Here is a 275,567-nt window from a genome sequence, read left to right as displayed (position 1 = left end):
GGCTGAGGCAGGGCAAGGTCACAGGATGGATATAAAACTTTTAAATAGTCAAGAAATATTTTAGAGGGAAAATGAATTAATAAAAGGATACTATCAGTAGCTAACACCTACATAGCTGATACTATGTGCAAGGCTCTGTTCTAAGTGGTTTATAGACATTAACCCATTCAATCCTCACAAAAGCCCTGCCAGGCAGGTGCTGTCATTATCATCTTTTCCATTTTAAATATTTGGGAACCAAGAAACAGGAAGCTTAAGTGACTTGCTCAAGGTTACAGTTAGTAAAAGGCAGAGCCAAGAGTTTAATCTAGGCCTCTGGCTCTTAACTACTACTTACTAAATTGCCTCTGGTATTGTACCTACACAAAGGTTGTGTTTTTGGTTTGTTTTCTTTCTTAAGGTTTTGAGCCCTACATTCTCAGGTAGAGCCTTGGAAATACCTTTTTTGTTGCTGTGAGACTTTTTCCCTTACAACACATGAAAAACTTAGAAAAGGGAAGCAGCTCGAACATCTTTCCATCCCATACTAAGCATAAGAATTTTACCTAAGACCTCCCGACAACCTGGGGCTCCACAGCATCAGCCCCAAAATATACACAAGGAGACTTGAAGCTCAAAGGAAAGGAGTGACTTGGTCAGGAACCAGCTGACCTCATGGCTTGCAGCCTTCTAATCCCAGCACAGTGGGCGGTCCCATCTGTCAAATCACTGCCCCCCAGCAGAGATCGAGGCCCTGTTTCAGCACCATGGACAGTGACCCAGGGCCAGCCTCTGTCCAACCACCCTCAGCTGCCCTCCGGCTTCAGCCCAGGTGGCCCCTACCCCTTGGACCCCCCTCAACTATCCAGGGCACCAGCACCTTGCTGAACTCGGCCATAAGCGTGCTGTTCTGCAAACGGAAGTCCTCCTCCTGGCTGTGCAGCTTTGCCTGCAGCATCTCATTTTCACTCAGCAGCCCCTCGACTTCCTGCAGTGGCAGATGTGGGCCAGGTCTCCAACAGGGGTAGAAAGGATGGGGCAGTAGGGCAAAGAAACAGAGAGAGGGAGAAAATGACATTGGGGGAGAACATAGGGTACAGAGAATGAGATGGGTGAAATCAGGAGATACAGGGGGACAGACAGACATAGGAGGGATAAAAGAGGAGATAAGGAGGGAGGAGAGACATGGGGTAGAGAGAAGGGAAGATGTGGAAGGAGAAAGGGATGAGGGGAGACAGTGGGAGGAAAGAGAGGGGTATATAGAAATAGGGAAGAAAGGAAGCAGAGAAAGATGGGGAAAGGGGGTTAGATAGGGAAGGAGAGAGGGATGGGATGGGGGAGAGAGAAAAAAAGAAAAGGTAGGGCGACAGAGAGATAGGAACAGAGAGATCAACAGAGGGAGAACAGAGAGAGGGGGTCAGGGAAAGAAATGAATCAGGAAGAGAAAAAGGAACAGGAGAGAGAGGAACAGGGGAGAGAGAAACAAGGAGTCAAGAGAGAGGAAGAAAGGGAAAGAAGGAAAGAGAGAAACGATGGCAGAGATAGGAACAGGTGGGGGAAAGAAAAAGAGAAGGTTGGGGAGAGAAACAAGAATCCGAGAGGAACAGAAAGACGGAGACAAAGAGAGACTCAGAGAGGAGGACACAGAGAAAGAAAGGGAGAAGGAAAGACATACAGAGAGAGGTGCAGAGTGAGAGACAAAACAGGAGAACAAAGATAGACACAAAAACACATGGCAGGGAGGTAGTCACAGATGCAAGCACACACACAGAGAAAGAAAGGCCAGTACCAGGAGATCCCAGCATACAGAAATATCCCCTCTAAGACAGTCTCCCAGACACATTTACCCGCCAGGGGTCCCCTTACCTGAGCTTTCTTGCTCTTGCTCAGTGCCTAAAGGTGAGGGAGGTGAGAAGAGAGATAAGGTGACCAGAGATGGACTCCCTCACTAGGGTATGGAGATACTGTGGCAAGTGTCAAGGGGGGACCATGATAACAGGGGGTGAGGGATGGGGGTGTCTTTAACCACAATTTGTAGCCCACAGGAATGATGGAGTGAGTGGGTGAATGAGGAGCACCCTGCTTACATCCTTTCCTCTAAGCTCTTGAGGCTTTTCATGGGTCTTAGTATTTAACCCTTCATAGGCTGGATCTCCGGACTCAGAAATTATGGCTTCACTGTTCCATCTGTCCAAACACATCTATGTGGATCCCTCCCATGCACCGTGGAAACTGCTGTTCCCCTGCTGGGCAGCTGAGGGCATTGCCAGGTTGGGAAATCAGTACCCTACCAAAGAGAAGCCTAGCTTTCTGACTGCCAGACTTTCTGCATTCTGTGTTCCTTCATCTAACAAATATATATGGAGAACATACTGCGTATAACATTGTACTATGCATGGGGACAGAGCAGTGAAGAAAGAGACAAAGGAGGGCCTTGAATGCCTTGAGGGGCCATGATAGGTTATATGCTATCTCATCTTCAAAGGATTTGAGAGGTAGTTTTAGTCTCACTTTACCAACAGGACCAGGACAGGGGTGGGGAATAGGAGCACAAGGCAGGAGTATGAGTGGGGGACAGGAGGCAGGTTCAAGGCAGACTTACTGATAGATTTGATTATTTAGTTAGAAATCAGTGAATGAGAATGAGTAATTGAAATTAAAAATGAATTAAGAGTAAATGAAAATTAATTAATAAATTAAGCAGACCTAGATAAAATTACCAAACAAAGGAGACTTCCATGAGAAATTTTTGAACGACTAGTGACAGCATGTAACATTAGGCCTGGTTCACTGTAGGTGCTCACTGGACAGATGAATGAGTCAGATGGCTACCCACATGGGTGGGTGAGTAGGTGGAAGGAGGTACCTTCTGAGCTTTGTTGAACTCCTTATCCAGGTAGGCGACCTTCTGTCGAAGACTGGTAAGTTCTGGTGTGGGGAAAGCAGGGAGTCTCAGCCTCAGTCAGCGGTAAGGAGCTGAAAGGTCCTCCTGCCAGGCCTCTGAGATTTTTTCCCCTTGGCCTCTGTCCTCCAAAGCCACCCCCATCTAATGAGACCCTCTTGGCTCACCAACACCATTCTTGCGTAGTTCATCTGAAAGCTGGTAGTTGTTTGTCCGGAGTTCTAGGAGCTGAGCCTTAGGGAGAAGCAGGGAAGGAAATGACTTGGCAGGAATGTGCCCCCTACCCTCATGAGGAGAGAACCAATCCCCTGAGCCCTACAGACCCTGCTGCCCTCCATGCGCCTCTTTAGTCACTCCTAAGACCCGTGCCTGCTTCATCCCAAATAAGTCCAGCCACTCAGCCTGTCCCACCTTCTCCAGTTCTACTTATATAAACACAGTCAGCCTCACCTGTCTCCCTGCTGCCTCCATCTCTCCCCTTCCAATCCAGCTGTGCCCTCAGGCCATGACAGAGTGCTGACCCAGTCAGTCTCTTGCTCATGTGTGTTCCATGCCCAAAGGATAAAGTCTGCCTCTTCATCTGGACTGGCCTCGTCACACGCTAAACACTGTTCTGTCTTCTGTCAGAGGTGTTGTCTATCCTCTTGGCCAGAGTAGGGGGCAGGGGATTGCCTTCCTCCCTCTTTCCCAAGGGAAGAGAGCCTGGTATTATGACCAATTTCACTGAGTAAAAGGGGGCTTCCCAGGGTCCCCACCCCCAAGGCTCTCAAAATATGTCCAGACCCCTTTCAAGAATTGAGGGAAAGTGAAGTATGGGCCATTCCAAACAGCATATCCCTACCTACCAGCCCTGTAGGTGCTGAGGCCAATTCTTCCCAGACCACCATCCCTTACCCCACCAGGACCTTTCCCTCTCTCCCACGGCACCAGCCTCCATCCCTGGGTGGTCTGCTAAAGGTGAGAGGGCTTGGCCTCTACAGAATCTTTCCTGCCCCTGTCCTCTCCCAGACCCAGTGATCTGTCTCCCCCAGTCCTGATCCAGTTGGAACACCCCTGGCACCCACTTACAGTGTCTATCCATCAGAGCCCAATGGTTTTCCCTTCACTCATGACCAATAGAATCAATCTTCCTCATTCAAGGATCCCCTATACCCCTCAAGATCTCCCCATTCATAATCCAATGGGATGACGTTATACCCTTCAGGGTTTTTCCCCCACAAGGCCTTGGGTGGGCCAGTTGGATTACTCTTACTCACATGGAATACTCTGCACAAGTTACAGGGGCCTTCCCCTTTTTTGGTCCAATTATCTCAGTCTTCCACCCTCAGGGTCCCTCACATAGTGACAACTGGTTTCCTTCATTCAAGGATGAATGGATTACCTGCTCTTACTCGGAGTTCCTCCTGTCCTCCCACAGGACCCTACGCAGGGTTTCCCCCTTTCAGTCTCCACACAAAATCCAATGGCCTTCCCCAGGAAGGAATTCTCTCAACAAGGGCCCACTCTGGCCTTTCATCCATCTCAGAGTCCCCCCAAAAAGAATCAAGTGGTCACAGAACTCAGTCAGGGTACCTCTCCACAGACTGGTGATTTCCCCTCCACGCAGTCCAAGGTATCACTCTTTCACCTCCTCTGGTCCTCTCTCCAACAAGGATTAATCGTATTACCCATTCAGGGCCTTCTTCACCCCACATCTAATGGGATCACCCGTAATCATCCAATGGTACTGCCCTCTCTTGGGATCCGCTACCACCCCTCGCACAGGAGCTCCACCTCCCAGGAACAATGACATGTGGGGTCTTTCCCCAGTCCCCTGACATAGTGGTATCTCCCACAAAAACGTCCACCTCCCACCGATAATGGTATTGCCCTCTCCAGGGCTCCCCCCACCACGAAGCAAACAGCCCAACACCCGCTTCCTTCCTCTCCAGGCAAAAATGGTTTCCCCCTCTCAGGATCTCCTTCCCTCAAACCCCAGCATTACCGTCACCCACCCAAGGTGTCCCCCGCACGGGCCCAAAGGTCTCGTCCCCTCCAAGTCTGAGTAAGGTATCGCCCACGCTAGGACTCTCTCTTCCGCCCACAAGGCTAACAGAATCCATCCCCTCAGAACCCAATTGTATCTCGGAATCCAGTAGTCTCACCACTCGGAGCCTCAGTTTCCCTTCTCCAGACCAACCCCTTAGGCTCAAGGTCCATCCCAACCAACCCCTGCACAAAGCCGGTGGGACGATCTTTCTCTTCCCCGCCCTCCCGTCGCCTAGCCCGGTGGTCTTTTCCCCGGCGAGCGGCACCTGCATCCGTTGAAACTCCTCCTCAGACAGAGCTTGCGCCATGTTCCTCCCCCCCCACCCCCCCAAGAGCTTTCTGCGCAGACGCAGTTTGTCCCTCCTGTCAGTAGTATTAAGGTCGGACCAAACCACTGGGCAGGAATAGAGGGGGGAGGAGTCTACTCCGGAAGTTCAGCATTTTGGAAAACAAGAGAAGGAAACTGACAGGTTAGGTGAATTGCAATGTAATATTTTACCAGAATCAAGGTCATTTGTTCTGGCTTTTGAGCTCTCATAGACTACTCATTGTGATGCGACACTATGGCATCCCTGTGTCATGGGTGGACTCGTCGCTAGGGATGCGTTTGCCGACCGAAAATCACGCTTCTGTGGTACTCCTTTAAGGAGAATGGTTGGCTTTACCGTAGAAAAGAAAGCGGAAGCTTTCGCACGTCTTGCTCCCGCCCTCCTCCGGGTGACCCCGAAAGGGAATTCCGCCTTTGGTGAAACCGTTGACGTTTTTTTTTGTTTGTTTTGTTTTGTTGTTAAAGATTTGACGCTGATTTTCTACATGATGCTGTTGTTAGATAAAGGGCCTAGCCACCAATAAATTTAAAATACCTGTGAGGAAAGAATGGCAGTGACGCAAACGGGAAAGCTGCATTTGAAAAACAAAAATAGGATGACGAAACACCGGGAACATTCAAATAAGTATTAAAATGCATTATAAGCCTCTCTTGTGCTTACCGGCCACCTCTGCAAACCCTGCCACCCAAACAGTAGTTTTTATGTGGGAAAGAAAAAAATTAGAAAGCATGTTTAGCAGCAACATATCTCTACTAGGATACACCCTATTTTCTTTATTTTTTGGCGGGGGGTGGGGGGGAGAAACTTAATTTTGATGCCATTTTAAACGTACAGAAAAACAAGAATGGTACAAGGAAATTCCCTGTACCCTTTTGCCAGATTCATCAATTGTTCACATTTTGCCACCTTTGCTTTATCATTCTCTCTCTCTCTGTCTCTAAATATAAAAATTTTGAACCATTGGCTTCAGCATCCATCGATTATTTTCTAACACCAACATTCCTTTGATACTTGTTACTCTTCTACTGTAAGGAAGAGCTTTCTCTTCTTCCCCATTTATGTGTTTATATCTGTACAGACTCGTGTTCTTATTTTATTCATTATACATTATACATTATAATCAATCACTATCATTATTTCCTTTGACACTCAAATTGTCCCAGATTTGGCCAGTGGGAGCTCCTTCAAGTTGACTTTTGTGTCCCTTTGACATGCCCCCATCATTTTTTTTAATGCACTTCCTTTCTGGCATTACAAGATGCTCCAGACTCAACATTATTCCTTTTCAGCCCCAGTTGAGAAAGTATTCATTGCTACTAGGGTGTAATTGTTTCTAGGCCCTCTCAGTGTACAGAGCTAGAAAATACATGTATATAGTCTAATCCATGTAAACACACATCTATATTTATATATTTTGCTATAGGCATATATACTTTAAAAACATAAGTACACTACTAATACCTTCCATTTCAACACAACAACACAAGATTCATTCTAGTTTCCTTACTTTTCATATTTGTAAGTCCCTTCTCCAACAGAAAGAAACCTAGCTCCCAATATCCACAATAAATTTACTTATTTGTGTAATTATATAATACACATTAACTCCAGAATTGCTAACCCACAAGACTGTGAAAAACAAATCTACCAACTACAGGTCAATACTTTTTTACAGTTTCTTTTGTCTTCAGGTTCCTGGTGGTCTGTAGTCAAAATACTGTGTTTAACAAGCCTATTGTAGCTTCAATATTTGATGCAGTTCCTTTTTGTTTTTAATCTGATGGTAGTCAAAATACTGTGTTCAAAAATTACTTGGGGGAACTTCCCTGGTGTCGCAGTGGTTAAGAATCCGCCTGCCAATGCAGGGGACATGGGTTCGACCCCTGCTCTGGGAAGATCCCACATGCCACGGAGCAACTAAGCCCGTGCGCCACAACTACTGAGCCTGAGCTCTAGACCCTGAGAGCCACAACTACTGAGCCTGAGCTCTAGACCCCGAGAGCCACAACTACTGAACCTGAGTGCCACAACTACTGAAGCCTGTGTGCCTAGAGCCTGTGCTCTGCGACAAGAGAAGCCACTGCAATGAGAAGCCCACGTGCCGCAACCAAGAGTAGCCCCTGCTCGCCGCAACTAGAGAAAGCCTGTGCGCAGCAATGAAGACCCAACGCAGCCAAAAATAAATAAATATAATTAATTAATTTAAAAAATTACTTGGGTTAGTTCTCCCTCTTCCCACCACCCCCCATGAGGCTGCACGATTCATTTGAAATATTGTTAGGTTCCTTTGTTTTCGTTTGAATTCCATTTTGCCCTCCCCTCCACCCCCTTGTTGAGGTAACTAATCTATTTAATTTCTGGTTTATCTTTTCTGTTTCTTTTCGCACAAATGAACACATATGAAGGGGAGCAGAAATGCCACACCAAAACATGCCGCTTTGATTTGCACTTCTCTAATAATTAGCTATATTGAGCATCTTTTCATGTACCTGTGGGCCATCTGTATGTCTTCTTTGAAGAAATGTCTACAAAATGTTCCACTTTGGCGTGTGGCTTATTTTAAGCTGAAAGCAATCAAGACCCAGCACACTCAAGAAAAACGTTTACCTCTCTTTTAACTGCTTAGAAGAATTTAGATAGGGGTCTGGCCCAGAAAGAGAGCTATATCAGAGATAACTTTTTATCTGAAAGACTTACCCACGTGGCAGGGCAAACATTTGACTACCAAACATCTGCTCTTCTTATCATCCTGTGAATTGCCCTCCTCCCATTTGAAACCCCTTTGAAGCCCCTATTCCATTCCTTAGCTCAGGATGGCATATAAGCTTCAATTGCCTAACTACTTTTGGGTCTCATATTTTTATCGGTATCCTGTACATACGAAATTAGTTTTTCTCCTCTTACTCTGTCTTATGTCAATTTAATTATTAAACCAGCAAAGAACCTAGAAGAGTAGAAGGAAAATTTTTTCTGCCCTGACACATACATGTATATTATCTTATTTATCCTACATTAAGGGTAGCATCCTATAACTATTCTTTTACACTTTGCATTTTTCATTTGATAATATCTTCTTTCTCCCTCTCTCGGTCTCAGGTACATAGTACCCCATTTTGTAGATGTATCATAATTTAGCCACTCTTCTATGTTTGCCCATGTAGGTGGTTTCCAATATTTTGCAATTATAAACAATGCCAAAAAGAATAACCTTGTACCTATAGGTATTTTTTTATTATCTGAGGTGTATCGTCAGGGTAAATTCATAGAACTGGGATTGCTGCATCAAAAAGTGAATATCTGGATTTAGTTGATACTCCCAAGTTCCCTCCCAAAAGGGCTGTTCCAAGTTCATTCCCACTATCGACGTGTTTGAGTGCCTGTTTCCCCACAGACTAGCCAATAGCCTGTGTTGTTGTATTTTTAAATTTTCTCCAATCTCAGAACAAAGAAATGGTATCTCATTGTAGTTTTTTTCCCGCTCATTTTCATCAGACCAAATGATCTGCCTGCTGTGGGAAAATGGTTTCAGCCAGGGCTCTTTTTTTTTTTTCCTTTTTCAGCGTATGAACTTTATTGAGATATATTCTCTATCTGTATACCCCTCTACCTATTTTGAGGGTACAATTCAATGAGTTTTGACAAACACATACAAAGATGTAACCACCACCACAATAAATATATGGAAAAATTCCATTACCCCCAAAAGGTTCCTTACTGACCCATCCCAACCCTCCACTCCATCTTAGGCAACCACTGATTGGCTTTCTGTCACTGTAGATTATATGTGTTTTTGTAGGGTTTCATACAAATGGAATTAGACAATATATACTCTTTTGTGTCTGGCATCTTTCACTCAGCATAATGCTTCTGAGATTCATCCAAGTTGTGTGTACCAGTATTTTTTCCTTTTTATTGATAAGTAGAATTCCATACTGTGGATATACCACAATTTGTTTATCCATTCTCTTGGTGTAGTTTTAATTTGTTTTTCTCTACTTATGAGTGAAATTGTGCTTTTCATATAAGTTAAGGCCATTTTAATATCCTTTTTTAATCTGTGAATCGCCCACATCTTTTGCCCATTTTTTCTAGTGGCTTTTTGGACTTTCTTCCCCTTAATTTTCAAGAGTTCTTTGTATATTGGAGATATTAACACTATATTGCAATATATGTTGCATATATATTGTCCCATTTTTTCAGTTGTCTTTTGACCATGTTTATGATCCTAGGAGCTAGAAAATCGATGTATGCATGCTAACCCATGTATACACACATATCTATAAGTATTTCTGTATCTATTCATCTCTCTCTATATATATTTTTAATAAATTTATTTATGTATTTGTTTGTTTTTATTTTTGGCTGGGTTGGGTCTTCATTGCTGCACACGGGCTTTCTCTAGTTGCTGCGAGCAGGGGCTACTCTTGGTTGCGGCACGTGGGCTTCTCATTGCGGTGGCTTCTCTTGTCGCGGAGCACAGGCTCTAGGCACGCAGACTTCAGTAGTTGTGGCACGTGGGCTCAGTAGTTGTGGCCTGCAGGCTCTAGAGCGCAGGCTCAGTAGTTGTGGCACATGGGCTTAGCTGCTCCACAACATGTGGGATCTTCCTGGGCCAGGGCTCGGACCCATGTCCCTTGCATTGGCAGTCAGATTCTTAACCACTGTGCCACTAGGGAAGCCCCCATCTATATATTTTAAGATAAACACAAATTCATACTGATATTCCAGTACCACGTAGTACATTCTAGCCTCCCCTTCTTGCTCATCTGTAGCCTTCCATTCCAACAGTGAGAAGCCCAGCTCCAGCCATCCACCACCCATTTACTTAATTGTTTGATCCCAGTGTATATGTATAGCAATATCAGAATTGTTAACCTGTACTCCTGTGGGAAACAACTTTACCAAAGTGGAGTTAAGTGCTTTTCTATGGTTCCCTTTGTCTTTAGCCTTGGAGTTTCCAGTCAAAATACCATTTTCCAAGGTTACTTAGATCAGCATACCTTCTCCCCATGCTCTTCAGCGACATTATGTCATACGTTTAGAATAAAGTTAGATTATATTGTCACAGCCTCCATTCCATACTGGGATTCCCTGACCTCCTGGTTGATTTTTAAAGTTTTTCATACATTAAGATGCATTTGTGTGTGTGTGTGCTGTAAAGATCTATGGGATTTTTTTATTATTATTATTTTATTTTTTAACATCTTTATTGGAGTATAATTGCTTTACAATGGTGTGTTAAGTTTCTGCTTTATAACAAAGTGAATCAGTTATACATAAACATATGTTCCCATATCTCTTCCCTTTTGTGTCTCCCTCCCTCCCACCCTCCCTATCCCACCCCTCCAGGTGGTCACAAAGCACCGAGCCGATCTCCCTGTGCGATGCAGCTGCTTCCCACTAGCTATCTATTTTACGTTTGGTAGTGTATATATGTCCATGCCACTCTCTCACTTATGTCAATTGACCATATATGTGTGGGTCTATTTCTGTTTTGTTTTGCTTTTTTTGCGGTATGCAGGCCTCCCACAACAGTGGCCTCTCCCGTTGCGGAGCACAGGCTCCGGACGCGCAGGCTCAGCGGCCATGGCTCACAGGCCCAGCCGCTCCGCGGCATGTGGGATCTTCCCGGACCGGGGCACGAACCCGCGTCCCCTGCATCGGCAGGCGGACTCTCAACCACTGCGCCACCAGAGAAGCCCGTGTGGGTCTATTTCTGGAGTTTCTATTCTCCTTCATTGACATATTTGGTTGTCTCCCCCGCCCCCAGTTTTATTGAGATATAATTGACATACAACACTGTATAAGTTTAAGGTGTACAGCTTAATGATTTGACTTACATACATCATGGAATGATTACCACAGGGAGTTTAGTTAACACCCACATCTCATATAGATACAAAAGAAATGATTTTTTTCCCTGTGATGAGAACACTTAAAATCTACTCTCTTTGGGACTTCCCTGGGGGCACAGTGGTTAAGAATCTGCCTGCCAATGCAGGGGACACGCGTTCGAGCCCTGGTCCAGGAAGATCCCACATGCCGTGGAGCAACTAAGCCCGGGCACCACAACTACTGAACCTGAGCTCTAGAGCCCGCGAGCCACAACTACTGAGCCCACGTTCTACAACTCCTAAAGCCCGCGTGCCTAGAGCCCATGCTCCGCAACAAGAGAAGCCACCGCAATGAGAAGCCCGCACACCGCAACGAAGAGTAGACCCTGCTCGCCGCAACTAGAGAAAGCCCCTGCGCAGCAGTGAAGACACAATGCAGCCAAAAATAAATAAATAAAAGTTAAAAAAAAAGAATCTACTCTCTTAACAATTTTCAAGTATATCATACAGCAGTGTTAACTATGGTCATCATGTTGTACGTTACATCCCTAGTACTTATTTATCTTAGTACTTATTTATCTTATAACTGAAAGCTTGTGCCTTTTGACCACCTTCATCAAATTCCTCCCCCCTCCATTTGGCTGTCGTGATATCAATGCCACAATATCCTAATTATTATAGCTTTACAGTAAGTCTTGACGTCAGGAAGTGCAAGTCCTCCAAATTTGTTCTTGGTTTTCAAAGTTGTTTTGGTCCTTTGCATTTCCATATGAATTTTAGAATCTACTTGTCAAGTCTAGAAAGAAAGAAAGGAAGGAAGGAAGGAAAGAAGGGATGGAGGGAGGAAGGAAAGAAGGAAGGAAGGAAGAGAGAGAGAAAAGAAAGAAGGAAAGAAAGGAAGGAAGGAAGAGAGGGAGAGAGAGAAAGAAAGGAAGGAAGGAAGGAAGGAAGAAAGAAAGGAAGGGAGAAAAAAGGAAAAAACCTTGCTGGGATTGTATTGAATCTATATATCAATCTTGGGAGAATTGATGTCTTAATAATATTGAGTCTTTTGATCTGGGAACATGTGTATCTCTCCATTTATTTAGATCTTTAACTTCTCTCAGCAAAGTTTTGTACTGCTGAGACCTGTACTGTGCGTACAGGTCTTGGGCGTGTACTTTCATATTTTTGACACTATTATGAATGGTATTTTAAAATTTCAATTTTCTATGGGTCATTGCTAGTATCTAGAAATACAGTTAAATGTAGTATATTGATCTTGTATCCTGCAATCTTGCTAAAGTCACTTATTAGCTCTAGTAGCTTTTTTGTAGATTTCATACGATTTTCTACACAGATGATCATGTCATCCCCGAATAAAGACAGCTTCATTTCTTTCTTGCCAATCTTCATGCCTTTTATTTCTTTCTTGCCTTATTGCACTGGATAGAACCTCCAGTACAACGTTGAACTGAAGGGCTGAGAGTAGACATCCTTGCTTTTTTCCTGATCTTAGGGGGAAAGGCATTCAGTCTTTCACCATTAAGTTTGATGTTACTGTAAGTTTTTTCATAAATGCTCTTCATCATGTTGAGGAGATATTACCTTTTACTTCTAGTTTTCTGAGAGTTTCTTTTTTGTTGTTTCTTTCTTTCTTTTTTTTTTTTTAAGCCAGGAATGGATGGTGGATTTTGTCAAATACTTTTTCTGCATCTTTGAGATAATCACCTGTTTTTTCTTGCATGGGGTAAATTCAACTTTGTTTTGATGTATTATCTTTTGTATATACAATTGGATTAGATCTAGTAAAATGATTAAAACTTTTGCATCTCTGTTTGTGAAGAATGGTTCCATATGGTTTTCTTATACAATGTTCTTTGGTTTAGTATCAGTGTAATGCTAGTATCATAGAATGAGTTGGGAAGTATCCCCTCCTCTTAAATCTTCTGGGAGAGTTTGTGTAGAACTGATATTATTTCTTCCTCAAGTATTTGGTAGAATTCCCCAAGGAAGCCATCTGGGCCTGAACTTTTCCTTGTGGGAAGATGTTTTATTACAGATTCAATTTTTTTAATAGATACAAGGTTATTCAAGTTTTCTGTTTCTTCCTGAGTAGGCATTGGTATTTTGTGTCTTTCATGAAATTTGTTGCCAGAATTATTGTCATAAATATGCTCATAATATTCTATTATTCTCTTTTTAAAATTGTGGTAAAATATGCATAACAGAATTCACCATTTTAACCATTTTTAAGTGTACAATTCAGTAGCACCGAATACATTCACAGTGTTATGTAACCATCACCATTGTGTATTTCCAGAAGTTTTTCATCATCCCAAACAGAAACTCTGTACCTATTAAGCATGAACTTCCCATTGTCCCCCAACCCCCAACCCCTAGTAACCTTTATTCTACTTTCTTTCTCTGGTAATTTGCCTATTCTAGATACTTCATAAAAATGGAATCATACAATATATGTTCCTTTATGTCTGGCTTATTTTGCTTAGCAGAGTGTCCTCAAGGTTCACCCATGTTGCAGCATGTGTCAGAATTTCATTCATTTTTATGGCTGAATAATAATCCATTATATGTATATACCGCATTTTATTTATTCATTCATCTGTTGATGGACACTTGGGTTGTTTCCACCTTTCAGCTATTGTGAATAATGCTGCTATGAATGTTGGTGTACAAGTATTCCCTATTATCCTTTTAATATATGTAGAACCTGTGATGATGTCACCTTTCTCACTCCTGATACTGATCATTTTTATCTTCCCTCTTTCTATCCTGATCAATCTGGTTAGAAGTTTATCAATTTTACTGATCTTCTCAGTAATATTGGTTTCATTAGTTTTCTTTATTGTTTTTCTGTCTTCTATGTCATTGATTTCCACTCTCATCCTTATTATTTTGTTTCTTTTGCTTATTTTTCTCTTATTTTTCTTTTTCCTTAAGGTGGAAGTTGGGGTATTTGATTTTAGATCTTTCTTGTTTAGTATAAGCATTTTGGTACTATAAATTTTCCTTTAAGTATTGCTTTAGCTGCATCACATAAATTCCGATATGTTTTCATTTTTTTCAGTTCATTTTATAATTTCTTCTTAAAATTCTCTTTATAATTTCCCTTTTGATTTCCTCTTTGACCCATGGGTTATTTAGAAATGTATTATTTAGTTTGCAAATATTTGGGGACTTTGTAGATCTACTTTTCTTATTAGTTTCTAATTAAAATCCATTGTGGTCAGAGAACACAGTATGACTTGAATCCTTTTAAATTTCTTAAAACTTGCTTTATGGCTCAGAATATGGTCTTTCTTGGTAAATATTCTATGTACACCTGAAAAGAATGTGTATTCTGCATTTGCTGATGGAATCGTCTATAAATATCAGTCAGGTCAAATTGGTTCTGATTCAGTCTCCTACATCGTTACTGATTTTCTGACTGATTGTTCTACCATTTATTGAGAGAGGAGTGCTGAAATCTCTGACTTTATTCATGGACTTGTCTACTTCTTTTTGCAATCCTATCAGTTTCTGCTTCATTTATTTTGAATCTCTGTTATTAGATTATTGACATAGTTGGGTTTAAATCTACCATCTTACTATTTGCTTTCTATTTGTCCTATCTGTTCTTTGTTTCCTCTTTCTTGGCCTTCTCATGGATTTATTGAGTGTTTTCTATAATACCATTTTAGCTCCTATGTTGATTTATTAGTTATAACTCTTTGTCTTACTTTAGTAATGGTTTTAGGGTTTAACTTATTTTTAACTCATTATTTATTCATCTTTAACTTTTTTTTTACAATATGCTGTCCAATGATGGTGTACTATTTCATGTATAGTATAAGAAACTTATAACAGTGTATTTCCATTTCTCCCTTCCCAATATTTGTGCTATTGCTGGCCATACATTTTATTTCTTTTCTTTTTTAAAATAAATTTATTTATTTTATTTATTTCATTTTTGGCTGTTTTGGGTCTTTGTTGCAGTCCACGGGCTTCTCACTGTGGTGGCTTCTCTTGCTGCAGAGCACGGGCTGTAGGCACATGGGCTTCAGTAGTTGTGGTGCCAGGGCTTAGTTTCTCCGCGGCGTGTGGGATCTCCCTGGACCAGGGCTCGAACCCATGGCCCCTGCATTGGCAGGCAGATTCTTAACCACTGTGCCACCAGGGAAGCACCCCTTTACATTTGGCACTCAAGACAAGTGCCTCACCTGCCTGTCCCTAATCCTAGCTCTGGTTAAGTCTTGCTTTTTATTTTTCTGGCCTTAAAATTCTTGCCTTTAGGGAATTCCCTGGCAGTCCAGTGGTTAGGACTCTGTGCTTTCACTGCTGAGGGCACGGGTTCAATCCTCGGTTGGGGAACTAAGATCCCACAAGCTGTACAGCACAGCCAAAAAAGAATAAATTAATTAATTTAAAAAAACCCTTGCCTTTAATGGGAGCTTTTAGTCCATTTACATATTATGGAATTATTGATATGGTCAGATTAAGCTCTATCTGGTTATAATATGTTTTCTATTTGTTCCTTCTGGTTTCTGATCCTCTGTTCCTCCTTTCCCATCTTCTTTTGAGTTAACCAAATATATTTTAATATTCCATTGTTATTCTTCTATTGGCTTTTCATCTGTACCTGTTTTCATTATTTTCTTTAGCAGTTGCCCTGGTGATTACAAAATGCATCCTTAATTTATCCCAGTTGACTCAAAGTTAATATTTTACTATCTCATATGAGATGGAAAAACCTTGCAAAAGTATAGTTTCATTTCCCAAATCCTGTCCTTTGTGTTATGGTTATGTATGCTATAGCTATACACATTTTATGTTACAATTCAGCTTGATCCATTTGAAGCATGTTTTTAGGATACTTTGGAGAAGATCTACAGTAACCCTTACTCTAGGGCTGAAGTAGCCTACTCTTAAGGCATGGTCTTTCTGGAGTGTCTGTTTCTCAGTGGGGTATTGGGTGAAGATTCTGCACTCAGGCTGGTCAAAATCCCTGTGTCTCCCAGAATTGTGCAAGCATCGATTCAGTTCACATTAGCCCAGGACTGATCTCTGCTTGGCCTCGCAGTGTCTCATTCTAAGCCTGCACAGCCTAATATTTGGCCAAAGACCTAAAGCAATGCCTTTGGTGACTTCTGGAAGTCTGCCTCTACAAAGCTCTTTTTTCTCCAATACCATGCCTGCTAGACCGAAGTCCCGAAATCTGGTCTCTCCCACCCGGCTCAGTTATATTGCTATTCTCTTCCTAGGCTCCACTTCCCTCCAAGGGGCTCCTGAAACTGACCCAGGTAGAAAGAAAGTACAGTCTAGGCTTACTGTTTGCTCACCTTAAAGTTTTGCTCACTAACTTTATTTTTATTTTAACATTTTTATTGGAGTATAATTGCTTTACAATGGTGTGTTAGTTTCTGCTTTACAGCAAAGTGAATCATATATATATATATATATATATATACACACACACACACACACACACACACACACACACACACACACATACATACATACATATAGCCCCATATCTCCTCCCTCTTGGTCTCCCTCCCACCCTCCATATCCCACCCCTCTAGGTGGTCACAAAGCACCGAGCTGATCTCCCTGTGCTATGCGGCTGCTTCCCACTAGCTACCGGTTTTACATTTGGTAGTGTATACATGTCCATGACACTCTCTCACTTTGTCACAGCTTACCCTTCCCCCTCCCCATATCCTCAAGTCCATGCTCTAGTAGGTCTGTGTCTTTATTCCCGTCTTACCCCTAGGTTCTTCATGACATTTTTTTTCTTAAATTCCTTATATATGTGTTAGCATACGGTATTTGTCTTTCTCTTTCTGACTTATTTCACTCTGTATGACAGACTGTAGGTCCATCCACCTCACTACAAATAACTCAATTTCGTTTATTTTTATGGCTGAGTAATAGTCCATTGTATATATGTGCCACATCTTCTTTATCCATTCATCTGTCGATGGACACTTAGGTTGCCTCCATGCCCTGCCTATTGTAAATAGAGCTGCAATGAACATTGTGGTACATGACTTTTTGAATTATGGTCTTCTCAGGGTATAGGCCCAGTAGTGGGATTGCTGAGTCGTATTGTAGTTCTATTTTTAGTTTTCTAAGGAACCTCCATACTGTTCTCCATAGTGGCTGTATCAATTTATACTCCCACCAACAGTGCAAGAGGGTTCCCTTTTCTCCACACCCCCTCCAGCATTTATTGTTTCTAGATTTTTTGATGATGGCCATTCTGACCAGTGTGAGATGATATCTCATTGTAGTTTTGATTTGCATTTCTCTAATGATTAGTGATGTTGAGCATCCTTTCATGTGTTTGTTGGCCATCTGTATATCTTCTTTGGAGAAATGTCTATTTAGGTCTTCTGCCCATTTTTGGATTGGGTTGTTTTTTGGATATTGAGCTGCATGAGCTACTTGTAAATTTTGGAGATTAATCCTTTGTCAGTTGCTTCATTTGCAAATATTTTCTCCCATTCTGAGGGTTGTCTTTTGGTCTTGTTTATGGTTTCCTTTGCTGTGCAAAAGCTTTGAAGTTTCATTAGGTCCCATTTGTTTATTTTTGTTTTTATTCCCATTTCTCTAGGAGGTGGGTCAAAAAGGATCTTGCTGTGATGTATGTCATAGAGTGTTCTGCATATGTTTTCCTCTAAAAGGTTTATAGTGTCTGGCCTTACACTTAGGTCTTTAATCCATTTTGAGTTTATTTTTGTGTATGGTGTTAGAGAGTGTTCTAATTTCATTCTTTCACATGGAGCTGTCCACTTTTCCCAGCACCACTTATTGAAGAGGCTGTCTTTTCTCCGTTGTATATTCTTGCCCCGTTTATCAAAAATAAGGTGATCATATGTGCGTGGGTTTATCTCTTCTGCCCACTAATTTTAACATTTAGCGTTTAGCTGTGGATCCACTCCCCAGTAAGTATTACTGTGGTATTCTAATGGTAATTTTCTATTTATCTCATTCCTTCTATATTTATTATTTGGAATTCTAATGCAAGCAAGAGTTGTCCCATCTCCAGCATTTATTTACTTACCCAATTATATCACTGATATATATAAGCATGGAATCATGGATATTTAGTTTTTGGACTACAATACAGCACTACCATTTTTTTGTTGCTCAAATTGCTCCATATTTGGTTATTGGGAGTTCTTTCAGGTTGGCTCCTGCATCTTTATGACACACTCCCATCTTTTTTTGTTTAGATTCTTCCTTACTTTCTGGTACCACACAGTGCTCCAGGCTCATCATGTGTTTCCCTGCCCCGGCCTTAAAGTCAGCCATTTCTCCAAGGAGCCCTGGTTCCTTTCATTGGAGAATGGCATTTAGAAACCAAGATGTAGGTACTAGATGTGCTTGTTGCTTCTGGAATAGCACAATGTCTAGGCCTTCTCAATGGGCAGACAGAAACTGTCCAAGGAGACCAAGAAGATATGACAGCTCAACCCAATGTGGTAGGGAGCTTCTAAGATGTCCCCCCCCAGTGGTCCTACTGCTATTCATGATCTTGTGTAATCCTCTCCCGTGAGTAACTTGCTTATAACCAACAGAATGCCTCAATGGTCAGGGTATGTCACTTCCATGATTAGATTACAAGAGATAGTAACTTCTGTTTTGCTAGCAGACTCTTCTATTGCTGACTTTGATGAAGCAAAGTACATATGCTGTGAGCTGCCTCATGGAAGGAAAGGCACACATGGTAATGACTGAGTGCACCTCCAGCTGACAGCCAGCAAGGAACTGAGGCCCTCTGTTTAACAGGCTGCAGAGAACTGAGAACTGCCCCAAACAGTTGCATGTGAGTGCAAGTATGGAGCAGATTCTTCCCCAGTCTGGCTTTCAGATGAGTCCTCAGTCCTGTCCACACCTCCCCTGATTGTACCTTCTTGAGAGCCACTGGAGTAGAGGAGCCAGCTAAGCCAGCCTGGCTGCCTGACCTGCAAAAATTGGGAGATAATGAATGCATGATTTTTTAGCCACTAAGATTGTGGTAATTCGTTACACAGAAAGAGATAACAAACAGAGTATCCTTATTTGGATCCTAGAACAGAAAAAAGACATTCATGGAAACACCAGTGAAATCCAAATAAAGTCTGGAGTTCCTAGTACTGTGCCGATGTGATTTTCTTAGCCTTAATAAATGTGCCATGGTTATTCAGGCTGTTAACATTAGGGGGAGCTGGATAACAGGTATGAGAACTCTCTACTGTCTTTGCCACACTTCTGTAAATCTAAAATTATTTCAGAATACAAAGTTAAAAAAAAACACTTCTGGGTATTACATGTTATCTTTGTAAAATAAAGAGAATATATCCAATTTGAGGAGAAAAAAAATAAAGCTATCAGGGAGCCACCAGTCTGGTGGTAGAGGTTCAGCAACCAGGCCCTAGGGCTCACAGTATGTTAGGCTAGAAAGGGGCAGGCAGCAAGTGTGGTGGTCACAGCCTGATGGGGGTGACACAGGATCAGGCCTGATACCTGTCCTGGGAGTCAGTTCGGTTGAGAGATTCCAGGAATATTTTTTCCCCAGCCTAAGATACTTGTGTCTGTTCACTTCCATTTAAATTCCCCACAAATGTCAACACCTGTTCCAAAACCGAGTTGTTTGCTTGTTCCTCTACCTTTACGGTTTTTGTCTTTGCCATTTCCACCATCTGGAATACCTCTACTGTCTGCCAGGAGATATCCTCATATACTTCCTTATCAGCTTCAAAAGTGAACTTGCGGGCTTCCCTGGTGGCGCAGTGGTTGAGAGTCCGCCTGTGGATGCAGGGGACACGGGTTCGTGCCCCGGTCCGGGAAGATCCCACATGCTAGGCCCGTGAGCCATGGCCGTTGAGCCTGCGCGTCTGGAGCCTGTGCTCCGCAACGGGAGAGGCCACAACAGTGAGAGGCCCGCGTACCGAAAAAAAAAAAAAAAAAGTGAACTTGCACGAAAATCTTCATTGGCCCGTCTGTCCTCAATGACTTTGTTCAAACCAGAGCCCTCACTTACCTAACTTTACCATTTAGCGCTTCATCCATTTACCAGCTGTATATCGTCAGATAGTTACTTAAACCCTGTTCTATTCGTGTTTCTTCAAACGTGAAATAGGAGTAAGAATCAGTACTTTCTTGATGAATATTCCTTAGAATAATAAATTGGGTAAAACAGTTAGGAGGCTGCCTAGCAGATAGTTAAGGACTGATTGCTTTTGTTTGTACACTGTTTTCTCCAGCCCCTCTATCTAACTTCTTGTACCCATCCCACTCAAATCTGTTTCTTCCAAGAACCTCATGAGCCATGCTCATTGCACAGACAAAAAGCAAGGACAGGAGACTCTTTGCCAAAGTTAAAAGCGCATCAAACACGCCTAGCATTTATTATCTTAATCACAAACCTACAGACCCCTTAGTACACCCTCCTCGGGGCTCGGCCCCAACAATCCAAAGCTGACAACCTTGGGTGTATGGGGTAGGAGGGATGGGGATGGGCAGGGAGTGTCTCTTGATAACTCTGAAATGGGGAAGATTTCTCCAAATGGAGAACTAGGTGGAGGCCAGAGGTTGGGGGTGACCTAGCTTCTGAGTAGGGGGTCAGTAAAAAAATTTCATAAAGAGGGTGTATATATGTTTTTGCAATCCTCCCCCTAAGCCTCTGCCTTGGTGAGACAGGCTTCTACTTGTTCCTGGCTGGGGAACTCCCTGGAAAGGCCCCTTCCTTTATCTTGTTCCTCTACATGTTGTAAAAGAGTACTGGGGTGCTGGTTCTGGGAACATGGACCCAGTACCCCCTTATCTCCATCACCTCCCCAATCTACCCTTCAAGGAAGGAGGTAAAACTCTGCCCAAGTGTGGGGGTCTAACTCTCACTCACTCCTGATCTAGGTCTGGAATGTCAACCCACAAGATTTCAAGATCTGCCCCCTTCTTCAAGGGCCAGGTCGGCTTAGAGCCCTCCTAGGTTAAGTCACAATGGTCCCAGGTTAAGGCGGGGGAGCTTAAGTACCACTCCTCCCTGCAGTGTGGAATGATTGGATGGGATGTTGCTAAGAGACGAGGGCTGTGATCTCCACAAAGTTGCCTGATCTTACTGACTCCTCCACTGAAATACCTGCGCCGGGCTGTTCCTATAGGGAAAGGGCGGGGCCTGACTCCTCCATTGCTAGAAGGCCTGGACTGAGTTCCCAGGTAAAGGGGTTGGCTCTCATCCTCACTTCTGTTCTTTGCCTGCGCAGGGCAGGGTTCATGGGGAAGGGGCAGCGCTTAAACCCCCAGGGTGGGACCTCCATTTTGACTCCTCTTCCTTGCCAGGATAGACTAGACTGTTGGTTCCAAGAGAGGGAATGGAGCAGTATCCTGACACTCTGTATCCCAGGAAACATGGCTAGGACAGTCCCTAGGGGCCAGGGGCTGACCTCATCCTGTCTCCTTCCCTCACCTGGGCAAGGGCGGGTCCCACGGGGCAGGGGTGAGGCTGCGTTCTGCAAGAGACAGGCCCTGATGCCCCTACCTTCTCCATGTCTGAAATACCTGCATTGGCCTGTCCTGTGGGGAAGGGGTGGGGCCTCATCTGACTCCTCCTCCTTGCCTGGTTATAGGGGTAGGGCCTCATCAGTCTCCTCTTCCCCCAGTACACCTGGGCAGGGCAATCTCATGAAAAGGTGGGGGAAAAGGCGGGGCCTCATCCTGACATGTCCTCCTTTCCTGGGTGGGGAAGTCCCAGGGGAGGGGTGAGGCCTGATCAGGACTCCTCCTCCATGCTGAAGCTGCTGCGGCGACTGCTGGCCTTGGAGACTGCAGGGGATACTGAAGAAAGCAGGGGATCGGAGGCAGCCCGCAGTGGGGACAGGGCGCCCCCTGACAGTCCCCCCACCACCCCCTCCTCCTCCTCCATCAGAATGTCCTCCAGCCCCAGGTGGAAGGGGTCCCCCAGATCCCCCAGGTGGTCGCTGGGAAAGTGCAGGTCCAGAAGGGCATCTGAGGGTGGCGCTGGGGGCTGCTGATGGGGAGTACTCTGGGCAGGTCCCCCCGCTGCATGAAATGTTGCTGTGCCTGGCCTGCCCTCCTCTTCAACATCCAGCTGCTCTGGCTTGAGACTGTCAGAGGCTGAAGTTGTGGCCAGTGAGAGCAGCCCTGGGGTGGGAGGCACTGGCAGACCATGGATCTGGGCCTGCAGTTCTAGCTCCTGCAAAACGTAGCGGGGTGGGTGGTGGGGGTGGGATAAGATGGAGTTCAGAGTCCCTCAGAGGCAGAGGATATAACAGTTAAAAGGGTAGGCTGCCTGGGTTCGAATTCAGCCTCTGCCATTCACTAGTTGCGTAACTTCAGGCAAGTTGCTTACCGTCTCTGAGCCTCAGAGTCCCAACCTAGAAAGTGGGTATAATAATGGTCCCTGTCTCACAGGATTGTTGTGAGGATTAACTTAGTAAATGGAGATAAGGCTCTTGTCATAGTGCATGGCACAAGATAAAACACTGTGTCTGTTAACCAATATTCATTATTATTTTTGCTAATGTTATGATTACTACTTATCATCATCATCATCATGTGAGTCAGGAAGCCCGGGGATCCCCCAAATATGCCAGGAGGAGAAATCCTAGCCTGTTCTCCCTCTGCCTCTGCCTCCAGGAAGCCCCCCTCACCCCTGCCACCGCCTTCTCCTTCCAGACCTGAATTCGGAGCTGCAGGCTGCGGTTGGCTTGCTCCAGGGATCGCTGCCGGCTCTCCAGGTCTTTGGAGCGCTGTTGCTCCTTCTGCAACTTGCGGATGTAATCCACAGAGGCTTTCAGGATGGTGCCCTTGTTCCAGCGCATCTCCCTGTGGGGCCCAAGGGGAGGAAAGAAGGGAATGCTGCACATGGAGTCTCTCGGGAGCTGAAGGGGGCGATTGCACCAGGTAGATGGAGCACCCCGCCACATGCCTACAACTTGAGGCAGAGGGACATCAAGGGTACAGAATGCTCGGATGAAAACCACCTGCCTGGAACCTTCCAGTGATGCCCCATCACACCCCGAACCCAGAAAGCCCTCTCTGACCTGATCCCATACTGCTCCTCTTACCCATGCCCATCTGATTCATCTCACTGCAGCCACACTGGCTTCTCAATGCTCCTAGAACATGGAAAATCATTCCCACCTCAGGGCCTCCATCCCAGCTCTGCCCTCCACCTTGAACACTCTTCTCTCAGACACCCAGATGGTTCCTGCCTCACCTCTTTAGGCTCTTTATTCAAGTATTTCCTCATCAGTTGAGGCCTGCCCTGTCCCCACCCTCCTCACCCCAAACTGTGACCCTCCCCAATATCCCATCTTCCCTCCGTTCTTGATTCCTCTCCACAACACTCATCATAACCACCGGAGTTTACATATTTATCTTCTTTGCTGTCTGTCTGCCCCCACTAAAACATCAGTTCCATGAGGTCAGGGATTTTTGTGCATTTTGTTCCCTCTGGTATCCTCAGGGCCTAGCATGGTACCTGGCACAAAGCAGAAGCAGCTCAATACATTTTTTGAGTAAATAAAGGAGGTACTAAATAAGCGGAAAACTGTCTATGTCGTACAGGGGGGCAGATGACGTGGACCATAATGTCATGGACCATGGACCATAATGTCATGGACCATAATGTCATGCACCTAAAATTTTAGATGGGAACACGGTGAGGGGCTGCCACCCTGCTCAGGGTGAGGAAAGCTGGGTGAGAAAGGGGCAAAGGAGCAGGACTGCCTGGGTGGTTCCCACTTAGGGCGGGCCCACCCGGGAATGACTTTCAGGGAGTGGGGCCCCCACCCCACCTTCCACCGGCCTGGGGCTCCTGGCCCAGACTCACGGGTCACTGGACTTGGGGATGAGGGTGCCCAACTCCTTGATCCTGTCGTTAATGTTGAATCGCCTGCGACGTTCAACTTTGAAGGCGGGGGAGAGAAAGAGAAAGTGGGAAAGAGTCGTCAATAGGCTGAGAAGCGAAGAGGAGAAACTGGGGAATTGGGAGGCTGCTGCAGGGAGAGGCCCCCAAGGAAGGCCGGGCGCAGAGTGAGGCTGGGCTGCACAGCACGTGGGCAGGAGCACGCGCTCTCACTCACTCAGGTTGTGATTGTCTTTCTTCTGCCGTTCCTTCAAAAGGGCCTTGGCCTCTGTCTCTGGAAGAGAGTGCAGGAGGTGGTCAGGGCCTCTGGGCCTGGGAAAGATGACAGACGATGGTGGGCAGCATGTGCAGCCACTGGGGTAGGCTTTGGTGGGCGCAGGCAAGGGGAGTGCCACCATTTTTACAATTTTTAAAGAAGCCATGGTGACAGGCCACTTGTTAAACCCAAGAGGAGAGGGAGTGGAGTGAAAGCAGGACCACGGGCCATATGGACAAAGATGGCAAACAGCTCCCATTTCTGTCTGTTTAAACCCTCTTCCCTTAGAATCAGGCCTGACCCCCAGACCTGGTAGATATGGGGCTCACCCTGGGGTATATGATAATTGCACGGGGCCAAGACCCTAGCCCTTACCAGAGATCTCCCGTTTGATATTCGGCAGCTCAGCTGGACAGGAGTTGCTGACAGTGATGGCTGGCGTGGCCACACCCTGACTACTGTACACATCAAGCAGATTCCCTGACACAGGCAGCTGCAGGCAGGGAGAGCGGAAAAATGATGGTTGGAAACAGACCCCAGGCTCGGCCCCTTCTTCGACCAGGTTCCTGACCCTCCACACACCCCAAAGATGGGCTCCCTCATGCAAGGATTGGCTGGCCCAGCATGGAAACCCTTCCTTCTCCTTCAAGGGAATTTCACACAGCCACTCAACAGGGAAGACAGGGTCAAGGGGACCTACCCTGCTTTGCTGGGGGACTAGAGCCTGCCTGGCCTGCTCATCGTGTCCCCACAGCCCCTCGAATCCCCCAGTGACTTCTGAAGCCCCTCTCTCAAACCCCGGCATTGGCTCTGAGAAGTGCTAGAAAACCACCCTTCTCAGGTCTTTGTCAGCTCCAATGCAACATTTCAGCCCCTCCTAGAGCTACATTCCAACTCAGCATTCTTGGAACACTCCAACCCAGTCTTCTCAGACCTTGGGAAATTGTCATGGCAACATTCCACCCAAAATCTGGCCTTTTGGAGAGTTCCAGCCCAATCTCCGGTCTTCTGCTGTGACTGCGTTGCATATAGTCTCCGGCTGCCATGCACCGAAGTTCTCATCTGGCACCCTCTTGCACATTCTGATCTCTCAGGATTTCTTGTCCAACTACTCAACAAGCACTGTTTTTATGTCAGCCTAGTTTTTTTTTTTTTCTCTTTCACACTCTCCTGGATACATCCTAGGGCAATGAACTAATCTATAAGTAATCAGTCCCACCTCTTGATGAGTTTTCATCTCCTGAAACCCCCACTAGACTGCTGGATCCATCCAATCTCTAGCTGTGCCCAAATCAATGAAGAATTCTGATAAATTGGTACCATTTTTACATGTGCTTCTATCCTCTTGGTAAGTTGGAAAGAAGTAAAGCTTATAGGCACTTGGTATGTCCCAAAACGAGTTATGAGACTCTTGGAATGTTCAGAACCAGAATGTTAAAATTCATTGGTGCAGCTCCTGCTCTAGAAAGTTTTATCAAGTCTTTACAAGGACCCAGCCTCTCGGCACAGTTCACTTTAAGAGATGTGGTATGTTCTAGTCACTTCAAGGTCCAACCACATCAAATCTGGACACCTTTGGCATATTATGTTCCAATCACTTCATGGTCTGCGTGTGTCTTCATGACCTGAATGTCCTGGTACATTCAAAACGCTACAAGATAATCTGTATAACAGAGAGCTTCTCTGTTAATTTTGGCCTATGTTGTTAGAAATAAGATTATACCTTGCATGTTTAGAATAAGTTTCTGTCCATCTCTGCACTAAAAAATTTAGAGAGTTACAAGCTCTAAAGTGCTATAGAGAAACATCACTTAGGGGAGGAAGGTGGAAGTGTATTTATGTTGGAGTGTAAGCATGTGTGGAAGCCTCGCAGCACCAGGACTTGGCCCTGTTCTTAGAGCATCCTCTATCCATTCTCTACCTGTCCTGCTTCAAGAGTTCCAGCTGGCCTGCTGTGAAGCCAAGAGCTACTTTGGAGTGCTGGCTGCAGGATTAAGCCAATTCTTATGCAACTGACTCAGTTCTTAATGGCCATTTCTTCTAAAAAGTTTCTTTTGTGTGTGGGGGAGGGTGTGGGTCTTGGGATAGGGGTGAATTTGAGGTTTAAAGTTTAAACTAGAAATAAGATGATGTGGTCTGCTTGCTCTCTGTTTAGATAGGCTTTAAGACCAATTGGATTTACATGGAGGCCAGGCCAGAGAATGGTAATCGATGACTTGTGTGCAGACAAGCATTTATCCAGGTTGCATTGTCCAAATTGGTTTGTTAAAGCTCCAGGTTACATTCTTACACAAAGAAAAACATTCAGTAAACATGAGACAAGTTTAGGAAAACTTAATAAAAAAAACCTGTCTTATACTCAAAACAAACAAACAAACAAAATGCTACAAGAGCCCCACCTCTTGGTCCCTCCCACAGTGAAGCTTCAGTGCTTCGGTATGCCCTAATAGCTCCATGAAGTCCCCACCGTGTAGATATCAAAATCTACAAGGTTCACCTCTCCATGCAGTGCAACATGGCCCCAGGGCACTGGTGTGCCCCATTCTCAACATACAGCCTCTATCTCTATCTCAGTACAATCCAAGGTGACAGTCTCTTATGTACACAGCTAGCCTGCCCGAGTGTATATAAGATATCCCTCAGTGATAGACGGATGCGCTAATTTTTAGACCAACCTCCCATCTCAGGGCCTCACCGTGCTGGGGAGCTGCAGCCCCGTGGTGCCTCCAGGCAGATAGCTGAGCATCTCATCGTTGTAACTGGACTCCAGGCTGATGATCTCATCGATGACATCATCAATCTGGGAGAAGAAATATGGAAGAGCCTTAGAAGAAGCTGGGGCAGGGGGAGCATGGGAGGGTCGTCTGCAGCCACTCACCTCCTTCTCTGAGCTAGACCCGATGGTAAGCAGTGCCATGGGGCTGTTGGGAGCACTGCCAGTGGGGCCAGTAGCATGGGCAGCCTCAGGGGCGGGAAGTGGCTGGGCACTAGCAGCCCCCGGTGGTGGGGTGAGGGCCTGGGACGCCAGCTTGGGCCCAAGTGTGGTGGACAGGTACTGCTTCACCTGCTGCCGGCGCGCCTGCTGCAGGTGGTAGCGCGTCGGGTTCTCCAGATGGGTCTGTACCTGTGGAATGTGGGGGAGACAGGATGGGAGGGAACAAGGTAGAACAGGGCTCAGAGGGGTGACTCTGAGCCCCAGCTTGCCCCACAGAAGTCATCTGTTCCTAGGCTCAAGATGGCAAACCAGGCCCAGAATCTGAGAACCCTCTCCCACCCCCAAATACTGATTAAAGTCTCCCCTAGGACCCAAACTCCGTTTCTCAGAGATCCTTCACAGCCCTCAAGATCTACCCATGGGTGGCAGAATCCTTCACAGTTTCTGGAGCACCCTGTCACAGTCCCCAAGAGGCCCCCCGCAAAGCTGGTGACCCCACCTAACAGACATGGGAACTATACATGGCTTCCCAAGACACTCCAATGACCAAAGAATTCCTAATGCATAACCATATGTGAAGTGCTTCCTACAAAGCCACTTCACAGACTCCAGGGCCCACTCAGGGCACTCATGAGCCTCCATGATCCACCAAGACATCCTATGGCCCCCAAGAACCCCTCACAACTCCACAAGAACGCCTTGGAAACCCTAAACACAATGGGATACTAGCACAGCCCCCTTTTAACAGTACCTGAGACCTTCCTTAGAGCCCCTAGGACCTCGTCCCAAAGCCACCAGGACCAATCCTCAGTCACCAGGAGCCCCTCCCAGGGCCTCTGGATGTCACCTTACCTTGAGCACCTCCCTGGGCACCTGAGCAGGGGGAGGACGACCCAATGTGTGGCCCCCAGCAGAGACGCCGACCACAGAGATGGCAGGAGAGGCAGGTGCAGGACTAGGGAAGGGAGAGGCTGCAGCCTGTTCCCGACGCTCACGCCTCTCCTGCTCCTGGGCCTGGGCCCGCATTAGCTGCTGCCGCAGCAAGACCCGCGATGAAGAAGATGACGACATGGCAGGGGTCCTGGAGCCCCCTGCAGAAGATGATGCAGAGAGTGTAGCTGGGGTGGCTGGTGTGGCCTGCAGTGATATTGGGAGGCTGTGGAATGGGAAATACGGGGCCACAGGTAAGCTAAAAGTCTCGGCCCAAGCCTAAGGAGTCACAGTGCGATGGAGCAGACATTCGAACCTGGCCTGTTCTCTGCCTTCAGAAGCCACAATGTGGAGGGGAGATAAAGGAACCAGACCTGGTCACAACCCTCAGGGGTCACAGTCTGGTGGGGGAACTTTAGCCTGCAGTCCTTATGGTGAAGCCTGGATTTGGGCCTGTTCGTATATCAAGCGGAGATACCATTGTTCAGCTCTGCGAGCTATTTACAGGAGAGCAGAAGGAAACAGAATTGAGGTTGTGGGAGTAGATACAGACACAGAGGGCTCATTAAGCTCAATTTGGGGCTGGAGATGCTCCCTGAGCTCCTGGGGGTGGGCATCAATCTATATGGGCAACCGCAGGCCCTTCTTCCTCCCCTGCCTGGGCCTCTGGTCCCAGGAGCTAGTCAGTCTCGAAAATCTCAGAGATTTCACAATCCTCCCTTCCTGCCCCTCTTCCAGGTCCCCTCCCCTCTCTTAGAGCCCAGGCCCATGACTCAGCACATTTAGACTTTCAAGCTTGGGGGAAAGAAGAGACCAGCAGGGGTTCTTCAAGGGCTGGGAGTGGGTGAATTTGTTGAGTTGGGGGGGGGTGACCAGGGGTTATGGGAATGGCTCCGCCTACTTGGGGGCTGGGCTTGAGCAGGCCACGCCCTGTGTCTGGGAACTCCAGGCACGCTGCAATTTTTATCTATGAATGGATGTGCAGGTGGGGGAGGAAGCAGGGGAGATTTTGTCTGAGATACTAGAATCCTAGCTTGGCCTCCTGCTTTCCACATGCTCTTTCTGGCTCTTAATTTTGCTATCTGGAAAATTCAGGCTGGTGAGAGAATGGGTTGGGCTGGCACTGAGGGCCTCTGCCCATCAAGAGGGGATGGAGGGGCCTGAGGAATTGGGAGGGGAGTCAGAGAGAAGAGACATACCTTGAGCGTAGAGATAGGGGCTGGCTTTTGAGCTCGTAGAAGCTGTCAGGATCAAGGACGTTTTCTAATTCGATGTCAGCAACAATCCCGGATTCCGGAAGCAAAGAGTTCAGGCTGAGGGTGGGGGGAAGGCAGGGTGATGGTCAGTGATTGTACGGAGACGTCATTCCCCTGAGAGAGACAGAGACAGAGACAGAAGAGAAAAGAAGAGAAGAGAAGCATACACCAGGAGAGAGGAGAATAGAGTGTATCCCTCACATTCAGCCACTTTGCTGAAACCACCACCATGAATTCCCATGTCTTCTCCCCTCTCCACTCTCTTTTGCTCCGTGTTACCCATAGTTCCTTAAGATTAAAAATAATAAGCTTGAACCCCAGATCCTCGATCTAACAATCACCTGGGTGTACAACCTGGGTTTCAGGAGAATAGAAACGAAGAGTTGAGGAATGACAATTCACTTTGTGGGATTCCTGACTTTGCATTCAGAGTTCTCCCAGCCCCCACACCCCCCATTGTTTTCCTGGCTGCTGAATGTGAGACCACATAGGTCCACAGGCATACTGCACGGTAGGGGCTTCCCTCGGCAGAACAGTCCATTGTAACACAAACTGAATGCATCACAAAGAGAACTGGGGTAGCTGATTCACTTTACTGAAGGATCCACTACTTCCCAAAAGAGCTCCCGGCCACCAACCCTGCCCCAGCCAGAGTTTGTGGGATGTGAACACGCATCCAAAAACAAGATGGAAATAACAAAGGCTCCCCTCAGTCCAACAATCTGGATTGACAAGAGGGAGAATTTGGGTGGATGATCTGCTTTATAGGAACATTCTTTTCTTGGTCAGAGGAGCTTGCCCAGCACTCTCCAGTTTTTTCGACAGATCAAAACACAAACACACCTCCAATACCAACACCCACTGACACACAAACTAAGAAGCCATGTACACCAGTCCCTTTCAACTATCGCCACTACTGTGATGATCTAGGTTGCTATAAAGGCATCAGGAGATGGTAAATTCATATATTGAAAGGCTCCTGCTCAACCCTCCATGCTGGCTGCAAGACCCTAGTGTGTAGGGGACATTAACATGCAGGCAGATAGATATGCATCCTTGAATTTAGTCAAAGATTTATAATCCTGAGATTGTCGTTGACTTGCCCCTCCCCAAGAATCTGTCTTCCTCCCTTTCCTCACTCACAGACGGGGCCCTAAAACCACCCCAGGAAGTCGGGAAGAGGAAGCTGGGGAGCCGCTGAGCTCAGCACAATCCCAGGCAGAAAGTAGGCGAAGCCCCCTCCCATGCTCACACTTCCATTGCACAGAAGTTGGAAGAGGTGGGCACTGAAATGAGCAGGGTATGGACAGAGAAGGCTGGGGCTTCCAGGCCCACTGATGGAAGTGAGGCTAAGAGGTCAGAGAGGACCCACCCAGGCAGGGATGGTGCAATTGGTGCTCATTCCAGCTCTAGGGTCAGATTCAAGATTGCCTCCAGGGCCTGAGAGACAGACTGGGAAGGTGAGATAAAAAAAAAAAAAAAAAAACCTCTGTGTCTGTGTGTGTGTAGGGGGTGAAAAGAGCTGGCTGAGAGGCTAGGGCAGGTGGCAACAAGAACAAGACCCTCCTGTGGGTTCCCAAATAAGGTCTGAGGCCTTCTCTGGGCTAAGAGGTAGCACCATCTCCATTGCCTGTCTGTCTGACTAGTTTCCCATTCAAGCCCCTATGGGGTGTGGGAAGAGGGCTTTTCCACTACCCAGCTGGATGGGTGGGCAGGCGAAGGGATTATTCTGATCAAGTCTTGATGAATGTTGCTTTTCTTGTTCACTCACACACACTCACAAGGCTGGTCCCACGCAGTATATCCGAGATACCCCCAAATCCCTCCAGAGTCATTTTATCCCCAAACACAGCCTCCAGCAACCAGCCACTGGGAGTCACCAAGCTCCCAAGACAGCACCTCTATCTCCCAGGACGTCTTCTCTGAGGGAAAAAGTCCCTTAAAAATCAGTGCCTCACCTACAGAGTGCCCCCTCAAATTCATTCCCCTCATATCTGACTCAAAGACCCCAAATTCAGCCTCTAGTCAGAGTCTCAGTCCCTGAAGTTCAGCTACCCTAGACTAGTTTTTGGACACAACAGAATCAGCCCCTCGAGACCGAGTCAAGGGCCCCCGCCAAATCTGAACTAGGCCTCCCTTACTGCACTTCCACGACTCCTTTAAGCCTCAGTCCAAGCAAGCCACCGCCAGATTCCTTAGGTGCCCCCCCAAGTCAGGCGCTCAGACGTCCTCCAAGACTAGGCCGGGGCCTCCAATCACAGTCCTGGGCCCCCGCTGCCCCCAGATAAGGCCCCCGGGAACCCCAGTTAGCACTACCGGTCCCAGGCGGTCCCGCACCTGAGCAGCTGGGCCGAGTCGGCCGGCCTGCGCTCCTCCAACAGCACGAACACGGCTCGAGGGCCCTCCGCGCTGGCCTCTACGCCGTCCCGAGCTGGCTCGGCCGCATGAGACATGACGCCCGGCCCCGGGCGAGCCCCGCCAGGCCGGTCGGGCCTCGGCCCGGTCCCCCTAACAAAATAAGAGTCCCCCTCCCCCGCTCGCCACCGCCTCCTCCGCTAAGCCATGGATCGAGCTCTGCGCGGGCGGGCGGGCGGCGTCGGGGAGATGGGATGGGCTGTGAGTCATCCCCCGCCCAGAACGGACCAAACCGCCCCCCCAACCTAACCCCGGACGACCGCCCTCCTCCCCCTCGTCCTCTTCCCCCTCCTCCTTGGGCTGGGGAAACTCCACAGGAAGTGACCGCACTGAGGATAGACAGCTCGCTGGGCCACGCCCTCCGGGTGAGGCGGCCAATCGTTGAGGGGTGGCTCAAGGGCCCGCCCTAAGCTACGCCTCCGAAGCCGAGAGAGAACTAGATTCCGCAGGCCCTTATTCCGAGAAGGGGGCACCGAGGCCACGCCCTCAGAGACAGAGGCAAATCAATGAGAGGTAATTAGATTGAACCACGCCTCCTCTTCTCAAATTATCCCTCCGCAAGATATTAAGCCGCTCCTTGGGTTCTCTGCGCCTGCGTACTGATGGCCAGTCTGCGCGCGGAGGGTCTCCAGGACACGCTTCTAGCTTCGGAAACGCGCCCTCTATAGGCCAATATTCATAGTATCCACTCTCTAAACCGCGCTCCAACTTTGATCTAGCGGTGCCTCCTCAGCCAAAGCCATAGCCTTGAGGCCTAGGCAGCTACATTCCCGGAAGGTGCGCGCCAGAAACCCCACCCTTTTGGTACCTACAGTCCAGCCGCCCAGCTGGTTTTCCTGGAAGCGGTCCGCCTACTCTATGTCATTTAGAGCGGTTGTTGTACTAGGTCGTTGCGCTGCACTGTAGGTGCTTAGTGAACCCTTGGCAGATGGATGAATGAGTGGAAGGATGGAAATTAGATCTGGCCCCTTCTGTGGTTGACTTCTGGAATTATAAAGACCAAGGTTTGAATATGGGCAAGGGACTTACCCTCTCTGAGCCTCAGCTTTACTGGTCTGTCAAATGGGAGTCATAATACCTGTTTGACAGGGTTGTTATGAGGATTGGAGGTTATTTTTGAATAGTGCTAGCAGGTTGTTTGACATACAATAATCTCTCCAAAAATTGATTCACTCATTTGTGCACTGATTTAACATTTATTGAGCTCCTCTGTGTGCTAGATACATGCAAGCCGGCTTGCACACAGCAGAGGGTCCCACCCATACGTTCAGATGCACAGTCAGCTCACAAAATACCCAGACCCACGACCTTCCCTTTATCCCTCCCAACATCCCGAGATCATGCCCATCAGTTGGACCACTGGGAACTTCGCTGAGCGCCCATTTGCCTTGCACCTTCCTGTATTGGCACCCTTATTTCCCAAGTTGGCTTGGTAAACACGCACATCCCCACACGCTCACACACAAACATTACCCACATAATAAAGACAATTCTTCCCAAAATTAATCTTTAAAAAAACAATACATTACCAATAAAATTTGCAAAATGAAACTTGTAGACCTGATGTTAAAATTCCTACGGTGCCTTAAATACACAAGAATATCTAATTTTATAAAAGAAAAAGAAAGAGGAGGGCGTCATCTTACCAGATTCAAAATATCTGACAAAGCTCTAGTTATTAAAACATTGTGGGACTTCCCTGGAGGTCCAGTGGTTAGGACTCCACGCTTCCACTGCAGGGGGAGCGGGTGGATCCCTGGTCGGGGAACTAAGATCCCGTGTGCTGAGCAGCCAAAAATAATAAAATAAAATAAAATAAGCACAGGGAAATACAAACATAAAAAGAAACATCATGATATGGGAGTAGGAATAGAAAACTAGATCAATGGTACAGAAAAAAAAATCCAAAAATCGACCTAGGTATTGTGGGAATTCATAAATGACAAAAGTGATATTTCAAGTCACTGGGAGAGAGATGAACTATTTACTAAAGTAGTTTGGGGAGAAATGACTGTCTTTTGGGGGGAGGGATTAGATCCCTAATTTACTCAATTCAGAAAAATTAATTCCAGATTGGCTAAAGACCTAACCATTAAAAAAGAACCTATAAAAAATATCAGAACAGGGCTTCCCTGGTGGCGCAGTGGTTGAGAGTCCGCCTGCTGATGCAGGGGACACGGGTTCGTGCCCCGGTCCGGGAAGATCTCACATGCCGCGGAGCGGCTGGGCCCGTGAGCCATCGCCGCTGAGCCTGCACGTCCAGAGCCTGTGCTCCGCAACGGGAGAGACCACAACAGTGAGAGGCCCGCGTACCGCAAAAAAAAAAAAAAATATATATATATATATATATATATATATATATATATCAGAACAAAATATGTTTGGAGACTATGTTTAAGTCTTTGGCAAAAAAGTAGGCCTTCTTAAACAGGATACAAAAAGCAAAAGCTATAAAGAAAAGTAACAATAAGCAACATTTACCGGTCATTCTTGGCATTTTATCTGTATTCATTCATTTTAATCCTCAAAACAGACCTCTGAGGAGGGTTCCATTTATTTTCCCAACCTACAGATTAGGAAACCAAGGTACAGCAAAGTTAAGTCACTTGCCCTAGGTCACACCAGTTTATAAAACCTGGGATTGGAACCCAGGCACACTTTTTAAAAAAAATTTTTTTTGTATTTTTCTTAGTTTGAATGAGGCTGCCATCTTCTTCTTCTTCTTCTTCTTTTTTTTGTGGTACACGGGCCTCTCACTGTTGTGGCCTCTCCCGTTGCAGAGCACAGGCTCCGGACGCGCAAGCCCAGCGGCCATGGCTCACGGGCCCAGCCGCTCCGCGGCATGTGGGATCTTCCCTGACCGGGGCACGAACCCGCCTCCCCTGCATCGGCAGGCAGACTCTCAACAACGGCGCCACCAGGGAAGCCCGAGGCTGCCATCTTTTTTTCCATTTATTTTATTTTATTTATTTTATTTATTTATTTTTGGCTGCATTGGGTCTTCATTGCTGCGTGCTCTCTGTCTCTGTCTCTGTCTCTCTCTGGAAGCTGGGGTTTCATTGCAACGCAACTGAGGAGCGGGGTGAATGGGAGATATGTAGGGAGAAGAGAGGGCAGTTGGATGGTGAAATTGGGGATGTTTATAGAGAGATATGAGGGGTGATTGAGGGTGGTTTGGGGTGAGGTTGGGGTCTATTACAGGACAGTTGGCACACAACTAAAGGACCACCACGTCTTCAAGAGGAATGGGGCTGTTAGAGGACCGTTTAAGAGTACAGGTGGCAGCTTTTGGAGGGTAAATTGGGAATACTCTCTGGGGGGTTGGAAGATGGTTTGAGATGCAGTTGGAGGGACTATGGAAGGTTAGTGTGTAGTCTTTTGTAGTTTAAGGAGTTGTTAATAGAACTGTTAACTGTCATAGGATAGTGTGGTAGCCTAATGCCCCCCCCCAAAAGATATCCATGTCCTAATCCCTGGAACCTGTAAATGTTACCTTATACGTCAAAAAAAAAATGGTTTACACATGTGATTAAATTAAGGATTTTCAGATAGAGAGATTATCCTGGATTATCTGAATGGAACCTAATTGTAACCCCTAATTGTAAGCCCTTATAAGAAGAAAGAAGAGAGACAGATTTGACAAACCATAAAGGAGAAGGCATTGTGACCACAGAAGCAGAGATTGTAGTGATATGGCCACAAGCCAAGGAATGCCAGCAGCCGCCAGAAGCTGGAAGAGGCAACAGATTCTCCCCTAGAGCCTCCAGGGAGAGTATGGCCCTGCCGACTCCTTGATTTTGCCCAGTGGAATTGATTTTGGACTTCTGGCCCCCAGAACCATGAAAGAGTAGATTTCTTTTTTTTTTTTTTTAATTTTTGGCCGTGCCACGCAGCATGTGGGATCTTAGTTCCCCGGCCAGGGATCAAATGCACTCCCCCTGCATTGAAAGTGTGGAGTCTTAACCACTGGACCGCCAGGGAAGTCCCATAGATTTCTTATATTTTTAATCCACCAAATTTGTGGTAATTAGTTACAGCAGCCACAGGAAACTAATATAGATTTTGGTACCTGGATATGTGATGCTGCTGTGTCTTAGTCTGCTTGGGCTGTCATAACAGAATACCACAGACTGTAGTATTAAACAACAGAAATTTATTTTCTCACAGTTCTGGAGGCTAGAAGTCCAAGATCAAGGTGCCATCTGAGTTGATTTCTGATGAGAACCGTCTTCCTGACTTGCAGATGACTGATATTTGCTGTGTCCTCACGTGGTCTTTCCTTTGTGCATGTGCACTCCTGGTGTCTCTTCCTCTTCTCATAATGACACCATTCCTATTGGATAAGGGCTCCACCCTTATGACCCCATTCAACCTTAATCATCTGCTTAAAAACCCTATTTCCAAATACAATCATTTGGGGGGTTAGGGCTTCAACAAATGAATTGGGGGGGTTGAACACAATTAATTCCATAACGCGTTGCAACAAATACCTAAAAGAATTGAAGTGGCTTTGGAATTGGATAGTGGGTAGAGGCTGGAAGAATTTTGAGGCACATGATAGAAAAAGCCTAGATTGCCTTGAATAGACTGCTAGGAAAAATATGAATGTTAAAAGCACTGCTGGTGAAGGCTCAGAAGGAAATGAGGAGCACAGTAGAGAAAGCATACATTGTCTCAGAGAATACGTATATCATCATAAACAGAATATTGGTAGAAATATTAATGTTACAGGTGCTGCTGTTAACAGGGCTCAAGGAAATGAACATGTTATTGGAAACTGGAGAAAAGAAAATCCTTATTATATAAGGCAGAAAACTTAGCTGAATTGTGTCCTACAGTTGTGTGGAAAGCAGAGCTTGTAAGTGATGGACTTGAATATTTAGCTGAGGAGATTTCCAACGAAAATGTTGAGGTACTGCCTGGTTTCTTCTTGCTGCTTATAGTAAAATGTGAAAGGAAAGAGATAAATTGAGGGAAGAACTGTTAAGCAAAATGGAGCCAGGATTTGATAATTTGGAAAATTCTCAGGCTGTCCAGATTGTAAAAGACATAAAATTTAGGAGATTCACTGTCAGGAAAGTATGCTCTGGAGAGAAAGCCAAGGGTGTGGCTGGACAGCCTTTTGCTAGTACTAAAGAGATTTTGTGTGTGACTCATGGATCCTCTCAACCATCTCAGTAGAAGTCAGGAATAGAGATGGGATTATCCATGAAAAATTTGAGGAGGACCCTCTTGTCTAATGATGTGAATCCTTGTGCCTTCCATGGGAGATCCAAAAGATTTTTCAGAATGTTATACTGATGGAAACACTGCCTGATTGGCTTGAAAAAAAAAAAGAGATAGGATGAAATTAAGGAAGGATTTTGGACTCCCAAAATTTTACTGGAAGGATACAGGCTAAAACTACTCAGCAGCAAACATGTGCTACCCTTCAAGGGAAAGAAAGAATGACTCTGAGGACACAGCCTTGAGCCCAGAGGTAGAGCATCAAGCCACAGAGGATTTATTATTCCCAGGCCTTGAAACTGAATGAAACTTGCCCTGCTGGATTTCACCATTTCCTGGGACCAGTGACACTTTTTTTCCTTCCGTTTTCTCCCTTTTGGAATAGGAATGTCTATGACTCTCATCATATGCCTGTCCCACCACTGTGTTTTGGGAACAGATAACTTGTTTTCTAGTTCCACAAGTCCAGACCTGGAGAGTAATTTTACCTCAGGGTGGATCATACCCAGAGGCTCACTCGTGCCTGATTTAGATTATTTAGGTGATGAGATTTGAAACTTCTGAGCTGATGATATTAAAGTCAGATTTTGAACTTGAGTTGATGCTGTAATGGGTTGAAATTTTGGAGTATTGGGATAAGGTACATGTGTTTTTCACATAGAGTGGATGTGCATCTTTGGAGGCCAAATGGTGTACTGTTGTAGGCTGAATAATGCCACCACCAAAGATATGCACATCCTGATTCCTGGAACCTTTGAATGTAACTTAGATGGAAGAAAGAGAAGAAAAGAAAAAGAAAAGGGACTTTGCAGTTTGTAGATGTGATTAAGGTAAGAATTTTGAGATGGGGAGATTATCTTGGATTATCCAGGTGACTCTAATCGTAACCATAGTGTCCTCGTAAGAGGGAGGCGGAGGCAGATTTGACAGAAAAGAAGGCAATGTGACAATCAAGCAGAGATTGAAGTGATGTGGCCACAAGCCAAAGAATGCTGATAGCCACCAAAAGAGGAAGAGGCAACAAGCAGATTCTCTCCTAGAGCCTCTGAAGGGAGCATGACCTGGCTGACACCTTGATTTTGGTCTTTTGGCCCCCAGAACTGAGAGAATAAATTTCTTATGTTGTTTTAAAATTTTTCTTATGTTTTAAACCACCAAATTTGTGGTAATTCATCACAGCAGCCACAGGAAGCTAATATAGATGGCTTAGGGGTAGATTTGGGGTTGTTGGAGGGACTTAGGGGTATGCTTGGAGGTGATTGAGGGCAGTTTGAGGGTATAATTGGGGCATTTGAAAGTGTTTGGGTGCAGTTGGAGCCATCAAAGGGAAGACCGACGTGGGGTTGTGGGAGTCACCAGAGGGTGGTTTGGAGGTATGGTTCTTGAAGGGTGGTTTGGGTGGTACGATTGGAGAAAACTGGAAGATGTTTTGTGGATATAGTTGCATGTCCCTTAGAATCCATGGGGAGATTGGTTCCAGGACACCCCCATGTGTGAATACCAAAATCCAAGGATGTGCAAGTCCCTTATATAAAATAGCATACTACAGTTAGTCCTCCCTATCCCTGGATGTGGGACCAGTGGATATGGAGGCCAACTGTAATTTAAGACAGCTATAGCTGTCATTGAAGAGTGGTTTGGAGGTATAGTTTGGGGCTGTAGCTGTGGGACCAAGGGAAGGTAGTTAAGGGGTATTTAGAGGCAGAGTTGGGGGCTCTCGGAAGGGAAATTGGGGGGGCGAGGTTTGTAATTGTTGGAGAGTAGCTTGGGATTAGAGTTGGGTATCACTGAAAGGGCACTTTGGGGATATTCTTGGGATTTAGAGGGCAGTTTGAGGGTAAAGTAGGGTCAGTTGGAAGGTTTGGGGATGAGGGTGAGGACCTGGTTGGGTAGTTTAGTGAGGAAGTTTGAGGAACAATAGTGTGGTTTGGGGATATAGTTGAAGGTTGGTGGGTACAGTCTGGGATGCAGTTTAGCGGCCTGTTTTGAGGTCTGGATGTCAGAGGGATTTTATGCGTTATAGTTGAGGAGCTATTAGTGGGTGATTTGGGGGGCAGTGAAAGATCATTGGAATACTATTCTCAGCAATAAAAGGAACAAACTGCTGATACATGCTACAACATGACTGAACCTCAAAAACATTATGCTAAGTGAAAGAAGCCAAACACCAAAAATCCACATATTGGATTTAAAAGGCAAATCTATAGAGACAGAAAGTAGATTAGCAGTTGCCTGGGAGTGGGAATGGGAACAGAGATTTTTTTTTTTCTTTTTTTAACATCTTTATTGGGGTATAATTGCTTTACAATGGTGTGTTAGTTTCTGCTTTATAACAAAGTGAATCAGTTATACATATACATATGTTCCCATATGTCTTCCCTCTTGCGTCTCCCTCCCTCCCACCCTCCCTATCCCACCCCTCCAGGCTGTCACAAAGCACTGAGCCAATATCCCTGTGCCATGCGGCTGCTTCCCACTAGCTATCTACCTTACTACGTTTGTTAGTGTGTATATGTCCCTGACTCTCTCTCGCCCTGTCACAGCTCACCCTTCCCCCGCCCCATATCCTCAAGTCCGTTCTCCAGTAGGTCTGCGTCTTTATTCCCGTCTTACCCCTAGGTTCTTCATGACATTTTTTTTTCTTAAATTCCATATATATGTGTTAGCATACGGTATTTGTCTTTTTCTTTCTGACTTACTTCACTCTGTATGACAGACTCTAGGTCTATCCACCTCATTACAAATAGCTCAATTTCCTTTCTTTTTATGGCTGAGTAATAGTCCATTGTATATATGTGCCACATCTTCTTTATCCATTCATCCGATGATGGGTACCTAGGTTGTTTCCATCTCCGGGCTATTGTAAATAGAGCTGCAATGAACATTTTGGTACATGACTCTTTTTGAATTTTGGTTTTCTCAGGGTATATGCCCAGTAGTGGGATTGCTGGGTCATATGGTAGTTCTCTTTGTAGTTTTTTAAGGAACCTCCATACTGTTCTCCATAGTGGCTGAACCAATTCACATTCCCACCAGCAGTGCAAGAGTGTTCCCTTTTCTCCACACCCTCTCCAGCATTTATTGTTTCTAGATTTTTTGATGATGGCCATTCTGACCGGTGTGACATGATATCTCATTGTAGTTTTGATTTGCATTTCTCTAATGATTAATGATGTTGAGCATTCTTTCATGTGTTTGTTGGTAGTCTGTATATCTTCTTTGGAGAAATGTCTATTTAGGTCTTCTGCCCATTTTTGGATTGGGTTGTTTGTTTTTTTGTTATTGAGCTGCATGAGCTGCTTGTAAATTTTGGAGATTAATCCTTTGTCAGTTGCTTCATTTGCAAATATTTTCTCCCATTCGGAGGGTTGTCTTTTGGTCTTGTTTATGGTTTCATTTGCTGTGCAAAAGCTTTGAAGTTTCATTAGGTCCCATTTGTTTATTTTTGTTTTTATTTCCATTTCTCTAGGAGGTGGGTCAGAAAGGATCTTGCTGTGATTTATGTCATGGAGTGTTCTGCCTATGTTTTCCTCTAAGAGTTTGATAGTTTCTGGCCTTACATTTAGGTCTTTAATCCACTTTGAGCTTATTTTTGTGTATGGTGTTAGGGAGTGATCTAATCTCATACTTTTACATGTACCTGTCCAGTTTTCCCAGCACCACTTATTGAAGAGGCTGTCCTTTCTCCACTGTACATTCCTGCCACCTTTATCAAAGATAAGGTGTCCATATGTGCGTGGGTTTATCTCTGGGCTTTCTATCCTGTTCCATTGATCTGTCTTTCTGTTTTTGTGCTAGTACCATACTGTCTTGATTACTGTAGCTTTGTAGTATAGTCTGAAGTCAGGGAGCCTGATTCCTCCAGCTCCTTTTTTCGTTCTCAAGATTGCTTTGGCTATTCGCGTTCTTTTGTGTTTCCATACAAATTGCGAAATTTTTTGTTCTAGTTCTGTGAAAAATGCCAGTGGTAGTTTGATAGGGATTGCATTGAATCTATAGATTGCTTTGGATAGTAGAGTCATTTTCACAGTGTTGATTCTTCCAATCCAAGAACATGGTATATCTCTCCATCTGTTTGTATCATCTTTAATTTCTTTCATCAGTGTCATAATTTTCTGCATACAGGTCTTTTGTCTCCTTAGGTAGTTTTATTCCTAGATATTTTATTCTTTTTGTTGCAATGGTAAATGGGAGTGTTTTCTTGATTTCACTTTCAGATTTTTCATCATTAGTGTATAGGAATGCCAGAGATTTCTGTGCATTAATTTTGTATCCTGCTACTTTACCAAATTCATTGATTAGCTCTAGTAGTTTTCTGGTAGCATCTTTAGGATTCTCTATGTAGAGTATCATGTCATCTGCAAACAGTGACAGCTTTACTTCTTCTTTTCCGATTTGGATTCCTTTTATTTCCTTTTCTTCTCTGATTGCTGTGGCTAAAACTTCCAAAACTATGTTGAATAACAGTGGCGAGAGTGGGCAACCTTGTCTTGTTCCTGATCTTAGTGGAAATGCTTTCAGTTTTTCACCATTGAGGATGATGTTGGCTATGGGCTTGTCATATATGGCCTTTATTATGTTGAGGAAAGGGGAACAGAGATTAAATGTATTTGGTGCTGCAACTAAGACCCGATGCAACCAAATTAATTAATTAATTAATTTAAAAAGGTATTTGGGGGCTTCCCTGGTGGTGCAGTGTTTGAGAGTCTGCCTGCCGATGCAGGGGACGCAGGTTCGTGCCCCGGTCCGAGAGGATCCCACATGCCGTGGAGCGGCTGGGCCCGTGAGCCATGGCTGCTGAGCCTGCGCGTCCGGAGCCTGTGCTCCGCAACGGGAGAGACCACAACAGTGAGAGGCCCGCGTACCACCAAAAACAACAACAAGGACAACAAAAACAAACAAACAAACAAACCAAAAACAAAAACAAAAAACAACAACAAAAAAGGTATTTGGGCATGAGGGATCTTATAGGGATAATGAAAATGCTCTAAAACTGGATTGTGGTGATGCTGCACACTTTGGTAACTTTACTAAAATAATTGAATTGAATTGCATGCTTAAAATGAGTGACATTTATGATACGCAAATTATACCTCAGTTAAGTTGTTTTAAGAAAAGATCATTGTCACAACAACGTGAATGTACTTAATGTCACTGAACTGTACACTTAAAAATGGTTAAAACGGTAAATTTTATGTTATAGATATTTTACCACAATAAAGAAAAATGTAATAACTGCAAAAAAAAAGATTGTTGGAGGATGCTTTGTAATATATTAGAGTCACTGAAGAATGAATTAGGGTGTGGATAAGAGTCATTGGAGGGCTTGAGGGACACATTTGGGGTCACTGGAGTATGATTTGGAGGTTCAGTTGGGTAACTACAGAAAGTTAGTGGTTATGGAGGTTTGTTGAGGACTGTTGGAGAGTCCCTCAACTTCGGGGTCGGAGTTTGGATCAGTGGAATGTGGTTTGGAGGTGGAGAGGGTGTTGGAGGGTAGTTTGAAGTGCGGCTGGGGGATCCACCTTGAGTAGTTGGGAGTACATGGGAGTTTTGCCAGGAGTGGGGTTGGTCAGTGGAAGGTTTGGTGGTGGTGGTGGTGGTGGGAGTTCATGGACCATGGTTTGGAGGTAGAGCACGTGACTGTTGGAATTGATCTGGCGTGCAGGTGGGGGCCACTCCAAAGGTAGTTGAGAATGTTTGGGGTGGTGTTGAGGGCTCTTTAGTGCCATTTGGGGATCAATAGAGTATGGTTAGGACGGTACATGGAGAGTGGTTTAGGGTCATGGAGGGTGTTTTGGGTGCATATTGGGGGTAGAGGGAGGGTGATTTGGAAGTGATCGTCGGAGGTTAACAGTTTCAGGGCTGATTGTAGATGGTTTGGGGGAACAACTTGGGGGTATTGGAGGGTAGCTTATTTGTACAGCTTGGGTGTCCAAGGAAGGCAGATTGGGGGTACTGCTTTGGGATCAATGGACAATAGTTTGGGGATACAATTTGGGAGATGATGGAGTGTGGTTTGGAGAGCATTTGGGGCACCGGAGGGTAGTTGGGGGAATTTAGAAGTGTGGTGGTGGCTGATAGAAGGCAGTCTGTGGGTAATTCTTGGGTGCTCATTGCGGGGTGAATTGGGGTGAGGGGCGCTAGTCTGATTACTGAGGGGGCGTGGCCTCGGTAGGGGACAGCTCCACGGCCCTCGAGAAAGCGTGTGCGCAAGCGCTCCGAACTGGTTCGCTCTTGGCGCTCCCAGGGCAGGGAAAAAAAAAAAAAAGAAAAGAAAAGAAAAAAAAAACAAAAAAAGAAGACCCGAACTGGCGCCTGCGCACTTGGTCTCCGCCGCTGCTGTGGTCTCGCGCCCCGCCCCCTGTCTCTCCCCCCGCCACCCCGCCCCTCCAGGCTCGCGCTCAGCGGCGGAGGTGGCGGTGCCGCTGGGAGCGGACAGACCTGAGTTGAAGGTGGGGGGCCGGGGTCCACTGCCCTCGGCCGAGCGGCTGCTACCCTCCCACCCTCCCCGCGCCCCCCGTCTGGCCCCCAGGGTTAATAGTCGCACGGCCGAACGCGGCCCACAGGCAGGGCGCGGAAGGGTAGTAGGCACGAGCCCGGGAACGAGCTGGGGGCAGCGAGGGAGGGGCGCTCCCACCACTCTTTCAGGCCTGCACCGACCCCGCCTACGCCGCGGGGCGAGGACCCTCGGTGAGTAACGCCCGCTTGGGGTTGGAAGGGAGGAGACGGCGGGGTGAAGGCCCGGAAACGCTGACCTGCGATGTACCTGCTCGTGCACCCCCGACCTCTGACCCCGTGGTCTCCCCCTCGACCCCTGCCTTACCTGGCTACATCTTTTTTTAACCTCGAACCCCGGCCAGTCTTGGCCCCAGGAGCTCTGGTCTGACCCCTGACCTAACCATATTTTGGCCTGGTGTGATCCTCAACCCCTGTTTTGTACCTCTAAATCCAGTCCTGACCCCAAACCCCATCCAGTTATGTTCTCAGCATCCTTGACCTGACCCCAGATCCTTGCCTGACCCTGTTCCATCTCTGAAGCTCATCGTGCCTTGTCTTGATCTCCCCAGTTTCTGTCCTGATGCTTGACCTGCCTATTCTCTTGTCCAGTCCCTGAACGCCTTCCAGTCATGTCCTGTACCCCTAACCCCAGTCTGATCCAGGTCTGTCCCAATTCCTGACCTCTGACTTATGTACTTTCTCCCCACCCAGTACTATCCCCCGGGTCCCCCTCCTGTCTCCTGAACTCCATCCTGGCCCACCACCTTTAGACTGTCCCTCTTGCCTCCTGCCATGTCCCTGCCCCCAAACCTATGCTGTTTTCCCTTGTCTTCTCTTGGCCCATCACTGTCCTCATTCCTATTCTCATTCTGTCGTGGTCTTTTCCTGTTCCTTACCTCCACCCTGAACCTGCTCTTTTCCCTATCCTCCTCCTTGAACCGCTGTCTTGGCCTGTCCCCCATCATGTCTTCTGACTACCGTTTTATACTGATCCTGATCCCTGCCCTCCTCTTTTGTCCCCTACTATCCCCTACTTTTTCTCTGGCCTTTGTCCATCCTAGCCCCTGGCCAGTGTCCTGGATTCTTCTCTGTCTTATCTTTTGACCTCCATCCTACAACTCTGATTCTGTTTTGTCCCTTATACCCCTTCCTGTCCTGAGTCTTCATTCTGCCCCAACCCCAGGCCCCTGTTTTGCCCCTTCCCATGCCCCTCCACGCTGTTCAGATCTCCCTCCTTCGTAACACCCACTTTCCATCTCCTCTGAGCCCAGAAGGACAGGGGTTCCATTATACCCTGGCCATGAACTTGGAGGTTCCACTGTACCTATTATCTCTGAAATTCATCCCAAATGCTTCTTTTAGCATGAGCAAGAGCAAGCAGCCTTGTGGGCCCCGTGAGGCTGAGGGAGTTTTCACATGTGATTTCCCCCACCCAGTGATCTCACACAGAGCTTGCATTTCTCTCCCTGCCCCAGGAGGGCATGGAACTCTTCCTGTGCCCCCTACCCTCTCCAAGTGTGAAAGAACACCCTAAATTATTCAATGACTCTCTGGGAGTCTTTGAGGTCTGGGTCATGTTTCCAGCCTTGCTAGGTTGGGGGCTGCCCCATGTAGGGGTGGGGGACTCAGGGGTATGTGTGAGTCTTCTAGATCACGTTACCCCCGTCTCCTGGTCTTGATCCCAGGTGCAGTGATCCCTGCTTTTCTGGCCTGGAAAAAAGTCCATCCTAGGCCAGAGGCTTCAGGGCTTGGTAGGGGTAGGATGGGGGCAGGAGTTTATCCTCCTCCTGTCAGCAGTAAGCAGTACAAATCTTGATGCTGAGTCCATTCTACCTCTGTGGGCAGGTCTGTGTGTATTGGGGGGGCTCTGTTAGAATCAGGCTCATCCAGTAGTGACAATAACAACAACAAGAAAAATAAGAAGTTCTCTTACTGTCTGAATCACCTTGATTTTGAGGACAGACAGGGAGAATTTGAATAGTGAGGAAGTAACATGTCATTCAATTATGTTTTATTACCGTATTTCTCATAGAGAATAGTGAGAGTTTGAATAATGAAATATCAGACCTGTTTCATTTATCCAAAACAGGTATCCAAACCTATTAATAACAGCACATACATCCCTCACTGTCCCAGTATATTTGGTACACAAGTTCTGAGAGGGAGAGTTTGGATAGTTCAGACAGTGAAAGATATTAAGTTATCTGAAGTTATTTTGTTTTTGCATTTTGCAGAGTGAGAAATGTAGGGAGAATTCAGATAACGAGGGGTAATGGCTCTAACTCAGAAATGTATTCAAATCTATTCATTTTCCTGTGCTCCAGTGGCAAGAGTTGGGATAGTAAGGGTACCGCATTATATAAATGTATTTGGTTCCTCTATTTTGCCTGGTGAGTAAGGAAAGCTCAGAGAGTGAGGGATACCAGTCCTATCTCAAAAATGTATCCGAATCCATTCAGTTCCTGTATTTGGATAGTGAGAGTTCAGACAATTTTTCTGAATATATTTGGTTCCTGCATTTTTGATGTTGAGGAGGGAGAGGTTGGATAATGAGGGAAAACAGCTCTGTTTCAAATATGTCTGGTTTGGCAAGTAAGGAGGGTTCTATATCTGGGCGGCAAGTGGGGAGGGTTTCGAGGCTGAGGGATACCAGCTGTGTCTCAAAGTGTGTGTGTGTGTGTGTGTGTGTGTGTGTGTGTGTGTGTGTGTGTGTGTGTGTTTGATTCCTGAGTTCGGACTGGGAGGAATACTTGTAATTATGTATGACATACTACATATACATACTGAGCACTTACCGTGGGCCAGGCACTGTCCTAAGCAATCTTTGAATGTCTTAGCTCCTGTCATGCTCCCAACCCCCTGTGAGTTTTATACTGCTGTCAGCACCCCTATTTTACAGATGAAGACATTGAGGCACAGAGAAGTTGAGTGACTTGTCCAAGCAGTCACACAGCCGGGAAGTGGCAGAGCTGGGTTGAATCTCAGACCCACCACTTGCTAGCCCTATGGGAGGCCACAGGAGGCTCAGGTCCCCGCTGGGGTGGGGCTTAGAGGTGGTTGTCTTCCAGACTGTTAAAAGCTGTGGACCAGGGCAATGATGTGTGTGGTGACTCCGCCTTGCCTGGCCCAAGAAATCCAGTTACCTGCTCTTCCCTCCTTACTCTCGCCCCAGCCCACCTCTGCCTGAGTTTATTATTGTAGTTATTAACAGTTGTTAATGATGTGGTATGAGTTTTCTTGCACTTTGAAATGTCTTCCAAAGTTACTTTGGCCTCCATTGGCTCTGTTAGCACCGTTTCCAAATGCAGAAATCTAAGCCTTGAGACTCAATCTGCATTGCTGGCCAGATACACTTGTCCCTCTCGGCTCTGATTTTTTTTTTGGCCGTGCCACACGGCTTGTAGGATCTTAGTCCCCCGACCAGGGATCGAACCCGTGCCCCCTGCAGTGGAAGTGCAGAGTTCTAACCACTGGACCACCAGGGAATTCAGCTCTGATTTTATAAACATCCCCCTTCCCAGCCTCCTTGGTGTCCCATAAGAGGTGGGAGAGGCCATGGCTGAGAGGATACTCCCCACCAACACCCAGCTGCCCACCTTGAGGCTGCTGCCTCCATCAGCCCCAGGCAGTGAAGGGAGGGAGAAGGGGGGTGATGAAAGGGGCCTTTGGGTCCCGTGCCGGAAATCTCACACCCAGAAAGAAAGGTGGGCAGGGTGGCGGGAAGCCTCAGTAACACGTACACTGGGGTACACTGGGCATTGCTGATACAGAGCAAGTTCCTCTCCAGGCTTGGCCCACCTGCCAATTGGAGAGGGAGCTTTCCTCACTCTGCTCTATCACATCTTGGCGTGGGCTGCTGTCGGGGCCTGGGTTGGGCTTGGGCCCTGAGGTCACAGAGCAGATGGTCCCAAATGGAGCTCAAGATGTGTGGTGTGTGCCAGGGCAGGCCCGAAGCCCAGGTGGTGGTGTGGGGAAAACAGTACATCGCAGAGACTTAGAGCCCTCCATTTCCTTGACTCCTGACCAGAAATGCCCCAGGAGGTTGGGGGAGGAACTGGGGAGACCCAGCCTGGATGTGAAGAAGCATGAGCCCCGTTTCCCACTCCTCCTCCCGTGCAGGAGTTGCCTCTGTCAACTTGCAACCCAGGACCCAGCCCCCTGAGTTCTGATTCTACCTGCTCTCATGACTCTGTGATCAGAATCGGGCCTCTTCACTTCTGCGAGCCCCAGATTTCATCTCTCCAAGTTGGCTATGAGGAGCTGGGTCTGTGCCATCCTCCCAGGTTTGTAGGGGTCAGGAGGGGTTAAACCACCAGTGTGTTTCTTCCATTTGCTAGGATGATTTCTTCTGAAGCTGCAGAAGGTGGTAGGGTCTTGAGACATGGTCTCTCCTTAGAAAAGTGGACCTTGTCTGTCCCAACTTGGGAAACTATTACCCCAGTGAGGGTGGGAATTGCCCTAAGACCTTCTCCCACCCCTGCCTTGCCCTGGGAGGAAAGGGTAGGGGTGTCAGGAACGTGGAGTGCTGCCAAGAGACGCACACCCGAGGTACCCCAAGTCCTCTCCTGTGCTTACAACTCCCCAGACCTCCATCCCTTGGCTCCCAGGTAGTACCCTAGGGTGGACAGGGTCTGATCTGGGTACTTGGACAGCACCAGAGGCAGTCGCCACTCCCACGACCTTTAGCCCTTCTTCCTCAGTCCTCTGTTAGGTGTATGGGGTGAGGGGGGAGGTCCAGGCTCTCTTCTTGGCCGTGCTGGACACCCTGAGGGGACTTGGCTCCAAGACAGCTCCTAAGGGTGGCCGGAGCCCTGGTGTCAGGCAGGCAAGGGTTAAAAGGTATGGGCCGGCCCAGTCCCTGGCCAGGTAGGCTGGGCCATTGCCTAGTGGGAGGCGGCCTAGGCATCCGCCACTGCGCTCACCCACTTATTGCCACTACCAGCCGGAGCAGGGCCTGGTCGATACAACTATTTTTTTTTGAGGTACCTGAGACCACTCCACAGCACCTCTCTGCTCTGGCATTGGTGAGCACCTGGGAACAATGGGCCCAGGGGCGAGGGGTGGGGGGGAGAAGGGCACAGGGTGTGCTGAAGTTCCCTGCGGGAGAGAGCCAGGTCTATGTGAGAGGCACAGCGAGGAAGGAGGGCCTGGCTAGAGGGGCGAAGCCTAAAATGTCCAATTTCCTTTCCTGGCATGAAGCTAATTCCTTGCCGGAAGTGGACGAGGGGAAGGGATGGGGGAGAAGAGAAGCCAGCGTCCCCCTTCTCTACTCCCCGCTACTTCCTCTCCCCCTTCCTCCCCTGCAGGGGTAGCCTCTGCCCTCCTTCAACCTGGGGCCTAGCCCTCTAGGAAAGCCCAGACTAGGCTGTTGAGAAACTACTTCCCAGCACCTGCCTGGTCCTCCACACTGTTCCCCTAGAGTGAGGGCAGTGGGGGAGGACCTCTGGGGCGGTGTGGGGAACAGTCCCAGACATTGGGAGTTTGTATTTGCTCCGAAGGTGGTGGGATGTGGAAATGGGGGTCCCACTGAGGTGTTGGGGTGCCACCCAGGTGAGGTGTCTTGCTTGTAAACAGTCATTACAGCCAGGAATTTCTTTCTCGGCTGTGGTGTCAGAAGGGCAGACCTGAAAAACCTGCTGGGCCCGCCTCTGGGTGTGGGGGGTGCCCTCTGCAGCTATCTTGCTGCAGCCCATCCTGGGACGGGACAGGGACACAGGGTCACCAGTGGGGAGACCCAGGGGCTGGTGTGGGGGTGTGTTGGGGAGGGGACTGCTGGGATTCCCCCTTCTCACCATCTTTGGGTGGGAACCAGGCAGTCCCAGGACCCCAGGCCAATATGCAGAGGGTAGGTGAGCAGAGGCAGAGGCTTGGGAGTGGGTGTGAGCATGTTGGGGGTGTGGAGCGTGGACCCTGCCCGATGACCCCATGACTCAGGCCCTAGCTATGTCCCCGAGGTCAGGCTGACAGGGTGGAGTCGGTGTTCCTGCCTGTACCCCATGTGGACTTCCAGGATGCCACGAGCTCCCAGGGAAAGAAGGCTCGAGACATCCCAGTATGGGATGTGGGACCAATCCTGGTGAACGGGCCCACTGGGGAGGAGTTGAGGTTCCTGTTGAGGTGGAGGAAGGTTTAGAGTTCCTCAAACCCAAATGGGGGCTGGGGAAGAAGGAACCCCAGGAGCTGAGGGGCAGAGGAGGCTAAGCTGGGACCTCAAGGAAAGCCTGCCATGCCGCCAATGTCAGACCTTGGAGCGGGGTGGTGAGGGCATGTGAGCACCTCTGCAGGGCACATGCTGCTGCCTGGATGTGCAAAAAGGCTTTAGGGACTGGCCCCGCCCCTGATGTTGAGGACAAGGAGCCCCTGCTTTGTGGGAGGGGCACAGACCCCATGGGGTGGGTGGGAGCACTGCTGATAAGCTGGTGGCACCCTATTAGCAGCTTGGCCACACCCCCAATGCATAGATGGGGAAGGGGCTTGAACCCATCCCTCCGTGGCTGCCTGGGTCTTCACACCTGGCCACCATGTCATGACAAAGTGCGAGGCAGGTGGGGATGGGACCTCTCTGGCCTCATGAGGTCCTCCCAATCGCCTGCCACCGAGGTCAGGCCAGGTGGTGGGAGGTGATGTCACCTGGCTGCCCAGCTGGGGACTGAGCAGGCTGTGGGACAGAGGAAGCAAACTCCAGAGGAAGGGATGAGGGCAGGGCTGGCAGCCAGCCAAGGCCGGCTCCATGATCAGCCAGGGTGTCTGGGGGCAGAGGAGGAGGCAGGAGGCAGTCAGCTTGTTATCTGCAGCTGTGGGCTCTGCCACTCCCAGTCCCAGCAGGCTGACTTCCCTGTGCCGGGTCAGGACAGGCTGGCATGTGGGGAGGGGCTGGAGGGGTCCTGAGGCCAAGTGAATGCTCTCCCTGCCGCACCAGGGCCGCGGGATAGAGTTGGGACAAGTAGCGACCCACAGACCACAGTCATTCTTTTATTCACCCAGCAGACTCTCATTGAGCACTTGATGTGTGCACAGAAGTGTTCTGAGTGCCAGAGATACTGATACATTTTCTGTCCTCCTAAATATACAAGGGAGGCACAGTCTTGTTTGACAGCAGTTGTGAGGGGACAAAATGCGGGGGCCCACCTCTGGAAGTGACACTGAAGCCCCAGAATGTAAGAGAGAACCAGGGGCTGGAGTGGCGAGAGGTGAAAAGTGCCCTCCGGACAGCAGTGGCAGCCTGCACAAAGGCCTGGAGGCCTGGTGGGCTGGGAGCTTATGAGGGATTGGTGGGGTTCAGCACCTCTAGTGAGGGGGAGTGTTGGACCGGAGGGGTGGGCCTGGCTGCATCTGTAGCCAAGGGCAGGTTATTTCATCTCTTTGTGTCTTACTCTCCTCATCTCTAAAATGGGGGTAATAATAATCACGGAACGGCCATCACAGGGTGGTTGTGAAGATTAAATGTGGCATAGAACGTAACTGTTCCAGGCACCCAGGTGCTTAATAAATGCCTACTGTTCTTGTAGTTGGTTGAATCTGTACCATTAATTCTCCCTTCCCAGGCAAGACTCCTGACTGTGGCCCATGGGCCTCTGAGGAGGCATTGTAAGTCCGCCCAGCTCCCCACTTGCTGTGCTCCCACTCAATGGGAAGGGAACAAAGGTACCAGGGCCTTGACATTGACACAGATTATGAGAGGGCAGGCCAAGCAGTTGGGCGGGGTCAGGGTACCCCTTATTCCCAGCTGGGGTGTGGGAACCTGGGTAGAGGGGGCAGTTGGCGGTGCACACCGGATGTGCTTCCTCAGTGGCTCCCGTGCATCACTGCTAGGCCTTGTCCAGCCATCAGCCACAGCCTCTTGACAACACCAGGATGGAAGTCAAAGGTCAGCTGATCAGCTCTCCCACCTTCAGTGCCTCAGGTTAGTATCTGGTTCCCCCTCCTGCTGCCTCCTCTCCTGCTCTGAGTCACCACCTGCCCACTGGGGAAGGGTTGGTCCCTGGCCCCACAGCTGCTGCAGGCTGCCCTGATTGCCCCCCGATCTTTGCTCCCTCTGTGTCCAGCTGCCCTGTTTGGAGAGGCTGCCCCCCAGGTGAAGTCAGAGCGTCTGAGGGGGCTGCTCGACCGTCAGCGGACCCTGCAGGAGGCCCTGAGCCTGAAACTTCAGGAGCTACGAAAAGTGTGTCTCCAGGAGGCGGTGAGGGCCGTACCCTAAGGGTGTCAGTGGGGGGTGAGGAGCAGGCACGAGGTAGGCAGACTGCGGTGGTGATGGCTGAGCCACTTGTCCGAGGTATAGATTCCCCAAAGCTCAGCTTGCATGTCTGAGAATCAGTAAAATATGGTGATATTTTGCCACCATCCCCTATCAACAGTTTGAAATCCAAAAAACCTCAGAAACAAAACAAAACAAGTTATTTCCAAAACTTGGCAGTGAAACCTGACCTGAACTGACATGGGGTGATTTATAGTTTCGATTTACCCCCCTTGCTGTGAACGTCCACACCGTTTGCCAGAAATAATAATGCAGTTCAGAGCATGCAGCCCAGGCCCTGAATGGAATGTCATATAATATGCAGTGTACAGATGGTGTCACCTTTATAAAAACTATGAAATTCTGTATTCCAAAGCAGGTCTCCCTGCCTCCCGTGCCCACTGCCCTGGGGACTTGGGCCATTGAGGGGCTGAGAGTCTCTGCTGCACACCCACCTGGTGGAGAATTGGGAGGAGGAAGAGAAATAACAGGCATGGGTGCTGAGCAGGGCTGGGCTCCTAGTAGGACTTCTGTACCTTCGGGGGTCGTTACTGCTTTGCTACATCCCCCCAACTAACCCTTGGTAGTCTCTGACCCCTGCCCCCGCCCAGGAGCTGACTGGCCAGCTGCCCCCCGAGTGCCCACTGGAGCCTGGTGAACGGCCCCAGTTGGTCCGCCGGCGGCCGCCTGCAGCCCGCGCCTACCCTCCACCGCACCCCAATCCAGCACACCACTCCTTGTGCCCTGCCAAGGTGAGCAGATGGGCGTGCAGAGCAACATGGGGGTGGGACAGGAGCCCGGAGGAAGCCGAGAGCGGGTTGCAGCCAGGAGAAGGAGAGGCTAAGGTGAGGAGGGAAGGAGCTTGAGGGAGGTGGGTTCCAGGTCTGAGAGAGGATGCTGGTCCCTGTCAGGATAGGCCTCTCACCCCCAGGAAGATGAAGAGGCCCAGCCCTAATCCACACAGGCCCTGCCCCCAGGGGGAGAATAGGCCACCCCCAGGAGGGGCAGGCCCCGCCTGCAGCGTAGCCGGGCTCTGCCGCCACTTGGTCCTGGTGCTTGGCCATTTCCCTTTCCAACATTTGGTCCTGTCCCACCCTCTCGGGTAGGCCCCGCAGGAGCTGGCGCTCGAGGCCCTGGAGCGCGAAGTGTCAGTGCAGCAGCAGATTGCGGCAGCTGCCCGCCGCCTGGCCTTGGCCCCTGAGCTCAGCGCCGAGCAGCGCCGACGTCGGCGCCAGGTCCAGGCAGATGCTTTGCGGAGGCTGCATGAGCTGGAGGAGCAGCTCGGGGACGTCCGGGCCCACCTGGGTCTCCCGGGGATCCCGCCGCCCCAGCCCCTGCCGCTATCCACTGGGGCAGTTATCGTTGCCCAGGGAGTCTGCCTGGGCACGCGCCTTGCTCAGCTCAGCCAAGGTGAGCCAGGCCCTGTCACCACACCGATGAAAGCGGGAAGGTGGGCATTGGCTAAGGGACATGGTAGAGGTGGAGTGGGTGAGCAGCCAGTGAAAAGTGGGAGGTAGGTAGAACTTAAGGGACCCTACGAGCAAGACGAATTGTGTAAACTGGCTCCTGGGCAAGGGTGGGGCCATTGGGAATAGGCATCAGGAAAGTGAGGGACCAAGCCTCTGGTGGTCTTGGATTTAGGTAAAGGTGGATGCTTGGGAAGTGTACGGGATGGGGAGGAGACGGCCCAGTGGTGTAAGGGGATGGCGCCCAGACCTTGCATTGATAGGCCGGGGTCTCCCCTTCTTATCTGTAGAGGACGTAGTCCTGCACTCGGAGAGCAGCTCCCTCTCAGAGTCTGGGGCCAGCCATGATAATGGTGAGGACCCCTGTCTCCCAAATCCGCCCATTTTTTGATGCTTAGCCCCCACCCTCCCTCTTCAGCTCCTCTTTAGCCATGACCCATCCTCCAATGGGGCCCCCATTTTCTTTGCTTCAGTCCCCCCACCCCACCCCATCAGCCCCGGTTCCTGCCTCATCCCTTAGCTCTTCCTCAGCCTGTCCTACCTGCTTAGCCCTCTGCCCCTCCCTACCTCCCTAGCCCCTGCCCTTTGCTTTGCCCACAACCCTTCAGGCACCCTCCCATTGGATTCTCCCCCACTTTCTCCCTTCCACTCAGAGGAGCCCCGTGGCTGCTTCCCTCTGGCTGAGCGCCCTTCACCACCGAAGGCCTGGGACCAGCTGCGGGCAGTATCTGGGGGCAGCCCTGAGCGGCGAACCCCGTGGAAACCACCCCCGTCAGATCTCTATGGGGATCTGAAGAGCCGGCGGAACTCCGTGGCCAGCCCCACCAGGTGAGGGTGAGCCCCTCCCCTCCTTCCCCAGGAGCCAGGAGTGGGAGCTGAGCCTGGGCTGGCAGGAGGGCCTGCTGCTAGGTACAGTCTCTAACCTGGACCCCCACCTATGCCTGCTCGTCTCTGTCTAGCCCCACACGCTCGCTGCCCAGGAGTGCCTCCAGTTTTGAGGGGCGAAGTGTGCCTGCCACCCCTGTCCTCACCCGGGGCGCTGGCCCCCAGCTCTGCAAGTAAGTGGACTCTGAGGGTGAGATTGAAGACCAGAGGAGGGAACCGGTAGTTCTAACTGGGCGTGTTGGGGAGAGCATTATCAAAGGGTGTGGGACATGAAAGACTGGGCTTTGAATCTATCAGTTTTATTCTGATCTTCTATGTAGGTTGTATGAAAATGCAAGAATTTTATTTTTGTTTCAGAACTTTTTTTCATAATGCACCCTATTGCATGATAAAGAAATATAGGTAAAATATCTTTTGGAATATGCCATATGTGTATAATCACATTATAAATAAAAATTTTTTAATTGACCAAAAAAAAAAAAGAGAGAAGAAAAGAAAGGCTGGGTTTTGAAAGGTGAATAGGAGTTGTCTTGGTGGAGAAGGGGGTGGGGATCTGGGGCAAAAGCACCAAAGTTTGAGAATGAGCTTTTCTGTACATTTTGGGCAAGTCATTTCCCTTCTCTGAATCTTTGTCTCCTCATTTGTGAAATGGGGATAATAATATCTGCCTGTGGAAGATACTGTAGGCATAAATGAGTTCTGGTTAACATGTACCACGTACCTACCATCTGCTAGGAATCAGTGCTTTACTTGGTATCAAACTCATTTAATTGTCACAACATCCCTGTGAGGTAGGTGCTATTATTATTCCCATTTTAGAGATGACGAAACTGAGACACAGAGAGGTTAAGTAACTTGCTAGTAAACTGAAGACCTGGTATTTGAACCCAGGCAAGTTTGACTCAAGAGTCCATACTTTTAACCATGGTACTCTACTACTTCTTAAACAAATACGCACTTACTAAGTGCCTACTTTTTCCGGGCTGTGAACAAAACAAAGTCCCCATTCTTGTGACGCTTGCATTCTATGAATAGTGGCTGTTGGGATGATAGTTTTGGGTGGTTCATACACATGATGGGACAGAGGATTCAGGAAGGGTCTTGAATTCCTGGCCTAAGGTTTAGGACCTCATGTTAGAGGAGGCGGGGAGCCCTGAGAAGCACCTTAGCAGGGAATGAGGGGTCAGATGTGTTAGGAAGAGCCCTCCGCCCTCCCCTGCTAGTATTTCCTCTTGAGCCCTACACACACTTACATCTCCCTCGGAGCTAACAGTCCCAGGCAGCCCCGTACATTGTTAACCCCTCGGCTCCCCAGTCCATGGCAGAACCTCTGCTGCTCTTTACAGGCCACTACCTCTCACCTTTATACACACAGCTGCTAATCCTGGGCCCATTTTGGAGGTGTGGAAGTGAAGGCTCAGAGAGAGGCAGGATAGGGAGGGCACTCATCCCATCTCCCTGATATTTCTGACCCTTCTCCCATCACCCCCACCTCTGTGCCCCCAGACCTGAAGGCCTCCATTCTCGCCAGTGGTCCGGCAGCCAGGACTCCCAGATGGGCTTCCCCCGGGCGGACCCTGTCTCCGACCGTGCCTCCCTCTTCGCAGCTCGCACCCGCCGCAGCAATAGCTCCGAGGCCCTGCTGGTGGACCGGGCAGCTAGTGGGGGAGCTGGCTCCCCGCCTGCACCTCTGGTTCCCCCTGCCACTGGTCCCCCAGCCTGCAAGAGCAGTGAGGTGCTATATGAGCGCCCCCAACCAACTCCTGCCTTCTCCTCCCGCACGGCTGGCCCCCCAGACCCTCCCCGGGCTGCCCGGCCCAGCTCAGCCGCCCCTGCCTCCCGCGGGGTCCCCCGGCTCCCGCCTGTGTGTGGGGACTTCCTCTTGGACTACTCCCTGGACCGGGGCCTGCCCCGCGGTGGCGGCGGGACAGGCTGGGGGGAGCTGCTGCCCACAGCTGAGGTCCCAGGACCCCTCTCTCGCCGGGATGGGCTCCTCACCATGCTCCCAGGCCCACCACCTGTGTATGCAGCTGACGGCAGCAGCCCCCTCCTCCGCAGCAAGGACCCCCACAGCCGTGCCACCCGCACCAAGCCCTGTGGCCTGCCCCTGGAGGCCGCTGAGGGCCCAGAGGTGCATCCCAACCCTCTGCTGTGGATGCCCCCACCCGCCCGTATCCCCCCAGCTGGTGAGCGCAGCGGCCACAAGAGCCTTGCCCTGGAGGGGCTGCGGGACTGGTACATCCGGAACTCGGGACTGGCCACAGGGCCCCAGCGCCGGCCTGGGCTCCCCCACATGGGCCCGCAGCACCCGCCCTTCCTCCACGCCCGCTGCTATGAGGTGGGCCAGGCGCTGTATGGGGCCCCCAGCCAGGCGCCACTCCCGCACTCAAGGAGTTTCACGGCGCCCCCTGTCTCCGGCAGGTATGGGGGGTGCTTTTACTGATGGGTAGGGGTCTCTTGAGGCAGATGGCAAAGGTGTCCAGGCCAGGGAGCCAGCTAGTCATGGTAGCTAATGACATGGACCATGAGAGAAGTAGGTGCAGCCTTGGCCCGGGGTCACTGGGCCCTGCCTGACTCGCATTAGTCCGTGGGGTCTCGGTGGAGGGGTATCTTGGGTCCTGGTAGCAGCAGTTCTTCACCAAGCTAATACAAGAATTTTAATATTTGAACAACCAGTGCATGTCAGCTGAAAATGAGCCTTGAAACTAGGGTGCTGGGAGGAAGGGACGTCCTGTGCCCCTTGCCTTTTTCTTCCTCTTTTCACCACGCCCCACGCTTGCGAGCCTAAAGGTGCTGTCCTGTGCCTGCCTCCACCTCTTTAACGAGCCTCTTTTCCTCTCTCTTTCTGTGTCTTGTCCGTCTTTTCCTCTCTCCTCTGTCTTCCCACCCTGTCCTCCGGATTCCTGCTACCCCTTCTAAAGATACTACGCGGACTTCCTGTACCCCCCGGAGCTGAGCGCTCGTTTAAGTGACCTGACGCTAGAGGGGGAGCAGTCCTCCGATTCTGACCCCCAGACCCCGGGGACACTGGTCTGACCCCTTCTCATATGCCCCTTGTTGGCCTGGGAATGACTTCAGTCTGGGGAGCACACAGCTGACCTCGCTGAGCCCTGGGGTGTGGCTGCTCTCGGTCCTGGGGGGCACCAATGTGATCTTCCAAGGCCCCTGGCTCCCCGTGGGCCCACGAAGGTGTCTGACACCCTGTGTCTCCTCTCACACTGTGCTGGGGACTGGGGGCCCTCCGCCAGCTTAAAAGAGAGGAGAGGGGATGATGTAATGGGAACTCCAAGCCCCTTCCTCCATTTCTGTTTACAGTTGTGATCTAGGTATTCACTGTCTTCCCTCAACACTAGACGTTTTATAAAAAAGGAAACTGTGATCTCGTCCTGGTTGGGTTCATTCCTGTCCCCATGACCAGCCTGTTGCATTCAGAAGCCCCCTCCACAAAACAAACCATATAGGGTCTCAGGGCCCACTTTGGGGCAGCCAGGAGACTCTGGTGTGAACAGAACTCCCTGCCACCCCCCACTGGGGCAGTTTTTCTTGGGGAGGTGCCCACATTTGGAAGGAATGAAGTCTCTGCCCACATTTGGAAGGAATGAAGCCTGGGTGGGGGGCTTGTGTTCATTTTCTCTCCCCCAGGGTGCCTGAAGGCGCCCCAGTCCCTGTCTGCCTGTCTGTGCCCGCTGCCTCTGCCCACAGAGTGAGACGACCCAGCCTTTGGCGGCAGCCTCCTCTGCCCCGACTATCCCCAATCAGGAGGCCCCGCAGGAGGACCAAAGGGCAGAACCACTGGGTGTGTTGTGTCCTGGGATGTAGCGGTGGTGGAACCTGGCGTCTGGTAGATGCCAATGAAATCCTCAAGTGACGTCTCGCCACGGGTTATGTCACACCTTCCTTGGCTTTCCTTCCATCCACCACTTTTTAAACAAATCCACACAAGCTGTGTTTTCTATGATACCTGTCTGTGGCTTTCTGGAGCTGGGGGTTCCCCTACCCCCTTTACCTAGTGTTAAACTTTTCTTTTTGTACTAATGGATCTGGGCCCAAGACACTACCCACACTGGAAGGGGATTTCTGTAATAAATGTGTAAACTGAACCCATGCATTGCTTCCCTGTCTGCCTTGCCTTGGGGGCCCACATCTTTAGCTAAGACTAGGTAATGTATTTTTACAAGAAAAAAATATATAGCATCATGGAAACAGCCTGTGATAATGTCATCTGCTTTGGTTTTACTTGCTTTGTGATGTGGGGCAACTTCTTTGCCTGTCCGTGCTCAGATTCCTAGCCAAGAGCTCTTAGTAATACAAATGCGGGCAGCAAACACTCCGTGCCCTTAACTCCCTTGTGTGTTAGTGCCACCCTAGAGGTAATAGGTTCAAGAAAGGAACTGAGAGCTCCTCCTTCAGCCCACATATTTGACAGGGACCCAGTCAGAAAGTCTCTGGTAGAATTGAAAAGCAGGTCACTTCTGGCCATTGAAACACACAGACTTTACCCAGGAGGTCCAAATGGGCTTGAGCAATGCAACAGCCTTTATTGTTGTAGCAACACTGATATATATGCCCCATTCCTGGTCAGGGCTACCCCCACCCCACCCCACCCCATCCCACCCCTTGGTCCTTGTCACTGTGGAACTTTGTGGGGGGTGGGCTGGGGAGTGGCAGAATCCCTAAGCAGAGCTGGAGGGAGGCAAGTGGGACTGGTGAGTGTTGGGGTCACCTGGGACCAAGAGTTCAACTGGGTCAGGATACCTGAATCCTCCACCCAGATGGGGGCTGAGAACACTTGGATCCTGGGTTCAAAGCTGGGGTGGGGTCTGGAAAAGCCTTGGTCCAGGGTTCAAGATCTGAGAATGCCTTGGGCCCAGTCCCCAGCTTTGGGGCTGAGCGTGGGAGATAGGTGGGTCCCAGATTGGGGTTGAGGGGGAGTGTCTCTGGGCCCAGAGTTTGAGGTTGGCCACGGATGCTCTGGTCTCTAAGCCCCAGTTTTGGGCTGGACGTGGGTGTCTCTGGTTCCCAAGTTCAGGGCTGGGAAGACTCTGGTTTCCTAAACTGGGGGGCTGGGTATGAGGGAATATCCCAGTTTGGGACCTGGGGGAAGGGTTGCAGTTGTCCTGTTTTTTGAACTGGGCAGGGGCTCCTATTTTAAGGACTGGGAAAGGGCTCTGGGTCTGGGCCAGGGTGGGGATGGCATTCTCCATGTCCTAGGTACAGATCCCAGGGCCCTAGGATCCAGCCTCCTGTTCTTGTCCCAGCGCCTCCAGCAGCAACCCCATTGGCGTCCGCTTGAGACCAATGCTCTCGATCTGGTTCTCAATCTTGTTCTTGAGGTTGCGCAGGCGCAGTGACGCGTGCACCAGGATCACTGTGGGCAATACCGAGAGGAGCGGGGTCAGTGGGATGGGACATCAGCCTTTAGCTAATGGGGGCCCAGAGAAGGGAACTGGAGCACAGGCAGACCAATGGCGTGGTCGGTAGCCAGGACGCCTCTGAACCCTGCTAGTGTGGCGGAGTAATGAGCTTCGCAACAGGGGCGTGGCCAGGGAGGGTGCCCAGTAATGGGGACGTGGCCGGTGGAAGGCACTTCATACTAGCAGTGACGCCCAGAAGGGCGGTTGTAAGAGAGGCGTTCCCAGGGAGGGGAGCAAAGCCAGGGAAGGCGCTTTGTAAAGGAGGTGTGGCCTTGCCCGCCGGGTGTCCCAGCCCCCTCTCAGCCCAGGAACCAGGGTAGGGCGGGCCTGGCGCCGTTTGCGAGCGGTGGCCGTCTTCCCGGCCATCTCAGGGTAGTGGAGACTCACGAAGCACGGGCCCGGCGATGCTGAGCAGGAAGGTGCAAGCGCCGCCCGCGGCCCAGAGAACGAGGAGGCCGACGGCAAGCACTGCGGCCAGGCAGGCGGCTGGGTGGCTGCGACGGCAGCGGCGCACGGCTGCTCGAGTCTCAGCCGCCCACACCAGCATGCCAAGGGCCACCGCCACTACCAGCGCGCTTAGGAGGGTGTGCAGCGGGCGCACGTACCTGCGGGGACAATGGAACTAAGCTAGCCGGGCAGGCGGGGAGAGGGCCGCCTGGCCCCCGTGCCTCCCAGACCACCGTCTACCAGAGTCCGTGCCCCAAGAGCTTTGGTTCCCACCCCACCCCCACCCCCCGCCCCCGCTCCGGACCCTCCAGCCCGGCAAATACTCCCGTCAGCCCTGTCTCCAACAGGTCCACCCTTCAGGGATTCCAACTCCCAGGAGCCCTGGGCTCCCCTGTGGACCCTCATTTATTTCTTGTCAATCCTACAGTCCCATCTTCCTTAGATCTCCTGCTTCAGGCCCTCCCATTCCGCTAGGCCCCAGGGCTCACAGCCTTTCCCTTCTCTTTCCTTCCGACCTTACCCCTGCAGAACCCACTCCAGCCGGCCCCCCCATCCCAACGTGCCCCAAAACCCACTCTTTGCAAAGGCCCAGCCCTTGCAAATTCCTCTTCCAGTCCTTCTGTTTCCATACATTTCCCTCTCCCCAGGCCCAGAGTCCCTTCCAGACTTCCCTTCAAATTCCCCCTCCAGATTCCCATTTCCTATAGATTCCTCCCTCCATCATTACTAGAACCCCTTCCAGGCTTTCAGTGCCACTTAACTTCCAGTCCTGCCCAAGTCCCTCTTCCAGGTTCTCCATCCCTCCCTGGTCTCAGGCCTTCCATCCCCAGGTCCTCCCTCTAGACTCAAGTTCCCCAACAGGTACCTGCTCCTGGAGCATTCCAATTATAGCCAGGCCCCTCTCCAAGCCCAGATCCTCCACAAGTCCACCCTTCAACTTGACCACGTCCTGTCCCTGTCGTAAGTCCTCCAAGGCCATATTAATCTGGCCCCATCACCCCTCAGGCACAGTCGTGTCCCACTTTCGGGCCCTCCTAATCTTCAGGTCCACACTTCCCCCTACCCCCGCAGGACCCACTCCAGCCGGCCCACCCCCCCATCCCAACCTGCCCCTAAACCCACCCTTTGCAAAGGCCAATCCTTTCAGATTCCTCTTCCAGGCCTTCTATCTCCCAGTTTCCCCTTCAGTTTCACACTCTACTGAATTCGCCCTTCAAGGTCTTGCAGCCCCCTCAAAATCCTGCGGGTCCACCCTCCATGCCCAGCGGGCGCCCCCGGCCAACCTGCGCCTCCCTCCCTCCCTCCCTCCCTCACCCGGCCAGAGCGAGACCGAGGCCGAAGCAGATAAGGTAGTTGGTTTGATAGTAGAGAAGGTTGTTGATGACGCGGTGGCACCATCGCTGCGGGTCGCGTGGATCCGGGGCCGCCAGACGCGCCGACCCCAGAACGAAGTCGTCCAGGGCGCGTAGCGGTGGCAGCCGCACCTCCGACATCCTGCCGGTCGATGTAGCTGGACCAGTCAGAGGAGCGGCCGGACTACAACACCCGTTCTACACCGCGCCACCGTGGGGCACACCGGGAAACGGAGTCTGGGCCCTGCAACCACTACCCTGACGACCTAGTGGACTGAGCAGGCGCAGCAGCACACGTGACCAAAAATACCAACAACACGCCGGAACTGTAAGGTAGCAGGGGCCGCTGGGAAATTAAGTCTCCGCCGCGGGGCGAGGCATTCCCGTCCACCCCCAGGCGGGGGCGCCACAGGGACGGTTCTGGGCGGTGCTGGCGTCTCTGGCACACAGTGGCCAGACATTAGAGGACATGCAGAGACTGTCAGAAGGACCCGAGCAGGATCCACTTCCTTCCTGTCAGGGTCCAAGAGGTTCACACCTTTCCAGGAAACTCCTGCAGGGCTTTTTCAGCCTCATCTCCTCCAGGCCCCACTCCCGAGGTCCAGCCATAAATACTATTAAGGGCCTTTTATTCATATTCATCATATCAGAGATCGTCTCTTTCTAGGAAGTCTTTTAAAAATCCCCACAGGTTGGATTAGGGCACCCACTCTGGGTCCCTAGCAGTCTTCTCCAGGCTGGGAGCCCCAGGGGGGCCGCTGTCTCTCTGAGTCCCTGGCCTGGCTCTGCGGGCACACAGTCATCAAGAAGTGCTTGGGGCGACTGAGCTGTTTAGGCATTGCTCTTAAGAGTGAAAAGTGGGCACCTGCTCCATTAATGTTTGCTGGCTGGTGGCTTCCACAGCACTCCCACCCCCGCACAGGCTTTGCAGTCTGCCACTGCAGGTCCCTAGCACAACCCACAGGGTCCTTAAAAGTCATCGTCATCACAGATGTCAAGGTACACATCGAAAGCCTCTCTGTTGCAGTTTCCATCGGGAGTGAAGACATATTTGTGGAAGGTCCCATCTACACAGATGGCTGGAGGAGGGGGGAGGATTGGAAAAGGTTAGATGCTGCCAAAGCCACACACTCCAGTCCTCTCAGGTGTCCCGTGGCTCAGGGTCTATCTCCAGGTCTTTGCCACGTGCCATCTCCCTTAGCGATGGTGGAAGTGAACCAACCGTTTGGCTCCCTCAGGCCTCCCATGCCCTAAAATTCTTTCAGGTCCAATTTGTAGGCCTTCGCCCATGCAGTACCCCCCAGTCAAGGGCTATTCCCACTCACCAATGACAGAGTTGACATTCTTGGAAGTGTTGCGACCAAAAGCACAGATGCAGGCTGACTCAGCAGGCACGGTGAAGCTCGCCAGGCTCCATTGAGAGTCCACATACTGCCCAATCATAGGCCCCACCTTGCCCACGCGAGCCAGCCTGCAGGCAACACTGGCTAAGCCCAGGTGTGATATATGGGCAGGGGGATGGGGGTGAGGCAGGGTGGGGCAGGAGGCACTCACGCAGAGCGGCGGTTGAGGCGGGTATCCTTGAGAGCAAAGATGTGGACTGTGCCCTTATCACTGGATGCACACAGGAAGGAAGAATCATGGCTGAAGTTGATGCTGAAAGACAGACCAGCGATGACGCCCATGTCATGTGGTGTGAGGTCAGGAGCCCACCAGGCATACCCTGTGCTCACCAGTAGAGGGTGGCGGGGTCAGTGCCTCGGCGCAGCTCCACCAGCTTCTCCTTGGACTGCGTGTCAAAAAGGCGAATAAGGGTGCCCTTCTGAGAGGCCGAGGCCACTACCGTGCCTGGCTGGTTCAGAGACACGCAGGCCACGTCGCTCTGATGTGCATTGATGGTAAACGGAGCAGATGAGGTGCCGGGCTTTGTGCTTGCCAGGTCCTATGGTAGAAGGAGCAGTTTGGGCTTGGGGTAGGTGGTAAGGAGGTAAGTTGCCAAGAGTCCACAGGGAGAGCCAGCCCACCTACCCACCCCTGCCCACTGGACAGCTCACCACAAGTTGCAGGCTCCCGCACTTGTGTCCTGGGAACACTAGCAGTTGTTTCTCCAGGCTGGGGCAGAGGTCACAGAGCCCTAGGGTGGGGTGGGGGGCTGGTAAAGAGGACGTTGGGGCCAGGCAGGGTCTCAGGATGGACAGAGCTGGATAAGGGCCAGACTTCAACCTTCCACGATACATGCTACCCACAGAACCCACAGGGGGCTTGTCCTCAGGTGTGCTCCCCACCATCAAGGCAGATTCCCTGCCTCCCTATGCAGCTGTGGCAGCCCCAGGAGGCCCAGGAATCCCTGGCATACCCATTAATGTCCTTAATGAGCCTTTCTGCTCTGCTATCTGAGGCAGCCAGGGGTGAGGCGGGGATGAGAGTAGAGAGAAAGAACTGGCTAAGGATGGGAAAATGGATAGAATGGGAGTACGGGCATCTCAGCCCATTGGAGCATCTCTATGCAAAGACTCTCTCCCTGCCTCTCTTTCCCAGTTACTCGTTGTGTGCCCCTTTCTATCTCTCTTCTGCCCCTCTGCCCCATCCACTGCCTCCTGCCACTACACCTGCATCTCTGGGTCCTCTCACCCTTGGGGTTGTCCCGGGTGTCAAACTCAAACAGCTTTCGGGGATTGTCGGGGAAGGAGTACACATAGATGCGGTTCTTCAGCACGATCACGATTCTGTGGGCATCACACAACACAGGATGGTCGTGAGGGGAGGGCAGGGTGCCCATGCAGGACTAACCCTCTAGCCTGCTGTGGGGACCTCCGACCTCCCCCACCCCCAGCCCACCTCAGGCTCACTTGTCATGGCGCATGCGCACAGCCAGCACTGGCTTGGTGAAGGTGAACTCCAGCACCAGCTTGTCCTTGGAGTCCTTGCCCTCCCGGGCATCGTCCCAGATCAGCACTGCTGGGCAGGTGGGTTGTCGGGGCCAAGGTTTAGGGTGAGGGGAAGCCCTGGTGACACAAGACCTACCCCTACTCCCCATGGGACCTCAACCCACTTGCTTAACCTTTTGCTAACACGCAATATGACCTCACACAGCATGAGCACTTGTAGATGTGATTCCTGAGAAGACAGGTTCTAGAACCGTTATACTCATTTACAGATGAGGAAGCTGAGGCTCGAAGGGGTTTTCTATCTAGCCAAGGACCTCACAACCCATCAGCAACCAAGCAGGGACTCACATCCAGGCCTGTAACTTCTCATCAGTAACTATTTCTGCCTCCAGGGTCCCAGCTCATACCCCCCAGAAGATTTCTGTGAGGAATCCTAGGGCATCTTTTGCCATGTCCCAGTGGGATCAACAAAAGCCCTTAAAATAAGATGGTGCTTGAGACTCAAAGCAAGAGGGCACCAGGGAGACAGCCCCGAGATTTTAAAACCTATTAGTTGTGTCACCTTGGATAAATCACTTAACCTCTTTGGGCCTCAGTTTCTTCATCTGCAAAAATGGGGATGATGATACTTCCTACCACACAGAGTCATGTGAGGATTAAATGAGTTAATACATGTAAAGTGGTAACAACAGCACCAGGCTCACAGCAAGCGCTCCATAGGTAAGGACATGGCATACAGGAGGCATTCAACAAGTGTCTGTTAAATGAAGACAAAACACCAAGCTTCTCAAGTGATAAGATCCAGGACTTGTAAGATGTAGGCCTCACTGTGTGACTCTGAGTTACTCTGACATCTTCATTTGCCAGAGCCTCCGGGAGGCCAGGATTCCGGGGAATCTGGGCCAAGGGTGGGACCGGATGAGGACACTTACCTGAGATCTCTGAGAACTTGGGGCTGCTACCACCGCCCACCAGGGCCAGCAGGTTGGAGCGGTGCAGCATTTCCACCAGGCCCATGCTGCCCACCTGCTCATGGTCTGGACAAGGACCAGGGTGTCAGTAGGGGTGGGTGCCAATGCCCAGCCCAGCCCTTCTGCCCATTGCCCCTCCCCCACCGACAGCTCACCCAGATGCCCCTTCTCCATCAATGGCTCCACGTTGTAGATGCGCACACCTGTCTCCATAGCGCAGCAAAAGCAGCCTGGGGACGGGAGGAATCCGGGCTGCCTCAAAGGATGTCCAGATGGGAAGCTAGGGGTTTAACACCCACCTCTGGCCATTCTCTCCCTCCCTCCCTCCCAAAAGGGCACAGGCACAGCCTCTCTCACTTTGATCTTGGTTGAAACGCAGACTGGTCACTCCTCGAAGTGGCTGCTGAGTCATGGTCCAGGATTGCTTCCCTGGACACAAATGGGGGTAGGGTTGGGAAGAGTCCTGGGGTCTGTTCTCTGAGTCCTAGAACTCCTGTCCCCAACTGATTTCTTCTTCCTCCTCCCACTCTGCTACCTAACCCCAGCAGGACTGCAAAGAAGACAAAATCAGGGGGAGAATCCTAGGGTTTCCACTCTAAGCTCCCAAGACCCCAAAGAGCATGGACAGGAACATTCGCATCTTCTTACACTTGGTTGACTCCAGCTCTCTCGGCCTACCCTGACCTGGACATCCCCACCTCCTCCTTACTCCCTCCCTGACTGACTGCTTATCAAGAGATAATGGGGTAGGGGGTATCCCAGTGATATCTCCTCTCTACCCTCAGCCAATCCTGGCCCCAGTGCCCAACATGGCCTGGAACCACCCCCTACCCACTTCTCATCTTTACACCTGGACCCAGCACCTAAGTCTGCCTGTCAATAAATGGGGAAAGGGGGCTCAAACATCCACCTCTTCCTGCACCTCCCTGACCTGGCCCTGAGACCTGCTACAGTTGGTCCACCGCTCACAGGAACTCCCCCGCCACGTCCTTCTACTCCAACCTATTCTACCACTCCAGAGCTCTCTCACACCTTCCTTCCCCACAGGCTTCCTGAAATCCCTTCAGGATCCCATTCCCACCTCCACACAACCCCTTCTCATGACATGCTAACTTCTGTCCAACCATGGACAACCTGGACCTTCCCCCAGACCCCTGTATGCCCTAAAGACCCTACTTCAGGATTCCCTTATCACTCCAAATCCCCCACCCCTGGGACATACACTTCCATATGTTCTGCTGTCCCTGACTCTGACATGGGTTGGCTTGGACGTACCCCCAAGAATTGCATCCCCCTAAGGTTCCTCCTCCAGACCCCCTATCGTCTCCCCAAGACCCTGCTCCAGGGCACCCCAACCCCTCAAAACCCTTGCCCAGGACACACACTTCCCAAAACCCCTACCTGGGACAACTCAATCCCCCCCACAAGACACCTGCCCTAGACCCCCCCTAATATTCTTGTCCCAGAGTCCCCATACTCCCTTCAAACCCCCATCTCCCCAAAACCTTTGCCCAGGCACACCCCTTCCCACTCTCCAAACGTCCTCCCTTCCCCCCTGTACCACCTCCACCGGACCGCCTCGCCCCCAAAGACCCATTCTTTAGACAGCCCCACCTTGCAAGATCCCTTTTTTGGGACCCCCATTCCAAAGACACTTGCCACCCAGGAACCCTGCCCAGGGATGCCTCACACATCGCTACCACCACTGATGTCCAAGACCACCCTCATACTCCATCCAGTGCCAGCACCTACTCAAGATCCCTGTCCTAGATACATCCCCATCCACCAAGACCCTTGCTCAAAAGACCCCTCCGTCCCCCAGATCGCAACCAATTCTTGCACCATGCCCCAGCTCCCTGCCGCCTGCACTGACCTGACCTCTGCGCGTCCCCTGCTCTCGGTGCCGCCCACGGCCCGGCGTTCTGACCTCCCGGGCCTTAAAGCCCCACTCCCTTGTTTACATCAGGCCTTACTTCCGGGGGAGGGAGTCTGTGACCGGAAATGACTCACCCTCGCTGGAAAGCGCGGCTGCAGTCTTCCTAAACCAGCTTCTGGGTCTTTGGAGCAAAGAGAGGGAGCGCGGCGTTCCCCCAGGAGAGAGCGGGGAGCAGAGGACGCTCCGCCACGGCATGACTGTCTGAAGGAACCGAAGACGGGTGGGAGAGAGAGAGCCTTCCCCTCGCTGAGCGGAAAAGGGCGAGAATTCCGTAACTGGGTCCTGCTCGGAGAGCTAGCGGCGTTACCTTCTGGGCTAACAAGACTCGGACCTCCGAGGTCCAAGAGGGGCCGCCCCTGTTAGCTATTTGTAGTTCTCCCAGACTTCTAGGGAGGCGACCGGGGAGCCTCGAGGCGGGGGTGAGCCTGGAGACCTTCAAAGCTGAGTCTATCCCCATAGCCAGGGGAAGCCAGGATGGGATTCCCCACCCCACCCATGCTTCGTTTTATTTACAAAGTGAAAAAGTATTTTTGATGGCAAGAGGTTATAAGTGTTCAGTGTGGGAGGAAAAAAGACCCCAATTATGTACATACTGGAAATATTTTTGTATTCAACTTATAAATTTTGAGATGTGGACTCAACGTGTAGTTTTGAGAAATAATAGAGAAATCCCATGTGCTTTAACACTTACCCCTGAAGGTAACATGTTGTATAGTAAAATACTACACTCAGAATGTTCACACAGTTGTGATACTAAGTATCACACAGTTGTGACACTGAGTATCACACAGTTGTGATATTGACACAATCCACCCATCCTTTACTTTTTTTCAAATATTGTTTTGATGCTTTAAAAAATTATTAATATATAATGGGCATCTGTTTTATTCATCCTTTTTAATTGATTCATGATATTCCGTGGAATAAATGTATAACTGTTCAGCTGTTCCCCTACTGATGGCCATCTAGGTTGTTTGATGTACTGTGTTGTCAACATCCACAGACATATTTACTTGTGAATTTTGGCCCCATGTACTACCCTAGGCGTGACTCCATTGCTGTGCTCCTCAGCAAAGCCAATCTTCTGGCTTTCTTCGGTCTCTACTTCCTTACATCCCAGAGCACATTTAGCTTTTTTTTTTTCTTGGCCACGGCATGGGATCTTAGTTACCCGACCCGGGATTGAACCTGGACCCTTGGCAGTGAGAGGGCCAAGTCCTAACCACTGGACCACCAGGGAATTCCCAGAGCATATTTAACTTAATTCAGTTTGGCTTTTGTCACTTCCATGTCTCTGAGACTGTTCTTAACCAGATCACTGATGAGTAACAATCTTCCCAAACCAGCAGTCACTTCTCTACACCTTCCTGTAACCACCCAGCATATTCCACAGTTTCTTGCTCTCACTCTCTTTGTTTTCTCCTATATCTCTGGCTACTCCTCCATCTTTATCCAATTTCCAAATACTGTGGTATCCTTGGGTATGATCCTGGCCGCCTTACTTTTGTAGTCAGTATTCTCTCCCTAGGTGACTTCATGTTGTCTCATAGCCTTAATTATTGCAAATATTTGGAAGATCCACTAATTTAGGCCTCTAGCCTAGACCTCTTTCCTGAACACCAGACATATATGCTATGGCCTGTTTGACGTGTTCACGTGGATGTCTCATAAGGCATCTCACATTTAACTCATCCAAACAGATCTCTTGAATTTCCCTGGCTCAACCAACCTCCTGTCTCCCTCATCTCAGCCAATAGCACCATAACACCCAGTCTGTCACTTGAGCCAAACAGCAGATATATCATGGTTGATTCTCCTTATTTGTCATTGGCAAATTCTGTTGGTCCCACTGTCCAAGTGGTATCACAAATACAACCCCTGGCTCATGCACTTTTAGTCAAGATGGAGTAACAGGGAACAAATTTGTCCTCTCACATGAAACAACCAACCACTGCCCCCCCCAAAAGGAAGAATACATGAAACAACGGTTTTTAAGACATACACATCAGACAGTGAAGGACAGTGATCCCTGAGAAATGGGAAAGAAGATGAGCCCCAAACTGCCCCAAGTTACCACTTGGAGAGTTTTTTTGTTTTTTTCATTTTAACATCTTTATTGGAGTATAATTGCTTTACAATGGTATGTTAGTTTCAGCTTCACAACAAAATGAATCAGTTATATATATACATATGTTCCCATATCTCTTCCCGCTTGCGTCTCCCTCCCTCCCACCCTCCCTATCGCACCCCTCCAGGCGGTCACAAATCACCGAGCTGATCTCCCTGTGCTATGCGGCTGCTTCCCACTAGCTATCTACCTTACGTTTGGTAGTGTATATATGTCCATGCCTCTCTCTCGCTTTGTCACAGTTTACCCTTCCCCCTCCCCATATCCTCAAGCCCATTCTCTAGTAAGTCTGTGTCTTTATTCCTGTTTCACCCCTAGGTTTTTCATGACATTTTTTTCCTTAAATTCCATATATATGTGTTAGCATACGGTATTTGTCTCTCTCTTTCTGACTTACTTCACTCTGTATGACAGACTCTAGGTCTATCCACCTCATTACAAATAGCTCAATTTCGTTTCTTTTTATGGCTGAGTAATATTCCATTGTATATATGTGCCACATCTTCTTTATCCATTCATCCGATGATGGACACTTAGGTTGTTTCCATCTCCGGGCTATTGTAAATAGAGCTGCAATAAACATTTTGGTACATGACTCTTCTTGAATTATGGTTTTCTCACGGTATAGGCTCAGTAGTAGGATTGCTGGGCATATGGTAGTGTTATTTGTAGTTTTTTAAGGAACCTCCATACTGTTCTCCACAGTGGCTGTATCAATTTACATTCCCACCAACAGTGAAAGAGGGTTCCCTTTTCTCCACACCCTCTCCAGCATTTAGTGTTTCTAGATTTTTTGATGATGGCCATTCTGACCGGTGTGAGATGATATCTCATTGTAGTTTTGATTTGCATTTCTCTAATGATTAGTGATGTTGAGCATTCTTTCATGTGTTTGTTGGCAGTCTGTATATCTTCTTTGGAGAAATGTCTATTTAGGTCTTCTGCCCATTTTTGGATTGGGTTGTTTGTTTTTTTGTTATTTGGCTGCATGAGTTGCTTATAAATTTTGGAGATTAATCCTTTGTCAGTTGCTTCATCTGCAAATATTTCCTCCCATTCTGAGGGTTGTCTTTTGGTCTTGTTTATGGTTTCCTTTGCTGCGCAAAAGCTTTGAAGTTTCATTAGGTCCCATTTGTTTATTTTTGTTTTTATTTCCATTTCTCTAGGAGGTGGGTCAAAAAAGAACCTTGCTGTGATTTATGTCATAGAGTGTCCTGCCTATGTTTTCCTCTAAGAGTTTGATAGTTTCTGGCCTTACATTTAGGTCTTTAATCCATTTTGATCTTATTTTTGTGTACGATGTTAGGGAGTGATCTAATCTCAGACTTCTACATGCACCTGTCCAGTTTTCCCATCACCACTTATTGAAGAGGCTTTCCTTTCTCCACTGTACATTCCTGCCTCCTTTATCAAATATAAGGTGACCATATGTGCGTGGGTTTATCTCTGGGCTTTTTATCCTGTTCCATTGATCTATATTTCTGTTTTTGTGCCAGTACCATACTGTCTTGATTACTGTAGCTTTGTAGTATAGTCTGAAGTCAGGAAGCCTGATTCCTCCAGCTCCGTTTTTTGTTCTCAAGACTGCTTTGGCTATTCGGGGTCTTTTGTGTTTCCGTACAAATTGTGAAACTTTTTGTTCTAGTTCTGTGAAAAATGCCAGTGGTAGTTTGATAGGGATTGCATTGAATCTGTAGATTGCTTTGGGTAGTAGAGTCATTTTCACAATGTTGATTCTCCCAATCCAAGAACATGGTATATCTCTCCATCTATTTGTATCATCTTTAATTTCTTTCATCAGTGTCTTATAATTTTCTGCATACAGGTCTTTTGTCTCCTTAGGTAGGTTTATTCCTAGGTATTTTATTCTTTTTGTTGCAATGGTAAATGGGAGTGTTTTCTTGATTTCACTTTCAGATTTTTCATCCTTAGTGTATAGGAATGCCAGAGGTTTCTGTGCATTAATTTTGTATCCTGCTACTTTACCAAATTCATTGATTAGCTCTAGTAGTTTTCTGGTAGCATCTTTAGGATTCTCTATGTATAGTATCATGTCATCTGCAAACAGTGACAGCTTTACTTCTTCTTTTCCGATTTGGATTCCTTTTATTTCCTTTTCTTCTCTGATTGCTGTGTCTAAAACTTCCAAAACTATGTTGAATAAGAGTGGTGAGAGTGGGCAACCTTGTCTTTTTCCTGACCTTAGGGAAATGCTTTCAGTTTTTCACCATTGAGGATGATGTTGGCTGTGGATTTGTCATATATGGCCTTTATTATGTTGAGGAAAGATCCCTCTATGCCTACTTTCTGCAGGGTTTTTATCAAAATGGGTGTTGAATTTTGTCAAAAGCTTTCTCTGCATCTATTGAGATGATCATATGGTTTTTCTTCTTCAATTTGTTAATATGGTGTATCACGTTGATTGATTTGCGTATATTGAAGAATCCTTGCATTCCTGTGATAAACCCCACTTGATCATGGTGTATGATCCGTTTAATGTGCTGTTGGATTCTGTTTGCTAGTATTTTGTTGAGGATTTTTGCATCTATGTTCATCAGTGATATTGGTCTGTAGTTTTCTTTCTTTGTGACATCCTTGTCTGGTTTTGGTATCAGGGTGATGGTGGCCTCGTAGAATGAGTTGGGGAGTGTTCCTCCCTCTGCTATATTTTGGAAGAGTTTGATAAGGATAGGTGATAGCTCTTCTCTAAATGTTTGATAGAATTCGCCTGTGAAGCCATCTGGTCCTGGGCTTTTGCTTGTTGGAAGATTTTTAATCACAGTTTCAATTTCAGTGCTTGTGATTGGTCTGTTCATATTTTCTATTTCTTCCTGATTCAGTCTTGGCAGGTTGTGCATTTCTAAGAATTTGTCCATTTCTTCCAGGTTGTCCATTTTATTGGCATAGAGTTGCTTGTAGTAATCTCTCATGATCTTTTGTATTTCTGCAGTGTCAGTTGTTACTTCCCCTTTTTCATTTCTAATTCTATTGATTTCAGTCTTCTCCCTTTTTTTCTTGATGAGTCTGGCTAATGGTTTATCAATTTTGTTTATCCTTTCAAAGAACCAGCTTTTAGTTTTATTGATCTTTGCTATCGTTTCCTTCATTTCTTTTTCATTTATTTCTGATCTGATTTTTATGATTTCTTTCCTTCTGCTAACTTTGGGTTTTTTTGTTCTTCTTTCTCTAATTGCTTTAGGTGCAAGGTTAGGTTGTTTATTCGAGATGTTTCCTGTTTCTTAAGGTAGGATTGTATTGCTATAAACTTCCCTCTTAGAACTGCTTTTGCTGCATCCCATAGATTTTGAGTCGTCGTGTCTCTGTTGTCATTTGTTTGTTTCTTGGTATTTTTTGATTTCCTCTTTGATTTCTTCAGTGATCACTTCATTATTAAGTAGTGTATTGTTTAGCCTCCATGTATTTGTATTTTTTACAGATCTTTTCCTGTAATTGATATCTAGTCTCATAGCGTTGTGGTCAGAAAAGATACTTGATACAATTTCAATTTTCTTAAATTTACCAAGGCTTGATTTGTGACCCAAGATATGATCTATCCTGGAGAATGTTCCATGAGCACTTGAGAAAAATGTGTATTCTGTTGTTTTTGGATGGAATGTCCTATAAATATCAATTAAGTCCATCTTGTTTAATGTATCATTTAAAGCTTGTGTTTCCTTATTTATTTTCATTTTGGATGATCTGTCCATTGGTGAATGTGGGGTGTTAAAGTCCCCTACTATGAATGTGTTACTGTCGATTTCCCCTTTTATGGCTGTTACTATTTGCCTTATGTATTGAGGTGCTCCTATGTTGGGTGCATAAATATTTACAATTGTTATATCTTCTTCTTGGATCAATCCCTTGATCATTATGTAGTGTCCTTCTTCGTCTCTTCTAATAGTCTTTATTTTAAAGTCTATTTTGTCTGATATGAGAATTGCTACTCCAGCTTTCTTTTGGTTTCCATTTGCATGAAATACCTTTTTCCATCCCCTTACTTTCAGTCTGTATGTGTCTCTAGGTCTGAAGTGGGTCTCTTGTAGACAGCAAATATATGGGTCTTGTTTTTGTATCCATTCAGCCAATCTGTGTCTTTTGGTGGGAGCATTTAGTCCATTTACATTTAAGGTAATTATCGATATGTATGTTCCCATTCCCATTTTCTTAATTGTTTTGGGTTCGTTATTGTAGGTCTTTTCCTTCTCTTGTGTTTCTTGCCTAGAGAAGTTCCTTTAGCAGTTGTTGTAGAGCTGGTTTGGTGGTGCTGAACTCTCTCAGCTTTTGCTTGTCTGTAAAGGTTTTAATTTCTCCATCAAATCTGAATGAGATCCTTGCTGGGTAGAGTAATCTTGGTTGCAGGTTTTTCTCCTTCATCACTTTAAATATGTCCTGCCAGTCCCTTCTGGCTTGCAGATTTTCTGCTGAGAGATCAGCTGTTAAACCTTATGGGGATTCCCTTGTGTGTTATCTGTTGTTTCTCCCTTGCTGCTTTTAATATGTTTTCTTTGTATTTAATTTTTGACAGTTTGATTAATATGTGTCTTGGTGTATTTCTCCTTGGATTTATCCTGTATGGGACTCTCTGTGCTTCCTGGACTGGATTAACTATTTCCTTTCCCATATTAGGGAAGTTTTCAACTATAATCTCTTCAAATATTTTCTCAGTCCCTTTCTTTTTCTCTTCTCCTTCTGGAACCCGTATAATTCGAATGTTGGTGCGTTTAATGTTGTCCCAGAGGTCTCTGAGACTGTCCTCAGTTCTTTTCATTCTTTTTTCTTTATTCTGCTCTGCATTAGTTATTTCCACTGTTTTATCTTCCAGGTCACTTATCCATTCTTCTGCCTCAGTTATTCTGCTATTGTTCCCATCTAGAGTATTTTTCATTTCATTTATTGTGTTGTTCATCATTGTTTGTTTCATCTTTAGTTCTTCTAGGTCCTTGTTAAATGTTTCTTGCATTTTGTCTATTCTATTTCCAAGATTTTGGATCATCTTTACTATCATTATTCTGAATTCTTTTTCAGGTAGACTGCCTATTTCCTCTTCATTTGTTAGGTCTGGTGGGTTTCTATCTTGCTCCTTCATCTGCTGTGTGTTTTTCTGTCTTTTCATTTTGCTTATCTTACTGTGTTTGGGGTCTCCTTTTTGCAGGCTGAAGGTTCGCAGTTCCTGTTGTTTTTAGTGTCTGCCCCCAGTGGCTAAGGTTGGTTCAGTGGGTTGTGTAGGCTTCCTGGTGGAGGATACTAGTGCCTGTGTTCTGGTGGATGAGCCTGGATCTTGTCTTTCTGGTGGGCAGGTCCACGTCTGGTGGTGTGTTTTGGGGTGTCTGTAGACTTATTATGATTTTGGGCAGCCTCTCTGCTAATGGGTGGGGTTGTGTTCCTGTCTTGCTAATTGTTTGGCATAGGATGTCTAGCACTGTAGCTTGCTGGTCGTTTAGTGAAGCTGGGTGTTGGTGTTGAGTTGGAGATCTCTGGGAGATTTTCGGCGTTTGATATTACATGGAGCTGGGAGGCCTCTTGTGGACCAGTGTCCTGAAGTTGGCTCTCCCACCTCAGAGGCACAGCACTAACTCCTGGCTGCAGCACCAAGAGCCTTTCATCCACACAGCTCCTTAATTTGGGATGATTCGTTGTCTATTCAGGTATTCCACAGATGCAGGGTACATCAAGTTGATTGTGGAGCTTTAATCCGCTGCTTCTGAGGCTGCTGGGAGAGATTTCCCTTTCTCTTCTTTGTTCTCACAGCTCCCAGGGGCTCAGCTTTGGATTTGGCCCCGCCTGTGCGTGTAGGTCGCTGGAGGGCGTCTGTTCTTTGCTCAGACATGACGGGGTTAAAGGAGCCGCTGATTCGGGGGCTCTGGCTCACTCAGGCCGGGGGTAGGGAGGGTCACGGAGTGCAGGGCCAGCCTGCGGCGGCAGAGGCCGGAGTGACGTTGCGCCAGCCTGAGGCGCACCGTGCGTTCTCCCGGGGAAGTTGTCCCTGGATCCCGGGACCCTGGCAGTGGCGGGCTGCACAGGCTCCCCAGAAGGCGGTGTGGATAGTGACCTGTGTTCGCACACAGGCTTCTTGGTGGCGGCAGCAGCGGCCTTAGCGTCTCATGTCTGTCTCTGGGGTCCGCGCTTTTAGCCGCGGCTCGCGCCCGTCTCTGGGGTCCGCGCTTTTAGCCGCGGCTCGCGCCTGTCTCTGGAGTTCCTTTAAGCAGCGTTCTTAATCTCCTCTCCTCGCACACCAGGAAATAAAGAGGGAGGAAAAAGTCTCTTGTCTCTTCGGCAGGTGCAGACTTTTCCCCGGACTCCCTCCCGGCTAGCCGTGGTGCACTAACGCCCTCCAGGCTGTGTTCATGCCGCCAACCCCAGTCCTCTCCTGGCACTCCGACTGAAGCCCGAACCTCAGCTCCCAGCCCCGCCCGCCCCGGCGGGTGAGCAGACAAGTCTCTCGGCTAGTGAGTGGCGGTCGGCCCTGATCCTCTGTGCTGGAATCTCTCCGCTTTGCCCTCTGCACCCCTGTTGCTTGGCTCCGAAGCTCCCCCGCTCTGCCACCCGCAGTCTCCACCCGCGAAGGGGATTCCTAGTGTGTGGACACTTTTCCTCCTTCACAGCTCCCTCCCGCTGGTGCAGGTCCCGTCCCTATCCTTTTGTCTCTGTTTATTTTTTCCTTTTGCCCTACCCAGGTACGTGGGAGTTTCTTGCCTTTTGGGAGGTCTGAGGTCTTCTGCCAGCGTTCAGTAGGTGTTCTATAGGAGTTTTTCCACGTGTAGATGTATTTCTGGTGTATCTGTGGGGAGGACTTGGAGAGTTTTCATGCTGTGGCACAGAAAGGGGAGAAGGTAGAGCCTGGTGGCCTCCCTAAATTAAAATAATCCAGAGAGACAAGGACAGTTAGAGTTCGAAGGACAGAATATCAGGAGAGAGCTTCACAGAGAGAGAACCAAAGAGATCTGCAAAGAGTCCTCCTTGAATATTCAGCAGAGTACTGATAAGTGCATGCATATGAAGAAACTACCCAAGTCCAGGGAAAGAACCATCCAACTGGATTAGAACTAGGCCTGGCACATAGGTCAATTGGAAGAACATAATTCACAGGGCATAGAATACACAGGAAGGTTGTGGGGAATAATTAGCCCTGGACTAAGTACCAGTGCAGACCCAATTAACAAATCATAGAAGGAAGACCCTGAAAGATCAAATTGTTTCCAAGTAACTTAACTATCTCAGTACAAAGATCAGGAAGATTTATAGGAATACTAATAATAAAACCCTAGCACCTAAGGTAAAATTCACAATGTCTATTATCCAAACAAAGATGATTAGGCACAAAAAGAAGCAAGAGGTACATACCACAATATGGAATAACCTTGAAAAACGTATGTCAAGTGAAAGGAGCCAGTCACAAAGGACCGCATATTGTATGATCCCATTTATAGACAATGTCCAGAATAGGCAAGTCCATAGAGACAAAGTAGATTAGTAGGTCTGGTGGGGTGGGGGAGGAAGGTAACTGGGGAAAAAAAGGCAATGACTGCTAAGGGGTAGGGGATTGCTTTTTGGGGTGTTGAAAATGTTCTGAAACTGAGTGTGGTAATGGTTGCAGAACTCAGTAAGTATACTAAAAATAAACATTTAACTGCACACTTTATTTTTTTAATGAATTTATTTTATTTTTGGCTGCATTGGGTCTTTGTTGATGTGCACGGGTTTTCTCTAGCTGCAGCGAGCGAGGGCTGCATTTCGTCGTGGTGCGTGGGCTTCTCATTGCGGTGGCTTCTCGTTGTGGAGCATGGGCTCTAGGTGCGTGGGCTTCAGTAGTTGTGGCACGTGGGCTCAGTAGTTGTGGCTCGTGGGCTCTAGAGCTTGGACTCAGTAGTTGTGGCACACGGGCTTAGTTGCTCCATGGCACATGGGATCTTACTGGACCAGGGATCGAACCCATGTCCCCTGCATTGGCAGGCAGATTCTTAACCACTGCGCCATGAGGGAAGTCCTAACTGTACACTTTAAATGGTGTATTGTGTGGCATATGAACTATATCTCAATAAAAGAGTGTTGGTTTTTTTTAAGCAGGAAAACATGAACCATAATGATCAATCAATGGAAACTAACACAGAATGGACACAGATGTTAGAATTAGGAGACAATGATGCTAAAAAAGTTATTAAAGCTACACTGCATATGTTAAAAAAGTTGAGCAGAGGCATGGAATATATATAAGTACCCACAATGAAATCCTAAAGATGAAAAATACACCAGATGGAATTAATGACTAGACATTGCAGAAGAAAAACATCAGTAGTTTAAATCATAGCAGTAGAAACTAAGAAAATGGAACAGAGGAAAAAAGAATCCCCAAAAAATGAAAATAGAAAAAAGCATAAATGAGCTGTGGGACAATTTCATGTGGCCTAATATGCAGGAAATAGAATCCCCAAAGGAGAGGAAGGGGGACAGAAAAAGTACGTGAAGAAGTAAAGTTCTGAAACTTTCCAAAATTAATGAAGGATATAAACTCACAGATCCAAGAAGCTCAATGAACATCAGCAAAAGGTAGATGAAAAATACTACACAAAGGCACATTGTGGGAATTCCCTGGCCATCAAGTGGTTAGGACTCTGTGCTCTCACTGCCGAGGGCCCGGGTTGGGGAACTAAAATCCCACAAGCCACGTGCTGTGGCCTAAAAACAAACAAACAAAGGCACATTGTTATAAAACTGCTCCAAACCAATGATACAGAGAAAATCTTTTTTGTTTATTTTTTCTTCCAATTTTATTGAGATATAATCAACTTACAGCACTGTATAAGTTTGAAGTGTACAGCGTAATGACTTGACTTACATACATCATGAAATGATTATCACAATAAGTTTAGTGAACATCCATCATCCCATATAGATACAAAATTAAGGAAATAGAAAAAAAGTTTTTCCTTGTGATCCTCTTAGGATTTACTCTCTTTTATATATAACATACAGCAGTGTTAATTATATTTATCATGTTGTACATTACATTCCTAGTAGTTATTTATCTTATACCTGGAAATTTGTACCTTCTGACTGCCTTCATCCAATTTCCCCTCCTCCACCCTCACCTCTGGTAAACACAAATCTGATCTCTTTTTCTATGAGTTTGTTTTTGAAGTATAATTGGCCTTCAACCTTCCTGGTGCTGTTATAACTTCTGATTATAGAAGTATCACCCCACCTTCACCTCCACAATGAGTGTTTTACCTCACCTTTTCTCCTGGAGCAAATAGGACTTAACATCTTTTTTTTTTTTTTTAATTTTTGGCCAGGCTGTGCAGCATGCAGGATCTCAGTTCCCTGACCAGAGGTCGAACTCGCACCCCCTGTATTGGAATCGTGGAGTCTTAACCACTGGACCGCCAGGGAAGTCCCTAGGATTTAACATCTTATTTGAATTAAGATGGGTTCCTAAGTCTTTAAATCCTTTTTAGTTTGCTTTTCAAACCAGTGGTCTGGTTATTTACTTAATGCTGTATATTAATAGGACAGTCACCAGAGAATGAAGAATGATGCACATGCCTATCATACAAAGTTGTCATGAGGAAGGGTGTCAGGATTGAAAAGGACCAAGATCTAATGACTGAGTAACCAGTGGAAGAAATCCAAACTTGGATGAACGTTTAGACATTCCAGATTTGTGGGAATGAGTTGTAAGTATCTATGTCTCAGTAAAAATCTTTCTCAAAACATAAATCTGGAAGTTAAGCATGGCTCTGCTCAGACCCGGTTGGGTCAACTTTAATATTAGAATTGCTCCTTGGAACATTTCACCTTCTTTTGTGGATGTGGCTCAATGAATTAATTTTCTCTAATGCATCCTGGAAAATGGATTGTTTGTAGATTGAGAAATTGGTTAAGTTTTGCTCTGATGTCTTGAAAAGTAGCATACTAATCTCCTTCATTTAACAACTAATTATTGAACATTCATTCATTCATTTATCCAAAATATATTGAGTGCCTCCAACACACCAGGCACACTGTACTAAATTTGGGGGATCAAACAGTAAACAGAGCAATGTCCTTGGAGGAGAAAGGTGATGAATGAATGAATATACATATATTTATATTTATATATAAATTAGAGATAAGATGGATTAGGAGACAGGAAGGGTTGAGGTAAGAGTAGGAAGTTGTATATTATTTGGATGATCAAAGAAACTTCTGTGATAAGGTGACATTGGAGCAGAAACCTGAAGGGAGGGAGGGAATGAACCCTGTGGAAATTTGGGGGAAGAGCATTCTCGGCAGAAGGAACAGGATATCAGTGCAGCTTGAGCAGATGAGTCACAGAGGGGTGGAGTGGGGGCAGAATATGCAGGGCCTTGTAGGCCATTAAAATGCTTTGGCTAATTGTGAACATGTGGTTTCCCAAACCTGAGTAACTTTCTCACATCCCTCTGTTGTTCCCTACTATCCCTTGGCCACATCCTCTGGATAACTTGTACCAATTCCTGAAGGCTTAGTTTTTGCATTATACTTTCTTGAGAGTCTTTACTAATATAAAAGTTGGATTAAAAATTCCTCCCCCATGGTGCTCTGCACCCCCCACAATGTTACAAGGTACAGAGTTGACTTGCTATGCTTGAGACTTCTCCAAGGGCAGATGTTATATATCCCCAGTGCCCCTCATCAAACCTAATACTTAGTAGATGCTCAAGAAAATGTTTGTTGAACCAAATAAATGTACAATCATAAAAAAATGCTTTTGGCTACTATTCTGAGTGGGATAGGGAGCCATTTGGAGGGTTTGGAGCACAGGAGAGAGACACGACCAGACTTGCCTTTTCAAAATAGCACTGGCTTCTGTGTGTGGACTAAGGCAGGGAGCAGGAGAAGGTAAAGCAAGGAGGGAAGTTGGAGGCTATTTCAGTAAATCAGGCAATGGTTTTTGGTGGTTTGGACACTGGGAAGTGGAGGAGACAAGATGTATTCTGGAATTATTTTGAAGGTAGAGCTGCAGGGATATGTTGATGGGTTAGATATAGGGTGTGTGGATGATAGGAGTTAAGAATGACTCTGAAGGTTTTAGTTAAGCTGAGAGTCAGCTGGAGGAACAGATTAAGAGGGGGAATTGGGAGTTTTGTATTATTTTTGTGAACTCTGAAATGCTTATGAAATATCATATAGAGATGTTGGGTAGGTGATTGGATATAACTGAAGGTCAGGAGTGAGGTACAGGCTGGAGATAACAAATTTAGGAGGCATCAGTATATCAAAGTCATTTAAAGTCAGGAGACAGAGGAGATCACCTAGGGAGTGAAAGTAGGTGGGGGGAGGTTAGAAGCCTAAGCCCTGAAGCATTTCCAAGGTACAAAGATCAGGGGAAAGAGGAGGAACTGGCAAAAGATTGAGTAGGAGCAGCCAGTGAGGCAGGAACAGAACCAAGAAAGGATTTCTGGAAGTCAAGAGAAAAGGCATTTCAAGAAGGGAGTCAAATGGTGCTGAGAGGGAGGAATTCCCTGGTGGCGCAGTGGTTAAGAACCTGCCTGCCAATGCAGGGGACATGGGTTCGAGCCCTGGTCCAGGAAGATTCCACATGCCGCGGAGCAACTAAGCCCGTGTGCCATAACTATGGAGCCTGTGCTCTAGAGCCCGCGAGCCACGACTACTGAAGCCCGCGTGCCTAGAGCCCGTGCTCCACAGCAAGAGAAGCCACCGCAATGAGAAGCCTGCGCACCACAACGAAGAGCAGCCTCCACTCGCTGCAACGAAGACCCAACGCAGCCAAAAATAAATAAATAAATAAATAAATTTAAAAAGTTGCTGAGAGGGAAGATGAGGAGTATTCATGATATGCAGGCACTGGGTGTACAAAGATGAACCAGAATGCCAGGCACATAGTAGGTGTCCATGTACTTTTAATTGTAACAAAGTATACATAACATAAAATTTACCACCTTAACCATTTTTGAATGTACAGTTCAGGAATGTTAAGAATATTCACATTGTTGTGAAACAGATCTCCAGAACTTTTTCATCTTGCAAAACTGAAACTCTGCTCGGCGCAGAGACTGTTTAGTCCTGGGTCTTGCAAGTTTATTGTTCTCTCCGTCTGGACTCGAGGCTTCTGTCACAACCATGCTCCGCCTAATCATCGGTCAGGCCAAGAAGCATCTTAGCTTGATCCCCCTCTTCATATTTATTGAAGCGGGAGGTACTGGAGCAACACTGTATGTCTTGCGCCAGGCATTGTTCAATCCAGATGTCAGTTGGGACAGAAAGAGTAACCCAGAACCCTGGAAAAAACTGGGTCCCAATGATCAGTACAAGTTCTACTCAGTGAATGTAGATTACAGCAAATTGAAGAAAGAAGGTCCAGACTTCTAAATGAAATGTTTCATTATAAAGCTGCTTAGAATGAAGGTCTTCCAGAAGCCATCTGCACAATTTTCCACTTAACCAGGAAACATTTCCCCTCTAAATGCACGAAATCAGGGACTTCCCTAGTGGTCCAGAGGTTAAGACTTGGCACTTCCACTGCAGGGGGCGCCGGTTCGATCCCTGGTTGGGGAACTAAGATCCCACGTGCTGCGTGGTACGGCCAAAAAGTAAAAAATAAATAAATAAACGCACGAAATCATGTTGGTGTATTGTGTTGGGGTTTACACTGCTTAATAAATAGTCTGAAACTTGAAAAAAAAACCCTGAAACTCTAGACCCATTAAACATCTCCCCATTTCCCCCTCCCCCAGCCCCTGGCAACCACCTTTCTACTTTATGTTTCTATGAATTTGACTCCTTTATTGGCTATATTGGGTCTTAGTTGAGGCACGCGGGATCTTTCGTTGCAGCGCACGGGCTTCTCTCTAGTTATGGTACATGGGCTTCAGAGCATGTGGGCTCCGTAGTTGCAGCACACGGGCTCTCTAGTTGTGGTGCACAGGCTTAGTTGCCCCGTGGCATGTGGGATCTTAGTTCCCTGACCAGGGATTGAACCGGTGTCCCCTGCACTGCAAGACCAATTCTTAACCACTGGACCACCAGCGAAGTCCCAATTTGACACCTTTAGATATATCATATAAGTGGAATCATACAGTATTTGTTTTCTTATGACTGGCTTATTTCACTTAGCATAACATCCTCAAGGTTCATCCGTGTTGAAGCATGTGTCAGAATTTCCTTCCCTTTAAAGGCTGAATAATATTCTATTGTATGAATATACCACGTTTTGCTTATCAATTCATTTATCGATGGACACTTGGATTGCTTCCACCTTTTGGCTATTGGGAATAATGCTGCTATGAACATGGGTGTGCAAAGTCTCTTTGATACTGTGCTTTCAATTAATTTGGATATTTGTCCAGAAGTGGAATTGCTGGATCATATGGTAATCGTTTTTTTAATTTTGGGGGGAACTGTTTTCCGTAGCAGCTGCACCATTTTATATTCCTACCAGTAGTGTGCAAAGGTTCTAATTTTCTCCACATCCCAACCAACACTTCTTTTCTTTCTTTTTTTTTTTTATAGTAACCATTCTAATGGGTGTGAGGCCCAGAAAATTGTCATTCTTGACCTGTATAGCAGTTCCCTGGAAACCTTCACTTATAGGGCTTGTCTTTATTTGACCTGATTCAGAGCTCTCTCAGGTCAAATAGCCTTTTAAAAAATAACTGGTGAAAACTGTTTAACATCACAGTTGCCCGAGGTTGTGATAACAGCTGGAGAAAACAAGTTGACCAAAAATCATGAAAAACTGGGAATAAGATATCCAGAGGGACCTTGAAAAGCTCTGACATACTTCTGGGAGTCTGGAAGGCCATATGCATATGCAAGTGCAGGGCTACAAGCATGCCAAGGAAAGAACTGAGAAGGCCCTAAGCTTTCAACTCTGGGTGATTTTTTTTTTTAATCGGCGTATAGTTGATTTACAGTGTTGTGTTAGTTTCAGGTGTACAGCAGAGTGAATCAGTTATACATATACATATATCCACTCTTTTTAAGATTCTTTTCCCATATAGGCCATTACAGAGTACTGAGTAGAGTTCCCTGTGCTATACAGTAGGTCTTTTATAAAATTTATTTTTGGCTGCTTTGGGTCTTCATTGCTGCCCGTGGGCTTTCTCTAGTTGCGGGGAGCAGGGGCTACTCTTTGTTGCAGTGCACAGGCTTCTCATTGCGATGGCTTCTCTTGTTGCAGAGCACAGGCTCTAGGCACGTGGGCTTCAGTATTTGTGGCTTGTGGGCTCAGTAATTGTGGCGTGCGGGCTCTAGAGCACAGGCTCAGTAGTTGTTGTGCACCGGCTTAGTTGCTCCGTGTCATGTGGGATCTTCCCAGACCAGGGCTCAAACCCGTGTCCCCTGCATTGGCAGGCAGATTCTCAACCACTGCGCCACCAGGGAAGCCCTACAGTAGGTCCTTATTTGTTATGTATTTTATATATAGTAGTGTGTATATGTTAATCCCAATCTCTTAATTTATCATTTTCCCCCACGTTTTCCCTTTGGTCACCATAAGTTTGATTTCAAGATCTGTGAGTCTGTTTCTGTTTTGTAAATAAGTTCATTTGTATAATTTTAAATTAGATTCCACATATGAGCAATATTGTATATTTGTCTTTCTCTGTCTGACTTACTTCGCTTAGTATGATAATCTCTAGGTCCATCCATGTTGCTGCAGATGGCATTATTTCCACCTCTGGGTGATCTTGAAGCTCTGTGGAGAACTCTGCTAAGGCAGAGTTGTAAACTACCTTGCTGGAGTGTTCAAGCATGCTCCAACACACACAGAGAAACCCTAGGCAAAGGTTGAAGACTTATTGGTTCAAAGGATTTGAAGAAATCTCTCTCTAACCATTAGCTGACCACTAAGTTAATGAAGCAGAGACTTTGGTGACCACACATATCAAAGAATACAGACTATAAAACTAGTTCAGAAAAGTCACTAAACAGACAGCAGCAACAATAAAGCCTGGGGTGGAGAGAATCTGAATTCCAGAGCTGCTGCATTATTTAAAATATCCAGATTTTAAAATTGCAATGAAAATAGAAAGTATGAACCATACACAGGGCAAAAAAAAGCACTAAATAGAAACTATCCCTAAGGAAGCCCAAACATTGGATGTACTAGACAAAGATTTTAGGGTTTTTTTGAAGTATAGTTGATTTACAATGTTGTGTTAGTTTCTGGTGTACAGTATAAGTGATTAAGAATATACATATTCTCTCTCTCTCTTTTTTTTTCTGGCCATGCCTCGTGGCATGCAGGATCTTAGCTCCCTGACCAGGTGTCAAACCCGTACCCCCTGCAGTGGAAGCACAGAGTCCCAACCACTGGACCACCAGGGAATTCCTGAATATATATATATATATCTGCTAATCCCAAACTCCTAATTTATCCCTCCCCCATCCCCTTTCCTCTGTGTTAACCATAAATTTGTTTTCTATGTCTGTGAGTCTGTTACTGTTTTGTAAATAAGTTCATTTATATCATATTTTAGATTTCACATATAAGTGATATCACATGGTATTTGCCTTTCTCTGTCTGACTTCCTTCACTTAGTATGATAAGCTCTAGGTCCATCCATGTTGCTGTAAATGGCATTATTTCACTCCTTTTTATGGCTGAGTAATATTCCATTGTATATATATACCACATTTTCTTTATCCATTCATCTGTCAATGGACATTTAACTTGTTTCCATGTCTTGGCTATTGTAAATAGTGCTGCATGAACATTGGGGTGCATGTATCTTTTTTTTCTTTTTTGGCTGCATTGGGTCTTCATTGCTGCACCTGGGCTTTCTCTAGCTGCAGCGAGCGAGGGCTATTCTGAGTTGTGGTGCACGGGCTTCTCATTGAAGTGGCTTCTCTTGTTGCGGAGCACGGGCTCTAGGTGTGTGGGCTTCAGTAGTTGTGGCGTGTGGGCTCAGTAGTTGCGGCATGCGGGCTCTAGGGCACATGGGCTTCAGTAGTTGTGGCATGTGGGCTCAGTAGTTGTGGCTCACAGGCTCTAGAGTGCAGGCTGAGTAGTTGTGGTGCATGGGCTTAGTTGCTCCATGGCATGTGGGATCTTCCTGGACCGGGGATCAAACCCATGTCCCCTGCATTAGCAGGCAGATTCTTAACCACTGCACCACCAGGGAAGTCCTGTATCTTTTTGAATTAGAGTTTTCTCCAGATATATGCCCAGGAGTGGTATTGCTGAATCATATGGTAACTCTATTTTTAATTTTTAAAGGAACCTCCATACTGTTTTCCATACTGGCTGCACCAATTTACATTCCCACCAACAGTGTTGGAGGGTTCCCTTTTCTCCACACCCTCTCCAGTATATATTATTTGTAGACTTTTTAATGATGGCCATTTTGACTGGTGTGAGGTGATACCTCATTGTAGTTTTGATTTGCATTTCTCTAATAATTAGCAACATTGAGCATCTTTTCATATGCCTATTGGCCATCTGTATGTCTTCTTTGGAGAAATGTCTATTTAGGTCTTCTGCTCATTTTTTGATCAGTTGTTTTTTTTGTTTTTGTTATTGAGTTGTATGAGCTGTTTGTATATTTTGGAAATTAAGCCTTTGTTGGTTGCATTGAAACCATGCAACTCAGATTGCTACTTGAACCCAGATGGTTGTTTCTGGTTGCAAAAAAATAAAGTGATGGTTACAGAAAGTAATGAAAAGTTTGTGGAAAGTGGACTGTGAGAAAAGTGTTTTGTGCACAGTCAGGATTGACTAAGTTTAGAATAAATTTAATTGAGTAAATGAATTTTAAAAGTAAGCTGGTGCAAGACTTGAATGTGGCTTTTCTCTCTTTTAAGAGGACAGGTTTTCTTTTTCTTTTTTTTTTTAAATAAATTTGCTTATTTATTTATTTATTTTTGGCTGTGTTGGGTCTTCATTGCTGTGTGTGAGCTTTCTCTAGTTGTGGCAAGCAAGGGCTGCTCTTGGATGCGGTGCACGGGCTTCTCATTGTGGTGGCTTCTCTTTGTTGTGGAGCACGGGCTCTAGGGACGCAGGCTTCAGTAGTTGTGGCACATGGGCTCAGTAGTTGTGGCTTGTGGGCTCTAGAGCACAGGCTCAGTAGTTGGGGCGCACGGACTTAGTTGCTCCACGGCATGTGGGATCTTCCTGGACCAGGGATCGAACCCGTGTCCCCTGCATTGGCAGGCAGATACCACTGCACCACCAGCGAAGTCCCAAGAGGACAGGTTTTCTTAAAATGTTGAACTGCCTTTGATAACAGATATTAAGTTTCTTTACCTTTTAAATGATCTGTGTTGTATTTGTCTTTGAAATCTTTTATTGTCACTTTGATTACAGAATAAGTATTATCTCACAGTGACCTATGATCTTATTTTACCAAGTGTTTTAAAACTTTTTGACAAACTTCCCAAATATCAAATTTTCATTAAAGTTCTTTTGATTTCCAGCTAATTTTGGGATTCTGTAGAGGGCCCCTGAAGTATCTCAAAGAGAAAATATTTAACTAGGGTTATTTGGTATGTTAAGTGAAATGCAATCATTTGTAATTCTGGTTATTGTAACCAAGTTTCTTTACCGATTACACTGTAATCAGATGTTTAACCATGCCTTTTAATTCTTTTGTCATTTATAGATAGTTATTTTTGTACTCTGATGCTGTTCCAAAACGTGCTTCATCATCAAGGAGATTCATAGGAAGGCTATGGAAGCAGTTACAACAGTTCCACATCAAGATGATGGCTATGTGAGGATTCCAGCCCACGCTGACTTAAAACAAGTAGCTGTCTTGCCCCTGGGGCCCCTAGATCAGGCATCCAGAGATGTTTTTACTCCCTGACAGGTAGGGTCGACACCCCTACTCAGCCTCGAAGCAGTTACAGAAGATGGACCATTGCCCCTCTGCTTCCCGTAAGAATATGGGAGTAAAATCTCTGAGAGGAGAATGAAACAGGAGGGAAGGGGGCAGGGCACAACCTTTAAAAGAATGATATAGGGCTTCCCTGGTGGCGCAGTGGTTGAGAGTCCGCCTGCCGATGCAGGGGACACGGGTTCGTGCCCCGGTCCGGGAAGATCCCACATGCCGCGGAGCGGCTGGGCCCGTGAGCCATGGCCGCTGAGCCTGTGCTTCCGGAGCCTGTGCTCCGCAACAGGAGGGGCCACAACAGTGAGAGGCCCGCGTACTGCAAAAAAAAAAAAAAGAATGATATAGCCCAAGGACACAACATAAACTGATTAGAACCAAATAGGTCCAAGATGGCTTCCACTAGACCTTGAACCTCATTTTCTGCTCATTGTAACACACCAGCAAGCTAAATGACACACCCACAGGTGACATGACAGTTCCAAGGCTGACCATAAAGGTCAAAAAGTGGGCGGTGGCCCTATTTCTGGAAATCCCCACCCCTTCCCCAAAATAGCTGGAATACTCTTCCCACTCATTAGCCTATGAAATTACCCACCCTTATAAAAACTGACAACCCCATACCCTGGTGCTGCTCTCGCCTTCTCAGATGACCCACATTCTGTGGAGTGTGTTTCTCTCTAAATAAATCCACTTCTTACCTACTTTGTCTCTCACTGAATTCTTTCTGTGATGAGACATCAAGAACCTCAGCTTCATTATGTCCTGAGACCAGGTGTGTGATCTCAGTTAAAAAAACGTGGGTTCAAGTGCCAGTCGGGGTTTTGGCTGGGTTCGAGTCCTGGCATGTGTGTTCAAGTCCCAATCTGAGTTGCACAGTTTCAGCATCATTTGCAAATATTTTCTCCCAGTCCCTAGGTTGTGTTTTTGTTTTGTTCATGGTTTCCTTTGCTGTGTAAAAGTGTATAAGTTTGATTAGGCCTCATTTGTTTATTTTTGCTTTTGTTTCTATTGCCTTGGGAGACTGACCTAAGAAAACATTGCTATGATTTATGTCAGAGAATCTTTTGCCTGTGTTCTTCTAGGAGTCTTATGGTGTCATGTCTTATATTTAAGCCTTTAAGCCATTTTGAGTTCATTTTTGTATATCGTGTGAGGGAGTGTTCTGACTTCACTGATTTACACGCAGCTTAGACAAAGATTTTAAATCACTAGCATAAATATGCTCAAAGAACTAAAGGAAACCATATCTAAAGAACTAAAGGGAAGTATAATAACGATGTCTCACCAAATAGAGAATATCAACAAAAAGATAGAAAGTAAAAAAAAAACAAATTCAGGAGTTAAAATAGTTGAGTATGATAAAAGTAAATAAAAAAATAATAGAATATGAAAATAATATAAAGAAAATAAATATGAAATAACTGAAATGAAAATTCACTAGAGGGGCTCAACAGCAGTTCCCCATATCCTTTGTACCACAGGATGATACTGAAACAAAAGGGTCCAGATGGCTGCAACACAAGTGGTGGAACACCCTGTTGCTGAGGAGCTGATTTCATGCTGCAGGTAAGCATTTGTATACCCTGCAGCTGTACCCTAAGGTTCAGACAGAAATCCTCATATCTCCTCAGAATTTGGGAGGTGATAAGAATCTCTCATGACAGCTTCCCATGAAAATAAAAAAGTGAGTGGGAAATGGCCTTGTAGCAGTTCTTCACAAGCTTCCCATGCTCTCATGTTCTGGGAGGATCACAAGGCTTCTGCCAAGACCTAGATAGATCAGCTGTGGTTAAGCATTACCTACAGGAACTATGAGGATCTATGCAAGGTCAAGGCACCAGCATGAAGCAGCTTCCCTGTATTACCAAGATAGACCATTTTCTGGGCCATAAAATTAATCTCAGTAAATGCAAAAGGATTCAGGTTATACAAATTGTTTTCTCTGGCCACAATGGAACTGAATTAGAAATTAATAACAGGAAGATCTCTGGAATATCTCCAAATATTTGGAAACTAAGTAACACACTTCAAAATAATTCATGGATCAAAGAAGTCAGAATGGAAATTAGAAAACATTTTGAACTGAATGAAAATGAAAACTCAACATATTAGTATTTGTCAATGCCACTAAAGCAGTATTCGGGGGTGAATTTATTGCATTAAATGCCTGCCTATATTAGAAAAGAAGAAAGAACTAAATAAGAAAGGTCTAAAATCTATTATCTCAGCTTCCACCATAAGAAACTAGAAAAAGAAGAGCAAAGTAAACCTAAGGTAAGCAGAAGAAAGGAAATAATAAAGATCAAAGTGGAAATCAATAAAAATAGAAAACAGAAAAACAATGGAGAAAATCAGTGAAATCAAAAGCGGTTGGGCTTCCCTGGTGGCGCAGTAGTTGGGAGTCCGCCTGCCGATGCAGGGGACACGGGTTCGTGCCCTGGTCTGGGAAGATCCCACATGCCGCGGAGCGGCTAGGCCCGTGAGCCATGGCCGCTGAGCCTGCGCGTCCGGAGCCTGTGCTCCGCAACGGGAGAGTCCACAACAGTGAGAGGCCCGCGTACTGCAAAAAACAAAAACAAAAAAAACAAAAAACAAACAAACAAAAAAAGCGGTTGACTGAGATCAACAAAACTGATAAACGTGAAGACTTACAAGAAAAAAAAAAGGGAGAAGACACAACTTACCAATATCAGAAATGAGAGGTGACATCACTACAGATTCTACAGATACTAAAACGGTTAAAGGAATATTATAAACAACTTTATGCCAATAAATTCCACAACTTCATTGAAATGTACAAATTCCTTGAAAGACACAAATTACCAGAGCTCACTCAAGAAGACACAGATAGTTGCCAGGGGTTGGGGAGAGGAAAGAATGGGGAGTAATTGTTTAATGGGTACAGAATTTCAATTTTGCAAGATGAAAACGTCTGGAGATGGATGGTGATGATGGTTATACAACAGTGTGAATATATTTAATGCCACTTAACTGTACACTTTAAAATGGTTAAGATGGTTGCAGGGGACACGGGTTCATGCCCCGGTCCGGGAAGATCCCACATGCCGCGGAGCGACTAGGCCCGTGAGCCATGGCCACTGAGCCTGCGCGTCCGGAGCCTGTGCTCCACAACGGGAGAGGCCACAACAGTGAGAGGCCCGCGTACTGCAAAAAAATAAAAATAAAAATAATAGTGGGGGATTTTAACACCTCATTTACACCAATAGACAGATCATCCAAAATGAAAATAAATAAGGAAACAGAAGCTTTAAATGACACAATAGACCAGATAGATTTAATTGGTATTTATAGTACATTCCATCCAAAAACAGCAGATTACATTTTCTTCTCAAGTGCGCATGGAACATCCTCCAGGATAGATCACATCCTGGGTCACAAATCAAGCCTCAGTAAATTTAAGAAAATTGAAATCATATCAAGCATCTTTTCTGACCACAACCCTATGAGATTAGAAATGAATTACAGGGGAAAAAAACGTAAAAAACAGAAACACATGGAGGCTAAACAATACGTTACTAAATAACCAAGAGATCACTGAAGAAATCAAAGAGGAAATCGAAAAATACCTAGAGACAAATGACAATGAAAACACGACAATCCAAAACCTACGGGATGCAGCAAAAGCAGTTCTAAGAGGGAAGTTTATAGCTATACAAGCCTACCTCAAGAAACAAGAAAAATCTCAAATAAACAATCTAACCTTACAACTAAAGGAACTGGAGAAAGAAAAACAAACAAAACCCAAAGTTAGGGGCTTCCCTGGTGGCGTAGTGGTTGAGAGTCCGCCTGCCGATGCAGGGGACACGGGTTCGTGCCCTGGTCCGGGAAGATCCCACATTCGGCGGAGTGGCTGGGCCCGTGAGCCATGGTCGCTAAGCCTGCGCGTCTGAAGCCTCTGCTCTGCAACAGGAGAGGCCACAACAGTGAGAGGCCTGCATACTGCAAAACAAAAACAAAAACAAAAACAAAAAAAACCAAAGTTAGCAGAAGGAAAGAAATCATAAAGATCAGAGCAGAAATAAATGAAATAGAACCAAAGAAAACAATAGCAGAGATCAATAAAACTAAAAGCTGGTTCTTTGAGAAGATAAACTAAATTGATAAGCCATTAGCCAGACTCATCAAGAAAAAGAGGGAGAGGACTCAAATCAATAAAATTAGAAATGAAAAAGGGGAAGTTACAACAGACACCGCAGAAATACAAAGCATCCTAAGGGACTACTACAAGCAACTCTATGCCAATAAAATCGACTACATGGAAGAAATGGACAAATTCTTAGAAAGGTATAACCTTCCAAGACTAAACCAGGAAGAAATATAAAATACGAGCAGCCTAATCACAAGTAATGAAATTGAAACTGTGATTAAAAATCTTCCAATGAACAAAAGTCCAGGACCAGATGGCTTCACAGGTGAATTCTATCAAACATTTAGAGAAGAGCTAACACCTATCCTTCTCAAACTCTTCCAAAAAAGTGCAGAGGAAGGAACACTCCCAAACTCATTCTATGAGGCCACCATCACCCTGATACCAAAACCAGACAAAGATACTACAAGAAAAGAAAATTACAGAACAATATCACTGATGAATATAGATGCAAAAGTCCTTAACAAAATACTAGCAAACAGAATCCAACAACACATTAAAAGGATCATACACCATGATCAAGTGGGATTTATCCCAGGGATGCAAGGATTCTTCAATATACACAAATCAATCAATGTGATACACCATATTAACAAACTGAAGAATAAAACCATATGATCATCTCCATAGATGCAGAAAAAGCTTTTGACAAAATTCAACACCCATTTATGAGAAAAACTCTCCAGAAAGTGGGCATAGAGGGAACCTAACTAAACATAATAAAGGCCGTATATGAAAAACCCACAGCAAACATCATTCTCAATGGTGAAAAACTGAAAGCATTTCCTCTAAGATCAGGAACAAGACAAGGATGTCCACTCTCACCACTATTTTTCAACATAGTTTTGGAAGTCCTAGCCACGGCAGTCAGAGGAGAAAAGGAAATAAAAGGCATACAAATTGGAAAAGAAGTAAAACTGTCACTGTTTGCAGATGATATGATGCTATACATAAAGAATCCTAAAAATGCCACCAGAAAACTACTGGAGCTAATCAATGAATTTGGTAAAGTTGCAGGATACAAAATTAATGCACAGAAATCTCTTGCATTCCTATACACTAATGATGCAAAATCTGAAAGAGAAATTAAGGAAACACTCCCATTTACCATTGCAACAAAAATAATAAAATACCTAGGAATAAACCTACCTAGGGAGACAAAAGACCTGTATGCAGAAAAGTATAAGACACTGATGAAAGAAATTAAAGATGATACCAACAGATGGAGAGATACACCATGTTCTTGCATTAGAAGAATCAACATTGTGGAAATGACTCTACTACCCAAAGCAATCTACAGATTCTATACAATCCCTATCAAACTACCAATGGCATTTTTTACAGAACTAGAACAAAAAATCTTAAAATTTGTATGGAGACACAAAAGACTCTGAAGAGCCAAAGCAGTCTTGAGTGAAAAAAAGGAGCTGGAGGAATCAGACTCCCTGACTTCAGACTATACTACAAAGCTACGGTAATCAAGACAACATGGTACTGGCACAAAAACAGAAACATAGATCAATGGAACAAGATAGAAAGCCCAGAGATAAACCCACGCACCTATGGTCAACTAATCTATGACAAAGTAGGCAAGGATATACAATGGAGAAAGACAGCCTCTTCAATAAGTGGTGTGGGGAAAACTGGACAGCTACATGTAAAAGAATGAAATTAGAACACTCCCTAACACCGTACACAAAAATCAACTCAAAATGGATTCTAGACCTAAGTGTAAGATGGGACACTATGAAATTCTTAGAGGAAAACATAGAAAGAACACTCTTTGACATAAATCACAGCAAGATCTTTTTTGATCCACCTCCTAGAGTAATGGAAATAAAAACAAAAATAAACAAATGGGACCTAATGAAACTTAAAAGCTTTTGCACAGCAAAGGAAACCATAAACAAGACCAAAAGACAACCCTCAGAATGGGAGAAAATATTTGCAAACGAATCAATGGACAAAGGATTAATCTCCAAAATATATAAACAGCTCATGCAGCTCAATATTAAAGAAACAAACAACCCAGTCCAAAAATGGGCAGAAGACCTAAATAGACATTTCTCCAAAGAAGACATACACATGGCCAAGAAGCACATGAAAAGCTGCTCAACATCACTAATTATTAGAGAAATGCAAATCAGAACTACAGTGAGGTATCACCTCACACCAGTTAGAATGGCCATCATCAGAAAATCTACAAACAACAAATGCTGGAGAGGGTGTGGAGAAAAGGGAACCCTCTTGCACTGTTGGTGGGAATGTAAATTGATACAGCCACTATGGAAAACAGTATGGAGGTTCCTTAAAAAACTAAAAATAGAATTACCATATGATCCAGCAATCCCACTCCTGGGCATATACCCAGAGAAAACCATAATTCAAAAAGACACATGCACCCCAATGTTCATTGCAGCACTATTTACAATAGCCAGGTCATGGAAGCAACCTAAATGCCCATCGACAGACGAATGGATAAAGAAGAAGTGGTACATATATACAATGGAATATTACTCAGCCATAAAAAGGAACGAAATTGAGTCATTTGTTGAAACGTGGATGGATCTAGAGACTGTCATACAGAGTGCAGTAAGTCAGAAAGCAAAACAAATATTGTGTTTTAACGGATGTATGTGGAACCTAGAAAAATGGTACGGATGAACTGGTTTGCAGGGCAGAAGTTGAGACACGGATGTAGAGAACAAACGTATGGACACCAAGGGGGGAAAGCCGCGGGGGGGGGATGGTGGTGTGCTGAATTGGGCGATTTGAATTGATATGTATACAGTGATGTGTATAAAATTGATGACTAATAAGGACCTGCTGTATAAAAAAAATAAAATTCAAAAAATAATATGTACAATAATATCAAGAAGTATTAAATACTTAGGGATAAATCTGACAAGACATTTATCCTTTTTTTCTTCAGTACAATACTTATACACCGAAGACTACAAAAACTGCTGAGACAAATTAAAGACATGTATAAATGGACCTTGTTCATGGGTTGGAAGGCTAAATATTATTAACATGTTAATTCTTCCCAAATTGATCTATAGATTTGATCCAATCCCAGTAGGCTCTTTTGTAGTAGAAATTGACAAAAAGATCTAAAATTCATATAGAAATGTAAAAGACCTAGAATAGCCGAAGCAACTCTGCAAAAGAATAACAAAGTTGCAGGGCTAATCTTACCTGATTTCAAGAATCATTATAGGACTCCCCTGGTGGTGCAGTGGTTAAGAATCCACCTGCCAATGCAGGAGACACAGGTTCAAGCCCTGGTCCAGGAAGATCCCACATGCCACAGAGCAATCAAGTCCGTGCACCACAACTACTGAGCCTGCGCTCTAGAGCACACGAGCCACAACTACTGAGCCCGCAGGCCTAGAGCCTGTGCTTCGCAACAAGGGAAGCCACCACAATGAGAAGCCCGTGCACCGCAGTGAAGAGTAGCCCCTGCTCTCCGCAACTAGAGAAAGCCCGCGCACAGCAACGAAGACCCAACACAGCTGAAAATAAATTAAATTAAAAAAAAGAATCATTATAAAGCTATAGTTATCAATACAGCATGATACTGGCATACAGATAGATAAATATACCAATAGAACAAAACAGAGTCCAGAAATCAATCCAAAAATATGTGGACAACTGTTTTCTTTCCTTTGTGGTGGATAACTGATTTTTGAAAAAGCGGAAAGCAATGCAGTGGAGGAAGGGTAGTCTTTTCAACAAATGGTGCTGGAACAGTTGGATATCCATACCCAAAAGAATGAGCCTGGATCCATACCTCCCACCACACACAAAAATTAATTCAACATGGATTAAAGACCTAAACATATAATCTAGAACTATAAAACTTCTAGAAAACCTTTGTGATCTTGGATTAGGTGAAGATTTCTTAGATATGACATCAAAAGGACAATCCAGAAAGAACAAATTGATAAATTTGACTTCATCAAAATTGAACATTTCTGCTTTTCAAAAGACATTAAGAGAATGAAAAGACAAACCAGAGACTGGGAGAAAATACTTGCAAAGCATGTATCTGATAAAGTATCTGTATCTAGAATATATAAGAACTGCTTTTTGGGCTTCCCTGGTGGTGCAGTGATTGAGAGTCTGCCTGCCGGTGCAGGGGACACGGGTTCGTGTCCCGTTCCGGGAAGATCCCACATGCCGCGGAGCGGCGGGGCCCGTGAGCCATGGCCGCTGAGCCTGCGCGTCCGGAGCCTGTGCTCCGCAACGGGAGAGGCCACAACAGTGAGAGGCCCACGTACCGCAAAATAATAATAATAATAAAAAAAATAAAAAATAAGAACTGCTTTTTGAAAACAGTTTATTAATAGGATATGGCAAAGACAAAAGGGGTGGTGTATCTCTAATTTTCATAAAGATTCTTAAATCGCTTTTTTAAAAGAATCAGCTTTATTTTTTAGAGCAGTTTTAGATTCATAGCAAAACTGAGTAGAAAATACACCCCTGCCCCTACCTCCATGCACATCTTCCCCCACTATTGACATCTTGCACCACAGTGGTACATTTATTACAATCAATGAACCTACATTTATTGACAATAGTACATCATTGTCACCAAAAGTCCCTAGTTTACATTAGGGTTCACGCTTTGTGTTGCACATTCTGTGGGTTTTCACAAATGTATGGCACATATCGACCATTAGAGTAGCATACAAAGTAGTTTCATTGCAGTAAAATCCTCTGTGCTCTGCCTATTCATCCCTCCCTTACTCTCTAACTCCTGGCAACCACTTTTTACTGTCACCATGGTATTGACCTTTCCAGAATGTCATATTGTTGGAAACATTCAGTATGTAGCGTTTTCAGATTGATTTCTTTCACTTAGTAATATGCATTTAAGTTTCCTTTCATGGCTATATAGCTCATTTCTTTTTAGCACTGAATAATATTCTATTGTCTGGATGTACCACAGTTCCTTTATCCATTCACCTACTGAAGGACAATTGTGGTTGCTTCCAAGTTTTGGCACTTATGAATAAAGCTGCTATAAATATCCATGTGCACGTTTTTGTGTGGATATGTTTTCAGCTCCTTTGGGTAAATATCAAGGAGTGTGATTGCTGGATCATATGGTAAGAGTATGTTTAGTTTTTTAAGAAATATCCAGACGGTCTTCCAGAGTGGCTGTACCATTTTGCATTCCTACCAGTAATGAATGAAAGTTCCTGTTGTTCCACATCCTCACCAGTATTTGGTATTGTCAGTGTGTTGGATGTTTGCCATTCTCATAGGTGTGTAGTGGTAGCTCATTGTTGTTTTATTTTTTTCATTGTTGTTTTTAATTTGCAATTCCCCAAGGACTTAAAGCACTTTTGAAGACAAGGATGGGATGAGGTTATAAGGAAAATCAGTACTACCAAAAGATTAGTGAGCAACGTTGTGGCATTTAGTCCTCTTTTGAGAGGCTGTGGGGAAACAGGATACATTTAGTGCTTCTCCTCTTTAGCTGGTGGTGTCTGTTTTCAGACAATAACTCTTCCAGAGAAGCGGTTAAAGATGGGGGTGGGGTGGGGTGGGGTGGGGTGGGGTGTGGAAGTGCTGAGGATTCCTCCGAGGCCTGGGAAGGAAGTTGCTTCCCAAGTTTGAGGCAATGCCTCAAAGTACCCCACTGGCACTGACAGAGAAGTAAGCCTTCCAGGAAGTTCCAGCAGCCCCACTGGGCAGCCAGTGGGAGAGTCAGTTCCTGACAGTGGAAATCAGCCAGACTGACCAAAGCACTTGGCGGGCAGCTGTATTTAATGTGGCTGTGGGGGTGGGGGTGGCATCAACAGGCAGTCTCTGGCAGTGGCTGCATGAAGGTTTATGATTGTCACCTCAGTCAGAACATTGCATGTGGCCCTCAAAGCACCATAGTACCTCTCGGACCTGACCTCCTACATCCCCTCTCCCTCATTTACTCCCCTGCAGCCACACTGACCTCACTATTCCTCAAACACACCAGCAATGGTGCCACCACAGGGCCTTTGCACTTTCTGTTTCCTGACTCAGACCACTCTCCAGATAGCTGCATGACTCTCCCTCACTTCTTCATATATTTTCTCAAATGTCACCTTTGTAGTAAAGCCTTCCCTGGCCATCCTATGAATATTGCCCACTCTGGATCCCCTTTACCCTGCTGTACTTTCTCCCCGCTCCCCCCCACCCAGCCCCATGGCTGTTAGCATCTTCTAACATACTGGATCATTTACTTCTTATGCTTATTGCCTCTCAGCCCCACTGGAATGTCAGCTCCACAAGGGCAAGGATCTTTGTTTTGTTCATGGTGTTTAAATCTTCAGTAGCTAGAATCATGTCTGGCGTAGAATGGAGACTCAATACTTGTTGAATGAATGATTTACCCTTTACTGTATCCCTAGCATGCAGAATAGTATCTGGCATACAGTAGGGGTTCCCCACAGATGCCTGATGAATGAATTGGAGAAATAGGGGTAACCTGGTGAGGATGTAGCTTTCCAAGTTGTTGGATACTTTCTCTCTCTGCTTGATGCTACAAACATGGAGATTAAGAGGTCCCAGTGTGGGAGTGGAGGGGCACATCCCCCGGCTGAGGAAGCAACGTCAGAAACGAAGGGCCTACCTGTATATTTCTCCACCAAGCTCAGCCCCACGCAGTAGTCCCAATCACCCAAATACTTCACTTCTCTCTCAAAAGGCAGAGAAGCTGCTTCTTGAGTCTGCTGCCACGCATTCCTGGTTCAGTGTCTGGACAGTTTTTTAACAGAGGTTGCACCCTGCCAGGGAAACTTCTGGAGACTTGGCAGAAGAGGCAGATGCTTTTTCACCCCCATCTTGCTCAGACCCTGTGATGTGGAAGAAGCCAGTCTGGACAAATTGTACAGGTCACGGTCCCCAGCTTGTGAGTGGTCTGTGGAGAGTTCATGGGCTCACAGAAGCTGTCATTGCAGTAACCACTGCCTAAGGGGCAACACTGGCAGCAAGCACAGCAGCCGAGAAAACTGCACAGACACAAAGGGTATTTGTACACAATGAACAAGGGGCAGATTGGGAAAGCTTCCTGATACTGTCTACGCTTCCAGGAATGTAAGCAGCCCTGTCCTCAAACTGAGGGATCAGGAGGGATCCTCTCAGGGCAAGCATGTAAAGCACCGATGATCTGCCCCGGGGGGACCAGGCGCTCTGCCGAGGGCTAGGCCTTCTGGACACAGGGCTGTATTCAAGAACTTCAGGCCCCATTTCCAAAGGCAGGCTCGGGAGAAACATTAACTCTAGGAAATCAGATCTGGTGAAAGATCTGTTTTAAGTGTCATGGCGCACAGAGGAGATGGAGGGATTTGTCTGAAACTGCCAGGTTATGCCACGTTCCAGGGCAGACACATGGGACCAGGGCCATTCCCCGAGGAGCTTTCTGTCCTTCTCAAGGGCATTACCAAGATGGATTTATTATGATTTGGAGAAAGGAGGCGGCCTTCTTGACTGGGTGAAGCACATAACAGCATAGGAAAGTGATTTCTGGGTGTGCCAAATTGGGAACCTCTAGAACTCCCAACCCTTCCCAAGATTTTTAAAAAATATTTATTTTTGGCTCACTCCAGGTCTTTAGTTGCAGCACGTGGGATCTTTTTAAATAAAGTTATTTATTTATTTTTATTTTTGGCCACGTTAGGTCTTAGTTGCTGCGTGCGGGCTTTTCTCCAGTTGCAGCGAGCGGGGGCTACTCTTCGTTGCGGTGTGTGGGCTTCTCATTGGGTGGCTTCTCTTGTTGCAGAGCACGGACTCTAGGTGTGCGGGCTTCAGTAGTTGTGGCACGCGGGCTTCAGTAGTTGTGGCTCGCGGGCTCTAGAGCGCGGGCTCAGTAGTTGTGGCGCACGGGCTTAGTGCTCCGCAGCATGTGGGATCTTCCTGGAGCAGGGCTCGAACCCGTGTCCCCTGCATTGGCAAGTGGATTCTTAACCACTGCACCACCAGGGAAGCCCCACGTGGGATCTTTTAGTTGTAGCATGCGGGCTTCTTAGTTGCAGCACTCATGTGGGATCTAGTTCCCCGACCATGGATCCAACGCGGGCCCCCTACACTGGGAGCGTGGAGTCCTATCCACTGGACCACCAGGGAAGTCCCCTAACCCTTCCCAAGATTAAAAATACAACTCAGCCTGGAATACCAGGGCAGCATGTGCAATCACGATGATGACTTGAGAACGAGCAACTGGGGGTGGGGGTTTGTTCTCTGGTATCTGTCGTAACAACCCTGTTTGGCTAATCTTGAAAACAGAGTTCTGGAATTAAGCAGGGACGATTAAAAAAAAAGTAAATCGGTCTGTGTAAGTGTCCCTCATATTGGGGTTACTATACTGGAAGGTTTTCTAATCATCCCTTGCCTTACTAGGCACACTGATCTGGCCAACTCACTGTCTTTCTATACCTGCTCATTTTGGCTCAAAAGGGTAGTCTGCCTCTGCTTGGCAAGGACAGAAGCTCACCTTTATTATCCTGCTTGAGGGGGAAGTGTTTAAATTCTCCACAGCTGTGCCGTGTTCTGAAGCATCAGGAGTTTATACCAGAAGCCTAGATCTAACTCAAATACCATTAATTACATCAATGACTTAGTGACTGGGGATGATTTAGAAACACTTGGGCCTAAAGTTCTGACTTCCCCTGATTTTTTTTCTTCCCTTGTTGATTTTGTATCTTAGGCCATTAAACAGGAAAAAGGATTCTCTGGAACCCTTTAATGGAAAAACGATAACCTTTTTGAGAACCCAGTTACCTGGAGCAACCAGAGAAATTCTACCCGAGATAGACAAAATTTTTTCACCTTCAAAGTTTTGGGACTAAAACGGGGGCCCCGAGATTAACTGACTCCTCTGGAAGTAGTGCTAACACGTCCCATTGGTGGGGAGAAGCCTCCCTTCCACTTGACTCCTGTCACAGGCTCAAGATATCCTCTGGGCATCTGCTCTGGACCAAAAGTAAAAGCAGAGCCTGCTAGATTCTCGCTCAGAAAGTTGTCCAGAGATGTGGTGTTCCAGAATCCCTAGTCTCTGCTCGGGGACAGTGTTCAGAGCTTCTGGACTCCGACAGTGAGCTCGAGAGCGGATGGATCCTTCCACTTGGTGAGCAGCCCAAGCTGGGCGGTGGGGCTGAAAAAAGGACTGGTTCCCACCTCAATCAGCGCAGCTCCCATCTCCACTCACAGCTCAGCACACCATTTATGATCTCTTGTTGGTTTTTTTTTTGCGGTTCGCGGGCCTCTCACTGTGTGGCCTCTCCTGTTGGGGAGCACAGGCTCCGGACGCGCAGGCTCAGCGGCCATGGCTCACAGGCGCAGCCGCTCCGCGGCATGTGGGATCTTCCCAGACCGGGGCACGAACCCGTGTCCCCTGCATCGGTAGGCGGACTCTCAACCACTGCGCCACCAGGAAAGCCCAAAACTGGTTTTTATTATATACTAAGTTCTGGTAAATACTGGGTTTGTTTCTAGCCTCCCTTCTGGTCCATCCTGTCCCAGGGCTGCACTGCAAGTGGAGGGCGGAACCACGACCGCCCCCCCCACCTTCGTGAAGGCAGGCTTTTCACACTGTACGGGATTGGTAACAACCTGGGGGATGGGAGTGTGTCCACAGGTCAGTCCTCCGAGTCGCTGGGGCCCATGTACTGGCAGATGGCATCATAGTGAAGCTCCACCACCTGATTCTCTCTCTGCAGCTGCACAAGAGCCCGGCTCTGCTCTCTGTCCCGGTCCAGCAGACGGCCCACCTAGAGTAGGGGCGGGTGGAGTCAGCAAGGCCAACCCAGATTCAGGGACATTCCCTGAGTGCTCCCATGCCCATTCCCAGGTCTTGGACTCACCCTTCCAGCCCATGGCCCCAGCACCACCATCACCCGGTTGCCCTGGACCTTAGGGACCAGGGTCTCCAGCATGTCTTCCCTCAGGCCTGTGGACAAGGAGAGGGGAGTGAGGCCCGCAGCAAGGGTCAGCCCAGTCAGGGTCCTGTCAGAAGGGCCTTTCCTGTATTTTCTGGTGCCACTCTGTGCCTGTTGACAGATGCGAGGCCCCCACATCCATTTCACAGAGGAGGAAACCTAAGGAGCGGTTCCTGGCAATAGTTGTAATAAAGGGAGCATTTATGTATGATGATGATGGGTGGGGGTGATAACAGATACCATTTATTGTGGGCATGCTGTATGCCCGGCCCTGCACGGGGAGCTTACACACATCCCTACAAGGGACCAGTTATAAGAGGGAGAAATAGGTTATCTCCATGCTAATTTTGCAGAAGAGGAAAGTGAGGCTCAGATATTCACCATCATGGAAGCGTCTAATGATCTGTTAGAGGATGCTGGGCCTTGCAAAAAACCTAACCCTGTCCAACCTCCCGCCTTTAGCCAGGCTCTTGGCCCAAGACAGCCCTCTCGATCAGCCTCCAGGATGATAATGACCCAATGGCCATCCCTCAGACTCACCTTCCAGGACCTGGCCTTCATCTGTCCGACACACACAGGTATCTGGGCTCAGGACATCTTCGACTGTCATCTGGGGAAAGGGCCAGGGGATATGAGAATGTTAGAGAGCTAAGTGGGACCAGTCCCTGGGGAGGAAGCGGACCCAGGTGCAGGGCTCCCACCTTGGTGTTGTAATACTGGCCACCCTTGTGCAGCTTGTCCACAAACCGCACACGCAGGTCCCTGTGCAGCCAGTGCTGACTCCTGGGAGCTGCTTTCTCACTCTTGGCTGCAGGCTCATCCTGTCTGTGGAGCGGGGCCAACACCAGGCTTAGTTCTTTATCAGAGGCACATTCTGGTCATCCCACCTTTGCCGATGTCTTAAAACCCACTCATAATGCCATTCCTAGTTCCTTCTAGGCACGTGCCTTGCCCTAGAAGCCTTCTCTGACCGCTGGAGCCTCCCCACAGCCCTGACCCCTACCTCCATCTGAGATGCTCAGGGTCCCACCGGTCTGGATGGTGTTTCCGCTTCCTCGCTGAGTCCTCCTGCCGGACGTGGAGGTCCTGATCCTGAAGGGCCTTCCATGACGAGGCTGTTCCATTCTGTTGCCTTGGGGAAGTTTTGCTCACCTGGCCTGTTCAAGGGGGTGTGGGGAGAACCAGGAAACAACCTCAATGTCTCCCTCTCTTCCCTTCCAGGCCACACCTCAGCCTCAGGCCACCTCCCAACTGCCAAAGTGCCCGTCTCACCATCAAGCCTTTGTCTGGGCTATTAGAATGCTCTCCCCTTCCTTTCAACTGTCTCAGCCTCCTTCAGGAAGCCTTGCTCAACCACCTTAGCCCGTCCTGTCAGTGCTTACCTGAGTCATCTGCCTAGGGCGGGCTAGGGACTCCTGGAGGGCTGTCGGCTCCCATCTCCTATGTGCCAAACGGATCCATCCTACTGACGTGCCTAGAATGCCTTCCTCCCCATCATGCCCTAGTCCTAGCTGCTGTCAGTCCCTAGCAAAAGAGAGGTTCACCACCCCAAAGAGACAAAGACATCCCAAGGGTAGGAACTGGTTTCCACACTTGTTCCTTCTTCCTCAGAAAGAGGCTAAAGACCCAAGGGTACTAGATCAACCTCTCTTCAATCAAACTGAATAAACCACTATGTTCATTCTCACCTCTTAACTCTGACCAGAAGTCACTCTTGCCAGGCAGACCACTGTCCTGCCCCTCTGCAGATTTAACCCTCGCCCCAGGAATACTTCTCCAACTCCCCCAGCTAGGTTAAGAGGCTCACTCACTCAGATCCAAGGAGTTCTTGTCAAACTCCTGCTGGGAGACAGGCCGCAGGCAGTACTCACTAACAGTCACCACGCGGCTCCCCACAGCCAGACGGACCATGGCCCGAGCATTGTCAGGGTCGAGGCCTTCCACCTAAAGTGTTGGGGGGGAAGAAGTGAGTGGACCTGACCCACGTTCCTAGGACCACGCTGTCCACCCTTACTTCTAATAGGCCTGACCCCTGTGCCTCTCCCGGCAGACTGTGGGGCTTGGATACACTTTAAGTATGTAATCCTCAGGGACTTGTGGCATATGGCATTCTCTCCCTTTTAGCTGAAAACTGAGGCTCAGAAAGGCCCAGCAAGTAGTCCTGAGTTATTGAATGAGGTGGCAGGCCAGGCAGTCCTGAAAGACAAGGACTTCCAGCCTTCATACCCCAAACCCACTTCTGCCTCCCTCTGACCCTCATGTCAATTTTCCGTGCTGCCTGTCTTGGGCTCCAGGCACATCTTGGTTCCTTACCTTCCCATAGAGGCCTCGGTGAGGGCCAGAAAGAACCACCACAGCTCCTCCAGGCACCAGTCCTTGAGGCTGGTCTTCCTTATCCTTCTCTTGCTCCTCATCTGGCCTCAGCAGGTGGTGGGGGCCGGTGGGGGCCAGGGCCTGGAACTCAGTCATGTTGGCGCCCAGCCCTAACCCCTTGGGCCTCAGTGAGTTGACACGGGGCTTCACCACTCTGCAGGAAACACAGAATATGGGCTTGTTGGGGGGATGCATGGGTCTTCAGCGCTCCGTTCCCCACCCCTACCCCCAACCACCACCCAAATCCCAACCTATCAATATGTTTGAGAGTATCCTTCCCAATCTCATATTAGGGACTATTTCTGACCTGCAGAAATGGCAATTTTATTTGGTTCAACCTAATAACCTACGGTGTATAACATCTATGACACAGTATTTACAGTGGGATATCAGGCAGATCCCAACAACCAAATATACTAATTTTTCTACAGGGGAAACCATGACTATTCATACCAAGCAAGAGAAACAGATTGTAAAAAGCTCAATGTCAATTCAGTTCCCATTTGGCTGCCAAATAGTTTATGGAAAAAAAAGTTTGGTTTTCAGAATTCTTTAGAGTTTGGAACTGTGGAGAACGGATTGTAATCTGTATGATCATGATAATAGCAAGTGTTTAGCCTATGCTTATCTGGGGCCAGGGCCTACTGTAAGTGCTTTATGTGTATCATTTCACTTAACTCTCACAACAGCCCTGGGAAGTCAGTACTGTTATTATCCCCATTTTTCAGATAAGGAAGCTGATGCCCAGAGAGGCAATCTTTACAGAATAGGATCTCTTAATGGAGTTTCAAAGGGCAAATAGGAGGCTTAAAGAGTAGTGGAAGGGGCTACTGAAATACATAGGGTGGTAATGTGCCCTCTCCCTGCCTGGATGGTTCTGGGTGGGCGGTAACCATGGGGGTCTGTTCCCTGGCCCGTCTGCTGTCCCCTGCCCCGACCCTAGAAACTCACTGATTGAAGGTACGGCCGATGCCCTCGCCAGGTTTCCAGCCCATGCCCCGCAGCATGGCCAGCCCATAGGCCTCTACAGGGACTGCCTCATAATCAGCCTCCTCCGGCACCTATGGGTTTAGGCAGAGGAAGGACGGTCAGGCTTGGCTTACAGTGGGCCCTCTGAAGTGTACTTGCTATCACCCACTGGGTGACCTTCGAGACTTCTTTTCCAGTCAGCTCAAGGGTGAATTTTTATTTCCTCTTGCCATCCCTCACTTTATTCCTCCATGTTTAGTCCTTGGACAAATCTTTATAAAGCACCTATTCTGTGCCAGCTACCGTTCTAGGTGCTGGGGATAAAACAGTGAACAAAGTAGACAAAAACTCCTGCCCTTTGTGTGGCTTACATTCTAGTTGTAGAGACAGAATAAATAAAATTCATAAAACATGATATGCCAGGTAGTGGTAAGTCATATGAAGAAAAATAAAGCAGGCTAAGGGGATGCAGAGGGCTGAAGAAAGGAGTGTCACTGAGTTCATATTTGAGCAGAGACCAGAAGGAGAGACAGAGGGAACCCTGAAGATAAGAGTCCTCCAGAGAGAACAGTAAGAGCAAAGGCCCTGAGGCAGGACAAGATCTGCTATGTGTGGAGAGCATTATAAAAGTCAATCTGACTGAAACAGATGTGGAGGCAAAGAGGGGTGGTAAGGGATTAATCAGGAGAGCTGGGCAGGAGCCACGATAGGGTGGCAGCCACAAGGGGACCAGTGAGGAAGTTACTGCAATAGTCCAGATGAGAAATGCTGGTGGCTCAGACCAGAGAAGTGGTAGTGGTGATGGTGAGAAGTGGTCAGATTCTGGTTGTATTTTGGAGAGGAAGGATGGATGGAACTGTGATCAACTGAGATGCAGAAGGCTCTGAGAAGAGGGAAAATTAGAGAAAGGAGGCCAAAGCTGGAACAGGAAGGAGAGTGAAGTGAAGGTTTTTTTAAGATGAAAGATACCAGAGGATGTCTGAAGGCTGATGAGAACCATTCAGTCGAAAGAGTCTCTCTGGTTTGGGGCTATAGGAGAACTAGGACCCAAACAAGCATTGCCAAAAAATTGTGAACGAAGAGGTGAAAAGTAGGGTCCATGGGTATGAAAGACAGACTTGGTTACTTCTGTGGACACACCCCTCACCTCTCCTGTTATCACCTCCCATCATCACTCCCTCAATTCTTTATATTCGCTCTAGACACACCACAGATTGTCACTGATGGACACACACCACACCGATTTTCTGCCACCATGCCACTGTCTGGGTGGTTGCTGCCATTAGGAGCACTCACCCTCCTCTTCCCTCTCACTAAACCCTACCTGTCTTCCCGGCCTCGCTCCTACCACTCTGATCTGAGTCTCCATCACCTCTAGCCTGGACTGCTGCTCTCCTTGCCTCCACCTCTGCTTACTAGTCTGTTCTGCTTGTAGCAGCCAGAGAGAGCCTGTCAAATCATAAGTCTTGTCCCTTCTCTGCTCAGAGCCCTCCCATGGCTCTCACCTCACTCAGAGTAAAAGCCAAAGTCCTCACCATGGCCCACTTCTGACCTAACCTACTACTCTTCCCTGTCACTCATTCCACTCCAGCTACGTTGGTCTCCTTGATGTTCCTCAAGTACTCCAGGAAGAGTCTACCCTCAGGATCTTTATATTTCCTGTTCCCTTTGCTCAGCTCCTTCAGATAATCCCAGAATCCAAGTATCTTTTCACACCCCAATATCTGGATTCATTTGTTAATGCTTCCAAAAAGGATGGAAGGAGGCAGGGCGAGGCAGCAGGCCTTTAGTACACACACAGACTTTGCCTGCTATGTGCAGGGACACAAGTCCTAGCAGACAGGGCAGTGAGAGACTGGAGAAGGAGGGAGGCCAGGGGCCAGCTCACTGTCTCAGCCCGGGGTTCGCTGTCTGCCCCTTCCCCGATGGGGGTGCATCCTTTCCGGATCATGGGGATAGCGAGCGTGGGGTCGACACCCGCATTCTCTCTCTCCTCCAGAGACTTCGTGGATTCTAAAGAAGAATGGGAGGGAGCAATGAGGTTCCACCCTATCCTTCCATTTTCCTCCCCTTCTTCCTTCACTAGGGCAAGGCAAAGGAGGGAGCACTCACCCTCAATGAGCTCCTTCACAGCCTGGGACAGCATCCCATCCACCAAGACCTCAGTATGTGTGGATGGCCCAGGGGCCTGGGTCGGTGGCTGCCTGAGGTGGCCATGCTGGATCAAAGGGATGACAAGTTCCTTGGGGGCTTCTGAGGGCTGCACACTGATGTGGACACAGAGGGGTGAAGTTGGGAGAGTAGCACAATCAGTGAGTTCTGAGCCACAACCCTTCATTCAGAAGAAACACAAGAGCCAAACACACCCCCAGCCCCATTGACTACACCCTCCCTTCTCCTGTCTGGCTCTCCTGTTATACCTCTGGTGGTGCTTTCTTTTGATTCTCTCCCCCACCCCCAACTCTTAAATGTCAGTGCCTTCGAGGACTCAGTCCTCAGTTCTGGACCCTCTGTTCATCTCAAGACCCACTTCTGTGGCTTCCACTATGACCTAAAAATCACCATCTTCAGCCCAGACTCTCCCCAGCTCCGGGCTCCACACCAGCCTCCTAGATGGTTGATTCTCTTCTGGAAGTCCCTCCCTCAGACTTTCCTTTCCGAATTAAGCTGACGATAGCCTCCCCCAACCTGAATCTGCCACTCCATCCTGCTCCCCGTATGGGAGAAGCCCCAACGCTTCACCTGGGACACTAGGAGTCCTGTCATTCTCCCCTCCTTTCCTTCTTTCAGAACGCACGCTCCTCAGGGTCCCCAAGTCCTAAAGACACACCCTCTCAGGAATACATTCTCTCCTCTCAATCCCCTCGGCCAACAGGTCCAATTTCCCCACCTCCCCCACTAACTCCCGCCTTCTGACCTCCACGGATCTTCTCCGGCTGTGCTTCAGACTTCCCAGGCCACTGTCACCAAGAAAATCAACTCAAGATTCCACCCTCCCGCAGGCACCCACCGCACCGCTTGCCAAGGGATGAAACACCCAGCGCTTCACCTCTGCAGCTCCCTCCGTTTCTCGGTCTTCAAGAAATCCTTCTCCGGAGCCGCGTCTCCCGCCAGCCATCTCCGGGCGGACGTGCGACTGAAGGTGAATGAAATTGGGGCACTGGAGGCTCCCGCAGGCCACAAAACACCATCTTTGGCGTCCGCCATCTTCCCCTCGTCCCAGGCCGGCGCGCTGCTTGCTGGGAAGTTTAGTTTGCGCTCGCTTTGCTGGGGCTTGACCACCAGCGCTACAACTACCTTTCCCAGGAAACACTGTGGCACCGCCAGGCGAAGGCGGATAGGGGCAGTAGGAAGTAATTGCCGCTCTTTTTACTTCACAAGAGCGCGTGGCGTACAGGGAAATGTAGTTCTTGGGGAAGGTAGGCGTGGTGGAAGGTGGCTTCCTTCTTGCTAACTCGTCACTCCTTCGTGTAGGCGTTTATTGGTCGCCTACAGTGTGCACGTTACTGTGCCCTACTGGTGTGGGAAATGTAGGTAAAATAAATCATTAAAAAAAAATATGGCTTCCCTGGTGGTGCAGTGGTTAAGAATCCGCCTGCCAACGCGAGAGACACGGGTTCGAGTCCTGGTTCAGGAGAATTACCACATGCCGCGGAGCAACTAAGCCTGTGCGCCACAGCTACTGAGCTTGCGCTCTACAGCCCGCGAGACACAACTACTGAGCCCACCCACCTAGAGCCCATGCTCCCAACAAGAGAAGCCACCACAATGAGAAGCCCACTTACCACAACGAAGAGTAGCCACCCCCGCCCCCCGCTCGCAACAACCAGAGAAAAGCCCGCGTGCAGCAACAAAGACCCAACGCTGCCAAAAATAAATAAATAAAATTAAATAGATTTATTAAAAAAAAAAGAAAGAAAAAAATCTGTGAGTGCCAGTTGTGTACAATAATAAATAATAGACATGTAAGTGGTACCTACAAGATGACAGATTTAATAGTGGACAAACTCTAGATTCAAATACAGTTGACCTTTAGATAACACAGGTTTGAACTGCGAGGGTCCACTTATACGTGGATATTTTTCACTAAATAACCTACTACAGTACTACATGATGCAAGATTGGTTGAATACGAGGATGCAGAACATGGAGAGCAGACTGTAAAATTATACGGGGATTTTAGGGACTTCCTTGGTGGCCTAGTGGTTAAGAATCCACCTGGGGGGTTGTGTGGTGTGATGAATTGGGAGATTGGGAATGACATATATACACTAATATGTATAAAATGGATAATAAGAACCTGATGTATAAAAAAATAAAATTCAAAAAAAAAAAGAATCTACCTGCCAATGCAGGGGACACGGGTTCGAGCCCTGGTCCGTGAAGACCCCACATGCCGCAAGCGCCGCAACTATTGAGCCTGCACTCTAGAGCCCGCGAGCCACAACTACAGAGCCCACGTGCCACAGCTACTGAAGCCTGCGTGCCTAGAGCCAGTGCCCTGCAACAAGAGAAGCCACCGTAATGAAAAGCACACGCACTGCAATGAAGAGTAGCCCCCACTGGCCGCAACTAGAGAAAGCCTGTGCACAGCAACGAAGACCCAACACAGCCAAAAAAAAAAAAATTATATAGGGATTTTAGACTGCGCTGGGTCAGTGCCCCTAATGCCTACATTGTTCAAGGGTCAACTGTATTAATAAAATAGTCTGGCCTCCTCTCTAGAGGTTCCAAGTCTAGTGGGGAACAATGACACTCAAAACAGATTTAAAAAAAAATAGTTCCTACCAACTTTAAATATGTTGTGAGAGCCAGGTCCTAAGCCCTCAGAAGATTAATGAGACAGACGCCTCTGAGTAGGACCTTAAGAGTTTGTGAAGTAGAAGAGTGATACTTAAACAAATAGTCACAAGAAAGAATACTACAAATCCGCTAAAAATTCATCCCAAGGAAATCATCCAAGATGTGTAAAAGTATTTTTATATGAGATTCATCAGAGTATTATTTATTGTAACAAAAGCTTGAAGACCACTTAAATGAACAACAAAAGGGGATGGGCTAAATGAATTATAGCACGTGGTTTGGGTGGAATGAATATACTAGAGCCTTTAAATGTGAAGCTATACATATAATTAAATGAAATGGGGACATAGTCACAATGTTTGGAAAGTAGAATAGTATGGTGGGTCAGAGGTTGCTCTTGAAAACAGGAAGCCCAATATTCAATCAATTTTGTGGCCATGTTTTGAGGCTTACAAGCCCTGGGCATCCTGGGATGGGCCCTGGTATCTCAAGGGAGAAGCCATTTTGGTTTTCAAAATATACAACAACAAAAAAAACTTTAAATTTTTATTTTGAAATACTTTTAGACTAAAAGAAATGTTGAAAAAATAGTACAGAGAGTCCCTGTGTATCTAGATCCCCCCTAAACATTTTATATAACAATAGTATAATTATCATAATCAGGAAATTAACATTGATGCAATACAATTAACTAAATGATAATTTTCTGTTCCAGGATTCAATCTGGGATCATACTTTGCATATAATGCTAATGCCTTTTTTAAAATTTTTATTTTATTTTATTTATTTTTGGCTGCGTTGGGTCTTTGTTGCTATGCACGGGCTTTTCTCTGGTTGTGGCGAACGGGGGCTACTCTTCGTTGAGGTGCGCAGGCTTCTCTTGTTGTGGAGCACGGGCTCTTGGCGTGTGGGCTTCAGTAGTTGTGGCACGCAGGCTCAGTAGTTGTGGCTCGTGGGCTCTGGAGCGCAGGCTCAGTAGTTGTGGCGCACGGGCTTAGTTGCTCTGCGGCATGTGGGATCTTCCCGGGCCAGGGATCAAACCCGTGTCCTCTGCATTGGCAGTACGACTCTTAACCACTGCACCACCAGGGAAGCCCCGGTAATGCCTTTTTAAGTCTCCTCCAATCTGTGAAAATTCCTGTTCTTTCCTTGTCTTTCATGACCGTAACATTTTTGAAAAGTACAGTTCAGTTATTTTGTAGAATGTCCCTCAGTTTGGGCTTCTCTGATGAGTTCTTACAATTAGGCTGAGGTTATGGGTTCCTGGCAAGAATGACACAAAGGTAATGTGCCCTTCTCATCACATCATATCAGAGGGTTCACAATATTATATCTTATTACTAATGATGTGAACATTGCCTGGGAGGTGAACTGTCCATGGCTGAAGTGATACCCATTTCCTGAAGCAGCCACCTGAGATAGTGTGCACAATACAGGCTTACACAGGCTAGGGCCAGAGGTCCCTGAGGGTCTTGCCTTCTGGGTTGGTTCACACCTGGTCTCTGACTCACTCCTGACATGTGCCACAGAGCTCATGCCAAGTCCTGATGCAAAACTTTGTGGTGAAAATGTAATGGGAGAAAAGACACTTTTTTTCCTATCTTTCCTTCATTCTGAAAACAAAATCAGGAAATTTTTTCTCTTGTGCTCCACAACAAGAGAAGCCACCGCAGTGAGAAGCTCACATACCGCAACGAAGAATAGGCCCCACTCGCCACAACTAGAGAAAGCCCACGTGCAGCAACGAAGACCCAATGCAGCTAAAATAAATTTAAAAAAAAAAAGCAATATAGGGACTTCCCTGGTACTCCAGTGGTTACTCCAGTGGTTAAGACTCTGGCTTCCACTGCAGGGGGCATGGGTTCAATCCCTGGTCGGGGAGATCCCGCATGCCAGGCAGTGTGGCCAAAAATTTAAATAAATAAATAAAAATAAAAAAGTAATGTATATCAAAGGTATAGGGACAATGTACTCAATACACAAAGAACTCCTGTAGTTCAATAACTATAAAAGGCAAGCAACCCCCAACTGAAAAATGGGCAGTGGACATAACTAGGTGGTTCACGAAATGGGAAATACAAATAGCCATGAAGCACATGTAAAGATTCTCAACCTCACTAATACTCAAAGCAATGCAAATAAATAAATAATAAAATGTTGTTCTTCATTTAACTCATTGGTAAAGACCAAAAGTAAAAATGACAACTACTTCTGTGGTAAGTTCTCTATGCCAATTGCCCAACTAAGCACTCATTTAGTCCTCCAAAGGATTCTGTGATGTAGGAACTATTTTAAAAATCCATTTTACATATAAGAGAACTGCAGCACAGAGAGGGTAACTGAGTTGGCCAAGATGACAAAATAGTAAGTACTATGGATGATGCCCAGAGTTACTAAAGATGGAAGAAAATGGGCACGTTCATACACTGCTGATAAGGGCACAAATTGATTCAACATTTATCAGGGGCAGTATAATAATATCTATGCCTTTCCTGACCCAATGACTCCATTTCTAAGACTAGATCTGAAGGAAAGAATGGAAAATTGGGGCAGGATGTTCTGTATGCTAATGAGTGAATGTATGTCATACTTTTACTAAAAAGGTTTAAAAATTCTTCATGGCTTGACAAGGAACAATAGCTACAATATTTTGTTAAATGGAGAAAGCAATTTGAGGAATATGTAGGGGATTTCTGGGAAATTAATAACATTCTCTTATTTAACCTGGTGAGAGTCACACAGGTACTGTACTGATTTTACAATTTGTCAAACTGTTCATGTATGTTGTATGCATGTTCTTCTCTATTAGGTATATTTCACTTTTTTAAAAAATAGAGAAGCACTTCCAGAATAGTAGCACTAGGAGCTTGGTAGACCTTGTCCTCAACAAAGCAACCCTAACTACTGAAAATTATTTTTTAAAACAACACTTTAAAGTCTCTGGGAATTGCGTAAGGGCATACAGGAAATGGCGAAACATTTGTTCAAGAAACTCCAATAAATCACTGTAAGAACACCAAGAGTCTGGCACTTGAGCCATGACTTGCTCCCTCCTTGAACCCCAGCGCAGTGTGACAAAAAGAAGCTCTACTCCAGGACAGTGTGGCCAAGAACATGGGGCTCTCTCTCCCTCCAGTTCCCAGTCTACAGCAGTGGTTTCTCCTCATGAGGGGTAGGCTACCAGCTTGTCTCATCTCCTCCAGCCCCATGTTACAGAAGCTCTATTCTGGGAATGCATGACTAATAGGTCTGGGGCTCTCTTCTACCACCCAGACCCCATTCTTAGGGTGGAAGCTTTACCCCAGTGTGGCAGACCAAGCATACTGGGCCCCAATTGCCCACTCCACAGCTTACTGTTAGAGTGGGGGTTCCACACTGGGAAAGACAAGCAGATAATACCAAGGGATATAACCTCCCCAGCGCCCTGCTCATAGAAGATCGAGTGTCAGTCACTCCAAGAGAAGTCGGCTTCTGATCCACCCCCAGCTCTTGAGGGGGAGTGCAAAGAACAGAGAGTTTAATAGCTCTCCTTAAGGGGACTGATTTACTTGGACAGAAAGTCAAGAAGTTAAAGAATAAGGGCTTTATGAGCAATTAAGAGGCGGCTGGTATCTCCAAGATAGCAACAAGCAAAACAGAGAGAAACAGCTAAGAAGAATCCTTCTAGGGTCAGAGCAAGCCACAAAGACTGCTCTCAAAGACTACACCATACTTATACCTGAAACACTGTAAATCAACTATTCTTCAATTTAAAAAAAAGATTAAAAAAAAGACCACCCCGGGCTTCCCTGGTGGCGCAGTGGTTGAGCATCTGCCTGCCAATGCAGGGGACACGGGTTCGAGCCCTGGTCTGGGAAGATCCCACATGCCGCGGAGCAACTAGGCCCGTGAGCCACAACTACTGAGCCTGCGCGTCTGGAGCCTGTGCTCCACAACAAGAGAGGCCGTGATAGTGAGAGGCCCGCGCTCCGCGATGAAGGGTGATCACCGCTTGCCGCAACTAGAGAAAGCCCTCGCACAGAAACGAAGACCAAACACAGCCATAAATAAATAAATATATATTAAAAAAAAAAGACCACCCCATATTTTAATTGAAAAAGGGGCCTGACTTTAATTGAATAAGACTTTAATTGGTTAACTGGAAAAAATTATGCACCAGGGTACTGTAAAAAATTAGTACCGGTTAAGCTAGGTATGGTATCAATACAGGCAGACCAGCCAGAAATTAAACCAGGAGATCAGGGAAAGAAACAAAGAGAGCCTGGATAAAAGCAAGGTCATTCCAGGGTGACTGTGCTCATGCCCAAGGCTGAACCCTTTGAAGAAGGACATCAGGTGGAAATAGATATGACTAAATTAGTCCAGTCAAGTCACTAAACAAATAAACAAGCAAATGAAAACAAAAATGGGCAGATCAGTATCTAGAGTTGCTATAATATATTATCTAAAATGTTCAGTGAAATATGCAGAGAAACAAGAAAATGTGACCCATACATGGCAGGAGCAGGCAGAACAGGAAACAGAAACTGTTAGAGGGCCCAAATGTAGGACCTAACAGATAAAGACTTCAAAGAGAAACAGGAAGGAAGGGGGCAGGGTACAATCTTTAAAAGAATGACACACCAGTTGAGGATAAGACATAAACTGGTTAGAACCAACTAGGTCCAAGATGGCAGAAGATTCAACTTCCAAGAGACCTGGAGCCTCATTATATGCTCATTTTAATATATTAGCATAAGCTAAATGACACACCCATAGGCACCATGACAGTTCCGAGGCTAAACATAGAAGGCCAAAAAGTAGGTGGTAGCCAAATCCTGGAAATCCTTGCCCCTTCTCCAAAATAGTTGGAATAATCTTCCCACTCATTAGTCTACAAAATTACCCAGCCCATAAAAACTAAATACCGCATATTTCAGGGCCTCTCGCCTTCTGAGCTGGTCCACACTCTGTCTGTGGAGTGTATTTCTCCCAGGGCCACTCTCACCTTTTGAGACAGAGTGCATTCTGTCTATGGAATGTGTATCTCTCTAAATAAATCCACTTTTTACCTATCACTTTGTCTCTCACTGAATTCTTTCTGTGATGAGACATAAAGAACTAGAGCTTCATTAAGTCCTGAGACCAGGTGTGTGATTTCAATTAAAAGACAGTGGGTTTAAGTCCCAATCTGGGTTTCAGCTGGACTTGAGTTCCAGTCTGAGGTGTACGGTTTCAAAAACAGCTATTAAATTTGTTCAAAGAAGTAAGAAATCATGTATAAAGACATGAGAGGAAAAAGTGATGTGATGACACGAGCAAAGATAAAGAGATTGGAAGACGCTATGCTTCTGGCTTTGAAGATAGAAAAAGGGGCCACAAGCCAAGGGATATAGGCGGCCACTAGAAACCAGAAAAAGCAAGGAAACTGATTCTCCCCTAGAGCCTCCGGGAGGAATTTAGCCCTAACAACACCTCGAATTTAGGAACTCTGACCTCCAGAACTGAACCAAGATGGCGGAGTAGAAGGACGTTCTCTCACTCCCTCTGGTGAGAACACCAGAATCACAACTAGCTGCTGGACAATCATCGACAGGAAGAAACTGGAACTCACCAGAAAAGACAACCCACATCCAAAGACGAAGGAGAAGCCAAAATGAGACGGTAGGAGTGGCGCAATCACAGTAAAATCAAATCCCATAACTGCTGGGTAGGTGACTCACAGGCTGGAGAACACTTATACCACAGAAGTCCACCCACTGGAGTGAAGGTTCTGAGCCCCACGTCAGGTTGCCAACCTGGGGGTCTGGCAATGGGAGGAGAAATTCCTAGAGAATCAGACTTTGAAGGCTAGTGGGATTTGATTGCAGGACTTCGACAGGACTGGGGGAAAAAGAGACTCCACCCTTGGAGGGCACACAAAAAGTAGTGTGTGCATCGGGATCCAGGGGAAGGAGCAGTGACCCCAGGGGAGACTGAACCAGACCTACCTGCTAGTGTTGGAGGGTCTCCTGCAGAGGCGGGAGGTGGCTGTGGCTCACTGTGGGTACGGGGACACTGGCAGCAGAAGTTCTGGGAAGTGCTCCTTGGGGTGAGCCCTCCCAGAGTCCGCCATTGGCCCCACCAAGGAGCCCAGGGGGGCTTCAGTGTTGGGTTGCCTCAGGCCAAACAACCAACAGGGAGGGAACCCAGCCCAACCCATCAGCAGTCAGTGGATTAAAGTTTTACTGAGCTCTGCCTACCAGAGCAACAGTCAGCTCTACCCACCACCAGTCCCTCCCATCAGGAAACTTGCACGAGCCTCTGAGATAGCCTCATTCACCAGAGGGCAGACAGCAGAAGCAAGAAGACTACAACCCTACAGCCTGTGGAATAAAAAACACATTCACAGAAAGATATACAAGATGAAAAGGCAGAGGGCTATGTACCAGATGAAGGAACAAGATAAAACCCCAGAAAAACAACTAAATGAAGTGGAGATAGGCAACCTTCCAGAAAAAGAATTCAGAATAATGATAGTGAAGATGATCCAGGACCTCAGAAAAAGAATGGAGGCAAAGATGGAGAAAAGGCAAGAAATGTTTAACAAAGACATAGAAGAATTAAAGAACAAACAAACAGAGATGAACAATACAATAACTGAAATGAAAACTACACTAGAAGGAATCAACAGCAGAATAATTGAGGCAGAAGAACGGGTAAGTGACCTGGAAAACAGAATGCTGGAATTCACTGCTGTGGAACAGAATAAAGAAAAAAGAATGAAAAGAAATGAAGACGGCCTAGGACCATCTTCCTTCCCAAGTCCAGGAAGCACAGAGGGTCCCATACAGGATAAACCCAAAGACAAACACGCTGAGACACATAGTAATCAAACTGGCAAAAATTAAAGACAAAGAAAAATTATTGAAAGCAGCAAGGAAAAATGACAAATAATATACAAGGGAACTCCCATAAGCTTAACAGCTGATTTCTCAGCAGAAAATCTACAAGCCAGAAGGGAGTGGCAGGATGTACTTAAAGTGATGAAAGGGAAGAACCTACAACCAATATTACTCTACCTGGCAAGGATCTCATTCAGATTCGATGGAGAAATCAAAAGCTTTACAGACAAGCAAAAGCTAACAGAATTCAGCACCATCAAACCAGGCCTACAACAAATGCTAAAGGAACTTCTCTAAGTGGGAAACACAAGAGACGAAAAGGACCTACAAAAAGAAACCCAGAACAATTAAGAAAATGGTAATAGGAACATACATATCGATAATTACCTTAAACGTGAATGGATTAAATGCTCCAACCAAAAGACAGAGGCTTGCTGAACGGATACAAAAACAAGACCCATCTATGTGCTGTCTACAAGAGACCCACTTCAGACCTAGGGACACATACAGACTGAAAGTGAGGGGATGGAAAAAGATATTCCATACAAATGGAAATCAAAAGAAAGTTGGAGTAGCAATACTCACATCAGATAAAATAGACTTTAAAATAAAGAGACAAGGAAGTACACTACATAATGATCAAGGGATCAATCCAAGAAGAAGATATAACAATTATTAATATATATGCACCCAACATAGGAGCACCTCAATACATAAGGCAACTGCTAACAGTTATAAAAGAGGAAATCGACAGTAACAAAATAATAGTGGGGGACTTTAACACCTCACTTACACCAATAGACAGATCATCCAAAATGAAAATAAATAAGGAAACAGAAGCTTTAAATGACACAATAGACCAGATAGATTTGATATTTATAGTACATTCCATCCAAAAACAGCAGATTACATTTTCTTCTCAAGTGCGCACGGAACATCCTCCAGGATAGATCACATCTTGGGTCACAAATCAAGCCTCAGTAAATTTAAGAAAATTGAAATCATATCAAGCATCTTTTCTGACCACAACCCTATGAGATTAGAAATGAATTACAGGGGAAAAAATGTAAAAAACACAAACACATGGAGGCTAAACAATATGTTACTAAATAACCAAGAGATCACTGAAGAAATCAAAGAGGAAATCAAAAAATACCTAGAGACAAATGACAATGAAAACACGATGATCCAAAACCTATGGGACGTAGCAAAAGCAGTTCTAAGAGGGAAGTTTATAGCTATACAAGCCTACCTCAAGAAACAAGAAAAATCTCAAGTAAACAATCTAACCTTATACCTAAAGGAACTGGAGAAAGAAGAACAAACAAAACCCAAAGTTAGCAGAAGGAAAGAAATCATAAAGATCAGAGCAGAAATAAATGAAATAGAACCAAAGAAAACAATAGCAGAGATCAATAAAACTAAAAGCTGGTTCTTTGAGAAGATAAACTAAATTGATAAACCATTAGCCAGACTCATCAAGAAAAAGAGGGAGAGGACTCAAATCAATAAAATTAGAAATGAAAAAGGGGAAGTTACAACAGACACCGCAGAAATACAAAGCATCCTAAGAGACTACTACAAGCAACTCTATGCCAATAAAATGGACAACCTGGAAGAAATGGACAAATTCTTAGAAAGGTATAACCTTCCAAGTCTGAAACACGAAGAAATAGAAAATATGAACAGACCAATCACAAAAAATGAAATTGAAACTGTGATTAAAAATGTTCCAACAAACATAAGTCCAGGACCAGATGGCTTCACAGGTGAATTGTATCAAACATCTAAAGAAGATCTAACACCCATCCTTCTCAAACTCTTTCAAAAAAGTGCAGAGGAAGGAACACTCCCAAACTCATTCTATGAGGCCACCATCACCCTGATACCAAAACCAGACAAAGATACTACAAGAAAAGAAAATTACAGACCAATATCACTGATGAATATAGATGCAAAAGTCCTTAACAAAATACTAGCAAACAGAATCCAACAACACATTAAAAGGATCATACACCATGATCAAGTGGGATTTATCCCAGGGATGCAAGGATTCTTCAATATACACAAATCAATCAATGTGATACACCATATTAACAAATTGAAGAATAAAAACCACATGATCATCTCAATAGACGCAGAAAAAGCTTTTGACAAAATTCAACACCCATTTATGAGAAAAACTCTCCAGAAAGTGGGCATAGAGGGAACCTACCTCAACATAATAAAGGCCATATACGACAAACTCACAGCAAACATCATTCTCAATGGTGAAAAACTGAAAGCATTTCCTCTACGATCAGGAACAAGACAAGGATGTCCACTCTCACCACTGTTTTTCAACATAGTTTTGGAAGTCCTAGCCACGGCAGTCAGAGAAGAAAAGGAAATAAAAGGCATACAAATTGGAAAAGAAGAAGTAAAACTGTCACTGTTTGCAGATGACATGATGCTATACATAGAGAATCCTAAAAATGCCACCAGAAAACTACTAGAGCTAATCAATGAATTTGGTAAAGTTGCAGGATACAAAATTAGTGCACAGAAATCTCTTGCATTCCTATACACTAATTATGAACAATCTGAAACAGAAATTAAGGAAACACTCTCATTTACCATTGCAACAAAAATAATAAATTGCCTAGGAATAAACCTACCTAGGGAGACAAAAGACCTGTATGCAGAAAAGTATAAGACACTGATACAAGAAATTAAAGATGATACAAACAGATGGAGAGATATACCATGTACTTGGATTGGAAGAATCAATATTGTGAAAATGAGTATATTACTCAAAGCAATCTACAGATTCAATGCAATCCCTATCAAACTACCAATGGCATTTTTTATGGAACTAGAACAAAAAATCTTAAAATTTGTATGGAGACACAAAAGACCCCGAATAGCCAAAGCAGTCTTGAGTGAAAAAAAACGGAGCTGGAGGAATCAGACTCCCTGACTTCAGACTATACTACAAAGCTACAGTAATCAAGACAATATGGTACTGGCACAAAAACAGAAACATAGATCAAGGGAAGAAGATAGAAAGCCCAGAGATAAATCCTCGCACCTATGCTCAAGTAATCAATCACAAAGGAGGCAAGGATATACAGTGGAGAAAAGACAGTCTCTTCAATAAGTGGTGCTGGGAAAACTGGACAGCTACATGTAAAAGAATGAAAGTAGAACACTCCCTAACACCATACACAAAAATAAACTCAAAATGGATTCAAGACCTAAATGTAAAAAAAAAAAAAAAAAGACCTAAATGTAAGACTGGACACTATAAAACTCTTAGAGGATAACATAGGAAGAACAGTCTTTGACATAAATCACAGCAAGATCTTTTTTGATCCACCTCCTAGAGTAATAAATAAATGGGACCTAATGAAACTTAAAAGCTTTTGCACAGCAAAGGAAATCATAAACAAGACCAAAAGACAACCCTCAGAATGGGAGAAAATATTTGCAAATGAACCAACAGACAAAGGATTAATCTCCAAAATATATAAACAGCTCATGCAGCTCAATATTAAAGAAACAAACAACCCAGTCCAAAAATGGGCAGAAGACCTAAATAGACATTTCTCCAAAGAAGACATACACATGGCCAAGAAGCACATGAAAAGCTGCTCAACATCACTAATTATTAGAGAAATGCAAATCAAAACTTCAGTGAGGTATCACCTCACACCAGTTAGAATGGGCATCATCAGAAAATCTACAAACAACAAATGCTGGAGGGGGCGTGGAGAAAAGGGTACCCTCTTGCACTGTTGGTGGGAATGTAAATTGATACAGCCACTATGGAGAACAGTATGGAGGTTCCTTAAAAAACTAAAAATAGAATTACCATATGATCCAGCAATCCCACTACTGGGCATATACCCAGAGAAAACCATAATTCAAAAAGACACATGCACCCCAATGTTCATTGCAGCATTATTTACAATAGCCAGGTCAGGGAAGCAACCTAAATGCCCATTGACAGACGAATGGATAAAGAAGAAGTGGTACATATATACAATGGAATATTACTCAGCCATAAAAAGGAACGAAATTGAGTCATTTGTTGAAACGTGGATGGATCTAGAGACTGTCATACAGAGTGAAGTAAGTCAGAAAGAGCAAAACAAATATCATATATTAATGGATGTATGTAGAATGTAGAAAAATGGTACAGATTAACTGGTTTGCAGGGCAGAAATTGAGACACAGATGTAGAGAACAAACATATGGACACCAAGGGGGGAAACTGGTGGTCGTGTGATGAATTGGGTGATTGGGATTGACATGTATATACTGATGTGTATAAAATTGATGACTAATAAAGACCTGCTGTTTAAAAAAAAGAATAAAATTAAATTCAAAAAAAATAGACGTAAGGGAAAGTATGATAAGAGTATCTCAAAAATAGAGGTCATCAATAAAGAAGTAAAGTTACAAAAGGACCAAGTGGAATTCCAGGAGCTGAAAAGTACTGTGAAATAAAATTCATATTTCATGGCAAGACAAGAAAAATTTAAACATAAAAATTCTTCTCTGTCCTTTGGCCTCCTCTCTCCCTGCACTGTGCATTCTGTATCTTCGTTATGCATTGACCAAACCTGTCCCGTCAGCAGGAATACCTGCTCAGCCATAAAGAGCAGCATTCTCCTAGCATTGAAACAGGAGGGAAGTGGGCAGGGCACAAACTTTAAAAGAACAACAGGGACTTCCCTGGTGGCGCAGTGGTTGGGAATCCCCCTGTCAATGCTGGGGACACTGGTTCAATCCCTGGTCTGGGAAGATCCCACATGCCATGGAGCAACTTAGGCCTGGGTGCCACAGCTGCTGAGGCTGCACTCTAGAGCCTGCGAGCCACAACTACTGAGCCTGTGTGTTGTGACTACTGTGGCCCACATGCCTAGAGCCCGTGCTCCACAACAAGAGAAGCCACCACAATGAGAAGCCCGCATGCACCGCAATGAAGAGTAGCCCCCACTCGACTCAAGTAGAGAAAGCCCACACGCAGCAACAAAGACCCAACACAACCAAAAAAAAAAAAAAAAAAAGAATGATATAGCCATTGTGGATAGGACAAAAAGTAGAACCAATTAGGCTGGAGATGGCAGAAGATTTGACTTCCAGTAGACCTTGAGCCTCATTATATGCTCACTGTAATATATTAGCATGCTAAATGACACACCCACAGGCACCATGACAGTTCTGAGGCTGACTAAGAAAGGGCAAAAAGTGAGCGGTGGCCCAATTCCTGGAAAATTCCACTCCTTCCCCAAAGAGTTGGAATAATCCTCCCAGTTGTTAGCCTATGAAATTACCAAGCCCATTAAAACTAACCACCCCATGTTTTGGGACCACACTCTATGTGGAGTGTGTATGGAGTCTATGGACTGTGTATGTATCTCCCTAAATAAACCTACTTTCCTTCTTGGGGCAGAGCCCCCTTGCCTGCCCACTTGTATCCCTCACAAGAGTCCAATATTAATAAGTCTACTTCTTGCCTATTGCTTTGACTCTTGCTGAATTCCTTCTGTGCTGAGACATAAAGAACCTGAGCTTCAGTAAGTCTTGACACGAGGTGAGTGACTTTAATTAAGACAGTGGGTTTGAGTCCTAGCCCATGGGTTCAAGTCTGAATCTGAGTTTTGGCTGGGTTTGAATCCCATATGAGGTGCGATTGTGTTCTAATCTAATCAGACCAGGTGTGCAGGTTTCAGCATCAACAAGACAACTCCTTAAAAGATAATATTCCTTCTTGATCTTGTAACATGACCTACCATGATGATGCTTAGATATGGATTATGTAAACCATCAATAATACACCATTTGATGTACAGCCCTCTTTCTCAAAAAACATATAACTGTGCCTTGACTTCTAAGGGGTGGAGCAGTTCTCAGAGCTTTCTGAGATGCTCTTCCTGGGTTATAATCCTCAAATTTGGCTTGAATAAAAATTTCAATTTCTTTCTTAGATTGATTGATTAGTTTTTCATCCACAGTACAATAACCAAAATGAAAAACTAACCAGAGGGGCTAAAAGTAGATATGGGCTAGCAGAAGAAAGAAGCAGTGAACTAGGAGAGAGGGCAATACAGATTATGCAATTTGCAGAACAGACAGTAAAAGGAATCAAGAAAAAATGAACAGAGCATCAGACAAGTATGGGACACCATTAGGTGCACCAACATATGTGTAACAGGGGTAGCAGAAGAAGTAGAGACAGGGAGAGGAGCAGAGAAAAATATCCAAGGAAGTAACAGCTAAAACCATTCTAAATTTCATGAAAAAAACTTTAATCTACATGTCCAAGAAGCTTAACCGACTCCAAGCAGGATAAAATACAAAGAGATAGATACCTAGGCACATCATAATCAAAAATATTAAAACCCCAAGAGAAAACTTGAAAGAACAAAGAGAAAAATGACTGATCATCTATTATACAAGGTAACCCCAATAAGATTACAAGCAGGCTTCTTATCAGAAACAGTGGGTCCAGAAAATAGCTAAGATCCTATTTAATAGTGACAGTCTGTATACTCTGCACCCACGATCTGGAAAAAAACAATGTCTGCTCTTGCTACTTCTATTCAATATTGTACTTGAAGATCTAGCCAAGGAAAAGTAGGGAAGAAAAAGAAATAAAAGGCGTCCAGATTGGAAAGTGTTAAGAAAGGAAGGACAAGGAAGTTAAAAGAGTGAATTATTTCTGGCAAGGTCACCCTCACTTAGGGGGAAGACAAGGGAGAGTGTTTTAGGCAGATTACCTCACTAGTGCAGACCAGGAAAAATCACAGACTGATTGGCTTAAAATTCAAATGTAGGATAGCCTGAAACTACAGTTAGGTTAGTTATTAAGTATCAGTGGGGCTTAGCACAAGTCACTCCATTTTGGGCTACTTTTTTCTTTTTAACAAAAGGAAGATGTAAAACCATCTCTATTTGCAAACTAATGTTAAGGAATCCACTAAAAAAACAATTAGAACTAATAAACAAGTTTGGCAAGGTTACAGGATAGAAGATCAATATACAAAAATCAACTGTATTTCTATAGACAAAAATGAAATTAAGGGGCTTCCCTGGTGGCGCAGTGGTTGAGAGTCCGCCTGCCGATTCAGGGGACACGGGTTTGTGCCCCGGTCCGGGAGGATCCCACATGCCACGGAGCGGCTGGGCCCGTGAGCCATGGCCGCTGAGCCTGCACGTCCGGAGACTGTGCTCCGCAACGGGAGAGGCCGCAACAGTGAGAGGCCCGCGTACCGCAAAAAAAAAAAAAAAAAAAAAAAGAAATTAAGAAAATAATTCCATTTACAACAGCCTCGAAACAATAAAATACTTTGGAACAAATTTAACAAAAGAGGCGTAAAAACTGTACTCTGGAAACTACAAAACAATGTTGAAAGAAATTAAAGACGACCAAATAAATGGAGAGACATCCAATATTGACTCAAGGCTTGTGCTGGATTCTCAGCTGGCCCTGTCCATTGCTCTCCTGCAGCACCCATCCTTCTCTACCACCCTCTCTCCACATCCAGGAACCCAAGATTCATTAAGGAAGTCTTGGCAGGATGGACTGCTCAAGCTTCCCAAAAGTACACAAGGTTTTAAAAACCGACTTCATTTGCCATGCTAAGAACTCTGGCTGGGAGGCAAGGGGATGTTGGAACAAGTGACTATCCATGATGTTATTGTCCTTACATTCCAACACTGAAGGGCTGAAGGATGAAAGAGGCTAAGAAAACCGTTAATGACCCTCCAATGAAACAGCATAGGCCATTCCCCCTATATAAACATTCTAGCCTCATCTCGTTGAACTCATCCGGGCCTCACTCACCATTTACTACTTAGGCAGTGCCCCTCAAGTAATCATTCAGGCTCCGGCCACCAGAATGACCATCCTGATCCCGCCTTCTTAGCTAATAACCCTGGGACCAGCTATTTGAATAATCCTAAACACCTTCCTACCTCCCTCTAATAACACGCAGATCCCGCCCCTCATATTAAACCCTTAGGCTCACCCTGCAGGGTGCTACTCCAGGATTCCGCTGCTGAAGATTCCAGGCCCCGCCCTCCAATCAGCCTAAAAATTTCAACCTTTTCCTGACCTTTCGAGCCGCTACCCCAGTGCGCTTATAGACTCCACCTCCTTGACTAACATTCCAGGCCCGCCCCTTAGCCAAATGCCCGCCCCCAACCCTCTCCAGGCCCCGCCTCCTCAGAAATGCCACTCGAAACCCCGCTGACAAAAGTAAAGATCAAGCTCCGCACCCACAACTAATCTTGCAACGTTCACCTACTGCAGTAACCCTCTCTGTGTCAGCTCCTAGAGAAATAATCTAGGCTAACCCCAGCACCCTCGAATCACCGCCGAGGCCCATCCTCCTCACACCCATTGGCCCCACCCAGGGGAGTAACTAACACTCCTGGGCCCGCCCCCCCAGAACCCCGCTCCACTCCGACCGCGCTCCCTGGAGGCCCCGCCCCCATCACGCACCCTCCTTGGGGCGCAGGCGCAATGTGGCGCCGGCCCGGCGTACAAGCGCCAGCACGTCGGCCGCAGCTCAGGCCGCCAGGAGGCGCGCGTCCAGCCGCGCCAGGAGCTGCCGGGCTCTGGGGCCCGCGGGCGGGGGAAGGCCACGGCCTGCGCGAGTGAAAAGAACAGATCAGGGCCCACCCTGAGTCTCAGCGACCCCCTACAGCCCCCCCCCCGCCACGACCGAAGACCTAGAATGCCCCTCAAGATCCCGGAGACCCGAGACCACTCCCTCGATAGTTCTGAAAGTCACCGACTGCCCCTCTCATCTCCCGCGACCCCCGACCATCGCGGGTATGCCCGTGGACCCAAAACTGCACCCACCCTGGACAGCTATTTAACCCCAATATTCCTGGACACCTCCGAACACCCTGTGAATAACTCTGAAGGTCTCTCACTGCTCCACTATAACTCCAGTTTCCAGACTCTTCCCCCGAACATCGAGAAGTATCCCGATTCCCCCAGATGTCCCAACAGAACACGGTCTGCCCCCTGTGGCCCAGGCACCCCCGATTCCCCTCCAATTATCCTAGGCAGCCCTGCTGGCCCACATATCCCCAGAGCCCCCAGCCTAACCCCCCACAATTCACCAAAGACCCCGAGTGCCCAGGTGTCCCCAGTGACCCCGGGCAGACCCCTCCGGCACACCTCCCCGGAGACTCCGGAGAGACCCCCGGGTCTGGTGCGCCGCCCCACAGCGCGGGTGCGAGTAGGGCGCCTTGAGCCCAGCCCGGGTCGCTGGGCCCCTGCCCTCCCCCGCCGCCGCCCGCAGCCGCTAGGGCGCCAGGGCTGCTTTGTTTACCACCTGTCAGAAGGAAAAGGTGAGAAGCAGACAGGCGGGGCGAGGGCTGGCAGGGACGCGCCCACTACCCTCCCACCCCGCGCCCCGTACCTCCTCTGCTCCCCTTAGGGTCCGTGGCGCCCCCCGCGCGTGGCTCCATGACCCGTACTTGGCCTGGTGGACGCACTGCCGCCAGCGACGCGTTTGGAGCGCCAGGGAGCGCTCACCTGGCGGCCCGCCCGGGCTTGGACGCGGCTGAGGCCGGCCGGTCCCGTGCTTGGCGCCCCAACCAGCGCGGTGACCTACCTGGCGGCCGCCAAGGAGGCCTGGCCCTGGGAGCCAGCGCGAGCTCTTGGCCTTGCTCTGCCTCAGGCGCTGCCTCTCTTTCCCAGCATCATGGGAAAACTCTTTCCGCCCAGGGGATGTTGTTATTCCACCTGTGAGAGGGGGAAGTCGAGGCCCAGAGAAGTTAAGGGCCCCACCCGAGCTCTGATGACTAAAAGCGGGGTGAGAACCGGAACCCACGTTTACCAGGGTATTCTGCAGCCTCCACCAGAGCTTTGCACATCGTAGGCACTCAGTAAATTTGCAGTGAATGTTTCCCTACTGGGGGACTGGAAGAGTACGGTGGGCTGGGGAGGAGGGTGCCCTTGGAGCCTTTGGGAGCTCCGGGAGGTTTCAGGGGCCTGAGCATGATAGGGTTGGGGGACTCAAAAAGTAGGGGAGGGCAGGTCTCCTGGAGAGTGGGGAGGCAGTAGGAGCCTGGACTTGAGGAGCCTTTGAAGGCACATGGTGGGGGAGGGGACACTAGCCAATGAGAGGGGAGAAATGAGGCTCTTCCTAGGTTTGAAAAGGGGTGGGGCGTGTCTGGAGACAAAGCCCCCAAGGGTGGAGCACTTGGGCAGAGTGCTACTGAAGTGGAAGGAGGAATGGGGAGCTGTGAGAGAAGGCCTGTGGCCACCACTTTGTCGAGGAAGAAACAGGCAAAAGATTTGAACACAAACTTTACCAGAGAACATATACACATGGCAAATAAGCGTGTAAACAATGCTTAATATTATCAGTCTTTTGGGTAATGCAAGTTAAAATCATGATGAAATACCATTACACACGTATTAGAATGGCTAAAGTTAATTAAAAATCTGACCATACCAACTGTTTGTGAAGATGTGGAGGAAATGGAACTCTCATATACTGTTTACTTTTTTTTGGTTGTGCCGTGGGACTTGTGGGATCTTATTTCCCCAACCAGTGATTGAACCCAGACCCCAGACAGTGAGAGCACCGAGTCCCTAACCAATGAACCCCCGGGGAATTCTCTCATATACTGTTGATGGAAATGTAAAATGATCTATAGCATCTTTAGAAAACAGTTTGGCAGTATCGGGTTTTTTTTTTGGTTTTTTGTTTTTGGCTGCACCTCACAGCATGCGGGATCTTAGTGTTTCCAAACCAGGGATCAAACCCACATCCCCAGCATTGGAAGCACTGAGTCTTAACCGCTGGACCACCAGGGAAGTCCGGCAGTATCTTTGAAAAGTTAAAGTTACATGTATGATCCAGCCTTCCACTCCTAGGTACTTACCTAAAAGAGATGAAAGCATATGTCTACACAAATATTTGTAAATGAATGTTCATAGAAGCTTTATTTGTTGTCTAAGTCATCTCAGGCTGCCATAACAAAATACCATGTGACAACAGAAATTTATCTCTCACGGTTCTGGAGGCTGGGACATCAAAGACCAAGGTGCTAGCCAGTTTAGTTCCTGGTAAGGCTCTCTTCCCAGCTTGCAAATGGCCACCTTCACTCTGTATCCTCACATGGAAGAGAGAGAGAGAGATCTTCCTCTTCTTATCAGGCCACATCTTATCAGATTAGGACCCCACTCTTATGACACCATTTTTTAAAATTTTGGCCATGTCCTGTGGCTTGCGGGATCTTAGTTCCTTGACCAGAGGTTGAACTCGGGCCAGCCACAGCAGTGAAAGCGTCAAATCCTAACCACTAGACCACCAGGGAACTCCCGTCTTATGACATCATTTTACCTTATTTTCCTCCTAAAGACTCTATCTCCAGATACAATCACATCGGGGGTTAGAGATTTAATATATGAATTTTGGGGAGACATGAGTCCATAGCATATGTTAATAGCCCCAAACTGAAAACAACCCAAATGTCCATCAACAGGTGAATGGATCAACAAACTGGAATATTCATGCAATGGAATACTACACTGCAATAAAAATGGATGTAAAATTTGGATGGATCTCAAAATAATTCTGTTAAGCGAAAGAAGCAAGACCTACCTCCCCACGCAAAGAGTACATTCTGTATGATTCTGTTTATATAAAAATCTAGTAAAATGCAAACTAATGTACGGTGAAAGAAAGTAGATTGGTGACGACGGGGAGGGACCAGCAGGCAGGAAAGAGGAATCACACAGGGGCAGGAGAAAACTTTTGGCAGTGAGGATTGTGTTCCCTAACTTGTAGTGATAGTCTCACAGTTGTAAACAGTTTGAAACCATGCCCCATAGGGTTAGTGTTTCTGTTCAGGTGCCTAACAGAAATTCTTGAGCTTGTCTTACAGAACAGCAGGTAAGGGAACAGCTTGTTAAAAACCCCTCTGCTTGTAACCTGCCTTCACTGACCAAACTCGCCTTAATTATTTTTGACTCCTTTACCACCCCCTATAGATAACACCTCTGACATATGGGTTGCTATAGTAATGGGGCTTACCACTGTTTTCCAGGAACTTGGAGTCAGCTCTTGTCCTATTCGAGCCAGCTAAGACTGGTTGGGACCACCGACCCCAAAACTGGGCCTGCACAGGTGTTTGATGAATGACCTTTTGACATCAGAGGGCCGAAAACTCCACCCTCAGATCATGCTAAGCACCTCCATTTTTGAACATGCATTCCATGAAGAAGCATGTAACTCATATACACCTGTGCAGAACATCGATTGCCTCACCTTTTCCCTGCCTCCAAACACTTTACCCTGGGCCTGAGACCACCCTGCTTCTTTATCCCATAAGTATCTCAAGCCCTGTGCCTTTGGGGAGGTGGTGAATAAACCCTTTCTCTGCTGCAGACCTTGCTGTCTCAGCGTTTGGCTTGCTGAGTGTTGAGCAAATGAACCTCGTTCAGTAACAAGTTCAAAACCTATCAAATTTTATGTCAATTAAACCTCAATCCCCTTAAAAGGGATCTATTTCTTAAAAAGAAGAAATATTTGATTAAATCAATAAGAACTGGTGGGGTTGTGAGAGGGACTGACTTAAATCCATGAATTAGGTGACGCTAAAAGGGGCAAAAGGCTTATTTTCATGAATGGATGAGGCTAAGAATGCATTGGTTTAAACCCACAATGGAGAGGACTAAGAGGGGGTTTGACCTGTCCAGCTGATTGTAATCAATATTGATTAAAGATAAGCACCAGAGCTGCTACCACAGTTTGGCTGGGCACAATGCAGGTGGTTTGGAAGGTTTATTCCTAATCCTTTGGCAATTTTACCATGCACACTTCATTACCACCACTTCCCAGAGGGGTACACTGAGGGTCCAGACAAAGCAGTAGCTAGGATTCCACATTCTGTAGCTAGGGTTTGCCTTTTGTCTGGCCCCCCCAACCCTGCCAGCTGCCTTGGTGACCTGAGCATGGCTTCCTCAACCCCAATCCTTGCCCCATCCCCAGATTTGTGGCCCTGCTGGTATCAGCTCTCAGCAAACTCTCACCCAGGGTCCCGTCCCTACCATTCATCCCTGAGGCCATCCTTGGACACCCCATTCCTTTGCAAACTCCCCTAAGACTGAGCATCTCCCAGTCTCAAACAATCCCCCATCTCCAAATACTTGAGCCCCCATCCAGTTGGTAAGCTCTTTGCCCCATTTCTGAAACATCCAGGCTGCCGGATACTTGGAAACCTCCCTTCACCATCCACCATCCCGAACTTTCGACAATGCTCCTCTGCAAGGCTCTCCCATCAAGCAATCTATAGAACCTCAGGCACCCATTCCTCAATCTTTAAGCACCCCTCTACCACAATCACTGGTTCCCCAAGACCCAAACCCCAGATTGGAAGCTGCCATCTCCATTTTCAGTGCTTGAAGTCTCAGTAAGAACAGGGCCAGATGATGGTAAGTTGCTTACACTCTCTGGGCCTCCTTCTAATTTATAAAACTGGGGTAATAATTGTGCCTTGTGTTGCCTTATTTCTCATTCCACAAGCCATACGTAAGAGGTTTACACAGCATTATACAAAGAGAGCATCTTGGCTTCTCTGAAGAGAAGGTGGGCAGATGTAGCCATCTTATGCTGGGGACTGCTGGGGACCCCTGGGAGCGCACACATCAGCTGGACTCCCAGGGGTGGCCAAGAGGGACAGAGCGGATCCCAGTTCAGGCAGGCAGATGCCCAGAGAAGCCAGTGATCCTGGTGACCAGCACTGCCCTGCAGGATTGGGGAGGTCCCTGGGGGAGGGAAAGGGGACTGGGCCCTGGAGGAGAGAGTGGAAAGGCTTCCCAGTGGAGGAGAGGATATGGATTCCTGGGGCTCAGCCTTGGTTTTTCTCCTCAACCCAGTTCTCCTGGGAAGACTCAGGAAAAGAAAGCAGCTTGGACTCATCCCCACAGACAGAAGCACTTTGGTTTACAATTCTGCAGGGACAACCATCCATCGTCTGCATATAAACATGTGTTCTTTCTTTTCAGAAATAGAAGAACGCAGGGTTGAAGACTTTGAATTGGGCCTTGATAACATGCAGTCACCTTCCAGGTAGACAAAAGGCTGGGAAAGGCCGCCTAGAAAGAGGGAACAGCATAGGCAAAAGCAGGGAGATGGGAAGAACAGTGGGCATATTTAGGGAGTTGTGAAAGCCCCATTCGGTCACAAGAACAGGGCAGAGCAGTGAAGGAGGTCCAGTGTGTTCCCCCACAGACAAGGTCAGGTCAGAGATGGGAGGGGCATGGGACTACAGGAGGAAGGAAAGTAGGGAGCATTCAGCCCTTTCAACTACAAAAAAACCAGGACCCTGAAAGGTGGATGAGAGAGGTTGCACAGCCTGCCAGAAGGGACATCAGGACACAGTGTGTTCACATCCCATAATGAAACAGTCATGGACCAGATGACTGTTGGGGGTAAGCTACCTGAGACCCCCACTGTTGCTGGCTGACTGTGCAACCCTGGGCCCCTCCCATCCTCAGTTTCTTCTTCCACAAAGTGGTGGCCACAGGCCTTCTCTCACAGCTCCCCATTCCTCCTTCCACTTCAGTAGCACTCTGCCCAAGTGCTCCACCCTTGGGGGCTTTGTCTCCAGACACGCCCCACCCCTTTTCAAACCTAGGAAGAGCCTCATTTCTCCCCTCTCATTGGCTAGTGTCCCCTCCCCCACCATGTGCCTTCAAAGGCTCCTCAAGTCCAGGCTCCTACTGCCTCCCCACTCTCCAGGAGACCTGCCCTCCCCTACTTTTTGAGTCCCCCAACCCTATCATGCTCAGGCCCCTGAAACCTCCCGGAGCTCCCAAAGGCTCCAAGGGCACCCTCCTCCCCAGCCCACCGTACTCTTCCAGTCCCCCAGTAGGGAAACATTCACTGCAAATTTACTGAGTGCCTACGATGTGCAAAGCTCTGGTGGAGGCTGCAGAATACCCTGGTAAACGTGGGTTCCGGTTCTCACCCCGCTTTTAGTCATCAGAGCTCGGGTGGGGCCCTTAACTTCTCTGGGCCTCGACTTCCCCCTCTCACAGGTGGAATAACAACATCCCCTGGGCGGAAAGAGTTTTCCCATGATGCTGGGAAAGAGAGGCAGCGCCTGAGGCAGAGCAAGGCCAAGAGCTCGCGCTGGCTCCCAGGGCCAGGCCTCCTTGGCGGCCGCCAGGTAGGTCACCGCGCTGGTTGGGGCGCCAAGCACGGGACCGGCCGGCCTCAGCCGCGTCCAAGCCCGGGCGGGCCGCCAGGTGAGCGCTCCCTGGCGCTCCAAACGCGTCGCTGGCGGCAGTGCGTCCACCAGGCCAAGTACGGGTCATGGAGCCACGCGCGGGGGGCGCCACGGACCCTAAGGGGAGCAGAGGAGGTACGGGGCGCGGGGTGGGAGGGTAGTGGGCGCGTCCCTGCCAGCCCTCGCCCCGCCTGTCTGCTTCTCACCTTTTCCTTCTGACAGGTGGTAAACAAAGCAGCCCTGGCGCCCTAGCGGCTGCGGGCGGCGGCGGGGGAGGGCAGGGGCCCAGCGACCCGGGCTGGGCTCAAGGCGCCCTACTCGCACCCGCGCTGTGGGGCGGCGCACCAGACCCGGGGGTCTCTCCGGAGTCTCCGGGGAGGTGTGCCGGAGGGGTCTGCCCGGGGTCACTGGGGACACCTGGGCACTCGGGGTCTTTGGTGAATTGTGGGGGGTTAGGCTGGGGGCTCTGGGGATATGTGGGCCAGCAGGGCTGCCTAGGATAACTGGAGGGGAATCGGGGGTGCCTGGGCCACAGGGGGCAGACCGTGTTCTGTTGGGACATCTGGGGGAATCGGGATACTTCTCGATGTTCGGAGGAAGAGTCTGGAAACTGGAGTTATAGGGGAGCAGTGAGAGACCTTCAGAGTTATTCACAGGGTGTTCGGAGGTGTCCAGGAATATTGGGGTTAAATAGCTGTCCAGGGTGGGTGCAGTTTTGGGTCCACGGGCATACCCGCGATGGTCGGGGGTCGCGGGAGATGAGAGGGGCAGTCGGTGACTTTCAGAACTATCGAGGGAGTGGTCTCGGGTCTCCGGGATCTTGAGGGGCATTCTAGGTCTTCGGTCGTGGGGGGGGCTGTAGGTGGTCGCTGAGACTCAGGGTGGGCCCTGATCTGTTTTTTTCACTCGCGCAGGCCGTGGCCTTCCCCCGCCCGCGGGCCCCAGAGCCCGGCAGCTCCTGGCGCGGCTGGACGCGCGCCCCCTGGCGGCCCGAGCTGCGGCCGACGTGGCGGCGCTGGTACGCCGGGCCGGCGCCACATTGCGCCTGCGCCCCAAGGAGGGTGCGTGATGGGGGCGGGGCCTCCAGGCGGCGTGGTCGGAGTGGAGCGGGGTTCTGGGGGGGCGGGCCCAGGAGTGTTAGTTACTCCCCTGGGTGGGGCCAATGGGTGTGAGTTGGGAGGACTGGCCTCGGCGGTGATTCGAGGGTGCTGGGGTTAGCCTAGACTATTCCTCTAGGAGGTGACACAGAGGGTTACTGCAGTAGGTGAACGTTGCAAGGTTAGTTGTGGGTGCGGAGCTTGATCTTTACTTTTGTCAGCGGGGTTTCGAGTGGAGGAGGTGGGGCCTGGAGAGGGTTGGGGGCAGGCATTAGGCTAAAGAGCGGGCCTGGAATGTTAGTCAAGGAGGTGGAGTCTATAAGCGCACTGGGGAAGCGGCTCGAAAGGTTAGGAGTAGGTTAAAGTTTATAGGCTGATTGGAGGGCGGGGCCTGGAATCTAAAGCAGCGGAATCCTGGAGTAGCACCCTGCAAGGTGAGTCTAAGGGTTTAATATGAGGGGCGGGATCTGCGTGTTATTAGAGGGAGGTAGGAAGGTGTTTAGGATTATTCAAATAGCTGGTCCCAGGGTTATTAGCTAAGAAGGCGGGATCAGGATAGTTATTCGTGTGGGCGGAGCCTAGTTAAATGGATGAGCATGTCTGTCTCTGCATCCTAGAGGCAAGGAGATGAGATGAGGCTAGAAACATTAACTCAGTAGGCTGGTCCTAGATAGTTTCTTTATAGTACCCTTCCGACTGCCTTTTTCATCCCCCAGACAATAGCGTGCTGGATTCTGCAGACATAGAGGTCACAGACAGTCGCCTTCCTCATGCCACTTTCGTGGAACACCGGCCCCAGGTACCACCTTGTCCTCCTTCGAGGCCACCTGCCTCGAGACCGGCAGTGTATGTATACTTGTGTCCTTACTCCAGCATCGTCGGTCAGAGACCTTGGGTACACGTACCGCGCCACCCCAAGTGACCGAGGGTAAGGCACGTCGTGCTTCGAAGCCGCCCCAGGCCTCTGGTCAGTTCTGTGTGGAACTCGTTCGCAGTTCCGTGGGCTTTGGCTTCACATTAAGTGGAGGCCGAGATGCAGACGGGGACGCTCCGCTGGCAGTTCGCGGGCTGCTGAAGGACGGGCCAGCACAGCGCTGCGGTCGCTTGCAGGTGAAGCATAAAGCACCCTCCATTCGACGGTGCCAGCCCTGTCCTATCCTGTTGTCGATGTGCTCTCCATTTTGACCTTTCTACAACACCCCTTGCCTTGCACTCTTGCAGCCTGGCGACCTCGTGCTCCACATCAATGGAGAGTCAACTCAGGGCCTCACGCATGCTGAGGTCATGGATCGGATTCGCACAGGAGGTCCCCGGCTCTGCCTTGTGCTAAGCAGGCCTCCTGAGACCCACCCCGGCAAGCCTGAGCGGGTGGGAGGGCCCTGGAAAGAAGATGGTGGGTTTCTCAGAGGATTGGGGTCAGGGATCTGTGAGAGGAAGAGGGTCGAAGAGTGGAGAGGCTGGGGACATGGGTGAGAAGGGTTTGGTGGTCACAATGGGGAGGATCAGGGCTTGGTGTTTGTGAGGGTCATGATATTTTCAAAAGTGGGGATGGGAAGACCAGGGTCCCAGGATAGGAATAAGGGTGGATTTCAGAGGGGAGGCTTTTGAGGTACCGTGAGGGAAGAGAAAAGAGGGGTTTGGGGCAAAAGTGGTTGTTCAGAAAGAAGGGTCATGGTCCTCAGATGGGAAAGCAGAGTGGGTCTCAGTGGAGAGGGGATGGAATGGGGATCCAGAGGGTAGGGGGTCTGGTCCCAAAAGACGAGGGATCCATTAGGGAAAGGATTGGGAGTTGAGGAAGGTGGGATGAGCAAGGGAGAGAGTCTGGGATCCTGTATGGGAGGGATTTGACTTCCTTTGGGAGTTGTGGGAATTGATTCCTGAGGGGAGTGTTCTGCATCCAGGAAGGGAGGGGACTCGGGAAAGGAGGTGTCGGGTCTTGAGGAGTGGCTCGGGTTCCCGAAGGGCGTGTCCATTCATTGACGGAGGTTTCTCTGAGTACTGGGGTCTCTGTCTCCCGCAGCCCTTCGAGTCTGCCGGCCACCCTCAGCCAAGGGGCCCCATCTCCGTTCCCCACCCTATCGCCTAATCTAATCTGCAGTCTTGCCATCCCCAGATCGCAGTGCAGATCCTGGGGGACCAGAGGTGACGAGGTCTCGAAGCTCCAGCACTTCCCCACTTCAGCACCCTCGACCCCGTACGACGCCCCAAACCCGGGGCAGCCCGGAGTCTAGCCCAGGAGTGGCGGACGACCCCGCGGTTCCTCCTCCTGAGGGCCGCACAGAGGACCCCAACGACCACACCCCGGATTCCCCTGGACCCTGGCTGGTGCCGAGCGAGGAACGGCTCTCGCGAGCCCTAGGGGTCCCGGGGTCCGCGCAGCTAGCCCTGGAGATGGCAGCCGGAAGGCGGAGGCACTGAGCGTGTAGCAGACGGGTCACTTGGTACTGCCCAACCTGGATTTGGTGTGCCCCGCCCGCCGCTCACTAGCATCATGGGGAGAGCTTCCTTGGCCTTCTCCCCCCTCCTGCTTCGCAGTCGACCAGCCCTTGCTCCCCTCGAGGCGTCAGTGGTACGGCCCTCCCGGACCGGCCAGCCCTGCGCAACTTGCTTCGGGCGGGGGAGGTAATAAAATGGTTCGATCCGGTCTTAACTTGCCAGGTGCTCTAGGCTGGGTGGGGCTCCCGAGTCCTACCCGTAAAGCAGCGGGTGGGTCGACCTGGTTGTGAGGAGGGCCTCTTCTAGCAACTATTGTCAAGCTTACTTCCTGCTGTTTCTTTCATGCCTCTAGAGAGGTCTTCGCTTCTGCCGGCATAGCCCCACGCCGTTCCCCTTCGCCAACTCCTGCTTCTCTCCCCATTTATTCATTTCACTGTTTTGGACGTGTGCAGGGCTCAAAGTTAATTATTGCGCGTGGCGTGGGGAATGCAGAGGTGGGCCTATTGTGGCGGGGAGTGCACCAGTGTACCCACAACCCCGGCCAGGAGTCGTCCAGACCCTCAGCTGGGCTGGATAGCAAGGCTAGAACCGGGGCGGCTTCCTTCGCCGAGAACCTGCGGTCTCTCACTTCCAGCCTGGTCTGCCAGCTTTGGCTGGCTGTAGACTGCCACCCTTACGGCACTGGCTGGGGCCCCGAAGCCCCCTTCGGGGCGGAGCCAGGAAGGTGTGAGTCAGCGGGCCGGGCTAAAAAAGGCTTTTAGAACCCTTGGGCCGCGCCCCCCTCTTCCATAGATGGTGAGGAACCGCAGCTGGGCTTGTGTGCACACGCTACACGCTGGGCGTTCCCGGTCCTGGGAGAGGCCCGAGTTTCCTCCGTCCTGGGAACAGAGCCCCAAAGCCGGGGCTTATATGGCCAGCTGGACTCCGGTGTAGCCCCAGTGCGGGCGCTGACCGAGGCCAGAAATGTCCAGTCACCTCCGCTGTCACCACATCCTGAACACTTCGTCCCATCCCCCCAACGAAGGAAGCTGTGGTCTGGAGGGAATGGGCAACTCTACCCCCTATGGGGAGGGGCTGGGGAGGTGAGGGAGGGAAAGGGCCCGAGTGTGAGTGTCCAAGGTGGCGCTGGGGAGGAGAGAGGGACTGTAAAACTAGGCTGGGAGTTGGGGTATAAAGAGGTGAAGAGGTGAACCCTTGAATGATTAGCGCTGTAGGCACTGTGGGGGAGTGCACTGGGGCTTCTAGTTGACCCTAACTCAGAGCCTGGTAGAAGTGTGGCTCTAGGGAAGTCAGGAAAGGGCTCCAGAGCCCCAGTCCTATACAAACAGTCACACCCAGGAGACTAATAATATCGATAGTACTGCCAGCCACCATTTACTTGGTCTTATCCTGGCTACCGGCTTTACTGGCACTATCTGTTTCCATCTAGTTACACATCGACTCAACAATCCCGATGTGACCATTTCACAGAGAGAAATGAGGCCCAGTGAGTATAAATAGCTTGAGGAAGTTGGGGATTGAGGCAATATTTAATATTGCCCGATTCCCAAGCCTGTCCTCTTAATCTCACCTGCATTTGACAAGTATTAATTGAGCCCCAACTGTCTACCTTGCACTGTGATAGGCACTGGTGAGATGCTGGAGGAATGAAATATAAAGATTTCTAACGATTGTGTAGCTGAGGTAGTGGGGGGGGTAGACAGATGTCAGAAAAGAAAATACACAAGAAGATGAATAAATAAAAGATAATTTCAGAGAGAAGTGAGAGTTAGGAAGATAGCAAAAGGTTATGGTGGGGGAGGTAATGATGGTGGGCTGCTGGCCTCTTTGAAGACATAATATTTGATCTGGGACCTGAGTGACCAGAAGCTAGATGTTTGTAGAACTGGGGGAAGGGCATTGACAGCAGTAAGAACAGCAAGTTCAAAGGCCCTGATACAGAGCAGAGTTTGTTCTGTTCTAGAAACTCTGGCATGGCCTCACAGAGTTGGAAAGCAAACACTCAGCCTTGGGAAAGGTATGCTTCATGCCTTCCACTATCCAATCCCTCTTTCAGCAACCTGGGCTGAAAGAGGGGAGCCCCTTAGTTTTGTGGGACCCCAGGTTCGGGGGTGGGGGGGAAGCAGGCAGGCCCTTGGGTTGAACCATCCTGGCCTTCCAGCCATGGCTCTCCTCTCCTCAGATGAGATGAGAATGAAACCAACACTCACTCTGGAGAGAGTGTGCCCCTCAGCAGATCTTGGGGGAGATCCTGATTCCATGACCAGGTGCATGTCTCAGACGCAGAACTTGAGGCTGAGTCAGGAGAAATTACTCGCTCAGGATAACACACTCTTCAAATGTCATCAGCCTTTTCACCCAGTCTGGCACCCAGCAGCCTTCCCCTCATCTTGCCAAGCTCACGGCAATAAATAAAGCTGTGCTCCTTCCCCATTCTTCATCTAAGACTGGGCTGACAGCCCCTCTACTTAGAACCAGGAAATGGAAGCCCAACATTTGGGGCCAGGGCCTCCCTAGAATTGCAGAACAGAGAAACAGACCCTGAGCCCTGACACTATTAATAACGTCCACCCTTCATTTACCGAGCAGTTTGATGCTCAACAGGCTTTGTTCTCTCTCAGCCTGTGCACTGGCGAGGTCTCATTCCATCACTGCTAAGAGGTTAATTCCATGGTCCACGATCTTTTATCCACAATTCCAAAATCCAAAAAGCTTTGGAAACCAACAGTTTTCCCACAAGTTGGGCACAATTTGGTTACAAAACTTGACCTGACTTAACCAGGAAAGATTTTTGGTCCTGGCCTATCCCTCTTACTGTGAATGTCCACACCATTCCTTGAGGAAATATTAACGTGTTTTTGTTTGGTTGGTTTTTTAACGGGACAGTCTCAGACCCCGCTGAGAGTGTTAAATAATATGCCTTATACGTATTGAGAAAACTTTCTAAAATCCAAGATATTCCGAATTCTGGAAACATACCTGAGTTTAACCCTGGCCTCAGCCGTTTTTACAGCTAAGGAAACTGAGGCATTCCCTTCCAAAGCCAAATCCCCATGGTTCTGAGTTGAGGCAGCCCTAGGCGCATTGGTATTCTAAAAGCGTGAAGGGCCTCTCCAGTGCAACACATGGCTCGCAGAACTGCCAAGCCTCAGAGGCTGGCGACCCCGTAGATGGGACGCCCTGGGGGCTGTGCGCCGGGCGGGTAGAATCCTTGGCGGGAGGGGCAAGGGGGCTTCCGGGGCGGCGGCCACCTGGCCCGGCCCGCTCCGGCCCCGCCCGCTTCTGCTCCGCGCGGTGATTCACTCCCTCCTTCGCCCCGGGGCCCCCTTCCCGGCCAGACGGCGGGCAAGACGGCTGGGTGTGTACCGTCCTCGAACCCACGAGCAAGCGAGCAGATTCTCCGCGCCTCTCGGGACTCCGGTCCACGCCATGGCGGATTCCGAGCGCCTCTCGGCCCCCGGCTGCTGGGCCGCCTGCACCAACTTCTCACGCACCCGAAAGGGAATTCTCCTGTTTGCTGAGATTGTGAGCGTCCCGGGACTGGCGGGTGGGCAAAGGCGGGGTAGGGTGGCTGGACTACGCGGAGTGGGGCAGCTCCGGGGGAGGCAGGCGCGTGGCCCGGGCTTCTTGGCAGTGGAGCGAGGGGTGCGTGGGTTGGTGGCGCAGGCCCGAAACCAGGGGCGCACGGAGGACGAGTCAGTGAAGTTTGGAGAAGGTGGTCGGGAGCTGCTGGCCCACGGGGTCAGGCAAGAGGCCCATAGGGGCATATGGGGGCCCCCATGGAGAGAGACCCCATAGACTTATCGGTGGACTCATCGGAGGGGTCCCCAGGGGCTGGGTGTTGGGGTGCATCCCGTGGCAGGGCGTGGCGCGGCCTGGGCACTGGCGGGAGGGTTGGCAGAGCGCCCAGGGGCGGGACCTGTTGGGGTGGGGCCCCCGCGCGCTAGTCCCGCGGGGTAGGGTGACCAGCCCTCCCCCAGTTCTTCCTCGCCTCTCTGTGGTGGGGTGGGAGGTCCTCAGCTATTTGGGAGCCTTGGTTTCCCGTCCCTCTCAAAGTGGGCGCCTCCTTTGAGTCACTTGTAAAAGGGGTGCGGCGCCTTTAATGGAGCCCTGCCCCTCTGGTATCGCTCTCACCGTTTCCCAAAGGGGTTGCTGGGAGAACCGCACGTCCCGCCCTGTCAAAGCCCTGAAGCTGGCGCCGCGAGTGCTCACTAAAAAACACCTGAAGGCACCACTCCCGGCAGGCCATCCTAGAAGGGAAAAGAGGGGAAACTGAGGCACCTAAATCTACTCCTTATTAGCTGGGTGATCCTGGATAAGTCACTTCATGTCTCTGTGCCTCACTTTTCTCATCTATAAAATAAAGATACTAATGATAGTACCCAGCTCATTAGGTTGATGTGACGATTGAGTGAATTGATACTTGTACAGCTCTTAGAACAACATTTGCAACACAGTGTGCACACAATAAGTGTTTAGCTATTATTATTTGTCATTTTTACAGTCCTGGTATGCATCTGAGTTTGAGGCCCCCAATTTAAACCAGTCCCCTCAGCCCTGGGAGTTGATCGAGGCCCCCTTTCACATATCCTTCCAGATATTGTGCCTGGTGATTCTGATCTGCTTCGGTGCCTCGACATCAGGATACTCCTTCTTGTCGGTGATAGAGATGATCTTTGCTGCTATCTTCTTTGTCGTCTACATGTGTGACCTGCACACCAAGATACAGTTCATCAACTGGCCTTGGAGTGTGAGAAAGGGGCCACAATGGCAAGGCTAGGGAGGGGCTCGGGAAGTTGGGATTGTGGGGGGAATTCTGGACACTGACTTCCCTCTTCTCCCTACACCTCACAGGATTTCTTCCGAACCCTTGTAGCGGTCATCCTCTACCTGATCACCTCCATTGTTGTGCTTGTTGAGAGAGGAAACCACTCCAAAATCGTTGCAGGGGTAAAGGCTGTGGAGTCAGCTCCAAAGCACAGAGAGAGGGGTTTGAGGATCCTGGGGTCATTTCTGCCTCCGCTTCTGCCAGAAAGTGTGTGACCCACAGTAGGTCACACTTGTCCTCAGGGCCTGCAGGAAAGTCTGACCCAGGCCCTGGTTGTCCTCCCCAAATCATTTGCTGTAAAGGGCCATCCCTTGTCCGACACAGGGACTTTTGTGGGAAGCACAGAGAGGTGGCCCCTTTGTCGATACACTAGACTATACCATCTGCTAGAGCTTTGTCTCAATGTACAGTATGAATGGCGTCCCCTATATGTGGGGCCACTGTGTGGCTGCACTGTGTTGAAAGGTACTAGGAAGAGGGAGGGTGGGGTAGAGTCCAGTCTCTGGCCTTTCCCTGGGGCTCTCTGGCTTGCCAACCTGGGGCTTTAGCTACCATCCCTGCATGGGGTAGTCACTGGAGGTGGTGGATACAAGGAGGCCGAATAGGCTGACTAGCCTAGTCCACTCCCACCTCACTCCCATCCCCATCCCCAGGTGCTGGGCCTAATCGCTGCATGCCTCTTTGGCTATGATGCCTACATTACCTTCCCCTTGCGGCAGCAAAGACATACAGCAGCCCCTACTGGTAAGTGTGTGGGTGTGTTGGGGGGGGTGTTGCTAAGGGGGTGAAAAGAAAATGGGTCTCCCAAGGGGCATGAATGCCAACTCTGTCTCTTATTGATACTTAAGGCTTTAGTGCCAATAAGTACCATAAGCTTCAGTATTCTTATCTGCAAAATGGACATATGGATCCAGCCAATGCGTCCTCTCTTTTCCTCTTGCAGACCCTGCAGATGGCCCGGTGTAGGTGAACTCCCTTCATTTCTCTCAGCAACCTGCAAATAACACCTCCATCGAAATAACTCCTCCCCGCCCCTACTACAACACTCCCAGTCAACTCCCAGCCCCCTACTGAGGTAAAAGTGCCTTTATCGCGAGAATTTGTCTTCCAGGCTGCCAATCAACTCCTCTGGGTATGGCCACCTTTATGGGTGTGCCTAGGTTCCCCCTTCCTTCTGCAGTATCCAGATGGAGACACCAGTTCTGCCTGGACAATGCCCCCACCTAAGCCACAAAATGACGGAAGAGGGTGCCTCAGATTTCAGACTCCAGGCCCCAGGTTGTAACCCACTCCTAATAACCTTCTCAGTGTGCATGTGTGTGTGGGAGGAGAGGGGTTCTGTGGAGGAATAAATAAATAATAAGCAGATTATTAGAACATATGATAGTGAATAAATTAATCCTTTGATCAAATGTAGCTAAATCTCAAGCATCAGGAGGGGGAAAACTGGGGGGAGCTGGAGCAGCTGGAGCAAGGAGGTAAAGAAGCCAGGCCTGTTTTAAAACAAATATTAAATTACTTCAGTAATACAAACAGATGAAGGAGGGAGGAAGGCAAGGGATTTATGACTTAAGTTGGGGGGCTGGGTCATCATCTACACTGACTTGAGAATGCAGCCCTCCAGAACTGTCACTCCTTCAAGCCACGATGCAGTTCTTGTCTCTGGCCTGGCGAGGCATCCCTGGGCGAGAGTTCCTGGGGAGCTGTGGAGATGGGGAATTGGGGGTCTCAGTTGCAGTGTCCTGAGCAGGCATTGGCCTGCACAGGTGTGGGGGCAGTGGGATGCGTTCCCCTAGGAAGAAGCCGTCGTCCTCTGAGGATTCGGAACTGGGACTGGAGGGCGAGCTGGAGCAAGATCCCGAGTCCGACCCTGATCCCAAGTCACATCGATGGTGGCGACGTCTGCCAGAGTGGCGGCGGTGATGGTGGTGGTGGTGATGGTGGGGGTGGCGGCGATGTATGGGGCCCCTGGGCGGGGGGCTGCGTGGCCTGCGGCGCTGGGCTGGGGGCACACTCAGGGACCGCCGCGGGCCTCCCTCAGACACCAAAGGGTCGCGGAAGCTGACGCGTGGGGTGCTCTGGCGACCAAAGGCACCATCTTCTGGGCGCGGGTCCGGCTGGCCGGCAGGCCCTGAGGGTGGTTCGGGGACACTGCGGAGCCCCAGCTCGGGCATGGAGTGGCGGTGAGGGGCCCCTCTCAGAAAGCGGGCAGGCTCCTCGGAGCCTGCAGCTGGAAAGAGAGATGGAGCGACTCCCTGTATCTCTCGCCCCACCCCTACCCCAGCCCAGGGGAGGCCTTTGGAAAGGGCCTTCTCTCTCCCCCATCAGGACTGGGAAAGTGGAGGCAGGCATGGGGCGGGGCAGCGAGGTGGGGAGTCCGGGAAATGTGAGGCCTGGGGCAGGTTCTGGGTGGAGGGAAGGTTGAAAGCAGGAGGAACAGGACCAGATGGATTGGTGTACGGGGTGTGGCCGGGGTGGGGGCGTGGCTTCCGGTGAAAGGGGAGTGGCATAGGCTGGAGCAGACAGGGTCTGGGATAGAATGGGGGCGGGGCCTGGGGGGCGGAGGGTGAGGGGTAGAGGGTTTGGAGGAAAGGAGCAACTTGGGCTCAAGCTGGGACAAGTTGAGGTAGGGAAAGGGCCCTGTACAGAAGTGGGGTGGAACCTGGGTTCACGTTGGGGTGTAGTTGGGGATGGAGACTAGGCCTGGAATGGTTTGGGGACGAAGCCGGGGCTGTGATGGGGGCGGGGCCAGGGATGCCACAGGTGAAGGACCTGGGCGAATCAAGGGGCGGGGACAGGGTTGAGGCGGGAGCACCGGAGTGGCTGGGCGTGGCTGGAAGGTTGGCTCACCAGGCGCTGGCTCGGTGCTGGTGCCTTTTGTGGAGGTCTCAGATACCCCCTCCACAGCAGAGAAAGAGGCTGTAGAGGCTGTGAGAGGTGTGGAGACCGTGCCTGCGCTCCAGCTGCGGCGGCCGGGCCCCGGAGCCGTGAGCTCGGACCCCAGGCTGCAGGCTCGGGAGCAGAAGATTAGGCCACGGCGTGGCAGGAAGGGGCGGCCCAAGAGGGCTCGCCCACAGCGACTACAGCAGAAGCAGCGGTCTGAGGCGTGCCAGTGCTGGCCCTCATAAGCCATCTGGCCCTGGTCCAGGCCTGCGGGGATGGACACGAGGGGGAAAACTGAGGCAGAGCCTCCAGGCATATTCCCAACCCTCCTGAATAGGGGCCCTTCTTGGGAAGAGGCAGGGAATCTGAGGCAGGGTACCCAGAGATGCCCTCTCCTCCCACCTCTCCAGAATGGGGCCCTTCCTCATCATTCTCTCCTGGAAACTGGCTGATAAATGTCTCCTCTGCCTCCCTTTCTTTCCCAGGGTGGGGGTAGACATTGGACTCCAAGATGTGGGTCAGGCTTAGACATTAAGAGGTGGCTTCAGGTGGAAGGAGAGTGAAGGTGGACCTGAAGAAGAGGCCTGGGTGGTGGCGGCAGGACACAGAAGGTAGGGCATGGCCTTGGTGGGAAGGGAGTGGGTCTTAGAGAGTAGGGTCTGGCTTAGAAGGTAGGGTTTACCTAGGCTGATGGAGGAGAGTCTTAGAGAATAGGGCATAGCTTGGAGTAGGGGCCAGGCTGAGAGGGTAGGAGGGTAGCTATGGTGGGGGGCAGGGCTAGGAATTAGAGGGCACTCTGGAGGTGGACCTAGATGTGTAGTGGTGCCTAGTGTAGGTGGGGTTTAGAAAGTATGGCATGATGGGGGGACATTGGTAATGGAATTGTAGGGAAGGGTATAGGGCTACAGTGCTGGAGCTAGACTTAAAGTATGGGGTATAACGGAAGATGGGGCCTGGAAGATGCCCCCAGGAAGAATCCTGGCGGTGGGGCTGTGACCCAGCTGTCCATCCATCCCCCATCCAGTCCCATGTGCACCCACCAATGTGCTCCCCACAGCCATCACAATACTCCGCGTGGCGGGCCTCGTAGCAGGCGCAGCAGTGGGGGCGGCTCTGACGCATGACATAGCGCTGCCCTCCCAGTGATGCTTCACACTCAAAGCAGCAGAAGTGACCCATGTGCCAGTGCCGGCCCTCGGCCTCTGTGCACTCAGGGGAGAAGATGATCTGGGGGGCAAAGGCCATCCATGGCCATCAGAAGGGCCTGCCCCTGCCCACCCTCCGTTCACACCCCTGGGCAGAGAGACACGAACCTCGTCACAGGCTTGGCAGCGCGGGCGCAGGCGTTCAGCATGGTGGCGACCACAGTAGACCTTGCCAGCATGGTAGAAGTAGATGAGGTCCACCAGCAGCTCCCGGCACGTGGAGCACACAAAGCACTGTGGGTGCCAGCAGGCACCCAGGCCTGCACGGCTGGCAAACACGGCGATGTCCCCACCTCCAATCTGCTTCCCGCACTGCCAAATGACAGGTGGATGCTGTCACCATCACCAAGATGGTAGGATGGATGGGGGTCAGCCAAGGCGTGTCACACGTGGGCCTTCCCCGTGGCCTTTGTGACAGGCCCCATCCAGGGGGTAACTTTGAGATAGGCCCTGGACGCTGCTCCTGGGGGAGACCACAGAGACAGGCCCTATTTCTCGTGGGTGGCCTTAAAGGCAAGTCTTCCCTTTAGGGGGTTGGGGAAACCATAGAGACAGGCCAGGCCCAGTTGGGGGATCTTAGCAACAGACCTCACCTAACAGTAAGATCTAAGGTTAGGCTCCACCCACCAGGGGGGCCTTAGAGATAAATCCCACCCATCACCCAGCTCTAGAGACAGGCCCTGCCACTGTGGGTTGGTTCTTAAAGACAAGTCTCAATCATAAGAGGACCAAAGAGATAGCCCACGCCCCATGTACACTGCATGGAGGGGAGAAAACTCTTTCCAGGGCCTGGCAGATGGGCCCTGTACCCCAGGGCTTGGAGCAAAGGCACCATTACTCACTGAGGCCCTCCATGGCTCACCTCCTCACAGATGGCCCCAGTGATGGTCACGGGGAAGATGCGCACGGTGCCTCGCCCCAGATTCTCCCGCTTCCGCTGCTGGCTGAAGGCTCTGAGTTCTTTCTTCTCTTCCTCTTCCAGAGCTGTGCAGTACTGTGCCTGGAGTAGTGGGGATCTTCCAGGCTCCTCCCCTGATGCCTGCCCCCAGCCTTCTTCCAAATTTCATCTATGCTCAAAAAATTTACTTCTAGGCCTTTATATAGATGGTGCTTCCTGCCTTAAATACCCACCCCTTACCTCTTCTGCCAAGGCACAGCTGTGGTTTTGCCTGTCCAGACCTGTCACCTCAGATCAGCTCACCTTTCCTCCTCTGACCCTGCCCACTTCTTTCCAGAAGCATTTGTCCAGGCTGTGTCCCCTACCTGGCATGCCCTTCCTGTCTTCTGTCTCCTCACCTCACTGTCATGTGGGGGCAGCTGGTGCAGCAGCTGTTTGATCCTGTATTTCTCCCCGGGACTGTTGACGTAGGGGACCTTGTCCTCTGGAAGGCAGCTGAAAAATTGGTATACCTGGGAGGACATGGGGGATGGGAGAAAACAATTGAGACTAGGGGTGATGCAGTGGGATGGTGGGTCCCTACTTTTCTGAGAAAATTAAAGTCATCGTGAGGGAACTTCTATTGACCCCCTCCTCCCTACAGGCCAGATCATTTCTGCCACTTCCTAAGCATACTGAGAGTTCCCTCATGTCTTGACCCCACTTTTCCCTCCATCTGCTGCTCCACTTTTCTTTCCCCTTTATAGCAAAATTCCTTGAAGGAGTTGTGTGCATTTGCTGTCTCCACTTCCTCTCCTCCCATTCTCTCTAGACCCCACTACAGTCAGGCTTCCCCGCCCCCTCTGTCCCTGCCTCTCCTCCAAAGCTATTCCTGTCATAGTCATTGATGATATCCACATCGCTGAACTCATTGTTCAGGTCTCAGTCTTCATCCAACTTGACCCATCAGTAGCACTGGACACAGCTGGTCACTCCCTCTTCCTGGAAACACTCTGTTCCCTTAGCTTCCAGAACACCACACAGCCCTGGGTTTGTTTCCTCCTACCTTAATGGCTGCTCCTTCTCTGCCCCTGTTTTGGTTTCTCCTCAACTGGCCAACCCCTAAATGTGGGAGGGTCCTCAGGTTCAGTCCTTGGTCCTCTTGCCTCTGTCTACCTTCAGTCCCTTGGGAATCGAATCCACCCTCATGGCTATAAATACCATCTCATGGCTAATGCCTCACAAATGCATACCTCCAGCCCTGTGACCTCTCACTTGAGTTCCAGACAACGTGACCACTCAGATGTCCAACAGGCATCTCAAACTCCAGATAGCCAAAACCAAACTTATGCTCTTAGCCCTCAAACTTGCTCCTGCCTTGGCCTGCCCCATATCAGTCAATCCATCCATCCTTGGGGTCATCTTTGACTCCTCTGTCACACCCACAAGCAAATCCTCTCAGCTCTATTTTCAAAATATAACTAGAATCTGACCACCACTCACTACTTCCACTGCCAGCGCCATCATCAGTCACTTGGACCATTGCAGTAGCCTCCCTTTCACTGATCCCCTGCTTCCACCCTCTTACAGTCCATTCTACACTCAGCACCAGAGGGATTCTGTTAAGTCCTAAGACAAATCACATCCCTTCTCTGCTCACAAGCCTCTTGTGTCCTCTCCCTCATTCAGAGTGGAAGTCAAAGTTCTGTCCATGGCCTCCGCCATCTCTGACCTCACCTCCAACTACTCGCCCCATTGCTTACTGTGCTCCAGATACACTGGTCTCCTCGCTGTTTCTCATACATGCCAAGCACACACCTGCCTCAAGGCCTTTGCATTAGCTGTTTCCCTTGCCTGGATCGCTCTAACCTCAGATATCTGCATGGCTCACATCCTCACCTCCTTCAAGAAGCTCAAACATCATACACTCACAGAGGTTGACCTGGGCACCCTATTTACAATTCTAACATCTCTCTCTCTCTCTCCCCCCTCCCTCTCTTCCACTTCCCTGCTCTATTTGTTCCGTAGCCCTTACACCATCTGACGTATATTTACAGGTTTGCTTATTGGCTCTTGCTCCCTTTGGGAATACAACCTCCATGTGGGCAGATGTATTTTTCTGTGTTTTGTTCATTGCTGTGTTCTCAGTGCCTAGAACATTGTCTGACATGCGGTAAGTGCTCAGTGACTGTTTGTTGAATGAATCAATCAATGGAAATGTAGTGAATGAAGTGCTGGGATAAGACCTGAGGTAAGGGGAGGACAGGAGAGGGGTGAACAGGTCCTGAGGAACTGGCCCAGCGATCAATCAGGGTTCCCTGCTAGACCACAGAGGGGTCAGAAGGACATGCACAGTCTGACCACGCACCCTAGAGTTTCCCTGGAAATAGGTTCCCACTTGAGTGTGCATGTGTGTGTGTGCCCACTGGTGAGCAAGAGTGGGTGGTGGTGTTTGGTCACCTGCTCGGGCTTGAGACCAGGGGGCACCCAGGCATACTCCTCCGAGGCACAGCCGGAGTCGTCGTCAGAGATGGAGTGGCGCTGGAAGTCTGAGATTAGCCGACACATGATGCGTTCCAGGTCCATAGGCACTGCGTGCACGGCGTGCTCCTCCCGTGGGCATTTGCAGTGCTGGCAGATCTTTCTGAGGGGACCGGGATGTGGGGTCAGCTCCTAAGGGATGGCCCACTTGGACCTCTTGGCAGCCCAAGGAAGTCCAACTGAGGGCCAGAGACGTTCAGATTATCACCAGCAAAAGACTCCGAGCCAGACAGGGGCCTGGGGGCGGTGCTGAGCGGAGGTGGGGCTGTGAGCCAGACTACTGTCGGGAGTTGGCCGGGGCTGTGAGGGGCAGAGCGGCCAGCTGGGGGCAGGGCTGTGAGCTGGGAGTGGGGCTGCGGGGCCTGGGCCGAGGATGTGAAGGGGTGGTGGGGCTGTGGCAGGTCTCAAGGCCATCCCTGGACTTTCAGCACTGGGACTTGGGTCACACTCTCCCGGCAACGGGCCTGAGTAGGGGTGGGGCTCTGAGTCTGAGATTGGAGTTATAAATCTAGGGATTTCCCCTCATGACTTTGGACGTGGTGGGGGAACTTTCCCTAGGGGTGGGCTCTAGCTTGTGCTGAGGCTCTGAGCCTGAGTGAGTAGGGCTCTGTCTGTGGTATTTTATGGGACGTTTTGGGTACAGGGCTCCACTAGGATAGGACCTGGGTCTGGGAGGGGAGTTCTGAGCCCCAGAAGGGGGCTGGAGGTCAGTGGGCGGTTCTTAGAGCCCGGGACGGAGGATCTCCCTAGAGATGGGACTCAGAAACTTGGAGCACATTTCTGGGGGCGGGGCTGTGTAGTAGGCGGAGCTCTCCTGGGAACTGGACAATTGGGAATGAGTCAGGGGCGGGGCTCTGGACCTGAGCTTTCTCTAAGACCTGGCTCAAGCCTAGGGGCGTGGCCTAAGTTGGGGGGGTTCCCCTAAGGGCAGGTTCCCATAAGGGCAGGACCCTGACGAAGACAAGGTCCTGGGATGGTCACCTACCTCCAGCCATGCAGCAGGAAGCCGGGGCACTGCTCCCTGCAGGAGTTGCAGGGCTGGCCTCGGTCTGGGTCCTCTGCTTCTTGAGGCTGTAGTGGGAGGGGGCAGACGCGGGACCCGGCGAGGTGCGCGCGGGCGGGGAGGGAGAGAGAAGTCAACGCCCGCCTCTCCACTCCGAGGCCGGCAACCACACGCCGGGGCATGTCCCACCAGGGCAACGCCGGGCAGGCTGGGACAGAGTCCAGAGCGCGGGGGAGGGGGACACAACCGAGGTAGAGGCGGGGGAGCTGAGGCCACCTCCCTGTATGCCGCCCCTTTCAGGGAATTCCCCTCCCCGGGCCAGCACTGGACTCCCCTCACCCAACCTCGACACCTCCCCACCAGCCTCTGACTCCTCTAGGCCTCAAAACACCTCCCCCTGAACTCAGAGTACTCTCCCCACCAAAGCAGAGCCCCTAATCTGGGTGTCTCCTCTCAGGCCTCATCTCGGCCCCTTCTCCACTCAGGAAGCCAGCAGCACTCCAGTTCCACAGGGTAGGAATCTGAGACCCCGTCCTTACTTGGGATCCCCACGTGAGCCCTGCTCCTCTTTTCAGAAGCTCAAGAGCCCATCCCCCAAACCCTGGCTTCACCTTTTCATACCCAAGGAACTGAGACCCTCCTCCAGGATCTCAGGAGGCCCTTGAGCCATTCAGAAACCCACACCCCAAGAAGCCTTGGCCCTTACCCCTCATATCCTAGGGCTATTCACTCTTCTGGACCACCAAACGCAGACCCCACCCAGACAGCCCCTCCAAGGGAAGAGAGAGACCCTCCCATCTAGGAAGTCAAAAGCTTCCTGGCTCAAGTGGAAGCCTGGAAGCCCTCTCCTCACAAATCCCAACCACTCGACTCTCAGTATTAGGGCACCCCAGGAATGTAGGGCCTCACTCCTCAGTTCACCTTCCGCCAAGGTACAGGAAGAGGTCCCTTTTCTCATAAGCTCAGGAGGCCCCTGCTCAATCTAGGACTCCAGGACCCAATCTTTTGGCTCTCAGAATCCCCTCCCATAATTCACCGGAGAGGGGAGTGCACCAGGTCCCCGGGGTGCTGATAAAGGTGTGCGGAAAGGTGATTAGGGAGCAAGGGCCACCACGTTCCTTCATCCACATACTTCCAGCAGTCCCAGGCCCTCCGGTTTGGGAACCCTGAGGATGGGGATTCCCAGATCCTCTGGGAGCGCCTCCTCGCTATCCCTATCCCCTGCTCCCTCTCCCGGGCCTCAGTTTACCCTGACCCCCACCGCTGCCCTGAGTCTCGCTCACCGCGCGCCCTGAGCGGCGCCTCCGGGACCCACGCGCGAACATGGCGCGCCCAGGCAGGGTCAAGCCGGGCCGGGTCAGGCGAATGGAATCCTTGTGGCCGTCTGGCCACCGCGCATCCGGCAGGGGAGCTCTCGGTTCCGTAAACCTGACACCGGCGTAGGAGGAGCGCGCCCAGCGGGGTCCGCCCCTGGGCCTGTTGTCTCTCCCGGGCCAAGGCGCCCCCTGCCTAGAGGTGAGGGTCGCGCAGCCCAGGAACGCCGTGCGCGAAAGCTTCCTTGCACTCCTGCCTGGGCGGGAGCTGGGCCTCAGAAAACACGGGCCCCAGAGCCCCCAGGGTTCCACATGGTCTCTCACAGGACATTCTAGGCCTTGAGGGCTCTGTAGTGGAGGACTGGGAACTTGGAAGTGGCGACCTGACCGCAAGGAGTGTGCGCTACAGTACTTGTACTGACGCTTTGTGTGATTTATCTTGGATGTTTATTTGGGGGATGGGTTAAAGCCACCTCTTGGCCCCCTCCCCACTGGTGATGTTCTGAGGGTCTCTTTCCCCCGGATGAATGCTGCAAGAATGGTCCCAAGCCCCATCGCAGCCCCAGCTGGTGCTCCCTCACCCCATCAGAGAGCTCGATCTTATGTCCCCGCCCCACGTCCCTGTTCTCATCCGTTTTCAGAGCCGGAGGGGGTTAAAGTTACCGGCCAGGTTCCGAGGCCCTCTTCCCTGTTCGCTCCCCATCTTTACAGGCCCAGCTGCGATGCCCCCTAAGTCCCGAGAAATAGATTTTCAAGCCTTCCCTCCCCTGCTCTCACTTTTCTCTCTCCAGTGATTCTTTCCCTGAGCTCATTCCCTGAGCTAGGAGTCTCTCCGCGCTCTCAGGCTTCGCTATGCCTCGGGGCTGGGAGGAGGGGGTCCCCGGCACACAGCCAGAACTCCGGTGCCCGGCCAGGGTCTCTAATTAGGCACCGCGGTGGCGGCGGTCAGCCGGGCTCTTCATCGTGGGCGCCGGGGACTTCACCCCCCATCCCCACCGCGCCCCATTACGCACATCCTGGTCACTTCCCGCCCCTCCCTGCCCCAGGGAGGAGCCTGAGACAGGTTATAGGGAGTGAATGAAAGAACTAACGAGTCACCTTGGTGCCCCGCCTCCCGGCCTTGCAGCCTAGTCGGTCTCCCGGTTCTCCAGCTGGACCAGAGACAAGGAAATAGAGAGACATCAGGGTCTGAAGAATGCGAGGCGGGTGGCTAGAGGGAAGTCTCCCTTTGAACCGTTTGGGGATTCAAGGACAGGGCTCCACAGGGGCTGGGAAGGGGCATGGCTAAGGGACCAGAATTAGAACCGAACCCTAGAAAGACTGGGCATTCGGTAGCCAGTAGTGGGGCAGTTGTCAGGGCTACTCAGAGAGTGACTTAGAATGATCGGCAGGCGAGAGGCTTCACAGAGGATAGGGCTCGGCAAAACACTGTTGGAGGGGCCGAAAATGGTGGGGTGACTCGAACGGTGCCCAGCAGGTCAGAGGTGGAGCTTCCTCTCGCCTCCTCTTCCCCATCTTTCTCTCCCCCCTCCAAAAAGACACACTGAGAAGTAAGAGCCGTGTGGACTAGGTGGTTGAGGAGTTTATTTAGGGGAGAAGAATTAATCATATTTTTTCCTTCTCGGGGATGGAGTCTTCAAACACTACCGAAGGGCATGGGAAAGGGTGGGGGTCTGGAGAGGAGGGGGAGGGGCCACAGCCAGACAAAATGGCAACACACAAGCACAGGCACTACCGACGTCACAGACACAGCAGAGGGTGCAGGATAGGGGCTCCAGACCGGGCCTCCAACCACTCCGGGACGGATGGGGATGTGGAGGGAGGGAGGAGGCCGGGGGGGGGGGTGGAGAAGGGTAGGTCGGCCCCACAGACCCTTTGGCTCTGTCCTCTGATTGCCTAGCTGTCCCATCTCGGGGTAGGCAAGGGTGTGGGGGGTGCTTCTCTCTGGATCCCACCCCTTACCCTCCAAGTCTTATCTCTCAGCTCTTCCCAGGCCTCCTCAGTCCCCAGCCTTGGCCAAGGATATTCCCCCCTACCCCTAACGAAACCCATCCCTCAGCTCCTAACCAAGCCTCTCACCTCGCCCTCCCCACTGCCAAGCCCAACCACTTTAAAACACATTTTCTTCACTGCTCCTTTGCGGGGCCGGGGCTGCTCCTTCAGAAACCACCATGCACGCCCCACTCTAAGTCCTGAACTGTCTAGAACATGGACCACGACCTCACTCCAAGTTTGGCCCATTCCTGAACTCCACTTCTTGCCTTGCCCAAGGTCGGCCCCCTTTAGAATCAAACTCTGTCTCTCGGAGTGTTCAAAGCCACACCCCTTCCATAGATTCTGGTCCCAATCCAAGGCCCGCCCACTCTGGGGCCTCACCCACAGCCTGCTTCAAGCCCCACCCCTTCTAGAACCACGCCCTTAGCGTTTTTCCAAACCAAGTGTCCAGGTCCCAAGTCACACTCCTTCCGTAGAACCCTGTCCTACTCCAACCCCTGCCCACTGTGGGCCCACCCGCTGCCTCACCCAAAGCTCCACCCCTTCTAGGACCACACCTTCAGCTTCCTTCTAAGCCCCATTCTAGAATGCTGTAGGGCACCCTTCTTCTTCAGACTCCAGATCCAGTATGTCTGGAACCCAACCCCTCTGCTTACTAGCCCTGTTCATTCTAGAGGTCCTCTCCAAGACCACCTTGGGTCCCAAGCTCCCCCAGCCTCTGCCTTTCTCCTCTCTTCAGAGTTGCATTTTCCCTAATGGCCCCTGTTCAGGCATTGCTAGAGGAATCAAGGCCCGAGTTGGGAGGAGGGGAGGGAGAGAGGGGAGAGCCTGAACTCACACCCACCCTCCCCACACAGCCTTCTGTCTCCTCCCTGTCCCCCTTACAGAGCCCCCCAACCTCAGGGCACAGGGCCAGGGAACAGAGAGGGGCCAAAGGATGAAGGGGAAGGGGTAGGGGTAAGAGAGGGGCCCATGCAAGATCGGGTCCCTAATGCATAAGGGGAGTGGAGTGGGGGCAGGGCTCAGACAGATAAATAGATATTTATATATTATATATATATATATATATAAACAGCAAAGACAGTTAAGGGTCTCCTGGTTTGAGGGGTGGAGACCTGGGGTGTAGGGATGGGAACGGGGGGCAGTCCTTCTCCTGAGCTCTTGCCTACCAACGGGGTCCTCCCGGGCTGCACTGACCTGTGGAGACAAAAGATACAAAAGGAGAGGGGGTCCAGACACAGGTGGTGCCTTTAGGGAAGGGCTGGGCTGCTATGCCTCTGCCCTGGCTTCACCTACTACCTGCCATGACCTTTCTTCCTTCCTTCTTCCTTCACTTATAGTCTTGGGGTCAGCTTCATCCCAGCTGCCCCTGCTGGGAAGATATACCTTGCCTTCACTAGATTAGGTACCAAAGAAAGTATGGTTTCCCCTTCTCCCAATCCAAAAAAGTCTGTTAACAGGTACTGTACTCCTCATTGGTGGTAAACTATATTGAGCAGAGCAAAGATCCTTATCTTTGTGGAGCTTACATTGTAGCAAGGGAGAAAGACTTAAACAATTACCATGATGTATAAATAAGTTATCTAGTATGACATAAGGTGATAATAAGTGAAATGGAAAAACAAAAAGTAGACTGGGGCGAGGGGGATTAGGAGTGACAGTAGGGGAAGAAAGGTTGCTGTAGTAAGTAGGTAGTCAGAGAAGACCTCATTGAAGAAGTGACATTGGAATAAAGACTTAAGGAGGTGAGGGAATGAGCCACGCAGATAACTGGAGGGAAGAGCGTTCCGGGTAGGGAGCGCAGCCAGTGCAAAGGCCCTGGGGTGGGACCACATCTAGTGTGTTTGAGGAACAGCAAGGAGATCAGTGGGGCTTCAGTGGAGTGAGCAAGTGAGAATGGTAGGAGGTGATGTCCGAGAGGTAGGTAATGGGGTCACATAGGAGCTTGTAGACAAGGTTGTGAGGACTTCAGCTTTGACTCTGGATAAGGTATAAATCAACTGGAGATTTTAAGCAGAGAAGAAAAGTAAAATGATAGTAAAATGTCTCATGCTGTGTTGTTTCTTTTATTTCCTCAATAAATGTTTCTTACCATTAGTAGTGCTCTAGGTGATGTGTCTATAGCATAAATTAGTCATGGTCACATCCCCTAGTCTAGTAGAAGAGACAGTCAATAAACATATAAACTAATAATTACAGACTGTGATAAAGAAAAGCACAGGGAGAGGTAAGAAAAGGGACTTGTAAGGAGTTGGCCAGGTAAGGTTATCAGTGTGTGTGGGTGTGAAACTCCAGGGGGAAAGCAAGTACCAAGACTGTGAAGTTGCACTGTGCCTGGTACATTGATGTGGCCAGTGTGGCTGGAACAGAGTGCGGGGGAGTGGTTGGAGGTGAGAGGTCAGAGGAGTGAAGGGTGGGGCTAGATTGTGTAGGGCCTCGTGGGTCATAGTTTTGGCTTTGGCTTTTAATCTGAGTGAGATGGGAGCCCCGGTAGAGCTCTGAGCTCTGAGCATAGGAGGGTCGTGGAGTGATTTAGGATTTAACAGGATCGTTTCCCACGCCATGAGCAGAATATAATGGGAATGGGGGTGGAAACCAGTGAAGAGGTCCAGGGGGACAGTGGGAAGATTATGGATATATTTTGAAGGTAGAGCCAACAGGAATTTTTAGTGAATTAGATATGGGATGCCTGATAAACTCCTCCCTGCCCTTTCCATCCTGGCCAAGTGCCAGAAGCTACCTCCACCCATGTGTTGCCACCTCCTTGCCTTTCCCCTCTAACGCCATCAGCCTGCCTCTACTCCCCGTCTTCCCCCCTCACATTTGAGGGCAATCTCGCTTCTCTTTTGAGGCCCAACAAGAAGGCCGGCAAGACTTTCCAATGCGCCCCCCCCACCCCACCCCGCCCCGCTCCGCCCGGGCCCTTTTCTTCTTTGAAATTCCACACTACCTCCCTCGCCTCCAGGGTTGCGGAGAGGTGGCGGATCTGTCACCTCCTTCGGATTAGTGATCTTGTCTGACCTTCATGATCCAAACCCGTTTACCCTCATCATCTATTGGCCTTATCATAACGTATTGGATAAGACCCACCTCTTCTTCCCTCCATGGCTCCTGCGCCCAGCGGATTTCCCACTACGCAAGTCCTCCTGTTATTCCCTCCTTTCATTGGTTGCTCTGCCCACTTCTCTCTCCCCTCCCTTCCCTCAGAGCAGCACTTCTACCTCTCTCCCATTGGCTTTTCATTCTGCCTATTTTCAAACACCACTCTTCTGCTCTCCACCATTGGCTAGTTTTTCGCCCCTAGCACGTAGCTCCGCCTCTCTATTGGCTCCTTCAAATTCCCATCCTTACCTGTCCGGCCAGTGTCCTACTCCTATTGGTCCACTAACCCGCCCATGAAAGGATCATGAACCCTCCTTGGCCGCCCCGCCTGTCTGTCACTCACCAGACTACATCTGATTGGAGAAGGAGGTGGGCGCACCCTGAGGGCCATAGCCTTGCTGCCCGTAGTCGCCCTGAGGCCCGTAGCCACCGCCACCGCCACCGGCGGGCTGCCCGTAGTCAGGCTGATAGCCGCCCTGGGGCCCGTAGGAGTCCTGGGGCCCGTACCCGCCGGGGCCCTGCCCGTAGCCTGCCTCGCCGTAGGCATCCCCGGGCGCCGGTTGCTTCTCGGGGGCGCCGGGAGGAGCGCGCAGGAATGGGGCGGCCCAGCCTGTCTCCTTGAACACGAACCACAGGTTGCCGACCCAGAGCACCAGGTTCAGGAAGCCAAACACCTGCGGGGAGACAAAGCTCGGCTGTTGTCCTGCGCCCATTGCCCTGGCGGCCCCGGGGAACATCGAGGCCGCTTGCGTTGGGCTTGGATTCACGGGCCCCGGGATAGTGGTGGTTTCCGAGACCCTGACCCTCCGAGTCCCAGCGCATGAATGTCAATGTGCACAAAAATCACCTTGGTGGGGAGGGGGGCGTGGGGCGTGTTAGAATTCAGATTCCCGGGGATGTTGAGATATATCAGTATTGCATATATGTGTTTATGTATTTGCATATGTACACGTTTATACATGTACAAAATATAGTAAACCTAATTTTGTAATATATAGTAAAATGCTAAGCATAAATTTTTATTAAATACGTAGATATACCGCTAATGGATGCATATATACACATACATATGTATATACAAATATATGTATAAATACCCATGTATAAAGTATATAAATATACGCTTTTATATTAAAACAAATATATACATTTGTATAAATATATACAATGTAATTCAATTTGGGGACGGAAAGTAATATTTCCACTTTACAGCTGAGGAAACTGAGGTGCACAGAGGCTTAGTGGCTTAGATCTTAGATCTGTCGTAGCCAGCAATTGACAAAAAAAGAGTTGGAATCTGAGGATCTGTAACACTTGTATACGACTTACCATGTGCCAGGCCCTTTTCTAAGCACTTTGTATGTTATTAGTTCACTACTTAACTTTGGAGCAGGACCTCTTATTTTCAATTTATATGCTCAAACTGAGGCCTGAGAAGCTGAGTAACTAGTTTCAGGTCCTAGAGCTTGCAAGTGGCAGAGCTCGGATTTGAGCTCAGTCTGACTCTGGCCAGTAGGGGGCGTCCATACGGGAAACATTTCAAGTTATTCTTTCATTTTGCATATAAGGAAACAGGTCCCAAGAGGGTACTTACTGAGTTGCCAGAGATTCTACATGACTAGGCTGAGCCTGTGATCCAGGTCTCCCAAACCTAACTGGACAGAAGATCTCACGTTCCCCTTTTGGGGACAGTCTGTGGTGTCACAGTGGTTACAATTGCTATCTCATCCTACAAGGCTCTGTTGTTGGCATGCCTCCTCCAGGGAGCCCTCTTGGATTTCCTCTGAATTCTCCTCTCATTCTCTCTCTCCACCACTCCCCATGCCAGACTAAGTTTCCCAGCCACCCTCCCCAGCTGGCCCAGCCAGCTTCCCAGGGCTTACCACCGAGGTGTTGAGGCCAGAGGTCACAGGGTCCCTCAGCTCCTTGCATGTATTCCCCGTCTGGTGGCAGACAGGCATCCCCTTGATAATGTTCTCTGGGTCCGTGGCCATCTTCACATCTGACAGCCCCTTGGCCCAGGCCGACGAGCTAACCAGCCACATGAAGGCGAACACTGCCGTGGCCAGAAAGTCCTAGGCCGGGCAGGGGGGAGGGAGATGGTACCATGAGTGGGCTGCTTCATGCTGGGCTGTGGGGCCTCCTCAGATCACAGGCTTTCTTGGGAGGGGCGTCTCCCAGAAGAGGCTTGTCTCTCCCCTGCCTTTCCAGCTCTTGAAGCCCCCAACACTCACTTGAAGGTGGCCCTCCTAGCTTGGGCTTGTCTGTGCATGTATGTGTATGTGACAGAGGGTGTGGGAGTGTGACTGTGGTATGTGGTGTGTGTGTGTGTGTGTGTGTGTGTGTGTGTGTGTGTGTGTGTGTGATTCTGTGAGATGGTTGCCAAGTCTGTGGAAAGTAGTGTGTCTTTCCACTTTTATCTGAATGTGGGAATTTGTGTCATTTTGTGTCTGGGATGAGGGTGTATGAGTACAGCTGTGTAGGAATCAGTGTGTCTGTGTGGTGTGATGACAAGCATGATTGTCACAATGAACCTCTGTGTGCTGCTTTCTTTCATCTAGACTGTAGGGTTTTGTGAGAGGTGGCAAGTTTCCAGGTGTCTGGGATTCTGTGTGGGCTGTGGGTGTGTCCCTGTCACTCTGATTCGGTGTCTCTGATGCTCATAGCAGCAGCAGCAGTAATGTGTGCGGCTGTTATCAGGGCCGCTTGCATGTGGGCCTGTCTGGGATTTGACGTGGCCTCTGAACATGGCTGTGTCCCTAAGGCTCCATGTCCCCTGGCCCCTGTATGCATACGAATGGCTGTGGGAACTCACCAGCATGGGCCCTTTGTTGTTCTCTCGGTACTTGTTCTGCAGGAAGATGTAGGTAGCCAGAGCCCCCATGGAGTAGAGGAAGGCAAATACGGCCACGGTGACAAAGAATTCAGCCGATGAGGAGTAGTCCCCCACGAGGAAGATATTTTTAGGGTCCCCTTGGCAGGTGGGTGCCTCAAAGTACACTTGGTACAGCCTGTGGAGAGAGGTGGGCAGGTGTGGCCCAGGCCCTAAGAACTCCCTCCCCTCCCCCCTGCCCAGTCATGGGTGTCCCCCAGATTCTGACAAGGTCCCAGGAAGAGGAGGAAATAACCATTCACGAGCACCTACTGTGTACCAGTCACATTTCATTGATTGCTGAGAGCATGCTGGTGAAATAGGTATTACTCAGCCCTCACTCCAACCTAGGTACTTTGGCCCCTTGGTTATTCATAGAACATACCAGGCACCCTCCCACCCTAGGATTTTTGCACTGGAATGCTCTTCTCCTTCAAGCTTTGCTCCACTAGTCACCTTCTCAGTGAGGTCTTCCCTGATCTATTTAATTAAATCTAACCATTCCCTCCCAGCACTCCTTAGCCCCCTTCTTTGCTCCATTTTCTCTGTAGCTGTGATACCCCAGCTGACATACCATGTATTTTACTTTTTTCCTTGTTTTTTCTTGTAACTACAAGAGGGCAGGGCTTTTTCCTTTGTTTTGTTCAGTGTTGTACCCTTAAGGCCTGGAACAGTGCTGCCACATAGTAGGCGCTCAATAAATGTTTATTAAATGAAGTATATGGAGGCAGAAACAGAGGCTCCGAGAAACGCATTAACTTGCCTAAAGTCACACAGCTTGTATAGGAATGACAGAGTTGGAATCTGAACCTTGTGTTTTTCCCCTTACGTCATGTTGACTCTTCTCCCCACCTCACTTCAGGTCCCCAAGAGAAAAACAAATGTGTACATAGCAGAGGAGAGCCCAGGGACTATAAAATAGGAGGAGACAGACAGAAAGACAGGAGGGTAGAAGGGATGCTGGAACAGGATTCGTGTATGTGAGGTGTGGGCGGGGGTGGGGGGGAGCTGTAGACTGGGAAGGCATGTGAGGCTAAGGCCTTTCCTATGGTGTGATGGAAGAGGGGTCATAAGGAGGAACGTGCGTGGAGAGAAAGAGCAGGGTGAAGTCCCAGAGCTCTGGCCTCAGGTTGGGGGGCAGGATCCAAATGGTGCCAGTGCCCTTGTATAGCAAAGGCCCTAAGGGAAAGGCTTACACTTATTGATCACCTCCAAGCATTTTACATAATTTCTTCACTTAATGACCCTCCCCCACAATTCTCTAAAGCAGGCATTATTATACCTGTTTTACAGATGAACAAACCCAAGCTCTGCAAGGCTAAGTTACTTGCACAGGGCTGCATGGCTGCTAAACGATGGAGCTAGGAGTTGGAGCTGGGTTTAAGTTTCTGGGTTTCTAGGGGGAATGAGGGGTCTTTGGGGGGGATTATTGGGGCAGTGGCAGGGTTGGTCAGGGGGACACAGGGCAAAGATCTTTTTCCCCTGGGAGGCTTGGGGGTGAAGGGCAGATCCTCAGCACCCGAGGTCCTAGACATGGGAGGAGTTGGGGTGTCCACAGATTTTTCTGGTCTTCTAGATCCCCAAAGGGCCTGCTCTCAGCAGTATCCCATGCTGCAGCTCCCACTCCTTCCCCAAACTCTCTTGGCTTCTGTGAACTGGTGGATCCCTGGTTGTCATCCCCCCCTTCCCCAGCCTCTCAGACCACGCCTCCCTGGTGCCCCCTTTTCTTTTGATTATTGCTCAGGCCCTGCGCTGGCCTATCTTCTCTTCAGTCTTGCCTCTCACCCTGGGTGATCCCCTGAGCCTACATTTACCCTTAGTGCTCAAAAATCCCTAATTTCCAACTCAATCCCTGATCTCTTTCCTGAGTCCTTTAAACTTATTTATTTTCCTTATTTTAACAAACACTTATGGAGCGCTTCTTGTGTGCCTGGCACCGTGCTAAGCATTTTACAAGTATTAATTCATTTAATATTTATCATAACCCTGTAAGGTGGGTATTATTATCCCCTTTCACAGATGAAGAAATGGAGACCCAGAGCAGTTATGTGATTTGTCCTAGTAGTGGAGGAGCCTCAGGAGCCTCTATTGAAATTGTGTCTGTGGGTCTCTGTCTTCCCATTCCTAGGAGGTAAGCCTCCCCATGAGTGCAGCAACCTTGCCTGCTTGTGCTCACTCTTGTGTACCTAGCACCCGGCACACGGTATGAGCTCAATAACTCTCAGAACTGTTTAATTTGGCTTAATCCTTCCCCATGGCTAAGCAGCACCCCCTCATTATTCTTTATCATAAAACCCTGCATGAAGATGCCCTCCTTGGATTTCTCCCAATCTGCAATTATCCTCTTTAGTCATTTGTTTATTTGTTATAATGTTGGCTCCATGAGGGTAGGGAGCTTGGTCTGTTTTGTTCACTGTTATATCCCCAGCACTTTCAGCAGTACCTGACATACAATAGGTTCTGAAAAACTGTGTATGGGATGAACGAATGGGAATTAAATAATAATATTGGCTAACATTAATTGAGCACCTACTGCCTTAAGGATATATATATGTGTGCATATATATATATATATATATATATATATAATTTTGAATCTTGTTTATTGTCAGTCTCCTGCCCCTCCTCTTCACTAGAACACAGCCAGAGGGCAACAGCCTATGCCTGTCTTGGTCACCACGTGTCCTAGATGTCCAGAGGAGTGCCAGGCACAAGGTAGGTGCTCAGTGCATGCGCAGTGATCTGAGTGGGTGTGGTCTCCCGAGGTTGGGGCTGGGCAGGAGCCGCTGGGGAGGAGGTGTTGGCCGGTCCCACCCCCCACCCCCATCCCAGGTCTGTCAGGATCCCAGGGGTGGGCTAGTGTGGGGGCACACCTGAAGGGGTACTCGAATTCGACCTCGATGTTGAGGTTACTCTTGGTCTTGTTGGCACAGTCCACACTCAGCTGGAGCTCCCCACTGTAACTGCCGCATGTGGCAAAGGCGAAGATGGCAAAGACCTTGGGCAGCAGGGATGGGGATGGCCACGGTGAGCCTGTGTGCACGTGGGATGGGGCTGCCCTCCTCTGGACAGATGGGGCCCAGCATAGGCAGCAGCAGATGGACTGGTCCCCACCCCCACCCTAATCAGGGCTCAGCGAGGCCCAAGGACAAGCTGATTAGAGGGGTGTGGCTATCTCTTCCAGTCTTTCTCCCAGTGTCTCTCTTGGTTTCTACCTCTCAATAATGCTCTGATTCCCCTTATTCTGTCTCAGTCTATTTCTGTCTCTGTCTTTGTCTCTCTCTGTATTCTGCCTGTCTCTGTTGTTCTCTGTGTCTGTTTCCCTCGGTATCTCTCTGTCTCTGTTTCTCAATATGTCTTTGTCTTTCTCAGATGTCTCTGTCTCTCTGTATCTCTGTTTCTCTCTCTGCCTCTCTAGTATCTATGTGTGTCTCTTTCTGCCTCTTCTCTCTCTCTCTGAATGTTTGTGTGTGTGTCTTTCTGTTTCTTGGTCTGTCTGTTTCTATCTCCCTGCTCTGTCTCTGACATTATCTCTATGGTGCTCTCTCTGTCTCCCTCCTGCCTCTCCTTCTGTTTATCGGTTTCTCCTTTTCCCTTTTCCCGGAGGGTCTCTTCTTCTCCCTCTGTCTCTTTCTCTCCCCCACCGCATTTCTCTTCCTCTCTTCCTGTCTGTTTCTCTTTGCATCTCTGTTCTCTGTGCATCTTTCTCTGTCTCCCTTTTCTTTGTCTCTTTCTGTTTGTTTCTCTCCCATCTCCATATCACTTTTTTCCTGGTATTTCCATCTCTGTCTCCATCATTCCCAATCTCCCATTCTCTCTGTCTCCTTCACTGTCTCTGGGTTTCTCTGGCTTTTCGTCTCTCCCTGCAGCAACCAGCTTCAGTCTCCACCTCCCCTGCCCCCCTCTCACCTCAGGAGAGGAAGTAGGACGTCGCAATCTTCCACTTGAGAATGGGGGTACCCTTGGCCTTATGTGGCGTCACATCACAGCCCATCTGTTCTCTGGCCCCAACCCCCTGGGACTTCACCCAGGAGCCCAATTCCCCCACCCCCTTCTGCCCCCCCCCACCCATCCATCCCTCCCTCCTTATCCCTACTCCATCCCTGCTCTTCCAGACCCCACTACCTCCCTCTTTCTCCCCACAGCCCAGACCACACTCACCCATTGCAGCACCTTCACAAAGCCGAGGGGCTCCTTGACCACCCGGAACTGACCCCCGGCCACCAGCTGAGGAGAGAAATGGTGGGGAGGGGTGGGGTTGTTGGGGATGGAGAGGGAGGTGGGGGACAAGGCCACCAGGCAATGACCCCTGGGGATAAGGCATGTGATCTCTGGGAGGGAGTGACGTTTGGAGAGGCGGTGAAAAGGAGAAAGTGACACTTTGGGGAAGGTGTGAGCTCAGGGTCTCTGAGAGAAGGTCCCCGGGGTTCAGGGCTGGTGGGGACGTCTGGGGAGATGGTGAGATAGATGGCAGAGGGCGTCAGGGGTGAGTAAGATGGGGATGGAGTCAGGACTAGTTAGGGAAGGGGAGAAGGTCTAAAAAGGTAAAGGTGAGTCAGATGGTGAAGGGGATCGGGTGGAGAGAGTGAGGAAGGAGTTGGGGTTCATTAGGGTGGGGGAAGGGGTCTTGGATGGTGAAGGTGAGTCATAACAGGGAGGGAGTCGGGTTTGCTAGGGTGGGGGAGGGATCTGCAGCGGTAAAGGTGAGTCAGATGACGGTGGTGGGGTGTCTAAGGTGATGAGGATGGGGAGGGGTTAGTCCTGGTTAGAGATGGGCGAGGTTCTGAGGTGGTGAAGAAGAGTTCGATGGCAGAGAGGGTCTGGACTGATTTGATTAAGGTGGAGGAGGGCTAGGACATGGCTTCACTGCATATGTGCTGGGGGAAGGGGGACTAGGGGTTTGGGAGAAGCGAAACTGATCGTCCCCCTTGGTCTGCTCTGGGGGAAGAGGTGGTCGTCTATCAGGGTACCATCTCTGTTTGGAAGGGGCAGGTGTCAGCCCTCCCCTTCACCCCCGCCCCCACGCCTTCTGTCGCTCTATTTCCTAGCTCATCTGCAGCACCCCCCATCTTCCTTCTACTCTCCCCTCCCCTCCCTCCTTGCCCATACCCTGGCTCCAAGACCCCTTCTTCCTTCCCGGTCGCCCGTAAGGAACTGGCTTCTGGCGGCCCCCGCTGCGGCAGTGAGGACGGCCCTCGCTGCGGCAAAGGGCGCACTCCTTCTTTTCTCCACCTCCCCTTTCCTCCCCTCGCCTGCCGCAGACCCCAGCCCCAGCGCCGGGGACCGGGTGTCCGCTGCTAGGATTCTGGCCACCACCTCTTAGAGTCGGCGGATTCGCAGCGACCCCGGCGAGGAGGCCGGCCAGCGGCGGGCTCTGTCCGCGGTGCTGGAACGCGTACCTGATTCACCACGTCCATGTCGGCCAGCAGCAGCATCAGCAATGCGGGGGGCGGGAGGCGCCTGCTAGCAAGGGCGGGCGCTGGGCGCGGAGGGGGCGGTGCGCGATCGTCGGAACAGCCCAGGGGGCCGCAGCTCCGCCCCTCGCGCCCCCGCCTCGCTCGCCGCGCGCGCCTGCGCACAGCGGCCGTGTCTAAACCTCGCAGGCAGCCGTTCCAGTCCAGAGGCTGCAGAGGCTGGAACCGTGAAAATGCTTTCAGAAGGTCGTTATCTCTGAAAACACAGCTAGAGATCTGGGGAGGTGGGCCGTTGGGTCCTACAGTAGGACAATTTGCCAGGCCGTTTGCTGAACTGTTGAATGTGTTCACTTATTTAAGCCTTAGAACATCCCTACGTGGTAGGGACTATTCGCCCCATTTTTACTGGTGAGGAAAATTAGTCCCCAGAGAGGTTAAGCGACTTATACAAGGTCGCCCAGCTAGTTATTGGCAGTGCCCAAAGTCCCTGCAATTTAAACATGGTTCAGGGTCTTGAGGGTTTCTTCTCATCTGCATTTTAAGCACTTAAAAAAAAACAACCCTCCCCCTCCAACCATTTCCCGTATTTCGCTCTTCCTTAGTCAAAGTGTTGCCTACTCCAACTCTCAACTTTTTACATCCTGTTTATTCCTTAGTCCTCTCTTAATTGGACTATGCCTCCTTCATGCTACTAAAACTAGGCCCACCAAGGTCAATGGCAATTGCCATGTGGCAAAATCCAATGGATAAATACAGCTGGAATTTAAGATGCTCAACCTCACTCATACTAAAAGGAATGCCTATAAAAGCTACTAAGACACTGTTTTTCATCTTTGAGGGTGGTGAATATAAAGAAGTTTGATAATGCTCAGTATTAGCAGTTGGCCAGAAACAAGTATTCTCATACATTGCCAGTGGAAGTTAAATTGGTATAACTTCTGTAGAGGGTAATTTGGCAAAATGTAGCAAACTAATAAGTCCATATATGTGGCTCAGCGTTTACATTTCTAGGAATTTGTCTTACAGAGAGATTCAAACATGTGCTAAAAGAAGTATGTATAAGATAATACACTGCAGCACTGTTTGTAAAGTGTGGACACTCCCCAAATGCTCATTACTGGTGGCCTGTTTAAAAAAACTCAGGTAGAGCCGCAAAATGGAGTACTATGTAGCTGTCATTACTCATAATATGGAGCTGTGTAATGATAGCCAAGATACTTAGTTAAGTAAGAAATGCAAGATGGCAAATTATGTGGGAATTGTGTACAAATAGAAGGGAAGCATTATATCAATTATAGAGAGAACAGCTAACATTTTAAATTGTGGCTGTTCTGTGAGCTTCCCATATATCACTCATTTAAATCCTCACAACAGGGACTTCCCTGGTGGCAGAGTGGTTAAGGATCCACCTGCCAAAGCAGAGGACACGGGTTCGATCCCTGGTCTGGGAAGATCCCACATGCCACAGAGCAAGTAAGCCCATGAGCCACAACTACTGAGCCCATGTGCCACAACTACTGAAGCCTGTGCGCCTAGAGCCTGTGCTCCTCAACAAGAGAAGACACCACAATGAAAAGCCTGTGCACTACAATGAAGAGTAGCCCCCGCTCTCCGCAACTAGAGAAAGCCCACATGCAGCAACGGAGACCCAATGCAGCCATCACTCACTCAATCAATCAATCCTCACAACAGCCCTACGAGTCAGGTACTACTACTATCCTCATTTTATAGCTGACTAAACTAAGGTGCAGAGAGCTGAAGGAATTTTCCTAAGGTCACACAGTTGGTAGGTGGTAGAACTAAGATTTGAACAGGTGGTAAGTGGTGGAACTAGGATTTGAACCCAGGAAGTTTGGCTCCAGCACCTGTTACTCTTAGCCACTGTGCTAACTTATCAGTACGGCATCCTATAACTATATAAAAGATATTTGATACAACGGGTTGCCTCCAGAGAGAAGGGAAACTTTCACTTTTCACCCCTTTGTACTTTTGAACTTTGAACCATCTGAATGTATACCTATGTTTTTTTGTTTTTTAAACAAACACACTCACACTCAAATTCACACAAATATGGAATATGTAATGGGTACTTCAGTTATTGCCTTTTCAGGGGAAGAGCATGGGTTTTGGCATTCAATTGCTTGAATTTGAATCTCACCTCTGATATTTGTTCCTGTATGACTTTGGACAGGTAAAATAATTTAAAATGATACTTAGAGGATTGTTGCACTGATTAAACAAGATAGTCACTGTAATGCACTTAGCTCAGGGCCCAATAAATGGTTCGTTTTACCTTCCACACATCTCTGGAATCTACTCACTTCTCACCATCTCCTCTGCCACCTCCCCTGGCTAAGGCGACCATCGTTCCTGCCAAATTTAGCATCTCCAGTCTCTTCCTCCTCCCATCTGTTTTCAGCACACCCGTCAGAGCATCTATTTAAAATGCAAAGTTAACTATGTCACTCCCCTGCTCAAATCCCTCCCATGGCTCCCCACTGCTTTCAGGAAAAATCCCAGGGGTTGGGGCCTGGCATTCAAGGGTCTGCATCATCTGCCCTCAGGTGGCTTATCCCACCTCCTCCCTCAGCAATCGCCCTTCACTCTCTTTACCCTGCCCATGACTTACTTTCCCACAATAAACCGGCCCAGCCACTCCAAGCCTTTGTTTCCAGACCTAGTGCAATTCTATATTCTGAGTTCTAGCCTCCAATTTTGGCTTCCCTCAAATTTCAGTCCTGGTTCCATTGACACAAATTAGACAAATGAGAAACCCCTGCTCTGAGAGCTGGGAGGAGACCCTAGGTCAGACCGTCCCCAGGGGTGGCCGCATCCGGTGTCACTTCTAACACCACCTCCGATTCCTTTGGAGTGAGGATGACTACCACTTTGGACAACCGCCGTCACATGTCTAAGCCAGCTCAGTTTGTGCTGAGGGAAACCCAGAACAGTGCCTGGCACAAAATAAATGCCCGATAAACCTTCACTGAATGAATGAGACGCCAAAGGTTGGGCAATGACTAAAAGTAGGGCAAGAAACAGAGAGGAGCTCTGGGATCTGGGAGTGGGGTACTATTAGCTAGTCTCAGGAGAGCCAGGTAAGCCCTGAGTGGGTTGCCCCAGGCTAGGAGCCTCGCCCTTTGCTGTCACCCATGTTTTTACGAATGAATTTAAATTTCCTTTTTCTCTTTATTTATTTATTTTTTCTGGCCACACCTGGAGGCATGCGGGATCTTAGTTCCCCCGACCAGGGATGGAACGGTGCCCCCCGCAGTGGATGCATGGAATCTTAACCACTGGACCACCAGGGAAGTCCTAGATTTCTTTTTTCACAAGCAGAAGCGGGGAGGTGGGGTGAGCGCAATTTAGCCTCCCTTCCTCGTGCTGTCAGAGGACCCCTCTGCCTAAGATACATCACAGTTCTAACCTCCAGGCCTTTCTACTGGCAGGACTCTCCTGGAGGTTTCCTTATCCTTTCCTTTCGATCCATCTGTCCTGCCCCAGTCTGATCTGCCTGACCCCTTGTGGAATCTCTGACTTTCCCCCACCCCTCATCCGAGCCCTCACACATCCTCACTCTCTCCACTTTCCTCCATCTGTCCAGAAACCTCCCTTCCCCCACCACCTCCACTCTGTCTCCAGCTTTTTTTGGCTGCTGCCTCTTCCGCCTCCCCTCCTCCTCCTTCCTTCCCTGACGCTGAATAATCAGGCCCGGCTGTCCTGGTTTCTGGAAATACCCGCGTGTGGGCAGTGGCTCAGGGCTGAAACAGGGGATGGATAGATGAGGACCGCTGGGCAGCCCCAGGCCTCCAGTGCAAAGACACCAAAATCCAGGGGTGTGGTCCATGCCGGTCTCCTTCTGAGGAAGGGAGGGCAGGAGGTTTATTGAGCAGTGGGGGAGGGATGGGAATTCAGAGGGCATGGACGCAGGCCATCTCGTCTCCCAGGTCCTCCTCATCAAGGCGGGAGAGGATGGACTCCTCGTCACTATAAAGTGAGCTGGTCCCCTGTGCCAGCAGGTCACTGGCGGCACTGTCCATCTCGTCCAGTGTCAGGCGACATGCATCTGCAATCTCCCGCTTGGCCAGGGCCACGAAGCGCGGGTCTCGGGCAAACAGGCCCAGGCCCTCGGAGATGAGCACCTGGGGGCACAGATGGGATCAGTGTTGACAGAGGGCACAGCATGGAGTCGGAGCAGTGTGCACAGAGGGGTTGGTGTGGAAGAGTGATGAACCCGTGAGGGCACGCAGGGAAGTCAGTGGGGGACAGTGGGGCACACATCTTGCTGAGCAGAAGTCACAGAGCAAAGGGATAGCTACATACACAACACAGAGACTGGGGACCCTCCTTCCCAAGCTCCCACCTTCTCCCCTTCTCTCCCATCCCTCCGGCCCCCTCCCCTTCTGGACTCACAGCCTCCACCAGGCTGTCAGCACTGCCCCTTTTGCCATAGGTGGGGTCTGAGTGGGTTCCAGGCACGTGCAGACAGGTGAAGGTGCGCAGTGGACTGCTGGATTTGCCGAGGTATCCGTCCCCTGCTGCACCCTCCTCCACCAACAACAGTGGGGCGTATAGGAGCCGGCCCCGCTGAGGAGGGGTTGCCCAGGAACCCTGGACCAGAATAAACATCAGGAGCATAGTGGTTGATGGGTAGGGCATGAGGATCTAGGAATCACTCCTGTGCCTACCTCTTACCCCCCAAACACAACTGGAGTCAAATTGAATGGGTATACATCAGCCTTGGGTTTATTTCAGAGCATAGAAGGCCTGGGTTTAAATCTCAGCTTTGCCACTTACTAACTGTGAGATCTTGAGTAAGCCTCTCTGGGCCTCAGTTTCCTCATCTGTACACTGGGGCTAGTAACAGTACCCACCTCACAGGCACAGTGAGGACTGTGTGAATTCACATGTGCCCCCTTCTTCAGAAGGGCCCGATATGTAGTGTGTTTGACAAATTCAGCCTAGGCTGCCCCCCACCCCTCCGGGCCTCAGCCCCCCTCCCCCACCTCACCTGTGCCCTGCTGGGCCCTGAGTTGCGCCCACGATGATAGGTGCCTGGGATGGGTAAATCTTCACAACTGCCCTGGCGCCGCAGACACTGGATGGTGAAGGAAGGCTTCCGGCCTGGGGGTGTGGGGGGTACCAGGGGCAAAGAGGAATGTCAGTGCCTCCCCAGCCCTCTGCCCTTATGGCCCATGGGGCCCCCCAGGACCCATGTCCACTCTCACCTGCAGGTGTTGGGGGCAGCAGACGGCGGCGTGGTGCTTGGTGGTCATCCACGTATCTCTGGGGTCTGTGAGGTGGCAAAAGGATGGGGCGTGGGGGAGTCCCTGCCTGCTCATCTAGGTAGGAGAGCCTGTTTGGGAGGGAGGGCTGGGGTGAGCTCAAGCCTGGGCATGCGCGATGGGGTGCCGTCCCTCTCGCACGTGGCTCATGGGCTCATCCTACGTGTCGTGGCCAGAGTGCTGGCTGGGGACTTCCTCTCGTTCATCCTGCTTCTCTTGCCCTTTGGTTGCCTTGGACTGAGAACTTCCTTCTTCCGGAATGGTGAAAATGAGAACCCCAGAGCTTCTCCTGGGGAAAGTGAGGCAAGTTAGGCAGACCAGATACCCCCAGTGTGGCCCTGGGCCCGGTCCCTTCTCATTTCATGTCCTACCTTCTACAGAAACACTAGACATTTTTAACTGGGAAAATTCACATAACATAAAATTAACCTGTCATCGCTTTAAAGGAGACATGGGCTTTCTTTTAATAGATGTTTGTCTCACTGGAAAAACCCTCTGCCCCCTGAAGTACCCCCATAAAGTGGCTAGTCCCTGCCTTCCCTCACAATCTTCCTGCAGACCTTTGGCCATACCTGTGGGCGTGGGACCCAGCCTGGGGCACACTGGACTGTCTGGAGTTGGGAGCACCCCCATCGTCGTCACTGGGCCCAAGGGAAAGTGAATCTGGTGGTTTGTCCCAGGCAGGCAGAGACACAGAAATCACAGAGCTCCGGCGAGATGGGGGCTGGGAGCCCACTGGGGCCTGTGGAAATCACAGGATTGAGCATTGCATCCAGGTTATAACTAAGTCACTTGGTCAAATAGTGTGTCTCCAGTGAGCTCCCCAGGGGCCAAATCTGGCTCTTGCCCTCCAACAGTGGGTGGTAGGTACCAAAAAAACATTTGTCTATTGCAGGGGGTCTTCTCTGGGGGACTTCCTCCCAGACGCAGTATGGAAATCACTCGGGGGGTTGAGGGAGTATTTTACAATCAAGAGTTCCTGGGGGAGTGAAAGCTTATTGTCCTTACTTTGTACGTTTCCGGTTCCTTCTCATCTTCCTCCTCCTCTCCCTCCTGCCCCTCTTCCTCCTCCTCCTCATCTGTGTCACAGGTGAGGGCCTGCCGCATCTCAGGACCCAAGTCTTGCAGGCTCCTCAGACCAGCCTGTGGGGGTGAGAAAACAGGGAAGTGGGTAGCTCAGGGTCTAAACTTCCCTGTCCCTGAGCAGGAGTGTGGGGTGGGGGAAGGAGCCCCACAGTCACCCCTGACCTTCTGTGGGTCCTGGGTCAGTTTCCTCATCTGTGACATGGGTTCCATGAGATCAAGAAGGCAGTCAGCCTCAGCCACAGAGCTCCCACATACCCGCCCCCCAGCTCAGGCCCTGCTCCCAAGACCTGAAGGGCAGAGGAGGTGCTTGGGGGGGCCTCGGCCCCTAGTAGCCCCTTTTCTTTCCTCCGCCGGAATTTGCGGAAATAGTCCTGGATCAGAAATGTGGCGTAGAATTTGCCCACGGTAACTTCTTCCTCTGGAAGCAAGGGAGAGGAGGCAAGGTCACACAGGAGTCCTCTGCTCCCCACACCCCCACATCAAAGCTTGGACTCTCCCCCTGCACCCCTCCCTCTCCAGCCAGTGATGGTTTGGTGGTGGTGAGCAATCGTTGACATCAGAGGCAGGCTTAAGGAATTGGGGTGGAGCTAGCTCACCGTCAGCTGGGGGGATGACCTCATCTAGCAGCTTCTGCTTCATCCGCTTCCAGATCTTTTTGATGACAATCCGCAGCTCCTGATTGGCTTGCTCCAGGTTCCCTGCATGGGGAGAGGATGTGGGGCATGAGCCAATAGGAAGAGGCTTTCACAGCCACTCCTTCACTGTTGGAGGGCGCGTCACAAACTTCTACCGCAGCCAAACACCGCCCCCGTTGGACAGGTGGGAAAACAAGCCTGGAGAAGGCAAAGTCACCTATTTTGAGGTTCAGAGCTAAGAGTGGGGCCCATCTCTCAATTAGTTTGCTCCTTGCACCTTCCCCAGGGACCCTCCCATTCCTGCCCCTCCCCCTCCTCCCCACACACCTTCTGTCTTAATCTTCAGGGATGTCCGAACGAGGGCAAAGAGTGTGGCATTGAATGTCACTGTCCCATCTGAGTTGAGAGGCATGTTCATCGCCACAAGTCTCTGTGCACACCAGGGACATGGAACCCATTTTGGGCAAATGCCAGGGATGCAGGCATGTGATGCCCAAGGGCAGAAACCTTTGAGGATGCCACCAAACACCCCCTCCCCACCCAAGGCAGGGTCCCTGCCCACCCCTGCTGTGTGGTGACAGTCCTCTCAGAGGCAGTGGTGGGCAGGTGCACAGACCTTGCAGGCCACTCGGTGTGGGCACAGCTTCCCGAATCCCAGGGGTGGCTGGATGCGTCTCAGCAGGGCAACCACATCCAGGTGCTTGATGCGGCCTCTGGGGAAGGTGGGGGTAGAAGAGAGGCACTACTGGGTTGGAGACACCCCCTCTGGTCCTTACTCAAGGCCCTACCAGCTCATCACTCCCTCGCCCCACCAACACCCCATAGTCTGCCAGGGAAGAACTGGAGGGCAGTCAGTGGGGGAGGGGAAAAGGCAGAGGACAGGGGCAGTGGGAACCTTGGGGCATCTACTGCCTGGGTAATGGGAGGCATAGGTCAGAGGTTCCAGAGTTGGAGGACTGTGAGGCAGTGCACTGTCCTCTGGTATCCCAGGTATGGGGTCAGAGGGCATACTTGGCCCCAGGGTCATATTCAGACCAGATCCTCTTGAATTCATCGAGGTGATGGGGGCCCAGGATGGACCAATCTCTGGTTAGATAATCAAAGTTGTCCATGATCACAGCCACAAAGAGATTTATGATCTGTGGGCCAGTGAGTAGGAGAGGTTAGGTGAAGGGCAGAGAAGAGTATGGGGGGTTTGGTGGGAGGCGGAGGTAAGCTTCTATGGTCACTGGGTCATGAGTCCCCGGGTTAATCTTGTCGTCAGGCCAGCCCTTTCACCCTCTCTGAAGATCTGGGCTCCCCACCTCATCCCCATCAGGACCAGCCCCCGGGGCAGTAGTGGTGGTTGTGGGGATTGGTCCTTACCAGGAATGCACAGAGCATGAAGAAGCTGATAAAATAGGCTATGGCAAAATTGCTACCACAGCTAAACTCCTCACCAGGGCCGAAGTCAGACTCAGGGTCACACCGGCTCCCAGGAAGGCTGGCAAGCATTATCTCCTGCCATGCCTCACCAGTAGCACACCTGCGGGTCACACAGTGGTGCCATCTTGGGGGGAGGCTATGAAGTCATGACAAGGGCCGCTGTGGGGGCCAGAGGGGTGAGGATATGACCTATTTCTTACCAGGGGCTACATCTGGTAAAAACAGCGTTTCAATATTTTAAAAGCTGGTGTGGCCATGTTGATGACGATCATGTTTGCATTTTACAGAGGGGGTGCTGAGGCCTATGAAAGGTACATGTCTTGCAGCCAGAAAAAGGATGGCTGAGGCTAGAATATTCTAAAAGATTCTTTAGAACACAGCCAGGAAAGGTCTCAGGCAATATGGAGCCCCGTGCTGCCCTGTTACTTCCATAGCTCAGGCAGTCTGGGGCCCAGAGAGGATGTGTGGGTACCCAAAAGCATGCTGGAGATCAAAGCAGCAGGGGAGAGGGTGTGTGTGTCACCTGAACAAAAGCAGCACAGCCTGTGGAAAGGTCTGGAAGTTGTTGTTTCGGTTGATCTGTGTGCCATCCTGAAGAGCCACCTTGCCGAAAATCTGTGGGCATACAGGGGCTGTGTCAGAGGGGTGACTCCATGCCCCTACAGGTTCCCATCCATTTCACAACACCTAATACCCAAAGGATCCTTATAACCCTGACAAGCAGGCACTGCTGATCCCATTTCACAGGTGTATGGACTGACTCAGGGTGGTGCAGCTTGTCTGTCTTTCTACCCCCACTTTGGGCTCATTCCTATCTAACCCCCCTCAACAGAGGAGTGCCTGAGGGATGCTCCCCAGGGTTCTCACTTGCCTGCATCCCAATGACTGCGTAAATGAAGAATATCATTGCGATGAGAAGAGCCACATAGGGCAAGGCCTATGGGGGTGGAGAGGAGGATAGATACTCAGGTCCAGGCAGAGAACTGTTAAGCCCCAGAATGCACTCAAGCTGGGGCCTGCTGAGAGATGTGGTCCATCCCCAAAGTGCCCATGACTGCCAGGGTCTCCCAAATACAGGCACAGTATTAAATACAATAGAGTAAGGTCAGTGAGGCCAAGACATGTTGGGAATTGAGAGCCCACAAAAGAGAGAAAACTGGAAATGGTAAGCTGCACATGGGTATGGCATGCTGGAAGGTGTAGTTCTGGGGGCAGTAAAAGGACAAGCTGAGGGTGTGAAGTGGGGATGAGGGGTGAACAAAGGAGTGGGGGAGTTACCTGGAAGGACTTGATGAATGTCCAGAGTAATGTGCGAATCCCTTCACCCTTACTGAGAAGCTTGACCAGCCGCATGACTCGGAAGAGGCGAAAGAAAGTGATCGAAATGCGGGAACTGTCCTCAGAGCTCTGGGGTTGGGCGTGTGGTGGGTATGCTCAGTCCACATTTGCCCCAGCCACCTCCCTGTCTCATGCTTTGGCCCTCCCAGCCTCCAAATCCCTCAGAACCCAGGCCCCAGGGTGGTCAGGGAGCATTTCTAAGGACTTTTGGGAAGAAAGGAAAGGAGGGTTGGTGAAGAGAGAGGCAGAGAGTCCCTGTTGTGAGGTGGGGTGGGGGGCTACCTCGCCAAGATGGCCACCATTCTGCGCGGAGATATTGCCAAAACAGAGGTGATGGAGGAGATGATGAGATCACAGGGCCAATGAACAGGAGAGAAATGATGGAGGAGATACGGGGGATAATGGATGGTAGAGTTATTATCCAAGGGATGATAAGGAAGGTTACGTGGTAATGGATCAGGATGGTTGAAGGAAAAGTTGGTAATGAGGGTGAAAGGTAGAGGAGAGGGCACAGGAGATGGTGGAGGAGAGATATTGGAGCCAATGGAGGAAATGATGAAGCCGGTGGGTTCATGGAGATGAGAGAACCGATGGAGGATCCAATGGAGAAGCCAGTGATGGAGATATGGACCCAGCAGCATTGTCAATGGAGGACCATGTAGTACCCAGTGAAAGAGATGATGGAGCCAACCGTGCAGTCAGTGGTGATGACAGAACCGTGAAAGACCCAGTGTCAGAGACGATGGTATCGGTGGAGGAAATGGAGCCAATGAAGGAATCAGAGGAGATGATGGAGTCAAAGCAGGAGTTGGTGGAGATGATGGGACCAATGGAGGGGGCAATGAGGCAATGAAGAAAATAATAGAAATAACAGGAGAGTCATTTTAGGAGATGCTGGAGCCAGAGGATAGCTTGCAAATGAATGAGCGGGAGCTGGTAGAAGGGGGCTTTGGCTGAACCCAATAGGGACTCAAGAGATAGAGCTAGAGGGAGGAGCTCTGAGTCTCCAGGAGTGGGGTGGATGTGAGTGGGAACCACCTCCCCATGTGAAAGAAAGCCCTGGGGTTGAGGTGAGGGAAGGTTGGCAGGGGGTGAGTGGGTTAGTGGAGAGCCAGTCCTCACGTTGACTTCAGTGACGGCAATGTCCACTACGCTGCCCACCACAATAAGAGCATCAAACGTGTTCCAGGCATCGGTAAAGTAATGCTGTAGACAGGAGGAAAGCAGTGCCCTGTCTTCTCAGAGCTAGCAAGCTAGGGTATGGGGCTAGTAGTGGTTGGGGGCATTGGGGAGGCAGGGTGTAGGCTGGATCACATGATAAGGCTGCATCTAGATCCCTCTTCCTCCCTAGTCTCATGACTCCCTGGTTGCTGCCCCCCTGAGAGCTATGCAGTGAGTTCCACCCTAAGGAATGGGTCTAGGCCTTGGGGGTACCTTGGGTTTGAAGGCGATGATTTTGAGCACCATCTCAACAGTGAAGAGGCCAGTGAAAACCATGTTGAGGATGTCCATAACATAGTTGAAGGGAGCAGTCTGCTCATAGTGCTGGGGGAGAAAATCAGATGTGGGGACATAGCCTGAGGCAGAGATTTCCCCCCCCCCACCCCAACCAAATATTCTCTGTCTTGGACTGAGGTAAGTCTGGGGATGTGGTAGCACTATGTGTTGGCCAAACCTCTCACACTGTCCGCCTCCCATTATGGATATTGGAAAGCCCAGCCCTTGATTTCCTAGCTTTCCTTGCAGCTAGTTCTGACAGAAACATAAGCTTGCTGCTGCTTGGGTAGCTTCTGTGAAAAATATTTTTGATTTCCAATAAAAGGGTCGAGTGAGGAGAGTCCCTTGGTGCAAGCTTCCTTCCTTTTTCCTTCTCTGAGTGTGGTTTTGATATCTGGAACTGTGGCAGCCAACTTGTGACCATGAAGCAACAATCATGAGAATGAACGCCAACTTACTAAGAATAGTGGAGCAGAAAGACAGAGCCTGGGTCCCTGATGAGCAATGAGCAAACAGCCTACCTCTGCACTGCTTGCTATGTGAGGTAACTATCATAATTCATTGACTCCAAGGATACACATCTTTTCACAGTTTAGAATCTCTGAAATTGGGGTGCATTTCACAGTCAATGACAACTTACATTTGCCATCTGCCATTTTCCCCACATTCTCACATCTCTGAAATCAGGATACAACTTATGATTATCGGCCTTTGATTTGAATATATGTGGCACATATCTTTAAAGCTTAAGTCTCTGTCAGTTGGGGATTTTGTTACTTGCAGCCTAAAGCATTCCTGACAGTTCCCAAGGATTTGTGCAGACAGAATAGGGTCAGGTGTCTGGCGGGATCAGGGTGGGGAGCTCAGACCTGCATGGCTAGAGCAACCGTGTTGAGCAGGATGAGCAGGAACATGAGATACTCGAAGGCAGCAGAGTTCACAGTGGCCCACACCCGATACTGATTCGGGTTCTTGGGGATATAGCGGCGGAGTGGCTGGGCCTTGAGGGCATACTCCACACACTGGCGCTGCATATAGGTGCAAGGCATGAGTGAGCAGTGGGGTCCCGAGGCAAGGAATTGGGGTGGGGGTGGGGGGTTGGTGGATCAGGGGTCGGAGGTCACCTGGTTCTTGTCCAGCTCACAGTCTTGGTACTCCTGCTCGCCCTGGGCACGGAAGGTGATGATGACGAAGCCCACAAAGATGTTCATCATGAAGAATGCAATGATGATGATGTAGACAATGAAGAACACTGAGATCTCCACGTGGTAATTATAGATGGGGCCCTTGTTCTCTGCGTTTGCATCGATGGCCTTATATAGCAGCCTGGGGAGCCAGTGGAGGCAAGTAAAGGGATATCCCAGACACCTCAGACCTGTCCCCAGACACCTTAGGCACCCCAGAATATCCCCAAAGATCCCCAAATCCCCTGACCTAACTATCTGAGACCTACACACCCGGCCCTCAAAGACTCCCAAAGCCCAGCCCTCCAGAGATCTAGAGATCCCCATCCAACCTTCCTGAGAATCCCCATGCAGGCCCTCCAAGACCCCCAAATCCCTTAAGTTCCCACAGACTCCCAGTTCTCCTCCAGCCATCTGAGGATCCCCATGCAGATCCCCAGAACTCCCCAACAAGCCCCCAAAGATCTCTAAGTCCCCTGTCCTATCAACTTGAATTCCTTGCTCCCTCGCCCCCCCACCTAGTACTCCCAAAGACTTGTGCAGCTATCTGGAAACCCCTGAAACTCCAGCTCCATCTCCTCCAAGACCTCCACCCAGTCCCCCCAGACCTCTACCTGGTACCCCCACTAAATCCCATGCAGTCCTCTCTAGACTTCCACCTAGTGCCTCAGAGACCTCTCTAACCCAATTCTTGGAGGCCCCCTCACCCAGGTCCCCTAAGCACCCCCGGCCAACTTCTGGGAGATCCCCACCTAGTCATCTGATACACCCACCAGTCCCCAGAAAACCCTATCCACTCTCCAGAGACCTTCTTCACATCCCAAGTTACCCTTCCACCCATCCCCAGGATATCCAAAGCCAATCCCCTAAAGACTCTTGCCCAGTCCCCTGCCCATCCCTGGGGCCCTGCCCCTCACGCAGGCCAGCCTTCGAAGGTGGAGACAGTGAACAGGGCCATCATGGCTGAAAGGACATTGTCAAAGTTGAAATCACTGTTGACCCAGAGCCGCTCCCGGACCAGGGGCCTTGACACATCTCCATCGGGGTAGACCAGGAAGGAGCCCCTGTGGATGTTGCAGACATGCTGGGTGGGTGAGGAGGGGTAGGGAGCTGTGGAATGGGGACTGGTGTCTCCAGTACGGAGGCAGCAGGGCATAGTGGTGGAGCTGGATAGCCTGGGTTCCAATCCTGCCCTTCCATTTACTGGCTGGGTGACCTTGGGCATTTAACCTCTGTGCTTCAGTTTTCCCCATTTATGACATAAGGATAATGACAGAACGTATTTCCTGGCTTGTTACAAGGATTAATTTTGTTAATCAATGAGAACAGTGTCTGGCATATTGTTGGGGCCGTATACGTTAGCTGTCAGCAACATTATTATCACCATCATTGCCATCCAGGAAAAAGCAATACAAATAACAGCCAACATTTATCAGCAACATTATTATCACCATCATTGCCATCCAGGAAAAAGCAATACAAATAACAGCCAACATTTATCAGCACTAAGTATATGCCAGGCACTGTGCTAGGCTTTACATGTACTAACTTTACATTGTAGTACACTCTCTTTGTAGTAACTCATTTGCTCCTCACAACAACCTTGTGAAATCCACACTCTTTTTATCCCCATTTTTCAGTTGAGGAAAATGGGACTCATCAAGGTTAAGGAATGTAACCAAGTCTCATGAGACGAATTTGAACCAAGAATGGTTCAGCGAACCATTTCAGCGAACTATTACCCTCTGTAGGAGTCTCAAGACGGAAGCTGGGGACTTGGTGGTGGGGGTCGGGTGTTTGGGGATGGTTGGGATTCTGGAGTGGAATGTAGGTAACTCTGGGGAATGTGGAGAGGGGTTTTGGGCGGTTATTGGGGGGGGGCCTCTTAAGGACTGGTGATGTCTGAGGGCTTTTGCCGTTCTTGGGAGAATTCTCGGGATGTATCTTTGGGTCTTGAGGAATTCTGGGGTCTTGGGGGCCTTGATAAAATCTGGGGGGTCTCTGCAGTTCTTTGGAGGAAGATCTAGGGGTTTTAGAGGCCTGGGTGAGATCTAGGGGCCTCTTTGGACTTTAAGAGGGTCCTGGGCTCCATGGAGGGCAGGGTTTCAGGCACTCACTTGCATTCTTGGGGTGTGTGTTTGGCCTCATCAGTGCAACTGTAGAATTTCCCCTGCAGAGAGGATATTTGTCAAGCAGATTCACCCTTCATCCCCCGGCCCCGTGCCTTGATTCATGCCTGGGCCTCCCTCCAGTGTTTCCTCCCACCTTGAAGAGCTGCACGCCAATGCAGGCGAACATGAATTGCAGGAGCGTGGTCACAATCATGATATTCCCGATGGTCCGGATGGCCACGAACACACACTGCACCACGTGCTGCAGACACCCACAGATATGGCTCATGGACACCGCAGGCCACGGTGGCCACAGGGCAAGGACTCTGGGCATGGATGGAGCTCAGGGACTTGGGTCAGGAACATGTGGTCTTGGGTGAAGGATGTGTGGGTACCCACGGGAAATGTGTTTGCCAGACAGGGGTATGTGGCCACATGTCAGGAACTTGGATCACAGAAACGTGGCCTTTGGTAAGGAATGGATGGTCACTTGTAAGGAACATGGATGAGGCCACATGGCCAGTGGTCAGGGCCGTGTGGTTACACATTGTGGCCAGGCTATGTGGTCATGCATCACTGCAAATGGTCAGTCGGATCAGTGATCCTGGCCCCAGGGGCGGGGCAGGGTCTGGGTCCCATGGATTTGGGTGGGATGGGATTACCTTGAGTCCTTTGGCCCTGTTGATGGCTCGGAGGGGCCGTAGTACTCGGAGTACTCGAAGAATCTTCACCACCGAGATGGCACTGGAGCTGAGGAGGGGGCAGTCCTCAGGCCATGGCCCAGGCCTGGCCTTGGCTCTTGGAGGAATGGGGTAGGCAGGTGTCACTCACTGGATGCCAAAGGAGATGAGGGACACGCTGACCACCAGCAGATCCAACAGATTGAACCAGCTACGGCAGAAGGAGCCACGGTGCAGGAAAGCCCCAAACACTGTCATCTGGGGAGTAGGGGGCCATCAGGATAGTTAGACCCCAGATCCGGGGAAGAGAGGGGAGTTGGGGATGGAAGCAGGAGAGATGGGCTGCAGAGATGGATGGGGAGTAGGTTGGGGTAACTGGGGGTATGATGGGGGGTCCATTAGTCACCTTTAGTAGAATCTCCACAGTGAAAATGGAGGTGAAGGCATAATCGAAGTACCCCAGAATCTGGGGGGCAAGAAAGAGGGGGAGCCACCGAGTCATGGCTGAGGGGGATCCTAGCTGTGTGTATCTCTCAGTAAGTTTTGCTGTCCCTCCCTCCCTCTCTCCTCCCCTCCCTCTCTCTCTCTCTCCCATCATCATCATCATCAAGGACTTTTCTACAAGGCAAAAGCCTTGGCCACCAGAAAGACAAGGGTTCAGATTTGGGTTCCTCTGCCTCTACTCAGCTACATGGGCGCCCTTGGTCTGCTCAACCTCTGAGCACAGCTCCCTCCTCTGCCAAACACTGATCACCTACCTGGTGCTTCCCCAAGTGTGTTGCACTCATAATAAAGGCTGGCACTGCTGCAGCTGCCATTATTGCTCCTCTCTCTCTGCCCAGCTAGGGGTCTTCTCCTTGCCTCCACCCTGGCCCCAGCTTGTGCCCAGTAGGACACCCTTGGGAGTGTCCCCTGAGTCCCCAGCCCAAGGCTCACGTGGTTGCGGAAGGAGTGGGCTCGGATGGGGTCCTCAGCTGCCAGGGACACACTGCTGAGGATGATGAACACCAGGATAAGATTGGTGAAGACGTGATGGTGGATGAGGGTGTGGCAGGCCTTCCTCAGCCTGGGGAGTGGGGAATGGTCCATGGTCAGAACACAGGACCGCAGAGTTGATTGGGGGAGCCCGAGAGACACAGCATGGGCCCTGTTGCATAAGGCCGTGCACGCCCCCCCCCGAGCCTTGGCTGCTCCCTGGTCCTCCCCCTGCCCCAGCCCCTCCTGCCCCAACTCCCTGTACACTCGCAGCACTCACGGGTTGGTTTGGCTGAGGCAGAAGAAGGCGCTGCCCTCAGGGATGGGTACCACCTTCTCCTTGGGTACAACTTCCTGCAGGAGTTCCACATGCCCTGCACCCCCTTCCTCCTCCTCCTCTTCCTCCTCCTCCTCCTCCTCCTCTTCCTCCATGCCTGGCAGCAGAAGAAGATCAAAGGAGAGAGAATTAGTTGAGAAAATGTATGTAAAGCACCTAGAACAGTGCTTGTCATGTGGTCAATTCTCATCTCCCTGCTAGAGTGTCAGCTCCTCAGAGAAGGGATTTCAGACTGTTTTGTTCACTGTTGTGTCCTCAGCACTTAGAACAGTGCATGGGACACAGGAGGGGCTCAGTAAATGTGTGTTGAACGCACATTACCATCTTCAGTCATATACATACTATTTATAATAAAGGCTCTGAGAAGTTCTGCAGTAAAACAAAACGTCTGTTTCTCTTCTCTAATCTCAGCGTCTCAAATGTTCCTGGCCACACACCAAGCCCATTATTTTTAAGATGATGTTGGAGAAGGCTGCTCTCCAGAGAGGAGGGTCTCAGGGGTCACGAGCTCCACCTGGGTGCTGTCCCCAAGGTCCCATACCTCTTCCACCTGGTCTTTCCCACTTGCCTGCTCCTTCATTTTTTGCACCTTCCTCTTCCTCATTCTCCCCACCAGGCACCTGGGGACAGGAAGATGGGGGTCATTGATGATGGGGTAGGCATCGATGATGGGGGGATGGACACAGGGGAGGCATGGGAGGGACACAATAAAGAAGGAATGAATAGGCAGAGGATGCGGGATAAAGACACACACGCATAGACAGATATTGGTGGTAGTGGGAGGTGTAGACAGTGCCCAGGCCTCTAACTCACCAGTGCTCCATTCTCCTGTGGAGTTTCCTCAGTGTTCTTCTCCCTGTGCGAGGAAATTGGGGAGGAGGTGACTGTTAAGGATCGAAGCAGATAGGCAAGGCCAAGGGAGGGGGTCATTGCAATCAGAACAGACCTTTCTCAGGTCCCATACAACCTCCCTGCTTCCTCCCTCATCCCCTTAGTCTATTCTCACAGCAGCAGGAGGGATGCTGTTAAATTCTACATCTGATACATTCCTCCTCCTCTGCTCACACCCCTCCCATGGCTTCCCACCACTCAGAGCAAAACCCAAAGTTCTCACCATGGCCCAGAATGCCCTTCATCTGGCTTTTCTATTCCCCCCATTTGAGCTCACCTCCTACCACTCTCCTTGTTCCCAGACCAGGTATCGAACCCGGGGCCCCGGGTGAAAGCAGTGAAATAGCCGAGTCCTAACCACTAGACTGCCAGGGAATTCCCTCCATGGTGTTTTTTGAATGTGCTAAGAATATTATCATCTCAAGACCTTTGCACTTGCTGTCCCCTTGCCTTGAACACTCTTTCCCCAGATATTTGCATGGCGCTCACTCCCCCACTTCATTCAGGCCTCTCTTTAGCTGTCACCTTCTCATAGAGGCCTTCCTTGATTACCCTAACCAAAATAGCAATCTTCATTTCTCTCTATTCTCTTACTCTGCTTTCTTTTTCTACATTACATATTATTAACATATATTTAAGTAAATTATATTATTATATATTAATTTGTTTGTTTTGCTTGCCTTCCCCAACTAGAATGTCAGCTCCATGAAAGCAAGGACTCTGTCTTCTTTGACCCCTGCTGTCTCTTTAGCATCTAGAACAGGGCCTGGCAAAAAGTAGGTGCTCAATAAATGCATGTTCAGTGAATGAGGACTGGAAGGTTGGATCTGCAGATGGAGATTGCCAGAGTGACCAAGGCATCTCTGGTGGTGTGGGATGTGTGTGGGAGGGTCCCAGTCAGGGATCCTAGGGAGAGACTGTCTTGGAGGCAGAGCCAGACCTCACCTGCCCTTGTCCTTGTCAGTGCCTGCATCTCCACTGGCCAGGTTGTCCACAGCGATGGCAAGAAACACGTTCAACAGGATGTCTGGGGTGAGCTCAGGCTACAAGGATGGAGAAGCAGCCTGCCTATGGAGTGCCCATGTCCCCATTATCCTTCCCCAGCCCTGCCACGATCCAGCCTCCCAAGGCTCTGAGGATACAGTTGCCGCAGATGAAGAGGATGATGAAGTACACGCATACCAGCATCCCTGGGAAGAAGGGGCCGCCATAGGCCATGATACCATCATACATGACCACATTCCAGTCCTCACCTGTCAGGATCTGGGGGTGGGAGGTCACCGTGAAACTCTTGGGACCCTTTCCCCAACCTTGGGTCCCCCCGCTTTGCCCACCCATCCCATAATCTCCAGGTCTCACCTGAAAGACAGTGAGGAGGGCCTGGGGGAAGGTGTCAAAGGTGCTTCGCTTGGTGTGTGTCTGGTCAAAGTTGAACTTGCCCCCAAACAGCTGCATGCCAAGCAGGGAGAAGATGATGATAAAGAGGAAGAGGAGAAGCAGCAAGGATGCAATGGATTTCATTGAATTGAGCAGGGACGCCACTAAATTGCTCAGAGATGCCCAGTGCCTGCAGCAGAGATGGAGGGGGAAGGGTTGACATGTCCAGTGGTGAGTCAGGAGCCGGGGCAGGGCTCCAGCTTGGGATGCACTGGGGCGGACTGGGTTAAGATGAGCTTTTGTGTCATTGTTGGAAGTGATTTTGGAGTTGGGGTGAGGTGAGAATAAGAAGTAAGGGGAGGGTTGTATTCGGGGTTGGTTTTGGCATTAGGGGAGATGAGGTTAGTATGGTGGGTATATGGAAGTTGGTGAAGCTAAAACTGGGTTTCAGGTTGGGCCTGGGGTTAGGGATTGTAGCTGGGGATGGGGTTGGGGAATATTTGGAGCTGTAGATGACTGAGTCGGGGGTAAGTCTGTGGCTGAGGGTTGGGATAGAGGAGAGGATGGATGGGGATGAGATTGGGGCTGGGACTGGGGATGGGTTTGCGTTTGGAGATAGGCTGATGGTTATGAGTTTGGGATGTGGGGGTTGTGGCTAGTGATGGGGATGAGGCTGGGAGCTAGGAATGAGGCTGGAGGTGGGCTTGGGCTTGGGCTTGGGTTATGGGGCTGTAAATGAGCTTGTGGATGATGAGTGGTTGGTGGTTGGGGTTAGAGATGGTGTTATGGTTGGGGGTGGGGGATGGGGTTTGGGTCGGGGATGAGTATGGAGTTGAGTTTGGAGATGGGGTTGGGAATAATGTTCTAGCTGAAGTTGAGGCTGAGGAAGGGGATGGAAATGGAGTAGACACCCTCCCCAGGGGACTTTAATCTCCAGGAAGGCAGGAACTTGTGTCTGCTTTGATTCCTGGTGTTTCCCTAGGGCCTGGAAGGGCACCTTGTATGCAGTAGGCACTCAATGGATATTTGATAAATGAATGGTGATGAGGATATAGTCATCATTGGAGCTGGGGTGGTGGCTGTTGGGGCTGTGTTTGGGGCCCCCGTCCTCTCCCCCGACACACACACACACACACACCTGGTGACCTTAAATATCCTGAGGAGACGCACACAGCGGAGCACCGAGATGCCCAGGGGCTGCATGGCGCCCACCTCCACCAGGGTGGTCTCCAGGATGCCCCCACAGACCACGAAGCAGTCAAAGCGGTTGAAGAAGGAGGAGACGTAGACAGAGGGCCCCAGACCATACAACTTGAGAAGCATCTCCACCGTGAACAGACAGAGCAACACTTTGTTGGCATACTCTGTGGGGAGAGGGGCAGGGGTGACTGGGTTAGTCAGTTTTTTGTGGTGAAATGTGGGGAGGTAGGGGCCATGGGGCGATCTGGGGTAGTTGGTATCCGTCCAGGCACAGGCCGGCGGTGTGGTTAGGACTAGGGATCAGGTGAGTTTGTAGGTCACAGTGGGCAAGGTTTTGAGGGGCTTGGAGCTGGGGCGAGGGGCAGAGCTGGGGTGTGGGCTTCGGTCAGTCTCTATGAATACAGAAAAACTCCAATTCAACGGTAGAGTTAGAATCTGGTGTTTAGTTGGGACTGGGGCTGGTTTGAGGGTTGGGATTAGAAGTGTACTCAGTATTCAGGTTGGGGGCTGAGATTAAGGTGAATAATAGTAAGAGCTAACACTTGTAAAGTGTTAGCTTTATGTGGGCCAGGCAATGTTCTAAGCATTTTTCACTTTAACTCATTTAATCCTCCCTGCCACCCCCTGAAGTGGATACTAATACTATTCCCATTTTGTAGATGGGGAAATTGAGGCACAGAGGGCTTAACTTGTCCAGACAGTGTGGTGTTAAGAGCCTGGACTTTGGAGCCAGGCTGCCTGGGTTTGTCACTCACTAGCTGAGTCCTGGGATTAGTCACTTACTGCACCTTAGTACTTAATTCACCTAAAGTTGCAGTGAAGAGAAATTGAGTGAGTACAGGTAAAGTGCTGAGAACAGAGCTTGACACACACAGCAAGTGCTATACAAGTGTAAGCTACAAGGTAGGATGGAACAGGCTAAAGTTTCTGCGTTTACTTGGGTAGGAGGGCAGTATCTGGGGGTGTGGGGCACCTGAGAGATCCTGGATTGGAGCTTCTGGGGTGGAAGGAATTGGGGGCTGGGGGAGAGGGCTGGCAGGCTGGGGGGTGCACCCTGGATCTGGGTGAGCCAGATGGGTTGCCCGTGGTGCTCCGAGGCGATGGTCAGCGTGTTGAGGAAGACGAGCAGCAGCACGGCCCAGTAGCAGGCATTGGACTTCACAGCCCGCCGGCAGCGCGCCCGAAGGCCCCGGTTGGCTCGGCGGAGGCAGCGGCTGTGGGGATGGGGAACCCACCAGCTGAGATCACCTACCTAAGCCTGTTCTGGGGGGCTCAGGTGGGGGAGCCCGGCGGTCATGAGGGGCTTGGAGGGCTTGGAGGTGGGGCTCACAAAGTCATGGGGTCCAGCAGTCACACAACTTTTCCAACTCACCAGACACTGGTTCTCATTATCTTGTTTCTGGAAAAGAGGGGGATGGGAGGCAGGCATCGTCAGGGGCTGAGCGGCAGTCAGCAGCGAGGGTCAGGGGCTGAGGTCAAGGTTGGAGGCTAAAGTAAGGATTGGGGTCAGGGTCTGTTCTGGGTTCTGGCTGGGTCAGGGGTCAAGGGCTGGGGGCCCTCACAGGCAGCGTGTACAGCTGGCCAGAGCCCCCTCTTCCTCTTCCTCATCGCCTGGGGTCTCTGCCATCGAACCGGTGTCACTGGCTGGGAGGCTGGCTGTGCGCAGGGTGGAAGAAGAGGTCGGCACATGAAGATCCCAGGGTTCTGCCTTTGGCTTTCTCCTCTGCCTACCCATTCCTCCCCCTTGTCAACCTTGCTGGACCCCCACCGTGGCTGCTGGTGGAGTGTGTGGAGTGGGTGGAGTGACTGAACCAGTGCAGACGTCCTCGTCTCCTATTGGTCAGCTCTGCCAGTTGCGGCCCTGTGGGGACATGGAGGACAGTGATGGAGCACAGCCTGGGGTGGGGTTAGGGCCGCGCGTGCGTGTGTGTGTGTGTGTGTGTGTGTGTGTGTGTGTGTGTGTGTGTTATTTGGAGTCTTTGTTCTGGGTGCAGTCTGGGAAGGGTATCTGAGTCTGGCTTCTGTGTCCTAACCGGAGGCTGGGCCTAGAGTTTTTTTTTGTTTTTGTTTTTGTTTTGGCTGCGCAGCATGGCATGTGGGATCTTAGTTCCCCGACCAGGGATCGAACCCGTGCTCCCTGCAGTGGAAGCACGGAGTCTTAACCACTGGACCTCCAGGGAAGACCCAGGAGCCTAGAGTTGCTGCGGGCTGGGGCTGGATCTCAGGAGGGCAGCCCACATCTGAGGATGCGTGGAGCAGGGAATGGGCCAGGTTGGGATTGCCTACGGTGGCTGGCCTGGCCCTCTTGAGCCACAGAACCAAAGTTGCCATCAGCTGAGGGGTCCTCCATGTCCAGCTCCTCCGCCTGTGTGATCCAGTCCAGGTAGCCCCGCAGGTCCTCCTCCAGCTGCTGCTTCTCTCGAAGCTTCTGGAAGTCCCCTCGCGCTTTTGCCTTCTCCCTCTCCTTGGAGAACTCTCTGAGGGAGGAGAATAGAGGGTTAGGTGGGGGAACAACCCTGGCCCCCTTGCCGTCACCTCCCAGTCACGCTGACCCCCTTGCTGTTCTTTGAATATGCTGAGCACATTTTAGCTTTGGAGCCTTTGCACTGGCTGTTCCCTTTGCTTGGAACACTCTTTCCTCAGATACCCACATGGCTCAATCTCTTTCACACTTTTACTCAGATAACACCATCTCAAGGAGGCCTGTCCTGATTGTCCTTATTTGTAATTACAAGATCTCGGCATTCCTATCTTAACTCTTCCTTTCTTTCCATAGCACATATTCCATATAAGACACTACACATATGTGTGTGTGTGTATGTACACACACACATTTATTGTGTATGTTGCTATTGTCTGTCTCTCCCCACCAGAATGTAATATCCAGGAAGGCAGAGATTTTTGTCTCGTGTTCCATTCCTGAAACAGTGCCTCACACACAGTAGATGCTCAATGTTGATTGAATGAATGAAGGGGTATTTTAAATGGGTTTTGAAGGATGCCTAGCAGTTTGCCAGGAACAAAGTAAAGGGACAGGGGCTGAGGGGCAGGAAGGAAGGCCCGGGTAGGTGTCTAGGTTCCTCACCCACTCAGGACACCAAGTACAAGGTTGAGGACGAAGAAGGATCCAAAGATGACAAGACTCACGAAATACACCCAGGGCAGCTCATACCCCATGGCATCCTGCATCTAGGGAGAGAGAAGGGGCATGCATCCCTCAGGGTAGGCGGACACTCCCGCCCGAGCTCGGTGAGGAAAGGCAGGTGCAGCTTCTGCACTGTGTGCCCGCCGTCCACCTCACCCAGTAGAGCACGTCAGTCCAGCCTTCCATGGTGATGCACTGGAAGACTGTCAGCATGGCGAAGAAGAAATTGTCGAAGTTGGTGATGCCTCCGTTGGGACCTGCCCAGCGTCCACGGCACTCGGTCTGGTTCAGCGTACAAGCACGCCCCGATCCCGATGACGCACAGGGCGATGGGTCCTCCTCCGCCTCTACGTCTGTGGGAAGACTGGAGCTCTGGAACCCGAAGCACGCCCACCCACAGTCGTTGCCACCTTGGACGCCCCCCTACCTGGGAAGCTCGCCTCAGGGTTCTAGATTTTTCTAAATCAAAGACAACCCTTAGCCTCTGACTGTGTTGGGTCAGAATTCTGAACCCCTGGGAAGCTGTGAAGCCCAACCACAGGGATCTGAGGAGTGGGACTGTAAACCTTGGGGCAGAATCTTGTGAGTAACAGTGAGGCGTGAGCCTAGGAGCAGTCTTGTGAATATGGGAGGCTCTCGTGAAAGAAGGGTGGGGCCAAGAGGGGTTTGGGTGTGGATGAAAAAGGCCTGACTATTTGGGACCAGTTCTGGAGAATGGAGTCTTCAGTGTGGGATAGGGCCTTAACCTGTGAGTGGAAACTTGTGATAGGGCGGAGCAATTAGCTAGGGGGGCGGTTGTAGTCTGGAATTGAGGGCGGAGTCTTGAATATGGGAGGGGCGGGGTAAGACTTGTTTATCTGGGGGCGGAGCCTGAACTTGGGGGCGAAGTGTTGTGAGTTTGCGTGTGTCCCCTTGAGAACAGGGTGGGGCTTAGGAGCCAATGGAGGGGGCGTATCCTGTCCCGGGGGTGGGGTGGGGTGGGCTTGCTGACCAGATCCCAGGAAGTAGCAGGTTTTGTGCATGCGTCCGAGGAACAGCTCGAGTCCGATGATGGCGTAAATGATGATGACAAAGAGCACAAGAAGTGCGATATGCAGCAGCGGCACCAGCGCCTTCATGATGGAATTGAGCACTATGTGCAGGCCTGTGGGGAGCGAGGGGTGGGCAACGTAGGGGCGGGGTCAGCTCAGCTCCCCTCCCGCTCTCCCCTCCGCTACCTCCAAGCCCGGGGGACGAGCCACTCACTCGGGACCCCGGACACCAGCCTCAGTGGCCTCAGCACCCGAAACGCCCGCAACGCCTTCACATCGAAGCCCCCCGGCTTCCCTCCGGTATGCGGGGCGTCCCCCGGGCGTCCGGGCCCCTGCTCGAGCAGCACGCTGAACAGCCTGATGGGGGAGCACAGGACAAGGAGGCGGGGGTCAGGCATTCGGACCTCCCCTTCCCCCCTCCCTTCTCCTCGGAAAAGTACAAGTCCCTGTAAGTGGAAATGCATATTCCTGATTCTGGCTGCCGAATGGAGGCAGTCTGAAGCAGTCGCTTCCCCGAGCCCCGAATTTAGCGGGCCTGCGGTGGGAAGTTGAGCTAGGGTTGGGGGTATCCCTTGCAGAGGCGCACCCGACCACGACGATGATGAAGTCGAGCAGGTTCCAGCCATTGCGGATGTAGGCGCTGGGGTGGAGCACCAGCCCGTAGGCCACGATCTTGAGCACGGTCTCCACAGTGAAAATCACCAAGAATACATACTCCACCTGCTCCTGGGGGCGGAGCCGGGGGTAGGGGGCGGGAGATCGGGAAGTTATCTGGGAGTGGGGTTTGTTTGACAGGGGGTAGGGGAAGAGGAGCGTAGCGGGGACCGAGAGTGGGGCTGGGCAGGAGAGGGTCATCTGGGTCAGAGAGGGGCGGGGCCTGGCTGGAAGGCTTGAGGTGTGGCTCTACTGGGGCTGTATCTAGCTGGAGGCGGGGTGGGGCGGGGCTAGCCTCACCAGGTTGTGGTTGGCAGTGTTGGAGTCATCCTCTGGGAAGGGGATGTAGACCCCAAGGGCCACGCAGTTGGCAAAGATGGTCAGCAGGATGAGGATGTCGAAGGGCCTCAGGTGGACACAGTTAAGGACCCAGGCAGAGTGGTCTCAGAGCCCCACATTCCCTTGGGGCCCTCCCCACCCAATGCTGACCCTTGACCCTAAGGTGACCAGCTCTGACATTCCCAGCCCCTGCCCTGACCAAGGCCTTGACTCTGACCCCCCTGGAAACCTTAGCCATCCTCAACTCTTGTTGAGATTTAGTCTTTGACTCTTGATCCCCCTGGTGACCTTCACCTTTCTCAACTCCCCCTTGAATCCAGTTCTTAATCCTTGATCCCTGGTGACCTCAGCCCTCTTCCATTCCAGCCCTGGCTTAATCCTTGACTCTTGGTACCCTGGTGACCTTCACCCCTGAGCCCTGCCCCTGGCCTTCCAGGATGCTTCCATTCCACGATGCTGATGCAGGACCGCCGCAGGGGGTTTGCCAGGGTGAGGCAGAAGAGTGCCCGGGGTGAGCGCTGGGCACTGGCCACTGCCACTGTCTTGTGCTTACTGTGCTGAGTCCTTCGCTTAGGGGTCCCCAGGCTGGATGCCCCGCCGATTTCACCACCTGATGCTGGGGGCCCAGGGCACAGCCCCCATTCGGGCCCAGGGCCTGTCCCGTTGGCTGGACTGGGCTCTGGGGTGGTGTCTGTGTGGAGAGACCGAGTGGGGGGGGGGGACAGGGTATTGGGGCAATCATGGCTGCCTCCTACATGATCCTATCCCTCTGTCTGAGGGAAGGAGAGAAGAGCATGTAAAATTAGGGAAAGTTGAGGGTACCCGAGTTAAAGATTGGGGGATAAGAGTTGGAATTGGAGTTGATTGATTGACGATACAGTGAGAGTTTATAGGGGAGTGAGGGTGAGATTATGTTTCTAATTGAAGTAGGGTTTGGTGTTAGATTTGGGGGGTAGAGCTTGAATTGGCATGGGGTAGGATTAAGTTTATAGCTGGAAGCAAGTTTAGGATTAAATTTGAGTAGTAGAGTTTGGGTTGGGTTTAAATACCCGTGGGAGTAAAGTGTTCTTGAGATATGATTTAGGGTTAGGACTGGATATTTGAATGACTTGGAATTTGAATTAGGATCAAGGTTAGGGTTTAACTTGAGTTTGGGTGGGATCTGAGTTTTGCACTGGGGTTTTCATCTAAAGCCATTCCCAAGTCCCATGGCCTTGTTTCAGTCTCCAAGGGGCAGTGGGTTGGCCTGGTTAAGACACCCAGCTTTGGAGGAAACAAGCTATCTGTGTTTAAATCCTGACTCTACCACTTGGTAGCTGTGTGTGGCCTTGAGCAAATTATGTAACCTCTCTGAGCCTCAATTTCCTTATCTGTATAATGAGATGACAGTAAGAGTACCTACAATATAGGGTCGCTGTGAGGATTAAATGAGTTCAGCATTCAGAAGAGTGTCTGGCACATAGTATTATCCCCATTTTGCAGGCGGAGAAATTGATGCAAAAAGAGAGGTTAAGTGATTTGATGAAGTAGCTGAATTGGGAGCCAAATCCAGGCAGTCTCTGACTCTAAGCCTTCACAACTTACTACCACCATCAAGTGTGTATTCTTTCTCTCTCTCTCTCTCTCTCTCTCTCTCTCTCTGGTACTTAAAAATGGGTCTGGGGCTTCCCTGGTGGCGCAGTGGTTGAGAGTCCGCCTGCCGATGCAGGGGACACGGGTTTGTGCCCCGGTCCAGGAAGATCCCACATGCCACGGAGCAGCTGCGCCCGTGAGCCATGGCCGCTGGGCCTGTGCGTCCGGAGCCTGTGCTCCGCAACGGGAGAGGCCACAGCGGTGAGAGGCCCGCGTACCACAAAAAAAAAAAAAATGGGTCTGCACTCTTTCTGGAAAGTCAGAGACCCACTCACTAACAGTGCTTATATCCAGGGGTTGGGGTTGAGTTTCGGTAACTTTAGAGCTCATGGTAAGGTCTGTATTCATGTTGGGGTTTGGATTCTAACGGGGGTTTGCCCTCTGGTTGGTAAAGTTTGTGTTAGGATTAAGCTTGGGGCTGGCACTGGAGTTGAAGTTGGGGTGGGCGCTAGGATAGGGATCAGGGCCAGGATTCGGTTGGGTTTCAGTTGGGATCTAAGGCTGTGTTTGGGGCTGGCTGGGATGGGAACAGGATGATGTGATTCTGGTCCCCTAAAGGCTCTCCAGGGGTGGGGTCCTGGTGGGCAGTGGGTGGGTCAGAGGGGCTGAGGATGGAGCAGAGCCCAGGCTTGCTCCAAGGGTCTGCAGGGGTGGAAGCCTGCTCTCACCTTTCCCGCCTTCAGATGCCGCCATCCTCCTTTCCAGGTTGAAGAGCCATCTGCACACAGCCCCCCTCTCTTCCCCCAGCTTTGGAGGGATTAAGGTCACAGGGCGGGGCCATAACAGGGTCGGATGGGAAGGTGAGGAGGGGTGAAGATGGGACACTTGTGGGCCAGAGTCTGGCAACAGAAAAGGCACTGATTTTTAAAAAAATATTTTTACAAAATATATACTAGCACCAGAGTCAGAAACTAAAATAAGAAAAATGATAATTGTTTCCCAACAGTATCTGAAATTCGAAGTATGTAGGAATAGACCTAACATAACATATGTGCAAGATCTCCATGGAAAAAAATTATCAAATATTTTCAAGTGATTAAAGGGGACCCAAATAAATGGAGAGATACATTAAATTTACTAGTTGAAATAGTCAATATTGTGAAGATGTCAGTTCTTCCCAGAGTGATCCAGAGATTCAATGCCGTCCCAAACACAAATCTCAGAAGGGACTTCCCTGGTGGTGCAGTGGTTAAGAATCCGCCCGCCAATGCGGGGGACACAAGCCCTGGTCCGGGAAGAGTCCACATGCCGCGGAGCAACTAAGCTCGTGTGCCACAACTACTGAGCCTGCGCTCTAGAGCCCGCGAGCCACAGCTACTGTGGCTCTAGCCACAGCGCCTAGAGCCCGTGTTCCGCAACAAGAGAAGCCACTGCAGTGAGAAGCCCGCGCACCGCAACAAAGAGTAGCCCCCGCTTGCCGCAACAAAGACCACGCGCAGCAACAAAGACCCAACACAGCCAGAAATAAATAAATTAATTTAAAAAAAATCTCAAGAGATTTTTCCTTGAAATTTGACAAACTGATTCTAAAATGTATATTGATATACAAAAGACCTAGAAAAGCCAAAATGCTTTGAAAAATAACAAGATGGGAGGACTTGCTATATCAGGTATCAAAGCTTGTTATAAAGCAAGAGAAATTACGAACAGCATAGAGTTCAGAAACTGAGTCCCACATATAGGTACACGTGATTTATGACAAACGTGGCACTACTGAGCAGTGGAGACAGGGTGGTCTTTTTCATGAATGGTGGTTATATGGATGTTTACTATGTAATTATTCTCTGGAGTGTATATATATATATATATATATATATATAAAACATTAAAATAAAGCATTTATTGAATGCATGAATACTAGTGACTGTAACTTACACAGTGGTTTTTGTTTGTTTTTGTTTTTTACTGTATTATGTATCAGGCACACATTTCAACGCTGCTTTACGTGAGTTAATTCTGTTTAATCCTAGGAAGCAGGTACATTAACAGTTCCATTTTACAGAAGAGGAAACTAAGACACAGGGAAGCTATGTAACCTGCCCACGGTTGCACATTTAGCAAGTTGCAGAGCTGAGACTCAAACCTAGTCGCTTTGTGCGAAAGCCCCTGCCTTAACTTGTACACTTTTACAATCTAGGAGATAATGCTGCCTTAAATGAATGAGTATAGAAGCCTCTCTCCGTCCCGCTCCTTCCCCCTTCCTTCCTGACATACACACACACACACACACACACTTGCGCATGCAGTATAATCCTTTGCTCACTTGGAAGAGCGCACTGGGCTGCAGGAAAGAGAAAACAAACAAAACCAGACCTACAACTCCCAGCAGCCATTGCACGCTCAAGCTTGCGCGCGCCCATTCACACCAGAACGACAGGCATCCGGCTTGCGCCGAACTGGGTCTCGGAACTACACTTCCCGGCTCTCCTCGCGCAGCCCGTGACACTCCTTGGACCGCGAGCAGGGAGCGGGCTTTCCACAGCTGCGCCTCTCTTGCTCGGACCCGGCCCTGGACCCAACCTCGGACTCCAACACGGCTCTACCATGGAGGAGGCGGACCGAATCCTCATCCATTCCCTGCGACAGGCCGGCACGTAAGGACACAGCCCCCGCCCACCCCGGAATGCCCACATCCGGGACTCCAAAACTCTGGACCTTGACATCTAGGGCTGCAACTTCAGGACCCTAAGACCCTCCCTCCTCCTTACACACACACACACGCACGCACACACACACACGGGGCCTCCCAAACCCTTTGACTCTACACTTGGTAAACCCCAAACTCCAGGACCTAGACACCTCGAGACCTTAAAACCTTGGAACCTCAAGACCCGGGATCCTGAAATCTGTGGATCTTGACATCAATACCCTGGGACTCTGACATCTGGAGATTCTAAGCCACCTTTATCCTGTGAACCAGGGAACTTAAAACTCTGGGATCCTGGCACTCAGGGACTCCAAAATCCCCTGGGATTGGATACTTGGGAACCTTCAAACCTGGTTTCCCAATACCTGAGCCTTTTAAAACCCCAGGACTCTATAAAATCTGGTGGCCTTAATGCTTGGTGACCCCGACGCACAAGGACTCCTGCATTCAAGGGTCCTAAAAACCCAAGATGACAACATCTAGGGAGCTTGATTTCTGGATTGCTTGAGACTGGGTGGTCCTGATACCCAGGGACTCTGACATTTGGAACTCCTGAAAACTCCAGCCTCCCAACATCTAGTCTCAAAATTCTAGCAGGTCAGTATCTAGGGGCCTCTGACATGCAGCAAACATGATATCTGGGGATGCAGAAACCCAGAGGCTATTCCACCTGGGCTCCTAGGCCTTCCCAGACCCCAGAAATTTGGGGCTTTTAGGCATAGGGAAATTTGAGATTTTTTGAACTCGGATCCCTTCCATCCACTGTTCTACACCAAGATCTTAGGACCTGAGAACTCCCCCCATTCTCAGTTTTCCAAATGGAAGTCAGCCAGCAACACCCAGGACCTGTCTGAACTGTGGCCACCCTCCCTACCCCATCCCAGTACTAGGGCTTCCAGAAGGCAGCACGGCCCAGCCTCATCCCTGTTTCCTGACTGCTTCCCCCCACCCCCCATCGAGCCTGCCTCCTTCTTCTTCAGGGCAGTTCCTCCAGATGTGCAGACCCTGCGAGCCTTCACCACTGAGCTGGTTGTAGAAGCTGTGGTCCGTTGCCTGCGTGTGATCAACCCTGCTGTGGGCTCCGGCCTTAGCCCCCTGCTGCCTCTTGCTATGTCTGCCCGGTTCCGTCTGGCCATGAGCCTGGCTCAGGCCTGTATGGTGAGTGTCTTCCTCCCAATTACACACAGCCTCTTCCTTCCTCCTTCACAAAGTCACCAAGCTCCTTTGAGACTCTTGACTTTACTCTCTGCCACCTCCCGTTGTGGCTTAGCGTTCATTAGTGGTTAAGGCTGCCGGCTCTGTGGTCAAACTGCCTGAGTAGTTCAGACCCTGGCTACAGCACTTGTTAACTGTGTGACCTTGCTAACTGATGGCCCAGTGGGCATCAGTTTCCTTATCTGTGAAATCGAGATGATAAAAGTAGGGTTGTCCTGAGGATTAAATGAGTTTGTGCCTGAGTTGCCCCTGGCTCTCATATTTTGAGCTTAGCACCAAGAACTTTTCCCCCTATAGTATCCATTTACCAGTTCCTGAAAAGGCCCTGTTTTGAGTCACGTGCTCAGGCTGAAATTAACCACCACGTTCTCTGGTTGGGCCAGCTTGGATCACCTGGTCATCCCTATAGGGCACTGTGATTGGCTGCTCCTTCAAGATCACTTGGAGTTGGAGGAGGGAGGGTTACCCAAAGGAAGATATGCTGCTTAACTAAAACAGTGTCTGCACTAAAACTTTACTCTGCTCTGTTGCAGCTTACCTCTCGTAAGAATAATTTACATACTGTCTCTATTGTAAATAAAGTGCCTTCTGGTAAAGCACTCATGCCTCCCCAGTACAGACCTGTGTCCAGTTACTATATCCAAGGGCTCCAAGTAAATGTCATTTCTCCTGGCTCATTAGTTCTGGGATTTTAGGCTAGTCTCTTAACCTCTTTGGGCTTAAGTTTTCTCATGTGTAAAAAGGGTAAGAATTGTACCTACCACATAGGGTTGCTATGAGGATTAAAAATGAGTTCAGGGCTTCCCTGGTGGCGCAGTGGTTGAGAGTCCGCCTGCCGATGCAGGGGACACGGGCTCGTGCCCTGGTCCGGGAAGATCCCACATGCCGCGGAGTGGCTGGGCCCGTGAGCCATGGCCACTGAGCCTGCGCATCCGGAGCCTGTGCTCCGCAACGGGAGAGGCCACAACAGTGAGAGGCCCGCGTACCGCAAAAAAAAAAAAAAAAAAAGAGTTCATACGTGAAAAGCTGGATATAGTAAGCTTTGTGCAAGTGGTATCACTATTATTGGATAGGCTTGATCTGGCTGCTTGTGTTCCAGCAACTTGTGGCTACGTAATGAATGTCAACATGCCCAGCGTACTCAGTATATGGTGGCAGAGGGACAATAGAGTAACTACAGTGAAACCTTCCACTTAGCCCCAAGGGACTGGGTGGTCAGGTTTCTTGAATTTGTTCCTTGCTTGTGCAGTTTCTGTCTCTTAGAAATAGGCCTCAGAGCTCTACCCTTCCCTTGGCTCTCTGGTTCACCTAGTTCTCAGGAGTTCTCAGGTTCTTTTGTCTGGGGCTCTCGGTGGCCCTCCAGGCAGGCAGTCTGTCCCCTGGCCTGGGGCTGTCTTCTCGAGGACGGCACTTTATAAAGGGGAACTTGTGTCCTGTTTGGCTAGGAGGGTGCACAGTGGGGCGTGTTGAGGAGGGGCCGGGGATCAGGCTTCCCCCAGTTTTCTCTTCCTCCCTTCTCTCAGTGCTGTTTCCCACTGGATTTGGTGGTGACCTACTTTTCCTCACACTAACTTTAGCGTGAGTATGGCTTTTTCCGTGATTGAGAGGTTCACGTGATTGTCTGGCCCCAGAGCCTCGGTTTGCCCTGAGCAGGTAGAAAAGGTCTCTCTTAACCCAGCTGGGTGCTGCTCATGTAGCCCACCTTGGCTCAGCACTGCCGCCTTCTGGTGCCTGCCTCTTCATGTGCCCTACTCCTGGCAGCACTTTTTGCGACTCAGCCACTTCCATACTTTGGTGTCTGTCATTTCACACACCCCACTCCTGGAATGAGTTTCTGTATCAGTCACAGCCCTTTGATTGCAGGTGTCGGAAAAAACCCAAAGTAAAGTAGCTTAAAAGACAGTGGTTTTCACACTGTTTCGACTGTGATCCTCTGAAATAAATATATCTTACGTTGTGACCAAGTACACATACGTGTGTATAATAATGATGTTTTTTGAGTGTGTGCTCTGTGCTGGGCATTGTGGTAACCTGGTGTTAACTCACTGAATTCTGGTGACAACTTTCTGAAGTAGGCACTGTTGGTATCCCTTTTCTCAGGTGAGAAAAGTGAAGCTCAGAGAGGTTAAGTGATTTGCCTGCGGTTACCCAGTTGGTAAGAAGCAAAGCTTGGATTTGCATCCACGAAGTATGCTTTCAGAATCCATGCAACTCTGGCCCAGAACCTTGATGGGCCCTTTTATCCCTTAAAGCATCCACATCGGGAAAGTACTGTCAGCCCCATTTTACAGCTAGAAACTGAGCTTCTTGGTGGTTGAATAACCGGTCCAAGGCCTTATAGCCAGTTAAGTAGTACAGGCTGGATTTCAACCCCAATCTTTTTGACTCCAAAGCCCATAGCCTCTTTTAAAAACATTATTTACTATTTTGTGTGGGTCATTTTTATCAGTCAGGGTCCAGTCCAGAGACACAAACCCCAGCAGTAATTTGAATAGGGAAATTTCAATATAAAGAATTGTTAACTGGGTAAAAGATGGTTAACTACTGAAAGAGTCAAAGAAATCTCCAAGGTGTGACAGAAGTAACACAATACCTGGAAAAGTCCCACTGGCACTCCAGACCGTTCACCTCGTTACCCTTACCCGTCTGCGGTAAGGGGATTACCTTGATTAGTTTCTTGTGTGTCTTTCCAGTTTTTAAAAAATGAAGATATAAGCAAATATAAATATATATTCTTATTTCCCCCCTTTCTTACACAAAAGAGAGCATATACCTAGTTTCTTACCTTATTTTTTCCCCTTGCCACATATCCTGGAAATCATTTCATATCAGGCAATCATTTTTTTTTTCCTTTTTGCAGCTGCAGAGTAGTTCATTGTATGTATGCACTGTAGTTTATTCAACCCCTCTCCTGTGCTTGGACATTTAGGGAGTTCCCAATATTTTGCAAATAATGCTGTAATGAATAATCTTGTGCATATATATTCTTGAATTGTTGGAGGCCTGTCTTCAGGGTCAACTCCTAGAAGTAGGATTGCTAGGTGGAAGGGTAAACGCATACGCCATTTTGTTAGATTTTCCCCAATCGCCTTCACTGGGATTGTTTAATTTCTGCCTTCCCAACAGCAGTGTATGAGAGGGTGCCTGTTTACCCACAGCCTCACCCACTGAGTGTATTGTCAGAGTTTTGCCCATTCAATAGGTGAGGAATAGTCTCTCTGTATAGTTTTCCTCCTAGCTTTGTACTTTGAAAAACTTTCAAATTTAAGGAAAAATGAAAACAGAAAAATAACACCATTCTCCTAGCTTTCTGTGTTGTTAACATTTTCCTCCACTCTTTTCTCTCTATCTGGGTACACACACACACACACACACACACACACACACACACACACACACACACACACACACACTTTTTTCTGAACCTTTTGAAAGCAGCAGACATCATGACACTTCATACCTAAAACTTTCAGTGCATCTCTCCCAAGTAAAAGGGCATTTGCCAGTATAACCACAATATCATGATCCCACCCATGAACTGAATATTGATAGAGTAATAGTATCTAATATTTAGTGCATGGTCAAATTTCCTCAGTCGTTACAAAAATATCCTTTTTAGCTCTTTTTGTTTCCAACTACAGAGTCCAATCTAGGATCATACATTTCATATCACTGTTACATTTCTAATCTTCTGTATCCAACAGTCCTACTTAGTTTTTGTTTCTTTGTTTCTTTTTGCAATGATACATGTTTTTGAAGAATGCAGGCTGGTTGTTTCCTGGAATGCCCCATAATCTGAATTGGTCTGATCGTTTGCTCATGACTAGATTCAGGTCTGGGGCAGGAACTCTGTGCAAGTGATAGTATCTCCCTGCCTGAGTGGACCTCAGGAGAACGTAACGTCAGGTTGTCCCGGATCGGTGATGCTCGTGTGGTGTCTCTCCGTGTGCTTTCAATTCAAGTCGCTCTTGTAAGCAAAGTTGGACATATTTGCATATGTTTAAGGGCCGTTTTTCATTCTCTTTCTGGGAATTGTCTGCTCCTATCTTTTGCCTCTGTTACTGTTGCACTGTTGGTCTTTCTGCTTGTGTAGTTTTAGGCACTCTTTATATACTAGTGAAAAAGATTCACTCTTTGCCTACGATATGAACTCCAAGCATTTTTTCCCAGCTTGTCATTATGCTTTTGACTTTGCTCACTGTAATTTTTCTTGAAAAATTTTTTCATGTATTCAGAAATACCCATCTTCTCTTTCATGGCCTCTGGATTTTGAGTCGTATTTAGAGAGGCCAGAGCTTTAATTTTATTTTTTTTAAAAATATTTATTTATTTTGGTTGCGCCGGTCTCAGTTGCAGCACATAAGACCTTCGCTGAGGCATGCGGACTCTCAGTTGTGGCACGCATGCCACAACTAGTTCCCCATCCAGGGATCGAACCTGGGCCCCCTGCAATTGGGAGCGTGGAGTCACACCCACTGGACCACCAGGGAAGTCCCCGGAGCTTTAATTTTTAAAGCTCTGAAGGCCTTGGTGAGCCAAGGGGAAGTTCAGAGGGTGGTGGTTGGTGAGAGAGTGGGATCATTTGTGGTCTCAGCCCTGGGCTCCCAGAACAGGAGGATCCTGCCTGCCTGACTGATAGCGGCCACCCTTCCCCACCCCCAGGACCTGGGGTATCCCTTGGAGCTTGGCTATCAGAACTTCCTCTACCCCAGTGAGCCTGACCTCCGGGACCTGCTTCTCTTCCTGGCTGAACGTCTGCCCACTGATGCCTCTGAGGACGCAGACCAGCCTGCTGGTATGGGGTGCCTGGGGCGTGGTGGGGGTGAGGGAGAGGGTGCTGTGGGGGCTGAGAGAGGTGGAAGTGGTGAAAAGGTTGACTGGTGGGTGTGGGGTATATGTCTTCAGGAGAACTAGGTGGGAGGACTGGGGCTGGGAGAGGGGATGCAGGGCAGGGGGAAGGGAACTGGGGCTTGGGCTGACCCAGGTGGGGAGTTGGTGCTGGAAGGGGCCTCTCTGCCTCACCTCCTGCCTTGCCCCCCCCCCCCCCTCCGTCCACTCTACTCTAACCACACCAGGCCACTCCAGCCTCAGGGCCTTTGCATCTGCTGGCTTACTCACCCAGATAGCCTCATGGTTCACTCCCTTATCTCTTGGAGGTTCCTGTTCACATGTCACCTCAGGGAGGCCTTCCTTGGATTGCCTTGTTTAAAATTATATCTTCCTCTCAATGGTCCTTATCTTCCTTTCCTGATGACCACCTGACAGTCTTCTGTATTGTACTTACGGCCTTGGTCACGCTCTCCTCTACCTGCCTCTGCCGGAGGGCAGGAGGATATTTATCAGTTTGTTCACTGAAGTAGCCCAAGGGTCTAGAATGGTGACTGGTACCATTCTAAGTAGGTGCTTAATAAGTGTTTGTTGAATGTCTGAGTGTGAGAATGATAGCTACATAGATATGTATCTCTGGGGGGGCAGTCAGGCTGCTTTCCCAGGGTATGCATTTTTGGAGTTGTGGCACTGTCACCTGATTGACATTCCCTCCCCACTTCCCTAGGTGACTCAGCTATCCTCCTCCGGGCCATCGGGAGCCAAATCCGGGACCAGCTAGCCCTGCCCTGGGTCCCACCCCTCCTTCGCACTCCTAAGCTGCAGCACCTCCAGGTGGGACCCCTCAACTCATGTCAGTGTTGCTTGTTGCTGCCTTGCCTGCCTTGTCCCCATTTGGGTGCTCAGGTTTTTGGCCCCCTCTCCCTGGTGCCCCCCGTCACGATTCATCCTAGAGGTCTGATTCTGCTCTCTCACCAGGGTTCGGCCCACCAGAAGCCTTTCCATGCCAGCAGGCTGTTCATGCCTGATTTGCTCTCCAGAGGAGGTGAGGATGAGGCTTTGGAGAGGGGCTGGGGGGAGGGGTAGAGGTGGGCCTAACTGCATGGTGAGGCAGGAGGGCTGGCTGACTCTGTTGCTGCCTCCAGAGCCCCGGGAGTTCCAGGCGAGTCCCCTGCTGCTACCAGCCCCCGCCCAGGTGCCGCAGCCTGCTGCGAGGGTGGCCTCGCTTCTTGAATGCCACGCCATCCAACTCTGCCAGCACACGGGCCGGGACCGCCCCAGGGATGAGGACTGGGTCCACCGGGCATCCCGCCTCCCCGTCCAGGTACTGCCCAGTGCTTGGTCCCTGCTGACGAGGTCCCTGCTCACTGTGGCTCCCATTTCGTTTCCCGTTAGTCCTCTGCCCCTCTCCTTTCCCCACTTTGTCCCTCTCTTCCATCGTCTCCTCCCTGTGTGCAACTACCTGGCTCCCTGCCTGAAAGAACATTGGAGTCAGAAAGATTGTGGCCCTCGCACAAGTCAGTATGGCCCCTCGGAGTGTCCGCTTCCTGTTGTGAGACAAGGGTGGTGATACTGCTCTCTTCTGAGGGCGATGTTCCACCGAAGGACGTGCACAGGCAGCCAGAGCTGTCAGGATCTGCTCCCTTCCTCCCTGTTTCTACTACCTTCTTCCTGCCCCTGATTCGCTCCCTCTTTCTCTGTCTCTGCCGTCATCACCGACGTGTGGCTTCCAGATCTCTGCACCGTCTCTTCTCATCACTGGCTTTCTCCTTCTGTGGTTTTGCTGCCCCTCTTTCTCTCTCCCCACTGCTGTCTCCTCGTTTCTGTGTCTCTGCCTCATCTACCTCTATATCCGCCTCCATCTCCCCTCTGTCCACCTCAGTATCTGTCCCCATCCTCTCCCCACTTTGTCTGCCTCTGGAACTGTCTCCTTCCGCCTCCTCCGCTGCCATTTGTTCTGTCTTTATCTTTTTCTCTCTTTTTTAAACTTACAGGCATTTCAGACACAGAAGTAGAGAGAATAGTCTCATAAACTCTATGTCCCTGCCATCCACCTTCAATTATAAGCCTTTTGTGGGAATTCCCTGGCGGTCCAGTGGTTAGGACTCAGCGCTTTCGCTGCTGAGGGTCCAGGTTCAATCCCTGGTCGGGGAACTAAGATCCCACAAGCCGCGAGGCACAGCCAAAAAGAGAAAAAAAAAAAAAAGATATAAGCATTTTGCCAATCTTTCCTCATCCCTTCTCTAACATTTTTTTCTGTAATATTTTAAAGCAAGTCCCAGACATCATATCATTTTAACTCTAAATACTTAAGCAGACATCTCTTAACTCATAAGGGCACTTTTTAACACAACCCCTGGGCCATTTTCACACCTAACAGAATTAACAGTGACCTCTTTTTCTTTTGTTTTTTTTTAAAGCTTTGTATATGCATTTTATCTTTTGAACCAGAACCTATTACATCTTTTTTTCCCCTAAATTTATTTATTTATTTACTTTTGGCTGCATTGGGTCTTCGTTGCTGCGTGTGGGCTTTCTCTAGTTGTGGTGAGCGGGGGCTACTCTTCATTGCAGTGCGCAGGCTTCTCATTGCGGTGGCTTCTCTTGTTGTGGAGCATGGGCTCTAGGCACGTGGGCTTCAGTAGTTGTGGCACGCAGACTCAGTAGTTGTGGCTCGCGGGCTCTAGAGCACAGGCTCAGTAGTTGTGGTGCAACTAAGTTGTGGGCTTAGTTGCTCTGCGGCATGTGGGATCTTCCTGGACCAGGGCTCAAACCCGTGTCCCCTCTATTGGTAACAGTGACCTCTTAATACCATCCAACACTGAGTTCGTAATCAGATTTCTCCAGTTGTCTCAAAACTGCCTCTGTTCTCATGTCTCTCTCTCTCTCTCTCAATTCCACTCTGCCTCTGCCCCCTTCTTTGCCCAGCACCTCTGACTCGGTTTCCGCTCTGTCCCCACATATCGTTTGAGTGTCGGTCTCTAATTTGGGGGCTGCAGGCTTACTTCTCTCCCTTCCCACAGCCTCCTCCAGTGCAGGGAGCCAGTGGGTAGAGAGAAGCAGGGCTGAAGAAGAGGAGGCCCCGTCCTCAGGGAGCTCCCAGGCCTGTGGACCAGGAGAGTGGGTCCAGGCCCCCTTGTGGGAGAGGCTGGATGGCTGGTGTGACTTGGGGGTAGCACCTTGTCAAGCAGCTCCCTGGTGGAGGCAGGGCCTTGGGTACCCCGCAGGCCTCCACACTCTTCCACTGTTTCTAGGAGGATACTCGGGCTCAGCGGCAGCGGCTGCAGAAGCACTTGGCCGAGCATCTGCGCCAGACCTGGGGCCGGCCAGGGCCCCCCCAACAAGCCCGAGACCTGGGAGAGCTGCTGCAGGCCTGGGGTGCTGGCGCCAGGACTGGTGCTCCCAAGGGCTCCCGCTTCACACATTCAGAGAAGTTCACCTTCCATCTGGTGGGTGGGCCTGAGTGGCCCTGGGGCATGCTGATGGGGCCAAGGCAGTATTGCTTGATGTACACACACCACATTTTATCCATACAGGGGCCCGTGTTCCCACCTGCCCTCTCCCCATGGTGGATGGGCACCCAGAACGGTCCCCTGGCTTCTTGGGGACTTCCGTGGAGAAAGGGTAGAGGGGTGGGAACTATGTAAGCGTGTAGGGCTGCTCTTTGTGCAGACCCCAGCTTTTCCTGGGCAGTTTCCTCTGGACATATCTTCTCTCCTTGGATGGTCATCCAGAGGGGCCCTCGTCCTTCTCATGGGCAGATGGGCAAGAGCTGTGTCAGGGTCAGGGAGGTTTCTTTATGAGCAAACACTCCAGTCTAAGGTCAGAGAGTGCATTGATCCTCACACACATTCTGACAGCCGTCAGTGGTACTGTACCCCGGTATGGTGCTGGGAAGGTGCTTTTGGTGGGTGTTGAGGCTGGGCTGTGAGGGGCAGGGCTTTCCCCGACAGCCAGGATGCTCCTTTCTCGCTCCCCAGGAGCCCGAGGCCCAGGCAGCCCAGGTGTCAGATGTGCCGGCCACCTCCCGGTGGCCTGAACAGGTGAGCAGAGCAATGGTGGGGCGGGGGAGGTGTCTTGGGCCCTTGGCTGTCTACTGGGCCTGACACCCCCACCCCGACTGCCTGTGCCTCCCAGGACACATGGGCAGCTCAGGAGCAGGAGCTGGAGTCTCTTCGGGAGCAGCTGGAGGGAGTGAATCGCAACATTGAAGAGGTTGAAGCCAACATGAAGACCCTGGGAATCAGCCTCGTGCAGGTGGGTGTGGGAGAGGGGCTGTCCACCGGGGTCAGGTCACAAGTCCGGCCTAGACGGCTTAGAGGGACTTGAGGGGGTACTCTGTAGAGGTCTGCACTTGTCAGAAGGGTTCATGGGAGACACTGGGGACCTGTGGGCCTCTTGAGGGTTCAGGAGAATCAGTGGGAATGAGAGGGCGATGTAGGGTTGGGGGTGGGGGTGGTGTTGGACCTGCAGGGGTTAGCAGTGCCTTGGTGTCTGTGAGAATCGGGAGGGGTGTAAGTGTCTGTGGGCCTCTGTAGGGGCTTGTGGGGCTCATCAGGGGTCCTGGGGAGTCAGTGTGGAGGTGGAGGGGTCAGAGGGGCCTGTGGGTGCCTGTCACTGCTTATAGGTCTCTGTTACTATCAGGAGGGGTCCGAGGGGCCCATAGGGCCCCTAGAGGGATGTGTTGTCATCTGAGGGCCTTGGGCTAGGTCAGGGCTCTCCAGGCTTAGCGGGGGCTGGGAGGTTGTGGTGTGCATGGGGCTTCCCCACTGACTGGGAGTGGGGATCCTGGGTGCCAGGTGGAGACCGAGTGTCGGCAGAGCAAGCTCAGCACAGCGGAGCATGAGCAGGCCCTGCGCCTGAAGAGCCGGGCGGTGGAGCTGCTGCCCGACGGGGCTGCCAACCTTGCCAAGCTGCAGGTGGGGCTGGCGCTGAGGCTGGGCTGGGAGGGTCGGAGTTGGATGGGCCCAGCCAGTGTGACATGTAGCCCCCCTGCCACCACCCCTAGCTCGTGGTAGAGAGCAGTGCCCAGCGGGTCATCCACTTGGCAGGTCAGTGGGAAAAGCATCGTGTTCCGCTCCTTGCTGAGTACCGCCACCTCCGAAAGCTCCAGGACTGCAGAGAGGTAGGTGGTGGGGTCCGGGGCCATGGGTGGGGCGGGTTCGGTTCCTCCCTAGGGGGCTAGCCCTGCGCTCTGCCTCACTGCCCTCTACCCGTGGGGTCCTGGCAGCTGGAATCTTCTCGACGGCTGGCAGAGATCCAGGAGCTGCACCAGAGTGTTCGGGCAGCTGCTGAAGAGGCCCGCCGGAAGGAGGACGTCTATAAGCAGCTGGTAAGGCCCGTGTGGGGGCCCTGGGCCACTCAGAGCCGGGGAGGTGTGGGTGCTAAGGGAGCACCTGCTGTCTCTGCCTAGATGTCAGAGCTCGAGACCCTGCCCAGAGACGTGTCTCGGCTGGCCTATACCCAGCGCATCCTGGAGATTGTGGGCAACATCCGGAAGCAGAAGGAAGAGATCACTAAGGTACGCCATCGTGGCCAGGGAGGGTGGGTCATACGGGTAGATATGCCGAAGGGGCAGATGTGTGTTGCAGGGCTACACGGGGACCTCACACCCTCTGAAAGTCAGAGCTATCTGGCCATACCCAGACACAGAAGAGCCCCACACAGTCCACTCCAGCCACCCCTGACCCTGTCTGGATGGGACAGCATAAACGTGAATGCCCTCAGCTGGCCGGCTGCCCGCCCCAGACGGGCTCACGGCTACCCTGGTCTCTGCCAGATCTTGTCTGACACGAAGGAGCTTCAGAAGGAAATCAACTCCCTGTCTGGGAAGCTGGACCGGACGTTTGCGGTGACTGATGAGCTTGTGTTCAAGGTGTGGGGCAGGCCGGGCTGGGTGCGGGGGTGGGGTGGGCCTTGGGCCCTGTGTGAGCCTCGTAGGTACACTGATGCTCAGGCCTGGCTTTGCCCTGGGGAAGATGAAGTCAGGGAGTGGGAGAGGGTGGCCTTGTGGGGGCCTGGAGGTGGGGGTGGGGTAGGGGCGGGGTGAGGCGGGGACAGCCCACCGACACCTTCAGGGTCTCCTCTGTCTGGTCAGGATGCCAAAAAGGACGATGCTGTTCGGAAGGCCTACAAGTATCTAGCTGCCTTGCATGAGGTGAGGGGAGAAGCGTGCCTGGGGGCTGGCTGGGGTGGGGCCAAGTTGGGGTGCAAGCCTTCCGCTCCTGCTGTCCCCAGAACTGCAGCCAGCTCATCCAGACCATCGAGGACACGGGCACAATCATGCGGGAGGTTCGAGACCTTGAGGAGCAGGTGAGGCCTGGGGCTGGGAAGGCTAACCAAGGCAGCTCCTCGGTTTATGCCAAGAGAGGCTGTGGAACCAGACACAGCCCTGCCCCTTAGGCGCTGTGTGTGTGACCTGGAGCAGCCCAGTGGCCTGCTCTGGCCCCCTCCTTCCCCCTGAGGGTCCTCACACCTGCCTCCCAGGGCCGTTGGCAGAGGCTTCAGCTCGAGTATGTGGTGGGCAGTCCTGCCACATAGCAAAGGATGCTTTAGGTGGACGGATGACATGTGCAGAGGCCTGGCGGTGGGACAGAGCAGGCTGCTGTTGGAGGGGGTGGAAGGAGCATGGGAGGGGCCCTGGGTGGCTGTGATGGGGTGGGGCTGGTGAGCAGGAGCTGGGAAAGCGGCCCTGCACGCTGAAGGGCTGCGGTTCGCATTGCCTTAGATTGAGACGGAGATGGGCAAGAAGACCCTCAGCAACCTGGAGAAGATCCGTGAGGACTACCGAGCCCTTCGCCAGGAGAATGCTGGCCTCCTGGGCCGGGTCCGTGAGGCCTGAGCAGCCCCCAGCAGAGGTCTCCCCCAGGCCTCAGGCAGGGATTTGGGGTGCTGGGGGCACTGGCCAAGCACTGGCCTGGGCCATGCCCTCTGCTTGTGGTCCAGTTCCTCCTGCTGTAGTCTTGGCCCCAGACCCTTGCCCACCTGACCCCAACCCTTATCTGGGGCGACCATCCAGAGTGTGGAAGCTCAGCTGCAGTTTATTGCGGAGGGTGCTGGGGGTTGGGGCCTTGGATCTCAAATAAATGAGGGGCTCTGTCTGCAGTCTAAGCTGAGGCATGGATGGGGGCACAGGGCACAGGGCTCAGGATGGGGGAGGGGGCGGGTGGCAGGTGAGACACTGGGTACATTTGGTGAGTCGGTGTGCATGGCCCTGGGTGTCTGCGTGGGACTCAGGACGCCCACTGGGGTGCTTTGTGGGTGTGTGAGATATGCAGGTGAGTTCAGAAAGTCTGTGCGACCGAGCGTCTGTGTCGGGAGCTGTGTGATACCGTGTGTGACCAGCATGTGTCTGTGTGGCTTTCTGGGACCTGAGATCCTGAAGGTACCGAGGCTGCTTCTGTGCGGGTGTCTGGGCATGCCCCGTGTGACGCTGCACCTGTGGGCCTGGAAGCTGGCTACGGGTGTGTGCTTTGGGGCATGTGGGTTGACAGGACTGTGCTCGGGTGTGACTGTTTGTGTGACTGCGGATTTGAGGTGGTGTGAGTGTACTGAGGCAGGCTCTTCGTGTTTTAGGGTTTGTATTGAGTCCAAGGGACAGGATTGCGACTCTCTGTGTCCTTTCCAGCCCTAAGGTCATCTGTGAGAGCGACTGAGGCAGGCTGTGTGTGTGGTCGGTTGTGAAGGCTCAGTTTGGCTGGAGAGCCGGTCGCAGAGGGCTGGGGCGGGGGTGTGGGGTTGGGGCCAAGGTCCCTCTGAGCAGCCTTGGTGCAGAGCATGTGATCCAGGAGGGCAGTCAGCTGGGGAGCAGGGTCCCTGGCCAGCAAGATGGTGCACACCTTACTTCTTGGTCCCTGCAGGGACGTTCAGGGCCGGTCACCCCTGCCTCCAGCCACTTCTACTCCCCCGTTTTGGCCCCTGTCCTTCCTTCTTTCCTTGGCTTTGAGGTCAGGAGCCGGGTGTGGGGTTGGAACACCTGCTGGGCCTCTGGCTCCTCTTCTTGCGGAACTCAAACTCATCCACGGTCCACACGGCCCCCTTCTCACTCTCCACGCGCACGAAGCACTTATGCAGGCTCAGGTTGTGGCGGATGGCGTTCTGTGGAAGGAGGACCAGCCAGCCGGGCCGGGGACGTTGGGGAGGGGAGCAGGCAGGCAGTCATCCTCTGAGGCCAGCAGTCCCCACCAAAAATCGACCTCCTGCCCTTTCTCAACATGCCTACAAGCCCAGTCCCAGGCCCGCCCATTCCTGAACTTGACCCAGCACCGCAGTGGCATTTGAGGCCCTCCCAGCCACTGCCACCTCCGGAGGTGCTCACCTTCCAGGTGGCAGGGTGGTTTCTGAAGAAGGCGAACATGTGTGTGAACCAGTGATAGATCTCGTTGAGTGTCCGCTGCTTCTCGGGAGCCTCCAGGATGGCCTGAAGGTTAGGGGGTGTGGGGGTAAGGGGAGCCGCTCCCCCAAATTCGGACTGAGAGGGGCACTGGCCCACCTTGGGCCTTCTGACCTGGGTGGAACTGTGGGGACGGGGGAAGGAAGGGAGATGGTGTGGGGTGACGGGTCAGAGACAGGGTTAGAAGCGGGGTGAGGGTAGGGCTGGGATGGGGTTAGGTAGAGGATCAGGTTTGAGGTTGGAGTGGGGTCTGCTTCAGGGTTAGGGCTAGAGTTAAGTTAAATTTCTGGGGTAGAGTTGGAGTTGGAGTTCTCTGTGAGAGTGAGGTTTCAGGGTTTGGGAAGGGTAAGGGCCAGAGAGTGGGGTCCAGTTAAGGATTTGGAAGGGGTAAAGGACCAGGCAGAGTTAAAGGTCAGGGAAGTGGCTGGTTAAAGGTCAGGCTGGGGATGAACTGGGGTGAGTCAAGGGGCGAGGGGTGGGATGACACGTGACATTAGGTCAGGAGTCAGAGGTGGGCCTAGTTACGTAGTTATTTTATGTGTCAGGGATGTGGTTAGTTTCAGGGTCAAGAATGAGGTTGACTGTGTGTGGTCGTTAAGGGTCAGGGCTGGGATTAGGCGTGGAGTGAGGCTAAGGGTCCGGGAATTTGATCTGCTTGGATTTAGGAATGGAATTGCGTCAAGGGTCAGTGACCATGGCTGCGGTGAGGCTCCGGGTTGGGATGGGGCTAGGTAGGTGAGTGGGGGGCATTGTGTAGGGTTAGGTGTGGGCCTAGGATAAAGGTCCGGGTGGGCTCTGGTGAAGCCTCTGGGAAGGCACTAGGGGGATGAGGATGAAGGGGTTGGGACGGGTCAGGTGTTACAGGAAGGGGTTAGGGATAGGGTCTGGGGGGAATGTGTCGGCAGACTGGGGTACGTCTGGGCTGGTGAAGGAGTTTGGGGGCTAGTTTGGGGGCTATTTATAGGCCCAGGAGGCAGTTAGGTTTGGAGTTGATGTGGCCATCAGGAAGGGGGTGTGTTGAAGGCCAGCTTTTAGCTTGCACTGGCTTGGATGGCAGTCTAGTTGTGGGTTTGGGGGCAGGTCTGGGGTGAAGATGGGGGATCACATCTGAGGCGTGGGTTTGTTCAGGCAGGAGCCCGCCTGGGGGTGCTCAGAGAGAGGCAGATCCTCCACCCCGCCCTCTCTTCCTTCTCCTCAGCCCGGCACTCTGCTTACCCAGCGGATGAGGGTGGCATAGGTGAAAGGGGGCCGCATGTTGTGAAACTTGAAGTAGTCCATGTTGTGGAAGAACTCTGGCAGAGGTACGGTGGGATCAGGCCCCGTCAGGGAACTCCTCGCTCCCTCTCCCACCCTCTGCTCTCGACCGACCGGCTGTCGAGTCTGCATGCCTGAAATCCCACCGTGAATACCGCTTTCCAGGATCCCAGTCACTGTTTGCTAAGCACTTGACATAAATGATATCATTTCCCCTTTGCACCGCTTCCACCAAAATGGGGCTTATTCTCCCCAAGGCTTAAAAGAAATGAAGTAACTTCCCCATGAAATGCATGTAACTGGTTAAATGGCGGAGTCAGGATGGCACTCGAAGGCCCTAATCGCTATTAAGCCCACAGCCCAGACTTTGCGGGCAGTAGGGGATTGGTGAGCTTGGGCGAGTCACCCTGCTTTTCCTTGGTGGGGAGAGGGAGAGTCCCTGGGAATTACTAAGCTAGCTCTCTTCCTTCTGATGACCAAATGGAGTAGCTGAAGCACAGAGTGAGTGAGCCCTAATCCTCAGGGGAGACAGGGCTAGGACTAGACATCTGAGACCACAATGGGGGCTTGGAGGCCATGGAAATCCAGAGAGGAAGCTTTTACGAGCAGTTGCCAGTTTCCAAAGGCTGGGTGGCAGTGGTGGGGAAGAGCAGTCCCCCGCCCAGTACCAGGCAGGGAGATGAGGGGCCCAGAGGGCACCACGTAGGGCACGTACCATCCTTACCTGGGATCGTGCTGTTTGCATGGCTGCCCCAGAGGTGCCTCCGCACAGCAAACAGGCCTTCAGGGGCCTCTTGGGGACCCGGCCAGGCTGGGACAGTGGTGCCCGGGGTGCCAGTGGCTACGATACAGCAGGAGCCCTTGTCGGATGATGCCTGGGGGAAGAGGGAGAGGCTGGTGACCCAGAGGCTTAAACTTGCCACTTTAGTTTTAAATAAGTGTTTTTAAAAGTAAGGGCACCCTCTTCTCAATTCCACTCTGATGTAGAATCCCACAAAGCAGCACGAGCCATATTTATTAAAGTGCGGGTACGGACACTAGTGTGTGTAGCACACCAGTGCCAGGGCCACGAGCTAGGGTTGAATTGGGCTCCTCTGCTACCCAACTGCGACCTTGGGAAAGTCACCTAAGCCTCCCTGGCCTCAATTTTCCTTATCTGTGAATTGGGGATGATAGTAATACCTACCTCACCATGCATCATGGGGATTAAATAAGTTAACATCACCAAAGTGCTCACAAACAGTGCCTGACACCCAGGGCCAGCTTCTATGTGATCTCTGAAGGTCTTGGGGCCCTGCACTTTGTTTAATGCTCTGCGGTCGTCATTTTGAAATCTGAGCCCCGTGATTTCATTTTGCACTGGGCCCTGTGAGTTATATAGCTGGTCTTGCCAGCGGCACACAGTCTGCATTCAGTGTTTGGCGATTTGCTGTTGCTTTGCAAACTCAAGATCATGATTTGGGATCTTAAGGTCAGAGGGTTTGTAGGTAGAAAGGGACAGATTCCTAGGTCTGGGCATGTTTGGAGCTGGGGACAGGGGCCCAGAGATCCCAGGGCCTGGGTGCAAGGATAGGTCCCCCGCCCCCTGCAGGGCCTCTCTCTCCCCTGCTCCCCAGCAGTCTGTGCAACCTGTAGGCCTGGGGTGGCTCACCGTGGATGGAGCCTTGGTTGGGGCCATCTTCCCAGCCAGGTGGGCCTGCATAGCACCCAGCTTCTCCTTCTCCAGCACCAGCTGTGAGGACAGGCACAGAGTGAGGCCTCAACCTGATCTTTCTCCACCACGTCTTTGTGTAGGCTGTGGTCTTCCCTGGGAGTGCCCTGCCCCCTTCCTTCCTTCATGCCAGCCCCCATCCTGGGTGAGCTTGTATCCTGGCACAGGGTGGACATACGGTTCACCCACCGCCCCCCTGCCCCCGCCCCCCCCATGTCACCTGTTGCTCCAGAGACTGCACCACCTCCCTCTGGAGGAGACACTGTGCCCTGCCCTTCTCATCCAGGAGATGGTCTGCCTGGCAGTGCCTGGGTAGCGGAAAGAGTCCATGCGGGTGACCATGGCGAGCCTGGCTTCTCGGCTCAACATTCCTAGTGGGGAGGGCTCAGACCCTCTGGGAGGAAGGTCTCTCCTCAGAGCCTCAGCCTCCCTCCCCTCTTTCTACCTCAGTCTTCCTTTCACACCTGTCATTCCTTCAACATATGCTACTTGGCATCTACTGTATGTCCAGGGTGCTGGAGATGATGATGGAAGGGTAGTGAGCTGAGAGTGGGAAAGGCATTCCCGGTGGAGAGTACAGCTTGTGCGAAGGCCTGGTTGTGAAGAGGACGGGATGCACTGAATTGCCACTGATAGTTGGGTATGGTTGGAAAAGGGGTGTGTGTGTGTGTGTGTGTGTGTGTGTGTGTGTGTGTGTGTGTGTGTGTGAGAGAGAGAGAGAGAGAGAGAGAGAGAGAGAGAGAGAGAGAGAGAGAGAGAAAGAGAGAGAGATGGGGCTGAGAGGAGGCAACAATAGCCATTGTGAGGATCTGGGACTTTGGGGGTCAATAAAATCAATAAAAGGCTGGTGTGTTGGCATGAGGGGGGGGGTAGCAGGGCAAAGCAGTTAGGAGTGTGGATTCCGGAGGCTGGCTGTTACTCAGGAACTGGGTGATCTTGATCAAGACACTTAACCTCTTTGGCCTCAGTTTCTTTGTCTGTAAAATGGAGGTAAATCATAGCACACACCTCTGTTATGATGCCCCCATTATACAGATGAGGAAACCGAGGCTCCAAGAAACTAAGTAACTTGCCCAAGGTCACAGAGCCAGTGAGTGATGGAGCCAGGATCTGAACCCGCAGTCTCAGCTTTTGCCTCTTTCATGTTACCCCTTATCGGGATGAGGCCTGAGCTGAGACCTGCACCCCAGACCTCCTCCCACAAACTGGGGCCCCCCTGGACCGGAACAGGCCTGACCCACTCACTTGAGGAAGTCCTCTGGCTCCTCGAAGACCTTCTCACATCCGGGCCACTTGCAGACACCATTTGCTAGCAGTGAGTAGGAGCCCTGGGGCATGGTTGAAAGGGTGCTGGGGGGACAAAGTGTGTCAGAGGAGGGGATGGCAGGGCAAGGGTCCTTCCCAGCCCTGCACACTGACCTGTCCTTCCTGGGCACACCGGGGCTTGGGAAGGTGCAGAGCAGTGCTGGCTCCCTGGACACCCATTCCAGGCTGGCCACGTTGATCCCTGCAGGTGGGGACAGGGCACCTCTGGGGGCTGGGGGCCAGGCTCTGGAGCTCGGCCCACAAAGCCTCTCATTTTGAGCTTCCCACCCTCCTGAGCTTTGCAGGCCCAGACTCCCAGGGGGCTCTGTGGTCCCTAATCTCCAAGGCTACTGGTGGAGCAGCTCAAAGACTGCGCTGACATTTCGACTAACTTTGCAAAGATCTGTGGTTCCGTGATTTTGACACTCTGTGTCTTTAAGGTTCTGAGCCTGACATTTTTAGAGGTTGGAGTTTCCAAGATGATAAGACCTGACACCTCTGGCCTCCTGAGGGCCGCAAGTCAGCAGCCCACACCACTTATGTTCAAGGATTGGGGGCTCTGGGCTTCTGTGGAGCTGTGGGGTACAGTGTTACCAGGTGGCAGGCCGGGCCGGGCCTTGAGGGAGAAGACCCCCGTAGCAGCAGTGGGTGGCGGGAGGCTGATCATAGCTGGGCTGTCCAGTGGGCGCACCTGCAGCACAGGGGTCCGGGCATGGGCATCCACCGTTGAGAGCTAGGGGCACATGGGGTCCATTTCAGCCAGGTCCTCTCCCCAGTTCTCCCGCCTGCTCCCTCCTCCCTGCCTGTTCTGGGTTGGTACCTGGTGCACAAAGTGTGGCCTGTCCTGGAGGAGTGCCTGCAAGTGGGGCGAGGGACCCAGCCGTGCTCCAGAGGGTGCCACCATGACGAGGGGCACTGTGGGCAGCTGGGGGAAGGCAGGCGGGTGAGATGCCATCCTCATGTTCACTGTTCTACATGTCTAACCCGTATACTCCTCACCAACGACCCCACGTACTAGGCAGAATGACCAACCCCATTTTACATATGTGGAAACTGAGGCTCACGGAGATTGGGTGACTTTTTCAAGATCAAACAGCTAATAAGTGGCAGAGCTGGCCTCCATCCTGTCACCTCACCTCCCTGGGCCCCAAGCCCTCTGTCACAGGGGGATGGAGACACACATGGCTATGCCTGTGGGACCATGATAGGGTCTCCTATCCTGAGACAGGGATTGGGAGGTTGCGGAGAGCCTCGAATCTCTGAGACCTGCTAAGTGGGGACTTTCTTGGCCCCGTGACATCTGCATAAGTCACAGACGTGCCTGGGACCCAGAAAACCACTTCCTGTGCCCCAGCTGGGCCCCCCGCCCAGTGCCACAGTAAAGGTCGGCACCTATAGGCCCAGGTACCCCACCCTGCCTGCCCCATCCTGGGCCCTAGGCCTCACCTGCAGCTGCGATGGTGGCATGGGGTTCAAGGAGGAAGAGGAGGCGTGAGCCCCACCTCGGAGGTCCCGGCCCTGGAAGGTTGTCCCTGGGCCCTTGGCTCCCAGCTGGTCTGAGGCCTTGGGTGCAGCCCTCCAGCTGGGCAAGGCTCCTGGGGATGGGCTGAGTACCAAGGAAGGGGCCAAGGGCTTGGCTGGCCTGGGGTTGGGCATTGGGTCCTTGTCCGAGGGCAGGCTGCGGGGACACAAGGGGAAGGAGTTACAAACGTGCTGGGGTGTGTGTGAAATGCTCAACCATCTGAACCATGTGGACACCCCCTCTGGTCAGAGCAGGCATTGGCTGGGGCGTGTCCCAAAGGGGCCCCAGCTCTGGTCACGTGTGTGCGCGTGTGCACACACATACTCGGTGTCAGGAGCACGGGTGTGCCTGTGTCTCCAAGCACACGCCACGTGCAGACATACACGGAGCCAGCACACAGCGTGCCTGTACACGCTGGCACAGGCCTGTTGGGGAGGTGTCCTCCCTGAGGGTGGTGGGGAATTTGGGGTGGTTTGTGGGGCCTCAGCCAGGATAGGTCTCAGCACTTGAGTGGTGCTCTTCAAGCCTCAGCCCTCCTGTCCTCCCTGAACCCAGTATAGGCCACACGGCCTTTGCTGATCCCACGGGGGCTGCTTTCTGATTTTCTCCTGGGAGCATTATGTTACCCCAGTGACGGGCATATCTGGGAGTGCAAGGTGGGCATGGACTCCAGAGATCCCTCTGGCTGCTGTGAGGGGGGCAGACTCTAGGAAGGTGAGGGCAGAAGTAGGGGGACTAGTGAGGAGGCTACTATAATAGTCCAGGCAAGCAACAGTCCAGACCAGGATGATGACAGTGGAGATGGTGAGAAGTGGGTGGGTTCGGAGTTAATGTTTCGAAGGTGGAGTCAGGAGAATTTGCTGGCAGCTTGGATGCGGAGGGTGAGAGAGGGAGGGTCAAGGTGACTTCTGGGTATTAGCTGAGCAGCTGGAAGGACAGAGCTGACATGACCTGAGATGGGGGAGATGGGGGAGCAGGGTTGGGGGTGGTGATCCAGGTGTGGAGGGACATGACGACTCTGGTGTTAGACATGCAAGTGGCAAGGCCGTGTGGAAGCTGAGTACAGGAGTCTGGAGCTCTCCATCTGAGATCATCTCTGGGCTCCCGCCCCGCATGGAGCTGGCAGGGCAGGTGCCAGAGAGGAGGAGAGACAGGCTCTCTTGAGCCGGGGCCTGTGCGAGCTCCTCGACTCGGCTCCCACCGGAGTTCATCCCAATCTCTGCTCTTCAGGCCTGCCTCCAAGCCTTTGTTCATGCTATTCGACCTGCCTGGAATGCCCGCTCTTCCTCTCTTCCCCTATCCAAGCCCTATCCAGAAAATCCTCCAGAATGGCTCCAGAACCTTACACTCCCCGATGGGCAGGGCCTTGGTTTCTCGGAATGCTAGAGTACCAATCCGAGAGGAAGCCAGAGCTGGAAGGGACTGCCAAGCCCAACTTCCATTTTACTGAAGGGGACAACCAGGTACAGTGTCCCACAGCCCCATGGTGACTTGAGATCTCTACTTCTTTCTCCGGAAAGTGTGTGTGTGTATGTGTGTGTCTCCCCACCCCGCCCCATAGCACTGGGTTGGGCACACAGCTGCCGAGAGCAGCCCTGGGGAGCAGAAGAAGGGCTCTGAGGGGGCAGTTGCTCCTTTCTTTCTTTGCTTTCAGCTCATGGGGGTTGCCAGAGTTATGGTGCTGACGGAGGTGGGGGTGTGAATCCAGGTATTTAAACCCTTACTCTCTCGGGGCCTTAGAACATTACTGCATGAGAATCAGGAGCCTGGGTCTACGGAGGCTCAGAACAAGGGCCTGAATGAGTGCATGAAGGCGGAGATCAGGGTGTTGCTTGTATAAGCCAAGGAATGTCAGAGCGCCAGCAAACCATCCGAAGCTAGGAGAGAGAACAGATTTCTCCCTCGTAGCCCTACAAGGAACCAACACTGCTGACACCTTGATCTTGGACTTCTGGCCTCCAGAACTGTGAGACAAAACATTTCTGTTATTTAAGCCGCCTAGTTTGTGGTACTTTGTCACAGAAGACCTGAGCGAACCAATACTGATTTTGGTGAATGAGTGGATGTTTTCCACCACTCTGGCCTGGCCTACACGGCTAGCCTGTGGTCACTTCTCAAGCTGCCTGGACCCTTGGCCAGAGCCTATAAGAAATCGCCTCCTCAGACACATCTGCAACAACCTGACTCAGGGCAGCATAGATACATTCTCAGAAGGGGGCCGTGGATATGGTCTGTCTCGTGGTGGGGTACCTGGAGGGCCAGATTGGGCAGCCGGCTTCCTGCACTGTCTGTTGGGGCATCCTTTTCTGACTATTTCTTAGAAGCCACATGGAGGATGTTTCTGGGACATAGTTTGTGTTTTCGTATCGGGGTCTGCATCTGGGCCTTGTTGTCACAGCCCCCGACTTCCCCAGATATTTCCGCCATTGACGTCATGGCGGCCGGATGCGCTGGGCTTCATCGGCACCAAGGAGGAAGAGAAGGGGGCAGGTACCCTACCCCACGGGTTTCGTTCCGAGAATTGGCCGTCCCGTCCTGCAGCCGGCCAGGCCCAGGTGGGGTGATGTGGGTGCTGGCGGATGTGGTGAGTGACGTCCGTCTGGCCACCATGACAAGCCCTGGGCCCTGTAGACCCGGCCCTTTTTGGGCCATGGAGAGGCCCAAGGTTTGATGCTTGGGGAGCGCCATGCAGACCCCACAGAGACTGGGACCCTCAGGGTCTTCAAATGGTACTATTCTAGAACCTCAGAATCGTAGAACATCATTTCTTAGATTCAAATGATCCCAGAATCTCAAACCCACAGACTCTGTGGGGTCCATGGGTCCAACTTCTCAGTAGGTGAAGGCCTATGTCCCTGGTGTCCAAAATCACTGGAACTTCCTGAAGTTCCTAGTGCCTCCCGCCTGCCAGGCCTGGAATTGCAGCAAGCCTTCCTCCTAAGTTCTGTGAAGGCAGGAGGGTCAGAATCGTCCCCTCTGCTTCACCCAGCCTGGGGCCAGGCTCTGAAACTAACTAGCTGTAACTCTCCTTGGGCTCATATGTAAAACAGGACAATAATTGTACCCATCTTCCAAAGTTAACGCACATGAAATGCTTAACAAAATGTTGGTGATCAGTAGATGGACCCCTGCAGGGCCTCCATCTCCCTGTCCATTCTGGGACAGCGCTCCCAGACTCACAGCCATTCTGCCAGAGATGGGGAGGGAAGGAAGGGGACATTGAGGCTGGCAGACCTTCAGCTAGGACCTCATGGTGGGAGCAGTCAGAGCCCTGGCCTTTGCCGGTAGAGTCTACCACCAGGCTCTCTGGAGGAGCCGTGGGATAGAGGATCCCAGGGACCTGTGCCAACTCTGGGGACACGGCTGAGCTCTGTCCACAGCCAGACCCACAGATATACCGACTGACTTATGTCCCTCTAGTATCACCACCCTCTGGCCATGAGGCCTCCTGACCCATGGGGCCCTGGGACCCCACCCAGCCTAGCTCTTGTGAGGCTAGCCCCACACTGTGACCATGAGGGTCCAACTTGTGAGAGGGTAGAAGGGGGAACGGCAGCAGCTGGGAGACAGCCCAGGGTCCCCCTGCCCCTGTCATGGGTGCTGAGGGGTAAACTGAGGCCCATTGTGGGGGAGAGACACAGAGCCAGGGCCCCACTGAGAGTCCTGAGATCTGAGCTTGGGTCTCAACTCTACCACTGCATCTCTGTGAGGCCTTCAGAGAGGCCCTCCCGCCCATCTCCCAGCCTCAATTTGCCCCTCTGTACTCTGGGAAGGGGAGAGGTGTGGAGCGGATGAGGGCCAGGGGCCTTGTGCTCTGTGTCTGAGTGAGCCGTTAGGTGTCTGTAGGGCTTTGATTCGATAACTGCCGTTCTACCCAGGGGACTGGCTGAGAGACAGAAACAGAGATAGACAAACAGACATAGGCAAACAGAGAGACACAGAGAAGAAGAGCTACAGAGAGAGATGGGAGAGACATGAGGTGGGACAGAGATAGACACACAGAGAGAGAAACAAAGAGAACAAGAGAGATAGTGAGAGACACCGAGAGAAGGAGAGACAGTGAGGAGGGGGAAGGAACCCATAGGAGCAGAAAGTCAAAGAGAGAACAAGAGAGACAGAAACAACACAGGGAGATGGGGAGAGACAAAGAGAGAGAGAGAGAGAGAGAGAGAGAGAGAGAGAGAGAGAGAGATGCTCCAAATAAGAACAGTTGTTGGTCTCTGGCTGGAGGAGCTGATCCTTCGTTATTCCAAAATAATGAGGAATAACAAAGGGCAAGATGCCAGGGCCTTCGGCCGGGTGCTATATTGTATTGCAGAGCAACAATCAGCAAAGCGCTGTGGCCCTGGCACCAGAACAGACACCGAGGAACAGAACAGAATGGAAAAGCTCAAATACAGACCAATGTCTAGAGGGAATGGAGTCTGTGATGAACACGGCATTTCAAACCAGGGGACGCTGGAGAATAGATTGTTTAACAAATGGTTCTGGGATAATGAAGGGGAAAATAAAGCTAATGACTAACCAGTCCATTTTTCCACCAACCCCTTCCTGCCCAGTTTGAAATGTCACCCTCATCATGTACCCTAAAATAAATTCCAGATCCATTAAAGAGATAAATAATAATCTTATATGGATCTTGGGTTTATTGTATGCCAGGCCCTAGGCTAAGCATCTAACAAGGTTGAGAGATTTAATCCTTACAACCAACCTTTGAGGTCAGTACTATTATAACCATCACAGTACCTATGAGGAAATGGAGGTATCGAGAAGTTAAATGCCTGGCTAAAAATCACACGAATTGCTTGAGCTGAGGCTGGGTTTGTCCCAGACAGTCTGGCTCCAGTACCCACACTCTTAACCTCTACAGTAAGTGGAAAAAATGAAGCCATAAAAGAGAATAAAAGCCAACACAGGTGAACATTTATCTCATTTTCAAGTGGGAAAGGACTTTCTAAGCACAAAACCAGAGACAGTAACCGCAGAAGAAAAGACTAACCTTGTTGACAATATAAAAACATCATAAGCATCACAAAACAGCATGAACAAATAGCAAAACAACTTCAGTAAATGATGAATTGAGAGAAAATATTTGCTATATATGTACGGCTGATGGAAGGCTAATATCCTTTTATATAAAGAGCTGTGACAAATCAATAAATAAAAACGATGAACACCCTATTAGGACTAAGGACTTGACCAGACAACTGAAAAAAAAAAAAAAGCACATATGGTCAACAAACAGTGTAAGTTATCGAAAGATGCAAATTTCAACAACATGGTAATATTTTTCTTACCTGTTATGTTGAGAAAGGATTAAAAAATGACAATACCCACCCACGGTTAGCTTGAGTAGAGGGAACATAAAACAGGACAACCTTTTGGAAGAACAATTTGCAGAGAGGGTCAGAAACCTTAAAAATGCACTAACGCTTTGCCCTAGCCACTCGATTTGTAGGAATCCGAGGAACTAATACGGGATGATTATGCGAAAAAACTAGAAACAACCCGAATGTCCAAAAATCAGCACTTGGTCGAACCAGTCGTGGTTCATACCAATGTGAGGACAGTCTGAACAGTTATGAAAGATCATACGTTGAAACATTTTTCAGTGACCTACAAAAATGCTCCTATTCATTGAATAAAGCAGAAACAAAAGCAATAGATAGCTAGATAGCATGATTCTAATTTGGTTAAAAAATACTAACAGTTAACACTCAGTGAGCACTTGCTAAGCCTGCAGAGACGAGGTCACCCCAGACCTGAATGGCCTGCTCTGTTCCTGGACATGGATCCTGGCCCTCCCCCCACAACACGAGGTCCTGAGGGTAGAATCCCACAGCTAAACCATGGTTGACAATTGCGTGAAGTGCCCCCCTGGAGGGTCTCCTCATGCGGTGCAAGCGCAAGTTCAAGTTAAGTGCTCAGCCCAACCCGACAGCCCACAATCCTCTTTCGATTGGGGCAAACAGAATTGATGCTCATTCTTGTAAAATGTAAATGTCCTCCCTCCTCGACATTACTCAACACACTGTTATTAAGCGCCAACTGTACAAAGCTCTGTGCTGGAGGCTGGGGGTAGAGGGGGAGAGGCAGGCAGGGGGAAGGCAAGACGAGTGAGCAGGAAAGGCGGCGGGAGAGACGGAGGAAAGGAGATAAATGGAGTGTGGTCAAGTTGGAGGAGACAGCGACAGGGGAGATGGTCAGAGCCAGAGAAAGACAGAGGGGTGGAGAGTCTGCGTGCCAGGGAAACAGAAAGAGAGGGGCAGAGAATCACGAAAAGAGTGAGACAGAGAGGGACGGGAGATATCGAGAGAGAAGAGCCAAAGGTATGTCAGAGACGTCGCTGATATTTCCAGTTACACCTGGACAGTGTTTCAAGTTGTTCAAAGCTCTGAGGTTCATAAAGACTGGCAGCTGATATATTTAAAAAATCCTACCCGTCCACACATCGATCCATTTATTTATCTTTGCCTCTGCCTCAGCACTGATTAAGTACTTGATCTATCAGTCCTCTGGCGTTTGTTATTAGTATTATTACTGTAAAAAATACCTTACCTGACCAGGATCACAGGAGCTGCTGCGTGTGTCTTGCTGGTCCCCGAGGGCCCCTGACTACCCTCCAACCCAGTGCCTACCTCACTGTTGTCTCTTCCGCTGGACCCGCATCTGGTGGGGGAGAGCGGGGACACTCACCTTGGTGAAGTGGACTGACAGAAAAGGATCAGCCTGGCTTGTGGGAAACTGTCACATATCAAAAACAACTTTGCTTTTATACCGAGAAGAAAAACCACGGTGTGGAAGCCACAGACCTCTCTCTTCTAATAATCCAATTTTTTTTTTCGATGAGTGTGTACGCTGATAATCACGGGGTGGGGGGGGTTCTCATAGTTTTTTCTCTCTCGCTCTCTCTCTCACTCGCTCGCTCTGTTTCTCCTCTTCTTGATTATGAGACTTAAACGGAAATTTTGAAATTTTGGGTTTTTTGTTTGCCCTTTACGAGTCATCTGAAAATATGATTTCTTCCCCTCACTACAGAGGTGAGAGGTATCAATGAGATAACAGGGCTCATGAGAAACTACAGTTTTTAAAACAAAAGTGTGTAGAGTTAGAAAAAAAGGGAAAAGAACTCAAATCACAGGGACATCCCAGGCAGGGAGAGATGCCACTCTGTGAGTGAGGGGATATTTGAGGGTCTCTGGGGAAAGGAAGAAAGGAACTGAGATGCTACATGTGGATGGGAAACACCAGGGAAAGAAATGGAATAGGGCTGCGTTTCCAGAGGCCTTGCTCTGGTCCAGGCCTCAGTTTCCCCTTAAGTGGAATTGATACGGTCATCACGGTCTTACTGCCCAGGGGTGGGAGCTCCGGATACTCTTGCAACCCATCTTCTCACAGAGGGTGAGAGGCATGGAAATTACTTCATGGAGAAAAAATCAGGGAGTCCCTCCCTACCCCCGACAATTCACAGAATCCAAGAGTCTGAGAATCATTGGCTCCCAGAATCCACTGAACATCACTGAGTGAGGAAAGGGAGAAAAGTCTTGCCTCATTACATCTTAGGGCCTGAGAGCTCTGACCCAGAGGGGAAGGTCCCAACCAGGCCCCAGTATTAATGAATCCATCCTCACAAAGCCTAGAGAGGCTCGTTGGGACCCCAACCTTCTCATGGTCAGGGACACCATGGCCCGATGCTTCTGAGGCCCTCAGCCTTTGCGATTTTCTACTTCGAAAAGTCCCAGTTTCCAAGGATTTAGGATTCTAAATATCCACCATCATCCCTGTAGCCGACAATTTCTCAGATTTTCCATGTGCCAGATGCACCGCCGAACACTTTTCACAATTATCGTGTTCAATCCTCACCACAGCCCTTGGATTTCCATCTTGTCGTCATGGCCGTTATACAGATGGGGAAAACGGAGGCACGAAGTAGTCGGGCAACTTGCCCAATATCACAGAGCTGGAGGATAGGGGCCCTGCGTTCCATTGGTGCTGGGCTTTGAAACCGCCAGGTTTCCTTGAGCGCAACGGTCTCAGGTTTTAAATTCTAGGCTGCAATGATAGGGAGGTTCTGAGATTTGGAGATTCTTCTGGGGGCTTGAAGGTTTCAGGTTGTCCAAGACTTGGCGGCTGCATTTCCTCACCTCCGCAGGCACCCCCTCCAACCAATGGTCAACAGGGGAGACCAGCCCCCAGGGGCTTCTCCTGACAGGCTGTGGCTGAGACTCCCTGCCCTTGGCTCTCCAGTGCCCTGCATGACCCAGAGTTCTGTCATCCAATGTCCACTCCAACCCGTCTGCAAGACTGGCTTCAGGCCTGGGAAAGAGAAATTGGAAACAGATTTTTATTCACATGGTATAAACCTACTGGCCAAGACCCCCCCCCTTTACCCCTTTGCTTCTTTTCCTCCCACCATCTCCCAAATCCTCAAAAGAAGGAGAGCCTCTTTCCTCAACTCAGACTCACCTTTCTGGAAAAGCCCAGAGGGGGCTGGTGGCCTGGCTTTGTGAAGACAAGAGAAAAAAAATAGGTGAATAGAAAAAAAAAAAAACCTAAAAAAAATCAGCCAACAGCAATAAAAAAAAAAAGAACCCAACCCTCCCTACCATTAGTTCAAAACAAAACTTTCACTGGTTGAGGCTTCTGAGTTGGTGGGACATGTCTGAGACCCAAAGATGGCCTGTGTGTGCCAGGCAGGCAGGGGAGGCACCAAGTGGGGTGAGGTCTCAGGTTGAAGGCCTGCAGGGACCCTGCATACAGCAGGGGCTTAAAAGATATGGCATGTGGTTGGGAGCAAGAGAGGGGGTGAGGCGCGTGCTCATCAGGAGGGAGTCCAACTTTAGGGATGTCCCTAAGGTTAATTAATGACCCCTTGCTCCCTGTCGACTTGGTTCTGAACATTCCCTACATGTCCCATGTAACTATAAACCAGGTCAGTTCTAGAAGCCGAGGCCCCATTCCCTGCCTCAGGACCTGTTCCCTCCTGAGAGAGGGGGCTGGTTTTCTCTTTCAGGGTCCGAGGTGTGGGCTACATCCTCCCCAAACCATCTCTCCCTTACTGTCACTTGCTCCATGAGAGGAGTGCCAGAAAAGAAGGAGGAAAGCTGAGTGACGGGTGATGCTGCTGCTGCTGAGAGCCAGGACCCTTGCAGAATGAGGGCCGAGGGGTCAGGTGGGCAGAGGTCCCCATCTCCTCTCTGCACTGGACTATATCCTCTCACATGGGAGGCTTCCGGGGGAGAGTGGACAGGATTAAATAGAGAGGTTGGTGAAAGTCCCCAGAGAAGTGGGCCTTTGACAAAGACTTGAAGGAGGTGAGGAAGGGAGCCATGTAGATATCTGAGTAATTCCAGAGGAAACAGCCAGCGCAAAGGTCCTGAGGTGGGAGTGTGTCCGATTTGCTCAAGGTCTACTAAGGAGGTAAGAGTGTGGTTAGAATGGTGTGAGTGAGAGGAAGAGGAGTAGGAGGTGAGGTAAGAGAGGGGACTAGGGGGGCCGTTAAACCATGCAGGACCTTGTAGCCCATGGTCAGGACTTTGGCTTTTACTCTGAGTGAGTAGGAGGCCATGGGAGGGTTGTGAGTAGAGGAGAGATGTGAACTGTCTTAGGACTTAACAGGATCCCTCTGATTGCTGAGTGTAGAATGGACTTTAGGAGTGAGGATGGAAGCAGAGGGATCAGTGAGAGGGAGGCTACTGCAATGATGAGGGAGGCTACTGCAGTCGCTACATCATCAGCGACTGATGATGGCGTTGGCAGTGGAGGGGGTGGGGAGAGGGTATATTCGGGAAATATATCGAATGGAGAGCTGACAGGATTTGTTGAAGGATGAGAGTCTTGGGGCCACACCGGGACACAGACAACACCCTAACTCTGTGGGCAGGAAGGAGTCCCTGGACTACTTAACAGCTTGAACTTTTAGGTGAGGAAAAAAAAGTTCTATCTTGTTTAAGCCCATATTATTTTGTGGGGTTTTCCCTGTTATTTGCAACTAAACATACTGATTGGTTCCTGGCCCATAACCCCATCCTGGACACTGAGACCTGAGGAGGGGAGCCCGCCGGTGGAACTGCCTCCCTCCTAGGGATGCTGTGAGTCAGAACCCTGCATACAGCAGGTGTTCAGAAAATCCTCCCAGGATGAAGGGGGAATGTATGAATGGCCATGTTCAGTGGACACAAGCTACAATTCTGTTCCCACGGAAGGCGGGATCTCAAAGGAAGAGTGAAAGGGGAATGAAAGGAGTCCACTAGATGAGGAAGAAGGAGCAGCACTCCTGGTAGAGGGAACAGTAGGAGCAGAGACCGGGGACAGAAAGAAGGGAGGTGAGGCCACTGTGGGGTGTGGAGCTTCAGTCCCGCAAGAAAGACAGGGCTTTGATTTGTGATTACGTTAGTCAATATCTGCCAACATGCCCGACCAACTCCTGGCTGCATAGTCACGCTCAGTGTTTTCTGAGCTGGAGTTAGAAAAAGCTCATCTTCCCCGAAAACTCAACCTTTCATTTGGCCATTCATTCAACAATGGTGCCAAGTCCTGGAGAACACTGAGGGTGATAATCAGGGGCATTCTCGGCTGGTGGCACCGCTCAAGCAAAGGCTCGGAGCTGGGTTGGGCAGACCCACTAACTGCAACAGGAGAGTCCGTTTTGCTTTCTCAGATCTCACACTAGGATGCAGTCTAGGTCTTCAGGGGCTCTGGGCATTCATAGCCCTGGGGCAATAGGGAGTCACGGAGGGTTAAGGAGAAGGTAAATCCATCCATGAGAGGCATACTCTTTCTAAGGGCTGCCTGCACTCTACGGTTCAGAGGCCCGACCACTCTACAGCTCAGACGGCCTACGAACCTTCCTCTCTTCTAGCCTCCTTATTGGCTGTTCATCCCCTCCTTCACACCAGCTACAACATCCCCGTTGGCTCTGCTCTTTCCCGTCCCACCTCCGGGTCTTTCTGTCCCGATACACTTTCTAGCTTCAGCATTGGTTCATCCCGTTCTTGCACTGCCCCTTGAGGTCTCAACTGCCTTCACTCTGACTCCCCCATTGGCTATCTGCTACCTCTCTTCCTCGCTCTCGCCTTCATCACCCACCCCATTGGCTATTCCCCTCCAGTCCCGCCTCCGAGGCCGCTCACATACCGCCTCTTGGTCACCTTTTGGTCTCCGTATTGGCTAGTTCCGCCCTGGCACCGCCCCTTGAAGGCGTAGTGCACACTCACAAGACTCTCCATTGGCTCGCTGCAGCCATTATCGTCATCCCTCCTCTACGTCACCGCTGCACGGCTCCCCATTGGCTGTTCGCTGTCTCTACCTTCCGTCCCACTACCTACGCAACCCATGGATCTCCTACTGTTCCGGCCTCTCCGTTCGCTCCCTGCTGCCCTCATCGCCTGTAGCCATTCCGTTTTCCCTGCCGCTCCCACGCCGCTCCCGCTCACACTTCCCCATTAGCTGTCCTACTTCTGCTCTCTTCATCCCGGACCTCGCACCCCCCCATTCACGCATCCCCATTGATCCCCGATCATCCCGCCTCCTACACCGCCCACTCTCGGGTATCCCCATTGGCTGCGTGCTTCCCCTGCACTCGCTTCACCGTCTACGTCACGCGTGCGCGGCTCCCCATTGGCTCTCCGCTATACCTGTCGTCTCGCCGCCTACGACCCCCCCCCCCCCCCGTGAGTCGTATCCCCCTCCCCCCGGCGCTGGCCTTCCCATTGGCTGCCCGCCCCTTCAGGCCCTGCCCCCGCCGGTCCCGCTGCCGGTGCCGTCGGTGCCGCCGCCGCCGCCGCCGCCGCCGGTATGGCGCGCACGGCCCCTGTGGAGCCCCCGCTGCGGCATCCCGCGCCCCCCTCGCCGGCCGCGGGCGAGCCCCGTACCTCAGTCGAGGCAGCGGTGGCCCCGCGGAGGGTGCTGTTCGCCGACGAGGCCCTGGGGCTGCCGCTGGCGCAGCTGCGCCGCTACCGGCCGTGGGGCGGGCCCGGGGCGGGCAAGATGGCGGTGGCGGCCGGGCAAGATGGCGTCGGCGGCGGGGCTGACGAGGACGACGATGGCGAGGATGGGGATGAAGGGGAGGAGGAAGAGGAGGCTTGCCCCGAGCTCTCGCCGCTGTGCCCCGTTCCCGCTGGCGGGGGGTTTTACCTGGTGCCCACATTTTCGCTGCCGCCCGCGCCGGGCCGTCTGGAGCGCTTGGGGCGCGTCATGGTGGAGCTGGAGGCACTGCTGCCGCCTCCCGGAGCGGTCCCCGGGGGTGCCGGGGTGTGGGTGCCTGGGGGGCGCCCGCCGGTGCTGCGCGGGTTGGTCCGCGTGCTGAACCGCTCCTTTGAGAAGGCGGTGCACGTGCGGGCCTCACACGACGGCTGGGCTTCCTTCTGCGACCACCCAGCGCGCTACGTCCCGCGCAGCCCGCCGGGGGCAGGAGCGGGAGGACCAGGAGCAGGAGATCCCATCCTGGATCTGGGCCTTGGCTTGGGCCCCGGCCAGGCGCCCGCCTCCTCGCCCGACGACGGCGGCCGCACCGACCGCTTTGCCTTCCAGCTGCCCTTTGCTGAGGGTGCGGGCGATGGGGCGCGCCTGGACTTCGTGGTGCGCTATGAGACCCCCGAGGGCACTTTCTGGGCCAACAACCACGGCCGCAACTACACAGTCCTGCTCCGGATTGCACCCGCTCCCACACCCACTGATGCCGAAGGGCTGCCCCAGCAGCAGCAGCTGCAGCAGCTGGAGCCACAGCCCGAGTGCCAGGGTCCCGTGGAGGCTGAGGCCAGGCAGCTGAAGAGCTGCATGAAGCCGGTGAGGCGCAGGTAATGTCTGCCAGCGCCACCTCCGCCAACGCAGTGCTGTGTTTAGGATGGAGGACAAGCATTCCGACCCAGGAGCCCCTGAGGCCTGCTCTCCAGGACAGGGAGGAGGGCGCATTCAGTCAGTCGGTCAAAGAGTAATGGAGACCGAACATGTGCTAGGCTGTGTTTTAATTACCGGGGTTTCATTCATTTATTGAATTGCACTGTAAAGCCCTGAACAAGACAGACATCTTACCTGCCCTCAGGGAGCATACAGGCTTTTATGAGAGACAGTTTGAAAAAACCAGCAGGTGGATAAGATACAGACGAATAAGTTTAGCTGCTGAGAGGAAAGTAAAATAGAGTAAGGGGACAGTTTGGGAGGGAATAGCTGCTTTAGGTAGGGTGTTTGGGGAAGGCCTTTGAGAAAGTGAGTCCTGGATGCTGATAAGAGTTATGCACAGATATGGGGAGGGAGAGAGTTTGTAGAAAAGGGAACAAGGAGGACTTTCTGAGGAGGTACTGTGTAAACTGAGCCTTGAATGATAAAGAGGAATAGTTTTGCACACATAATGGGAGCAGAGGTGTTCTAGGGAGAGAGAACAGCAAGTGCAAAGGTCCTGAGGTGGGACTGAATCTGGTGTGAACGAAGGGTAGTGTGCTGGAGCGGAGAGAACTGCAGTGATATGGTAGTGTGGACCAAGGTCCTTACCAGTGGGAGGCAGGGAATCTGATCCCCATTTGATGCAGCAGGAAGCCAGAGTTCTAGAGGGAGAAACTGGTTGAGGAAGTGATGGCTCCTGGCTTTTCCAGTTTGGCCATGTCTGACCTTGAAGCCTGTGCAGTCTCTTTACTGTTTTGCTCTAATTTGGTCTGATATCTCCTGTGGAGTTGAGGGGCTGAGCCCCTGCTCTCACAAGAAGCAGTGGCTCTGGCAGAGGCAGAACCAGATGGGCCTGGACTGGAAGCTCTTTACCTTTGTTTTTGCTGTACCACCTGTGACCATTCAGGGCTTTGGAGAAGGAACCACTTAACCCCAGAAGCCCCTGATACAAGATCCTCCTGGGTTTTCCCTATCAAGCCATGAGTTCTTCAAGAGTAGCAGCTAGGCCTGATTTTGGGGGGAATCACCTAAGTCTAACCTGGGATAAGTAGATTCTCCAAGCACATGTGGGAAATGCATACATTTCCCTGCTCCTGGGAGGACTGGAAATGGGAATGGGAAAATGCTGTTTGGACCTTGTATATGCTTGATCAGAAGCCTCTGGCTGCAGCAAGATGTTTGTGATCCTGGAAGGGCCTTAGGCTGTGAGTGGTTCAGAAGGGTCTAGCTTGGGGCTTGTGGGCAGATGTGCCTGGGTAAGTGAGCAAGCAGACAAGTACCTACTTACCAACCTGTGTTGGTAACAGTAACCTGAGACTATCTGAGCAGGGTAGGCAGCATGGCTTTCCTTACAGGCGTAAGAGTGTGGATTCTGACATCAGTGCCTGGGTTCAAATCCCAGTCCTGTCATCTGTTAGCCTTATGATCTTGGCCAACTCATTTAACCGCACTGTGCCTCAGTACCCTCATCTGTAAAGCAGAGAGAATTATTGCAGCTACTTCACAGGAGATGAGTAAGAGCACTCAGAACCAAGCCTGGCTCTTAGTAGTGCCGTATAGGTGTCAGTATTAATGCTTAGGGAATCACAGATAGTTCCTTGGATTCCCCTCCCAAACTCTGCTCTGTCCATCACCAGCTGTGTAGCCTTGCCTCAGTTTCTTCATCTGTGAGCCTCCGTTTTCTCATCTGCTAAAGGGGAACGACAGTCAATTTGTGTGCTTGGATTGGACGCAGCAAGCATGGGCAAGGTAACTGAAGCATGGTGTTAGCTTTGAAAGATTAACAGTGGCCAACATTTACTGATCTCTGTGTTGAGAGCTTCAAGTTTGTTCTCTCCTGAGTCCCACTGTGCATGCTGTGTGGTGTAGCTGCTATGGTTATGCCCATTTAATAGAGGGGGAAACTGAGGTAGCTCAGAGAAGTGAGCCAGCTTGTTCAAGTACACTCAGCTAGTGAGTGATAGGACCAGGGAGGAGACGGTAGGGACGTTTTTTAAAAACTACTGTTCCTCTTGAAGGCCTGATAGGATTCAGGGCAAATTCTGCATTTCGCTCCAGGTGTTCCCATGTTCCTAGCATGTCTTGCTTTCCTTCTAGCTTTTTTTTTCCTTTATTGATCTTAAGTGTGAAGCTCAATAGATTTTTACATATGTATGCCCTTGTGAAACCATCACCCAGATCAAGATATCCAGCCATTCCAGTGCCCCTCGCCTTAATTTCTGTCACTTTTCCTGAGTCGTCATTCCAGCTGGCTGTCGTGGGAGCCTTGTCTGTAAGACGTGTCAGTTTGGGTAACAGAGTTTGGTCATTTTAGAGTGTGAAAGGAAGGGAACAGAGAAATCAAAAGCTTGCAGGGCCAAGGTGGGTGGGAGGGTGTTTTTCTTTTAACATACATGGGTGGTTTTAAGGAGAAATTGAAGCAGCCCGTTCAGACAATTGTTTTGGTATCTGGCCCCAGGTCTGTGGTTCCTAACATGACTTATGATATTATTTTAAGTGGGCAGATGGCTTTTCGATAGCTTCTTTATCTTGATCTCAGCTCTTGCAAAGGGGAGGTCGGTGCTCATTGCAAGATCAGCGATAAGATTTTCTTTGTAGGTCGGTGGCTTTCTTGGCGAGTACATTTCAACTTATTATTGTTTTAAAACCTGCGTGCTGCCGGTGACTTGGAGTGCTGTTGGAGAACAGCCGCTGCCTGCGACCCAGCCCTTCTGGGAGGTGGTAGAGGATCTTAGGGGATAGCCTCAGCCTGCGGGAGCCCTGTTGTAGAGGGCTTCCCATTCAGGAAGTGTTGCCTGCAGGTCCACTGTGCACCAGCACAGCCACGTCACGTGGGGACACGGGAGAAGTCTGTGCTAGCCCTCGGGATACAGCTCAGAAACTGAAATGGCTGCATTCCTCGAGTTGCTGGCCCAGGCTTTTGATAACCCTTAGGCTTAGAGCTGATCCATCAACAAGCATTTATTGAGGGCCTACCATGTGCTGGGCACAGTGCTAGGTTCAAACAGGGCCAAAGCTGCAGACTGGCGCTAACATGTCAAAGGGCCGGTGGTGGAACCGGGTGGGAGGGGCAGGGATGGAGGGTTTGTTGTACAAGACCTGGCAGAGACCCTGCGGAGTATTTGCGTGTACAGTCTCATCTAATCCTTTCAACATTCCCTGTGAGATAGATGGTTTCGATCCCTCTTTTCTGGATGAGCAAACCGAGGCTCCCAGAGTCCAAAATCCCAGGGCTGGTGTGGGGAGGAGAGCCCTCCAGGTCTGCCTTGGCTTAACACCCTTGGGAGGTGTCCTATTCCTTTTAAAAATAAAGACCAAGAAAGTTGCAGCATGGCTTTTGAGCACCCCATGACCTCTCCCCCAGTCTGGCCTCCAGGGCATCTAGTCTCACTTCATGCCATCCTCTGCCTTCTGAGCTTCTGTCACTGTGGTCTTTCCAAGGTGCTTTCCCCCTTCCTGCCTCAGGGCCTTTGTCCATGCTGTTTCCCTCATCAGGAATGTTGGTGCGGTTCCCACTGCAGTCTCATTTTGATCCTTCAGTTCTAAGAGTGCTTCCTCCTGGAAGCCTGTCCATCCCAACCACCTCAGGCCCGGGTCTTTTTATAGCAACTGACCAGCCAAGCGGGCAAGCCCTGTTAGAGAATGTCATAGAGCAGAGGAGATGAGCATTGCCACAAATCCAGGGTCATTTTCCACCCTGCCTGGCAGTCCTACTGTTTTATTCTGATCCACTCTTGTCTCGTCCCTGAGGTGACTCTTTCAAATGTTCTTTACCTTCAGACTTCCTGCTTCAAAAAAACAAGTAGAAACTATAAGAATGGAACTCCCCACAACTTGTAGCCCCCAAGCCTGCAAACTGATTTCCCTCCTTTGTGTTACAGGGGAGGAGGGAGGTCCTTTTCCTCCCTCAGGCCAGTCTCCCCATTTGTGCCCTGGGTTCCATTTTTCTGCCACTTGCTCCAGAACCTGACATAATCAGTTACCCTTTCTCTCCTGGCAGCTTTTCACTGCCCTCCTCGCTTGAGCCTCTCTATTGGCCTTTATACATGCCAGTGTCTCTGCTGTCTTAGAAATCTGTGCTTTGACCCCACCTCTGTCCCCACTGCTCCTGGCCAGCACCCAATCACCCTTCTCCCCTTCACTGTCGACCCCCCTCTAAAGAGTTGCCTACACTTGTCTTCTCCACTCACTTCTGCCTCTGCATCTGCCAGATTCCATAGGTGGTTTTTTGGAGTTCTTGAAGTGGTTGAGCACTCCTATTTAAAACACTTTCTTACCTTGCCTTGGGACCATCCTCTGCTGCTTTTCCTCTGAACTCTCTGGTTCTTCTCTTTCTCCCTACTCTTTCCTTCAGCCTCATACATACAAACTCAGTATCTCTACTTGGCTGATGTCTCAAAGATGCCTCAAACTCCCCTTGTTCGAGATTGACTCCATCACCTCCTCCATAGAGTCCTCAGCAGCCCCTCGCTCCCTGACCCCTCCATTGCTCATTTTCCTTCTAAGCATCTTAAGCCCTCCCTGACCCTGTAGTCTGGGCCAAGGCCCCTTGTTCTAGGGCATTCTTTCCTTTTCTGAAGGCCCTGACCTCAGTTTGTAGTTAGACCTTCATTAGGGGATTATCGGATGACCCTCTCTGCCCTGCTAGACTGTAAGCTCCGTGAGGGGTAGGGACATGGTCTGCTTTTGTTCACCACTGTATTCCCACAGGGCCTGCCACGGTGCCTGGCACTTAACAGGTGCTCAATAAATGTTTGTTGAAAGAATGAGTGTGAGTATCTTTTTTTGATGTCTTCCTGCACGCTAAATTGTAAGCTTCCTAGTCGGGTTTGCTCACCATTGTGTCTCCAGAGTCTGGCCCTGGGCTGATGCACAGTAAGCCCTCAATGATTTTCAGGTGTACCTGTAGCTGAATGGATGGGGACCCAACTTGCTATCTGAGTTGGCAGTTGGGAAATCAGAACAATCAAAGTCGAAACAGGATGGGCCAGGGGTCATCTTAGTTGTCTGGAGTGAGGATTTTAGTGTGAAAGTGATCCTCTTTTATTCCACGGAAAACTGATAGGGCATCATGGTCGAGGATGTGGGCCTGAGGCCACGTGTTATGAAAGCAGCACAGCCAGAATCTGAGCTGGGTGCTCCTGCTCTGGTGCCCCAGTTCTCAACTGCTGTGCCGGGCTGGGTGATGTGTCTTACCAGCTGGGCAATGCTGGGCAAGTTGCTTTCCTCTTCAGAGCCTCAGTTTCTCTCAGTGGGAATTTGGAGTGGAGTACTGTTTGTTAAGCACTTTAAAGGAGACTTTCAAATATTTCCTCAATCTGCCTAACAGCTCTCTGAGGTAAGTATTACTATTATACCCTCTTCACAGATGAGGAAACGGAGGCACAGAGAGGTTAAGTAACTTGCTCCAGGTCACACAGCTGGTAGGTGGCAGAGCTGGGGTTATTCAAAACTACATGTCATGACCCTTTATTAAGATGTGAAATAAATTTACTGGATTCCAACAAACATTAAAAAAATAGCATAGAAAATAATGAGTGCATCACAACATGTAGTAAAGGTAAGTTATCTCATTCAAAGAACAACTGGTTTTCAGAGATATGTATATATGGGTGTGTGCTGGGTTATGATGTAAAACGTATTTCTTACCGTGGGTCACGGCCAAATGAATGAAGTCATTGCTGTAGCAGAAGCTCATAGCACAACAAACTGCTCAGCTTCCTCCCTCTGCCCTACTGGATTGTCCATAAGTCCCAGAACTGACACTGACACAGACTAGCTGGGGAAGACAGAGCAGTACCCCACATAACTTGGTGGCTTTCACAGCCTCCTTCAAACCCTGTTGTTTTTAGAAAGCAGATGGCTCAGGGTAACTGGGATTCCAAGTATCTCGGGCAGATTTCCGAAGCCACCTGTCCCCTCGGAGAGTCAGCGTTATCTTCAGGCTGACTGCATGGGAGCTGGGGTCTGCTGAGTTTCCCTTTGGGTTTCAGTGCATGACCCACTTTGGGCTGGCCAGGTTCTTTGAAAACACGAGTGTTGGGGGTGCTCTCAGAGGATTTGGGTGGTGGTGGCAGTGATGTGACTGCTCTGAAAGTCTGCTTTGCTCTTCTCCACAGAGGTTGTCAGCCCTCACTTGCTCACTCACTCTCTGACTGTGGCGATTGACTTTTTTGTTCTGTCTTGGCTGGCCTAGGCTGGGGCCCACAGCACCTCTTTCTGAAATCTCACACCCTGGTCTCCCTGGGTGCCTTCTGAGGTCAGGCCATTGAGTCTCCTGATGGCAGGAAGACTTTTCACACCCAGGAGACAGGCATGCAGGCCTGACACGGCCCATCCTAGACTACACTGTCTTGACTAGTTCTCGCGAGAGCACCCAGAGGATGAGTGCCCAAGATGCCCCCTGGTCTGTGCTCCAGTTCGTGACTGCCCACTGCCCTTGAGGCAATACCACGTGGTGTGTGTGGGGTTGGTGCCAAAAGCAAGTTTCCTTCTCGAAAATTAGCAAGCATACGGGAGGTACAGTTTTGTTCTTAATCTCCCTCCCCATTTTTCTAAGAACCCCTCTTCTCTGTTACTGATTAGTGAGTCAGTATACATTTGTACTCCATTTCTATCACTATCCTCCTTTTGATTAAAGTCATAGCTGCCTCCGAATATTTACTGTGAAAGACAGTTCAAGGATATTTAGTGTTTTTTTTTTAAGCCCACAGTTTCACACACTGTCTTCAAAATGGAACCCTCTTTGGATGTTATCAGTGTGGTGTGTAGTTAGTAGTTAGTAGGTGTAGATACTGTTCCTTGAGCCTCAGTTTCTGCATTTGGGAACAGTTTCTGCAAAGGGAAGGGTGTTGCTTTGAAGGAGAGATGTGAGGGTTTTCAAATGACTTGGTGTATCAATGAAAAGGGCCCACGGTGGAGGAGGTGAACAATAGATGCTGTGCCTCCTGCTTTCATCTCTCTGACTTTGGAAGTAGGGAGAGTGACCTGTGTACTTCTGCTGACTTCGTGGATTTGGGGATTGGCTGAATTACTTGACGTGATTTTTGGATGTTCCCCCTCTTCTCACCCTCCCCGGCTTTGGAAGAGATGTTCTGGGGGCTGAAGGATTTGTTTTGTATTTGTTTTTCTTCTCTCTCTTTTTCCTTCAAATGGACCATGAAGTTCTTTTCCTGCTGGTTGGCTGCATCCTGAGTTCCCCTCTCTTCTCTCTCATGTACATCTAGGACTCTGGAGTGGCTTTTAGAAGCCTGGTTATCATGCACCTGCACTGGGCCAGATGGCAGGGGAAGGCTTGCCTAGCCCTGCCCTGGGAGGAGGGCTGCCTCTCTGTTTGTTTGCGGGTCTTGAGGATGCTTGCTTTAGAAGACCCTAGGAAGATGACATTTTCTCTAATGAAGGACTACACCAGCAAAAGAAGTCAGCAGAAATTGTGTTGGGCCACAAATCCAAAGACCTGGATTTTTGACCTACTAAGGGGAGTGGTGCAGAGCCAAGCCAATTTGCTCCGAATCCCCCTTTCTCATCCGTGAAGTGCAGGAATTGATGGCTGGGCTCCTGGAGTCACCTACTTCATGCCCTGTAGTCTTCTGACTCAAATACCTCTGGTGTGATGTGTGAGCCCTAGTCTGTGAAGAAAACCAGATGGTCCCTTCCAGATCTTCCAGACTCTAGATCCATGTACATGGTTCAAGCTTCCTCCCCAAGGGTGCTAATAAAAACCAGTTCTTGCAGCTATTTCTGTGTCTGGTGGTCTCCTAGCCACATGTCCCCTGAAGGCAGGGAAACTGGGAATGAGAGTGTGGGCAAAAGGCAGATCAAAAGCAAAGCTTGAATGAAGGTGGAGGGAGGGATCTTGTCTATTATTGCTGCCTCTTTCTATCTGCCCTGGAAAGGATTGGAGATGAGGCTGTGGTAAGACCCCAGCCTCCCTCATCCAAGAAGCAGCCGTTTGTTGGTTGAGAGCACAGACTTAGAAGCTGAATGACCTGGGTTTCGATCTTTGCTGCATGACCTTGAGCCATTTACTTGGCTTCTGTTTCACCATCTGTAAGATGAGGATAATAAAACTGCCTACTTCAAAAATGTAAAAGTACCTATCTCATAGGGTTCTCATGAGAATTAAATGAATATATGTGAAGCTATGCTATGAAGTACCATAGTAAGCACTATATTCAGGTCAGCTAGTGATATTCTGTTTCTGTAGGTAATTGTGAAGGGAACTGATTATGTGTTTTCAAAAAAGTTGCAACCACTTACCGAAATGTCAACATCATCCTGTTACTTCTGAGGAAGAAAAAAGGTTTGAGTTATTACCTCAGCTCTTTTCAGGTCTCCGCATGTGTTTTAGTTAATGGTTCCCTCATTTGCCTTAATTTGTAAGCAGTTGATACTCATTGGTGAGAATGAGAACAGCGATTTCTCCATGATCCTCATACCCTCACCCCTGGCAGGGACTGACTGAAATACCCTTGGTTTCCACCACTCAGACCTTGGGTCTGACTTGCCTGGCAAATGAGGAAAAAGACCAACAAATATCTATGCTTGATTCAGCCCCTGCTCTGTGCCAGGCCCTGGTGTCTGGCTTGATGTCCTCATTTCCCTCGACTGCCCTGTGCTTGGTGTACACATGCTGGCTCCCCTGTGCTCCGTTTTAAGGTGAGGAGGGTGAGGTTCAGGGAGGTTAAGTGCCCTGCCAGGCTGATATGGCGATGGGTGGAGGGTTGGCGGAGGGACCTAGGCCTCTGTGATCTCAGGTTACTGCCTTTTCTGCTGACCTCCTTCCCATTCTCCAGTTGCTTCCTTCCTTCCCTTTGCTGTTTCCTGTGCCCCACAGTCCTTGCTTGCCCTTTCTTGGAAAAGATGGTTTCCTCCACAGCCAGAAGTATACTCTAAAGAAATGATCCAAAATGTTCATTAAGCTATGCCCAATGATGTCTGCCAAAGTCTGCTTTGTGGGAGCAAGATGAAGGAAACAACCTAGCTGCCTAGTAGGAAGGGAATGGCTACGTACATTAAGGTCAACCCATGTGATGGGGGTAGTAGCAGCCATTTCAAATGTTTACAAAAGTATGTAATGCTGCTTCTTACTGTTAAATGGACAAAGCCAGCTGCAAAATTATGCCCGCAGAATCTAAACGATTCACAGAATGTGTGGAATGAAATTTTCCAAAATGGTAACGATGGTTGCCTCTGGCTGATGTGTGACTTTTCTCCTGCTTCCTTACGCTTTCCTGTATTTCGTCAATTTTCTACAGTGAGTGTGTAGGACTTTATGACCAGAGGATAGAAAGAGGCAGCAGAAGAGAAAACAGCAGCTGTCAGGTGAGGGTGGGCCAGCAGAGAGGCTCAGAAGGTGCCGGTAGGTGGCAGAACCGGCCTTTCAGGGCATCAGATCCATGCATTCTCTCCTCCGCCCCACAGGCCTAACGAGGAGGAGCTGAGGATGAAGAGTGCAGACGATAATACCCCTGCTGTGGGTAAGCAATTGGCAGGCTGGGGACTTTTAGCTTATATTTACCATTTCTTTCTTCCTCCCCTTTTCTTTCTCCACAAATTAAGAGGCATCTTCTGCCTTAGACTGTCACAGAAAGCTTCAGAGGCAAATCTGCCAGTTGGCTAGAAGAGTATATTTTCTTAACCAAACCAGGCTTGTTTATACCCTTGCCTGGCCCCGACGCTGTCCTCTTCTTTCCAGCAGAGCGTCCTGATGTCCAGGAGTCAGTGGGTCCCTTGGTGGCCCCCACGCCTCTCCGTCCGTGGCCCCAGATGACACTTCAGGTAAGCAGGCCTGGCAGCCTCTGGATGGACAGCCCGATGGGAGGCTGGGTGGTGGGGCTGACTTGCTCTGGGTCTCCCCTAGGTTGGGGGGTGGCCCCCCAAATCAGAACTTGGTGGCAGAAGGGTAGAATGCAGTTATTTGCCTGGGCTTATAGAAATGTCATTTGTTAGTTTAGCAAATATTTATTGAGTGCTTGCTCTGTGCCAAAGACTGTTAGGGACACTGGTAATACAGTAATGACCCAAACACTGTCTCTTCATGGGGCTCACTTACATTTTAGTGGAGTGAGACATAATAAAACAAAATAGCAGTTAAAATATATGGTATTTTAGATGATGATGAGTGCTAAGGAAAAAGGAAATAAAGGGATAAGGAGAGAGAGAGAGTGTATGTGTGTGTGGGGGGGGGTGTTGGGGGAGGGAAGACGTTTGCAACTTCAGATTGGGTGGCCAGGGAAGGCCTTGGTGGTCAGTGAGATTTGAGAGAAGATCTGAAGAAAGTGGAATAGTGAGGCATGTGGATAACTAAGGTAAGGGAAGAACATCTCAGGCAAGTGCAAAGTCCTCAAGGTGGGGCCGTGGCTAGTATGTGTGAGGAACAGTGAGGAGGAGGCCGTGCAGCGGAGCAGAGTGAGTGAGGGGGAGCGGCAGGAGGTGAGGTGGGAGAAGTGGAGGCACAGATCACATGGGGCCTCACGGGCCATGGAGAGGACTCTGGCTTTTACTCTGAATGACAGGGGAGCCGCAGGAGGGTCTTGAGCAGAGGAGGTCCATGATCTGACTTAGGATTTAACAGGCTTCCTCTGGCTGCTGTGAGGAAAATGGACTGCAGGGTTGAGGGTGGAAGCTGGGGGACCCTGAGGAGGAGGCCACTGCAGTGGTCCAGGTGAGCGATGCTGGTGCTGGCAGGGAGATAGAGAGATTCTAGAGATGTAAGTGTGTGTGTGTGTGTGTGTGTGTGTGTGTGTGTGTGTTAACTTTTTATTACAAAGATTTTCAAACGTATAACAGTAAAGAAACTGGGAATTCCCTGTCAGTCCAGTGGTTAAGACTCCGTGCTTCCACTGTACAGGGCATGGGTTTGATCCCTGGTCGGGGAACTAAGATCCCACATGCCATGCGAGTGGCCAAAAAAAAAATAATAATAAATAATAAAAGTAAAGAAACCAGTATAATGAATCCACATATACTCATCACCCAGCTTCAACAAATTTCAACACGTCCATTCCTACATTTCTCTATACCCCAGCCCCTCCTCTCACCTTCCCTATGGAATTATTTTGGAAAAAATCCAGACTTTATGTCATCCTTGAATACTTTGGTTTGTATTTCAGAAAATTAAGCACTCTTTACAAAAACCCCACAATGCCACGTTACCCCTCAGAAAATTAACAATAATTCCTTAGGATCATCAAATATTTGGTCAGTGTTCAAATTTCCTTGTCTCATAGGTGTTTTAGGGTCCAAACAAGGTCAATACATTGTATTTGGTTGATGGGTCTTTTTAGATTTTTAAATCTGTCTCAATTTTCTTGCAATTTGTTTGTTGAAGAAGCCTTGTTTGTCCTATAGAGTTTCCCACAGTCTGGATTTGGCTGATTGCATCCACGTGGAAACACATTTCTACTCCACTTTTATTAATTTATTCTATTTAATTAATTTCATCTAGTATTAAATTTAATTACTATTACTTTTATTAAATATAACCTGTTATTATTAAATTAATTTAAATAGAATTGATTCTACTTAATTCTATTTATTAGCTGGAATTCTTCTCTAAAGAAAAACTTTCTCACATCAACTATTTGGCTACCTTGAACATATATGCCCTGAGGGTATATAGTTTGTATAGAAAAAGCTGGATAAATACTTAAAAACTTCCCTTTTATTTACCAGTTTTCAGAAGAAATGAACTTCTCCAAAGGTGACCAATTAAGGGTTTTAAGTTTTGGGGTGGCATTAATAACTCATAAATTTTAAACATATTTGATGAGTTTCAACCCATTGCACCTATTTATTTATTTTGACACTTAAATTGAATTGTCTCTGGCCAGTGGGAGCTTATTTTCATTGGCTTTAGAGTTCTTTTTTTTTTTTTTGTGGTACGCGGACCTCTCACTGTTGTGGCCTCTCCCGTTGCGGAGCACAGGCTCCGGACGCGCAGGCTCAGCGGCCATGGCTCACGGGCCCAGCTGCTCCGCGGCATGTGGGATCTTCCCGGACCGGGGCACGAACCCGTGTCCCCTGCATCGGCAGGCGGACTCTCAACCACTGCGCCACCAGGGAAGCCCTCTAGAGTTCTTTTGATACATCCCCAACATTCTTTGAGCACTTTCTCACATTCTTGTATGTCAATATGTCCCAGCCTCATCTTGTACTTTCCCTGCCCCGAACCTGGGAACAGTCAGTTATTTCAGAAGCCCTGATTCCTTTCAGTGGAGAATGGTATTTAGAAACCAAGATCTGGGTGCTAGATGTGCTTGTTGCTACTAGACTGGTCATTGTTTCTAGGCCTTGTCAAAAGACAGAGCTAGGAAATACATTTTGTTTAAAAGAGAAAATACATGAATTCATATGGATATTCTGGATATGTTTTGGAGGTCAACCAACAGTAGTTACTGATAGTCATTCACCAGATATTGGTGCCCACTGAATTTCTCAGCTTTATGATCTACAGGAAGCCCCCTTTTATTCCACCTAATTTTGTTATTTTAATGTAGACGTAGTCTTTGGAGTTAAGAAAATTATAGTTCTTTATGGAGTTTTCACTTGGAAACACCTGTGGGGCTGGATGTGCGCTGTCACCAGTTCTCACTGTCTCTGCTTGTCCCATCCCTTCCTCTTCTTCATTCCCTTCCCTTTCTCTCCCCTCCCTCCCCCCTCCCCTATGGCTCCAGGTTTCTGAAGTTACAGTGACTGGCAAACCCCCAGAGGAAGGTGATGTTCCCAGAAGCAGTCCACCTGTGGCTTTCACAGAGGTCCCCCAGGCACCGGCCATCGGGATTCCCCTCTCTTCCTCCCTCTGTGGCCTGGGTGGCTCTCCCAGGGACCAGGCCTCGGGGCCCGATGCAAGTGAGGGGGCAGCTGGGCCTTTCCTGGAACCCAGCCAGCGACAGGTGGAGGCTACGTGGGAAGTATCCAGAGAGAATGGAAGGGGCCGAAAGGACCCCATAGTGGGAGCTATCATGGATGAGACCCCTGGGGGTCTGGAGGTCGTGAGTGGGTTGGAGGAGCTGCTTGGCGAGGACACCATTGACCAGGAGCTGGAGCAGCTCTACCTGTCCCACCTGAGCCGCCTGCGGGCTGCCGTGGCTGCTGGTGGGACAGGAGGTAGTGGGGAGGGCCCCACAGATGGGGGGGTATCTCCCAGCCATCCCCTGGGCGTACTCACGGACCGCGACCTGATCTTGAAGTGGCCTGGCCCCGAGCGGGCCCTGAACAGTGCCCTGGCTGAGGAGATCACGCTGCACTATGCCAGGCTGGGGCGTGGTGTGGAGCTCATCAAGGACACCGAGGACCCTGATGAGGAGGGAGAGGGGGAAGAGGGGCTCCCCATCATACCCTCCAGCCCAGAAGGGGACACCCCCAAGGAATCGCCTCCGGAAATCCTCTCTGGGGCCCATCCTGTGGTAGCCACTATGGGAGATGTGTGGCTCCCGTGGGCAGAAGGCTCAGGATGTAACAGCCCTGTGGTTCTGAGTATGGAGGGTCAGTTCACTGGGGCTCCAGAGAAGGGGATGGGCAAGGACGCTGACTCTTTGCATGTGAATAGGGTGATAGCTGGGGTGACTGGGTCACCAGGGGGGACAGAAGTCCAGATGGAGTTTACCACTGAGTTGGCAGACAGATCGGTTTCTATATTCGGCAAGGAGCCAGCTGCTCCAGTCCTGCAAGGGCAAGATCTCCCCCTCCTTGGTTCCTTGGGGGCTGAAGTCTGTCCTTCCAGCCTGGCCAGGCCCCATGTGAGCTCCCAGGATGAAGAGGGTTCAGGCCCAAGCCTTGAGCCCCCAAAGAGGTCTCCAACCCTAGCAGCCCCTGCAGAGAGTGTGTGTGTATTGCCTCCCCAGCTCTGGGGGCCCTTGACCCAGACTCTGGGGGTCCTGGCTGGGCTGGTGGTGGTCCCTGTGGCTCTGAACAGTGGTATGTCCCTCCTGGTGCTTGCGCTGTGCCTCTCTCTGGCCTGGTTCTCGTAGGAGCTGCTTGTGAGATCAGCAATAACAGGCTTCCCCCTCTCTGGGGAGGGGTAGCCCCTCCCCCCAGAGGGTTCAGATGGGATGTGTGGCCTGTACAGCGAAGGGTCCTTTGCTTCTGAGAATGCTTGACTGGAGAGAGGCCTTCCTGTCCCTTAGCTCTCCAGTCAGCGTGGGGCTCCCTGCGGTGATACCAGTGGAGAGAAACAGCATGGGTGGATGGTGTGAGTGAGAACTTTCAGAATGGAACTGGGCATGTCCTCCCTTCCCATCCCGCCCCCCCCCAAGCCTGTATTTATTTTTGTATAATTCTCTGGATGAGGGAGAGTGGTCATGAGCTGGTCTTGGGGCACAATTACCCAGAGATATATTTATTAACAGCCAACCTGTGCAACCTGCTGGAGCTTTATTTTTAATTTAATTTATATAGAGTACCTATTATTATATGCCACAATACAGCTCTATGAGAAACGATGTGTCTTGTTGTGCAATGTTCTCCTGTTCGGGTCTGAATGTGCAGGGTGGTCACGTTCTGTGGGAGGACCATGGTGGGGAGTGGGTAGGGGTGGGTGGGATGTGGTCATTGCCTGCTGCTGCTGCTTCAATATGTCCTTGAGGATCTGTGTCACCTCATCTTATGGTACTAATCCATGTGGTCTGGTGGTCTTTGGGGGGCAGGTCCTTTGGTCTTTTTCACATTCTGCCAGGGAGGGAGGAAGAATGGTGGCCACATGAGTGTTTGGTGTCACATACATGACTGCATGACATGTGGTCAGCTGTGGTTGAGGGGATATTTGTTGTGGATCAGCCACAAGGTTTTGAGGTTAGTGGAAAAAAACCCCCAAAACACAGCCTTTGACACTAGCAGGGAGAGCCCTCTGCCCTCAAGATTGAGGAGGCCTCAGAAAGGACAGAGGACTTAATGTGCTGTGAAAAATTCATTTCAGAGTTGCTGTCCACAGACATTGCATTCTAACTCAAAACTGGAAACCCAGAAGCTTTGAAAGAAAGGCTAGATGTATATACTGCATGCAAATAAAAAACTCTGCATAGCAAAATAAAACACCATATATTTGTTTGCTTCCTTTCACAGCAAAACTTTATACCAGCTTTCTTCAGTCCTTCTCCCCCAGGGCTCCAGTGCTTTTCCTTAACCACAATTGTATTTTTTGCCCAACCACTTCAGCAAAAGTGCTGAAGTCACTGATGATATTCACATTGTTCTATCAACAGTCAAGTCTCAGACCTCGTCTTACTTGACCTATTGGCAGCCTTTGACACAGTTAACCATCTCCTCAGCCTTGAAATCCTTTCTTCACTTGGTTTCCAGGATACCATACTCTCGTAGTTTTCCTCTTTCCTCACTGGCCACTCTTCTAGAACACTACCTGGCACATAGTAAGTTTTCAATAAATACCTATTGAATGAAATAAAAGAACAAACAAACGTATGTGGGAAAATATAGAGACATGGCTAGAGAACTTAGTTAGTCATTCAGTGGTTACAGCTCACTTTAGTTCCACAAGTGTTGACGTCTGCTCTGCTCTGAGGACACAGAGGAAGGAGCCCACGGTCTAGTGGGGGAGACAGACGCAGAGAAAGAATTTCAGTGCAGTGTGGTTAGTACATTAGCAGTGATGGATCCAGTGAGCTGCGGGGACCCTGGGACAGATGCTTAGTCCACTGTGGGAACTCTGGAAGCCTTCTTGGAGGATGTGGTACCTGAACTGCATTTTAAAAAACAAGAAGCGGGAATTCCCTGGTGGTCCAGTGGTTAGGACCTGGTGCTTTCACTGCCAGGGACCGGGTTAGATCCCTGGTCAGGGAACTAAGATCCTGCAAGCCACGTGGTGCACAAACAAGCAAACCAACTCCCCCCACCCTCACCCACAACAACAAAAACACCACACAAAGCAAGAAGGAATCCACTAGGTGATGAAGGGGAAGAGAAGGCAGTCCAGTAAGAAGGAATAGCATTGCAGAGGTCTGGAAGTGGAAAACAGCTAGTGAAAACAAATTCAACACACCCATTATTTCACCTTTCAATGAGCATATTCTGACTTTGTCAAATATCAAAGTCCAGACATGTGTCTGTGGCCCTCCACTGATGTGACAATTTGCTCAATGTCCAAAAAAGCAACTTTATGCCAATTGGGTTGAAAATTAGGTAAAATGGACAAATCACTACAGACATATAACTTGCCAAAACTGTCTCCAGATGGCTTCACTGGTGAAATACTCCAGGAATAAGAATTATTATTTATAATAATTATTTATAATAATAATAATTCCAATTTTATAGAACCAATTCCAGAGTGTAGAAAAAGAGGGAGCATTCCTAATTCAATTTATGGGGCTGCTATAACCTTGATACTAAAACCTGATAAGTAAGAAAAGAATATTACAGAACAATCTCCAGAAGATAGATGTAACTATTTTAAGCTAAATGATAACTGCCTGTCTTAGTCTGTTCAGGCTACTATAACAAAATAGTGTAGACTAGGTGGCTAATAAACAACAAACATCTATTTCTCACAGTTACGGAGGCTGGGAAGTCTAAGATCAAGGTGCCGGCAGATTTGCTGTCTGGTGAGGACCAACTTCCTGGTTCCTAGACGGCTGTCTTCTCGCTGTGTCCTCACATAGTGAAGGGGCAAGGTTGCTCTCTAGGGTCTCTTTTATAAGGGCACGAATGCCATTCATGAGGGCTCCACTCTCATGACCTAGTCACCTCCCAAAGACCCTACCTTCTAATACCGTCACACTGGGGATTAGGTTTCAACATATGAATTTTGAGGGGACACAAACATTCACTCTATAGCACTGCCTAAATCCAATATATTAAAAAAGAATAATATGATCAAGTTAGATTTATTGTAAACCTGTGATGTGGTTTAGCACTTGAACTCAATCAGCATAATTTGCCTCATTAGCAGATTAAAGGAGAAAAACCACAATCATCTTAATAAATGTAGAGAAAGGGTTAGATAAAATTCGACATCTATTCATGATTTTAAAAATCTTAGCAAATTAGTTGAATAAATTTTCTTAAAGGGTATCTACAAAGATTTACAGTAAATGACAGAAGTGAAATGTTAAGAGCTTTGACATTTGGAACGTGGCAAAGATGCCTGCTATCACCATTTCTGCTCAGCATTGTACTGGAGGGTCTAGCAGGCACAGTAAGACAAGGAAGAGAAATAAAATGTTTAAAAATTGGAAATGAAGAACAGAATTGTCATTATTTGTAGATGATACCACCGTATATTTAGAAAATCCAAAATAGTGCATGGATAAATTATTAGAATTTTTAAGAATTTAAGAAGATTTCTGATACAAAATCCATATTTAAAAATCTATTGCTTTTAGGGACTTCACTGGTGGCGCAGTGGTTAAGAATCCGCCTGCCAATGCAGGGGATACGGGTTCAAGCCCTGGTCTAGGAAGATACTACATGCCGCAGAGCAAATAAGCCCGCGGGCCACAACTACTGAGCCCATGCACCACAACTACTGAAGCCTGCGTGCCTAAAGCCTGTGCTCCACAACAAGAGAAGCCACTGCAATGAGAAGCCCGGGCACCACAATGAAGAGGTGCCCCTGCTCACCGCAACTAGAGAAAGCCCGTGCACAGCAATGAAGACCCAATGCAGCCAAAAATAAATAAATAAATAAATTTTAAAAAATGCCTTTAAAAAAATCTATTGCTTTTATATGCTAACAACAAACTAAGAAAATTTTAATAAAGATACCATGTATGAACTACTTAGAAAGTAACAAAAGAGGCCAAGTTTTTTTGGGAAAAATATAAAACCTTATCGAAAGACATTTTAAAAGACTAAATAGGGGCTTCCCTGGTGGTGCAGTGGTTAAGAATCTGCCCACCAGTTCAGGGGACACGGGTTCGAGCCCTGGTCTGGGAAGATCCCACATACTGTGGAGCAACTAAGCCCGTGTGCCACAACTACTGAGCCTGCTCTCTAGAGCCCACAAGCCACAACTACTGAAGCCTGCATACCTAGAGCCTGTGCTCCGCAACAAGAGAAGCCACCGCAGTGAGAAGCTTGCGCACTGCCATGAAGAGTAGCCCCCGCTCGCCGCAACTAGAGAAAAGCCCGCGCACAGCAATGGAAGACCCAACTCAGCCATAAATAAATAAATACATAAATAAATAAATAGATCAATCTATATTTAAAAAGACTAAATAAATAGATATACATGTTCATCGAATGGAAGAGTCAATGTCATAAAGCTGTCAGTTCCCTCTATACTGTTTTATAGGTTCAATACAAATACAATCATGATTTCAATAGATTTGTGTGTGTGTATCCTAACAAGTTAATTCTTAAATTTATGTGGAAGTGCCAACTAGCCAGGGCACCCATATTTATTTTAAAGGTATAGCAATTAAGATGGTGTGATATTGGGCTTCCCTGGTGGCGCAGTGGTTCAGAGTCTGCCTGCCGATGCAGGGGACACGGGTTCGTGCCCCGGTCCGGGAAGATCCCACATGCCGCAGAGCGGCTGGGCCCATGAGCCATGGCCGCTGAGCCTGCGCGTCCGGAGCCTGTGCTCCACAACGGGAGAGGCCACAACAGTGAGAGGCCAGTGTACCGCAAAAAGAAAAGATGGTGTGATATTGCTGCAAGGGTAGACAAATAGACGAGTGAAAGACGAGTGGTCTCAGAAACAGACCCATTCATAATGTAGACAGAGAATAGGTGGCCAAGGAGGTACTGTGAAACCAGTGGGGAATGGTTGGACTTCTGATAAATGGAACAATCAGTTATCCATATAGAAAAAAAATGAAATTGGATCCTTACCTCACAACACAAATAAAAATAATACTAGGTGGATTGAAAACCTAAATGTGAAAGGCAAAACTAAAGAGCTTTTTAAAAAAATATTTATTTATTTATTTTTGGGCTGCATCGGGTCTTAGTTGTGGTGCGTGGGCTCAGTTGCTCTGCAGCATGTGGGATCTTAGCTCCCTGACCAGGGATCCCCTGCATCCCCTGCATTGCAAGATGGATTCTTAACCACTGGACCACCAGGGAAGTCCCCCAAAGAGCTTTAAGACTTTAAAATAGTAGAATATAGAAGATAGGAAAGTTTTACTTAAATAAGACAGAAAAACACTAAATGACAATTATAAAACATTCAATTACATTAAAATTAAGAATGTCTATTGATCAAAAAACACCATAAAGAATGAAAACCACAAATTGGGACACAAATTGGGAGAAGATAATTGAAGCACATTTAACTGATGAAAGGCTCAAATCTAGAATATATTAAAAACTAAAAATAGAAAAACCAGAAGTGCCACGAAGTATATAAATAAGTTGTATATTCACAGAATGGAATATTGTACAATGAGAATGAAAGATCCACGAATACATGGAGCAAAAGAGGCCAAACATAAATGATTGCACACTGTATGATCCATTTACATGAAGTTCAAAAACAGCCAAAACGAATCCATTGCTAGTGGTAAAATTATAAAGAAAATCAAGGGAATGATAATGACCAAGTCATAATAGTGTTTACTTCTGGTGGACGGAGGAATATGATTGAGAAGGGACCCAGGGGACTTCTGGAATGTGGATAATGGTATACTGCTTGATCTGGGTGATTGTTCATGGATGTGAAATTCATTAATATTCATTAAGATGTACATTTCTCAGGTTAAAAAAAACCCAAAGAAACAACTAAAAATGCAGTGAGAATGGGGAGCAATGTGACACTCTGGGACTCCTCCACACAGGGTCTGAGCCACCCCAATTTCCTTGTCTAGACCACAAAGTGTAGACTACTTCCTTCAGAACCTCCTCTGGTGTAAAGAATGCACTTGAGGACACGGGGAGGGGGCAGGGTAAGCTGGGACGAAGTGAGAGAGTGGCATGGACTTATATATACTACCAACTGTGAAATAGATAGCTAGTGGGAAGCAGCCGCATAGCACAGGGAGATCAGCTCCGTGCTTTGTGACCACCTAGAGGGGTGGGATAGGGAGGGTGGGAGGGAGACGCAAGAGGGAGGGGATATGGGGATATATGCATACATACAGCTGATTCACTTTGTTATACAGCAGAAATTAACACAACATTGTAAAGTAATTATACTCCAATAAAGATGTTAAAAAATAATAAATGTGTAAAATTAAAACATAAATAAAACCAAAAAGAACCTCCTCTGGGATCAGGGTCCTCTTGCCTTCAGCCCTGGAAGTTACTGAGGTTCCCTCAGCCCTGTCTGTGGAAGTCATATTTGGGGGAATTGTTTATTCTTTATCTCCTGACATCAGCCGTGGTGTGGAGACAGCTGTCTCTGAGGGGATGGAGAGGGTCTGCCCATTTTGTCCTCAGATGTTGGAGTCCATCTCCCCTTGGACCTCATTCACACTCATAATAACTGAGGAAATGTGGTTTCAGAGCCTGGAAAATCTCATTTAAAGGCCAGAACCCCAAGTCCTGGTTGTGTGACCTTAGGCAAGTCATCTATTCTCTCCTAGCTTCAGTTCCTCATTCATAAAAGGGGGCTAATGCCCACTGGGCTTTGGAGAAAACATGTGTAATGGCCCTCACTCATGACCACATTTTTTTTTTCAGGCTGCACCACGCTTGTGAGATCTTAGTTCCCTGACCAGGGATTGAACCTGGGCCACAGCAGTGAAAGAGCCGACTCCTAACCACTGGATGGCCAGGGAATTCCCCATGACAACATTTGATTAATCTAGTAATCCAGTCAGTGGAGTAGGGTGAGCAAGAGGAGGGGCTCTGGAATGACACAGTCCAGGACTAAATTTCCATGATGTCACGTGATGGGCAAGTTACTCAAGCTCTCTGTGCCTCCCTTTGCTTTTCTGTCATCAGGGGTAATAACTTTCCCTCCTCACAGGGTCATGGTGAAGGTTAAATGAGATAATACATCATTCACCTAGGGAAGTGCTTGGTACAGCAAGTAAACATCAGTTGTTATCAGCCCCCCTCTAGATCTCACAATTACTGTCACTCACGTCACCTTGTCCCCACCCTCAAGTATGTGTATTATTGTGTAGGTGGAATAATGGGCAATGTGGGGGCCTCCTTTGTACCCCAGGCCCCTTCCCTGCCTGCCCCCTTGAGAAGCACTGGGTCCTAATATACCCTCCCCAGGGGACCTGTAACCTCCTCAGTCTCCCCCTGTTTCTGAGGTTGACCGAGGGGACAGGGCCACCACCTCGTAGGGGCCACAGGACTGGGCATTTCTGACGGAAATGGGGGCCTGAGAAGGAAGGAAGGGAGTGGGGAGGACATGTGTTTCCCTATCTAGTAGTTTCCTATTAATGATGTAACAAATTTACACCAAACTCAGTGGCTTAAAACAACACAAATGTATTATCTTTCAGTTCTGGAGTTCAGAAGTCTCACAAGGTGTCCTCAGGGCTGTGTTCCTTCTGGGCCTTCTGGAGGCTCTCGGGGAGAAATCATTCCCTTGCCTTTTCCAGTGTCTAGAGGTGGCCTGCAGTCCTTGGCCCCTTTTTTCCATCTTTAAAGCCCAGCAATAGCCAGTGGAGTCTTTTCTCACATCGAATCACTCTCTTTCTTTCCTGCCTTCGTCTTTCACTTACAAGGACCCTCGTGATTACACTGGGCCCAATCCAGGACAATCTCCCCATCTCAAAATGCTTAAATTTAATCATATTTGCAAAGTCCCTGTTACCATGTAAGGTGGCATATTCCAGGTCCTGTGGTTTAGGACATGGATATCATTCGGGGGCCATTATTCTCCCTATCAAACACTCCCTCCTTCACCAGGCCTCTATGGTGACTGCCAGTGTCCCCACACTGGAGCCACAGAGGTGGACAGATGGGGCTTACCTTTGAAGGGAGCAAGGTGCCCACCCCACGGGGGAGAAGAGCATGTCAACAATTAAGACTGAGTGATTCTTGTAATAATAAAAATAACAATACCATCAGCATTAACCTCACAGTTACTCTGTGCCAGACACTGGCTGATCATTTTACATGAACCGTGCTTTTCTCACACCAACGGCACCATGTAAATTCAACTTTTATCACCAGTGTACAGGTGGGCAAACTGAGGCCCTGAGTGTCCATGTTTTCATCAGCCCTGAGCCCAGTCCTTTGCAGAGGCCTTCCTGATCTTCCTCTCCCTCCTCCTCATTACTAGGCCCAGTATCTTGATCTCACAGTGGCCTCTGCTCTCTGTCCTGAGCTCTCAGCCTGGCTGTTACTGGACCACATCCTACAACCTCCCCACTTCCCGTTCTGGATGTCTGTGGTGCAGGGTGAGCCCAGGTCCAAACCTGAGCAGCCTGCTAAGTTAAAGCAGCCTTTTCCTTTCATTCATGGAAGCCTGACTGAAGCCTTGGCCCCATGGGAGGTCTTGGTGTCACCAGGCACAGCTCAGCCACGCACTGTCCACATCACAGCTATACCTGCCTTCGCCAGCAGGGATGTCTCATCTCCAAGTCTGGGAAGGCTTCAAAAAAGACAGAGGAACGACAGAGGCTTTAACATTCACACCTGAGAGGGTCACAGGCCTCTGGGTGTGTGAGCCCCAGGCCTGGGTGTCCCTCGGAGGCTCCCTCTCTGTGTGTGGACAGCTGGGGGTACCTAGGGTCAGCTCTGCCTGTTCCTCCTGGAGAACCCTGGTCTAAGTTCAGGGTCTTCTGTAGATGCCTCCCTCTCCCTCCTGCTCTACTGCCTCCTACCAGAAGCTCATTTCCAGGGTTAAAGGGAAGTTGTTGTCATAGTTTTAATCTTCTTTTTCTCACTGAAAGGTTGCATCATATGCTTCTTTCCACCAAGCCTGGAGTTCAGAAGTCTGCAGCCTGGATCCTGGGGCAGGTTTGGCTATAGCCGGAAGGCACAGCCACAGATGCTGAAGGCACTGGGGGAAGCCCCAACAGAGCCTGGGGTTTAGGAAAAGACCCCCCCCCCCCAAGTCCCCATTCAGATCCTGGCCAGCTGCCAGCTCTGCTTCCACCCAGTCCCCTCCCTGAGACTGAATGCTGGTCTAGAACCCCTGGCTGGGGTGAGTGGAGCACCAGGGCTGCTTGTCTGGGGAGACACAGGCCTGGAGGGAGAAGCAGCAGAAAAGCTCCATTTGGCTTGAGGGGATGCGCTGCTGCAGGACGAGGACCACAACCCACAACCTGCCTGCTGACCTGCTGTGGGGCTGCAGGCCCAGCCCCTGCCCTCTCTGGGCCTGTCTCCTCACCTACACAGCAGGTACTATTACATTCCCAGTTTAATGCAGGGGGTGCTCATGAATGGAGGGTGACCTGTAGAGATGAGAGAGCAGATTTGCCCAAGAGGAGGAGGAGGAGGGGGTCAGAGCTGGTGGGGCAGGACTGAAGTGGCTGCCTCAGGCCTGGCCCAGGGCGGGGTGCCTTCCCGGAAGGGATGCCTTCCTGGAAGTGCTCGCGGCAGGCAGGCAGGTGCAGAAGCTCTGAGATCAGAACCCTGGGCCAGGACCCGTTGAGGCCCTCTCCGGAGTGCTCTGGGGCGGCCAGCAGCCTGTGTCACAGGCTCCTTCCTGTTTGTCCTCATCTCTGCCCTCGGGAGCCCCAAGATGAGCTCAGTGAGCTCCCTGCCCCAAACGTTACTGGGACCCATCTGCAGTCTACAGGGACATGAGTCATCACCACAACAGCCCCTGGTGAGCACTTGTGTAACTCATCCAAACAGTGGCTCACAGGTTTTGAAGTGATTCTGATGATGTGCCATCATCTATCATAGCCAGGGTGTATTCAGTCATTCTCTATTGGGTGGTTAGGTAGTGTTCGATTTACCTTTCTGCCATCTTATACTAGCTGTGGTGCGCGTTCTCACGCATACATGTAAACCTGGGAGAGATACAGGAATGTTCATGTAGTAAAACTATTTTTAATAGTAAAAAACCTGGAAACAAGCCAATTATACATCAATAGGAAGTGCATAAATAAATTGTGTTATATGGATACCATGGAATACTACACAATTATGAGATGGAATGAACTAAATCACACAGACAAAATGTTAAGTGAAAGAAGTCAGATACGAGAGGACGTAACTTAGGATTCCCTTTATATGTAGAGCAAAAGAAAACAGAACTACTGTTTAGGCATACGTACACCTGTGTTAAAACAGTCTTACAGAAAGCAAGGATTCTCACCTGTTTGATTGACAAAGATTTAAAAATTTATTTAAAAAATAATCATACAGGGACTTCCCTGGTGGCACAGTGGTTAAGAATCCGCCTGCCAACGCAGGGGACATGGGTTCGAGCCCTGGTCCAGGAAGATCCCACATGCCACGGAGCAACTAAGCCCGTGCGCCACAACTGCTGAGCCTGCGCTCTAGAGCCCATGCTCCACAACAAGAGAAGCCACTGCAGTGAGAAGCCCGCACACTGCAACAAAGAGTAGCCCCCGCTTGCGGCAACTAGAGAAAGCCCGCGCACAGCAATGAAGACCCAACGCAGCCATCAATCAATCACTCATACAGTAAAATTGACCTTGGGGATTCTGTGAGTTTTAACCCATGTGTGTATTCATGTAACCACCACCACACTAAGGATACATGACTGTCCCATCACCCTACAGAACTCCCTTGTGCCATCCCTTCATAGTCACACCTTCACACACAAATATGACCAATTGATATTTTACAAAGGTGTATCTATCCCTTTGCCAATACTACACTGTCTTGATTATCGTAGCTTTATAGTAATTCTTAAAATCCATGTTAGTCCTCCAATTTTATTCCTCCTTTCAAAATTATTTTGACAGTTGTAGTTCCTTTGTTCTTTCACATACATTTTATTCTTTATTTTTAATTTTTTTCAATTAAAGAAAATGTTTTTGGCTGCCCTGCTCGGCTTGCAGTATCTTAGTTCCCCAATCAAGGATTGAACCTGGGCCCTCAGCAGTGAAAGAGCAGAACCCTAACCACTGGACCACCAGGGAATGTCCTCCACATACATTTTAGAATCAATTATTCTGTATTTACAAAAAAATTCCTACTGGGATTTTGATTGGAATTGCATTAAATCTAAAGATCAATTAGGAGACAATTGATGTCTTAACTACATTGAATCTGTCAACCCATGAACACTATATTCATTTATTTAGGTCTTCTTTTATTTCTTTCATCAGCTTCTTGTAGTTTTCAACATCCACAGATCCTGTACATGTTTTGTTAGATTTTTTGAGGAGCTGTTGTAAAATAGTATTGCATGTGTGTTTTTAAATTTTGGTTTTGATTGTCCATTGCTAGTGTAAAGAAATAAGCCTGATTTTTGTGTGCTGAACTTATATTCTACAATGTTGCTAAATTTACTTATTAGCGCTAATATGTTTTAAATTTATTTATTTATGGCTGCGTTGGGTCTTTGTTGCTGCATGCGAGCTTTCTCTAGTTGTGGCGAGCGGGGGCTACTCTTCATTGCGGTGCGCAGGTTTCTCACTGCGGTGGCTTCTCTTGTTGCGGAGCACGGGCTCTAGGTGCGCGGGCTTCAGTAGTTGTGGCCCATGGGCTCAGTAGTTGTGGCATGTGGGCTCTAGAGCGCAGGCTCGGTAGTTGTGGTGCATGGGCTTAGTTGCTTCTCAGCATGTAGGATCTTCCCGGACCAGGGCTCGAACCCGTGTCCCCTGAATTGGCAGGTGGATTCTTAACCACTGTGTCACCAGGGAAGTCCTAGCTCTAATATTTTAAAATTAAATTCCATGGGATTTTCTATGCAGATAATCATGTCACCTGAGAATTGGGATGGTTTTAGTTCTTCCTTCCCAAACTGTAAGCCATTTATATCCTTTTCCTGCTTTACTGAACTGGCTAGGACTTACAATACAATGTTAAATAACAAGCGGGAGAATGGACATTCTTGCCTCATTCCCTATCTTAGGGAGAAAGCATTGAGTATCTAACGAGATGCGCTGGTAGACAACACTGCACACATGTTGTCACAATTCGTTGCTGGAGGAATGAATTGTGTGACTCCACTGGGAAAGGACTCTTAGAAGCTTCTGCTGCTTTCCTCTGGACGTCACCCTACGCATTTTCCCTTTGCTGATTTTGCTTAGTACCCTTAAGTTGTAACAAATCTTAGCGATGAGCACACCTATATGCTGAATTCTATGGATCCTCTTTGCGAATAATAAACCTGGGGTGGTCTTGGGGGCTCCCAACACAATTGCATATACGTTATAGATCATTAAGTATTTTTGGTTAATTTTTATCAGTTTGTAACATCTCATTATCCCTGGTAATTTTCTTTGTTCTGTGGTTTACTTTGCCAGATATTAATAGAGTCACTTGAACCTTCTTCTTATTTTTAATTAATTAATTAATTTATTGTTGGCTGCGTTGGGTCTTTGTTGCTGCGTGCGGGCTTTCTCTAGTTGCACCGAGTGGGGGCTACTCTTCGTTGCGGTGTGCAGGCCTCTGATTGCGGTGGCTTCTCTTGTTGCAGAGCATGGGCTCTGGGGTCACCGGCTTCAGTAGTTGTGGCTCACGGGCTCTAGGCGTGCAGGCTCAATAGTTGTGGCGCACAGGCTTAGTTGCTCTGCGGCATGTGGGATCTTCCTGGGCCAGGGCTCGAACCCGTGTCCCCTGCATTGGCAGGAGGATTCTTAACCATTGTGCCACCAGGGAAGCCCTCTTCTTCTTATTTTTAATCTCTATAACTCTTTCACTTCTGGTTTTCTGAAGGAAAAATTATATATGTTTTGTATAAAAATTATAGATGTTTTAGTATTTTCCCACAGGTCTGTTTGTTTTTTTCGATCTCTTTTTTTCTGGGTTGTTCAGATTGACTAATTTCTATTGATCTATCTTCAAATTCACTATTTTCTCATCCCCATTCTGCTACTGAATCCATGCAGTGAGATTTTTATTTGGTTATCATATTTTTCACTTCTAAAATTTCCATTTGTTTCTTGAAATATTCCCTCTCTCTCTCTCTCTTTGCCAAGACTTCCTGTCTTTACGTTTATTTCAGAAGTGTTCATGACTCATTTGCTTATTTTTTTTTAACAATAGCTGCTTGAAAGACATTGTCAGATAATCCTGGCATCTTAGTCTTTTCTGCATTGGTGTCTATTGATTGTCTTTCCCATGTGAGCTCAGATTTTCCTGTTTTTTCATATTTTGAGCAATTTTTTCACTTAAAAATTTTAATACAATTTTAAAGGTTATTTTCCATTTACAGTTATTACAAAATATTGGTCATATTCCCTGTGCTATACAATACATTCCTTTTTTTGTGTGTGTGTGGTACGCGGGCCTCTCACTGTTGTGGCCTCGCCCGTTGCAGAGCACAGGCTCCCGACACGCAGGCTCAGCGGCCATGGCTCACGGGCCCAGCTGCTCCGCGGCATGTGGGATCTTCCTGGACCGGGGCACGAACCTGTGTCCCCTGCATTGGCAGGAGGACTCTCAACCACTGCGCCACCAGGGAAGCCCCTACAATACATTCTTGAGACTATCTTGCACCCTATAGTTTGTACCTCCCACCCCTCCACCCTTATATTGCCCCCTCCCCCCACTGGTAACCACTAGTTGGTTCTCTGTATCTGTGAGTCTGCTCTTTTGTTGTATTCACTAGTTCGTTGCAATTTTTAGATTCCACATATGAGCAATATCATACAGTATTTTTCTGTCTGACTTATTTCACTTAGCATGATGCCCTCCAAGTCCGTCCATGTTGCTGCATTCTTTTTTATGGCTAAGCAGTATTCCACTGTATATATGGATCACATCTTCTTTATCCATTCATCTACTGGGGGACACTTTGGTTGCTTCCATGTCTTGGCAATTGCACACAATGCTGCTATGAACACTGGTGTGCATGTATATTTTCCAAATAGTGTTTTTGTTTCTTTTGGATATATACCCAGGAGTGGAATTGCTGGGTCATACAGTAGTTCTATTTTTAGTGTTTTGAGTATTCTGCGTATCTTTTTTAACATCTTTATTGGGGTATAATTGCTTTACAATGGTGTTAGTTTCTGCTTTATAACAAAATGAATCAGTTATACATATACATATGTTCCCATATCTCTTTCCTCTTGCATCTCCCTCCCTCCCACCCTCCCACCCTCCGTATCCGACCCCTCCAGGCAGTCACAAAGCACTGAGCTGATCTCCCTGTGCTATGCAGCTGCTTCCCACTAGCTATCTACCTTACATTTGGTAGTGTATATATGTCCATGCCTCTCTCTCGCTTTGTCACAGCTCACCCTTCCCCCTCCCCATATCCTCAAGTCCGTTCTCTAGTAGGTCTGTGTCTTTATTCCTGTCTTACCCCTAGGTTCTTCATGACATTTTTTCCCTTAAATTCCATATATATGTGTTAGCATACGGTATTTGTCTTTCTCTTTCTGACTTACTTCACTCTGTATGACAGACTCTAGGTCTCTCCACCTCATTACAAATAGATCAATTTCGTTTCTTTTTATGGCTGAGTAATATTCCATCGTATATATGTGCCACATCTTCTTTATCCATTCATCCAATGATGGGCACTTAGGTTGCTTCCATCTCTGCGCTATTGTAAATAGAGCTGCAATGAACGTTTTGGTACATGACTCTTTTTGAATTATGGTTTTCTCAGGGTATATGCCCAGTAGTGGGATTGCTGGGTCATATGGTAGTTCTATTTGTAGTTTTTTAACAAACCTCCATACTGTTCTCCATAGTGGCTGTACCAATTCACATTCCCACCAGCAGTGCAAGAGTGTTGCCTTTTCTCCACACCCTCTTCAGCATTTATTGTTTCTAGATTTTTTGATGATGGCCATTCTGACCGGTGTGAGATGATATCTCATTGTAGTTTTGATTTGCATTTCTCTAATGATTTGTGATGTTGAGCATTCTTTCATGTGTTTGTTGGCAATCTGTATATCTTCTTTGGAGAAATATCTATTTAGGTCTTCTGCCCAGTTTTGGATTGGGTTGTTTGTTTTTTTGATATTGAGCTGCAGGAGCTGCTTGTAAATTTTGGAGATTAATCCTTTGTCAGTTGCTTCATCTGCAAATATTTTCTCCCATTCTGAGGGTTGTCTTTTGGTCTTGTTTATGGTTTCCTTTGCTGTGCAAAAGCTTTGAAGTTTCATTAGGCCCCATTTGTTTATTTTTGTTTTTATTTCCATTTCTCTAGGAGGTGGGTCAAAAAGGATCTTGCTGTGATTTATGTCATAGAGTGTTCTGCCTATGTTTTCCTCTAAGAGTTAGATAGTTTCTGGCCTTATATTTAGGTCTTTAATCCATTTTGAGCTTATTTTTGTGTGTGGTGTTAGGGAGTGATCTAATCTCATACTTTTAAATGTACCTGTCCAGTTTTCCCAGCACCACTTATTGAAGAGGCTGTCCTTTCTCCACTGTACATTCCTGCCTCCTTTATCAAAGATAAGGGGACCATATGTGTGTGGGTTTATCTCTGGGCTTTCTATCCTGTTCCATTGATCTATCTTTCTGTTTTTGTGCCAGTACCATACTTTCTTGATTACTGTAGCTTTGTAGTATAGTCTGAAGTCAGGGAGCCTGATTTCTCCAGCTCCGTTTTCGTTCTCAAGATTGCTTTGGCTATTCGGGGTCTTTTGTGTTTCCATACAAATTGTGAAATTTTTTGTTCTAGTTCTGTAAAAAATGCCAGTGGTAGTTTGATAGGGATTGCATTGAATCTGTAGATTGCTTTGGGTGGTAGAGTCATTTTCACAATGTCGATTCTTCCAATCCAAGAACATGGTATATCTCTCCATCTATTTGTATCGTCTTTAATTTCTTTCACAGTGTCTTATAATTTTCTGCATACAGGTCTTTTGTCTCCTTAGGTAGGTTTATTCCTAGATATTTTATTCTTTTTGTTGCAATGGTAAATGGGAGTGTTTTCTTGATTTCACTTTCAGATTTTTCATCATTAGTGTATAGGAATGCCAGAGATTTCTGTGCATTAATTTTGTATCCTGCAACTTTACCAAATTCATTGATTAGCTCTAGTAGTTTTCTGGTAGCATGTTTAGGATTCTCTATGTATAGTATCATGTCATCTGCAAACAGTGACAGCTTTACTTCTTCTTTTCCAATTTGGATTCCTTTTATTTCCTTTTCTTCTCTGATTGCTGTGGCTAAAACTTCCAAAACTCTGTTGAATAAGAGTGGTGAGAGTGGGCAACCTTGTCTTGTTCCTGATCTTAGTGGAAATGCTTTCCGTTTTTCACCATTGAGGATGATGTTGGCTGTGGGTTTGTCATATATGGCTTTTATTATGTTGAGGAAAGTTCCCTCTATGCCTACTTTCTGCAGGGTTTTCATCATAAATGGGTGTTGAATTTTGTCAAAAGCTTTCTCTGCATCTACTGAGATGATCATATGGTTTTTCTCCTTCAATTTGTTAATATGGTGAATCACGTTGTTTGATTTGCGTATATTGAAGAATCCTTGCATTCCTGGAATAAACCCCACTTGATCATGGTGTAGGATCCTTTAAATGTGCTGTTGGATTCTGTTTCCTGGTATTTTGTTGAGGATTTTTGCATCTCTGTTCATCAGTGATATTGGCCTGTAGTTTTCTTTCTTTGTGACATCCTTGTATGGTTTTGGTATCAAGGTGATGGTGGCCTTGTAGAATGAATTTGGGAGTGTTCCTCCCTCTGCTATATTTTGGAAGAGTTTGAGAAGGATAGGTGTTAGTTCTTCTCTAAATGTTTGATAGAATTCGCCTGTGAAGCCATCTGGTCCTGGGCTTTTGTTTGTTGGAAGATTTTTAATCACAGTTTCAATTTCAGTGCTTGTGGTTGGTCTGTTCACATTTTCTATTTCTTCCTGATTCAGTCTTGGCAGGTTGTGCATTTCTAAGAATTTGTCCATTTCTTCCAGGTTGTCCATTTTATTGGCATAGAGTTGCTTGTAGTAATCTCTCATGATCTTTTGTATTTCTGCAGTGTCAGTTGTCACTTCTCCTTTTTCATTGCTAATTCTATTGATTTGAGTCTTCTCCCTTTTTTCCTGATGAGTCTGGCTAATGGTTTATCTATTTTGTTTATCTTCTCAAAGAACCAGCTTTTAGTTTTATTGATCTTTGCTATCATTTCCTTCATTTCTTTTTCATTTATTTCTGATCTGATTTTATGATTTCTTTCCTTCTGCTAACTTTGGGGTTTTTTTTGTTCTTCTTTCTCTAATTGCTTTATGTGCAAGGTTAGGTTATTTATTCGAGATGTTTCCTGTTTCTTAAGGTGGGCTTGTATTGCTATAAACTTCCCTCTTAGAATTGCTTTTGCTGCATCCCATAGGTTTTGGGTTGTCATGTCTCCATTGTCATTTGTTTCTAGGTTTTTTTAAATTTCCTCTTTGATTTCTTCAGTGATCACTTCGTTATTAAGTAGTGTATTGTTTAGCCTCCATGTGTTTGTATTCTTTACAGATCCTTTCCTGTAATTGATATCTAGTCTCATGGCGTTGTGGTCGGAAAAGATACTTGATACAATTTCAATTTTCTTAAATTTACCAAGACTTGATTTGTGACCCAAGATATGATCTATCCTGGAGAATGTTCCATGAGCACTTGAGAAAAATGTGTATTCTGTTGTTTATGAATGGAGTGTCCTATAAATATCAATTAAGTCCATCTTGTTTAATGTATCACTTAAAGCTTGTTTCCTTATTTATTTTCATTCTGGATGATCTGTCCATTGGTGAAAGTGGGGTGGTAAAGTCCCCTGCTGTGAATGTGTTACTGTCGATTTTCCCTTTTACAGCTGTTAGTATTTGCCTTATGTATTGAGGTGCTCCTATGTTGGGTGCATAAATATTTACAATTGTTATATCTTCTTCTTGGATCGATCCCTTGATCATTATGTAGTATCCTTCTTTGTCTCTTCTAATAGTCTTTATTTTAAAGTCTATTTTGTCTGATATGAGAATTGCTACGCCAGCTTTCTTTTGGTTTCCATTTGCATGGAATATCTTTTCCCATCCCCTTACTTTCAGTCTGTATGTGTCTCTAGGTCTGAAGTGGGTCTCTTGTTGACAGCATATATATGGGTCTTGTTTTTGTATCCATTCAGCCAATCTGTGTCTTTTGGTGGGAGCATTTAGTCCATTTACATTTAAGGTAATTATCGATATGTATGTTCCTATTCCCATTTTCTTAATTGTTTTGGGTTCGTTATTGTAGGTCTTTTCCTTCTCTTGTGTTTCTTGCCTAGAGAAGTCCCTTTAGCATTTGTTGGAAAGCTGGTTTGGTGGTGCTGAACTCTCTCAACTTTTGCTTGTCTGTAAAGGTTTTAATTTCTCCATCAAATCTGAATGAGATCGTTGCTGGGTAGAGTAATCTTGGTTGCATGTTTTTCTCCTTCATCACTTTAAATATGTCCTGCCAGTCCCTTCTGGCTTGCAGATTTTCTGCTGAGAGATCAGCTGTTAAACCTTATGGGGATTCCCTTGTGTGTTATTTGTTGTTTTTCCCTTGCTGCTTTTAATATGCTTTCTTTTTATTTAATTTTTGACAGTTTGATTAATATGTGTCTTGGCGTATTTCTCCTTGGATTTATCCTGTATGGGACTCTCTGTGCTTCCTGGACTTGATTAACTATTTCCTTTCCCATATTAGGGAAGTTTTCAACTATAATCTCTTCAAATATTTTCTGAGTCCCTTTCTTTTTCTCTTCTTCTTTGGTACCCCTATAATTCGAATGTTGGTGTGTTTAATGTTGTCCCAGAGGTCTCTGAGACGGTCCTCAGTTCTTTTCATTCTTTTTTCTTTATTCTGCTCTGCAGTAGTTATTTCCACTATTTTATCTTCCAGGTCACTTATCGATTCTTCTGCCTCAGTTATTCTGCTATTGATCCCACCTAGAGTATTTTTCATTTCATTTATTGTGTTGTTCATCTTTGTTTGTTTCATCTTTAGTTCTTCTAGGTCCTTGTTAAATGTTTGTTGCATTTCCTCTATTCTATTTCCAAGAGTTTGGATCATCTTTACTATCATTATTCTGAATTCTTTTTCAGGTAGGCTGCCTATTTCCTCTTCATTTGTTAGGTCTGGTGGGTTTTTATCTTGCTCCTTCACCTGTGGTGTGTTTTTCTGTCTTCTCATTTTGCTTATCTGACTGTGTTTGGGGTCTCCTTTTTGCAGGCTGCAGGTTTGTAGTTCCCGTTGTTTTTGGTGTCTGTCCCCAGTGGCTAAGGTTGGTTCAGTGGATTGTGTAGGCTTCCTGGTGGAGGGGACTAGTGCCTGTGTTCTGGTGGATGAGGATGGATCTTGTCTCTCTGGTGGGCAGGTCCACGTCTGGTGGTGTGTTTTGGGGTGTCTGTGGACTTATGATGATTTTAGGCAGCCTCTCTGCTAATGGGTGGGGTTGTGTTCCTGTCTTGCTAGTTGTTTGGCATGTACAGCACTGTAGCTTGCTGGTCGTTGAGTGGAGCTGGGTGCTGGCATTGAGTTGGAGATCTCTGGGAGACTTTCGCCGTTTGATATTATGTGGAGTTGGGAGGTCTCTTGTTGGCCAGTGTCCGGAAGTTGGCTCTCCCACCTCAGAGGCACAGCACTGACTCCTGGCTGTAGAACCAAGAGGCATTCATCCACACGGCTCAGAATAAAAGGGAGAAAAAGTAGAGATAAAGAATTAGGAGAAGCAGGAAGAAAGAAAGAAAGAAGAAAAGAAGGAAAGAAGGAAAGAAAGAGAGGAGGGAGGGAGGGAGGGAGGGACGGTGGGAGGGAGGAAGGAAGGAAGGAAGGAGGGAAGGAAAGAAAAAAGAAAGAAAGAAAGAAAGAAAGAAAATAAAGTAAAAAATAATAAAGTTATTAAATTAGAAAATAATTATTAAGAAAAAAATGAAAAAAAAACGGACGGATAGAACCTTAGGACAAATGGTGGAAGCAAAGCTATACAGACAAAATCTCACACAGAAGCATACACATACACACTGACAAAAAGAGGAAAAGGGGAAAAAATCATAAATCTTGCTCTCATAGTCCACCTCCTCCATTTGCGATGATTCGTTTCCTATTCATGTATTCCACAGATTCAGGGTACATCAAGTTGATTGTGGAGCTTTAATCCGCTGCTTCTGAGGCTGCTGGGAGAGATTTCCCTTTCTCTTCTTTGTTACCACAGCTCCCGGGGCTCAGCTTTGGATTCGGCCCCGCCTCTGCATGTAGGTCGTCGGAGGGCATCTGTTTTTTGCTCAGACATGACGGGGTTAAAGGAGCCGCTGATTCGGGGGCTCTAGCTCACTCAGGCCGGGAGGAGGGAGGGGCGCGGAGTGCGGGGCCAGCCTGCGGCGGCAGAGGCCAGTGTAACGTTGCACCAGCCTGAGGCCTGCTGTGCGTTCTCCCGGGGAAGTTGTCCCTGGATCCCGGGAACCCGGCAGTGACCGGCTGCACCGGCTCCCCGGAAGGGAGGTGTGGAGAGTGACCTGTGCTCGCACACAGGCTTCTTGGCGGCGGCAGCAGCAGCCTTAGCGTCTCCCACCCGTCTCTGGGGTCCGCGCTTTTAGCCGCGGCTCGCGCCCGTCTCTGGAGCTCCTTTGAGCAGCGCTCTTAATCCCCTCTCCTCGTGCACCAGGAAACAGAGGCGAGAAAACGTCTCTTGCCTCTTCGGCAGCTCCAGACCTTTTCCCGGACTCCCTCCCGGCTAGCCGTGGTGCACTAACCCCTCAGGCTGTGTTCACGCCGCCAACCCCAGTCCTCTCCCTGCGCTCAGACCAAAGCCCTAGCCTCAGCTCGCAACCCCACCCGCCCCGGTGGGTGAGCAGACAAGCCTCTCGGGCTGGTGAGTGCCGGTTGGCACCGATCCTCTGTGCGGGAATCTCCCCGCTTTGCCCTCCGCACCCCTGTGGCTGCGCTCTCCTCCCCGGCTCTGAAGCTTTCCCCCTCCGCCACCTGCAGTCTCCGCCCGCGAAGGGGCTTCCTAGTGTGTGGAAACCTTTCCTCCTTCACAGATCCCTCCCACTGGTGCAGGTCCCATCCCTATTCTTTTGTCTCTGTTTTTTCTTTTGCCCTACCCTGGTACGTGGGGAGTTTCTTACCTTTTGGAAGGTCTGAGGTCTTCTGCGAGCATTCAGTAGGTGTTCTGTACGAGTTGTTCCACGTGTAGATGTATTTCTGGTGTATCTGTGGGGAGCAAGGTGATCTCCGCGTCTTAGTCTTCTGCCATCTTCCCTGAGTAATTTTGAATCATATGCTGGACGTTTTGAATATTAGGTTCTGAGGCCTGGGCTTATGCAAATCCTATGGAGTATATTGTCATTTCGGTTTTAGCAGGCATTCTACTCATTTCACAGGCAACTACCACAGCCCTTGTCATAGTGGGGGCTGGGATAATGGAAAACGGGCCACAAAGGGGAGAGGGGAAGTTGAAAGTTGGGAGGGGCTTGGGGGCGTTACTTGAGGTATCTGAACCCTGGAGGGACCGGAAGTGCAGACGAGTACAGATCCGGGAGTTCTCTGTGGGGTCCCGTGGAGGGGCGGGGAAACCAGCCCACGCAGCACGTGCGAGACGCAGTGCGCATGCTCAGGGCTGCACGCCTTCCCGTCGGCCCTTGTGCGGCGTGTGCAACGTCGTCTGGGTGCGGAGCTACGCGCATCGCGTCTTAGCCTCTCCGTTCTTTCTGCCTGGCTGAGACTCACCAGGTAGGTCCACAGATCTGTCCTGCTTGGAGTTTAAGTGTGCGTGTGTGTGAGGGGGAGCCAGCGGGCTTCGGGCGGGTCAGGCGGTGCGATCTATGGCCTCTGAGGAGGAAAGCCCTCGAGGTCGTTGTCCTTCTCACCACAGGTGTCATGGCCACCATAGCTCTCGTCCTGGTGGCTGGAAAGGGAGGGCGGTGGGCGGTGGGCGGTGGAGGTTAGGGAGGTCAGATGAAGGTAGAGCGAGTCATGGCGGGGTTATTTGCAGTATCTGGGTCCTGGAGGCCCTGGAACTGCAGACAGAGCACAGAATCCGGAGTCAGCAGTGGGGCCCGGGGCATGGGGGCGGGGCGGGAGGTAAAGGAAAGGCCTAGACACTAGACCAATGTGGGGTTGTAACGGCATCCTGAGATTTATAGTGCCCCGAACAGGGTGCCAAGGAAGGAGAGTGCCTCATAGGAGTCTTTACTGCAGCTGCTCAACTCTGCAAATGCAAAAATAGCCGTAGGCAATATGCGAACGAGTGAGTGTGGCTTTGTGTTCCAAAAGAATTTAATTAGGGTGGGGGCAAGGGCTTGGTAAACAAGAGTGTGACGAAAGCAATAGTCCCTGAAGTTTTAAATTTCCAGTAGTATTTTACTAAATGTCTCCATAATGGTGTATGAAGTTGTGAATCCAAAACTCATCAGAAATGTGTTCTTGTCTTTTACTATGTTTTTTTTTTTTTTTTTTTTGCTGTACGTGGGCCTCTCACTGCCGTGGTGTCTCCCTCTGCGGAGCACAGGCCCCGGCCATGGCTCACGGGCCCAGCCGCTCCACGGCAGGTGGGATCCTCCCGGACCGGGGCACGAACCCGCGTCCCTTGCATCAGCAGGCGGACCCTCAACCACTGCGCCACCAGGGAAGCCCTACCATGTGTTTTAAGGTGATTTTTCTGTCAGCTTGGCCATGACATAAACAATTGCTTTTGCAAGTTGCCAGATTTGGTGTGATTGGAAAGCACACACATTTAAATTACCTTGAGACTTATTTTGAAAATGTGTTCAATATTACAAAAATAGTATACATCATCATTTGGCCACAGAAGTGTTCAAATATAATTATTCTCTTAAGTGCATTTTCCAAATGACAATGTTCTGTTTTCAGTGGGAAATATGAGTCGGAGAATAAAGTCAACATACAGACCTAAAGAAAGACGTGATGATCAAGGCTATCCCAGGGCAGTTGGGCCTGTATATGTAAGTGTTTTAACATTTGATGATTTTTACTAGTAGAAATTAATTTTTGTGCAAATGTTGTTGAACTAATATAGATACAGTGATAAAGGTCTTCCATGTGATAAGGAACATTGATCCAGGAGGATTACACTCTGGTGTTGCCTGGATGAATGCTGTTACGTTCCTGGGGAATTTGACTGATGACTTCCTTCTCATGCTTATTAACAGATTGCACACAGCCATCCTGACATAGATTAAAATAGCTTCCAAAGTCCTTGTGGGTAACTGTTTTCTTGGAGTAGCCTCTCTGTGGGAAGAGTAACTTTGTTAAGAATAAGTATGCTGGGAGCTCGAGGCTTTTTAGGGCATGAGCCACCTCGTCTCCTAGCATGGACTTGTAATACAACTTTCTCTGCTCCAAAAAAAAAAAGTGTACTGAATAGTATTTGAAAAATGTCTTTAGATTTATTTATGATCAAATGTATCTTTGTATTTTGTATATTTATACTGTTGACGTGTATTAGTAACAAAACTTTTCATTTGCACACACACACACCCATAGTTCCAGCAGCCCGGTGATAAGCAACCTCAACAAGAGAAGCCACTAACTAAAAGTCAGGACATTATACTTGGTCAAGAGAAAAAGGATGAAGGAGCATCTTCACTTCAAGGTGAAGGGAAAGGGAAGAAGAATGCTTGTTGGGTGTGTGTGTGTGTGTGTGTGTGTATGTGGTGTCTCATGCATTATGATATACCGGTCAGAGAAGGAAAGAAAACAATAGAAAGGGATCTCAAACATGGCCTGAAAATTGGCTGGAGAAGTGAAGAGAGTATAAGTTGCAGCTTAGGGCAATCCCTCACTATAATAAATTTTCCCCAATTTATGAATGAGAAAATTGAGGCTAAAGGATTGGGCTTATCAAAGAGCACTTGGCTTTCGAATACAAAATCTGTATTTCACTCCAGAGTTTGTGTCTTCCTACCATGAGTGTTGCTGTAAAAAAGGTGAATGATTTTGCTCAAAACTCAAATGTCTGTACTGTAATGTAGCTCGGTATTGCCCCAGTTCAATGTAGTAGGATAGAGGCTCCAGAAATGAGTCGTGCATGATGGCCATTGTTTCTGTAATTGATATTTTTATATGGTAAGTTTGATAAAAGCTGGATAGTTCAGGAGACTGTCATACAAGTAGGTGGTTTAGTATGATTTTTTATAAGTGTTTTTTTTTTTTTTTTTTTTGCGGTACACGGGCCTCTCACTGTTGTGGCCTCTCCTGTTGTGGAGCACAGGCTCCGGACGCGCAGGCTCAGCGGCCATGGCTCACGGGCCCAGCCGCTCCACGGCATGTGGGATCTTCCCGGACCGGGGCACGAACCCGCGTACCCTGCATTGGGAGGCGGACCCTCAACCACTGTGCCACTAGGGAAGCCCTACTATGTGGTTTAAAGTGATTTTTCTGTCAGCGTGGCCATGACATAAACAATTGCTTTTGCAAGTTGCCAGATTTGGTGTGATTGGAAATCACGCACAATTAAATTACCTTGAGAATTATTTTGAAACTGTGTTTAATATTACAAAAATAGTATACATCATTATTTGGCCACGGAAGTGTTCAAATATATTAATCCTCTTAAGTGCATTTTCCAAATGACAGTGTTCTGTTTTCAGTGGGATATATGTGTCGGAGAATAAGGTCAACATACAGACCTAAAGAAAGAGGTGATGATCAAGGCTATCCCAGGGCAGTTGGGCCTGTGTTTGTAAGTGTTTTAACATTTGATGATTTTTATTAGTAGAAATTAATTTGTGTGCAAATGTTGTTGAACTAATATAGATACAGTGATAAAGGTCTTCCATGTGATAAGGAACATTGATCCAGGAGGATTACACTCTGGTGTTGCCTGGATGAATGCTGTTACGTTCCTGGGGAATTTGACTGATGACTTCCTTCTCATGCTTATTAACAGATTGCACACAGCCATCCTGACATAGATTAAAATAGCTTCCAAAGTCCTTGTGGGTAACAGTTTTCTTGGAGTAGCCTCTCTGTGGGAAGAGTAACTTTGTTAAGAATAAGTATGCTGGGAGCTCGAGGCTTTTTAGGGCATGAGCCACCTCGTCTCCTAGCATGGACTTGTAATACAACTTTCTCTGCTCCAAAAAAAAAAAAAGTGTACTGAATAGTATTTGAAACATGTCTTTAGATTTATTTATGATCAAATGTATCTTTGTATTTTGTATATTTATATTGTTGATGTGTATTAGTAACGAAACTCTTCATTTGCACACACACACCCATAGTTCCAGCAGCCTGGTGATAAGCAACCTCAACAAGAGAAGCCACTAACTAAAAGTCAGGACATTATACTTGGTCAAGAGAAAAAGGATGAAGGAGCATCTTCAGTTCAAGGTGAAGGGAAGGGGAAGAAGAATGCCTGTTGGGGGTGTGTGTGTGTGTGTGTATGTGGTGTCTCATGCATTATGATATACCGGTCAGAGAAAGAAAGAAAACAATAGAAAGGGATCTCAAACATGGCCTGAAAATTGGCTGGAGAAGTGAAGAGAGTATAATTTGCAGCTTAGGGCAATCCCTCGCTATAATAAATTTTCCCCAATTTATGAATGAGAAAATTGAGGCTAAAGGATTGGGCTTATCAAAGAGCACTTGGCTTTTGAATACAAAATCTGTATTTCACTCCAGAGTCTAGGTCTTCCTACCATGAATGTTGCTGTAAAAAAGGTGAATGATTTTGCTCAAAACTCAAATGTCTGTACTGTAATGTAGCTCAGTATTGCCCCAGTTCAATGTAGTAGGATAGAGGCTCCAGAAATGAATCATGCATGATGGCCATTGTTTCTGTAATTGATATTTTTACATGGTAAGTTTGATAAAAGCTGGATAGTTCAGGATACTGGCATACAGGCAACTGGTTTAGTATGACTTTTTATAAGTCTTTTTTTTTTTTTTTTTTTTTGCGGTACACGGGCCTCTCACTGTTGTGGCCTCTCCTGTTGTGGAGCACAGGCTCCGGACGCGCAGGCTCAGCGGCCATGGCTCACGGGCCCAGCCGCTCCGCGGCATGTGGGATCTTCTCGGACTGGGGCACAAATCCGTGTCCCCTGCATCAGCAGGTGGACTCTCAGCCACTGCGCCACCAGGGAAGCCCTAAAGTGGTTTTTAAAAGGTGGTTAAATCCTTCTATGGTTAGGAAAATCAAAAGATTAATTATTCTAAGACTAACATGAGACAGACATTATTTCTCCTGGATATATATAGTATTTTGAAGCAAAACATTTACATAACTTAGGCTACTATTAAAGGTTTGTAGAATATGACTGGCAACAATGCCCTTTCATTTCTTTCTACCCCATTTTCTTTATTCTCATTGTATATTTGACTGTTATTCATAAATAATTTTACTGTTATTTTGGTTATTTTATTTTTTTTCTTTGGTACGCGGGCCTCTTACCTCCATGGCCTCACCCGCTGCGGAGCACAGGCTCCGGACGCGCAGGCCCAGCGGCCATGGCTCACGGGCCCAGCTGCTCCGCAGCACGTGGGATCCTCCCGGACCGGGGCACGAACCCGCATCCCCTGCATCGGCAGGCGGACCCTCAACCACTGCGCCACTAGGGAAGCCCTACTATGTGTTTTAAGGTGATTTTTCTGTCAGCTTGGCCATGACATAACAATTGCTTTTGCAAGTTGCCAGATTTGGTGTGATTGGAAAGCACACACATTTAAATTACCTTGAGACTTATTTTGAAAATGTGTTCAATATTACAAAAATAGTATACATCATCATTTGGCCACGGAAGTGTTCAAATATATTTATCCTCTTAAGTGCATTTTCCAAATGACAATGTTCTGTTTTCAGTGGGAAATATGAGTCGGAGAATAAAGTCAACATACAGACCTAAAGAAAGACGTGATGATCAAAGATATCCCAGGGCAGTTTGGCCTGTGTTTGTAAGTGTTTTAACATTTGATGATTTTTATTAGTAGAAATTAATTTGTGTGCAAATGTTGTTGAACTAATATAGATACAGTGATAAAGGTCTTCCATGTGATAAGGAACATTGATCCAGGAGGATTACACTCTGGTGTTGCCTGGATGAATGCTGTTACGTTCCTGGGGAATTTGACTGATGACTTCCTTCTCATGCTTATTAACAGATTGCACACAGCCATCCTGACATAGATTAAAATAGCTTCCAAAGTCCTTGTGGGTAACTGTTTTCTTGGAGTAGCCTCTCTGTGGGAAGAGTAACTTTGTTAAGAATAAGTATGCTGGGAGCTCGAGGCTTTTTAGGGCATGAGCCACCTCGTCTCCTAGCATGGACTTGTAATACAACTTTCTCTGCTCCAAAAAAAAAAAGTGTACTGAATAGTATTTGAAAAATGTCTTTAGATTTATTTATGATCAAATGTATCTTTGTATTTTGTATATTTATACTGTTGACGTGTATTAGTAACAAAACTTTTCATTTGCACACACACACACCCATAGTTCCAGCAGCCCGGTGATAAGCAACCTCAACAAGAGAAGCCACTAACTAAAAGTCAGGACATTATACTTGGTCAAGAGGAAAAGGATGAAGGAGCATCTTCACTTCAAGGTGAAGGGAAGGGGAAGAAGAATGCCTGTTGGGTGTGTGTGTGTGTGTGTGTGTGTGTGTATGTGGTGTCTCATGCATTATGATATACCGGTCAGAGAAGGAAAGAAAACAATAGAAAGGGATCTCAAACATGGCCTGAAAATTGGCTGGAGAAGTGAAGAGAGTATAATTTGCAGCTTAGGGCAATCCCTCGCTATAATAAATTTTCCCCAATTTATGAATGAGAAAATTGAGGCTAAAGGATTGGGTTTATCAAAGAGCACTTGGCTTTTCAATACAAAATCTGTATTTCACTCCAGAGTTTGTGTCTTCCTACCATGAATGTTGCTGTAAAAAAGGTGAATGATTTTGCTCAAAACTCAAATGTCTGTACTGTAATGTAGCTCAGTATTGCCCCAGTTCAATGTAGTAGGATAGAGGCTCCAGAAATGAGTCATGCATGATGGCCATTGTTTCTGTAATTGATATTTTTACATGGTAAGTTTGATAAAAGCTGGATAGTTCAGGATACTGTCATACAGGTAGCTGGTTTAGTATGATTGTTTTAAAGTGGTTTTTAAAAGGTGGTTAAATCCTTCTATGCTTAGGAAAATCAAAAGATTAATTATTCTAAGATTAACATGAGACAGACATTATTTCCCCGGATATACATAGTATTTTGAAGCAAAACATTTACATAACTCAGGCCACGGTTAAAGGTTTGTAGAATATGACTGGCAACAATGCCCTTTCATTTCTTTCTACCCCATTTCCTTTATTCTCATTGTATATTTGACTGTTATTCTTAAATAATTTTACTTTTTTTTTTTTTTTTTTTTTTTTTTTTTGCTTTACGCAGGCCTCTCACTGTTGTGGCCTCTCTTGTTCGGAGCACAGGCTCCGGACGCGCAGGCCCAGTGGCCATGGCTCCTGGGCTCAGCCGCTCCGCAGCATGTGGGATCTTCCCAGACCGGGTCACGAACCCATGTCCCCTGCATTGGCAGGCGGACTCCCAACCACTGTGCCACCAGGAAACCCCTATTTTGGTTATTTTTTAAATTTAAAAGTTAAATAATTTTACTTTGTTCTACATGGGATTTATTTATGGAAAGTTACATATAGGACCTTTGGACCTAAATATAGCTTTTGTTTATTTTAACGAAGTAAGTTTCTGGCTACCCCAGTAGAGCGTGGCTGTCACAACTATAAGATTTGTCATGGGCCTGCAAATGCACTGAGCTAACTCTTCAGAAGATTACCTTTTAATTGTAATTGAAATCCTATACGTGGTATAGACTTCAGGCTTTGTAAATAGCTGATGCTCACTGCTTTTAGTACACTTTAGCGAAATACAGAAATTATACGTTTATTATGGTTTATTCTTAGACCATTTAAAATAAAGGTTTCATAATACAGGAAAACAAATATGTAAAGTCCATTTCTAGTTTCTGCTAATGATGCAAAAATAACCCCTTACTGAACTGTACACTTAAAAATGGTTAAGATGGTAAGTTTTATGTTACGTGCTTTTTAAAAAAATTTTTTTGTTCTTTTGGCCATGTGGCTTGTGGGATCTTAGTTCTCTGACCAGGGATTGAACCTGGGCTCTCAGCAGTGAAAGCACAGAGTCCTAACTACTGGACCACCAGGGAATTCGCTGTTATGTGTTTTTAAACCACAATTAAAAATAAGATCACTCTTGTCTTCCTGAAGTACAATGTAGTTGTCATGTATTCTCTTTAATTTTTACTTTATATTTCTAAAAACATAAAATTTACAGAAAATTTGCAAGAATAGTACAATTAACTCATAAACTTTTCACCTAGATTCACCGATTGTTAATAGTTTTTACCACATTGGTTTCATATCCTCTTCCCTTCCCCTCTGTATGTATACACACACACATACACACTTAACTGATATGTTTGCTCTTATTACTACTGAGTCATTTAGATAAAGGTTCAACTATCATGACCCTTTACCCTAAGTACATTAGTGTATGTATAGCCTGAGAACAAAGAAAAAGTAATTCTCTTGGCTCTAATCACTGTACAATTATCAGAATCAGGAAATTTGACAATGAGAATATGCAATCATTAAATACACAGTGTATATTCAAATTTCCCCAGTTGTCCCAATAACTTCCTTTATAGAATTTTTTTTTATCCAGAGTTCAGTCCAGGATCATGCATTGCATTTAGTTGTCATGTCTGTTTAGTTTTCTGGCATTCATGACACTTGACATTTTTGAAGAGGACATACCAGTTGGTTTGCAAAATGTTAATCAGTTTGAGGTATTTTTTAAGACTTTTTTCCCCACTCAACATTTATCGTTGTCTGCTCATGCCATGTAATATGCTAAGTACTAATAGGAGACATGGTTTCAACCTTGAGCTCACAATTTAGTCGGAGAGACCCAAACGAATCACTGATAAGTACAGTCACAGGTACAATATGGATAAGTACAAAGGGAGCACCTAATTTGTCTGAGGGCAGTCTTGGGAAAGGAAGAGGGTAATAAAACCCTGTTTCTTGTAACAGACTCCTGAAATAATGCTCTTGGGATTCTCATGCATCACATTTATTACCACACTAGCCTAAGGCTTTTACTTCATAACACTGAAGGAGTGAATATTATCATTCCCTTATTTATATCTTAAGTTTTACTTCTTAAATTGATAAACTTTTTATTTGCAAGGTCCTGCCCTGGAAGCTAATCAGCAGGAACTGGCTCAGCCAAAGACTGGGTGTGGGTGTGGAGATGGTTCTGATGTCAAGAGGAAGAGACTGCCAAATCCAGAGCCCATTAAAGAGCCAGAAGCAGGTATGTTATCTGTTATGCATGCAAATTATAGGGTGTCTGTTTTCCACAATATTATATTTTTAATAATATAAAGATAACATTACTGTTGGTTTAATAGCAGAGTTCACATATAAAGCTGATTTGAAATGTAGTTCAGACCTTAACTATCAGGTATAGAAACAAATTGGGTCAAAGCCATATTGAATTATAAAATGAAAGCATTTTCTTACTTTTAAGTATAAGCCCTTTAACCAACAGTTAATAATTTTCAGATGCTTTTATAGAGATCTGCATTTAACAAACGTGTAATGCATTTGTAACACACATCAGTTTGTATGAAATATGCTGAAGCGCTGAAGTAGGTTCCAGTACCAGCTCCAACATAATTTGTGTGACTCTGGGCAAATCCCTTAATTTCTAAACCCATCTTTGCTCTTATAAAAATAGTGACTTCAAATCAGATATTTAAAAATTATTTTCAATTCTCATTTTTACTTACTCTGGTTCTGTTGCATAGAATACAAAGATAAGCTGCTTTATGTGATTTTGTTTATCATAAATCATCAAATCCTGACCTGAGTCAAATTACATTTGAATTGAGGTTTCATCACTACTAAGAAAATGAACTAACACTTTGCTTGATATTTGTTATTCTGTTGGAGTTCTGAATGCCTGTCCTCGGATTCTGTTGAATTCTGAATTATCTGGCTTTTAAAGAACAATTGCATTTTATTTTTTCTTCCAGTTTTATTGATGTATAATTGACAAAAATGTGAACAATTGAGTTTTATTTTATTTTTTTGCGATACGCGGGCCTCTCACTGTTGTGGCCTTTCCCGTTGCGGAGCACAGGCTCTGGACGTGCAGGCTCAGCAGCCATGGCTCACGGGCCCAGCCGCTCCGCGGCATGTGGGATTTTCCCGGACCGGGACACGAACCCGTGTCCCCTGCATCGGCAGGCAGACTCTCAACCACTGCGCCACCAAGGAAGCCCAACAATTGCATTTTAAATCCTTCCCGGAATGAAGCCTCAGATGACTGAATAATAAAATATCAAGAGACAGTCTAGTCTCTGGTCTCTGTGGGTGATCAAGTAGAGAGTGCATGTAGTCAGTGATGGTCAAGGTGACTGTTAGTAAGATACCTGTGCTGAGCACGCTCCCTGTCCCCACTGTCAGTCTTAATGAGCTACTGTTCCTAATAAAATGTGGATAGTATGATATAATCACCTCTAACCATGTCAAATGTGTGAAAATTTTGCTCCTTGAGGCATCAAATTGTTAAGATTGAATTTCAAAGACCGTAACTGAAGTACTTCCTGAGTAATCAATTTAAGTGTGTTTTACATGTGTGTTTTCCAAATTACTGACCATTAATCACACAGCTTCTGAATTTAAAGGAAGCACTTGATGTTTAGAGAAGAAATTACCCTGCATTAGTCTTCTAAATATTTTCACTTTACATTCCTGGTCCATTCCAGACTCTTTACGTTAAAAGATAGTTTTCAGGCTACTTTCAGGAACCTACTGAACATGGCTAAAATGTACTCATAGGAAGATCATAGCCTTAAATACATAGGCTGTTAAAAAAGATAATAAAATTACATGAGCATCCAATATAAGAAAATAATAACAAGGCAACAAAATAAATCTAAGGGGAAGAGGAAGGGGATTCTTAATAAAAGACAGGTATGAATCATTAGGAAAAGGAAAAATAATACAACTAATAAATCAATGAGATTGCTCTTTTAGAAAATATTTGCGAATAGAAGATCCACTAGTTTAAATAATCTTGCAGAAAACAGACAAAAGGCTAAGTGTACACAATAAGGATTATGAAAAAGACACTAACAGATATTGACTATATTATCTTTCTGTCTATCTAGATATTTGGCTCTCTAGGTTTTTTTCCTTTCTCTCCACCCCACTTCTGTCCTTTTTTTTCTTCCGGACTGTGAGACATGGTACTATTTTCCTTCACAATGTGATGTTACTTTTGATGGTAATGACTTAAAACTAGTGTAACCATATAATTTATTATACAAACTGGAATGCTTTTAGGTGTGTAGAGAGTCACTACTCATAGGAGTATGGATGAAAACAGGGACAAATGGTTAACCTACTACTATGTAAGGGCTAAACTGGCTCATAGAAAGTTTTGTACTTTTCCACAGTAGAGCCAAAACAAATGCAATACTAGCCTTTCTGTTTTCCATTTAAGCAATTCTAAGTGTGACATTACTGTTTTAGATATCCTATATTAAGAATTTTTTTTCAAGTCAAAACATTTAAATGAACTTTTAAAAGTTTCTTTTGTTTCTTAGGTTTTTTATTTGTTGTTTGGTTGGATTTTTACTAAAAGTATAAAAAAATGTTGCTTTCTACTTAAAACTACTTCTGAATGGAAGCATTGGGCTTAATCAGTTCTGAACTTGAACAGTCTCTTTGTTTCTCTGTACCACTAGAAAGAGTGATGTGTTTAGCAAATATTGTTGAAGTGCCTGAAAGTCTACCTTCAAAGTCTCTACAGAAGTTTAACTGTATATAAGCCAAGGGTCACCCTTAGGGTTCTGGTTTTAGTCCATTTTATAAAACTAAGACTGTAGTGTCCTCTGTATCCCTTTAGCGTCATCTGAATAAAGTTCTAACTAATATTCCCAAATGTTATGTTATCTTACAGGTGAAGGGCAACCACAGGTTTAAATGAAGACAAACTGTAACCATGCAGGCTGTTCTTGTGTTGGAAATGTGACTGTAAAATTCTCTCAGTAAAGTTTTGCAGTTTTGTCCAAAGAAGTCTTGCATGTCTTCTGTTAAATTTATTCCTAGGTATTTGATGCTATTGAAAATTGTACCTTTTTTTGGAAACTTTATATTTTGTTTGATCTGGTATATAGAGACCTAATTTTTATGTGTTGTTTTTTCTACCCAGAAACCTTGCTAAAATATGCTTAAGTCCTAAAGTTTATCTTTAGATCCTTTTCAGTGTTCAAAATACATAATCATATCATCTTTGAATAATAATGTTTTGTTCCTGCCATTTTAAACATTACAGCTTTTATTTCCTTTTCTCATTTTAAAGTAGATAGTAGATAGTGGATATCCTTGTTTTTCCCTGATGAGAAATGGAAAATTTTCAATATTTCACCATGGTGTTTACTGTGCTTTTCTTTTGGTAGATACACTTTATCAAAGTCATTCTATTTTATTATTAATTTGCTTAGAGTATTCGTGTTGATTACATGTTGAATTTCACCAAACACTTAAAGTGCATTTATTGAGATGATCATAAGATTTTCCCCTCTATTAATATGTTAATGGGTTGAATTAAATGGATAAGTTTCTATGTTTAAGCCAACTTTATATTCCTAAAATAAACAGTTTGGTCATGAGTAATCTATGTCCTAATAATTTGTTTAGGATTATGTGTGTCCCCATGAGTGACACTAGCCTATACTTTTATTTCATGTACTCTCTTTGACTTTGGTATCAAGGTTATGCTAGCTTCATACAATGAGCTGGGATGTAAAACCTCTTCTATTCTCTAGAGCTTCAAGGCTGTGAGTAATGTGGGGTCAGGCTTTCCTGTGATCAGCTGTTTCTGAATTGCCTTTCTCTTTGAAGATTGGACTTTACTTAAAAGGTAGAGACAGAAGGGGCAGCTCCAGGTTGCCATCCCTTCAAACTTTGTGAGGTGCCCATCTTCCCTGCAAGATACCTCTAATGATGCTGTCACTCTGAAAGCTACCTGCTCCTGTTTCTATGCTGATACCAATCTCCTGTACACAGAAAGTTAAAAGTCACGGCTCTGTTAACTTGCCTAGATGACTTTGATCTGTCCTGTATGGTCACGAATGGCTGACCAACCCTGGAGCTGTGTACAGTTACGACCATAGCTTCATCTATTGAGTTCTATAGATCTATAGATCTATAGTTCTATAGTTCTATAGATCTATAAATCAATCTATAGTTGATTTACTATAAAAACTCACATTTATAGAGTATGTACCATTAGCCATTTTTGTGTGCTAGATTCTGTACATGTATGACCTCATCAGATCCTCACAAAGAAAGTCAGAGTTTTCACAAAATTGAGAATCTCTGACCCCAGTAAAAAGCAGATTGGGGGTTCGAGTTCGAAGTTCAAAACCCTTGCTCTTTTCTCAGAGTAAAAGCTCCTGAAGTGTTGAGTACAGAACTGATGCTGTATATGATGATTTCAGTTATAATGTGATGTTTTTATAAGATTTAATTTAAATTTTAAAAATATATAAAATTGTTTGACTTAAAAGGCTTTGTTCTTCTCTTGAAGGAAGGGTTTCCCAATATGTGAAACACAGACCACATACTGCAGATGAAGCGTTGCCCCAGATGGTATTCCAGACGAAATCATTGATATTAAAAACAAACATTTAAAAATAATAACATGCTTATCTTATAGTGCTACAGAAAAATATAACTAGAACACTAAACCTTTTGGGGACAGTTTGTGGAGAGACAGAGAAAAAAACTTATGCCACAGGCCTCATGGCAAAATGCCACAACATCCCCTGCAAACACCCCTATCCTTCCAAGTTATTCAGAGGTGGGGAGGGAGCAGCCACAAATCTCTATTTCCTCTGCAAAATCCTCCACTGGCCTGATAGTCACAGATCACACTCAGAAGCCCCCAACTGCCTGATTCCAGCCTTATACCCCTATTACTGTATACAATGAGAGCAAGCTACATCTCTGAGCTCCCATTTTTATTTTAACACTCCAAAAAAAGGTTCTGAAGAAAAGACCTTGCTCAGAATCCATCCTGCTTAAGGAATAATAAATGCAATTATTTCTCCCTCTTAATACAGGTTTAAAGATATTTCCTCACCCAAAAGGACTGAAAATCTATGGTTCAAATAAAAAGACTAAACGTAGGGTATCCCCGTTTGCTACAAAATATGTGAGAAGTCCCTAGGCTGTAGAGTTGGATGAAAGGATTAGAATGTAGGTAGAAGAGGGAAAGGGAGCAGGGAAATTGGCTGAGGCCAAACGACTTGGGTCCTACCTATTCTGTCTGCTTATAGGCCATGGCATGAAATAGCCATTGGTTTCGATCCTGCCTCTGACACGCACTGTGTGATGGTGGGAAAGGTATCTATATCCTTTGGTTGTGTTTCTCCATTTCCAAAATAGGGATTAAAATATTTACACTAAAGGATTGCTGTGGTGAAATAAGTGAGGTAGCATATGGATACATATGGTGTTTGTCATGGGGGATATTACACTGGTGGGGCAGAGAAGACACATAAACAAAAGAGCAGTTGAAGTGCAAAGGAGGAACACAGGGATGGAACCTAGAAAAAAAGTGATGAGTGGGGTGGCCACAAAGCAGGAGGAAAACAAGGAGAGGAGACTCGTGAGGGTGAAAGAGGCCAACTGGACTTCCCACACGCACTGATCACTGGGTTCACATACTTGGTTCTGTTGATATAAGGCTGAGTGACATCTATGCCTTACACTTAAAACTAAAATAACCAGATTGGCAGTGTTGTGTTTATTCAAGGAGTATTTATTGAGAGCCTAGTCTGTTCCTTAGCCCCTTTGTATATGGGAAGGCTTTAGCGAATTAGCCAATGCAGCCCCTGGAGGCTGATCTGAGAAAGCAGCAGTGACTAAGGTTCATTATAAATATAAATGTGGGCAGTACACTGGTACTAGATGATTCTGGCAAGAGTGTGGGTAAAGGGCACAAGCTCCCTGTGCCAGAGATTCCCAAGATCACCCTCAGGCTTGATGATCTGTTAGAAGGACTCACAGGACTCAGAAGCTGTTATACTCATGGTTTGGTTTATTACAGTGAAAGGATACAGATTAGAATCAGTAAAGGGAAAAGGTGTATGGGATGGAGTCCA

General features: G+C 48.9%; 15 protein-coding genes, 1 long non-coding RNA gene and 1 pseudogene across 57 annotated transcripts in view; 8 read left to right on the top strand and 9 right to left on the bottom strand.

Moving 5' to 3' along the window:
* GRIPAP1 (GRIP1 associated protein 1) overlaps nt 1–5,239 on the bottom strand; it is a 20,773-nt gene extending 15,534 nt beyond the window's left edge. For 4 of the 6 annotated variants that reach the window (XM_033849588.2, XM_073799682.1, XM_073799683.1 and 1 more), the window contains exons 1-5: nt 5,176–5,239; nt 3,049–3,115; nt 2,846–2,907; nt 1,846–1,872; nt 860–967 (exon numbers count right to left, since the gene is read on the bottom strand). In XM_033849588.2, coding sequence (XP_033705479.1) covers nt 860–967; nt 1,846–1,872; nt 2,846–2,907; nt 3,049–3,115; nt 5,176–5,217 — 306 coding nt within the window. In that variant the 5' untranslated portion in view covers nt 5,218–5,239. Of the gene's footprint in view, nt 1–859; nt 968–1,845; nt 1,873–2,845; nt 2,908–3,048; nt 3,116–3,331; nt 3,564–5,175 lie in introns of those variants that run through there. The other 2 variants (XM_033849590.1, XM_033849591.2) reach the window with 2 other exon arrangements.
* An 11,379-nt stretch (nt 5,240–16,618) lies between these two features.
* On the bottom strand, nt 16,619–31,960 carry TFE3 (transcription factor binding to IGHM enhancer 3). 8 transcript variants are annotated; one of them, XR_012329314.1, is made up of 11 exons: nt 31,643–31,958; nt 29,249–29,362; nt 27,972–28,275; nt 27,063–27,308; nt 26,880–26,984; nt 24,560–24,677; nt 24,146–24,202; nt 23,893–23,968; nt 22,736–22,883; nt 19,706–20,211; nt 18,894–19,021 (listed from the first exon to the last, which is right to left on the bottom strand). XR_012329314.1 is itself a non-coding variant. In XM_033849225.2 (11 exons), the coding sequence occupies exons 1-11, from the start codon at nt 31,756–31,758 to the stop codon at nt 21,808–21,810; spliced, it is 1,374 nt and encodes a 457-aa protein (XP_033705116.1). In that variant the 5' UTR covers nt 31,759–31,958; the 3' UTR covers nt 21,673–21,807. The 8 variants fall into 8 exon arrangements, 7 of the variants coding, with proteins under 7 accessions (XP_073655492.1, XP_073655494.1, XP_033705113.1 ...); XM_033849225.2 differs by lacking the exons at nt 18,894–19,021; nt 19,706–20,211 and adding exons at nt 21,673–21,872; nt 22,408–22,432; XM_073799391.1 differs by lacking the exon at nt 19,706–20,211 and having other exon boundaries at nt 16,619–19,021; nt 31,643–31,960.
* Nucleotides 31,961–43,330: 11,370 nt separating this feature from the next.
* Nucleotides 43,331–58,135, top strand: CCDC120 (coiled-coil domain containing 120). Of its 10 annotated transcripts, none has more exons than XM_033849031.2 (11): nt 43,331–43,639; nt 47,567–47,730; nt 50,992–51,034; nt 51,260–51,350; nt 51,493–51,626; nt 52,292–52,525; nt 52,787–53,090; nt 53,437–53,499; nt 53,800–53,974; nt 54,106–54,204; nt 55,538–58,135. In XM_033849031.2, the coding sequence occupies exons 4-11, from the start codon at nt 51,302–51,304 to the stop codon at nt 56,472–56,474; spliced, it is 1,995 nt and encodes a 664-aa protein (XP_033704922.1). In that variant the 5' UTR covers nt 43,331–43,639; nt 47,567–47,730; nt 50,992–51,034; nt 51,260–51,301; the 3' UTR covers nt 56,475–58,135. The 10 variants fall into 10 exon arrangements, with proteins under 10 accessions (XP_033704922.1, XP_033704919.1, XP_073655099.1 ...); XM_033849028.2 differs by having other exon boundaries at nt 43,332–43,639; nt 50,992–51,091; XM_073798998.1 differs by lacking the exon at nt 47,567–47,730 and having other exon boundaries at nt 43,332–43,639; nt 50,992–51,091.
* Nucleotides 58,136–58,555: 420 nt separating this feature from the next.
* PRAF2 (PRA1 domain family member 2) lies at nt 58,556–61,718 on the bottom strand. The gene is made up of 3 exons (XM_033849037.2): nt 61,207–61,718; nt 59,833–60,050; nt 58,556–59,399 (listed from the first exon to the last, which is right to left on the bottom strand). Exons 1-3 carry the CDS (start codon nt 61,383–61,385, stop codon nt 59,260–59,262), a joined length of 537 nt encoding a protein of 178 aa, XP_033704928.1. The 5' UTR covers nt 61,386–61,718; the 3' UTR covers nt 58,556–59,259.
* Nucleotides 61,719–61,856: 138 nt separating this feature from the next.
* WDR45 (WD repeat domain 45) lies at nt 61,857–67,076 on the bottom strand. 7 transcript variants are annotated; one of them, XM_033849034.2, is made up of 11 exons: nt 66,977–67,076; nt 65,461–65,532; nt 65,259–65,333; nt 65,065–65,169; nt 64,094–64,202; nt 63,876–63,970; nt 63,299–63,378; nt 62,978–63,186; nt 62,799–62,900; nt 62,570–62,715; nt 61,857–62,323 (listed from the first exon to the last, which is right to left on the bottom strand). In XM_033849034.2, exons 2-11 carry the CDS (start codon nt 65,513–65,515, stop codon nt 62,214–62,216), a joined length of 1,086 nt encoding a protein of 361 aa, XP_033704925.1. In that variant the 5' UTR covers nt 65,516–65,532; nt 66,977–67,076; the 3' UTR covers nt 61,857–62,213. The 7 variants fall into 7 exon arrangements, with proteins under 7 accessions (XP_033704925.1, XP_033704926.1, XP_033704924.1 ...); XM_033849035.2 differs by lacking the exon at nt 66,977–67,076 and adding an exon at nt 66,718–66,856; XM_033849033.2 differs by lacking the exon at nt 66,977–67,076 and having other exon boundaries at nt 65,461–66,040.
* On the top strand, nt 67,003–88,309 carry LOC141277589 (uncharacterized). The gene is made up of 3 exons (XR_012329207.1): nt 67,003–75,613; nt 78,458–78,838; nt 86,747–88,309. It is a non-coding gene; the product is annotated as an uncharacterized lncRNA (long non-coding RNA).
* Nucleotides 78,859–81,611, top strand: LOC101338450 (cytochrome c oxidase subunit NDUFA4 pseudogene; annotated as a pseudogene).
* A 12,254-nt stretch (nt 88,310–100,563) lies between the features above and the next one.
* Nucleotides 100,564–112,902, bottom strand: GPKOW (G-patch domain and KOW motifs). Of its 2 annotated transcripts, XM_033849214.2 has the most exons (12): nt 107,460–107,598; nt 107,328–107,370; nt 106,523–106,677; nt 106,299–106,423; nt 104,393–104,502; nt 103,382–103,595; nt 102,880–103,012; nt 102,072–102,225; nt 101,770–101,893; nt 101,609–101,678; nt 100,994–101,079; nt 100,564–100,900 (listed from the first exon to the last, which is right to left on the bottom strand). In XM_033849214.2, exons 3-12 carry the CDS (start codon nt 106,554–106,556, stop codon nt 100,769–100,771), a joined length of 1,182 nt encoding a protein of 393 aa, XP_033705105.1. In that variant the 5' UTR covers nt 106,557–106,677; nt 107,328–107,370; nt 107,460–107,598; the 3' UTR covers nt 100,564–100,768. The 2 variants fall into 2 exon arrangements, with proteins under 2 accessions (XP_033705105.1, XP_033705104.1); XM_033849213.2 differs by lacking the exon at nt 107,328–107,370 and having other exon boundaries at nt 107,460–112,902.
* An 18,391-nt stretch (nt 112,903–131,293) lies between these two features.
* MAGIX (MAGI family member, X-linked) lies at nt 131,294–135,070 on the top strand. Of its 3 annotated transcripts, none has more exons than XM_033850120.2 (6): nt 131,294–131,463; nt 132,243–132,389; nt 133,142–133,224; nt 133,299–133,535; nt 133,647–133,894; nt 134,539–134,830. In XM_033850120.2, exons 1-6 carry the CDS (start codon nt 131,415–131,417, stop codon nt 134,654–134,656), a joined length of 882 nt encoding a protein of 293 aa, XP_033706011.1. In that variant the 5' UTR covers nt 131,294–131,414; the 3' UTR covers nt 134,657–134,830. The 3 variants fall into 3 exon arrangements, with proteins under 3 accessions (XP_033706011.1, XP_073655223.1, XP_033706010.1); XM_073799122.1 differs by having other exon boundaries at nt 131,296–131,463; nt 133,647–133,779; nt 134,539–135,070; XM_033850119.2 differs by having other exon boundaries at nt 131,298–131,463; nt 133,647–133,818; nt 134,539–135,070.
* A 3,106-nt stretch (nt 135,071–138,176) lies between these two features.
* Nucleotides 138,177–141,070, top strand: PLP2 (proteolipid protein 2). Its single transcript, XM_033850121.2, has 5 exons — nt 138,177–138,386; nt 139,459–139,611; nt 139,716–139,811; nt 140,343–140,433; nt 140,633–141,070. The coding sequence occupies exons 1-5, from the start codon at nt 138,291–138,293 to the stop codon at nt 140,653–140,655; spliced, it is 459 nt and encodes a 152-aa protein (XP_033706012.1). The 5' UTR covers nt 138,177–138,290; the 3' UTR covers nt 140,656–141,070.
* A 111-nt stretch (nt 141,071–141,181) lies between these two features.
* Nucleotides 141,182–150,453, bottom strand: PRICKLE3 (prickle planar cell polarity protein 3). Of its 5 annotated transcripts, none has more exons than XM_033850118.2 (9): nt 150,289–150,453; nt 148,181–148,266; nt 147,115–147,374; nt 145,074–145,187; nt 144,640–144,777; nt 143,886–144,089; nt 143,613–143,799; nt 142,540–142,839; nt 141,182–141,919 (listed from the first exon to the last, which is right to left on the bottom strand). In XM_033850118.2, the coding sequence occupies exons 3-9, from the start codon at nt 147,238–147,240 to the stop codon at nt 141,327–141,329; spliced, it is 1,662 nt and encodes a 553-aa protein (XP_033706009.1). In that variant the 5' UTR covers nt 147,241–147,374; nt 148,181–148,266; nt 150,289–150,453; the 3' UTR covers nt 141,182–141,326. The 5 variants fall into 5 exon arrangements, with proteins under 5 accessions (XP_033706009.1, XP_073655222.1, XP_033706006.1 ...); XM_073799121.1 differs by having other exon boundaries at nt 147,115–147,298; nt 150,289–150,452; XM_033850115.2 differs by lacking the exon at nt 150,289–150,453 and adding an exon at nt 149,482–149,884 and having other exon boundaries at nt 147,115–147,298.
* A 2,075-nt stretch (nt 150,454–152,528) lies between these two features.
* Nucleotides 152,529–165,643, bottom strand: SYP (synaptophysin). The gene is made up of 8 exons (XM_033849306.2): nt 165,216–165,643; nt 162,880–163,113; nt 161,642–161,707; nt 160,354–160,478; nt 157,424–157,619; nt 156,492–156,683; nt 154,952–155,282; nt 152,529–152,703 (listed from the first exon to the last, which is right to left on the bottom strand). The coding sequence occupies exons 2-7, from the start codon at nt 162,913–162,915 to the stop codon at nt 154,956–154,958; spliced, it is 942 nt and encodes a 313-aa protein (XP_033705197.2). The 5' UTR covers nt 162,916–163,113; nt 165,216–165,643; the 3' UTR covers nt 152,529–152,703; nt 154,952–154,955.
* A 1,080-nt stretch (nt 165,644–166,723) lies between these two features.
* Nucleotides 166,724–190,409, bottom strand: CACNA1F (calcium voltage-gated channel subunit alpha1 F). The gene is made up of 47 exons (XM_033849514.2): nt 190,335–190,409; nt 188,618–188,622; nt 188,046–188,151; nt 187,678–187,817; nt 187,306–187,448; nt 187,052–187,204; nt 186,217–186,413; nt 186,001–186,104; nt 185,202–185,392; nt 184,684–184,776; nt 184,478–184,571; nt 184,288–184,314; nt 183,969–184,129; nt 182,854–183,079; nt 181,698–181,905; nt 181,481–181,601; nt 181,284–181,365; nt 180,261–180,303; nt 180,016–180,067; nt 179,391–179,544; nt 179,072–179,201; nt 178,542–178,601; nt 178,287–178,393; nt 178,118–178,205; nt 177,610–177,717; nt 177,462–177,514; nt 176,262–176,408; nt 175,285–175,486; nt 175,030–175,188; nt 174,098–174,208; nt 173,786–173,869; nt 172,604–172,732; nt 172,197–172,262; nt 171,849–171,940; nt 171,266–171,425; nt 170,912–171,039; nt 170,517–170,613; nt 170,228–170,330; nt 169,862–169,963; nt 169,553–169,683; nt 169,188–169,322; nt 168,752–168,921; nt 168,343–168,468; nt 168,123–168,250; nt 167,906–168,018; nt 167,308–167,505; nt 166,724–167,036 (listed from the first exon to the last, which is right to left on the bottom strand). Exons 1-47 carry the CDS (start codon nt 190,407–190,409, stop codon nt 166,806–166,808), a joined length of 5,733 nt encoding a protein of 1,910 aa, XP_033705405.1. The 3' UTR covers nt 166,724–166,805.
* Nucleotides 190,410–192,121: 1,712 nt separating this feature from the next.
* CCDC22 (CCC complex scaffolding subunit CCDC22) lies at nt 192,122–205,505 on the top strand. Of its 2 annotated transcripts, none has more exons than XM_033849051.2 (17): nt 192,122–192,310; nt 193,344–193,521; nt 198,241–198,373; nt 199,133–199,239; nt 199,384–199,450; nt 199,551–199,729; nt 201,660–201,854; nt 202,386–202,448; nt 202,543–202,662; nt 203,205–203,324; nt 203,414–203,530; nt 203,636–203,737; nt 203,819–203,926; nt 204,185–204,280; nt 204,503–204,562; nt 204,643–204,717; nt 205,133–205,505. In XM_033849051.2, exons 1-17 carry the CDS (start codon nt 192,261–192,263, stop codon nt 205,244–205,246), a joined length of 1,884 nt encoding a protein of 627 aa, XP_033704942.1. In that variant the 5' UTR covers nt 192,122–192,260; the 3' UTR covers nt 205,247–205,505. The 2 variants fall into 2 exon arrangements, with proteins under 2 accessions (XP_033704942.1, XP_033704943.1); XM_033849052.2 differs by lacking the exon at nt 192,122–192,310 and adding an exon at nt 192,353–192,960.
* FOXP3 (forkhead box P3) lies at nt 205,421–219,422 on the bottom strand. 4 transcript variants are annotated; one of them, XM_033849056.2, is made up of 11 exons: nt 212,514–212,737; nt 211,888–211,992; nt 211,662–211,800; nt 211,182–211,269; nt 211,008–211,112; nt 209,983–210,070; nt 209,703–209,783; nt 208,776–208,926; nt 208,013–208,089; nt 206,723–206,824; nt 205,421–206,502 (listed from the first exon to the last, which is right to left on the bottom strand). In XM_033849056.2, the coding sequence occupies exons 1-11, from the start codon at nt 212,721–212,723 to the stop codon at nt 206,353–206,355; spliced, it is 1,296 nt and encodes a 431-aa protein (XP_033704947.1). In that variant the 5' UTR covers nt 212,724–212,737; the 3' UTR covers nt 205,421–206,352. The 4 variants fall into 4 exon arrangements, with proteins under 4 accessions (XP_033704947.1, XP_073655349.1, XP_033704946.1 ...); XM_073799248.1 differs by adding an exon at nt 219,286–219,422 and having other exon boundaries at nt 205,421–206,824; nt 211,008–211,269; nt 212,514–212,745; XM_033849055.2 differs by having other exon boundaries at nt 211,008–211,269.
* Nucleotides 219,423–224,165: 4,743 nt separating this feature from the next.
* PPP1R3F (protein phosphatase 1 regulatory subunit 3F) lies at nt 224,166–239,912 on the top strand. 2 transcript variants are annotated; one of them, XM_019943638.3, is made up of 4 exons: nt 224,166–225,386; nt 234,892–234,947; nt 235,169–235,248; nt 238,146–239,912. In XM_019943638.3, exons 1-4 carry the CDS (start codon nt 224,386–224,388, stop codon nt 239,439–239,441), a joined length of 2,433 nt encoding a protein of 810 aa, XP_019799197.1. In that variant the 5' UTR covers nt 224,166–224,385; the 3' UTR covers nt 239,442–239,912. The 2 variants fall into 2 exon arrangements, with proteins under 2 accessions (XP_019799197.1, XP_019799196.1); XM_019943637.3 differs by having other exon boundaries at nt 235,166–235,248.
* A 19,289-nt stretch (nt 239,913–259,201) lies between these two features.
* LOC109551276 (G antigen 10-like) lies at nt 259,202–273,869 on the top strand. Of its 3 annotated transcripts, XM_073798835.1 has the most exons (10): nt 259,202–261,983; nt 262,205–262,296; nt 262,838–262,946; nt 263,944–264,035; nt 264,577–264,685; nt 265,776–265,933; nt 266,154–266,245; nt 266,787–266,895; nt 269,573–269,698; nt 272,357–273,869. In XM_073798835.1, the coding sequence occupies exons 7-10, from the start codon at nt 266,162–266,164 to the stop codon at nt 272,377–272,379; spliced, it is 342 nt and encodes a 113-aa protein (XP_073654936.1). In that variant the 5' UTR covers nt 259,202–261,983; nt 262,205–262,296; nt 262,838–262,946; nt 263,944–264,035; nt 264,577–264,685; nt 265,776–265,933; nt 266,154–266,161; the 3' UTR covers nt 272,380–273,869. The 3 variants fall into 3 exon arrangements, with proteins under 3 accessions (XP_073654936.1, XP_033705340.1, XP_073654935.1); XM_033849449.2 differs by lacking the exon at nt 265,776–265,933; XM_073798834.1 differs by lacking the exons at nt 262,838–262,946; nt 263,944–264,035; nt 265,776–265,933.
* Nucleotides 273,870–275,567: the final 1,698 nt, after the last annotated feature.

Source organism: Tursiops truncatus, chromosome X, assembly GCF_011762595.2.
Source record: "Tursiops truncatus isolate mTurTru1 chromosome X, mTurTru1.mat.Y, whole genome shotgun sequence".
Lineage (NCBI taxonomy): Eukaryota > Metazoa > Chordata > Mammalia > Artiodactyla > Delphinidae > Tursiops > Tursiops truncatus.
The sequence above is the reverse complement of the archived record's forward strand: the minus strand, read 5'-3'. Positions and strand labels throughout refer to the sequence as shown.

Coding starts and splice junctions, on each gene's coding strand:
- TFE3 (XM_033849221.2), bottom strand. CDS start 31,758: ATGTCTCATGCGGCCGAGCCAGCTCGGGACGGCGTAGAGGCCAGCGCG. Junction 29,363..31,642: donor GACTCGGCCCAGCTGCTCAG/GTGCGGGACCGC, acceptor CCCCACCCTCAG/CCTGAACTCTTTGCTTCCGG. Junction 26,985..27,062: donor GGTCTAGCTCAGAGAAGGAG/GTGAGTGGCTGC, acceptor TTCTTCTCCCAG/ATTGATGATGTCATCGATGA.
- CCDC120 (XM_033849032.2), top strand. CDS start 48,289: ATGGGCCGGCCCAGTCCCTGGCCAGGTAGGCTGGGCCATTGCCTAGTG. Junction 51,351..51,492: donor TCCCACCTTCAGTGCCTCAG/GTTAGTATCTGG, acceptor CTCTGTGTCCAG/CTGCCCTGTTTGGAGAGGCT. Junction 54,205..55,537: donor GCTGGCCCCCAGCTCTGCAA/GTAAGTGGACTC, acceptor CTGTGCCCCCAG/ACCTGAAGGCCTCCATTCTC.
- PRAF2 (XM_033849037.2), bottom strand. CDS start 61,385: ATGTCGGAGGTGCGGCTGCCACCGCTACGCGCCCTGGACGACTTCGTT. Junction 60,051..61,206: donor CTCGGTCTCGCTCTGGCCGG/GTGAGGGAGGGA, acceptor TTGTCCCCGCAG/GTACGTGCGCCCGCTGCACA. Junction 59,400..59,832: donor CATCGCCGGGCCCGTGCTTC/GTGAGTCTCCAC, acceptor TATTGCCCACAG/TGATCCTGGTGCACGCGTCA.
- WDR45 (XM_033849034.2), bottom strand. CDS start 65,515: ATGACTCAGCAGCCACTTCGAGGAGTGACCAGTCTGCGTTTCAACCAA. Junction 64,203..65,064: donor CAAGTTCTCAGAGATCTCAG/GTAAGTGTCCTC, acceptor CCACCTGCCCAG/CAGTGCTGATCTGGGACGAT. Junction 63,971..64,093: donor GTGCGCATGCGCCATGACAA/GTGAGCCTGAGG, acceptor TGATGCCCACAG/AATCGTGATCGTGCTGAAGA.
- GPKOW (XM_033849213.2), bottom strand. CDS start 107,617: ATGGCGGACGCCAAAGATGGTGTTTTGTGGCCTGCGGGAGCCTCCAGT. Junction 103,013..103,381: donor ACCGAGGCCTCTATGGGAAG/GTAAGGAACCAA, acceptor CCAACACTTTAG/GTGGAAGGCCTCGACCCTGA. Junction 101,894..102,071: donor CCTGAGCATCTCAGATGGAG/GTAGGGGTCAGG, acceptor CCCGCTCCACAG/ACAGGATGAGCCTGCAGCCA.
- MAGIX (XM_033850119.2), top strand. CDS start 131,415: ATGGAGCCACGCGCGGGGGGCGCCACGGACCCTAAGGGGAGCAGAGGA. Junction 133,225..133,298: donor TCGTGGAACACCGGCCCCAG/GTACCACCTTGT, acceptor TCCTTACTCCAG/CATCGTCGGTCAGAGACCTT. Junction 133,819..134,538: donor AGGGCCCTGGAAAGAAGATG/GTGGGTTTCTCA, acceptor TGCCATCCCCAG/ATCGCAGTGCAGATCCTGGG.
- PLP2 (XM_033850121.2), top strand. CDS start 138,291: ATGGCGGATTCCGAGCGCCTCTCGGCCCCCGGCTGCTGGGCCGCCTGC. Junction 138,387..139,458: donor TTCTCCTGTTTGCTGAGATT/GTGAGCGTCCCG, acceptor ATATCCTTCCAG/ATATTGTGCCTGGTGATTCT. Junction 139,612..139,715: donor TCATCAACTGGCCTTGGAGT/GTGAGAAAGGGG, acceptor TACACCTCACAG/GATTTCTTCCGAACCCTTGT.
- PRICKLE3 (XM_033850114.2), bottom strand. CDS start 148,380: ATGCCCCGGCGTGTGGTTGCCGGCCTCGGAGTGGAGAGGCGGGCGTTG. Junction 145,188..147,114: donor CTGGTCTCAAGCCCGAGCAG/GTGACCAAACAC, acceptor ATGTCCTCCCAG/GTATACCAATTTTTCAGCTG. Junction 141,920..142,539: donor CAGCACCGAGCCAGCGCCTG/GTGAGCCAACCT, acceptor CTCTCTTTCCAG/CTGCAGGCTCCGAGGAGCCT.
- SYP (XM_033849306.2), bottom strand. CDS start 162,915: ATGCTGCTGCTGGCCGACATGGACGTGGTGAATCAG. Junction 156,684..157,423: donor ACAACAAAGGGCCCATGCTG/GTGAGTTCCCAC, acceptor TGCCCGGCCTAG/GACTTTCTGGCCACGGCAGT. Junction 155,283..156,491: donor CTGGCCTCAACACCTCGGTG/GTAAGCCCTGGG, acceptor GTCTCCCCGCAG/GTGTTTGGCTTCCTGAACCT.
- CACNA1F (XM_033849514.2), bottom strand. CDS start 190,409: ATGGCGGCATCTGAAGGCGGGAAAGGTGAGAGCAGGCTTCCACCCCTG. Junction 175,487..176,261: donor ACCTTCGAAGGCTGGCCTGC/GTGAGGGGCAGG, acceptor CTGGCTCCCCAG/GCTGCTATATAAGGCCATCG. Junction 174,209..175,029: donor CGGTTGCTCTAGCCATGCAG/GTCTGAGCTCCC, acceptor TTTCTCCCCCAG/CACTATGAGCAGACTGCTCC.
- CCDC22 (XM_033849051.2), top strand. CDS start 192,261: ATGGAGGAGGCGGACCGAATCCTCATCCATTCCCTGCGACAGGCCGGC. Junction 202,449..202,542: donor CCTCCCGGTGGCCTGAACAG/GTGAGCAGAGCA, acceptor TGTGCCTCCCAG/GACACATGGGCAGCTCAGGA. Junction 204,563..204,642: donor ATCTAGCTGCCTTGCATGAG/GTGAGGGGAGAA, acceptor TGCTGTCCCCAG/AACTGCAGCCAGCTCATCCA.
- FOXP3 (XM_073799248.1), bottom strand. CDS start 212,723: ATGCCCAACCCCAGGCCAGCCAAGCCCTTGGCCCCTTCCTTGGTACTC. Junction 208,090..208,775: donor TGCAAACAGCACGATCCCAG/GTAAGGATGGTA, acceptor TACCTCTGCCAG/AGTTCTTCCACAACATGGAC. Junction 206,825..208,012: donor ATGCCACCCTCATCCGCTGG/GTAAGCAGAGTG, acceptor CCTAACCTTCAG/GCCATCCTGGAGGCTCCCGA.
- PPP1R3F (XM_019943637.3), top strand. CDS start 224,386: ATGGCGCGCACGGCCCCTGTGGAGCCCCCGCTGCGGCATCCCGCGCCC. Junction 234,948..235,165: donor CGATAATACCCCTGCTGTGG/GTAAGCAATTGG, acceptor TCTTCTTTCCAG/CAGAGCGTCCTGATGTCCAG. Junction 235,249..238,145: donor GGCCCCAGATGACACTTCAG/GTAAGCAGGCCT, acceptor CTATGGCTCCAG/GTTTCTGAAGTTACAGTGAC.
- LOC109551276 (XM_033849449.2), top strand. CDS start 262,213: ATGAGTCGGAGAATAAAGTCAACATACAGACCTAAAGAAAGACGTGAT. Junction 264,036..264,576: donor GGGCAGTTGGGCCTGTGTTT/GTAAGTGTTTTA, acceptor ACACACCCATAG/TTCCAGCAGCCTGGTGATAA. Junction 266,896..269,572: donor AGGAGCATCTTCACTTCAAG/GTGAAGGGAAGG, acceptor TTTATTTGCAAG/GTCCTGCCCTGGAAGCTAAT.